The sequence below is a fragment of the Gopherus flavomarginatus genome, chromosome 5, assembly GCF_025201925.1.
Source record: "Gopherus flavomarginatus isolate rGopFla2 chromosome 5, rGopFla2.mat.asm, whole genome shotgun sequence".
NCBI classification, from domain to species: Eukaryota; Metazoa; Chordata; order Testudines; family Testudinidae; genus Gopherus; species Gopherus flavomarginatus.
The window spans coordinates 123,790,703-124,079,060 of record NC_066621.1 but is presented as its reverse complement, the minus strand read 5'-3'; positions in this window follow the sequence as shown (position 1 = coordinate 124,079,060).

Below are 288,358 nucleotides of genomic sequence, written 5' to 3'. Positions count from 1 at the left end.
TGTGGACAGACCACGAGGGGATAGAGGTGTAGCTTGCCTGTCAGCTGTGACAGGAAAAGCTCAAGAACAGGGTACTAGTGGTAGATCTTTTATCCTTCCCCTTTCTCAAGCCAGCTTTGTTCTTTCCTCATTTGGCCTTTGTGCATCGCTGCACAGGGAGCTGGAAGTTAGTGATTCCTTCACAGCACAAGGGTTTTCCATGTCCCTTCATGAACCTTCCACAAAGCTAGCTTCCTGCCCCTAACACAACAGACTGAATCTCAAAATCCTGGCTATGGGGCATGGCTCAAGAAGCCATAGTCTGCACTGCTGTCACTACTAAGGGTCAGCTTGGAGTCAGAACAGATGAGCCGTGACAACTCAGAAGCCCAGTGGGTCCACTGAGGTTGTGAGTGGGGGCAGGGTGAGGGGCAGAGCAGGGGAACCTTAAACCTGTCTTGAGGCAAGGTATCAGGAAATGCATTTGGGTCTGTCTACAGAAGTAAGCCATGGCCCACCTAGTTGCACAGACAGCCTCCAGCTGTTTCCTCCAGGCTTGAAAAAAGTGTGCCTTAGCCAGTCAGGGTCTCTGTGGATGGGACATCCAATGAAACCTAGTGAGCCCACAGGACATCTAGGCTATTGTTTCCAACACTGTTAGAGTTGTCAAATGGTGGATCGGACATGGTAGCTGCCTGGCAGCCAGCAAGTGTGGGTTGTAGACTGGCAGATTCTCACACTGTGCCCATACCTCTTCCAAGGGGATATACAAGGTTGCATGGATGCAAACTGGATTTTACTGCTAATGCAAAAAGTGATGAACAAGAATAGCACCTTCTTGCTCAACATATCTGATCCCTGTGTATCTTCTAGTCATACCTTACTTCACTGACACAACTAACTGTTCACTACAGATCCAATGAAGCAATCAAATGAGTGTACTGGATTCTATTATGACACACACATTATCAACAAAATAATAATCTGCATGCCAGGCTCAAGATCTTTATTACTGGTAACAAATTAGATTTGACTAACTTGATTTTGGCTAGCCAAGCTGAATTTGCATGGCTCACAGTTAGCAGAAAAAAAAAAAGAAAAGAAAAAAAAAGAAAAACCTTGAATAAATGTGATAGTGAAGTCAGGGAAAGAACAAACAGGGTCATTTTCATGGAACACTTCTTCTGACTTTGCATGCACTCAAGCTCTGCAAAAAGGTCGACAAAAATATTGTATATTTCATAGTCAAATTCAGGATGGTGTTCAGGGTATTTTTATGAAAAGTAATAGAAGTAAAAGATTCTAACTAGCCATCCATTTTAATCATCATATAAATATAATTTACATATGTGCTGTATATATACTTACATCCTCCTTCTTTGAATATGAAGGATGAAATTGCCTATCCCATTTTCTCTGAGATTCCCATTGGCTGTGGTGACACCTTTAGCAAAGGCGAAACTGATCAACCTGAAAGGTCCCTGCTGAACTCAGTCCAGGCTGAACATGACCTCAGCAGCTGTTTCTGCTTTTAAGGTCACTGAGAACTTTATAAACTGTTTTTCTTTCCCTCCCTCTCTAGGATTAAATAGCAATATGGTCAAGAATAACTGACTTGCATGTAAATCTCAAGAGTGAGTCCAAAGACAATAAATACACCCAATGCAGAGATAAAAGATTCAGAAAAAGATCCATTTGGGGTCATCACCACAATTAGTGGCTGCTCCTCTGATGCAACTTGTTCCAGCTCTTGACCACTGATATTGTGCTGATAAATCAAAAATGCATCTGTCACCACATTTTTTGGCAGTGTCTGTATCCTCGGGAGTTAAATGAACCAGTTAGGATGAAAAAAACTGATCAAATATATACAAACTATGTAGAATAACCTCCCCGCAAGGGAAGAAATGGAAGGCTGGTAATTTTAAGCTTCTGGGGATAAAACACTAGTAAATATACTGTAGGGAACAATCCTGCATTGTCAGAGAGCTGGACTGGATGATCTACTAAGTGTTTTCCATTGGTTCAGCTAGAATTGACCAATCCCTTCTCAAACCTTCCCCTCTTTCTACAGCTAAAATCCACCTGAACATTATCTAAAAAGCTGATATGTTTGGATCTTTACTTTTCTTCCCTATTTTCCTGCTGGAGCCGGGACTGGAAGTGCCAGAAATCTCTCTTTCCCTTTCCCAAGGGACTGGATCTGCTGGACTTTACAGTTTATTGGCACAGCCAGGACAGCCTAATGCAGCTGTAGCAAGGCTAAGAAACTGGCCCAAGAAATATGGAATGATTGCCCAGAAGCGTCCAAAATTTCCCATGTTATACCGGCTCCTGTTTCCAAAGGAGCACTATTCACAGACACAGTGCTGTGCAGTGCAGCTGTGCAAAAAATTCAAAAGTAAATTGAACAGCAAAATCAGAGGGTCACATTTGCTATTTCAGAGTCACAAATATGATCTGAATTAGTAAATAGCCCATAAGAATAGCATACATTTTGAGTAAAAATGAATCTTTTTTTTTTGCCAAAATGTTGAGATGTTCTAGAAAATTTGGAGAAAGAGTAAGGGGCAACATAAAAATATTCCCGCACATTTGTTTTACCTACTTCTTGTTTTATTTGTTACTATTTTTTCTTATGACATATCCTATTTTCACTTTCTTCATTAATCTGTGAAACAAAACCTCATTATTATCAAGACAAAAAGCTTGGAAAGTTTTTTTTATTATTATTATCATATAAGGATTAGACATTTATATGGCATTTTAATGGATCTCCAATTACACTAGCTAGGATAAAAACTATAAGGATTATGAATCTTCCACATTTTAAAATGATCATCTCCTGGTAATAGAAGGAAATTTCTCTCTATGGAAGAAACTGTGTCACATAACTAACGGCATAATGCGGATTTTATGCCTTACTCTGAAAAATACTATTTATTTATGTGTTCAGTCGTTCTGTTTTGGTAGCATTAACAGACCCCATTGAGGGACCAGTACCCTATTGTGTTAGCAGCAAAGAGTCCTGTGGCACGTTATAGACTAACAGATGTTTTGGAGCATGAGCTTTCGTGGGTGAATACCCACTTTTTCGGATGCATGTAGTGGAAATTTCCAGGGGCAGGTATATATATGCAAGCAAGATGCAGGCTAGAGATAATGAGTTAGTTCAATCAGGGAGAATGAGGCCCTCTTCTAGCAGAACAAACATTGAACAATCACAATCCACAGAAAGTCCTTGCCCCAGAAAGCTCCCAATCTAAGGTTGTTGTCCAGTGTGAGAGAAAAGATACCAGTCTAGACTGTTCCCACATGGCAATTCTGGGTTCTTGTGCCAGCCCAGTAAAAGGAAGGGTAAAGGAAGATATGGAGGGCAGTAATTTAGTAATATAGTAATCAGGTAGAATTCTTTTCATGTTTGCTCCGAAAGTCACCACTGAAATCAATGTAAGAAATCTGTGCTTGCCTAACATTTCACAGTTGTCTGAAACTCCACTCAAAACTTCATGATGGCAACATAGTAAGAGCTTAGATCCTTCTCTTCTGGCTCCTAATACTAGAGGTATAGGAGAATCTCCATTAAGTCCTACTAGTATAGTGCCTATGATACGTGGTGAGCTGTTCTATTATTACCTAGCAGGGAGCAGGGGCAACATACACATTGTAAATGAGCCTTAAATCCTTTAGATGGATTAATTTGCATTCTATTTACTTACAGTACTCATTAGTTATAATTCTTTCATTCTTTGAGCCAGATCCTCTGCCCCATTAAGTCAGATTTCGCTGTCAGAGCAGCAAAAAGTGATGCTAAAGCTGCCCTACCTAGGGGCAGCTGAGGATTCCCCTCTGATGGAAGTCAGCATACTCAGCTTTATTACAGTTCCTCTTGATCCCATCCAGGGTAGGGTGCATAACAGGATAGGGCAGGGTGTACTGGGGGCAGGAGGCGATGTAGCTAGACCTTGATGTGCTTTTCTGATCTTCTTCCAGCAGATCTGTCTCTGAAGTTATGTCTACATTGCAGTTTAAAACCCACAACTGGCCTGCCAGCTGATTCGGGTGCATGGGCTTGGGTTGCTGGGCTGTTGAATTGCGATGTAGATGTGTGGGCTTGGGCCCCAGTCTGAGCACTGGGACCTTTTCATGTCGCAGGGTGCTAGACCCTAGGCTCCAGCCTGAGCTCGGAATTATACACTGAAATTAAACAGCCTCTTACTTCAAGCCCACGAGCCTGAGTCACCTGGTGTGGGCCAGCTGTCGATGTCTAATTGCAGTGTAGATAAACTCTAGAGGATTCTTCTTGTAGGCATAAACTGGAGTAGCCCAGAAGCTACTGTAATTTGCACTGGGAACTCGTTCAGCCTACTACTCTCACTCCCAGGATTGAAGCAGAAATGAGTTTTTAATTCAGCTCTACTTCCCCACCCCAGCCACAGAGTTCAAAGCAGCTAAGTCTTTCTGTGTGTTTATACTCCTATCTGGCTACTTCTTTGTTCAGATTATATGTCCTTCCACCACCCTTCATTTGAGCTCTTTTTTCATGGCGTTCCTTTCAGTTACCTGAAATACAACATGCTCCCTCTTTTTACAATTATTTTAAAACATGCAAATAAGTACAGTAAGTTAATGGCATAAGCGGTGGGTAAGAATATGAAATTTGACAAAGGTTTCCCACTGTCTTACAACAAAAATTAGAAAACGACAAAGACAACAACAACAAATCCCTAGGTTCCTTATGGCCTTGCTTCTAAATTCTTACTCTCCGATAATTATATGTAATAAGAAAGAAGAGAAGAGCAAATAAAAGAGAATCATTGATCCGTAAAGTTAAAACAAAAAGGAAATGCGTTAGTGGGTATGTGAGTTTAATATACTTTAAAAAAAAAAGTTGTTGCCTGTGTCCATTTCCAAGGACCTAAGCATACAATTATATAACATATAATTACTTAGCTTGCAAGTTACTTAGAGGCAGGTCAGTATGTCCCAGTGTTTGACTGAAAGGACTAATGAAATAGGGTATCTCCATTTGTTCCTTGCTTGGGGTGGGAGGGGGAAAATTATTTATGAAATAAAATCCAGGGGCTTGAAAGGGCATTAGTGGCTAGTTTTCTGGTTTCCATAGGAAATACATATTCCACAAACAATTTTGTTTCTTTTCTTAATAAAAGTGAATGTAATGCTGATGGAAGGTGTCAGACTGGTAGGCTCGGAGAATGCAAGTCCATTGTTTCTCCATAGAACAGGTAAGACATTGGAGGTAGCTCTGTAGGATTTCCCCAAACTGCCCCATCATCATAAGCTAATTTTGCTAAGGAAGGAATCTCTGGAAGCAAGACATATAAATATCTCTTCAATTTGTGGCCTCTCTCCTGAGATGGCCAAGAAGAGGTCCTTCTTGTTGATGTTTGTTTATTAATTGTGTTGTGGATCAGGAGCTCACTGCTTAGGTGCTGGGGAAAAAAAAGAACAAAAAGATGGTCCCTGCCTCCAAAAGCTTAATGTCTAAGTGAACTTGCTTTATTATGCAGACATAAGCTCTCAATAGGAACTAGACTGAATTTGTCAACTCTTAGGTAAGAGTATATGTTTGTGACAGCCATGACTTCTGTGACAAAACCCATGTCTTTTAACGTTCTTTCATAAAAAAGTCAGATATGGCTCTGTATGTTTCCAACACAGAGGAGCATGGATTTTTACACAGTTTTAAACTATTACTTAAATATCACATTTTATTGTAAAATGAAGGACAATTATTTGCCTTTTCTCATAAATTCCCATGAAAGAAACACTTAATATCATTTAATATAGTGTGTGTCATGAATTATTAGGTGTTTTTAAGAAGAAAAATTATGATTTTTTGTGCACACTTTGCATGATGAAGCCATGAATCCTCATGGTGAACAACTAGTCTTATATAGTATCAGAGGGTAGCCGTGTTAGTCTGGATCTGTAAAAGCAGCAAAGAATCCTGTGGCACCTTATAGACTAACAGACGTTTTGGAGCAATACCCACTTCTGAGGAAGTGGGTATTCACCCACGAAAGCTCATGCTCCAAAACGTCTGTTAGTCTATAAGGTGCCACAGGATTCTTTGCTAGTCTTATATAGTAGGTCATCACATAGCTACTTCACTAATTTCCAACAGGTGTCAGATGCAAACCAGTGACCCAAAGGTAAAAGAATCACTATCTCCTTATCAATCACCCTTTGGTAAGATTACTGGGGGTGTGATAGTTCACCAAATCTTTGGGAGACTTGGACTACATGGTATTCTTGCTTTCAGTTAATGGGGGCTGAGTACACAAAATGGCTGTGGTTTAATTTCTCTTGTAACAACAAGCACCTCACCAGAGTAAGGGCAATTCAATCTCAAGGATCCTTTTTGCCTCGTTACAGGATCATGCCATACAGTTCCATCATCATCTACTAGCTATCTGAATCAGTTTCCCTTTGGTCCTATGCTTGGGTTTTCCTCTAAGGGGCTTTTCCTCACTCCTTCCTAAGTTTCCCAGGCTTTTTCTTCCTGCTGCAGAGTCTCATGCTTTCTGCCTTGACTCCCATCCTATGGTCATTGTTTTTCTACGATATCATAAACCACTTACTCTTCCTGAGATCTCATTGTCCACAAAGGACAGTGTTACTATGACACTTCTGGATTACCCAAAGGGTAGAGGATGAAACACTACCACCTACTTACAGTGCAAGGGAATCTTGTCTCTGCTGATGGGGGGAAACTCACACAAAACATGATATTCTTATAGATAAACTAGGAAAGTACAATTTAGATGGGGCTACTATAAGGTGGGTGCATAACTGGCTGGATAACCGTACTCAGAGAGTAGTTATTAATGGCTCCCAATCCTGCTGGCAAGGTATAACAAGTGGGGTTCCGCAGCGGTCTGTTTTGGGACCGGCTCTGTTCAATATCTTCATCAACGATTTAGATGTTGGCATAGAAAGTGCACTTATTAAGTTTGCAGACGATACCAAACTGAGAGGGATTGCAACTGCTTTGGAGGACAGGGTCAAAATTCAAAATGATCTGGACAAGTTGGAGAAATAGTCTGAGGTAAACAGGATGAAGTTCAATAAAGATAAATGCAAAGTGCTCCACTTAGGAAGGAACAATCAGTTTCACACATACAGAATGGGAAGAGACTGTCTAGGAAGGAGTATGGCAGAAAGAGATCTAGGGGTCATAGTGGACCACAAGCTTAATCTGAGTCAACAGTGTGATACTGTTGCAAAAAAAGCAAACGTGATTCTGGGATGTATTAACAGGTGTGTTGTAAACAAGACACGAGAAGTCATTCTTCCGCTTTACTCTGCGCTGGTTAGGCCTCTACTGGAGTATTGTGTCCAGTTCTGGGCACCGCATTTCAAGAAAGATGTGGAGAAATTGGAGAGGGTCCAGAGAAGAGCAACAAGAATGATTAAAGGTCTTGAGAACATGACCTATGAAGGAAGGCTGAAACAATTGGGTTTGTTTAGTTTGGAAAAGAGAAGACTGAGAGGGGACATGATAGCAGTTTTCAGGTATCTAAAAGGGTGTCATCAGGAGGAGGGAGAAAGCTTGTTCACCTTAGCCTCCAATGATAGAACAAGAAGCAATGGGCTTAAACTGCAGCAAGGGAGATTTAGGTTGGACATTAGGAAAAAGTTCCTAACTGTCAGGGTAGTTAAACACTGGAATAGATTGCCTAGGGAAGTTGTGGAATCTCCATCTCTGGAGATATTTAAGAGTAGGTTAGATAAATGTCTATCAGGGATGGTCTAGACAGTATTTGGTCCTGCCATGAGGGCAGGGGACTGGACTCGATGACCTCTCAAGGTCCCTTCCAGTCCTAGAGTCTATGAGTCTATGAGTCTATAAAACTACTGGGGGCTGATTAAGCACTCAACTACAGGCTCCACAAGCCTCACTCTTTCCCTCAGCAGGATAGGAATTTGTGCACCTCAGTCCTTAGCCTCCCTAATTGAGTTCTTGGGGCAGAGCAGAGAGAACCTGTGACCAAATATATAGAGAGAGTTAGCCCCCAGAGTTCTGCTCTGGCCCCAGAGCACAGGTCCTGCCAATCCAACACTCCACTTTATTACACCCGAATGCCCAGTCCCTCAACTTCTGGACACCCACAATATGCACAAATTTGCTGCCTCCATGGAAGCAGAACCCCCTCATTCACTAGCTTCACCTCAGATCAACATTCTCTTTAGCACACAGCAAGCAGTTGAGTCTACAGTAAAACAAAGCAGAAGTTTATTTGGCAAAGCTTAAGATAAAGATTCAAATAGAAGCAAATATAAGGATTGCAAACATGGTTACAGATCAAAGAAAAATAATGTCATCTAGAGCCTATATTTATTAAAAAGTTTCTTTCTTCTCTAATAAGGTATTTCTCTCCAAGCGTCAGTCCATATAGCACTTGTCTAGTAGAGAGAGCTGGGATCAACTTTTCTTGTAACCGCAGGCTGGCAGAATGTCACCTCTCTAATGGATGTACCTTCTCTCTCCTATTATACACTTCCAGACATTTGTCTCTTTTCATAACCAGAATGTTTCGTTAACTTACGCTAGCCTCTGTTGGATCACCTACTGACGTTTTTTTTTCTTCAGTTATTTTGTGCTTTGTAAAGGTCCAAGGCCACAACTGGTCCAGACTGTCAACACTTGGCTGAGTTGAAAGATGTCAATTGTTCTCACTCTTGATTTAGTTAGCTCTGACCCCAGGTGACCAGTTTCACCTCCTGAAGCTTTGGGATACAATAATCTACATGTTTTATAACTCTTAAAATATTTTCTGTACATGCATCCCACAATAACCAGGACAACCATCAAGTTTGTAGCTTTTGATGGAGAACAAATATGGCCCCTTTCTGTCACATATCATGAAGGTGACAAACACAGGGGAAACATGTCCATCTGGGCATGTCTAGACAGGTCTCCATGTATAGCCATGTAACTGTGTACTCCTCCATCTGTTGCCAACAAGAAGTGCCAGGGGCATAGTTACAATATAGGATTTTTTTCCAGCCTCCTCTCGGTAATTTATTTGTACAATAGCTGGGTATACATGACCATGAACCAGTGCTCTTTCTTTTACTAAGCTGGGAATCACTTCGGACTTGGGTCCCTTGAATCAGTGACTTGGATGATTTCCCCTCCTATCTTGCCAATCAGAGGTAGATCTGGTGGGATCATCCTCACTCTACTCCCTTTTCCTGGGACTATTTCTTGAAGATCCCTCTAGGCCTTCTAGGCTCCTTCTCCTTCTTAGTACTCAGGTAACTTGAATTTTATTTTATGTAATGAGAAATGTATATGTAGCATTAGCCCAATAAGTGGATATTTTTGTTTTATACCTTTTGTGCATGGTTCCAATAAAGACAGAAATGTTATGTTGGCTAATGTTAATGTAGAGATAGACCCGAGCTGCAAAGTTTAAAACCAGACTTCACCAAACTTCAGAGGAGTTCAAATCAGTGCTAGGATTTGGGATGGATTTTGTTTTAAATTGAACTGACCCACTCTTTCCCATAGTATAAAGTTATAGCTGCTTGGTAACTCACTCTTGTCCATCTAATTCACTCTTCCCAAATGGCCTTCTTCTCTTAAAGACTTCTCTTAAAAACTTCCCACCTAAAACTGGTATTGATCCATTTAGGACGTATGCAGATTGCTTCAGTCTTGGCAACTGGATTCATAAATAATCTCTGACTGCCACCAACATGGCTACAAGTCGGATTCGTGGCCTATCCCCACCTCATAAACCCATGTTCTAATCATTAACCCCATAGTCATTCAGGAGTTTTGCAAGTGGGGCCAACAAATGAGTGACCAGAGGTGATAAATGTAATTCTTTTATGGGCAGTAAAAGATTAAAGTGTATGAGCAAGCAATGGAGAAGAGTTAGAAAACTGAGTCAGCTTATGAATAAGGCAGGAAACAAGCCAAAGAACCCTTCCACAAAAACAAACAAACAAAAAACAAAAAATCCCAAACCCCACAAAATATCAGAACCTGAGACGGAAAATGTAGAATCATTTAACAGTGCTACAGACTTCCGCAAGCCAACATTTTCTAAATACTAGTCAAATAGAAACTCAGTTTAGGGCCTGGATAGTACTTTCAGAATCCAGAAGAGGAAAACAAGCTGTGGATATAAATAATTAAATAGGGCTTTGCAAAGCTATAAACTGTGGTAGATGTTATTGTAATCAGAATTGGGCATGTCTAAAACTAGCCACTCTCACCTCAGGCTCTCAACAAAATCTGTTAAACATTCTTGCGTCACTGACCTCCCAGAGCTGTATATGCCTAAATAACCCTGTCAAGGAAAGAACAAACTTTTCAAAGCCTTCAAGAGGCCTGTGGGACCTTTGTGCCTATTTGCTTCCTTTATTCCAAAATTTACCTGAAAAAGACAGAAGTGAAATAACACAAATGATTTATTTTTTATCAATTCAACTCCCTATGAAAATGTTTCTAGAGAAACAAATATGAAAGAGTTGTCTGGTTAAAAATCTGTCTTAAAAAACTAACCCTAAATGCTCTCTTTTTAACTTAGATTTATACAATGGACCAGAGAGGCCTGTGTAGTTTACTGAGTCAATATTTTTCTGTTTGGAAAGCATCGTGCAAAGATTTTCCATTTTAACATACAGAAAGAAAAGAAAAAAACATGGAAGAACACATGATAAACCCTAGTGTCTTATATTTAAAAAATGCTCATGTCTTCATCCCCAATCTTTGAATGGGTTCTGTGCAAGTGTGCAGCAGTTGCTGCTGCTGTTGTATACAAATGTGAGGTATGGTGGTGGAGACCAAAGGTCATGGTCTGTTTTAGAAGGCAGGGCCCTGGACTGCAGGGGGACAGATCAGCCAGAGGCAGCCCACAGTTTACAATGAGCTCTGGTTTCTGTGTCATGTAATGCTTGAATAAAAGTCACCTCATTTTTAAATATGAGCTCTTCTTGCTTTAAGGCAATGAACAACACTCTTCAACAGAGCTCCTGCTTGCTATCTATCTATCTATCTATCTATTTGTAGTTACCCAGGGCCTTGCAGGTTAAGGAAATAACACAACTGCTATCATTAATTAATTCTGGGGGAAAATCTGTATGTCTCTTGTGGTTGCAGGGAGAACAATACCTTTTCCAATCCCTACCCCCACGTCGCCCAGAAAAGAAGGTGTCATTACATCTTGGTTGTTAAGTCTGCTCATAAAAGGGTGGAAAAACTTGGCAGTAATCAGTAGCACTATAACGTTTGTTTACAGTACACAGTACCTCTGCAGAACACCTCTAGATGTTCATTTTTAGGGGTCATATAACCTGTGGTCTAGCAGTTGAAGGGAGAATGATGATTAGATTCTTTTCCCATACCATAGGGACAAGTTGGGGGCATTGAGAGAAAGGGTTTCCTGTGGATTTTGCTTAGAAACTGACCCTTCACAGACAATTATTTTATTTTAAGTGGATGGGGAGAAATTGATTTCAATTCAGAACTATTTACATTTCTCCTTGTTGATCCACATTTCCTCCTCCTAACATTTCTACAATACATTTTCATTTCCATTTCTTCTCCATCCCATCGCACACTCACTGCAAAAGTGGAAATGCTTCTTATAGGGCTCCAGCCTCAAAGAGTTTCTTGTTGACGTTCAGAAATTCCCAGTTAAGTTAGGAAGTTGAGTCCAAATTTTCAGAAATATTCCACTATGGTTCTGGCTTTTTAACACTGGCTGTTTAAATCACGTTCAAATCCAGGTTAATAAGGAATTGTCTTTAAGAACTGTGCTCAAATATTTTTATCCTACAAGCACAAATAGGATGGAAGTTCTCTGGCTGTCATCTGAAGATTTCTAGCTAGCATTATCTAAGAGAGTCAACATACCTCAAGCCCCTTTCCTCCTTGTGTAAAATAATCCTAAAGTTGTCACATGTTTAGTGGGAACATCTGGCTGCATGGATAAAAGCACATCACTGTCTTGTACAATTTATGAATCCATTTCCATGCCTATACCTGGAGCCAATATTTTTGTTTTGTTTTCATTCCCTCTCACTCCTCCCTACAGCCCTCACTCATATAACTTTGTCATTTTTAAGTATTTTAAAATGGTTTTCACTTTCTGCCTGTCCCAATAAATCCACCCTAAATTCCTCATGCTTGTAACTGCAGTATCTGCTCAACTAGCAGATTTATAGTTCATTGAATGGTTAAATTCCAAAAAGAGCTGTTTTTATAAGAATATCAACAGAGGGATATTTTAAATTAGAGAGAAGTTCCAATTTATTCTTTTTCTTTCTCATTTTTTACTGGAGTTTTATTTAATCTTTTTGCATTTCAGCAAAGTTACACAAAGCCAAAGTTAAAGAGTTAAATGCTGTTGTTATTGAACTGCAAATCAATAATATCAATGGAATTTGTGGTTAAAAATAATATGTTAAATAATATGTAACAATAATATGTCAGGGAAAGGTATGTTTTTCCTCTGGAGATCGCAAAGTGGTTTACAAAGGAGGGTAAATATGAATATGGAAAATGGAGGCACAGAGGTGTAAAGTAACTTGCCAAGAATCCTATAGCTTGTCAATGGCAGAGCTGGAAGTAGATGTCAAAAGTGAAATTTGTGCTGTTTCTCTTAGAGATTGTCTAAGGGCAGGTCTACATTTAAAATGCTACACCGGTGCAGCTGCACTCCAGTAGCACTTCAGTGAAGATGCTGCCTAGGCCAACGGGAGAGCTTCTACTGTTCATGTAGCTAATCCACCTCTGTGAGAGGGGTTAGCTGTGTTGACAGTCCCACCAGCATAGCACTGTCTACACCAGGGGATAGGTTGGTATAACTGCTTCGCTCAGAGGTGTGGACTTTTCACACCCCTTAGCAATGTAATTACATCAATGTAAATTTGCAATGTAAATGTGGCCTAAGAGAAGCTGTACAGCCTGTAAAACATTATAGTTAAAGCAGTACAACCCTTCTACTGTAGGCACATTTATGTTGACAGAGAGGTGCTTTATACTGGTATAGCTTTCCCCATACCATGGGGAAACCTGTTCTCATGAAATCTCCTGCCCAAATTCCATTCCATTCCAGATCAATTTCATTAACCTTCAGGTTAACTGAACCACCCTGCTATATATTTAGCATTGAGATGAGCCCAAACCAAAACCCAACATCTGAAACCAACACTGGGGAAATTCAAATATGCATCTAAACTTCACATCTAGTGCCACACTCTATACCTAGCTAAAACAGAATGAGGATAGGAGCTACAGAGAATAGAGATGACTGAAACACAAGACATTTTTTTGTGAAAATATAAATTATTCTCCCCTTTCTTTTATATTTTTTACCTTCTGTACAAAATTCAAAATTTCAGTGAAGAATTGCATCAAAATTTGAAAAAAAATTAACAAGCAGCTCCACATTTTTGATCAGCTGGTCAAAAAAATGCGATACTGGCCAACTTGGAGGTACACTGTTTTCAAAGTGGTTTAGTCTTTATTTTACTCAGAAGAGGATTCTAATAAGGATCCCTGTTGCACATAGATATGAAGGAAAAATCTGTCCATGGTTTTCTTGGTCAGTTTCAATGGGACTAAACTATGATGAACTGAATTCTAAAACCATGGCTCAGTCCTGTCTGGCAAGAGCAGTTGTAAGGAAATTCTGGAAGAAGCTATTCTCAGTGCAAACCAACAAGTTATATTGGTCCCACAAAAACTTAATAACAATTTACAGATACACAGATGTAGGAAACTCCTGTAACACTGGTAACACTGAAAAAAACATCTTGGTACTTTTCTAGCAAGAATAGTGTTGAAAAATGACTCTAGCTAATCCAGTTTGAATGTAATGCAGACAGAGTTTTAGCTAAAAAGGACCAGATACTAGCTGGGGTAAACTGAAGTAAGTTGACTTCAGTGAAGTCAATGGAGCTACACTAATTTACCCACCTAAAGATCTGGCCCATGGTTGTAATACATAATCTCTGTTTTCTAGAAGGGCTACACTATGAAGGAAGGACAATACCACAATGTCTTCACATGCAGCTCTATTACACAAAACCCAATAAACAGATTTTCAAAATAAACAGGATAGGAAAAAGAACCAGCACTGATGGCAGTTCACATGATTTTAAACGTGATAGTTGCCTGCAATGACCTTCCGCATAAATCACCAGGATAAGCACTGCAAGGAACTGATTGCAGATCAGAACATTACCCAAAGGAAATGGTACAAATGTTCCGCAAGTAGTTATTGGACAAGCTGAAATAACATGTTACTAGAGCCATATAAAAACACTCACACTGTAATGTTAGAAAAGTTTTTTTTTAGCAAACAAGTATTCATATTACCTCATGCATTTTTCTCCCAGTTTGTAAAAATATACCATGATGCCCTTTAATCAGTTACTGTAAGGCATTGCGGGCATCCTATGGAGTAGATCCTCACTTGATGTAAATGGTGCCATTGATGGAGCTATGACCATTTACATGAGGTGAGGATTCGCCCTGTAGATTTTGCATTGTTCAGAGCTGGATTGTGGTGGTGTATTGTATTTTGGTGAATTTTCAGGATGGCTGATAATTTGCTTCAACAATAACTAAATAACAACAATACTATGCATTTCTGTGTTTCCCCTCACCCAAGGATCCCAATTTGCTGTCAGCTTCCCTAAAAGGTGGGTATAGGATGTTCTCTCAGATCTGTCTGCCACATGGGTAATCTGATGCACAAAAAAGTTAAAGTGGTTTGCATAGTGTCACAAACAACCAGTAGCACAATCAGGAAACAAAACCTGACAATACTCAATTCTCATAAAGTGTCAAGTACTTGATATTGCTTTTACAGCCTAAATCCAGGCACCCTATTTTTAGGAAACTGAGGTCTGAGTGCCAAGGAGACATTCAATACACAAACACAATCAATCATATCATATCATATCATGATGTTACAATCCTCCACTGCTCATGTTACAGTGAATCCATTCAATACACATAGATGGGCTCCTAAAATCATGCACTAGTGAAAAGGGGAGTGGGGATCAATATGATTATCATGTACAACTTCCCTTTATGTAATATTATTTCATTCTTTATCTTTGTGTGTGTTTACCATGGATTAAGCTATCAAGTAAATATAAATATTGGAAGCAGAGATCTGTTAAGAAAGCAGTGAAAAAGAAGGCAGTGTAGAGTGCCAGAAGGAAACAGACTAACAATATTTTTCCTCTGAATTTTATTTCATTATTTACTCATTTCCCCATTCTTATTTCACACCTTCCTTAATATCTGTTTAACAAGACCTGCATCCACCATCGAAGTTGTAATCCCAGCACGAAGTTCCAGTTTATGAACCAACCTCCTGCCACTGCATCCTCTGCAGCAGCAACATAAACCAACTCTTTTTGCTGTTTCACAACCTGAATACTTTCCTCTTCCCAAAGGGTAACCCTGCTACTGGCAGATCAGGCCAGGGTAGCCTAAGGGGTTGCAAACTGTGTTTGAGCTATAACATATTACAGGCTATATTTCAAATTATTTTTCAATTCAAATGCAATAACACAGTAATAGAGGTAAATAATTAGAAGCACTGAGGGAGAGAGAAATATTGAGGCAAGGGAGGGAGGAAATGGACATATTTTCAGGTGGGATATATAAAAAGATTCATTGATGTATAGAGTTAAGGCCAGAAAGAATTATTAGATCATCTCACCTGACCTTCTGTATATAGCAGGTCATTACATTTCACCCAGTTACCCAAAAATTGAGCCCAAAAATTTGTGTCTGTGTTTGGAAAATGTTTTCCAGAAAGGCATCTAGTTTGGGTCTGAAGAATCAAGAGATGAAGAATCTATCTCTTCCTTTGATAGTTTATTCCCTTGGTCAATCATTCTCCCTGTTACAAACATTGTGTCTATTTTATAATATGGGATTTGTCTGGCTTCAGATTTCAGCCATTGGTTTCTCTATGTTTTTCTCCTCTACATCAGGAGCGCTTTAGTACCTGGTATTTTCCTCCCGTGAAGGTACTGATACACTGCAATCAAGTCACCTCTCAGTCTTCTTTTTGATAAGTTAACAAATTGAGCTCTTTAAGTTTCTCATTGTCAGACATTTTCTCCCAGCCTCAAATCATATTTTGTGATTCATGATTGCACCCTCTTCAATTTTTCAGCATCCTTTTTAAAATGTGGACACTAGAACTGTATGGCACATTGCAGTATCGTTGTATCTGTATAAGATATCAAGATTGTTACTCTATGTGTCACTCTGAAATAGAGAATATCTGTTGAGTCAGTGAGAAGTGATGGAAACATCTACAAGCATGGCTGAGAGCTCTTTACGTTCAGAAAATCACCAGGTCTAACATCCTCTTTGGTTACTAATTGATTGGAAAGCACTTCATCACCCTTAGATAATAGGAGTGCACCATCCTGCTTCTTTGCAAAGGCAGAAAAAATATTAATACCTCCATCTTTTCTGCATCATTAATAATAATTTTACTATTTCCACCTAGTGATGAGCCTATACTATTACTAGAATTTCTTTTACTCCTAATTCATTTAAAAATCCTTATTGTTCTTTAGCCTGCCAGCTATGGACTTTTCCCTGATGGCCTCTGTTTTCCTTATCAATTTTCTGCACTTCCTAACTTCTAATTTATAAATTGCTAGATATCCCTCTCCCTTTTCCATTTGTTATATATTGCTTTTATATCTCTAACTGTTGCCTTCACTTCATCACTGAACTAGGATGACTTTTCATTAAAATTGTCCTCTTTCTTGATAAAGATGAAGAGCTGATGCAGCAGGAAGATATAAAAGGCTGTTATAGGTGAGAAGAGGTGCAAAGGGGAAATTCTGACATTACATCTTAGAAAAAGTAGAATTTTTTCAAATGTTGACATAGCAAAATTTTTCCTCTGAAGTTTGAACATTTGCAACATTTTTAAATGCTATTTAGCTGATCAAAACATTTGATTTAAAATAATCAAAATGTCAGAAACCTGCATAATTTTTAAAGTGATTTTTCATGATGTTTTGACCAGTGCTACTAGGCAGGAGAGAGAACGTCTACTAGATGTAACACCCTGGACGTACTGAAGTCAACTGTAAAACTTCCATGGACTTCAATGGCGCCAGGATTTCACCCTCGTTCTGAGGTTAATTTCTGAATAGATACTTCCCTCTTTACCACCAAGAACATTTTCTATTCCTGCAGGACTGAAAAACATGGATTTCCTACCTCTCTGGTAGAGGAAGGGGAAATGGTTCTCCTTAAGGATCAACATGGCAATGGTGAAATTCCTCTTTCTGAAGTCACCATGAAATTCAAGAATTTCTTCTCAGCACAGCGGGGTCAGTTTTCAGTGCACTGATAATGTCAATGATTCTTCTCTGCTTGGCTGTGGTATTCTTCAATTTCCCAGCCTGAATAGACTATAAAAAGACTGGATCCAAATTAATGGTCTTGAAAAATGCCAAATAAGATGTGCTGGAAACAAAAGTCCTATTTATCTTCCAAATCATACACATTTAGGTCAGCAACAGGCCAAGCTTCATCCATACAGCCCTGGCAACATCACCTCTAATCTGGAGAGACCACCTCCAGGGATGAAAGGGGGCTCATTCTCAATAGCCCATATAATCTTTTGCCCCTCTGCTGAGACTGCCAGCAAGGGGACACTTTGGCGTAATCATTTGTGCACTACAAAGTGGATGGGATCCTACCAAATCATTTCATGTAGACAACCAAAAAGACATGACATAATAATTTTCAATCACCCACTACTGACCTGAGCAGATGTGAACACCCAATACACAGATATAAGGATGCATATCCCATTGTGATTCCTTTGAGGGGTCCATTCTCCTTATTATTAGCCAACTCAAACAGGTATGTTTCTTGCTGTGTTTGAAAGGGAGACCTAGAGACAGACTGAAAATTCAGGAAACTCATGCATAAGGCAGGAAAACACTTTATAAAAAATCCTAAAGCTTTTTATATTAAATAATGAGCTCCAGCCCAATATTCCATACATAGCAAAATTAGATGGAAAAGCCCTGTTGGCCAGGTGATCTAGTCAAACCTCCAGCTCATGTTCTGAATGTACACAGATTATAAACTGTATAATTAATTGATACAACAGATTGCAAGGGCACAAGTTCCTGAGCTGGTTAACATAATCAAGAGACCGCTATTTTTTATGAAGTGACTGTATTTATTTTTTTCTGCTTAAATTGAGTGGCAGTAAGGCCTGACTGCTATAAACACAGTGTCAAATACAATGACTTTCTCATTACTTCAGGGGGAAAAGTCAAAAGACAGATGGAAAAAGCAAGTGGCAAAATGGTGTTTCTGTCATAATTATGTTTTATGCAGACATGACTCTGTGTCCATAATAATCGACAGCCTGTTTAGACATTTAGCAAACCAACAGTCAAATGTACTTTGCAGGGTGTGAATATTTTTTTTTATTATTATTATTTCATGACTTGTAGAAACGGGGTTTGAATTCCTGTTCAATTTAACAGGCGGATAATAAAACATATTTTTTCTCCCACACCAAAGCAAAAATGAATGTGTTTCTACCCTTCAGAATGTGCCGGCGACTGCCAAGAAAGCAAAGCTTGAACAGGAAGGGAGTGAGATGGAGCTCATAAAGCTGCAGAGAAGGAATGGGCAAACTGATTCATATAAATCTAGAATTAACCACTCCCTATCATCACCACAGAAGTGTCATACAAAGGTTAAACTAAAATGTTTGGGTTTAAAAGAGTTTGTTAAATGTTGTATATCTTTATTTTTATTCCTCTTCCTCCCTGGTCACAGCTTAACAGGAAGATACCCTAGAGGACAGGAAGATACCCTAGAGGACATTGCAAGCAACTCCATTAGAATCCTTTACCTGGCTACTGCTTTCAGTTGGCAGCTCATTAGACCCAGGAACCAAAACAGCCCAAAAAGTGGTAGCTTTGTTCCAAATAAAATTTTTGTATTGCTTTAATTATAACAGAATAGAGCAAGCAGTGCACTACTCACAGTGTAGATGCTGTTATACTGCTATAAAGTTGGAAATAAATAATACTGATATAATTGTGTCCATGTGAGGGATATATAAATAACATCCCAACTGAAATAGTTATACTACGACCAAAAAAAAAAAAAAAGTGTGTAAACTAGGCCTTATCTTCCAGCTTGGAAGCAGCTGATAATTTCTGGTAGAGAAGGCTGCCCTTTATTCTTGCCCAAATAAGGTGTAGGGAGTAACAGATTACCAGTCCAATTTCAAAGAGCATGCTTTGAGGGGCAGTCAACATATTCTATAGCTCAGCTCTGCCTGAGGGAGCATTGTTATCTCCACTAATCTTTCAAGACTACAGGGTAAAATACAAGCTCTATATTACATTTCCCACAGAGACATCACTGTAATGGGGAAACCCCTTTAATAAGGAGCTCCTGAAGCAGCTGGAAGATAATATAGTCCTCTTAGCAAAAGAGCCAGGCTGCCAGGGAGTCAAGGTGGCTATGATGGGGACAGAACCACTACATGAATGACCTTGGCTTCCTATGGCTCCTCAGGGGATCTATTATCTTCTGACCTGGACCCTCACTTTCTCCCAAGGGGGGCAAACCTCTTATGGGAGCGTACAAAGTAAAGTCTGTGAGGGAACATATGTAGATTTTGCTTCATAGCAGCACAATCAAGCCCTAGGAAAGGATTCCAGGATGTAGCTCTCTAGCTTAGGACATTTTGCCATGCAGACTTAACAGCTTGGTGAAGTGTATAGGCATGAGCAACAGAGAAGTTTTCTTGTCCCCACCTGAGCGCTATATTTGTAAGCCATGGATGAAACACATTTCATACACTGTGTTTCTAGGATATCAAGCTTACATCTGCACAGCAATTATACTATGAGGAACTTAAGGGAATAGCTCAGATATTTATACCTTAAAATATGAAGAAAAGATGAAGCTCAATTATTTATGCCAGGAATAGAATCTATGTCTCTTATTTGAGGCAGGCACATCATACAATGATGAGTAAGCATTTAAAATACATTAGGGATGGATTTTCTGCTCTTTATGGGACAGTGTCTTATGTACCTGTCTACTCTGGTAGAATCTGTGCCCTCCATCCTTTAGACGAATGGTTTATTAGGATGGGGATATTAAGGCAGTCAGAAGAAGCATGGGGAATATGTGTGAGAGAGCATAGGTAAGTGGTATAGGTGTGGCAGGGGCACAGAAAGAATGAGAGAGCATGCTTGTGTGCAAGAACATATGTGTTTGTGTGCTAGAAGCATATGTTTAGGCTTTGGGGTGGATATGTGTGTTAGATCTACTGTATGAAAATGGGTCTGACTGTAAGTTGAAGAGTAAAGGTTATGAGTAGAACTGGTTGGAATATTTTCAACAAACTGAAATTTCCTGAAATAAATTTCGTAATTTGATCATTACTAATTCCTCTGGTGTTTCTGGTATTTCAACACAATTGTATAGTTAAAAATCAGAAAGGTTTTAGTTTTATTCCAATGAGGAATAAAAACAAATGTTCAAAACCTCAAAAGTTGTCACAAAATGGACTTGTCCTCCAAACGCCTCTAGTTATGGGTGCCATGCCTGTGTGTGTGTCTGTGTATAAGCATAGGAGAAGTTAGACACAATTCCAAATATAGGTCTTTATCCAGGAGAGAACTGTGTAAAAGCTGAACAAACTCAAACTATAAAAAACTGGGTAAGAATACCATCATTTAGCCTCTGAAGAGGAGAAATACAAGCAGCCTTGAGCCTCCAGGTTGAGTGAATCAAACCAAGGTTCCCTTGCATTCCAACCATATCTTTTATTGTGTGAGTATCAAAGACACCTCTCAGTAACACTTTACAACAAGTGGCTGATCATTACTAACTCCTCTGGTATTCATCGTATGGTAATAAACATTAATTGTAATGACATAACTTGGTTTTACATGTGGGATTACACACTGTGCTAGAAAGGCCTGGTCACTAGTGCTGATGTGTTCAGGACTGTGCAGTAGCATTTGTAATATTCAGTTCAGGGCTAAAGGGCTTTACAGTGAATCAGTCGGAAAACTGCCCTCTTCTCTGAGACTTCATATTATAAAAGAGCATTCACTTGGGTTAAAACAATATTTATTGAGACCTTTATATTTCAGTTACTAAACAACTTTTAAAATATTAAAGTTGCAATAATGTTTGCAATTTAAAAGCACTTTTTTCCACTGGTAGGGAAAAATATAATATTAAACCAAATAATAATTCTTGTAAGTTTCTGGTCTATGTGTGGCCAAAGTAGAGAAATGTCTATTTTACATGAACAGTTTGTTGGTTCTGTTTCTTTTATCCAACAAAAACATTTTTAGCATGTTTAACAAATAGCTACTATGCAACGGTTCTAGTGCATCTGTGCAGAATCAATGTTCCTAGGTAACTGATACAATACTATAAAACAAGCAGCACATTGAAAATGAACTAGTAGCCTAGGACTGCTAGGAAAAGGATGGTACATAATAAAACATGGCAACAGTAGCAAAGCCCATTATTCAACAAGGGGGTGGTGGGAAAGTGTTAGGAGAAATAGTCTAAATTTTATAAATTCAATAGTAATTGCTGATGGTTACAGAAGGAAAGACAAAGTTAGGAACAGTGAGTTCTACTCCTGATCTGCCACCAACTTCCTGTATAAAAAAATACAATGTTTAAGTTTGAGAGCCTTTGTTTTCCAACAGCATCTCAATATGTTGACCTTAAATCTCAGTTTACTTGATACTTTCTGTTCCTGCATCTCAGTACAGAGTGAACAATGTTGGAAAGGCACTTTGAAAACCTTAGGTCAGAGACATTACATACAAATTATTATTTATTACTTATGCATGGGGACGGTTTCTATCTGACTTTTCATTGTAATTAATGGCCCAAATTCATCTGTGTGCTCTGACTCCTTTGTGCTAGTTCAATGACACAAAGTAGATTAGATAAACAGCTGAGTTTAAGACTGTTTTGCAGCATGGGAGAAGCATAAAACCACTTGGGCATATACCTGAAACTGTCCCAATCTCTTTATTTTGGGCCCTCAAATTTTCCTAGCCAGTCATGAATTACCCAGAAATGCCCTCCACCCCCCTTAGGTCATTATTATTTAAGTATAAGCAGAATGGAAAGCTGAGAGATAAATCAGATAATTAGATGAGAGGATTGAGGCATATTTACACCATAGTGCCTTTACATCGCTGTTAGAATGTAAATAGGCCTTAAAGTGGGGGAAAATACAATTTACAGATTGCTTAGGGATCTGTAATTAGGATTAGCCTCTGATCCAGTTAATGTAATAAAAATATAACAAATTTAAAATTAGAGGTGGGTCCAAACCAATACTCTGGAACTGAACATCCCAGAATTTTGGGAGTGAGGGGACAAGCTTGTTGGAAATCCAGGTCTAGATTTTGCAGCTGAGGTCTATTCCTGTTTTAAGGATGTAAGAGGACCTTCATTTTTCTGCAACATATAATTACATTTGAGAATTCACAGACAAATAGCTTAGTAATTTTCATGTGAGCATTCCGCACTGACAAGAATAAGAAGTGTTGGATACAGTATTGTAGCCATGTCACTCCCAGGATATTAGAGGGATAAAGTTGGTGAGGTAATTTTTTTTTTTATTGGACCAGCAGCTGTTGGTAACAGAGAAAAACTTTTGAGCTACACGGAGCTCTTGTTCAGGTCTAGGAAATGCCCTCAAACCGTCACAGCATTCACCTTGAATGGTCCCTTAGAATATGCTTAAATACTATGTGTTTGATCTTGTATTTAGCTGTGACACTCTGGATATATCTACACTGCAATTAAAAAACTATGGCTGACCTATGCCACCTGATTCAGACTCACAGGCTCAAGCTAAGAGGCTGTTTAATTGTGGTGTAGATATTTGGACTTAGGCTAGAGTCAGGGCTCTGGGACCCTGTGAGACAGGAAGGTCTCAGAGCTTGAGCTGCAGCCTGAGTCCAAATGTCTATACTACAATTAAACAGCCCCTTAGCCTGAGTCCCATGAGCCTGTGTCAGCTGGCACGAGGCAGCCACAGTGTAGACATACCCTCTGAGTACCTTTCCAGACGTGAAGAAGAGCTCCGTGTAGTTAGACTCATAGACTCATAGGTCAGAAGGGACCAATCTGATTATCTAGTCTGACCTCCTGCACAAGGCAGGCCACAGAACCCCACCCATCCAATTTTATAACAACCCCTATCCCAGGACCGAGTTATTGAAATCCTCAAAAATGGTTTGAAGACCTCAAGCTGCAGAGAAACCACCAGCAAGCGACCCGTGCCCCACGCTGCAGGGGAAGGCGAAAAACCTCCAGGGCACCTGCCAATCCGCCCTGGAGGAAAATTCCTTCCCGACCCCAAATATGGCGATCAGCTAAACCCTGAGCATGTGGGCAAGAGTCACCAGCCAGCACCCAAGAAGGAATTCTCTGCAGCAACTCAGTACCCATCCCATCCAACATCTCCCCGCAGACCATTGAGCAGACCTGTCTGGTGGTAATTCAAGATCAATTGCCCAAATTAATGATCCTATCATAACATCCCCTCCATATACTTATCAAGCTTTGTCTTAAAGCCAGGAAAGTCTTGTGCCCCTACTACTTCCCTCGGAAGGCTATTCCAGAACTTCACTCCCCTAATGGTCAGAAACCTTCGTCTAATTTCAAGTCTAAACTTCCTAATATCCAGTTTATACCCATTCGTCCTCGTGCCTACATTAGTACTAAACTTAAATAATTCCTCTCCCTCCCTAACGTTAGCCCCCTTGATATATTTATATAGAGCGAGCATATCCCCCCTCAGTCTTCTTTTGGCCAGGCTAAACAAGCCAAGCTCTTTGAGTCTCCTTTCATAAGGCAGTTTTTCCATTCCTCGGATCATCCTTGTAGCCCGTCTCTGAACCTGTTCCAGTTTGAATTCATCCTTCTTGAACATGGGACACCAGAATTGCACACAGTATTCCAGATGGGGTCTCACCAACGCCTTATATAATGGTACTAACACCTCCTTATCCTTGCAGGAAATACCCCGCCTGATGCATCCCAAAATCGCATTTGCTTTTTTAACAGCCGTATCACATTGGCGACTCATAGTCATCCTGCTATCAACCAGTACCCCAAGGTCCTTCTCCTCCTCCATCGCTTCCAACTGATGCTCCCCCAACGTATATCCAAAATTCTTATTGTTAATTCCTAAATGCATGACCTTGCACTTTTCACTATTGTATTTCATCGTATTTCTATTGCTCCAGTTTACAAGGTGATTCAGATCTTCCTGAATAGTATCCCTGTCCTTCTCCGTGTTAGCAATACCCCCCAGCTTTGTGTCATCCGCAAACTTTATTAGCACATTCCCGCTCTTTGTGCCAAGGTCAGTAATAAAAAGGTTAAATAAGATCGGTCCCAAAACCGATCCTTGAGGGACTCCACTGGTGACCTCCTTCCAGCCTGACAGTTCACCTTTCAATACGACCCTCTGGAGTCTCCCCTTTAACCAGTTCCTTATCCACCTTACAACTTTCATATTCACTCCCATCTTTTCCAATTTGACTAACAGCTCCCTGTGCGGAACCATGTCGAACGCCTTACTGAAATCTAGGTAAATTATATCTACTGCATTTCCTTTATCTAAGTAATCCCTCACCTTCTCAAAGAAGGAGATCAGATTGGTTTGGCACGATCTACCTTTAGTAAATCCGTGTTGCAATTCGTCACAATTACCATTGACCTCTATGTCCTTAACTACTTTCTCTCTTAAAATTTTTTCCAAGACCTTACATACTACAGATGTCAAGCTAACAGGCCTATAATTACCCGGATCACTCTTATTCCCTTTCTTAAAAATAGGAACTACATTAGCAATCCTCCAGTCATATGGCACAACCCCCGAGTTCGTAGATTGCTTAAAAATTCTCGCTAACGGGCTCGCAATTTCACGCGCCAGTTCCTTTAATATCCTCGGATGGAGATTGTCCGGGCCCTCCGACTTCGTCACATCGAGCTGTTCAAGTACGGCCTCTACCTCAGTTGCGGTAATATCCACTTCCATATCCACATTCCCGTTTATCATGCCTCCATCATCGCAAGGTTCCTCACTAGTCTTATTAAAAACTGAGGCAAAGTACTTGTTTAGATGTTGGGCCATGCCTAGGTTATCCTAAACCTCCATTCCAACCTCAGTGTATAGCGGCCCCACTTCTTCTTTCTTTGTTTTCTTCTTATTTATGTGGCTGTAGAACCTTTTACTATTGGTTTTGATTCCCTTTGCAAGTTCCAGTTCAATGTGGCTTTTAGCCTTCCTCACTTTATCCCTACATGTTCTTGTCCCTGCCTGCAGGTATATGGGATCTTGGGGAGCAATTACCACACAGGTGGGGTGCAAAATAAACTTTATTAAGAAAATGCAAAAACAGGGAAAATTTAATAGTGAGGGGTATGGGGTTTGTTAAGGTAGGCAATTGGGGAGGGAGTTCTTTTAGTATAGTATAGGGGGTTTCAATAGTGGGGTACAATACAGTGGGGTACAATACAGTTGGTAACCAACTAACACTGAAGTATAAATGTAACAGGTAGCTAACAATTTCTAGGTAAAGGGTGTGTCACAGCAGCATATAACCAACTAACAGTTATGGGTAAAATGTGTTAAATAACCAACAACTCTAGGTAAAAATGTGTCACAGTGGTGTAAATATAAAATGTGAGGTGTGTGAGAGAGAAAAAGGGTAACCAATGGGGTTTTATGCTAGACTTCAGTAATACAATTGAGGTTTGGCAGCAGTAGAAGCGGGGTGAACACGTGGGGGAAGGGATTAAAAGAGAGAGAGAGAGAAAGGCAGTGGTAGAGGAATGAGGTTAGGGGATGGGGGAAGAGGAGCACGTGGTGGAGCAGAAACCAAAGATAGAGGCGCTACAGAGGGAGATTTAAACTCAGGGTGACACAGAGAGCAGACAGGCTGCAAGTTTAAACAGCAGAGAGACTGCAATGAGTGACTGGGGAGCTCGGGGGGGGGGATTGGGGCAGTGGGAAGACAAATTCAAATAGTAAAAACCTTATCTATCCCCTAACTTAATCAAACTTATATAAAATGACAAGCAGCTACAGAATACAACCAGGCAATGATTTTCTAAACTTATCTTAACCAACAATTAGGCAACACAACAAATATCACAGAAACTTACAAGCTCTACAATCTTAACAAACTATGACTTATTAAATTAAAAAAAAAACAAGACCTATGGTGCACCTTATGCTATGGGGAGGTTACAGAGGGCAGAGTGGTATGTATCCAGGACCCAGCTCCCAAGGAAGCCAAGGGATGGTGGCTACAGCGGTGGATACAGCTGAAAGCAGAGAGCCCCAAGGCAAAGCCCACAGGAGCAGAGCTTAGCAGTGGCAAAGAGCCCTGTAGTTTAAGAGAGGTTTTAAGACACAGACCAAGGTTTAGCTTGAGTCTGTGTGCTGGGGAAACAGAGCCAGCAGCTAAAATAATAAAATAAAAGTATAGAAAGTTTTACAGAGGGATTCTTACCAGTCCCCAAGGCAGCAGCAAAGGCAGAAGCAGCAGCAACATCAGAAGAGGCAAGGAGGGTTCGGTACAGTCTCAATAATCAGGAGATCTCTCAGGTAGCAATTCGTTCTTCGTGGGGGGGGTTTCAAAAACGGGGGTACGCTCAAAAATAAAACGAGAGCGGAGAAAGGACCCCCCAGAACCCCTGGCTGATCAGACCAGGCAGCAATGCAGGAACCTTTCTGAGGTGTGTTTCAAAAATGTCTGGTTTTAAAGGCAAACTCGGGCAGTTTCCCACCAGTAATCCTGATAGGCTCCCTCTGTCACAGGGGAGGGGGCACAGGGGAAAAACTGAAGGTAAGCCCAGAGACATGCCTGGACATAGTCCTGTGCAATAGGTGACTCAAGAGCACATGAAACTATGACTCATGCCCAGGATCTTAAAACCACAATAGGCCTTGCAGCTCTGGACATTGCCTACCCTACACCAAGCCCAGGTTCAACGAGGTGATAACAGGACTAACCCTTTGAAAAGGGCAGTGGTCCCACTTAGCATACAGCACAAGTGGCCATCCCTTTGAGAAGGGCAATGGCTCTTGTTAAACAACTTAAGGGGCCCTCCCTTTGAGAAGGGCAGTGGCCCTGGTAAACAACTTAACAGCCAGGGAAGGGCGGCCACAGGAGAACAGAAAACAAAATGGAGTCTGGGGAAACAAAATGGAATAGGGGAATAGCTGTAACGGACAGTTCTGACCTCAGCAAGGTAGCTTTCCTTACTGATCCTGCCTTTCTTCCACTCCCTGCAAGCTTTCTGCTTTTGTCTAATCCCCTGTTTGAGTTGCTTGCTCATCCAGTTTGGCCTACAACTCCTGCCCATGGTTTTTTTCCCCTTTCTCGGGATGCAGGCTTCCGACAGTCTCCGCAGCTGTGACTTAAAGTAATTCCATGCCTCCTCCGCATTTAAATCCACTAATTCCTCCGTCCAATCCACTTCCCTAACTAATTTCCTTAACTCTTTAAAATTAGCCCTCGAGAAGTCAAAAACCCTAATCCCAGATCTACATTTGTTTATCCTTCCATCTAGTTTGAACTGAATCAGCTCATGATCACTCGAACCAAGGTTGTCCCCTACCACCATTTCTTCTACGAGGTCCTCACTGCTCACCAACACCAAATCTAAAATGGCATCCCCTCTCGTAGGTGCTTCAACTACTTGATGAAGAAATCCATCTGCTATCACATCCAGAAAAATCTGACCCCTATTATTCTTGCAAGTACTCGTCCTCCAGTCTATATCCGGGAAGTTGAAGTCCCCCATAATCACACATTTCCCCTTTGTGTTTACTTCATTAAAGACATTAAAGAGGTCTCTATCCATATCCCAATCTGATCCCGGAGGTCTGTAGCACACCCCAAGCACTATCTCAGGGGAAGCTCTAGTTGCTTTTTTACCCAGTGTGATTTTTGCCCAGACAGACTCTGTCTTATCCATTCCATCGCTTCTTATTTCGCTACAGTTAATTTCATCATTGATGTACAAGGCTACTCCACCACCTTTGCCTTTCTTCCTGTCTTTTCTAAACAGCACATAGCCTTCAATACCAGTGCTCCAGTCATGAGTACTATTCCACCAGGTTTCGGTAATCCCTATAATATCCGGCTTCACTTCCTGCACTAGTAACTCCAGTTCCTCCATCTTGTTACCTAGGCTCCTCGCATTAGTGTACAGATCTTTTAATTTTCGGAGTTTGGTGTCAGTGACATTCTTTCCCCCGTCGTGCACAAACTTTCTACCACCAGCTTGTTCAAAAGCTTGTCTCACTCACCAACAGAAGTTGGTCCATTAAAAGATATTACCTCATCCACCTTGTTTCAAGAATAAAAAGAGCATGCATCACACTCACTTCAGGGCATAAGCTTATCATTAGCGGATGAAAAAGAACACCTACTCCCAAGGTTATAGAACTGCACAATAATTTGCATTATGGAGATTTCTATTTGATGTAATGAAATATCTATTTTTGACCACTTTAAGACACTAGATGGGCTATTGGCTCAGGTCTGACATGGCAATTTCTATGTTACATATTAATTCTATTCATAGAAGTTTTGTCACATATCCAGGCTTTGGCATGCAACCTCTGCTAATTATTGATTATAACTGGCCCGGAGCTAAAGGAAACATTTTCAATGCAACTGGCACAATCAGTGTTTGTTTCATCAGTGTAACAAATGTAGTTTAGAAACCCCTTACAGGCTTGTGAAGATTTTTTTTTGTGTGGGATGCAAGCAAAGTGGCAGCAGTTCAGTAATTTAAACAAAAATAAAGTTCTCCTTGTAGACTCAAAGAGAGGAGCTGAACACTGACCTCTGCTCACTAGGAACTGAATTCTCAGGCATATTTATTTTTTCTCTACGAAAATTAAGTGTATGGGGAAATTAAAGGTCCATTTTGAAATGTAAGTGCTTCCACTTGACTCTGGAGATCCTCAATCACAATCTGAGATGCATCAATGTCTCATTGTAAATAACACCATGAATAAACACTTACATGGCTATTAAGAAGTGCAATAACTTTATACTTAACCACATACTCTTCTGCTAAAGTTGCCAGGTGTTTGTCATGGGGGGAGGACAGGGTAGTTATGAAGAAGGATTGCTTATGGAGTACAAGGGGCCATGAACTAAATTAATAAAAATAAAAATAGATAAACTGAATATCAAGGAAAGTTTTCTGACAATGAGATTTATTAGGTCTTGAAATTTTCTCTTTCAGGGAATAAGAAGCTTCATTATTTCAATAACTCGGTCCTGGGTTAGGGGTTGTTATAAAATTGGATGGGTGGGGTTCTGTGGCCTGCCTTGTGCAGGAGTTCAGACTAGATGATCATATTGGTCCCTTCTGACCTATGAGTCTATGAGTCTATTATTTGAATAATTTAAAATTAGATTGGGCAAAGCACTGAAAATTTAGTCTCGGGAAAGAAAGCTGAACTGACAGTGAAGAATATTCTAAAATACCCAACAATTTTTTCCTCCGCTTTAATTTCTATGGTTTCTGGGATGGCCAGTCCCTATTTCTGGCAGCTTCCTACAACCTTCAAGACAAAAATAACCTAGGAATAGGTCACTGATTTGTCTAATATAAAAACCAATCAGAAGCATCACTTGAGAGGTGAACCACACCCTGGACTGAACATTTCAAATTAAATTGTGCCAGTATATTTATGCCTATATCTGTAATTTTCACTCCATGCATCTGAAGAAGTGGGGTTTTTACCCATGAAAGTTTATGTCCAAATAAATCTGTTTGTCTTTAAGGTGCCACTGGACTCCTCAAATTCAATGTCTTCTTTAATTAAACTAGTGCAAACAACCATGCTGCAGCTAAGCAACATACCAAGTGATTTTACCTTTGCCCTCTGTGTCCCTTTTCCTCATTTTGTGTGTCACACTCACTGTTGTGCATTCATTTCTTCAAACTGGGCTCTGATCCTCCAACTTCTTGCATGCAGGTAGCACCCAGGCACAAGCAATTTGTCACACAAGAAGTTGCAGGACTGGGGCCTTAGGCTGCAAGCTGTTCAGGATACAGACCTTATCTACCTATGAGTTTGTACAGTATCTAGAACAATGCAACCCCAATCTTGATGGTGGTCTCTGGATGTTGCTGTAAATAATTACAATGCAATAATATTTTCTGGCTGGTTCTGCACTTCAGTTTCCAAATGGAAATGTGTTCTGTATAAAACTCATGATGCCACATTTTTACAGTCTGTCTTTAGGAATACAGTAGGGATCAGAGCCACGAATGGAATTAGATGTTGCAACACTGATCACCAAAGTGCCTAACTTTTAGGCACCTAGAAAATCACAGGAACACCACTGTGATCTGCAAAGCTGAGTTAAGTTCCTTGCTCCTGATACAATGAATGGGGTGAGATAGGCACCTTAGACTGCAATCCACAAAAGCCAGCACACTGGGCACAGAGCCATCTTAGCTAATTAATAGAAGATGCCAATGAGAGGGGTTTATGTGAAACTCCATCCCTCTCTTGGAGATAGGTGCCTAAGTCTGGACTGCAGGGAGAAGTTTATCTATGACAGGAGTTCCCAAACTTGGTTCACAGCTTGTTTAGAGTAAGCCAATCTGCTTCCCGCAGCTCCCATTGGACAGGAATGGCGAACCACAGCCACTGGGAGCTGCAAGCAACCATACCTGTGGATGCTCAGGTAAACAAAGTGTCTCACGGCCAGCCAGGGGCTTACCCTGAACAAGCTGTGAACCAAGTTTGGGAACCCCGATCTATGATTAGTGAGCCACAAACAGGAGCCAGTCACCTGAAATCAGGTGGCTTAGGCATCTAAGGCATCTGGCATAAAATGGCCAGAAGAGGAGAAGAACGAGATGATGCCTACCTGATAACTTTTAGCCCAGTGGTTAGAACATTCACCTGGGATGTAGGAGCCCCAGCTTTAATTGCCCCCTCTCTGACAAAGGGGCAAAAAAAAACAGATTTAAACAGGAGGTTTCCCATGTCTCTGGTGGGTGTTAGAACAACTGAACTATGGGTTATTCTAATCTGGAGCTCTCTTGATCTCTCCTGTTGAAGGTGTTGCACTGTGCATAAATAATGAAAGAGTGATTGGAGTAAGGTGACTGGACCTGGGGCCTTCATGTGCTAGATGGACTCTTTAACCACTAAACTACAGAGCCATTCTCACACACTTGCTTTGTGTCTCTGGCCCAATGACTCTTTGACATTATTTCCCACTGATATCACATTCCTGAGAGTAACTGAGGCACAGAAAGCACAACTGCTACTGGCATTTTGAAGCTGCCAAGTAGGTATACTGTTAACTTGCTCACTGCAATGCTGCCAGCTGACCTCACCGTCGAGTGGTTTGGCAAAGTGTCTTACTGCAGAGAAAGAAATAAGACAGTCATATTTAGAAATCTTTGGGAGAGGATTGAAAAGTAACTCCATGAAAATTTAATCAAGATCTCTTAGGATGATAAAGGGACACCCCTAGTATATCTACAACTGTTCTGCATGCCTATCTCCTCCCTACCCCAATGAGGCAAATGAACAGATGCCAACTCTACCTCTGTTTGTTGAATCACAACCTTTTCTCATATGCATAAAACAATGAAAAGTCAAGATCTTAATGTGGGGTCCATCTTTATATTTAAACATTGTAAGGAAAAATGCATGCATACACTTTCCCGGGGTCCTTTTCTCTTCATTGGACTTGTCTATGTTCAACTGGTAGGACTAGCTAAACTGTGGTAGAGTCTCAAACAGGTTTATGGCATGGTTGGGATCTCCCAAAATGCATCCTCTCTCCTCAGTGTTCATGGTAGGAGTAACTGTCTCATACTCCTCCTAGGTATCTACAGTGGTCTGTTGTGCCTTCACCAAGCATGTAAAAGCCTTGTAGAAGCAGCAGGTCTGAAAAACGTTCTTCACTTTTATGCAGCACTGCTGCTGATCCCTGTCATACCCTTCTGACTGCATTCCCTATACAATTTTTTTTGTAGCTTTCCATATTTCTATGGCTGATCCATAGCTGTGTGTGTAATATCTCCTCTCTACTCTAGGCAGGAGTGTGTCTTGTGCATGGAACTGGCATGGTCAATTGGGCAGTTTCATACAATAAAAGAGAGCTGCTCGCTGAGGTGGGAAATGAGGAAAAGACAATTCCAAAATACCCAGATGGTTTTGAAGAAGGGGATGGCTTCTGGTCTTCATAACCCCTGGGCAGTGGAGTTTACAATTATGACCAGAGAAGTCACTGTTGCAGGTAATGGGACATTGTGGGGCATCTGCTTGAGGACTGTTAGCAATTACACAGGCCGTACTGCATCAGCCTTGGCTCTAAACCATTTGTGGGGGTGGTTTTACTGCATTTCCCTAATGGGTGACTTATTTCAGCTAGAGATAAGAACATAAGAATGGCCACATTGGGTCAGACCAAAGGTCTATCTAGCCCAGTATCCTGTCTTCCGACACTGGCCAGTGCCAGGTGCCCAGGAGGAAATGAACAGAACATCATCTGTCACCCATTTCCCAGCTTCTGGCAAACCAAGTGTAAATTTGAGTGAAGACACATGCACAAATAGGTTGATGCAAGGCAACTTATGTCAGCCTAACTTTATAGTGTAGACCAGGCCTCAGCGGCTTATGAGTGGATGGTGTTTCACATCTACTAACAAATAAGGGAATTTACCATTTTGAAAGTGTATAACTTACTATTAAGAAGACACATGCAAAAAATGTGTTAGGAAATCAGTAGCAATATGAGCTCCAGAGAGGAGAGGACGCTATGCCATTGTAAAGGAAGGGGTATCAGAAGTGCTACCTCTGTGCACCAAAGTCAAGAATAAAAACTGAGTAAATCCTGATTTAGTACTTTAAGGATCGCCCATCGAAATTTGCTTTATAAGGGTTGAAGAATGAATGTGTATCATTAGTGAGATTTTTCTTCCAAATAAGGAGAAAAGTTGACCCAACGTTATTTAATTTTAAAAATATAGCTTGATATATTGATAGATAGATGTGTGTAAATTCCTTGGTGCCTCTCTACTTCCTGGTTTCAGCCAGAAGTGGAAATACTGGAAAAAAAAATGTACTTCTGATCTCACTCAAAATAAGGACATGCTGGAAATATCACAAGAACCGTCTTTTATCTGAATGATTTCTACACCAGAGAGGTTTGACTAATGGTCTGAAATCCTGGAAACATCTGTGAATTTTTTGAGGTTCACCCATCACAAATTCTATACTAATACATGATGTACAAAAAATCAGAGTTAGCCAGAGGTATTCATTGCAACAAGATGTAACTGAGTTAAAGAACATAGCAGGATTCAGGGGAAAAAATGACATTTATATGAACAGTGAAAAAATTGCTGAGAATTTTTAAAAAAATTTTAGAATGGACATACACCTTCATGCTTCAGGGCATAAAGCAGTATCTAAATAACAGGGGTAAGAAGCTTCCTATATGGACAGAGTATTCCATAACTGCTCATTGTAAAGTTCTTGCACTTACTCTGAAACATATGGTCTAACCACCATCAGAGACATGAGACTAGACTAAAGGAACTAAAGATAAAATCCTGTGAGCCAGACCTTTAGCTGGTGTAAACTGACATAACTCCGCTGACATCACTGGGGCTACACCAATTTACACCAGCTGATGACTTGACCCTAAATTCCTATTTCCAGGCATTGATTTTTGCTTATCATATCTGAAAGGGAAGATCTGGATTTAAAAAGACTCTCAATTTCAATTAGTTTCTCAAGTGCATTCAAATAAAAGGCACGTAACCCCATGGAAGAGTATTTGTTCATATGTGGATTAAATATTCAGTACACTGAACTGTAATTTTGCTTCATTCTTGCACTCACCTTAACAGGGCTTCATGGCTAATTTCTTGTGCATGGTGCTGCAGAATACAGTATAAGTCTTATCTCCCTGTTAAATTACAAATGAGATAGCTACAGTGACATGGCCTTGGGTGACGGTACAGGCACAAGAGGAGTATTGAAGTGTGTGTTGATAGGTGACATACAAAGGCCCATAGTTCTGAGGTAGTCATCTGAGTCCATCTCCCTTTTCTTTCTGATGTGATTTTTCACACAACTACTCATCACTCCTACCTCCCACAAAACCAGCAAGTATAAGTTTCCTTACAGTCAGACTTGTGGTGTTTTTATAATGTCAGTCATGAGCTTGGAACAATGCCAGAAAAATGCCACTGGGTGCCTTAAACCTCTTAAGTGAAAAATTAATTTCCCATAATATGACTTATCATTGCCTGCACTGGATCTTAAAATTACTCTATTGTGCTCCCAGGGAAAAAGTTTACCGAACACCAAACATCATACTGTTGTCAAAGGTTCAAGCAATTGAGTAGATATAACTTCGATAATTTTTTTCACATCTTAGCTCATAGAGAGCAGTCATTAGATCAAGACCATAATATATAATAGTTTTGCATTCTTAAGTGCACACTGTACATGTTGCCTGCTTGTAATATGAAGACTAGGAATGCATTATTTACATACTGTTCGAAGTCCTGAACCAGTAAAGTACTCAGGCTGGGATTAAGAGGCCTAAAGTATTTAAATGTTTAACTCCCACTGAATTTCAACAGGTTTTGTCTACCTCTCTCTCTTAGGCTCTTTTGAAAATCCCACCCTTACGTGTGCACTTAATTTCAGGCATACTCACATGCTTAAAGTATACACATGCTTAAGTTCTCTAATTAATGGATCCCAAGTATATGTGGCATTGCTAAGGTTTGTATAGCAGCCTGAGGATTTTAGATGCCCATTTGCTATTAAAATGAAGGGGGACTGAGTGCCCAAATCTTCTAAATGACTTTGAAAATCTCAGACCAGATGGAACACACAGTTCTTCACATGCTGGGACAGATGTTGAATGTTCATGTCTTCCAATTGTCCAAAAAACAAATATGGTTTTAATTAGATACAATGACTTTCACTGGGTTAGTATAACAGTCACAAGAAATATAAAGTAACAGCAAAAATGACGGGAGATATCACTCTGAGTGGAGTCCTGAGTTTCAAGCTATATACAGTTCCATTCCTGGGTTCACTTCTCATGCATTCACCCCATTTCATTCTCAGGTTCTCCTCTCAGGTTCAGCTGCCACCACACACAATGTTCCAAGTCTTAAAGGTATGGTAACCACATACAATTCACACAGTTCTTAAAACAGTTACACAACTTCCAGCACCTCAGCATGTCTGAGGGCTTGGCAGTTTTGCTGCAAAATTCCTTGGGCCAAATTCTTTTCTACTGTAACTCTATTCAGCAGAGTCATACCAGGAAGTAATTGAGATCATTATGTCAAAATATATGTCTTGCTTTTAAGGAACTGATAGAGTAATGTGGTCCACAGCCAAAAGGAAGTTATGTGACATTAAAAGTATACGTGCATACCTGGGAAAGATGTAGTTATTTCTGAATCTAAGGGACCTTTGTAGAGAGAAGCTTTTACATTTGTCTGTCAATCCTGTTAGATATCTGACAAAGGAGATGAAGTATTTGCTCCTTGAACCATATGTCCCCCAAGAAAATCATCAGAGAAAAGGAGAGTGCAATCTCAGAACATAGAAATTGACATGTCACATTACAGTCAATCTTTACTTACTTTATTAAAATACCTTTGAAAGTACTTATTACTCACACACTTGAACCTGAGTTCCTTCTCATAAAATCACAGTTAGAGCTTGTCAAAAAAGGGGAAAAAATCATTCATGAAAATGTCTAAGTTACTTTTAATTTGCTTAAAAAAAATTAATAGAAAATTATCCAAGCATTTATTAAAAGTTTACATTCGTAAAAAAAGTTTTCAAAACATGAAAAATGTCATTAACATTTTAGACTATGATAGTGATGCTCACAATAGCACCTCAGAGCCCGGGCATGTAAAAGGACCTTACTCTGTTAAGTGTTGTACAAACACAGAACACAAAATCTGTCAATCTCTGCCCCAAAGCGCTTCCATCTTGTCTGCTAAACACTTTGATATAAAAATTAATTAAAAAAAAAGCACAGATTGTTCATAAAAAACAAAAACTGACACCATTATTTTGGGTGGAAAAATTGTTTTTGTAAAAAGGCCAAGTTTCAGTCAATTTTTGTTGTTGTTTTTGTTGTTCAAAAAAGTCCAGTCAGATCTAGTTTCCATGGCTTTCTAGTCATACAGACAACACAGTTACCAGCTTAGCTACATGAGGAATATAGACAGAGCAGAGGTCCTCATGCTGCCAAAATGCAGGAATCTGTCACTTAGGGCTTGACCCTACACTTACAGAAGTCAGTGGCAAAGCTCCTAGTGACCTCAATGGTGTGAAATCATTGCTATAACCAGGGAGGCATCTCTGGTCATTAGTAACAACTTACATATGCCAGTCATCTGGGCCTTTGAAAATCTCCACAATAGTTACCAGAAGGTGAGAAAGTCACATGCATGTGAGTAAGGCCTGGTCTACACTATGTCTTTAAACCGAATTTAGCAGCATTAAACCGATTTAACCCTGCACCCGTCCACACAACGAAGCCCTTTATATCGATATAACAGGCTCTTTAAACCAATTTCTGTACTCCTCCCCGACTAGGGGAGTAGCGCTCAAATCAGTATTGCCATGTCGGATTAGGGTTAGTGTGGCCACAATTCTATGGTATTGGGAGCTATCCCATAGTGCACCATTTTGACCGCTCTGGACAGCAATCTGGAGTCAGATGCCCTGGCCAGGTAGACAGGAAAAGCCCCGCGAACTTTTGAATTTCATTTCCTGTTCTCCCAGCGTGGAGACATCATTAGCACAGGTGACCACTCAGAGCACATCAGGTAACAATGCAGTCTCCTGAGAATCGAAAAAGAGCTCCAGCATGGACTGCACGGGAGGTACTGGATCTGATCACTATATGGGGAGAGGATTCCGTGCTAACAGAACTCCGATCCAAAAGACGAAATGAAAAAACATTTGAAAAAATTTCCAAGGCCATGATGCAGAGAGGCCACACCAGGGACTCAGTACAGTGCCGTGTGAAAGTTAAGGAGCTCAGATAAGCCTACCAGAAAACCAAAGGAGCAAACTGAAAGTCCAGGGCAGGGCCAAAACAATGCCGCTTCTATGCTGAGCTGCATGCAATTCTAAGGGGGTTCACCACCACACCCCACCCCTGTCCATGGATTCCGAGGTGGGGGTGGTAATCGCAGCCATGGCTGAGGATTCAGCGGACAGGGAAGATGAGGAGGAAGAGGAGGATGAGCTTGTAGAGAGCATGCAGCACTCTGTTCTCCCCAATAGCCAGGAGCTTTTTCTCACCCTGACGGAATTACCCTCCCAGCCCTCCCAAGCAACTATCCCAGACAATGAAGCCATGGAAGAGACCTCTGGTGAGTGTATCTCGTAAATATAAGACATGGTTTAAAAGCAAGCGTTTTTTAATTATTAATTTGCCCTGAGGACTTGGGATGAATTCGCGGCCAGTACAATTACTGGAAAAGTCTGTTAACATGTCTGGGGATGGAGTGGAAATCCTCCAGGGACATTTCCATGAAGCTCTCCTGGAGGTACTACAAAAGCCCTTGCAGAAAGTTTCTGGGCAGTGCTGCTTTATTCCGTCCTCCATGGTAGGACACTTGACCAAGCCATGCATGTAGCAAGTAATCTGGTATCATTGCATGACAAAGCCTAGCTGCCTATGGTCCCAGTGATTGCTGGCATTCAAGCAACATCCGTTCTTTATCTCACGGTGTTATCCTCAGGAGAGTGATATCGTTCATGGTAACCTGGTTGAAATTCAGGAATTTAAATAAGGGGACAGAGATGGCCATTCCTACTGGGCTGTTTGCCTGTGGCTTAAAAGAAATCCTTCCCTGCAGGTAGCCAAACGGGGGGAAGGGGAGGGCGATTGGCGCTGAGCTTTTCCGCGTTTGGATAGCAGGGATCTTTCCTGCTACCAGCCCCACGGTTGAGGGGGGAGGAAAGGGGGGTGTTTAGCAGTGATCTTCCATGATACCAGCCACGGGGTGGTTTCTGCTGCTGCACGTTAACAGGAAAGAAGCAGCACTCAACGGGCTTTGCTTGCTATTTGGGAAAGGAGGGTGCTGGATAGATGAAGCCTGCAGAAGATGAAAGACAATGGCTTACCATGGCCGCATGCAAGCTGAATTCTGCTGCCCACACCTGCGTCTGTGATTTGTAACACCAAAGCCGCAGGCACTCAATATTAAGATGCAAAATGCGACCTTGTAGCGAAAACACATGTGCTATGTAAGCTGAATAGTGTTGTTCACCGTGAAAGTGTATGACCATTGTTCGTTAAAATGTATCTTTTTAAATACTTCCCTCCGTTTTTCCCTCCCTCATGCAGCTGCAAATTTTTCAAGCCTCCCTACTCTGTCCCGAAGGCTATCTCAGATAAGGCGGTGGAAAAAAAAGACGCGAGAAGAAATGTTTTCGGAAATCATGGAAGTGACCTGTAATGAAAGAGCTCATCTGAATGAGTGGAAGGACGTGGCAGCAAAGTACAGGAAAGATGCCAGTGACTGCGAGGACAGGAGGGACCAACGTGAGGACAGGAGGGATAAATGTGAGGACTGGAGAGATGCTCGAGAGGAGAAGTTGCGGCAGGAAGATCAGCGGTGGCGGGATCCAACTGTGGGGCTGCTGCATGATCAAACTGACATGCTCCAGCGCATGGTGGAGCTTCAGGAACTGCAGCAGGATCACAGAGTGCCACTGCAGCCCCTGTATAATCACCCTCCCCCCTCACCATGTTCCTTAGCCTTCTCACCCGCCAGACGATTAAGAACTCGTGGGGGTAGGCTCTGTGCATCCGCCCACTCCACCCCAGTGGATAGCCCAAAGAAAAGGCTCTCATTATTATGAAATTTTTTTAGTGGCCTTTTCCTTCCCTACTATCCTCCTCCCAAACCCCACCCGGGCTACCTTGTCAGTTCTCTCCTTCTTTTTATGATTAAGTAATAAAGAATACATGATTTTAAAATGAGAGTGACTTTATTTCCTTAGAAAGCAAGCTGTGAGTCAATCAAGGGGTGGTGGGTTTCATCAAGGATAAACAAACAAAATAGTCACACTGTACCCTGGCCAGTGATGAAACCGGTTTTCAAAGCTTCTCTAATGTGCACTGCTTCCTGGTGTGCTCTTCTAACTGCCCTGGTGTCTGGTTGTGTGTAATCAGCGGCCAGGTGATTTGCCTCAGCCTCCCACCCCACCATAAAGGTCTCCCCCTTATTCTCACAGAGATTGTGGAGCACACAGCAAGCAGCAATAACAAAGGGGACATTGGTTTGGCTGAGGTCTGAGCGAGTCAGTAATGTGCGCCAGCACACCTTTAAACGGCCAAATGCACATTCTACCACCATTCTGCACTTGCTCAGCCTGTAGTTGAACAGCTCCTGACTACTGTCCAGGCTGCCTGTGTATGGCTTCATGAGCCATAGCATCAAGGGGTAGGCTGGGTCCCCCAGGATAACTACAGGCATTTCAACATCCCCAATTGTTATTTTCTGGTCTAGAAGTAATTCCCTTGCTGCAGCCGTTTAAACAGAGTATTGTTCCTGAAGATGCGAGTGTCACGAACCCTTCCTGGCCATCCCACGTGGACGTTGGTGAAACATCCCTTGTGATCCACCAGTGCTTGCAGCACCATTGAAAAGTACCCCTTGTGGTTTATGTACTGGGTGCCCTGGTGCTCCAGTGCTAAGATAGGGATATGATTTCCATCTATTGCCCCACCACAGTTAGGGAATCCCATTGCAGCAAAGCCATCCACTATGACCTGCACATTTCCCAGAGTCACTACCTTTCGTAGCAGCAGCTTAATGATGGCTTTGGCTCCTTGCATCACAACAGCCCCCACAGTAGATTTGCCCACTCCAAATTGATTCCTGACTGACCGGTAGCTGTCTGGCATTGCAAGCTTCCAGAGGGCTATTGCCACTTGCTTCTCAACTGTGAGGGTTGCTCTCATCTTGGTATTCTGGAGCTTCAGAGCAGGGGAAAGCAAGTTACAAAGTTCCATGAAAGTGCCCTTACGCATGCGAAAGTTTCTCAGTCACTGGGAATCGTCCCACACCTGCAGCACTATGTGGTCCCATCGGTCTGTGCTTGTTTCCCCGGGCCCAAAATCGGCGTTCAATGGCTAGAACCTGTCCCATTACCAGTAGGATCTCCAAAGTGCAGGGGCCCACAGTTTAACAGAATTCTGTGTCCATGTCCTCATCACTCGCGTCGCTGCTCTGCCATAGCCGCCGCCTCCTCGCCTGGCTTTGCAGGTCCCGGTTCAGCATTGACTGCACGAGAATGAGCGAGGTGTTTAAAAAGTCCGTGATTGCTATCTTGAGCTCAGCAGGGTCCATGCTTGCCGTGGAATGGCGTCTGCACAGTTCACCCAGGAAAAAAGGCACGAAACGGTTTGCTGCTGCTGCTTTCACAGAGGAAGGGGTGAGGCTGTACCCAGAAGCACCAGTGGCAATGTTTTTTGCCCCGTCAGGTACTGGGATCTCAACCCAGCATTCCAATGGGAGGGGAAGACTGTGGGAACTATGGGATAGCTATGAGATAGCTACCCACAGTGCAATGCTCAGGAAATGGAAGCTAGTCTCGGTACATGGACGCACACCGCCAAATTAATGTGCTTAGTGTGGCCGCGTGCACTCTACTTTATACAATCTGTTTTTAAAAAAACAGTTTCTGTAAAATTGGAATAATCCCGTAGTGTAGACATACCCTAGATCTCATTCCATTCAGTAGAAGGCAACAGAGCCACATACACCATCCAGGCATTGCATTGCATTATACATGAAAGGAATTTATGTTGCTAAAGCCCTAGATACTGTCTCTTGAGTATGACCTTGAAAAAAGCAAAGCACCTAATCTGTCTGATGTTTATTCAGCCCTGACTGCTTGTGGCTCCCTGTGAAATGCCAGTCATTCAGACTTCTCAGCCTACTTAATCCATTTTGTTCTAATGCTCTCCTCCCCTCTTTATCTCCATACATCTTCATTACCAGCTCTCTGGTTCACCCTGTTGCTGCAGGGGTTAAGCAGGAGATATTTATTAAATCTAAACTCAAACAAATGTTAGATAGTACAGAGCCGCTACTGGAAGTATAGAGATAAAAGGCCATTTGCTGGCTTAATTAAAATTAATCAGAAATAATGGACTATCTTCAGGAGGAATAATATAAACACATAACACTAATCTCACAAGCCTAAATTACACAATAATTTGAGACTCTAAGGCTCATTGATTTAATATAGTATTTAGTGCAGGAGAAGATTTAGGAAAGATCAGAGCCAGTTCCCCTACATGATAAAATTCTTAAACCTTTGATTCAAAATCCTTCCGTAATGTTTTAAAACAATTCCTAATTAAAGCTTCCTTCTGATGTTGACATCAGTTGGAAAGGCTTTTGTAATGTGATCTTAATAGGCTATTAATACCAGGACAAGATTAAGGGATTTGTTCTCCTGTAGATGAGCAGATGTAGCTCCAGCTACGCAGACATATTGATCATAGAGACCCCATGGCACAGCATTTATGGTGCAACCGCATTCCCTCCCAACATATTCTTGGGGAACCTAAGTGTTTCAGAAACACAGAAAAATCTCCAGATGCCCACCTCCTCCTTTTCATTTAATCTGCTGCTTTTGTTTATCTGATTGTATTAGAAGCATGAGGGAAGGGACCTTTTCTGTCCCCCACAGATTTATGTGTGGTTCTTTTTCTGAGTAAACAGTGGCTGTTTCTGGAAATGAAGGAAATACATGTATGTGTTAGAGGATCATCCCTTTGGACTTATGTCACTTTGTCCCCATGTCAGATCCTGGGTTGTTCAGCATATTGTAAATGCCTAGGTAGATTAGATTTGAAAGGATAGCTTGTTTTGGTAGTAATCATTCCATATGATCCAGTGGGCCTGACTTTCCTTTCACTAACAAACTATCCATTAGTTCAAACTCCATTGAAGTCAAGTGAGTTATACTGGAGTAAAACTGATGAGAAAGAAGAATTAGGCCAACAGTTTATAGTTACAGTCATTTTAGGCTTCTTTGGTAGCAACACCGGCTAATAGCTGGGATGTGGATGTTTTCAGAAACTGCTTATCTCTCACCCAAAACAGGTAAAACCTATTCCATTTCTGAATACCTGTGAAAGCAAACTTAACATGTTCCCTCAAGCAATCCAAGATCAACAAAACAATCTGAATTACTGCCTCCAATGCTCAGATTCTGTGGAGATGAGGCTAGCTCTCTAGTTTGTAGACATTGTTGAGACAACCTGCACTATGCAGGTGTGTGTTGTTTTTAACTGTGCACATCGTTTAGAGCTTGAGATAGTTCCATGTGATGAGCAAGTAAATATTTGATCTATGAGGGTAAATGAAGAAGTGATTCCTGAATAAAGAGTTTATGGCTACCAGTCCCCATTTGAGAGTGGTGAGGAGCTGCACTACCTTGGGGTCAGCTCAAAGAGAAACTGTTTCCTCATGACCCACAGTCCCTTCTTCAGCTCCCAGGTGCTCCAAAGCAGTGTGCCTACTGTGACGAAGTGGGAATGTTCTTGCTGTGTTATGTGAATACTGAGTGGAGAGTATTGACCTGGGAAGGTTGCAGGGAAGTTGTGCTAGGATGGTCTCCCTTGGGGAAGGGAGCATACCTGAGCATGTAATCTGAGAACTCAGGAGGGAAGTTGAAGGTCATGTGACATCTCTGCCTAGGACACTGAAAAAAGGACAGAAAGGTTGGGGGAGGAGCCGGGGGAGGCTGAGTGAGAGGCTGGGGGGCGGGGTTCAGTTTTGAAGCTGGCTGGGAAATGGAGAGGGGCGCCCTGACGGGGCTTGGGCTTCCCAACAGGGCTGTGGCCTCCCTGGGGGCCCCAGATGGACCTAACTAAAGGGGGTCCTGTTATCTGTACCGGCAAGACCTGTTTTGGACTGTGTTCCTGTCATAATTATAAAGGGAAGGGACCAGCCCTCTGGTGTACAATACTATAAAATCCCTCCTGGACAGAGACATGAAAATCTTTTCTGTAAAGGATTAAGAAGCTCAGGTAACCTGGCTGATTCCTGACCTAAAGGACCAATAAGGGAACAAGATACTTTCAAATGTTGATGGGGGGAAGGGTTTTGTTTGTGCTCTTTGTAGAGGGCGTGGTTCACTCTTGGGACTAAGAGGGACAGGACATCAATCTATGCTCTCCAAATCTTTTTGAACAAGTCTCTCATATTTCAAACTTGTAAGTAATAGCCAGGCAAGGCCTGTTAGGTTTAACTTTGTTTTCTCAACTTGTAAATGTTCCTTTTTGCTAAGAGGATTTACCTCTGTTTGCTGTAACTTTGAACCTAAGGCTAGAGTGGGTTCCTCTGGGCTCTATGAATCTGATTACCCTGTAAAGTTATTTACCATCCTGATTTTACAAAGATGATTTTTATCTTTCTTTCTTTAATTAAAAACCTTCTTTTTAAGAACCTGATTGATTTTTCCTTGTTTTAAGATCCAAGAGGATTGGATCTGGACTCACCAGGAATTGGTGGGGGAAAGGAGAGGGGATGGTTAAATTCTCCTTGTGTTAAGGTCCAAGGGGTTGGATCGGTGTTCACCAGGAACTCGGTGAAGAAGTCTCTCAAGACTATCCAGGGAAGGGAGTTAATATTTGGGAGTGGTGGCAGCAAAACCAGATCTAAGCTGGTAGTTAAGCTTAGAGGTGTTCATGCAGATCCCCACATCTGTACCCTAAAGTTCAGAGTGGGGAAGGAACCTTGTCATTGAAATAAACCTCTGTTTTATTGGTTGGCTAAGAGTCACGTCTGACTGCGAAGTGGAAGTGCAGGATCCTCTGGCTTCCCCAGGACCCGGCCGGGGTGGGCTTGCTGTGGGAAGCGCACGGAGGGGCAAAGGATGCCAAATGCTCCAAGGAGAGACCCAGGTGGTGAAGCCAGGTAAGCTTCTTGCCCTGAAGACAGTCTGCTCCAAGGAAGAGGAGGCTCCTCAAAGTCCTGACTGACTTTGTGGGGAGCAGTTCCAGAGCATTGGCCAGGGACTCCGTGACACCTACTACACCTACTACACTATCCTTTATCTCCCGTATGTGTCTGTCCACATCCACTGACTGGTGCAGCTGGCTCAGAAAGGTTCATGGTCCCACTCCTTTCCTGCACTATCCTGTTTCCTTGGGGGTCGCTTGTGTCTATTGCGGCTTTAGAAGGGAGCAGCCCCAGTGGTTAGGGGAGCATAGGGACTGCAGGTGTGTCTTTTACTTTCCAGGGTACATCTCTTTGAGACCATTCTGGGCATTATAAATCACCAGGCCAATCTTAATGAAATTCCACTGAAAGATACCATTTCTCTGCCAGCTGTGTTGAAAGTACTTACTCTTTCAAAGCCACTGACCTGCAAATGTGCAATATAATGTACAGTGCATACCTTATACGATAGTCACATCAGGGGATGGGAGAGATCCATAACCTCTCCTCCTTCCTGCCCCTCTGAGAGCAGATTGTGCCCAGACAGGGCATTAGCAGGGATCAATCCCTGCATTCAGTAGACTTCTGGAAGTCCATGTAGTTGGCATAGAGCTGAAGGCATAAGAAGGCAGGAAGTAAGGTGACCAGATGTCCTGATATTTACTTGGTTGTCCCGCATCCCAACCAATGTTCAGTCGGGACACGAATTGTCCCCATATTTTGCCCTCCAGTGCACAGGCAGAAGGGGCTCAAGTCCCCCCCACCCCAACTCCATCCTGGCCCCGCCCAGACTCCGCCCATTCCTCCCCATTGGATCCCTCCCCAAATCCCTGCCCTGGCCCTGCCCCCAGCTCTGCCCCCTCATTGCCCTCTTGGATCCCTCCCCAAATCCCCACCGTGGCCCTGCCTTTTCCTCATGCACGCTGCATTCCTCCTCCTTCCCAAGTTTGCGCGAATCAGCTCTATAGCAGCACAAGCGCTGGAGGGAGCGGGGGAAGCAGGACATGGCAGCCAGCTCAGGCAGGTGGAGGCAGAGCGAAGGTGAGCTGGTGCGGGGGGGCGGGGCATGGAGCTGCCGGTGGGTGCTCACCAATTTTTCCTAAGCTCCAGCTGCTCTTGTTTTTGTTTTTTTTTCTCCGCCGGTACACCACCCCAGCCTCCTCGCGTTTTGATATTTTCACGTCTCTCATCTCGTCACTCTAGCCGGAAGGACAAATGCCACCCACAGTCTAATCCTTAATGTTTTTTCATAATTTCTTATTGAGATAAAACAATATCCAAGTATTTGTCAATATTTGTTTTGTTCAGATCTGTGGTACTATAATTCTACATGTGATTCCAATAATGAAAGAAAGAAACTAAATTAGTTAAGTCCCCTTCTTTCCTTATATTTTTGGCACTGGTATTGCATGCAACTCAAAATAGTCATTTATGGAAGAAAAAAAGAGAGAAAAAGAAAGAGAGAGCATGAGAGCTATACAAAGAATGCTCATTAGCTACTTTTGAAACATAAACGTTTAAGCTATTAAAAACCCCTTGGTGTAACAAAAGGGCACTGAGTCCATATCATAAACCCACATTAAAAACCAGTCTCCTGTAATGCTTTCTAATTATTATTTTAAATAAACACAGGAAAAATCAGGAGGTCTACATTTTGACCTTTTTTCATACATCTGCTTGCAAACTCCATGTGTCTCTCTGAAAAGCCCCTCCCTCCACCCCAGTTTCTCTGCAAAAGAAACATACTCTTGCTGAAGCCTGCATTAAATAAAATAAAATAAAAAAATCTCCCACATCCATAAGACCAGTAACATGATCAAAATGCACATCTTGAAAATGAAAGGCTTATTGGAGATACAAGCTCAGACTGAGGCAGGAAAATCAAACTTTGCCTGTGGAAGAGGAAATCCTCTCTCTGTATCAGATGGAACAGCTGTCACAATACAATACCAGAATGGAATGTATCCTGGGATACAAACTGCACCCCAAAACTCTTTGCATGATCACATAACTACAGTTACATGTGTGTATATCAATGATGGTCTAAAATGAATGCCTTGCATCAGAATCACAGTGAAATTTTAATTGATTACCTGTATCCAAACCTATTCATTATGTTTTGGTTCTGAGTCAGATCTAATACCAACAGAAGCCTGTTTTATGCCTCTAGTTTGGATGAAGCAGATTACCTGATTTCAGGAAATTCCCACTTTTGGAAGGCCACAAACTCAAGTGAACATATCACAAGGTTTCACGACCACTAAATTCAAGCCTAAACTCTGAAACTTAGACAATAAAACCCTCAGTGCAGAGACTGATTTTTGTTATGTGTTTGAATAATGTCTAACACAATAGTGTTCTGGTTTTCAACTGGGGAGTCTAGGTGATGCTATGATATACATAGTAAAAATAGCCTAAACTGTCTAAACTTAATCCAGACCCAAACACTTAGCTCTGATATACATTCTTGTGCAAATCTATCACCTTCAATTCTATTTAATAAGGAGTGATAGCCCTAGATATACCATTTTCATTATTATTTCATATAAAATCCCAGCTAAAAGGGAATGGGGGCAGGGGAGAAAAGATGTCTATTTGTGTCACTGGTAAATGGCTTATGAAGTCAGTAGATGTCCCTACTCATCTCAGAATTCCTTAACTTCCTTTCACATTGACTGTGCAGTCCTTCGTCACTAGTTTATCTTGACTTGGAGCTCTCTAGAGTCCAGACTTCAACATTGTGGGGCGTGCCATGTCCTCTTTTCTCACCTGTGCAAGAAATGCAAACACCTGATGCCCATTCTTCATTTTTCTCAGGATACAGTTCAAAACTTCCCTATTGAATTTAAAACCCTCCACGGATTTGCTACAGCCTTCTACAAGTAATTTGTTTCTTCACATTTCCCTCCATTCATCTTCCCCTCCATCTCTCTTCCTTCACAAACGTTTGCCTCTACTGATGTGAGAACCTTCTCCTTTTCAGCTCCTGGTATCTGGAACACAACAGGTTTCTCTCTTGACTATTCTTCTTAAATATCCTCTTTCTCTTTATTATGTATTAAGGAACTCAGCACATTTCCTTAAAGGCGCTTTACAAAGTAAAATTTTATTATGATATTTATTGTTACTGCTGTATGCTCTGATATGGGACAGTGTGTATTCCCAGAGAAATGATTCCCTTCTCCTCAGAGGAAACTTAATTTTTCTGCCTTTTGGCATAGTCTAGGTAAGATGCTTCATTGCCTTTCCTATTAAGCTTCCTTCCCCACCAGAATTGCTTTATACTAGAACATTTATAGTAGAACATTGTTAATGCCTCTGGAAAGTCATCTGTGCAACATGAATTTTCCTGTGTGTGACTGGTATTCTTATTATATTATCAACACCTCCCGCCGAGAGACCTTTCTGGGAGATGAAGAGTCAGCAAAGCAGCATATTGTAATGTGATGTAGAGCATCATAAAGGGGTATGGACTTACAATGCAGTTGAGAGCCAGAAGCCTGCAGCAACCTCACAACAGGAGCAGTAGCCTCAGGAGAGCCATCTAATGAAAATGCACTGTAATTGTACGAATAGGCATTGTTCAGCAAAGGTTTATTGCAGCTTGCCACTTTTGTTGGGCGACTTTTGACTGTAATGGGGAGATTGTATGGGGGGCAGGGCTCTGCATCTGTCAGGAGGTGAACTGCAAAGTGAGAAATGAGAACAAATTGGAGTAGTCCTTTCCAGTGACAGCATTTGGGTGGCTGGAATGTATGAAGCATGCTCTACAGTGAAAGTTGTGCTGGTTTCGCAGCATGGAGAATTAAGGCCTCTGTTTATACACAGAACAGGTATAGTGCAGGCAGTAACAGAGCAACCTTCTCTCCTCACCCCTATACCCCACCCCACCAAGTTGCCTCAGGTTCACAATCTCTAATTCTGATGTTTTTCTTCGCTGGTTTTGGTCATTTTCTTTCTCCCTCTCTATGACTGAGCCTTCACATTCACATAACTGCCACAACACACTCTGTGGTGCTGCCCTCTGCAGGCTGTGTTCTTCTTGGGAAGGTGACAGAATCAGGGGCAGGGCGGGAAAGGCAGCACAGGGGAGGAAAATAAGGGCTGCATGCTGAACTCAGGCTTCACAAAGACCTCACTTTTTTTCCCTTATATATCACTCTCCTCTCCTTCCTATGCCCTACTCAACTAAAACTCTCAATTGGGGTAGTGAGAATTTAACTGAACTGAGCGTAGTTAATGTTGCTGCTGATTGGCTATTGAAGTAACTACATTACTGTGGCAAAGTGCAAAGGCATTTTCACCTAAAGGTTTCTGGCAATCACATAGCTGATCTAGATGGAGTTATAAAGGGAAAGGGGAAGCAAAGTTGGCTATCATAGAGGAAAGGGATATCTTCTCTGATATCAGCTGATTGATGGTAGAGAGCCCTCAGGTGGCTATGACTAGTAGCCTGAGTGATTTGTCAACTTTGATTTTGGTTTTTGGCCATAAAACAATTCCCAAAGAAATGATGTGAAGAGACCTCTTGGACTTTTATTTTTCTTTCCTCGGCTGCTCAACCTGAACACCAGCTTACAGTTACTTTTCCTCTCTGGAAGCACACAAAGACCAGCATTCAAGTGGGTGTTTCCATAAATAACATGGCATGAGACAGTGTTTCAACTCCATCACCAAAATTTCAGACAGACCAGGTTTTTATTGAGGGTCAGAAGCAAACATCCATAGTCAGATCCTCTTCTGTACCAAGAAGGGGAAGGGGCTGTGTAACCAGGTGCGACTCACCCCCGTGGCGCCTCCTGCTGGTTACTTCTGGGAATTAGCTCAGTTCCAGCTCCGGAGCGCCCTCTGAAGGCCAGTGATCCACCTGCCCTCTGGCCCCGTGTCCCTTCCTGGACCCAGTGCCCTTTTATGTGGAGTGCTGCCCCCAAGCAGTCACCCCTTTCTCTGAGGGTTTCCCCTTCCCAGGGGACCCCCACCCTCTGTCCCCACTTTGCCTCAGTGTCTTGGCAACTGCCCAGTCATTGGCTAGCCCCATGCCCTGGGGCAGACTGCAGTATTAGCCTCTCATCATCGGCAAAGGGGTTGGACCTGCTGCCTTGGCCTACCCCTGGGTTGCACCCTGCAACGCCCAGTACCTCTTAGCCTTCTGCTAGGCTGCAGCCTGGGGCTTTCCAGGCAGGAGCTCCCCAGCTCCTCTGCCTTTCCCCAGCCCTGCTTCACCCTAGGTACCTTATTTAGTTCCCTGCAACCAGGCCCTTCTCCCTCTGAAAGCAGAGAGAGACTGTCTGCCCTTGGCTTCCCTGGCCTTCTTATTAGGCCCTGTGGCTCAGTTTGGGGCGTGGCCCCCAGATCCAGCCACTTCCCCAATCAGCCCAGCCTAAAAGGCTGCTTTCTCCAGCCCCCAGCCCTTATCCAGGAGCTGTTTTAACCCCTTCAGGGCCGGAGCAGAGATCCACTCTGCTACAGGCTGTCAGAGTCTATGAAGCTTGCTCAACTCTTAGGACAGATCTATAACTGCCTCATCATATCCATCATATGCTAAAGTCTCCTGGAGACGGTGCTAATCCATGTTATCTGACAATATTTGCCCAAAAGGTCCTATGCTAGGGATAGCTGGAGCACAGTCAGCTCCAGACTTATACTGCCTTTTATATACTTCTTATGATGGAGTGGGATGCGTAAAGTGGCATGGGAAGAGGTATGCCAGCTCAGTGCAAAATGAGAGCTCATTTATTCCAGTGGAATTCTCAGCTGGCCACATACACCTGCTTTCTGGCCTCCAGATTTTGACCTACTTCCTTCCTAGTGGTAAACTGTGCCCATGGCTCTCATACTTTTCCTCAAAACTAACTTTTTCATGACCTCTTTTAACAGTAACCTGTGTTTCCTCTTCCCAGAAGTTGATCATGCTTATCACCCCTATCTTTCTAAACGTTATCAATGTCCAGTGATCCCCCACTAAAAATACAAACACGCATACACACACATTCATAAATTAGCTCCCTGGCCAGGTCCTTCATCCACTTATTCATCAACTGGAGGTAACCTAAGGATTCACAACGAATAATTGATTTAACAATTTTCTTTTTCTATTTTTCTGTTTCTGAGTTAACAAGCAGATAGCAATATCACTGAATGTATTGATTAATCACAATTATTTGTGAATTTCTTCAACAAATAACTATTGATCTGCAGATCATTCCAAAATATTGCAATCCAATAGGAAATTTGAAATTCATCTTGCAACATATAAATAACTATTTATATAGCTTATATAATTAAGTTACAGGGTGAACTGCAAACAGTTACTTACATAAGCTGGCTATAAAAATTACTGAGCAAATTGTGAATTTTATATTGATTGTAATATTTGCAATTCATACTATGGTGGTTGTTAATGTGCATTTTACAATTGTATATGCATTTTAAAAAAATTATATGAGCATTTCCACTAAAAATAGATGTGGTCAAAATATGTCTCTTTTCCCTTGACATTCAAAAGAGTAGTGGAAAATGTTGTCAATGTTTCAAATGTTTTTTTGTTTTTGTTTCAAATCAACCATCTCCACTAAACATTTGTCTTCATGTGTATTTTTGTTAGCAAAGCTGAAGCACCTGACTGACAGAGGAAACAAATATGAAAAGTTCATGAACCCTTGAAATTCTAATTTACTTTCAGATCAGATCAAATATGTGCACAGGGGGTGGGACAGGGAGTTTCTACAGTGCACTTTACTCTACTACTACTTTCTTCTTCTTCTTCTTCTTCCAATTTGTCCATCACTGTGGAATCTATTCATTCAGAACCAAACAAACTCTTTCTGTAGCCAATAAAGGACATTTGCTCTCTCCAACCAATGTTCAACTGTTTTTTTCTTAATTGGATTATTTTTTGCTAGGTATTTTGCTTGATCTCATCCTATGCCCAATGAAGTTTATGGCAAAGCTCCCACTGACTTCAGTTAATAAAGGAGAAATATATTGTTAGAATGCAAGATGCATCATGAAGTCTCTGAAGCCAAGCTGTGTCTAATTCTCTCTGTTTGTGAAGTCCACAGATGAAGACCCTCCACTGAGAATGCCTGCTCCCTTTCAGCTGCTCTACTCACTTCTAGAGACTGAACCTTGTTTCTTTTATGGATGTGTATACAGCTGGTTGAACGTTTTCTGACAGAATACTTTCCACTTGAAAATGCTGATTAGACCTAATCAAAACAGCCCACGGGAACCTGTTGATTCTGTCAAAACTTTAGACAGAAGCCAGCCAGGCAGGTTAGTTGCCCAGCTCCCCAGTGGGCAGACTGGCTCTCCAGCTGCCTGTCTCCCTGAGACTGGCTCCCTGGCTGTCCAGCTCCCCAGGCTGCCTGCCTGGTGGGGGGGCTTCCTATTCTGCCCAGTTTCCTAGCTTGCCAGCTCCCTGCCCAGAATTTACAAAAATAGTTCTCTAAAAAAATTGGAAAAGCAGAATTTTCCATGAAAGGAAGTTCTAGTTCCCACACAATTCTGTCATTGAGGGGAACTTAACACAACACTAGATGTATATGTGTTGAGATTTAAGGATGTGAGAGTGGGTTGAGGTTACATCATAATGGCCCCCATTCAGGAAGATACTTCAGCACATGCCTAATTTCAAGAACCACCTCAGTGCTCACTGAACTAGGAAATATGGTTTATAAAAATACTCATTTTGCTTTTGTCCTTTTCTTCAGTTCATGCCAAACCTGTTTCTAAGTGAAGAGAGTTTAAGGGTTTTTTTCAACTGACTTGCTCAGTGCTTTGAAAAATTCTGGTGGAGTTTTCAAAAGAACTTGCCCAAAGGAAAAGAGCATAAATCTAGGCATCAGCAAGAGCTAAGGCCTTGATTTGGTCAACCCAATATCTAATCTCAGTCTCTGCTGACTTTAAGGTGCCTGCCAGCTGGAGTGAAGAAAATCTGCTACTGAACACCTGGAGCCAGGAACTACTTGACTGAAATCCCTTGGAGGAAGCTGTGGACACAGAGAAATGATCCATTTTCAAGGAGAGTCCGTGCTGATTTATGCTTTATCTGGGCTTGTAAAACAAGACCTTTGAGAAGACTGGAAAAAAAAGTTATTTTGTTTGTGCATCATAATTAATTGATGTTCTATCTGCTGATTCAAATTAGCTACATGAGACATTCTTGCATTTGTTTGCCCAGCTGAGGTGATAAATCCGGGCGTCTTCCTGTTGAAAATTTTTTTAAAGGAGGACTAGGGCCAGAGAACACCTGCATATAATGCTACCATCATGGTGATAAATACCAGAGATACTAATGCCTTCAGCAGACTGACTAGGCTATGGTAAATAGGGCAATGCAGGCTGAAGATTTTCTTGTTTTGACAAACCGAAGAAGGAAAAGAAGAGAGAGAAAATACTCAGATGCCTGCATCTGATGTGTTAGATTATTCACGGGTAAGTAAAATACAATTAAAAGAACAATATAGGATCTGTCAACAGGTGAAGGGAATTTAGACTAGAAAGGAAGTGAAATATAAATGTGAATATCATTGTCAGCTAAAAAGAGTCTTTTGGCAGGTAATGAAAAAAGAAACAATGCTGGTGCATGTTAACGTAAGGGAAACTTGTTCACAAATGTGTGGAAGGAGAATAATCAGCTTCTAATACAGCAACACATTGTCTGCCAGTGGGAATGCAGCTGTTTGCCTAGAAATTACTATCAAAGAATGTGGGCATTACAATATAAACAAAATATGTGATAGGAGATTCCTTCAGGATTTGCAAGGTGCTAAATGAAGAGGAGAAGTTTAGAGGTAGAGAAAAGCATATGTCTGCAGCCATCATTTGAGGTACAGCAGAATCATATTCTCTCTCACAACTAGATTGTAGAGCTCTGTGAATAACCGAGTTTTTGATTTGCTGGGAATTCTAAAATACTGAAAAAAAATCACATCAGTCCAATTCAAAACTAAAATTTGGGGCAAACTAAAAGGTATGGGAAAACTGTTTTGAGTTGAATGAAACATTTTGTTCATCTTGAAATAAAATGTCTTGTTTTGATTTTGAGCATTTGTTAATGTTTCTTCAAATAAAACTAAAGAAAATGTCCAAACAAAAAGCTGTTTTAAATTGAAACAATCTAAATGTTTCATTTTGAAAATGTTGAAACAAGTTATTGAGACTTTTTTTCAAGCCATGAATAATTTTGCAAAACCAACATGAATTTACAAAATGAATCTTCCCATCCTCTTTGAATCTGCATTTTTCATTGAAAAAAAATTGGAGTGAAAATGTTTCACCCAGCACTACTCGATTGTGGCTGGGCTACTAGGCACCTCTGGGAGGGAGAGCTGCCCTAACGTTTCTGCTCTGGATACCTTGGAACTTAGAATAATAGAATCATAGAAGATTAGGGTTGGAAGAGACCTCAGGAGATCTAGTACAATCCCCTGCTCAAAGCAGGACTAACACCAACTAAATCATCCCAGCAAGGGTTTGTCAAGCCAAGCCTTAAAAACCTCTAAGGATGGAGATTCCAACAGCTCCCTAGGTAACCCTTCCAGTGCTTCACCACCCTCCTAGTGAAAGAGTGTTTCCTAATAGCCAACCTAGACGTCCCCCACGGCAACTTGAGACAATTGCTTCTTCTTTTGTCATCTTCCACCAGTGAAAACAGCAGAGCTCCATTCTCTTTGGAAGAGGGCCACCCAGAGCAGGGCCGGCTCCAGGGGTTTTACCTCCCCAAGCAGCCAAAAAAAAAAAAAAAAAAGCCGCGATCGCGATCTGCGGCAATTCAGCAGGAGGGCCTTCGCTCCAAGCAGGAGTAAGGGACCCTCTGCCGAATTGCCACAGAATATCTGAAAGTGCTGCCCCGCTCCGGAGTTGCCGCCCCAAGCACCTGCTTGATAAGCTAGTGCCTGGAGCCGGCCCTGGCCGAGAGGATTCAGGGGGCCTGGGGCAGGGCAGCAATTCAGCGGCGGGGCCCTCTCGGAGGGAAGGACCTACCGCCAAATTGCTACCGAAGAATGAAGCAGCGGCAGTAGAGCAGCCTAAGCGCTGCCAATCGCGGCTTTTTTTTTCCCCTGGCGCTTGGGGCGCTTGTACTCACCGGGCAGCGCTCCAAGGCTTCGGCAGCACTTCCGTGGCCGGTCCTTCACTTGCTCCCAGTTTTTAGCTGCACTGAAGGACCTGCCACCGAAGACCTGGAGAGAGTGAACGCCCACTGTGGAAATGCCACCAAAAACCCGGAGCAGCTCGCAGGGCCCCTGTGGGGACTGGGGCAAATTGCCCCACTTGCCCCTCTCACCCTGGGGTGACCCTGCTTTGGAACCCCCTTCATGTACTTGAAGGCTGCTATCAAATCCCCCTCATTCTTCTCTTCTGCAGACTAAACAAGCCCAGTTCCCTCAGCCTCTCCTCATAAGTCATGTGCCTCAGCTCGCTGATTATTTTTGTTGCCCTCTGCTGGACTCTCTCCAGTTTGTCCACATCCTTTCTGTAGTGAGGGGCCCAAAATTGGATGCAATACTCCAGATATGGCCTCACCAGTGCTGAATAGAGAGAAATAATCACTTTCCTAGATCTGCTGGCAATGCTCCTACTAATGCAGCCCAAGACCCCATTAGCCTTCTTGGCAACAAGGGCACACTGCTGACTCATATCCAACTTCTCGTCCACTGTAATCCCCAGGTCCTTTTTGGCAGAACTGCTGCTTAGCCAGTCGGTCCCCAGCCTGTAGCAGTGCATCGGATTCTTCCATCCTAAGTGCAGGACTCTGCACTTGTCCTTGCTGAATCTCATCAGATTTCTTTTGGCCCAATCCTCCAATTTGTCTAGGTCCCTCTGGACCTTATCTCTACCCTCCAGCATATCTACCTCTCCCCACAGCTTAGAATCATCTGCAGACTTGCTGAAGGTGCAAGGTATCCCATCATCCAGATCATTAATAAAGATGTTCAACAAAACCGGTCCCAGGACCGACCGCTGGGGCACTCTACTTGATACCGGCTGCCAGCTGGACATCGAATCATTGATCACTACCCATTGATCCAGACAATCTAGCTAGCTTTCTATCCACCTCATAGTCCATTCATCCAATCCATACTCGCATGTGCAGGAGTAAGCAAAGTAGAGGGTGTATAGGCTGGGGCTCCATGCTCCCCTAGCTGAAGCAGTGTGATGAGGATCATAATTTACTTGTCTAGGCCAGTAGCAAAGGACGACCTCTCCCCACTCCCCCACACGAAAGAATGGAGGAAACTGGGGAGGAATTGTGATACCGAAGGGTGTTTCTGAACTACAATGTCCTGGAGCTGCTCCTGAGGCAGAGCAGCTGACTCACCACCTCTTTCACAACCCATGTCTGAAGTCACAGTTTAACTATTTCTAGCAACCCATCACAATTGTGTCTTGGCATCACTACCACAGGCTATTTATTAAGCCATTTACAGAAAAATTATAAGGCACCACAGGCTTCAAAAACAATTAAAACAATCAAACAACAGCAGGGGACAGCAATAGTTATTCTATTGTACTAATATTACTAATTCTCCATTAGTGGGCAACAGCCATGTGTTTGTTTACACATTTCTGTATTAAAAGCAGCATCACCAGATTTGTGCATATGCCTACTCAGTATTGCTAGGGACATTGGATAGGAAGCACAAGTCAGCTCATTAATAAGTAATGTGAGCATGCTCTAGGTAATTGTTTCTCCAAAATTTTCATCTTAAATTAGATATTGTTTCATGAGCCCCCTCCTCACCCACTCTCAATTGCGAAGACAACTTCCCCTCCAATTTTCCTCTCATAACATCCCCATGACAACTACATTAATTGTATACCTGGAAAAGTTTTAGTAACAACAGTACTTTTTGCACTGTATGTTTATGCAACCAAGGAGCTAGAAAAAAGGAGGGGCATGCGACCAGCTGGGTCTCCACAGTCCATGTACCACATTTGGGGAATCTCCACTGTGGAGTGTATTTATATTGGATGGAAGAATCAGTTAGGCATCTGCTACAGATCTGAAGGCACATTAGAAATGTCATAGGTAGACACAGAAGCAACCTGAGACAAAACCTGAACCAAACCTTTTAAGAAGTTTGTTAAAGTCTGATTTACTTTTCTTGTAATCATTATTTTACATTTCCGTGTTCTTGTCAGAAGAGAAACAGAAGTTCTGAAACATCAAGAGGCATACTCAAGGCAATCCTCATGCTGCTAGGAGAAGGGAGTACTGGGAATGTCACAATCAGAGAGCCTGTTCTTGCAAGATTTGCATCTCAGATTTGTGCACCCATCGTCCCCCATCCTACTTAACTTTACTCTTGTTAATAGTCCCAGAGAAGTCAATGGCACTACTCATGTGAGTAAAATTTATGTGTAAGTGTTTGTAGGTCAGATAAATATCCAGTTCTTTCAGAAGTTTCTTTCTCAGAATTAACCCAAAGCTCTCAGCCTTTAGTCATCATCAATACACTGCAATGCATTTCCTGTTTTGGCTGCTGGTGTGCTGGGATCACTGCTTACTAATATTGTCTCATTATTTCCTTGTGCTTCACTGTTTGTCTGTATTCATCTGTTGAATTTGCCTTTTACTTAGACTGGAAGCTCTTTGGGGAGGGACCATTTTTTGTTCTATGTTGTACAGCGCCTAGCACAATGAGATCCTCCTCCATGAGCAAGGCTCCCAGGCGCACTGGAAATACAAATAATAATAATAAAAAACAACAATAATAATGTCCCTGTTCTTTTGAAATTACATTTATAGATAACTTATCAAAAGGCCTACTTTATATTGATCTCCAAAAATGTGTTGCTACGTTTACTGGTGTGGATAATTCTGACTGTGCAATTGAGTTTTTTTTTCTTCCATTTGAGTTTAATTTAAAAACAACTCTCCCCCCAAAAAACAAACAAATAAAAAAACCTAAAGCTGTACACATTCCTCTTGGTTTAACACAGTGGGTGGTGAATTCCTCGCTGTGTTCATAACCTTTACACTCTATTTTAAAATAAAGTTGTTAATTAAAGTTGGCATTTGGAACTTTTTGCTGGCAGCATTGAGGAGCAATGATCTCATTTGTGACATTGACAGTTTGGGAGCCCAAAGGTGAGAGGCTGGTAGTCAGTTTTCATCCCACTGTTCTAAGAATCCTTCATCAATCTACAAACACTGAAAGGCCCCAGTCCTGTAACAGACTTCGAAGGGAATACTCTTGTGAGTAAAATCAGTCATGGTCTTAAATGTTTGCAGGATCAAGGTCATAAGGCCTAATCCAAAACCCATCAAATGTAATGGAATTCTTTCCACTGATCTTAACACACTTTGGACCTGTGTCATAGTCATTTCAGTGAGGTGAATAGAGCAAACGAGATTTCCAAAACTATTTGTTTGAATTTATTAGTTAATTCACTCAGTCTGTATTCATCCTCCTTTTGTGTTTGTTTTCCACAACTATTTGTGCAACCAAGTTTTACTAGCAATTATCACATGTTCACATACTAGTGAGAAACAATTTTTAAATTTCTGTGAGCCTCCACACCTGAAAACTCATTATAGATTATGCTCATTCACTCTGAGAGAAGAAATAAGATGTTGTGATTACTTGACACATGTATTATCAGACACAAACATGGTACTACTTTTGTTCTAACACCAAGCTCTACCACACTGTGCAGCCACGCTCTGCATCCCAGGTTTCCCTAGGATCCATCATCATTCAAAATCCTAAAAAAAATCTCATCTCTAGGTTACCAACTTCTACTTGCCCAAAAACCTGACACCATTCCCGTGGGGACAGATTGGCCTGAGTGGACCCAAGAGATCAACATGTGTAGATGTTTCATGAAGATACCTCCCTGAGCAAACAGGTGCAACCTTAAAAGAGAGCAGGTTCCACCTTCCTATGAGATGGAACAATCTACTTCTGCCTGGTGCACCAGGCCCACTCACTGTGCTGCCCAGAACAGGGTGTGGGTTATTGCTATGCTAAGTGCAGGGGACTAATATTGCACCTTTGTATTATATATGACATACAGGGGGCAGGGATGGTTTCTTGTGTTCATTCTTACTAGACCTCAGGCACACCTGCACAAATCAAAATCTTGCCTGTATTGTGGGAGAGCCACCTGTAGGATCCAGGTCTGCCTTGTTTAACATACATGGCTTTATCTTATAACAGGTTCAATCCAATCATTAAGAATTGGTCTAAATTCCTTTAAAACCAATGGGATTCTTTCTGTTGATTACAATGGGAGCTGGGTCGAACCCTAAATCTTCAGCCTGTAGCTAAGGCTTTAAAATATTCATTGCCATCTTAGGAACTCAGGTACTGTCCAGACTTTCAAACACTTTTACCAGCAAATGCCATCATGCTTCACTATAGCATCAGTACAGCAATTTAGCAATCCTGTGCATCTGTGAGAATCACTTTGCTTATAACCCTGACCTGAGCCTAACAGGCAAATGGAAGTGTAAGCCCATAGTATTTCATGCGAGTCCACAGAGAGCTGTTCAGAGCCTTGATCTCTGCCCTAGAGGTGAGTACAGCTTTAGTTACCATTATTCCTTTATTAAAGTTCATACTTACATTATATGGATGAAATAAAGCTCTCTTGCTAAAAGTATTTCAGCTAAATAAGGAAAAGAATATTTTAACATGACCTGCTGCCCCTGTCTGACTGCATCATATCAACCAGGAGCAAAACAAAAGGTCTGAGAGATTATTTGCTGCCACTCAGTAATTTTGAGGTGTTTTTGTTTTATTTTGTTGCCGCTGTACGGCTCTATCGATTGAGTGGCACTTTCTCTCGCTTTCTCTCAGAGTATAATGGTGTGCAGTGAACAAGTCTTTCTAAGAATAAAAAGTTTCTAAGTGGTAAGTACAAGCTGGAGATCTGTTACCTCCACTAGGAAGTGTTTGACACGGCATGCAGTCAGCAGAATATCTACATTTTCTGTACACTCAGTGAACCAGCAAGATATGTAGCCTTCCCCCTCTGATCCAGGGTAAATGAACTGGTTACTGGAATTGAGGAAATGCACAACCTCACAGGGTCAGATCATGGCCTATCCTTCTCCTGGGAGTAAGGGATAAAAGGGAAAACATCCTCCTACACCATTCCACCACTTTCAATATGCAAGGGGAAGTAGACTATGCAGAGCCAGAAGGGAAAGCACAAGGAGGAAATTGTCTTATGTCTGCATTCCCAACATGCCAGCCATTTTAAGCCAGAGCATCAGGAAGTGTAAAAGGTATAGACTTTTCCATAGCAGCAGGGAAAGCTGATGTAAATGTTAAAATATAAAACAAAAGTGCTGTAATTTCCCAATTTTTCTTGAGCTTCTTCCTTAAGAGGAAACCTCTTTCAAAGGAGCTACAGAAATAAGGCTTAAGAAACAATAGGGAAAGAATAAATAAATATACTCAGGAAGGATGGGGTGTATGCTGTTACAGCCTTTCATATTTTAAACTATTTACTTTTGTAAAGATGTCTGCAATGACATCTGCTAGGCAGAGACAGCTCCTGGTGTCTCCAGGAACATTAAATTAAGTAGCTAAAAATGGGGCTTTTGAAAGGAGAAAGTAACATCACCTTCGGAAGTGCTGCTTTTGTTGGTTGAGTATCTGGGAGTGTCAGCATCCAAGATAGCTGGCGCATAATGGTTTGGAACTAGATCAATTAGGCAATAATTCTGTTATAGACACTGAACACTCCTTTACTTTGTATCCCTGCCATTCTATCCTCAACCCGACATGCAAATAATTCATTCAAAAGTACCAAAAAGCTACCTATTGTGTTCAAGTCATCTCTACAGATAATGGCCCCATCCCACGTCTGGAGATTTCAGTTATTGACATTTCTCTGCTCCCACACTCAACATTCATTTAGACTATTAAAATATTGTGCCTTAAGTTGATACCAATAGAGACTATCTTGGTGGATAATTTCTACAATTTATAATTCAGCATTTGGCTGATATTTCAGTAACACATTCTTAAACAACTGGAAATCACCAATATCCCATAGGAAATCCTTGGAGGACAGTTTTTTTTAATTTGAGACTGTATAATAAGAAGCCAGCAGCAAAACAAAACAAAAAGGATCCAATGATAATACATTAAAATGCCACTAAACTTGCTTGTTCCATTCAGTCAAAGCCAGAGTTGCAGTGAAATGATCCTTTCAGAAGCATGTTAGTCCTTTGAATTTGTGGTCAACATTCTCAGTCTCTCATTTTTATTTAAAATAAATAAATAAATAAATAAAACCTGGCAGAGAAGAAGGAGCCCTGGTTAGATTTCAGCATCAGGAACTGATATCAAATCTGTTCAACAGGATGAGCTTTTTTTTTTTTTTTTTTTTTTTTTTTTTTTTTTTTTTTTTTTTTTTTTTACAATTTTACATGGTGTTCTTTGGTATAGGATGGCAATTTATTAGACTTATGTAAAACTGAAACATTTTAATGCAGGAAGGCCAACAATGGTGGAAAATTCTGTGTTATGCACTTTCATCCTTTTCTTTTGATAGGAGGATTAAAATGAGCCAAGACTATTTGCTCTGAGGTTGTCTAATAATGAAAGCATCTCTTTTGGATGTTCATTACTGGAGTCTCAGACTCTGATGGGATTCCAGATGTTACTAAGAGCATGTAAGCTTGATCTCCTTAGGACTCTATGCAAGGGGATCTCAGAGGAGTGTGAATTGATACTGTATACATAGCTCTACCTACAAAAGTAGCATGTTTCTATTAGGGGGGAGAGAACTGACAGTTAGGGTACAACATAAAACGTACCCAGAACTTTGTCAAGCTAAGGAATGTAAACTTAAGAACGGCCATACTAAGTTAGACCAGTATCCTGTCTTCCAACAATGGCGAATGGCAGGTGATATAGAGCGACTGAACAGAACATGCAATCATTGAGTGATCCATCCAGTGTTGTACACCCCAGCTTCTGGCAATAAGAGCTTTAGGGACACCGAGAACATGGGGTTGCATCTCTGACTATCTAGGCTAATAGCTATTGATGAACCTATCCTCTATGAACTTATCTAACTCTTTTTTGAACACAGTTATGCTTTTAGCCTTCACAACATCCCCTGACAATGAGTTCCACAGGTAGACAGTGCATTGTGCGAAGAAGTGCTTCTTTTTCATTGTTTCAAATCTGCTGTGTATTAATTTCATTAGGTCACACTTGGTTCTTGTATTATGTGAAAGGAGTATATAACACTTCTTTATTCACTTTCTCCACACCATTCACAATTTTATAGATATCTATCATAACCCTCTTAGTTGTCTTTTTTTAAAAGCTGAAAAGTCTCACTTTTTTAACCTCTCATAAAGAAGCTGTTCCCTATTATTAATAATTTTTGCTTGTGTATGTGTAGAGAGAGAGAGAGAGAGACAGAGCGACAGAGAGATGGGGTGACCAGATTGCATAAAGTATTCAAGGAGTCTGCGTACTACGTACTCATGCATCTGACGAAGTGGGTATTCACCCACGAAAGCTCATGCTCCAAAACGTCTGTTAGTCTATAAGGTGCCACAAGATTCTTTGCTGCTTTTACAGATTCAGACTAACACGGCTACCCCTTTGATATATGGATTTATATAGTGGCATTATGATATTTTCTGTTTTATTAACTATCCCATTTCTAATAGTTCCTAACATTCTGTTAGCTTTTCTGATTGCCGCTATACATTGAGCAGATGTTTTCAGAGAACTATCGACAATGACTCCAAGCTCTGTTTCTTGAGTGGTAACAGCTAATTTAGATCCGCATCATTATGTGGTAACAGCTAATTTAGATCCCATCATGTACGTATAGTTGGGATTCAATGTTCCAATGTGCATTACCTTGCATTTATCAGCATTGAATTCATCAATCATTTTGTTGCCCAGTCACCAAGTTTAGAGAGATCCCTTTGTAACTCTCCACAGTCTTCTTTGGCCTTAACTTTCTTGAGTAAATTTGTATCATCTGCAATTTTTGCTATCTCACTATTTGTTCTTAACTTGAACTGAACTTCTAAGATTTGAAAAATAAAAACATAATTAATTTTTTTTATTTTTTACTTTTTATCTTCATGACCCTATTTCACTTCTAGTTCTGGCTGGGTGACAAAATTACTCTTATTTCTGGCCCATCTAAAAGTACCATATGAACTAATGGAAATCTCATGTTCTTGTAAGATTGCTCAGACCAAAGGACTTGGATAGAGTATAGATGAACATCTCAAAAAATATGGGGGAAAATTCTCACCCTGTTGAAGTCAATGGCACCACTCCTTCTGATTTTCATAGGGCTAGGAATTCATCTAAGATGTTTATCCCAATGTAATCGAAACACTATACATTCTGAGGTTTCTCCAGCACTACTTACTATGCCATATTGATGATCTCTAAGAGAAATAAGCAGCATGACATAAGATATGATCCCTAACAGACACTTAGGGAGATGAGTAACACTCCCTTCCCTCATCCTGTTGATATTCCCTTCAGTGCCACAGCAGGACTCATGAATTTTCATTTTCATTCCTTTCATTCTACCCCCTCTAAATACTTTTCAGGTGAGTGTACTTCAGCTACCAAAAAGATTGAATTTCCATGGCTGCATTATCTGACTTGATTAACCCAACACCAGCCTAAAAACTAGCCAGATAGTATGGACCAATAATATGAAAATATTCACCATATTCTCTAGCCTTGATAGTTGTGACACTAATTGTCATAATATGAACCAACTATAAATGTATGCAGTGATGTCTGCCTGAGTCTGCAAGCCACCTGAAACAATAGCTTTATGAAGTGTGACCTGCCCCATTCATCTCACTGGGGTGTTAACTCTGACAATGTTAATTTCAACATTGTTAACACTCTTTCTGCTGATCTGTGTATGCAAGAAGAAAGTGATACAATCATGTTATGAAGAATGCATAGCCTACTTTGGGGGTGCACCTTGTGTCATGAGTGGATGAAGCTTGGTTTACAGATGAAACGGGGGAGCAAGCATCACTACTTTTTTCCAAGTGACCGTTGTTTTTTAATTCCCATGTGAACTGGGATAGGGTTTTTTAGTTCAAGGCTAAGGAATTCTGTTCCTGAGCAAGTTCACTCACACCTTGGTTCTTCTCTGATCACCTTTCATTTGGCAAAGGTTGGTTTACTCTGGGCCATTTGGCTCAGCTCTATGTTTTCATTGGGATATTCACTATTCTAAAGCAGCTAGATATGTTACGAAGGTAAACAAACACATCCCACCACTACTTTCACAGCTTGAATGCAATATATCAATTCTTTCTGACAGATTGAATAGCCTGGATGCAGTCATCATAGGTTGAGGCGGTCAGAAATGAAGCTAGGTTTCACCATCAGCACCCCCATAAGCTAGCATTTCTCAGTAGTAAGCAAATCACATTTGGAAACAGCAAAATATATTTTGCTTTGATAAGTCCATTTGGTTTCTGATGAAAATCATTTCTTTCTGACCTGGAATGTCTTCATTTTATTTTATTTTGGTGGGAACAGTGAACACTATTTCATTCCAATTATATTTTGAAAACTCCATTTAAAAAGAAAAAAAAGAAGAAATGAGAATATTCAGCACAATGAAAGGTGACTGAATTATCTAGAACCTCTTTTCCCCTCCATTTCAGTTTATAGATATAAACTATATATATTCATATATATGTGTATATACTGTGTTAATGAATTTGTTTCTAAAAACAGCTTTTTCAAATCCATTATTACTGCAATCCATTTTAAGTACGGGAGATGAATTGTTTTTGCACCTTTAGGTGACTAAGATAGACAAGCTAATTGCCTTTTAGCTTACAAAGTCTTTTGCTACAGGATCTCATTATAATATTCTTTCATGACTAAATGTGTCTTGGGTTTTGAGGGACAGCATACTTCCCTTATCACATAAGCACACTTATTTGAAATACCATGCCATCCCACATCTTCACATATGACCTCTCATATAATGCCCCCCTCAATGAATGATCCTGTGCTTATACTTTTTTTCCCTTGGTTCGTTCTATCTACCTGCATGTTGGGAACTTTTATAGAACTAATTCCCATAAAATCTAGATACCAAGTTCAATCCATGTTTCAGTTTGGTCTAGTGGTTAAATGGAAAAGACTGAATAATTATTCCTGTTGTTGGCTTTGCCACTCACTACTCTGTGACTTTAGCAGTTCCCAGTTCTACAAGGGATAACCTTGGGCTTATTTTCACACACTGAGGAAGGGCATTGAAGTCAATAAGACTACTCACGTTGTTCAACGTTATGCACACGAATAGGTCTTTGCAGGATTGGGGCCTTCACTCTACTGAGTTGAGATTAGCCATCTATAAAATGGGTAGAGTAACACCTATCTCATAAGAGCATTGAGGTTTTAATTATTAATATTTGTGAACTACTTTGGAATCCTTGGAAGTGCAACATATTAATTTTTAATATTTTAGCAACTTGAGACTGTGTATACAGCACATGCCAATATAACTTCCATTATAAAAATATAAAAGTTTAGCAAAGCACTTAATCAAATAGGAAATATTTAGCTATTGTTTTCAAAGAAAAATGAAAATGTGAACTGAAGACAATATGCTGTATGTCTAGGCAATCATGTCACCATCTCCTATATTCTCTTACCCACAAGGTTATGCCCTGCCCTAGACCCCAAAACCTAGGTTTCTGAATATGCTGAGCGCATTCTTGTTCTATTGACTATAATGGAAGGTCATCTTAAATTAGTAGCACACTTGGAAGTACAGCAGTAAAGAGGTTAACTCATATCCTCGGTCATGACATCCTCTTGGTAGGGTGCAGCATGTCCTCTCTATCATTACTTACCAACTCTCCTTGCTAGTGCAGAAAGGATTTGAGACCATGATGTCTGGTATCTGTTCCATCACATGAGCATGCGGGGGTGCCAGCCCAAAGTAGCCTTTATGCTTCGAAGAGTCCAACATGTGTAATTGCACACGGAACACAAGAGAGGCATGGATAGGCTGATGGTCTCATCTTCTTCCCCGCCGACCTCCACCTCTTCCCTGACCATCCACCCACCTTGCCACAACCTTGACCTAATTCTGAAACTCAGAGGAAGTCATCAGCCTCTCTGTATCTTGAGTTGTCTATGTATAAAATGGGAATAATAATACTTACCTCCTTACAAGTGTTGTACCTCATGGGGATATTTGTTCAGTGTTCAGAAGATATGCTACAAAGCTTTACAAAGCTAAGCAGCAGTAGTATTAAGGTGGCCTGAATGAGGCAGAGAGAAAGGTCCGAGAATATAGGCGGGTGCTATAAAATTTGAAAGATGACTGTGTTTAGCATTATTGGCTTTTTTTCTTATTTAATTTTAAAATGCCTGAAGACTTTATAGGTCAAATGATTACTACATTGTTTATTTTGCAGAAAATACAGTATATGCTATAGACTTTAAAAAGCATTTTAGTGAAATAAGAAAAAAGCAGTGGCGATAAGTAAATATTTTCTCCTTTTAAGAGAATCTGCCATGCTAATCCTAATCATATCCTATACTTAGAGAATATAATAAGTACCACCATGACTCTGATTTAACTTCATGTAATGTGCTTGGCAATACGGGGGCAAAACAATAAAACTAAAATAAAGTATTGTGGCTATCTATGGATATTTCTACTATATCTAAATTAGGAATGGCTGGAAAAAATTGCAAAAAAAGAAAAAAAAAGATTCTATATTAGTATTCATTTCACACTGGAGTGTAAATGAGACCTTTCAGGATTTTTCAAGAAAGCATCAGAATTACCCTGCAGCCTACTCAGTAGCTTGATGCTTAGGTAACTCTCCTATGATGTGGGAAACTGAGATTCAAGTCCTATTCTGAATTAGCCACTCTTCCATATCCTGTGTGAATGAAATAACCACCAGCCTATACATTTTCTTTTTCTGGTCCAATGAATGTTTAATTATTTATACAAAGTGACACTGCTCCATCAGGTGGGATTGAGAGGTATCCATTTTTTATTATTTTTTGGAGGGATATTTAGAGTCAGTATTTTGTCTGGATCCATTATAGGAATAACTAGCTAATCTTAGGGTAAATAGAAAAAAGGCATTTTATTCGGTCATAGAGAATTGTCACTAGGTCACGGATTCAGGATACCATTGCTTCGTATAAGAATCATAGGGTGAGATGGGACCGTGAGGGTCCTTTAGTCTAACCCCCTGCCAAGATGCAGGATGTGTTGTGTCTAAACCATCCAAAACAGATGGCTATCCAGCCTCCTTTTGAAAATTTCCAGGAAAGGAGATCCACAACCTCTCTAGGCAGTCTGTTCCATTGTCCTTCTCTTCTTAGTGTTAGGAAGTTTTTCCTGAGATTTAATCTAAATCTGCTATGTTGTAGTTTGAACCCATTACTTCTTATATTCCCCTCTGCGACAAGAGAGTACTACAACTTTTCTCCATCTTTTTTATGGCAGGCTTTCAAGTATTTGAAGACTGCTATCATGTCCCCTCTTAATCTCCTCTTTTCCAAACAAAACATACTCAGTTCCTTCAGCCTGTCGTCACAAGGCTTATCTTCCATCCCTTCGATCACCTTTGTCACTTGCCTCTGGATTCTTTCCAGTTTCTCCACATCCTTTCTATACATTGGTGACCAAAACCGGACACAGTACTCCATCTGAGGCCTAACCAGTACTATCACCACACTATCACCTCTTGTGACTCACATGCTATGCCTCTGTTAATGCAATCTAAAATTGCATTTGTTTTTTTTCGCAACAGAATCACATTGCTGACTCAAGTTACTTGAAACTCTGTTTTTTATTAAACACATTTATACTTGTGTTCACTATAAAAGTATCTAAGTGCTGTGTTTCAAGCAGGACTATTTTTAAAGTTTTTATAACTGGTAAGTTGGGATATATTGTTCCTTTGGAAACACCTGATCAGTAAATACTGTGAGCGTATCCAGCAGAGCAGGGGCTGGGCACTCCAGAGGGATCCTCAGAGGGCTTGGGGGTTCCAGTGCACCTCTCACTAACCTGCAGAGGGACTGCAGAGCCTGCACAGGCAGAGAGGGGAGTTCTTGTGTTGTCTGTAGAGTCAGGGAGCTGATCCCTGGCAGGTAAGGACAGGGCTTCTTCTCACTAATGGCAGGTTGTATCAAGATGCTTCACACCCCTAAGTGCTCCTAGGAAGTGTGACAGGGGGCATGCAAAGCCCCACAAAATGGGGGAGCACTCCCACAGCAGGTTTTTTTGGAAAGAGGGACCAGAAAATTAATTGATTGCACAACTTCCCATAACACTTACTGTCTACTGTGGTAAAGCTTTTGATGGGCGTTAAAGCAGCTCCTTTTCAACGGAAAATATAAGCAAGCAGAGTTCCTAGCTCTTGTGATTTGTCCAATTTATATCTGTATCTGCATTCACAAATTTATGCAAGCAAATGCACATACATTTGTGCCAGGACCTCCGGTCTTCCATTTTGAAAATTTGGCCCTTAACATATCCTGCTCTGCAGAAGACTCTTCTTACTCAAGAGATCTCTTCCTAACGTGTACTTATATCTGCTCTCCAAATTGTTTAGCAAATTTTCACTACTTTCATCTAGACTGTATTTCCCTAGTTTGTTTATAAAAAGGTAATGCAAGACAGTATCGAAGCCTTACTAAAAACAAGATACACCACATCTGCTGCTTCACCCCTATCCACAAGGCTTGCTATCCTGTCAAAGAAAGCCATTAGGGAGACTGAGCTGCATTCTGTCCTGCCTCACACATCATCAACAGAATTTTTAACTAAGTAGCAATTGCAGAGTCCTTACTGCTGTTAACAACACATAACTCCCAAATAAGTCAGCTTGACATTCAGATCCTAGGTTGAATTTGCAGATCTGGCCATTAGAAAAAAAAAGCCTTTTTATCTATAACATGAATAGATTTGGTCACTGACAGACACAAACTATGGAACCCCAAGATGTTTATTTACTATGTCACTTTTCAGAGTAATAGGTTTTCATTGAGATGAAAAGAAGAAGTTCCCACCTCTCACAGCTGACTTTTCTATTTGCAGATTTGGAAGATAGAATTGCAGAGGTTTACATTTGGGTAGAAATAGGCTACAAGATTTTCTAAAAAAAAAAATGGTGCCCAAAATTGAGAAAACTAATTTGGGCTTTTTTTTTTCTTCTTTCTTTTTTTTTTTTTTTTTTTTTTTGAGATTCAAAACTTTAAAGCTTTATAAACCAGTAAAACACAAATTGTCAAATCACATGTCAAAATATACAAATTAAATATCCTTTAATCAACTCATACCTGTTTTCACTGTTCATTCATTAATACATTTGAAAAACAAAAAAAAAGCCATAACTCACAAATCTAAATGACATGCATCTGACAAAGTGGGTATTCATCTATGAAAGCTCATGCTCCAATATGTCTGTTAGACTATAAGGTGCCACAGGACTCTTTGCTGCTTTTTACAGATCCAGACTATCACGGCTGCCCCTCTGATACTTGAAATCTAAATGCCAGTATTTTGGCTCTAATAAGTTCTCAAGCTGCATTTTTTCTTATTTTGCCTATTTTTTTTATTTTGCTTATTTTTAATGGAAATATTTTTGTCAGTTTGTATGTGTAGAGTAAAGTTGATGTTTATTGATGCTTACAGATAATCTAATTCTTCTACGTCTCAGTACAAACCTGAGAGAAATATATCATGCCAGGAAATTTGAAAGCAGCAGTTGTGAAACCCAGCATAGGCCTTGCTAGGCCTTGCCACTAATTGTCAAATGTAGGGGTGTGGAGGATTTGAGGGGGTCCTGGGAATTGTGAAGTAGAAGGTTAAATGGGCTTTTCAAGGAATTATATGAGGAAGAGCTGACTCCACAGGTTCAAATAGGCATTTAAACCAGACAATGAAACTGTTTGCACTATGCTCTATTGTGATAGGCAATGTGATTGGCTTTATACCATGACAGCAGAACCACTCGTGAGGCCTTCTTCTGTTCCAACAAACACAACCTCACAGGCACTTGGAAAGAATGCTCTACAGCTATAAGTTGGTTTATTTTATATAATTAATTGCCAATAATTGTTTGAGTTACCAAGAAGGAATAACTGGGGCATCCTCTTTGAAAATTTTGAACTTTTTTTTTAAAACAGTGAAACTCTAAATTCTATAAAACTGAGGTTGACAGAGAAGCATCATGAGAGCATACAGACTGAATCCAGCTTTGCCCCATGGAGTAGAGGGATTTCTTGATGATCTCAATTTCTATTCGCAACTAACCCCACCCCAACTCTTGATCATTTATGAATGCCATCCTGCACTCCTCATGGTTCCTTCAGTCAAAATGGTATAATATTATGCTGCTCCCTCTCTCTTTCTTTTTGCTGAATAGCTCAATGTCTTAATTGGGTATTCTAACATATCACATTTTTCTGTTACACAGGTTGTTGGCCAGGTGTCAGTGCCACTATTTCTTAAACTGACTTAATTATTGCTGTGTAGTACATTACATTTGACTGTTTATTGTAAAATCAATATGACTGACATTACAATCAATATTGTTCATTGTTTTAAAATGTTGTACAATGACCAGCTTGTCATATTAATGGCAGACAAGCCTGACTGTGCACTATTAATGAAGTTTTAGCATGGTGCATTTTCAGATTCCTCCACGCATGACCTTATGTCTTTCAGGTAAAAAATCAAGCAGTTACTCACCCTCATTAAATAGCCAGTGTGAGACTGTGATGAAGTAAATGCATTAATAATATTTGGCATTTAGATGGCACATTTCCTCTGAGGATTTCAAAGCACCACAAAAACATTAATGAATGAAATCTCATGACATCACTCAGATGGGTAGGCCAATTGACACAGGAATAATGGCCAACATTTTTTGGAGGAGAATGTACATAGCTGCACATTTCATACAGCCAAAGCACACAAGGAGGCCAGAGCTCTGCCTAAACAAAGTCCTAGCATTCAGATACACATTAGATGTGTGTCACATGAAGCTTGTAAACTTCTGTACACACACTTTTGAAAATGCAATCAAATGAGATTTCCCATGGTCACACAGTGGGTCAGTGGCAGAACTGGAATAAGTTAGAAGTTCTGATTCAATGTCCCCGTCAAGGTTTTTTTCTCCATTTTGAACTTTAGCATTCAAAAAGTGGGGACCTGAATGGACCCTTCTAAGCTTAATTCCTAGCTTAGATCTGGTAACGCTGCCACCAGCCAAAAATATAGTGTTTGGCACACTTCCTGTTCTCCCAAAACCTTCCCAGGGGGAACACAAATCCAAACCCCTTGGATCTGAACACAAGGAGAAATTAACCTTCCTCCTCTTCCCCCCCCCCAGACTCTCCCCTCCCTGGGTAGCCCTGAGAGGTTACACAGATCCAAACTCCTTGGATCTTAATACAAAGAGAAATTAACCCTCCCCCTTTCTTTCCCCCCACCAATCCCTGGTGAGTTTAGACTCAACCCCTGGATTTTAAAACAAGGAAAAAAAAACAATCAGGTTCTTAAAAAATAAAGCTTTTAATTAAAGAAAGAAAAAGTAAAAATTATCTCTGTAAAATCAGGATGGAAAATGCTTTACAGGGTACTCAGATTCATATAGACCAGAAGGACTCCTCCCCGCCAGCCTGAGATTCAAAGTTACAGCAAACAGAGGTAAACATCCTTCCAGCAAAAGGAAAAACATTCACAAGTTGAAAGAAAACAAACATAAGACTAATCCGCCTTGCCTGGCTATACTTACAATTTTGAAATATGAAAGACTGATTCAGAAAGATTTGGAGAGCTTGGTTGTACGTCTGGTCCCTCTTTGTCCCAAGAGCGAACAACGTAGAAAACAAACAACACAAACAAAGACTTCCCTCCACCAAGATTTGAAAGTATCTTGTCCTCCCATTGGTCCTCTGGTCAGGTATCAGCCAGGTTTACTGAGCTTCTTAACCCTTTACAGGTAAAAGAGACATTAACCCTTAGCCATCTGTTTATGACACCCTCACACTGACAACTAAGCTGAATTTCTTCTCATGAAAACAAGTGGTGAATTGGAAAAAAAGAAGTAGAGATAGTCTTCTAAGCTCTGCCCACAAAGTATACTCCACCTACCTGAGACACCACTCGCAATAGATTGTTCAAATGTTCAAAATATTATTTTTAAAAAGAAGATCATTCCATTTGTTACACATGGTTTATGTTTTCAAGTGTATCTCAGCAACCAAAACACACATATTTAATTTTTTAATGAAAATTTAGATTTTGTAGAACAAGAAAGCAACATAAAGGAGATGTTGGTACACTACATTACCACATACCAGATCATTTTTCTACAACATGCATCTAAATGGGTTACTGGAAAAGTGTGTCTTTGTGTGTTTAATTTGTAGTAGACTGAAAAGATCTTCATGATAGGAACCTTGTTTTCTTACTAGAAGCAAGGAGAGACTAAACACATGAATTCAAACTTTACTTGCACACATACTAAATCTGTAATGGACTGAATCCAAATACTTGATCCAAACATTCTCCAGATCGGGGGTTTGGAATCTGGCTCCAAATCTGAACTCTCGTATTTCAAGGTGTTCAAATTTGGTGCTTGGATTCAGCTCATTGCAAACTGTGAAGGACCATCACATCTTCTCGTACAGAATGGTTGTAAAGCACCCTAGCACCCATTTCAATTTAGAAATAATAGCTAGCAACAATAATAATACTCTTCCAACAACCACAGTCAGCAGCTGTGATATGTCTGGGTCATTGCATGTATTTCTTACAGAAGTGGTTAAATCCCCATCATCTGAGCCATTTAAAACTCCAGAGGGTAAAGCAATAGAAAACATATTTTAGGGAACAATATGCACTGTTTGGAATGGGTTAGAATACCTTGTAGGTCTGTTCCATCTATAATTTCTATTATAGTTTCTTGAGTTACTCAAGTTTCACTAACATGCTACTCCAATGTAGAAATGTATCTAAGAACAGACCCTTCTATCTCCAAGTGGGCTTTGCAAGTAATGAATTCTGCCATTCAATTATGTAAGTTGACTATTTGTACATGTTAATAAAACCTATCCTCTTCTTGAGTGGCATGTACATTATCATTGGATTAAATTAGTGGCATCTGCCATTGGTTTGAGATTTCACCAGATGATAGACAGTGCAGCACTGGCAGCAGTGATGAGAAAACACGTTAACTCAGAGATATTTTTTTCTTTGCTTTTCCCTACCCAAACGCTACCTTTTTCTGCTTGCAATTATGATAATGTCTGCTTCAGGTATCATTCAAATTATTACCCCTGGAGTTACCATATGAGATATTTAGTGCCATTGGCTCCTAGGAAATAAATAATTTCCCTTATGATGAATGACCAATTGGCTTATAAGTGGGGGTAGGGAGGACAGAACAAAAATTGCGACACCGCTGACTCCTATTAAAATATTCTGGTTTACAAAAGGTAATAAACTATTACTGAGTATAATTGTCAATTTGATTTACCTTGTTTCATCAAAGCTATTGCAACATTAAAGAATTTAAAAATCAAGTCTCTCTGCTGAGTGCAATGGGATGTCATATTTTGCATAGACAGTCAGTAGTGAGAATACTAACAAGTATAAATTTGTTAACATTAGATATAGCCCCATAGTGAGATCTCAAATAAAACAAACAGGAACAGCTGGCTGGCCTGCATAGTCACCATTTACTGGATTCCCTGGATACACCATTGCAAATCTTTACATGGGTGAAAAGTCCCATTAAAGTCAAAGAAGACTGAGGACTTCTACTCATGTGAATATGGGAGTGAAAGGGACACAATATAAACATGGAAGAAAATGGGTGAGTCTGAAAGATATGGTGAATATGAGGAAAGACATGGCTGTTCATAGTGTCTGAAGCTGATATCACAGTATCTCACGTGTTCTTTTGTACCTCACAAATCAGGCTACAAAACCACAAAGTTGTGAACAGATGTCACATAGGAATGTGTAGGATCCCACTGAAGCTGTGTCATGACATTTGGCCCTTTTTTCAAATCAGTTTTTCACATCTTTCTTAGAGTGCTTACAACATTTACTGACAGTTGTTTTCCATTCAGTTCTATCCTTTTCTGTGTCTTCAGAGTCATCAATATTTATTCTGCATGAGTTGAGATTCTGCTTCAGGGTGTCTTTGAAGCATTTATATGGATGAACTTTCCTGCACATTCTGAGTTTCAGCTCACCAAAGAGGACTTTTGGGGGAGTCTATCATTATCCATTCTGATAATATGACCTGTCCATCTAAGCTAAATTTTGACAATCATTGCCTCCATGCTGGTTGTTTTTGCTCTTTCAGTGATGTTAAAGTTTGACACTTTGTCTTGCCAGGGCACCTTCAGAACAGAGCAAAGATAGCACATATGACATTTTCAAGTTGCTCAGTGTGTGCACAGTTAATGTTTCACATCTGTATAAAAGGGATGCCATCACTGCTGTATTGTATAACATCAGATAGTTTGATGGTGTGCTGGTTGAGTATCCTGTGGTGAAGTGTTTCAAAAGCCTGGCTTGCCTTTCATAATCTGTTTGATATTTCTTGATCCAGGGAACTGCCACGTTATGTAAAGTGGTACACATTGTTTTTACCACAGTGGTAGTGGTTGATGGGGTTGGTCAGAAGAGGACTTCAGGGTTATTTTCCAGGCTGATGATGACTCTGAAATATTTAGTTGCCTCTGAGAACATGTTAAGGACACTTTCACTTTCTATAACTAAGTAGAGCAGAATCATTTGCAAAAAGGGCTTCACAAGAGTTCCTCAAGAACTTTTATCTTTGCAGTAAACCTTCAGGGATTGAAGAGTTTTCCATCAGTTCTGTACCTTACGTAGAGGCCCCTTTGAAGGTTGTCAGTTGTATAATTCAGGATGTCTGGAAAGAAGAAACCATAGAAGATCAGTGCCAGGATGGAGCCTTGTTTCACCCTTTAGATACGGGAAATGGTTTTGAGAGACCATCACCTGAGAGTACTTGATCAGTCATTTCTTCTTGGAATTAATATATGATGTTAATGAATTTGATGGGGCAGGCAAATTTTTCTAGGATTTTCCAGAGGCTATGTCTGCTCAGTATCGAACATTTTTTTAGATAAATGAAAACAGTATGTTTTGTTCAAAGCATTTTTCCTCAGTCTTTCACTCAACAAAAAATCATGGCTGTGGTATATCTACCTGATCTAAATCCACATTGGATCTCTGGTAAAAGCTTCTCTGATAGTGTTGCAATAAGCTGATTTAGCAGAATATGAAGCTGAAGACTTTACCACCTACAGGTAACAGGGAGATACCCCAGCAGTTCCCAGAGCGAGATTTGTTACCTTTATTTTTGTATACTGTAACTGATTGCATCTTTGGAAATCTGAGGAATTTTCTCAATTTTCTACATATCCTTCCTAATTTTGTATAATAGGTGACAGTTTTGGAGCTTCCAAATTTAACACTGTCCTTGCCTGGTAATTTACCTGACTTTGATAACTTTTTGCACTTCTTCAGTGGTGGGTAACTGGGCAATTTCTTCATGTAATGAGTTATTTCCTCTAGCACCTGTGGTTTGACAGTAGAGGGATGGTAGAATAGCTCAGTAAATTGGTGTACCTATCTTTCAAAGATGACTCTCTTGTCCGTGATTAAGGTAGATCCATCCGAACTCTTTAATGGAGCAAGCCTTAATTTCAATGAGTCATAAATGGTTTAAAGGGAGTCATAGAGCATGTGGTGTTTGTATCAACACAATCCTCTATTTCTTTTTATTTTTTTTCCTATCAGTTATCCTGCAGAACAGAAGTAAGAGCAGACTCAGGCAGATCTAGTCAGTGCTGGCATGGAGGCATGCTTCACCAGTATACGCACCATGTAGCCTTAATGTAGGAATAAAGAGATGTAGAGGATGTTCTTCTGTCTCTCTTCATCACAGGTGAATGTTACTCTCTACATGTATTTTGTTGTAGCATTCAACAATAAAGAAGTGTTAGCCATTTAGCAGAATCTCTATCCCATGCCAAAACTCAGTGTGTGTTTGTCCTGCACATTACCACAGTCAAGACTTAATTAAAACTCCTGTTGATTGTAGGAAACAATTCTATTTAGATGAGCCAAAGAGCTCATTCCCTTCAGTCAAGTCCTCAGGAGGCGTGCAGAGTTTGTCTCAAATTAAAGTAGAGCTAGACATTTCTAATAGACCCCTCAGGTACATTCTTTCTGTTGCTCCTAATCTACCTGTGTGCTCTGAGATAACCTGATCCAAACTGCCTACCTTAGGAATATAGGTATTGTGATATTACACCACATATTCTTGATGGAAATACGTTATAATATGAATGTGGTATAAGTAAGATATACTTTATGAAAGAGGGCTCATATAAGGTATCATTGGAAGGTTATGATTTACTGAATGTATTTATCCAATTTGTATGCATGTATCATTTTTGTATCTGAAGCTGGGAATATTGACCATATCTCTGTATTACAAATGTGCTACATTGGATGAGGCCAAACAATGTTAGTGGCTTATTGAAGATACGCACACATGCATAAGGATTACCCCAGGAACTGTGTGCAATAGAAATCTCTCAGAGATAGCTCTACACCAGGGGTCGGCAATCTACGGCACATGTGCCAAAGGTGGCACACGAACCGATTTTTGATGGCACGCGGGGCGGGCTGAGAGGCTCAGCCCACCGCTGCTCTGGGGTTCCCGTTGCTGGCCCCTTGCCAGCCACGGTCCCGCCTCCGGTTCCACTCAGCACCTGCTGCTGGCCTAGGGGGAAGGAACTCCAGGCTGGCAATGGGCTGTGACCCCAGCTGGCAGGAGCTGGCAGCTGAAACCCCAGAGCGGGGGCGGGCTGAGCCACTCAGCCCACCACTGCTCTGGGGTTTCCACCACCGGGCTCCTGCCAGCCAGGGTCCCACCGCCAGTCCCACTCAGTGCCCACCACTGCCCTGGGGTTTCTTCCCCCAGGCTGGCAGTGGGCTGAGACCCCAGCTGGCATGAGCCAGCAGTGGAAACCCCAGAACGGTGGTGGGCTGAGTTGCTCAGCCCCGCTGCCGCTCTGGGGTTCTAGCTGCTGGCTCCTTGCCAGCCAGGTCCCTACCACAGCCCCAGTCACCTTGCTTCCGGTTGGAGTTCCAGCACAGGCCCCCTGCCAGACAGGGTCCCAGCCTCCGGCCCTGCTCAGCCCTTCCAGCCGCCAGCTCCACTCACCTCATCTGCCGATCTAGGGTTCCAGCCAGTTAACAACTGATCACTCAGAAGCCCGTGTGCAGCTTAAAGTATCCAAATACGCATCAGACATTTTAAAACTCAGCAAGGAAAAGCAAGGGCAAGGATCACACTAAACTAATAAGATCTGCATTTTAATTTAATTTTAAAAAAAGCTTCTGAAACATTTTGAAAACCTTGTTTACTTTACATATAACAGTAGTTTGGTTATATATTATAGACTTAAAGTAAGACTTTCTAAAAAACGTTATAATGTATTACCGGCATGCGAAGCCTTATGTTAGAGTGTATACATGAAGACTTGGCACATCACTGCTGAAAGGTTGCCGACCTCTGCTCTACACAATGGAAACTGTTTGACCCAGGTCACAGCAAAAAAGCTTTCCAGCAAGTCCGGGGAAGATATAAAAGAGGGACAATGACAACAGAGGAGATCTCATTCGCCCTACAACACCACACCTGAAATCACCTGAGGACAAAGACTGAACTGTGGGAAGTGATGGTCCCAGGTTGGAAGGATTTTTGGCCTTTGTAAGAAATCCTGGGAAAGCCAAGGCAACTTGTGCCTTAAGAATCTGCCAGCTTGTTTATCATTCAGGGTGAGAATTTGCTAATTTGTATCCTACCTATCTAGTGAGTTAAGCTCAGTTTGCAGCTTTTGTTTATTTGCTAAGGTAATCTGATTTGTTCTGTTTGCTATCCCTTTAACCACTTAAACTTCATCTTTTGTAGTTAATAAACTTATTTCTTTTTTATATTATAACCCAATTTGTGCAATTCATAACTGGGGTGGGGGGACAAGAAGTCATGCACATCTCTCTTCACATTGAAGAAGAGGGCAGATTTTTCTATACAGTGCAAGACAGTATTATTTGGGTTTTATCTCCTAAAAGGAGTGTTCACGAGAGTGCTGGAGGGAGTCCTTTCACACAAAGCTGACTTCAGTCAGTCTGTCTCTCTGCTGCAGGGTGTGGCCCTACCTATGTGTATGCTGCAAGAGGCCAGAAAGCCTAATTCAGCAATGCAGGGAGAGGGAACCCAGGATGGTTGAGCAGGAAAGGATCAGTCAAATCCCAGTATATCAGGTGGCATCCCAGAAGGTACACAGGAATTTTCCTGTCATGCGAGAATAGTAGTCCATTTTCCTGAGTACCCTCTCTAAGAATACCAGATGCTGCAGAAAAAAATAAAGGTACAAGAAACATTGCAGTAGGCAGTTATGGAATAACTTACTCATAAGGAAACTTTCCTCCTCATCCATAACAGAAATTGGTCTATGCCCTGAAGCATGAGGGTATGGCATGTGCAAACATGCAAGTTGCAGGTTTCAGAAAAAAAGATGCTGACCAGCTTAAACTGGCAATAATAGACAATAATATAATAGTTTCAAAAGGAAAACACTAAATGGAATATTGTTGTTATAGTGGTTTTATAGCCACAAAGCCCCTGCTCTGGAGCATTTACATTTACAGAGAAATGACAAAGAACGCTGAGAAAAGGGATAAAACAGAAACCTTATTGTTCATGTTTCATTAAGTATCTACCTAAGTACCAACTTTCCCTTTAACTGGCCATTACTGAGTGGACTAATTTCTTGTAGGTAACATATAAAAGTGAATCTTAAGGATGAATTTCAAAAAAAGGGGGCATAGGCTTGTGAACCAGTTTTTTTTTTCCTGTTAAAAAATTGCTTGCATTTTTACTCTGCTATCCATTGCTTGTTTGAAACTGCTCAATGAACATTTTATGTAAATTTCAACCTACACTATGAGTATCTTGCAATCTATTCAGACTCCCTCTATTATTATGACCTACTAATGGAGTGTGACTGGTCATCTAAGTCACATGGTATGGTTTGTACTCCATGGTTTTAATGAATAATGAATAACAAGCTTGCTTACAGCTGCATGCCCTTGTTGCTCGTCAGCATGATAGACAAACAAATATTCTCCAAAGTTTAGTATGAATAGAAAGCAACTTTTGTGAATGTTCAAAAATAAAAAGGGGTATTAGCTTTTATGAACCAAAACGCCATCAGCTATTCCGAATACGAATGAATGTTAATGAACTCTGGCTTTCAAGGAGTTTAAACAGAAGAACTGAATGATCATGAAAAACCAGATTCTGCCCTTAGAATTTTCTAAAACAAAAATCAGATTTTTTTTTCTCCCTTTCGCCCACATTTTATGTCATGTTCTGGCCAAACAAGAACTAGTTAATGCAGAAAATGTTAATACCAAACAACTTAAAGGAAGAGCCTGCACTCAAGAGATTTCTTCAAGAATTTTACAAACATTTGAGATTTACGCAGTTTGGATAAACTTTGCAGCAACATGAAAAAATCTAGGGCATTTATCCAGAGCTTTGAAGGTTCTCTCATCATTTGTTAAACACACAGTTTGGACATGAAAATAAAAGCGGGTGATTCAGTTGTTTTATCTTCTCAGTTACATATTAATTACACAGAACATTTTAAATAAAATATCCAAGCATTTAAATTATTGAATAGCTGTCCAGTGACCCATACAACTTGTATAAACAACATCAAATAACTAGTTGACTCTTGAGTGCTCACTAGCTGTTTTTATGCAATGGAAAGTGTGGGAGGTTTTTTTTGGTGTGCTTTCTTCATTATTATACTGTTAGTGGAAGTGACAAATTAAACCATTTCATAGGCTAAGTTCAGATCACAAAAGTCTTTTTTGTCTTTGGTGTTTGGTATTTGGGAGTACCTGAGATAAAAAGAGAACTTTCTATTCTAAATAGTTATGCTGTGGAAGTGGCTTCATTTCAGTGGGGATTACAAAGGTTCATGTTTTCTTGTTCTTCGTCTTTGATTTGTACAGTGACAAAAGTGTGGTGCAGTGGAGAAGATAGTGGCATCGGAGAGCCAGTTCCAGCTCCCATATTCATGGGGTCAACCCTAGCCCCGACAGTGCTTCTAGGCAACTCTAAGATCAGATGCTGGTATAGGGTCAAGGCTCTGGCTGAAATATGTTAGCAAGGAGCTGTTCTTGTAATCTGTGGCCAGAATCCAGCCCATTTATGACACAAGTGTTACAAAGTGACCAGATCTCAGAAGACAATCTCAGCTGATGTGTGAGTGATCCACATACATGCAGAGACACACATATGTTAATTTGATCATTAATATTATGCATGAGTGATATGCATGCACATGCATGCTGGCATGTGTGTACATATATATGAATATGTAAATTTCATTTTAATTTCAGTTCATAACTATTAACCATCTAACATTTATTCCATCCCTTAGACAATAAAGTGGGCTTTATGCACTAGAGTCACCACCAGTGTTAAGCCTCACAGGTACTTAATAGTCAAAAATGAAAAGAAATTAAAAATCATTAAGCAGATTAAAAACAGAAATTCAAGAATACCCTATGCCATTAAAACTACACAGGGAATTGGAATTTTAGTAGCTAGAATAATAAGTGCATTAGGTAGTATGTGTCCAAGAAACCAGGGATAACACCCATACTCCTGAGAAAAGTGGCTTTTGATTTTTAATGATCAAAGGCTGTCAGTACTTCTGGTTTGTGTACCAAAATAATAATAATGGTGGCATAAGATTTAAATTTCACCTAAGAGAAATATCACTGTTATAACACAGTCTGAAGCGATTACTGCCACCCACTCCATACATTTCATTTAGCACCTTTTTTAAAACAGTTACATCACCATTGTAAACACCCGCAGCTATGAAATACAAATAATATGTAGGTTATGCTGTAGATGCAGCAGAAACTGCTACAATTGGCTTTCTTCAGAGCGATCCAATTGTATACAGTGAAACACAAGGCATTTGCTACCTTCACTATGACTTAGGGAGCATGTTTATGTACTATGTCAGTGTTTCCCAAACTTGGGATGCCACTTGTGTAGGGAAAGCCCCAGCGGACCGGGCCGGTTTGTTTACCTGCCCCGTCCGCAGGTCCGGCCGATTGCAGGCCCACTGGCCACAGTTCACTACTCCAGCCCAATGGGAGCTGCTGGAAGCGGTGGCCAGTATGTCCCTCGGCCCACGCTGCTTCCAGCAGCTCCCATTGGCCTGGAGCAGCGAACAGCGGTGAGTGGGATCCGCAATCAGCCATACCTGTGGACGGGGCAGGTAAACAAACCGGCCCGGCCTGGCCTGCCAGGGGCTTTCCTACACAAGTGGCATCCCAAGTGGCATCAGTCAACTCCCTCAGCACCCTTGGATGCAGTGCATCCAGCCCCATGGACTTGTGTATATCCAGCTTTTCTAAATAGTTCTTAACCTGTTCTTTCGCCACTGAGGGTTGCTCACCTCCTCTCCATACTGTGCTGCCCAGCGCAGTAGTCTGGGAGCTGACCTTGTTTGTGAAGTATTGAGTACATTAGCTTTGTCCACATGATCTGTCACTAGGTTGCCTCTCCCATTCAGTAAGGATCCCACATTTTCCCTGACTACCTTCTTGTTGCTAACATACATGTAGAAAGCCTCCTTTTTACCCTTCACATCCCTTGCTAGTTGCAACTCCAGTTGAGTTTTGGCCTTCCTTATTACACCCCTGCATGCTCGAGCAATATCTTTCTTCTCCTTCCTATATCATCTGTCAAAGTTTCCACTTCTTGTAAGCTTCCTTTTTGTATTTAAGCTCACCAAAGTTTTCTATGTTAAGCCAAGCTGGTCACCTGCCATATTTGCTATTATTTCTGCACATCCAGGATGATTTGTTCCTGAACCCTCAATAAGGCTTCTTTAAAATACAGCCAGCTCTCCTGGACTCCTTACCCCCTCATGTTATTCTCCCAGGGGATTCTGCCCATCAGTTTCCTGAGGGAGTCAAAGTCTGCTCTTCTGAAGTCCAGGATCCGTATTCTGCTGTTCTCCTTTCTTCCTTTTGTCAGGATCCTGAACTCGACCATTTCATGATCACTGCTCCCCAGTTTGCCACCCACTTCTACTTCCCCTACCATTTCTTCCCTGTTTGTGAGCAGAAAGCCAAGAGGAGCAAAGTCCCTAGATGGTTCCTCCAGCACTTGCACCAGGAAATTGTCCCCCGCACTCTCCAATATCTTCCTGGATTGTCTGTGCACTGCTGTATTGCTCGGCCAGCAGATGTCAGAGTGCTTCCATGCCACCTTTTCCAGAGGTCAATAGGGGAACTCAGGGCATCCCTCTCCTCTGGATTCCAGTCCAAAGCCCCTATGGTGAGTGAATAAGGTCTCCCTCAGCAGCTTCACTGACTCCATGGACTTCTTTCTACTTTGCCCTTCTTTTAGGCGCTTTTCCACCACCCCTCCCTGGGCCTACTGTACATCTTCCTCTGTTTAGGTCTTTCCTTCACTTGCTAGCATCCAGAAAGTGGCTGAAGAGTTCTACCCCTCTTTCCCTACACCTCCACCTTCCCCCCCAGGCTTACCACTTTTAGGTTTACCACCCAGCTCCCCAGCTCCGGGGCCCAACTGGGCTTCATCTTCAGTTAGTTCTGGCCCATCCTCCATTTGCCACAGCCGCCTTAATTGAGCTCCCTAGATCCAGTGCCAGTATGGAGTTAGCTGTATAGCCTTAGAAGTGTTTTGTAGTTTATTTTACATATTTCTAAATAAAATGCACCCTCCATTTGGCTTCCATGATTTTTCCCCTTGAATTTAAATGGATTTAGTTCTTGTGAAAGGAGGCAAATTGATATCCCTCAAGATTTAAGCCTTCAACTCTCCAAAGAACACCTTTTTGTGAGGTACTGAGATCATAGCTCAATAGTGACTCCACTCAGAGAGTAGTCTTATCTGGGAGCACACAAAAAAATGAATTAATCCACCCTGTTCCTTCAGTCTTCACTATTTTTCATATGCCACACAGCGAAGATGAAAACAGAAAAAAAGAAAGTTATTTGTAAGAGATTAATTTACTAACATTGCTTGAAAAAATTACCAGATTCTTGTACATTTTTTCCATAAGAGGAGATACCTCTGAAGACAGTAATTCATATAAAATAATTAGAGTTCAGCTTTTTTTTCCACTTCTCATGAATTGACTTTTGATACTGGGGAAAGGTGCCAGATTAGCAGCACTGGAGATAAGTTCCTGTTATTTATCTATAGAAATGGAGCCTGGGCAGCAGTAGTGCAGATATAAGCAATTGGTGGATGTTTATCTGTATCACTGAAATAAATAGCAGACTTACTAACACGTGTTTGATTCATCAAGTGATTGGTCTACAGCACATATAAGACAACACTACATCTAGATACTAGATAACCCTACAGATAACGCAGATCTTCACTCAGCTCAGGTGTGATTTTTGAAAGAGAAGATCCTTAATTCTATTTCCATGGATGATGGTGAAGCCCATTCAGATACAGCATGTGGTATTGATGACCATGAAGTCTATGATACCATGTAATTGTATATTTATTATAGCTTTTCATACCTTTTCAACATGCTTCCTTTAGGCCCTAATCCTTGCAGTCAGTGGGTACGTTTACACTTTGAAAAAAGGTAATTTGAGTTAGCTAACTCACATTATGTAATTCAGATTTAAACAGAAGTGAAGACAAGACAATTCTGCTTTGAACCCAGGCTAGCAGCTCAATTTCAATGCCAGTTTCCCTAATTGGCTTTAACTTGATTGGCTAACCTCAGTTTAAGCCCAGCTGCTGCATTTTCACTGCTATCTGAACCTGAGAAAGCTAACATGGGTTAGCTAACCTGAGTTAAGAACACACTAAGGTTGTTTTTTTTTTAAGTGTAGACATACCCCAGGGGAATATTCACATGCACAGACATTCTTATCTTTGCAAGCTTGGAACCTTCACAATGGTTGAAGTGCACAAGGTTTGGAGTTTGGAAATGCGTTGGATAAGCACCAGAGATTTCAGATACTTTTGTGAAGCTTTAAACAAAACTTTTGGAATCTGCATAATTTGGCTGGGTATTTTATTAGACTAGACATCCCATACTCCCTGGAAATCTCAGAAGAATAGCCTTTATCATGATATGTCAGTCTGAGCTGAAGCCCAGAAGGCAGTTCACAAATAGAAATGGTTGAAATAGGAAAAGTAAGCTTTCCAGACTGGTTCACCCTTGCTGAATTTGGATGAGCCCCACAAATTCTGTGTATATCTTACCTTCTTCCTATCCCTTTTTCTCCATTCTTTTCATGTTTTTCTTTCATCTCAGCATCACTATGTCTTTCCCTTGACCCTACTTCCATATTGTCCAGCCTATCTAATTCTCTTAGTCTGATCCCTTACTTCTTTCCAAACAGTAAAAATGTCTGATTTCCCATACTGATGCAATTTTTCTCCACCAAAACTCTTTCATTTTCCTTAATGTCCTGTTAAGTACAGCTTTTCAAGTCCATCTCCTAATGCACTAATGTAATTCTACACTCTGAGTGAAACAACACTGTGTTTTTAAGTTCTTAGCCATTTCCTTCTAGCCTTTTGTTCATATTCTGTGACTGTGTGAAGTTGTTTCTCCTCTCAGCTGAATTTACTTTACATCAGTTGGTGCTACCTTTGATTTTCACCAGCGTGAGTGTAGCCTCAGGCTCTGTGTGTTTTAACTCCATCATAGATACATTAGTGTTCTGATCTTTTAGATGTGCTGATTTTCCACAACTTTCACCCCAAAAAATGGAAGCTGCAATTGATTAGCATCTCCGAAAATCATTCTTTAAATCACCACCCAGCCCTAGAATCACTACCTACATTCTTGTTATAAAAGTATCAATCAAACCGTGCTTCAGATGTAGCCACTTTGGGTGAACTTGGGTAAGCTTTTAGTTATGTTGGTGAGCACTCAATCATGCAAGTAGTCCCAATTATATCCAATCCTTAACAAGGTTAGCATGTGCATGTGTGCTGCATCTTTATGATACAGTAGCTTGGGGTTGTTTGATGTTCTGAAATTTTTATAGTTTCACAGCCAGAACTGTATGCATTTTCCATAAATACTGGGGAAAGAAGGCAATAACTTTGATATTTGCAAGAAGTGGTACATAAAACAAAGAGCAGATGGTACATTTTTTTTCCATCTTAAATGGAAATGAGTGACATTTCAAATATTCTTGACACTGAATCTAACCCCTTTCCCTGATAACAGGCATTACTCATAGTCTTTCACTTTGTTTCTTCAATAAAAGTACCATTACACTGGGAACAATTCTGTCTCCGTTTTCATTGTTCTGTACTGTGTATGTATAATTTATTGACTGAAGGAATGCTCAGCTCAGCCGTATCTTTGATTTTTTTCCCAGCCCACTGAATGGCAAAAGTCCTATTGATTTCACTGGAGCAGGATCAAATCCTTTCCTGTTCCCCTTTACCAGTTTTATAGCTGGAGTCTCTGAAGAGCAAGGAGTTAAGTGACTTGACTAAGGTATTGAGTCAGTAAGTAGCATATTCCTTTTTAGAACAGAAGTTCATCCTTGTTCTCTAGTTCTTTGCTCTAAAGACTGCACCTCAGGACCACATGCTCAGAAACACCTTTCTAGCACTCAGTGTGTCTGAGGTTGGGGGTGTCACACAAAGGTGGCTGTCAGGAGCAATTTATAACAACCTCAGAACTGCTCTAAGTTGCACCCAATGTAAATATTACCATATCCCCTTACATAAAGCAAGTCTCCTTAAACAAGGGGAACTCTCAAGAGGATGACAAAGCCAACTTTGCACTACTGGAGCAGTGTAAAGCAATGTTAGCAGTACAAGAATCAGGTCCAAGGTGTCTCAAACTTGCCAGTGTAGTCTCAGTATATTATCACCTGATGAGATTTTAATTGTTGAGAACGTGCTGCTCAGCTCCCATTATTATTAATGAGCTGTGTGTATACCATAGGTATTGCTATGCAAACTTCTCAGACTCATAAACACAGAGCTACCCTTTTGCACTCAGCCTTTATTTGCTCTTACTCCAGGATCTTAAAATCAAGTCCATGATCCTGGCCTTCATAACCACCAAGTCTTTATGGTGTTAGCCAGCTCTTTTAAAAGCATCTTTAGGATTCCTTAATATTTGCTAAGTGCTTTCAAAATGTACAGTGTATATAAATGCTAAGCATTATTATAATGCTACTGAAAGATGCTGGCTAGGGCCCTACCAAATTCACTGTCCATTTTGGTCACTTTCACAGTCATAGGATTTTAAAAATAATAAATTTCACGATTTCAGCTATTTAAATCTGAAATTTCATGGTTTGGTAATTGTAGTGGTCCTGTCCCAAAAAGGAGTTGTGGAGAGGTCACAAGGTTGTAGGACAGTTGGAGAGTGGTGGCTGCTAGCCACGATCCCAGCTCTGAAGGCAGAGCTGCCACCACCAGCAGCATGGATGTAAGGATGGCATGGTCTGATAGTGCCACCCTTACTTCTGTGCTGCTGCTTGCAGAGCTGGACCATCAGTGAGCAGCTGCCACTTTCTGGCTGCCCAGCTTTGAAGGTAGCCGTGCAGATGTAACAGCGTCATGGTATGTTATTGCCACCCTTACTTCTCTGCTGCCCACTCATTCCTTGGCCTCTCCACTGAGCAGAGTCAACTCTTGGGTAGGGGGAATGGGGGCAACTGCTCTGGAACCCGTGCTTTGCGGACCTCCACAGGCCAGTGTGATTGGCTAATGCGGTTGGTCCCGGAAAAGACGAATCTGTCACTTCCACCCCTGGCTCTGTGCGCCCCTAGGGATGGCCCTGCCTCTGAGACAGCCAATAAGAGTATCCACTGTGATGCTGAGTTCACATATCATTTTCAATTTAATATGTGTGAAAACCTTCCACTGGAGTCTAACAGACAAGAAAAAACACTCTTTTTTCCTGCTTTCTTTTGGGTAGTCAGAAGTCCAAGCTATTTCCTACAATTTACGGTGGGCTTTGGCTTTAGATTCCAAGCCAGATCTTGATGAGAAATGACAAAACAGTATTTTTTAAAAAGTTTTTTTCATTGGTAATCCATACTGTATCCCTCTTTTAGAGATTTTATATTTCATGCAAAAGACTACATAAGTATGCTTAATTCAACAAGTTATTGGACTAAATGCAAACATTGCAGGCTGAAAGTCTGCGTATTATGCAGGTCAAACTAGATGATTATAAAGGACCTTACTGGCTATAAAAATCTGTGAATCTAATAAATGCAAGATATTGTTGACTATTATTTTGGGGGTACAGAGGATGATTTGTAGTGTTTGCAGCAGCAATGGCATAAAAGAATTGGCATTGTGGCATTGGACAGCTATCCACTGATGAAATGTTATTGTCATTGGGAGCTATCCTGAGACCACCATTTCAGCAAAAATCACCACTCTAACTTGTACCCTTAATGGCAATGACAAGAAAGGGAATATTTTGAAGTGGGAAGTTTGCAGTTCTGCAGCTGATATTGTCATTCTGGCAGGAGGTGTGCAATTCTAAAAGCCTGAAACCTCTGGATGTTGCTATGATGTTGTTGGGGTCTCCTATGTGTTTCAGAGTTAGATTTGGGGCATTGGGATCCTGCTTTTGATTTTACTGTGCTGTGGATTAGGCCCTTGGAGAGCATTCCATGCCAGTGGCTTTTACTCTAATACACAAGCAGATAGGCTTTGTAAGTAGTGAGTTCAGTGTAAGAACAAAAATATTTGTGAGGGGATATTTGAGATGGAGAGGTTGAACTAGTTTATTAAACAAAATGAGTTGTTTAAAAGTTCAGGAGTTATCCTATTATGTTTAAGTATCTACTGCGAGTTTTCTAATGCTTAAAAAATCTTAAACCTCTGGCTTGTTACCTTTTATGGAAATATTTTTGTAATCTCAAATAATTTTCTTCATTAGCATAAAGTGATGGCTACCATGATATTTGGGAGTACATTGAAGACAACAAGATTAAGCAAAGTACATCCATCTTGTTTTCACATTTGTTTGGAGATATGGGAGGGAATGAGAAAATCCCAGTCTGACTTCATTGATTATTTGGGGACAATGCTCCCAAAATAATGTAATAGTAAATTCCTTGTTGGAGGAGGATTTTGTTATGATTTGCTAGTGAGAAGACGCTGAAAATTTCAGGGCCTGATCCAAAGCCCATTGAAATCAAGGGGATTTTTTTTTAATTGAGTTAAGGGCACGGGATCAAGCTCAGAGTAAAATAAATAAATAAATAAAATAAAGATTTGCTGATATGTATGCCTCATATGGTGCCTTGGATTTAAGGAGTTTAAACTGAGGGAACACTGGTATAGCAAGAAAATGGCTAATGTAGAGGTAGGCCTAAATGGGATCTCAAGTGGTTTACTGCTGCACAGCTCTAATTGGAAACTGCTGTCCTTCGGGGAAGTAAATCTGATAGGCAGTAAGGCCATTACTTTGTCTTTGGTAGGAGCTTTAAATCTGAAGTCTTTGGAATGGCACCAGTAAGAGAGAAACTGAAGCCAAACCCAACTGAAGTCTGGGTTTCAGGAAACATTATGAGAGGCGTCTGGCTCTGCAGCTTTGGGTTTTCATCAACATATAGCCAACATTTAGCACTAAGTGATTTAGAACAAGAGGCCAAAGGATAGGGAATTTTCAGGTTGAAATTAACCAGCACTGAAATTCAAAATTGATTGGGAGAAAAAAATATGTGTATATTTTTTTTTTGGTAGCAATAAAGAACTATAGTAATTTCTTTCAAAGCAACCATACTCAGCCAAGAAGCTGAAATCTAGAGATGAGTGAATCAGCATGATCTAAATATGGCCCTAGGCTGTCTGCAATTCTAATGGAACCAAACTGAGCTCACAACATTTCAGAATGAAACCTGAGAAATGCACAAGATTCACTTATTCTTGGAGAATGGGGAAATGGTATTTATAAATTTAATCCTAAAGCAAATTCTGCCACTTTCGGGAATATAACTGTTGGCTGTTGAATTTGAGAGACTGAGCCAACCAGTTAGGAACAAAGTCAGAAACTCACAAAGACAGTAAGTAATAAACACATTTTGAGTCATAAAATGGTTAGATTGTCTCCATCTTTCTATAGGTGCTAAAGAGGGAGTAGCTTATTGAATGAGCATCCCCACCCTCTTTGTGGCCATAGACAGGAGTCTTAGTACTTTGACTTAGACAGTGCTATGGCTCCATGTCTAGTGACACTGATGGTGCCGGACAGTGCTTAGTGGATAGAGAGGGATAGGGCAGAGGATGAGACATGAGCCCCCCTCCTCTTTGTACCAGCCATTGGAGCTGGCCCCATGAAGTGAGGAGTGCCTGTTGCACTCTTAAAAAGGTGTCAAGCTGTTTAGAGTGGCTCATAACCATGAATGCCAACCTCAGAACAGACTATTACAAAGGGGGGCACAAACCCCAAACTGCTTGTCTGTTTTGTACATAGATTTCATCAACCAAGAATCAAGTGTGAACTCCTCAAGCACTACATGAGGCTTAACATAGAGTTGCAAACTGTCTCCATGTATAGTCTGATCTATCTTGCCACTTAGGCAAGCTTGCCTTTGTGACAGACGGTCTCTTACACCAAGAATCACAGTAATATTCAAGTTACTCCTACTCTCACAGGACCAGTTTACTTACCCCAATTCAATTGTACTGTAGATTTCTTACTTGTAATCAAACCTGTAATAAACTAACCAATGATTGAATGACTAGGAAAAAGAAAATGAGTTATTTGACTGGGTTAAAGTAGGCAAACATACACACGCAAATGAGTTACAGTCCTAGGTTCCAAAAGGTGATAGTAGCTGCTATATATGCAAGCTAAGTGTGTCCTTTAGGGCTAAACAAACTAAGCAGCTCTGGAATCCCTTGCTTATGCTTAGAAATACTGTCGTCTCCAAATTCCATGCAACATAGGGATAATTTTTCAGGTATTTTTATCCCCTTCCCCCAGACCTCAAGCTGATGACATGAGGGTTTGTGGGATGAGCATTTTGTTTCCATTTTACAGATGTGGGAGGAGCAATCCACAAAGTCTTTTGTCTCCTGATGTTCCGCAATGCCTTGTCTGATATCTGTAGGCCTTATTTTGTTTGGAAGGAAATGACACCTGTTGTGATGCTTTTCTCCTGATTGTGAGGATTTACAGTCTTAGCAAACGTTTTTTTAGTTAACACACACATAAAAGTTATCTTATAGCAAGGGATACAGATATTCTAAGTAAGATTAATACATGCAGCATCATGCAAGCATTTCATAAAGTCTAAACACTAAACACATTCTTGTAGCCAACATCTATTTTAACAATTCTAACACACAGGAGATCCAGACTGGCTTCCAGCTATGCATTTGTCAGTGTTCAGTGAAGCCAAGGATCCTTGGCATGAGCTGGCACCTGGTCTGCCAGAATCATAAAGGGTGTGGCAGCAGCTGTGTTCCACCCATAGTCCAGGAGCCATTGTGTCTACTTCAGGCACAACACCTCTGCTGGGTCAATGCATGACCACAGAAAGCCAGTGCAGCTAGAGTCTTTACAACAATAGTCTGGTTCCATTTGTTTAACAAATGGGTTAAAACAGCTTTTCTCCTCGATGCCTTACAGAACTATATAAAATCTTATAACAGCAAGTGATTAGAAAGAACCCTAACTCCCCATTCATCATCTACTTCCAAAATAATAAGCAAGCAATCAAACCTGAAATTCTGGCATCTTTTGACCCAGAGAGAGGAGAGGACAATATTGCATTCTACTTACCAGCAGAGGCTACCATCCTCACTGAACTTGCTAAATAACATGAATATGTTATCTATTTGATTGTGCTGCAACCAAATTTTTGCTGCTAGAATGTGTCAACAACTTCACTTGTAACATGTTGCACAAATTGACATCTGAGTTTTAAAATTCTCTATGGTTCCCTTTGTTTGAATTTAGTTAGCTTAGAATTATGACTTTCTTGAAAAGTTTTTTTCAAGGGTTTCCAGATAATGCATGTGCCAGACCAAAGCAGAGGCAGTCTCAGCCAGCCTCACAATTTATCCCCACAGTAAGCAAAATCTCACTTTTTAATTTCTTAAAATTATCGAGAGCTATGCTCAAAGGAGACATAGTGAAAGCTTTGTAGGAACTGCCCAACCTGCAGCCAGCTGCACATGTTTTAGATTTTAGAGATTAAAGGTTCAGAGTTTATCAGAGCTCCCTGAAAGCCAGATTATAACCTCTGGTCACGCACATTTTTTTCTTTGGGCCAGTGGAATTTTAGGCAGAGGAGCATGTGCTCCAGTTCATTTTCATATACATGTATGTTATCTGAGAAAACATTTTCTTTTCTTGAACCTTTTCTTCAGTTAAGGTATTTGCTTCCTTGATTCATTTTGTCCTTCATCAAGTAACTAAGGTGGCACACTGGATGGACTAGTGACAAGATCCTTGGTTTACTATTTCTCCACATATGAGAATTTATAACCAAAAAAATTACATTACCCTGAAAACATTTTTTTTTAGCTGATAGGCAGAGTATCGAAGTGATTTAGTATTGGTCTACTTGGAGTTTCTTAGGCATTCAGGGCAAACAGGTTATTTACCAAAGGGGGAAAAGTGATTGCTTGAGTTTTCTCATTCAAGAATGATCAAAGGGATAATGGATGTTCTTGCAACACAGTTCACATATTTGCTATTTATCATTACTAGAGCATACTTGGCAATATGACCCTTCTATTAAGTGATACAGACTTTGATGGTTGAAAATCATGCAGGAGAAATATTGTAAAATATGGGACTTTATTTTTCTTCTTCCAGTGTGTATTTGAATAGGGACAGCACCAAAAATACTATTATGCTGCATGTGTGAATATCCTTCTGATAAAAAAAAAAAGAGTGTTTGTAAAACTTTACATAGAAAGCTTTATTAACTTATACTTTTAATTATGTTTTCAATATTCTATTTTCATTTTAAATATTTTATTGTTATGAACTAGAAACAAATCCTTCTGCAGCAGGCTAATACAATTAGATTAACTCTTTCCACCATTTGATGGCTGTCTGTGGAGGTCCTGGCCCAAAGGGAGCGGTCAAATGTCTGTTTGATACCAGTGCCCCCTTCATGACAATGATAAAGGCCATGATTCAGCAAAGCATTCATGTGTGTCCTTACATTCATCCCTGTTCAGCGAACTACATAAGCATGTGCTTACGGTCCATTGTTGAAGGCCTTGATTCAGCAAGCCATTTAAACATGTCAACTTCATTAGGACTACTACATGTTTTGAAAATTACACAAATGCATAAGTGACTTTCTGAACCAAGGCACTAGAATTGAAACAGCATTCAAAGGCAAGCCCTAGGGACATTAAAACCATGAATCTAGATAAAGAAATCTAAGTCCTCTCTCATTGTCTAATCTAGTGTGCCAGCTCAGCAGCTTCCCAGCAGCATTCACAGTGTGTAGCTCTGGCAACATAAAGTTCTTGTTTTTGTTTGAGCAAACATGCCAAACCCACAGAAAACTGTTTGAATAATCATATTTCTTAACCAGATACAGTACAAGATACAGTATAATGATACCAAGGGCTTTGTCTTTCCTGCTTCATATATTCAGATTTAAAGGAACTGAGTTATTAAGGAGTAATAAAAAGGTAAACACAGGATCGGGGTTGTAAACAAAATAAAATGAAGGAATGAAATAATCTACCAAAACCATGAATTTTGCTTTAAAATGTTAGGTCCAATTTGTTTATATATATTAATTGCTCCTTCACACTCCTCGTTTTCAAGGCCCTGCATGACCTCACACATTCATATCTCTTCTCTCATTTTCTTCTTTATGTCCTATACTCTAGCCAATCTTTTCTGCCAGAGCCAGCTCCAGGATTTTTGCTGCCTCAAGCGGTCGAAAAAGAAATCTACGATAGGCGGCAGCTCCACCGCACCAGTTTCTAATTCTGTGGCGGGTTCTTCCCTCTGAGAGGGACCAAGGGACCTGCCGCCGAATTGCTGTCGAAGAACCCAATGTGCCGCCCCTTCCCCTTGGCCGCCCCAAGCACCTGCTTGCTAAGGTGGTGCCTGGAGCCTGCCGTGTTTTCTGCTAAGTGTTCCCATTGTTTTTGTACTGCTATATCTGTATTTGTTTAGAAACAGATATAGTGAAAGAAGGACAACCCCTTAGTGTGGATGAAGTTAAACTGGTATAAAGGTGCTTATATCCGTGTAGCCCTGATGGCGGAGGAATAGTTCAGTGGTTTGAGCATTAGCCTGCTTAAACCCAGGGCTGTGAGTTCAAGCCTTGAAGGGGCCACTTAGGGATCTGGGGCAAAATCAGTAGTTGGTCTTGCTAGTAAAGGCAGGGGCCGGACTCAATGACCTTTCAGAGTCCCTTCCAGCTCTGTAAGATAGATATATCTCAAATTATTATTAGGCATATAAGCTATATTGTTCCTAAACTGATAAAGTGGTGCAAACACTGGTTGTAGACAGGCCCAAGAAGTGTGTGTGTGGGGGGAAAGCTGATACAAATTACTGGGGCCTGGTGGCCTGGAAGGGGACCCAGGGCCCGGCTCCATCAGCCTTATTTAGCCAGTCCGCCGTTGCTGGGTGTCCTGAAAATTTTTTTTCACTGGGGCCCGAACCCACCCTTGGCGACCCTGCAGACCAGCCCTCTGAGCAATGGGCTGGAGCAAGTTTCTGCTAAATTGAGCTCCCAGACTGGAGTGAATAGAATGGAACAGGGCACATAACCTCTCTAAGGCCTGTTGTTGTTTTTTTCCTCACTCACTCTCCATTCTCCAGGTGCTCACATTTAGCACTGAAAACCCAAAGGACCAATTTGCTCTCAGTGAAGAAGTGGTCTCCCCAGCTAAAACCAAGCATTTGGATGGGTTTCCAGAGGGATATTAGCACCTTGTTCAGTAGGTCTTTCCAAGGACAAGCTGAGCAATTCGCTTTTGGCTAAATAGCATTCACTTACATAGTAGGAAAAAATAATTCCCTATACTGCAGGAATGGCTGGGTGAAATTTAATAGCCTGAGTTATGCTGGAGGTCAGACAAGATGATCATAGGTGTCCCTTCTGACCTTAAAATATATGAATCTATGGCTCTATGCTTGAAAGACTCCTCTAGATATTAGATGCGGACTAACAGCCAGAACAGTGTGCAGAAAGGTAGGAAACTTTTTCTTTTCCTTTTCTTTTCCTGCATAAAGATCTGGCAGAAAAGAGATTGGCTGCTGTATTTCTTTTCTTCCCTTTCTTTTCTTTTTTAAAACCTTCCCCTATATGCATTTCAGACAAAGTGTCAACTCTTTCCCTTCCCCTAAGGCAACCCACGATTTTAAAAGCTTCTACCTTGTTTGCGTGAATTGGTTTTTATTAGATTTAGGAGTTACATATAATGAGTATGCACCATTCAAGGACAGATACTGTATGGCGGAATGGAATGTGTACAAGCCACTACACAGTATTGGATATAATCACTTGAAATTAGTGATAACCAGGCAATACTGAATCACGTGGTTCAATTGCCTTCAAAACTGAGAGAAGGGGCAGATTTGAACTCTCCTTACTAATACTTTAAGAGCTAACCATAAATGGTAAAGAGCTGACTGTTATGTACTTTCACTGCAGTGTACATCATTTAGTGCCTCCTAATTTTCATGAACAGCAAACAACTGAAGGGTAGACAAAGGACAGATTGTATTTATTCTTATGGATTAGTTTTCCAATTCAAACTGTCTGCTGCCTTCCAAAAAGTACAATTTGCTAGCTCCGAAATGTGATCTTTCAATGAGAAAACAAGCAAACAAAAATGGTGTCACCATGGCCATATATATCTGTTATCTGTATGCATTAAACAAGGAACCCACACTTCTCCTGAAGCTCTGGTACAGGCCACTGTCAGAGAGAGGACACTGAGCAAGATGGACCCTGGGCTGACCGCAGCTTGTATTTTCTTATGTTCTAATGATTGGGGTTATTACCACTTTGGGGCAATTATTTTCCCCACTCAGGATAGTTTTCTGATGTGATTCTTTTTTTCTTCCCCTTGGAAGCCAAAAAAGGAATGTTAGACCAAGAAGAAAAGAGGGCAACCACAGGAAAATGTGAAGATTCCCCTGTTTATGGGGACTTCATGTTCTCATCCACAGGTGATTTGTGCTAAGTCTCTACAGAGACAAAATGCCTCAGAAGAGAGGGATTATTATATAAAGCAGTGTTTTTTTAAGTAAAGAGATTTTGACCTCTAAGAGAACATCTTCACTGTAAAGTTAGCCTGAACTCTGACCTCAGTGTTGCATCTAACTTCCTGATCCACACATAAAACCCTCAGACTGGAGTTGGTGGTGCTTTCAACTTGACCTAGCGGGTGGTATGGGTTAGAGTCCAGGTTTTGCTTTCAGTGAGGCTGGTAATCCACCCTCCTTGCAGCGAGCATTTGAGTGCCGATAGTTCTCCAGTGCTTTCCCACAATTCCCCCCATATCCCAGAAGGACAGACAAGTTTTCTCACAACTTCCTGGGCAGACTCATAGAGTGATTGAGTTTATTGGAGCACAAAGAAGCCTGGGGTATACCCCTGTGAAGTCGTAAGGGCACACAAGTGAGCGCAGCACCAGTGAGACCATATAACTCATGTATAGTTTTGCTGGCTGGTCACATCCAGGCTAGGCTCAGACTTGGCTGCCGATCACCTGGGCTAACTCTGCAGAGAGGACATATCGTAAGGCAAAGCAGTAGTAAGCAAAAGCCACAAACCTGTGGTTACTGTCAGTTGATCTGTTTATCTGTCTTAAATATGTATAAATTACCAATCACCCATATCATCTAGAGATCCAGTTGGTGATCACAGTTCAGTCACTATCAGACCTATCAAAATATTACCATCATAACTGATATACAGAATAGAAGCCAAAGACTGAATGGAGCAGAAATTTAACTATCCTGGGTGAAATCTTAACACATTGCAAATTTTCACACCACAAAAACAAAACAAACCCAAATAAAAAAAGTTTTGCAAAATTCAAACTATCAGGAATTCTCTTTATTCACAAATAGAAAAGTGTACTACTAAAAAAATAACCAGTGCTTTTGGGTTCCTCTCAATCGTTTGCTGTCAATTTGGAACAATCTCAATGGGGCCTGATTTTTCAGAGGATGGATGCTCAGCTGTTCCTGAAAATCAGCCCCCTTTCATTTATCTCAAGTTACTGGGAAAAGGGAGCTCCCCAAATCACTAGTCACTTTTGAAAACAGTGACCCACATTTGTTAAATGCCTTTCTTTGAGAAAACCTTTCCCTCCCCTGCCAACAAAGGGCCAGTTCTACAAGATGCTCAGTGCTTCTTACAAGGATCTGACCACCTTTGAGGGTGCTGGGTACATGGTAGGTTTGGGCCTTTAAGGCCCAATGCTGATCCTCTGAAAGTCAATACAAAACTCCCAAAGGGGCTGTGCAACATGGCTGTGTATCAGATACCTATGGGTTGAAATATGGTAACTGCTCAATGGCACATAGTAACACCATGCAAAAACATTCAGACAGAAAGTGAAGAATATATCCTATTGAAATTACAGTGAGAATTTTATGTAGGCCAGATGTAATTTTATATTTTAGTATAATAATTTAGGGTTTGTTGATGATAATCAGGCATGAAATGAAAAAGAAAGGGAAAAAAAATCCAAACACTGATTCAGTTTTTGGTTCAGACAGTGGTTTGTTTATAAAGCCATAATGATTTCCACATTTTCAGCTTCATCTGGGGAGCTCCACACCATTACAGTTAGTTGTGGATGGACTATTCGGTGTTTGTAGAGCAGAAAGAAACTGCGTCTACAGATTGCTTTTCTTCTAAAGCCTTCTGTCCCATGAGGGCAACCAACTGCCTTTTTACACTGTTAAAAATGAAAAGCAGCATAATTTCTCAACAATTATAAATGACTGCAAACGCCTTTGCAGATTTCATTCAGCACTACCTTGAGAGACATACTGTATCCTAACAGCCAGAACTGATGGCCTTTCTGTTGAGTACTTTGCAGCCAATACAAGTCTGGCTTCTTTTTTGGCGATCCAAACTCACTGTTAAAATAGCAAGGATCTGCAAACATCCTCCTGTTTACTCCCTCACTTTCTTTATCTCCCACTCCACAATGTTTTACTTACTGTCCACTCCTACAATTTATGAGCCAAGAATCTTGGTGTAACAATAATATTTGTTTTCACAAGTATGGACCTTTTTGGTATACACATTTGTCACAGACTAATCTCCTTGGTGCCCTTTTGGATCCCAATGGGGCACTATTCACTCTCTCTGTTGTGTGGACTCTAGTGGTCCATTGTCCCCTCTTACAGGTCTGGTGCAGTAGTGCTCTAGCCTTCTGGGTGCACTTGAGTTGCACCCTTTCCAGGGTATTAAAGTTCAAAATAAAGGAATACTATGAATACAGGGTTGTCCAAGACACTTTTGGCAGGACCCCAATGTTCTATTCAGGGTTTTTTTTCATTCATCCAGTCCTTTTATCTAGTCCTTCCAGACCTGGTCATTCCATCCACTGGGAGGCTCATCCAGGCAGCAAGCTGTCTCAGATGGTTGGCTGACAATAAGTTTCCCTCACCTAGGGGGAAGCGGAGCTCTGCTCTCTTTGAGGATAGCACCAAACTGAGCTAGGCTTTCTCCTTTTTACTCCGTTCTCCACTACTGCATCTGCTACCAGTGATAGCAGGGGCTAACGGGATCCTCATTAACTCTTATCTTGCTAGCATGGATCCTGTATTCCCCATCACAGCAGTAAATCAAAAATCTTCATATTCTTGGGGATTTGAGCCCTCCCCTACTCCATGCACGTAAAAGAATGATTACCAAAGATTCTGCTGTTTTTCTGAATGAAGGTTCCTGAGAAACAGTGATGTTGATTCTGCCGCACTTACTGTGCAAGTTGCATAGTAAATTCCTCTGCAGGCAGCCCTATTGAAATAAAAATTGGAACTGAACATGGCAGCCGTTTAACAATGCACTGCAACAAGGACAGGAAATGAAGAAGAGAGTTGCATGCACTAAAAACTGCAGATTGTATTTAGCCAGATTTTACCAGGACCATAGGATTAACATCCTTAACTTTTGTAAAAGGGTCATAGGAATTTTAACATACCTGGTGTGACAAAGATCCTCCTCTAACTTGGTGGGTCCTGCGCTTATTGGCATATTTGCTCACCTCAGTGATCTTCCCCTCTAGTGGAACCCACAGTCTGGGTCAACTCCTCTTGTGCCTGATCAGGAGTTGGGAGGAACCCGGGCCCACCCTCTACTCCAGGTTCCAGCCCAGGGCCCTGTGGATCACAGCTGTCTATAGTGCCTTCTGTAACAGCTGCGTGACAGCTACAACTCCCTGGGCTACTTCCCCATGGCCTCCTCCAAGCACCTTCTTTATCCTCACCACAGGACCTTCCTCCTGGTGTCTGATAATGCTTGTATTCCTCAATCCTCCAGCAGTACACTCTCAGCTTTTTGCTCCCAGCTCCTCACACCCAAATCTCACTGACTAACTGGGAGGCTTTTAACTAGTTCCAGTCAGCCCTTGATTGGCTTCAGGTGGCCCAATCAATGTGGCTATCTCCACTGCCTTCTGGAAAGATCTTAATTGGCCCCAGGTGTCTTGATTAACCTGGAGCAACTGCCATTTGATTACCATGGTCCTAGGGATTTGGTTAGCCTGGGGCTAACATACCTGTTCCTTACTACTTTACTGTAGCCATCTGGCCTTGCCCCATCACACTGGGTAAACAGTAACTGTGTGCATCTGAACAGCACAATTCCCCCTAGCACCAAGATGAGGTGTTAGTTAATTTCCAATTCAGGGAGAAGACTGCCACCTACTGAACAACTGATATATGCCCCTTTGCAAACACTGCATCTTTTTAGAGCCCTGAGATACATTTCACTGTTTTTTCAGCAAGAAAAGTTTTATTTAAATGCAATCTACCACTGAAGAGAGCTAAAGATTGCACCTATTGTTAGCATATTCAGAACAATAATGGAAACATTATTTAAAACAATCTTTTGATCATGTATTATTGAACATAGCTTTGCCACTGGAAAGAGTCCTGACCTTCTTGTTTTTCAGACTTAGTGGATAAACCTAGGGATGGAAGAATGTTTTGGGATGTCCCTGTCAGGAATGTATATTAACAGCATTCAGATTACTGGCTAGGTAACTTCTTAAATGATTATGAGGTTTGTGAAATAATAAAATACAACTTAGATCTAAATAGGATGGATTACATTAAATATGTACTGTACTGTTCTGAGAATTGCAAGTTCAAGCAAAGTTCAGAGACTTACTGCTTCAGTGAAGAAAAACATGGGCATGGAATCAGGCTTGCATTAGTTGAATTCTATCAGAGAGGTATCTTCTGGCCTCTAAACAATATAAATTCCATACCAAACATATGGGTATTGGAACCAAGGTATAAATCCTGCTGAATGCCCTCAACTCCCCCACACTAATTTAAGATATGTGAGGTAATTCTAGGGGAGAAGATTTTCAGGCCTATATGCCTTCAGTGAAGGCTGTAGTCAACAAAATCTTTTTGGTCTGCTTCAGTTTCATATAATTAATATTTGTCAATCATTATGGACTGAGCTAAACTGAATGTCCTCTCTTTAGAATGTGTGTGTTTTTTGGTGATTCTCCAAGCCATAGGTATTTCAGGTTACTATATTAAAATGCATTTTCTACTAGTGTATTTAGAAATAATAAACCAGATTTAAAAATTAAAAAGAAAAGCTCTGTGAACTTTCTCCAGCTGACCTCAGACCAGTCTCTGTCTTATTGTCTGGTACTTGTATGGCTGAGCACCTCACATTCTTTAATGTATTCCTCCTTGTTGTGGCCCATCATTTTAAATGGTGCCTGCTGAACAGATGTGTGGGTTTGGCCTTCATTAAAGTATGTTTGTTCAGTCTTTTAAGATCTTTGGCTAAGAGGTGTTATGGAAGATGTTTCTATGCAAAACACTGTAGGGTATTTGGTAAGTACACTGCAATTAGCTACTTTCTTGACTGAATCCAAAGTTCTGCATCGGATTTTGGATGAATCATGAAGCTCATTCTGATTTACTATTGTGTAACATTTTAGAATATCTAATATCACTTATGGGCTCTGCTTCATTTCATCACCAGTCATGACTGATGAGCCCAGAGTCTGTGCCACAGCTGCAGGGAGAGCAATCTAAACCCTATCTGAATGGTGTCAAATTACCCAGCTCTAAAGCAGACATTCTTCCTCAGATGTAATTAATGAGGGCTTCTCTCATCCAGGGCTTCCACAGGGATTCTGTTTACAAATAAGAAGAGCAATGTATTGCAGCTTCCTCGCTCTCCCTTCTGGCTGCCAATTCCTCTTCTCAGACAGACCCAGCAGTCCCTGTCTCACTTTCTTTACATTGTTCTGTGAACATCATTGAAGATGGCTTTAAGTGAAGCCTTTAAGATGAAAAAAGTTAGTTCCAGTTCCTGCCTCTCCACCTTGTTTGAGACAGCCAGACAGCCAAATGGAAAGGAGGTTAAGGATAACCTAGGCATGGCCCAATATCTAAATAAGTACTTTGCCTTGGTCTTTAATAAGGCTAATGAGGAGCTTAGGGGTAATGGAAGGATGACAAACGGGAATGAGGATATGGAGGTGGATATTACCACATCTGAGGTAGAAGCCAAACTTGAACAACTTAATGGGACAAAATCGGAGGGCCCAGACAATCTTCATCCAAGAATATTAAAGGAACTGGTGCATGAAATTGCTAGCCCGTTAGCAAGAATTTTTAATGAATCGGTAAACTCAGGGGTTGTACCGTACAACTGGAGAATTGCTAACATAGTTCCTATCTTTAAGAAAGGGAGAAAGAGTGATCCAAGTAACTATATGCCTGTTAGTTTGACATCTGTAGTATGTAAGGTCTTGGAAAAAATTTTGAAGGAGAAAGTAGTTAAGGACATTGAGGTCAATGGTAATTGGGACAAATTACAACATGGTTTTACTAAAGGTAGATCGTGCCAAACCAACCTGATCTCCTTCTGTGAGAAGGTGACTGATTATTTAGACAAAGGAAATGCAGTAGAACTAATTTACCTAGATTTCAGTAAGGCATTTGAGACGGTTCAAATTGAAAGGTGGATAAGGAACTGGTTAAAGGGGAGACTACAATGGGTCGTACTGAAGGATGAACTGTCAGACTGGAAGGAGGTTACTAGTGGAGTTCCTCAAGGATCGGTTTTGGGACCAATCTTATTTAACCTTTTTATTACTGACCTTGGCATAAAAAGCGGGAATGTGCTAATAACGTTTGCAGATGACACAAAGTTGGGGGGTATTGCTAACACAGAGACGGACTGGGATATCATACAGGAAGATCTAGATGACCTTGCAAACTGGAGTAATAGTAATAGGATGAAATTTAATAGTGAAAAGTGCAAGGTCATGCACTTAGGGATTAATAATAAGAATTTTAGATATACATTGAGGACACATCAGTTGGAAGCAACAGAGGAGGAGAAGGACCTCGGGGTATTGGTTAATCACAGGATGACTATGAGCTGCCAATGTGATATGGCCGTTAAAAAAGCTAATGCGGTTTTAGGATGCATCAGGCGAGGTATTTCCAGCAAAGATAAGGAGGTGTTAGTACTGTTATATAAGGCACTGGTGAGACCTCACCTGGAATACTGTGTGCAGTTCTGGTCTCCCATGTTTAACAAGGATGAATTCAAACTGGAACAGGTTCAGAGACGGGCTAATAGGATGATCCGAGGAATGGAAAACTGTCACATGAAAGGAGACTCAAAGAGCTTGGCTTGTTTAGTCTAGCCAAAAGAAGGCTGAGGGGGGATATGCTTGCTCTTTATAAATATATCAGAGGGATTAATATTAGGGAGGGAGAGGAATTATTTAAGCTTAGTACCAATGTAGACACAAGAACAAATGGGTATAAACTGGACACTAGGAAGTTTAGACTTGAAATTAGACGAAGGTTTCTAACCATTAGAGGAGTGAAGTTCTGGAACAGCCTTCCAAGGGGAGTAGTGGGGGCAAAAGACATATCTGGCTTTAAGACTAAGCTTGATAAGTTTATGGAAGGGATAGTATGATGGGATAGCTTAATTTTGGCAATTGATCTTTGATTATCAGCAAATAAGTATGCCCAGTGGTCGGTGATGGGATGTTGGATGGGATGTTGGATGGGATGGGATCTGAGTTACTGCAGAGAATTCTTTTCTGACTGCTGACTGGTGAGTCTTGCCCACATGCTCAGGGTTTAGCTGATTGCCATATTTGGGGTCGGGAAGGAGTTTTCCTTCGGGGCAGATTGGCAGAGGCCCTGGAGGTTTTTCACCTTCCTCTGCAGCTTGGGGCATGGGTCACTTGCTGGTGGATTCTCTGCAGCTTGAGGTCTTCAAACCACAATTTGAAGACTTCAATAACTCGGACATAGGTTAGGGGTTTGTTATAGAAGTGGATGGGTAGGGTTCTGTGGCCTGCTTTGTGCAGGGGGTCGGACTAGATGATCACATTGGTCCCTTCTGACCCTGGAGTCTATGAGTCTATGAGCCAGCTCAGAAGCCAAGTTTGATCCAAGAAGGACTAGCAAAACAGGGGAGTGAATAAAGAAGGATGTTCATGAAAAACAACAATAGGGACACATGGGCAGAAGAGAATGAGGATTGGCACAGGTGAGTGTGAAATGAGAACCTTGGAAGAGAAAGGAAAGACACAACCTGTTGTAGTTGGATGCATCTTGCAAAACCTTTATCCTGATTAATGGTGCAACCACCTGTGACAAATATGGGCCAGAATCAAATCTGCATCTAATAAACAACATATAACTTAGTTAGACATTTATGTAGCTTGTCCAAAATACTCTACCTCTTGCTGATTAAAGCATGCAAATGTTTGTCTATGTGTATGGCTATACCATGTGCATATATTTAACACTCCAGATTTATAACAAAATATTTATACATGTTGTTTAAAGAAGACACTCAGCATACAGCGATTTTCACTTGCAGTGCTCCAAAGGCTTCATGGAGCTAAGGCTAGATTGTGCCCTCTGTGAGGGCACAAGAAATGGAGAAGACCTTATTTCTTCACTGCACTTGCATCTCTGCACTCAAGCACAAACAGAATCACAGACAGTCCTTGTGCTTTGTGCTGGTTGGGAATTTTCCACCCAAATGATTTTTTTAATTGGAAAATGCTGATTCTTTGAAACAGAACTGTTTGCAGAAAAGTGGCAGCTTTGACATATCTCCTGATAACCACTGGTGGGATGGGAAAACCATTTCCTGCCCAGTTCTGCTTGCACTCATCTGAATGCTAGGACTGCACAAGATTAGCATCACTAGTCAACACAAAGGGTTCAGGAGTAGCCATGGATTGTAGCTATCAGAAGCACAAGAGCTCCTTGTAGCCCCCAGGGGACATAGCAGCTTCACAGCACCCAAAAATGGGACTGTGCCTGTATGTCAGTTTTGTTCCTATGTAGGTAAATGTCATCATCTCCATTATACAAATGGCAATCACTCCGGGAGTGGTTTACTTACTCAGTGACTGGCAGATGTTCAGCACAATGCAGTTTCAGGCACTGTCTGTATAGTGCTAAACCCACCATCATCATTCAGTAAACAATAAACCCAATATTGTCATCATAAATAATGATAAGGAATTATTGTGGATGAGACATTTCCTGCCTACTGGAACCTGCAGTCTCTGTTGGCCACACCTGCTGATTGCAATTTAAGGTGACTAGAGCACATTTTGTACAATTCTGGGGGCCCGTGCTTCCTCCATGGACCACACTCCTTTCAGTCCTGCACTCTGCTGTAGGCTACACAGCTCTCACCACACTCATGATCTCATTTTACAACAACTCAATTAAACTGCCATGCACGTTTTTGCCATTTCTTTTCCCATCGATGCTGATGTTTCTGTGTCACAAACTCAGCTTCCGTTTTTCCATCTCTGTCTTTCAGTGACCTCAGAGTCAGATGTTTGTGACATCACAGTCTTGGTTTGCTACCATGCAAGTAGATTGTAATGTCTTCAAAACTGTCTAGTGCCATCTGTCAGTGAAACAGACAGGAGGAAACAGGCTGCTTATAGAGAATGTAGCTTATATCCAGACACAATCACTGGATAACCCTCAATAATAGGAAGGGAATATGCAGAAGAAGAGTATGACAGTTAAATGTAAATTTTCTTGTAAAATTGCATAAGGTCTTTTATTAATGCTATGTGCATTAACCGGGAGGTATTCCATTTAAGATTTAATGGCAGATGGAATTTTATGGGAAGGAAATTGGATGTAATATGTTGGGGAGGGAGGCTTCATGCAGCATGAAAATGTCAAGGAGAGCCAAGTCTTGTAAGAGTCATCTAGATTTCATGTAATCATATTTTTCAGTCTAGCAACAAGAATGTCTCTACAAGTCAAATCCCCATGTTCTTGGGCAATTGAGAGAATGCAGAACTCGGTGCATGGGCTACACGCTTGCCAAATACAATCAGAGAAATTTCGGTTTCATTCATTAAATACCCTGTCAGGAAGATAACCAGAAACAGAGTAAAAAGAAAGTACAGCCTTAGAGTTATGTGCATTCTTTTATGAGGCTGAATCTACCTGTCAAATGATGAGATTCCAATCATCCATATGTTAAATTAGAGGCGTGGCAAGGGAGAGGACTATTTGCCTCTAAAGAGACTCAGCTTACTCAGGCTAACCATTACACCTAGAGGCATGTGAGAAGACAGCAATGATATTAAATATATTGAAGACTTAGGTTTTCCATTTCATTCTGAATTTTCTAAAATGGTTTGATTGTGGAAAACAAAACAAATAAAAATGATCCCTTCCTCTCTCTCAAATTTAAGATATTCACTACAAATGGGCGTTTTGTTTTCAGTGAACTACTTTCCCTCCCAAACTGGTCTCAGTTCTGAGGGAAGAAAAGGCAAATACTTCAAAATTTCATTTGGACAAAAATCTCTTTGGATGAAAAAGATGCAAAATTTTGCCTGCTGCCTGATTTGAAAATGACTATTTAATGGGTGGGTGTGTGTGAAATTGCCCATAATGAATTGATGAATGATTCAAACAAAAAAAATGCACAAAAAGCCTCATTGTTTTTGCACAGCTCCTGTTTACATTTAAATCTCTCTCTCTCTCTCTCACACACACACACACACACACACACACACACACACACACACACACACACACTAGTGGAAAGGAGAAATTATAGAGATGATCAGCAAAATCATTGGCACCCCTTGTAGCCCTTATTGTTGACTGGCCATTATGTTTACTCCTGAGAATTGTGCCCTACTGTTTACGGATGGGTTAGTATTTTTTGTGGAGAAACTATCTGACCATCCATCATTATGTCAGCCCTTGGCTTTACTCAAGTGTTGTCTATTTTCTTGGCTTGTTGAGGAAATTTTGTTGATCCATTGTGGTTCTGTTTTCCTATTAGCTGTTTTCTCTGTTGTGGTATTGATGGTGCCCACAACAGTCATTGGGGATCTGAGCCGTCACCTACTGAATGGCCAAACTTCTATTGCTTCAGTGGGTGCTGAACTGAGTCTTGATTGCTCTTCTTCATCTATACGTATTTTTATTCACTGTGTGTTACCTTCCGTATTGTCATTGTTGACCTACAAACATGTCTTTACAGTGAAGGATGTTGCTCATTCTGATAAATAGAAAGGGAAGGACTTTGGACTTAATTCTGCTTCTACTGAAGTCAATAGGAGTTTTGCCACTGACTTCTGTTGGGGCAAGATCCTACCTATAGTTCAGGCACTCTAAAAGAAAGTGTTAGTGTTTTTATTTTTCCAGGTTAAAAACCAAATGCTTTACACAGGTGATGAATGTGTTGCAATTAAATAATTGCCATATTATTTAATATTACTTTGGAAAAATGCCACCCAAGTGCTTTCAGAAGCTTTTAAAGATTATTATTTGAGTAAAAATTATTCATTCAATATCTGTTGGCACAGGTCGCTGGTTTGAATGTTAGTGTAATGCAGTTAGGCTGTCAGCCTGCTGCATCTAGCTACCTGCTTGAAAAAAATGTGACAAAGCTCTGTAGTTAGGTCTGTGCAGAAATCAGCAGTTGGGTCAGAGGGATGAATGTTTTCACTGGGTGTGATTCACATGGTAGTTCCAGGTGGGCAGTTTGGCTTTAAATTCTCAATTTTAAACAAACCCAAAAGCTTCAAGTGAAACTCACTTCAAAAACAAGGTCCTCCTAACTGTACATCAAAACCAGGAGAAATGGCACGTTCCCTGTTTTTCATGCTATGTTATAAATTAGTCTGGATTCTGCATAGAGAGGAACCTGAGTTGGACCCATATCTAACTCCATCTCCAAACATACTAGGGAGGAGAATCAAACTCTTTGCCAAAAAAACCTATCTGATTTCACAGCTGGGCATCTGTTTACAATGGTCAAACCTTCAACACTAAATCCAAGCACCTCTATTTTTATATAGTTAAACCCACATTTTCCAGTTCAAATCCACTTTAGATAAAACTAGACCCTGTATCAAGCATATCATGAAACTTAAAATTCAGTATATTTTGGAAGGCTTGGGTTTCCTTCCAAACACTTCTGCACAGCTCTGCCAGAAACAAGTTAAATGTTGTACTATGCATTTTGAAAGTTGTGGTGAGGGGGAAAAATGGATAGTTTTCTACTACTGAAAAAGAAAAAAAGAGGAAAGCATAATGATCAGTTTGATCCATTTGTGTTACATGAGTGTGTATTCCAACCAATAATACACACCAATTTTTTTTTCCTAAGAAAATGTATGTCCCTGGCTTTCCTGTTCCGTCTGAGATAGCACTATATTCAACAGGACAGCATATTCCTTTCCACCCCTCGCCCCCATTTTCTCCCTACACACCTATTTCATCCCTGCATGGTAGGATTGAGAGTCAAACTCACTTCTCATGCCCTGAAGGTAACATTGTTGAACTATATTGGAAAGCTCAGTTTCATTATAAACAACATAGGCCCATCCTCAAAGGCTTGACTGAATGAGCCCTGCAGAAAGCCTAATGAATAAAGAGTCAACTTCCTTATGAGATGTTTATTTCTTCTCCATACTGAAATCAGGTAGATGTTTTGGTTTTGTTTCACACACTATGTTTTATTTATTTGAACAGAGTCTGCGATACAGCTAAGGAAACAGTGAAATTCATCCTGAGAATTAATCCAGCCAAGGCCTGTGCACCATTTAAATTTCATGTCAGCCCTCTGCTTGGTAATGAATTTCACCCATTGTGACTAACCATCTGATTTCATGGAGCTCCCATGTTAATTAAATTTCATGTAATGAATCTTTGTGTGTATGGGTTACTGATGTCCATTATTTCATTCAAAATCCTGCTGCAAAGATCATTGTCCTGGCCATGTTGAACCATTCCACCTCTCTCTCTCTCTTTTTGCTTCCCTCCACTGTAACCTCCTTCTCCATCACGTCAAACACAAGATAATTGTCTTCACTTTCAAAGTACTTCATGGCCTATCACCACTCTACTTCTCATCCCTCATTCACCACTGAGATGTTGAATCCTGCCTCTGCTCTGCATCTGATGCCAACCTTCAGTGATCCTGTGTTAAATTTTTAAACACCACCTTTGTGCTTTCCCCCTGTGCTGTCCCTCCTGCTAGGGAGGAGCTTCCTGTAAACATCTGCAAAACTAAGACATTATCCTCTTTCATATTCTCCCTTAAAACTCTCCTTGTTGGGAGGCCTACAAAAAAACTTGACAGTGTTTCAGCAGCTGGTGTTCTGTGACCACTGCCTATCATGCTGACCAGCAATGACTCCTTGTTTCCTTGTCTTTCCCTTGTCCATATCCACCTGCTGTCTATAGACTTAGATTCTAAGCTTTCTCAGGCAGGGATCATCTTTTATGTTCTGTTTGTACCATATCTAGCAGAATGGAATCCTGGTCTGTGACTGGCACTCCTACGTGCTACCACAATACAACACAATCAATAAGTAATTTTAAAACTCATTGGCATGTGATTAGCCAGTAAAAAATTAAAGCCTCCAGAGATCTGATCATTGACGCTTAACATTAACATTTAAGGTGTTTTGTGCCTTTCAAGAGACATCTGATATCCCAGAAAGCATCAGGCCCTTGCTCTGCCATACATAAATCCTTGTTCTGAACTCCTTTCTGCTTAGCTGCTGGGCCATTTTTTCTTCATCAGCAAAAAAATACACATATAAAATAAGAACACTGCCAAAAGCCTTAATTCTTGGAAACCTGCTAACAAAGTTATGCCATCTATTAGGTCTGTCAGTCGCTCTGAAAATTTTAAAGCTTTCAGTACATTGTGGTGAGCACCTAGTTCATTTAGAATGTAGCATAAACGTTTTGCCTTGCACAAGATCAATGGCTTCTTTTTCTTAAATGGCTGGTGAAACAAAAAGTTATCATTTGTTTTGCATTTTTCTCTAATGAGTGCCCTTGGGCGAATGTGCATTAGAGATCTACTTTTTCCTCTTAAGTCAGCTTGTAGTGTTTATAACTACAGATTGAAGCTTCTGCATCGTGACAGGAAATGTAACCCAAGGCTTTGGCTCTCAAAACAAAATAAATAGTTCGGTCTGATTACATTTTGGACTCTTGTGTGAATTTCATTCACATGAATGAGGATGTTTGGAAACTACAGTAAACCCCTCCATTACTGGAGACCATCAGAGAAAGAGGAACATAAGAAATTAAAAAGTGGCTAGAACCACCACTTACATTCTCTCTACCAATCTTGCATCATTTCTTAGACCTCAGACTTGTGCTACAAGATGTTTATCTAACCAGATGTTTACCAACCTCATACAGCTGGAAGACAATACTCAGATTTTACAGTCTAGGCGAAGCATGGTCTTGTGGTCAAAGCACAAAATGGAGAGTCCAGAGAGCTGGATTCTAGTCTTGGCTCTGGCACTGGCTGTGTGGTACCCTGGAAATTCACTTAACCTCCCTATACCTCAACTTCCCCATATGAATAATGCAAATAATAGCACATCCCTCATCTCACAGATACTTGTGATTCTCTGTTACAAAGATCTCTGAGAACCCTGAATGAAAGGCCCCAATCAAGTAGAGAGTATTACAATAATAAAAATAAGAAATTGGTTGAAATGGTTTCCCGGTAGTGAAATATTCATAAATATTAAATCCTAGTTTTCAAGATTTCCCTTGTCCTGCCCTTGGTTTAAATGTTTCTTTTGTTCTTCTCACTATGGAAATCAAAATATCAAAATCTACACTCAGTAAAGTGCAGGGACCTGCAGTTTCCTAGATCCTCCATAGAAATCTTTTTGAACAAAGGATTACATCAGCTCATCTTCAGTCCTCCCTTTTCTTTCCAAAGTGATTTTGAAAATATCTAGATAACCTTTTTTGAGTGCTTCTCCACTGTACCGTCTTCCATTCAAAAGGTATAATTTGTAGGTATCTATAGAAAGACGTGTCCCTATACATAATGCATAAAACTTATGTATCTATACATATTGTATGAGAACAAACATTGAGCCATATACTGCTGTTATAGCATGAACCAGTGCAAAGCCATATATAAAGCAGTTTTGAATGTGATACCGGAGAGAAATTGCTCTAATCTGAAAATATTAGGAACTATTGTTCTGACTTGCGCTCTGTGCAACCCTAATAAAGTTACATACTTCTGTGGACTTCTCTCCACCTAGGATCAGAGAAAAAAAGAGAACCACCTATTTTAATACAGATGATGAACATGTTATAGATACATAGCTAGGTCTGCAAAGAATTTGGCCCTTACTATCACATTATTATCTGATCATTACTGTATAGCTGAAGTGGGTAGATGAAAACCATTACACAGGGTTGTGCTGGAACTTTAGCACTCTGGGTCAGTACAGGTTTGATGATGTTTTGTGACATTGTCTCCCCATTAGATTCAGCTACCACTAGGTCAGCATCCTAATTTCTAATGGTATCTCATAGACATTCTGGGGCAGCTTTCTTGCCACTGCTCTGCTGATGTGGCACAGATGCCACTCTGCCTTTCTATCACAATGAGTACTAAAGAATTAACTATTTGCATGTTACTCAAGGATACATCACCTCCCATTCCCCCATAAATCATGGTTTGAGACTACAGAGTGACAAGAAGCTCAGACCAAGTGGCCCTTACATACTGCACTATTGGATAATCATTTAGGAGGCAGTATGTCATAGGGTACTCAGGTTCCAGCCTGGATGCCCTACAACATGCTGTCAAGGTCTGTTCAGTCCCCATTCTTGCTGCTGTCTTCCCCAAGCTGCTTCCTACACACCTCCCACAGGAGCTCTTCTCTCTTCTGGGTACACACTTCCCTCAGGACCAGGTTTCTCCTTTTTTCCCTGGGTTACCCTTCTTCCCTCTCTAATGCACAGAGAGTAGCTGCAGACTTCCTCACTGCAATCATTTCTGTTGCCAGCTGAGCTCCATTTTCCAATCAGGGTTTGCTTCTCCAGCCTAAACCCCTCATCTGTCTCACTTATTGGCTCTTTCTCAGCTTCCTTTCCCTTTCAGGGCTGGTGTGGGGTGAACATCACATCACCCAGTGGGGTCAGTTTTTCTAACCTTTATTTTAACAAAAACTAATGGGGGAAAGTAAACAAATAACTAATTAAAATGCCTTTTACTCACATTTAGATCTTTAAAAAACAAATAGCTCAAATGTGGAAGCTTTATTAGGAATTATGATGAACAATGACTTACAAAATAGTTCCATTGCTACTTTATGTTCCTACTACCTTAATCTGAATACCATTCATCAACTTTGTTAATTGACTTCATGGAAAGAACTGGCAATAAAATTCAGGATAGGTCCGTAACTCAGAGATGAAGCCCATAAAATGCTTTAGAGTTGTCTTGAAAAGTCAGAAAAAGAATGACTGTGGAATGAAAGCCTGCCACAGTTTTGAGGTATAAAGCTTTAAAGTGGGAGTGGAGATATAATTTATGCAGCCACTTGCATAGGGAATCCAAACAAACAAACAAAAACAGATCATCTCAGTAACATGTATAGCGAAAGTGGTCAATTTTAATAATACCTATAAGATTAGGTGTTATGTATTTACTGATCTACATAGACACCATAACTTTACATAAGTTAAAATATACAAATACAAATTTAGAAATCAAATTCCTTGTCCTTATGAATTTACAGTCCAAAGCCCAAGTTAGAAACTGAATTTCACGAGTGAATCTCTATATCTGTAGAGCCCATAAAAATGGCTTTATTTGAAAGCAGGCATTCCCCCACACACAGCCCACCAGTGAGAATGGGACCTATGTTCTGATCCTGGGCTCTCTAAAAATCAACAGGAGTCTTTCCATTGATTTGAGTGGGTTTTGGATCAGACCTCAGAGCCATGAGTATGTACATTAAAATGCAGCAACAGCAAATAACTGGCATATGCTCTTTAAAGGGACACTAAACTAGGTCAAATGAAAACCAAAACAACACATAGGAACAAATTATTTCAAATGCTTTTGTATATCAAGTACAGTGGAAAAAGTTTTTTTCAACAAACAAGCATACGCCTATGGTATTTTGCAACCCAAGCTATGTAGTATTGGTCTACTGCATCTCAGCCTAAAAGTAAAACTTAGTAGAAATTACAGCTGGTCAAAAGATGGGAAAAGAGAAATCCACAGACATTTTGGTAAATTGAAAAGCATTTCCCATCCACCATGTTTTCTAACAATCCAATCTTTTCTTTTGTTTGTTTCTCTTTATTTAAACAGAACTCCCTAATTAAAAAAAAAATCTACATTTTATTTTTTCAGATTTGGAAAATAATCCCACCATGTGATTTAGCAAACAAACATTACACAGTAAGAAAACAAACACTAAAACAAACATTAAAAAAGGAAAGAAACAAACAAACTAGAAAAACAAAACAAAACAAAGAAAACCCACCCAATTTTGCATAAGAATCAAAAGGCTGTTATTTTTCCAGTTTATTTAGTCACAAATATCTGAGATTTTATATCTGAAATCTTAGTTTGTATATTTAGAGCAGTGATCCACCTAGTCTGTCTGCAATAGTGCCTGAATCATAGAATCATAGAATATCAGGGTTAGAAGGGACCTCAGGAGGTCATCTAGTCCAAGCCCCTGCTCAAAGCAGGACCAATTCCCAACCAAGTCATCCCAGCCAGGGCTTTGTCAAGCCTGACCTTAAAAAACTCTAAGGAAGGGGATTCCACACCTCCCTAGGTAACCCATTCCAGTGCTTCACCAGAAGCACAGAAGACAGAGGAGATGGCTACAATGACAAATTTGAAAATATAAAAATCCTGCTCTATTTCCTCTCCCTTCCCCCCATCCTACACTCCTCCAGTATTATAATGCACCTACATAAGCAATACTTTCCATATCATTGATATAAATTGTTTTAGCTGAGCTCTGAACAGATTGTCTAACTTTACTGAGGATTTCCCTTTGAAGGCTATTAACAAGTGGTCTTGATAAGACAGTCAAATGTCCCCTGCAGAATGAGCAGGAGATAGTGTCTTCTTTCTTGGAATGACTGCTAAGTGGACTCAAAATGGTATCACTCTCACATGTTACTCCTTCCTTAACCATGGAGCTTCTGGATTTCATGCAACCACCTGGGCTGCTTAAAGAACTTTCACTTCTTAGGACCTGGGCAGCATGCCTACCTTTTCACATACTTAATCAAACCAGTCAGAGGGAACTTCAAACTTAAAAGGGAAAAGAAAAAAAATTGCTTATGGAAAAAATAACACAAGGTTGTTATTCTAAAGAGGGTTCACATTTGTTTTCAATATGGATCTTGAATATACTGTGGAAAATTGAAATGGTATGTTTCTTCGAAGGCAGCAACAACATGAAAATGAATGGAAAGGGTGATTCAAGACTGCAGAGAATATCCGGTGCACAACACCATTTTGATATGAGTAATTTCTAAGCCATTACTTTGCTTTGGTTGCATTACATTACTTTACTTGGTTGCATTTTTCATGGGGTAAAATAAACCAGGCTAATAATTGCTGCATCCGGGCTATGTTCCCCTCATTGAAACACTTTTTTCTTTATTTAAAGGAAAGCTATTTTTACCCACGCACTAAAGGTAATGCCACTGTTATTTTATCCATTGCTTGGCTTTTAGCATAAGCCAGAGGCTGTGGTTATCAGTAATGCCAGGAAATGAAAGGAAAGCACAGCATCTTTAGCCCAGGAGGTAAAATAACCCTCTGAAGTGAGTCATCTGGTCTGTTTCACCCTAGAGTAGAAGAATCTGTTACTTGCTAATTTCTGTTTGTTTATTTGGGTATCAGATTTGCCTGAGCTAGAACAAGGCACCATTATTAACATCATATGCTGACTTCACACCAATGAAGCAGACATTAAATAAAAGCCAAATTTGTTCAGGATGAAGACTCTATGGGCATCTGTCAGTGGTTCTGCAGCCCAATACATGGTGTTTTTATCTCTTGCATTTCTCACTCCTCCCAGGGAAGCTTCTAGACTAAACATGGCTTGCTGATTAACTTGAGGCTACATCCTTGGCTTTTGAAAGTTTAGTTTCCACGTCTCTCTGCCCCCACCCTCCGACTCCTCTCAATGTTATCATTTTGCTTCCAAAGTGTCTTTGCAATAGTATTTTGTTATTACGTTTTTTAAGAGCACATCAAGGAGTAAGCAACCACCTTCTGTCAACCTGATTGTATAACTAAGCAAACTGCTGCAACCTTCATAGCCTTGGTTTAGGGGCACAATTTCTTGTTGCCATGCAAATGTTTTGATGGGAAAGGCCATGAAACCAAAGGGAACTCAAGCAAACACCAAACTCTAAAGAACAATAGAAACCAAATATAAGTTATTCTCATGCTCATCACAGATGAAAAAGATGAGCTCAAATTTGTTCTGAATCCAGTGCAGAGAACAATGACCAATATGTTTTTTGTTTGTTTGTTTGTTTTTTTCCAGAATGACAGTCAAGGAAGTTCCAGGAGGCATCCTTAGCACTTACTTAAATTCGTTCATGCACAGTTGTCTAACCAAATATAATTAGGGTATGCCCTACTGAGCATCCACAACTCCCACTGAAGTTAATGGAAGGGTACTCAAGACCTCTGAAAATCTAGCCATTTCTTTGTAAGGGAATCTAATGTGATTTTGGAGGTTCCTATTTGCTCAAGGAAGCACCTTCTAACTAGGGTTGTCACTAGTGCAATTTTGTTGCCGGGACAGGTTTGTACATCATGGCACATCTTTGCATCAGCATATCATAAAACATCATCATGATATGACATCGAAATACCATTACAATTTGAAGTCTCTGGAGATTAATTCAAGACCTGTTACAAACCTACAGAACTGAGGACTCTGAAAACAAGATGCCTTAGTCCATTGCATCAATAGACCCTTTTATGGTGCACCTGACCACCTATATAATCCAAATATATGGATGGGTGGCTATAACTCATCCCTGAGGAGCAATATATGCCCTAGTATTACATCATAGCCAATTCAGATAATAATAACATGTTGCACTGATATTCCCAAGTGTGATATGCACATAATGTGCCAGAAAACACTCATTTTAAACCAAGAAGGGCAGGCAGGGGGGAGGTAGAACCACTAAGACCATAAAATCCCGGTGTCTGTGAAACTTAAAAGGTAGAGAAGCTATCTGAATGACACAAAACTGAGATCAATCCTTCTTTAGTAATGACTGATGTTAAGTGTACTAGAAATATTAAAAAGCAGCAAGGGAAAATCCAGTCTAACACATTTAATTTTTCAGTTAAGAGTTCAGCAAGTTCTTTTTTTTTAATTTTATCTTATCATGAAAAAGCAACAGATAACCACTTACCAGAGAAAAGTTTAACTTAAAATATCATCCATTCTGTGGCCCCTACTCCGCAATCGGATCCTTGAGAGCAGATCCTGGGGCCTGCATAGAGTCTCACTGCAGTAAATAGGGCCCTACCCAGGCCCGTTGGGCTGCCCAGTTACAGGATCAGGGTCTATGTTAGGTGACATGCCATATCTGATATGTCATATTAGCTCAGTGATCATGGTCTTACTTGTTTTTTCTGGGGGATCATTAATTTGCAGAAATGTAGATGTAAGATTTTTTTTTCAATGGGGTAAAAGAAAGGACAAAAGTTTAATTTGGATTTTCCCACAATAATGTTAAGTAATAGGCATAACAACTTAGTGAATGATTTTGAGAGACACATTTATCGATTAATGTCACCTCTTCTTCTGTTCTTGAATTATCTGTGAAAAGTGATGAGTCTCAAATTTATTTGTTATTTGTTATATTTTGTGGAAGAGTTTCTAGGAATCCTCTTTGGTATACAGATCATTCCTATGTGAAAACATGCATTATGCATGTTCAGAATTCAAGCAGTTTTGACAGGGCACTGTTGTGATTACAGTGGCTAGCTGCACCTCTGTATTGGTCTTTCTGAGTACACCCATTTCAGATCTTAGACATCTAGTTCCTATCTGCATCTGGGTGGGATTTCACAATTCTCCCACAATTTGAGCATGGTCACATTGCTCAGTGCATGTCAACCATTTAATGCCTTGCATCTCTGACTGGATTTGGGGTACCTCCATTTCCTCCCTTCAGAGATGAAATGACCAGAAATGACCAAATTTTGGCAGAAATAATACTGCCAGACAGCCAAGTTCTTGAAAGAAAAGAAAGTGCATTTATTTAGACATAGTATCAAAGCATTCAAGAAAAAAGAATGATAAAACTACCCATGTGTAGGCATGTCTATCATACTTAAAGCATTACCATCCCATAATGGAGATAAAGGCAGGCTTATCTTCTTCAGAGATTCTGGGCGGTTCCCTTTTTGGATTGGATCTCTACCCTACCCTGCTCTGCTCCCCATCCCCCAAGCATCTTTTTCTTCTTCAAGAGTTGGGGGGGGGGTTCCCTCACTCCTCCTACCATAGTCAAACAGTTCTGTAGGCTCTGTGGGATGAGAGGGAAAGGGGAACTGGGGTCGGAGCTAATAATTTTGGCATTGTCCCTTAACAAAGCTAATATGGAAGCTGTTAGATAACCATTATAAGCCAGCTCCTTTTTCCGTTCTAGAATTGTCCCAGATGATCTCTTAGGCCTTGTCTTCATTAGGAAAAGGTGTATTCTTACCCTGTGTTAGCTAACAAGTGGTAACTAATATGATGTAAAATCCTAAAGAAGATAAGCAATTTGCAGTTTTAACTAGGGAAGGCCAGAAAATAATAATTCCATTTTGTGAAAAAAAAATGAGATGTTAATATTTGTTTTCATTCCTATGTGAAAAAGTTTTAGCCGGTTCTTCTTTTTACACATTGGCAGGTTGAGATAAACCCTAAGCCCCACTGTAGTGGTTACCTCAAGCTATTAAATTGTTTGTAAGCTGCAAACTGCCTGGTCTTCATGAGGATCTTACCATATTAGATAACACATGGTAAGAAACTAGCTTTTTTGCCTAGGGAAGATGCACCCACATGGAAAAAAAGATACTTATTCCAAAATTTGTCCAAAAATAAAAACCATGACAGTGGTAGGCCAATATACAGCACTAACATCACTAAGGCCATGTCTATACCAGAGAGTTTACACAGGTGTACCAATGCAGTTGTGCTGCTGTAAGATCTCCTGTGTAGCCACTCTACACTGACAGGAGAGAGATCTCATGTTGACATAATTAAACCACACCCAATGAGAGACCATAGCTATTTTGGCCAAAGAGCATTTCCCGCCAACATTGCACTGTCCACATCAGGCTACTGTTGGTATAACTTAAGTCACTCTGGGAGGTATTTTTCTACATTCCTGAGTGACATAATTTATGCCCACAAAAGTGCTAGTGTAGATATAACCTAAAGAATCATATTTGTGGCAAGTATATCACATGGTATTGCTTCTGTTCCCTGACCAGCTAAACTTAGTTTTTAGAAACTGGTTTCTAGTGTGAGTAATCAAGATTATGAATTTGAGATTTACTTTCCACAAATAGTCTGCAACATCTGCTGAAAATTTGCTTTTATCGCTTGGCTCCTGGCAGCAAACTTGTTCACAGAAAATTCATGGGGAATGAATGAAAAAGGGATATGAACACAGTCAAAGTCAATTAATTTCAAATGTTGAACAAATATGCTTGAAAGGTTTTTGCTCTGTTTGCCCTGTCTAACAGAAATGTTAGAACTGACTTCCCCTATAAAGCATCTAAATGTACTTTGATTAAATGACTCATGTAAGTAAGGGATTGAGCCCTAAAAGATGTGGCCAAAGAAATACAGGGCTTGTTCCCATTGAAAGCAATGGGCATTTTGCTATTAGCTTCAATGGGAGTACGAGCAGGTCCCTAATACTTAGCACTTTTCGTCTTCACAGCCCTTCTCAAGCATTGGAACAGATTTCATGCAATATTCTGTATCCTAGTACTGTGTCTGTGCCTATCTCCCCTTGCCACACCACACACAAATTCCATTTTGCAAAGAATTTGGGCCATTAACTAAATACTGACAGTGTGGCTGGAAGGGGAATCTTAGCCAGTATTACAAAGGAGGAAACTGACACAGAAAAGTTATGAGAAATCCTCTGGGCCAGAGAAGTCAGTGTTGGAGCAAGGGTTATAAGAATTCAAGAGATCCTGATTCCTAGGTTTGTACTTATACCACTAGACGATACTTCATCCTGGCGGCCTGATCCTTAATCCACATTAGCTCTCTGCCCTGTTCCTCTTATTCAAAGGCTCTACACAGAGATGCAATTCCAGAGGTCCTATATGACTTTGAATCCAGAGGCTCTTAGTCAGTATTTAGTCTGTCCTTACTCACATTAATTTCCATTGGAGTTTGCCAGAGCAAAGGGTAAATAAAACTGCCAGAGGGCCTCAGGATTTGGCTCTACTTGCAGATCTTTCCTGAACATATCTAGAGTATTTTGATATTCAAGATTTTAAAGTATTTAGTCATTCCCTATAACAGTTCATGTTCCTATTCTTAAATGGCTAAGAACATAAGAATGGCCTTACTGGGTAAGACCAATGGTCCATCTAGCCCAGCATCCTGTCTTCCGACAGTGGCCCGTGCCAGGTGCTTCAGAGGGAATGAACAGAAGAGGGCAAGTTATTGAGTGATCAATCTCCTGTCATCCAGTCCCAGCTCTTAGCAGTCAGAGGTGTAGGGACACTCAGAAAATGGGGTTGAATCCCTGACCATCTTGGCTAATAGTTCTTGATGGACCTATCCTCCATGAACTTATTCGTTTTTTATCTGAGTTATAGTTTTGGCCTTCCCCTGGCAATAAGTTCCACAGCTAACTGTGTGTTGTGTGAACTACTTCCTAATATTTGTTTTAAACCTGCTGCCTAATAATTTATTGGGTGACCCCTGATTCTTGTGTTTTGTGAAGGGGTAAGTAACATTTCCTTATTTATGATTGTATAGACATCTATCATATCCCCCCATTAGTCATCTCTTTTCTAAAATCACAGTCTTTTAAATCTCTCCTCCGATGAAAGATGTTCCATTCTCCTGACTAGTTTTGTTGCACTTCTGTGGTTTTGAGGTTTTGTTTTTTGTTGTTGCAATTTTTTGGAGGGAGAGAGAGTGTGTGTGTGTGTGTGTGTGTGTGTGCGCGCGTGTGCAATTCTAATATATCTTTTTGCAGATGGGATGACCAGAACTGCATGAAATATCCAAGGTGTGGGCATACGATGTATTTCTATAGTGACTATATTATATTTTCTATTTTATCTATCCCTTTCCTAATGGTTCCTAACATTTTGTTACATTTTAGACTGCAACGGCACATTGAGCAAGTATTTTTAGAGAATTTATCTCAATGACTCCATGATTTCTTTCTTAAGTCTAATTTAGATCCCATCATTTTGCATGTATAGTTGGGATTATGTTTTCCAGTGTGCATTATTTTTCATATATCAACATCTAATTTCATCTGCAATTTGGTGAGATCACTTTGTAACTCTTAGTGGTCAGCTTTGAACTTAACTATCTTGAGTAATTTTGTATTCCCTGCAGACTTTGCCACCTCATTGTTTACCCCATTTTCCAGATCATTTATGAATATGTTGAACAGCACTGGTCCCAGTACATATCCCCAGGGGGCCTTGCTAGTAACCTCTCTCCACTATCAATACTGACCTTTTATTCCTATCCTTTTTTCCCTTGTAAGTAGTTATTAATGCATGAGAGGACCTTCCATGACTGCTTAGTTTGCTTAAGAGCCTTCGGTGAGGGAATTTGTGAAAGGCTTTCTGAAAGTGCAAGTGTACTATATCAACTGGATCACCCTTGTCCACATGTTTGTTGATCTCCCTCAAAGAATTTTAACAGATTGGTGAGATGATGATTTCCCTTTGCAAAAGCTGTGTTGACTCTTCCCCAAATATTTGTGTTCATCTATGTATCTCATAATTCTTTTCTCTACTATAGTTTCAACCTTTTTGCCTTGGCTTAGGCTTACTGGCCTTGATGGCCTGTGGAGCCTTTAAAAAAATGTGTTACATTAGCTATTTGCCAGTCATCTGGTACAGAGGCTGATATAAGCAATAGGTTTCATGTCTCAGTTAGTAGTTCTGCAATTTCATATTTGAGTTCCTTCAGAACTCGTGGGTGAATAGCATCTGGTCCTAGTACTTATTACTGTTTAATTTGTTCAATTTGTTCCAAAACCTCTACTGACTCAGTCTGGGATAGTTCCTCAGATTTGTCAACTAAAGCTGCCATTACCACAGGCTGCCTTTGTTAACACTCCTAATCATAGACATTAGATGTGAGAATGACCTGGTGTGTCCACCCTGCAGAGATGATTGCAAGGAAGCACTCAGGGGCTGGGACAATGTAGCTTGCATCTGTGACTCTAACATACAGTACTATCGTAAACTATCAGTGTGACTCTTTTCTGCAGATACCTGCTGCTTTGCATTGTGCACAGTATGCTTTTTCCCCTGTGTGAGTGTGTAGCGGCTACTCCATCGAGGGTAATGCAGGTGGAAATAGCTCTCAGCTATTCAAGCTTGTCCAGGGTCTATGGAGGCTGATTGCTGTCATGTTTGAGTGCATTAGGAAGGATGATTCTTTGTGTGTGAATCCTCACCCTCTGAATGTGTGACTTGTCCTTTCCGTTCAGGCTCCGCTTCACTGGTTTGATTTTTCTCCTCTGTTCATAAACTCATCATTCTCCATACAGTGTTTTCCTTACCATACTCGATTAAGTGCCTATTTCTTTTTTCCCTTCTTCACATCCTTCATCTTTGTCCACATGGATGTGTTTATTACTGGCATGCTATTGCTATGGTATCAGCAAAAGACACACAATTTCAGATTCAATTTGGGAACATATACTTCATCTTGTATAATCTGTAAACTTTAAGAAGGTGCTCTCCAACTTTGACTAGATGCATGCTTGTCAAACAATGACCCCCAATTATGCTTTCTGTTACAACTGATGTCACTGATGCCAATGGAGTTACTCCTGATTTACACCAATGGAAGTGAGAACATAGTTTGGGCCTAGTATCTGCAGTCTGTCTTCTGATCATGCTTTGTAATGGCTGTTACATGACAGTGCTAATGAATCACAAAATCACTTTCTACTAACACTGAATAAGGAACATAACTGGAATATGAAAAATAGCATTATCCATAAAGCTGGCTGATAGAGAAAGAGAGAGCATACACGTGTTCTCTCTCTCTCTCTCCTTTCCCCCTCCAAACCTTTGCTGTAAACAGGGCCAGCTCTAAGTCTTTTGCTGCCCCAAGCAAAACATTTTTGGCTGCCCCCCCCACCCCAGCCCTGAGCTCTCACCACCACCCCCCCGCCACCAGTGCCCTTCCGCACCCACACCCTCTGCTGCCCCAGCCCTGGGCTCCCCCGCACCAGTGCTGACTCCATCCACTCCCCCCTCCAGTTGGTCCGGCGCTGGCAGGGTTGGGTTAAGCAGTGGGGCTTCCAGGCTGCGCCTCAGCCCAGGGACCCTGCAGCCAGGGCTCCCACCTCCAGGACTGGCCGGGACCTGGAAGAGCAGAGCTGGGGGGACCACCCCAGCAGGGGCTGAGAAGCTGGGGCAGGGCAGTTCCAGAGGGAGCAGAGCCCCAGAGAGTGTGATGCGGGCCCCACCAGCAGCGCCCTGCCCTCTATGGCCCCACTGATGCTGCTGCTTCTGGCCACCTTGCTGCAGCCCCTGGGAGGCTGGGGCCGCTTCATCCAGCCCCAGCTGCCTCACTGGGGGGCAGCTGCCCTCTGGCACCTGCAGGCATCTCCGTGCGGCCCTCAAGGCGGCCCCCTGCCAGAATGTACCTCGCTCAGAGTCCACCCATCCCAGCCACAAGGTGCGGGCACTGCTCCCCCGCAGCTGGCGGCACCCCCAGCACACGATGCACTGCTGCTGCCAGAGCCAGCTCTAGGGTTTTGCCGCCCAAAGCAAAAAAAAAAAAAAAAGATGGCCGGAATGGCGCCCATGCACATGCCTGGTTTGCTGGTGCCTAGAGCTGGCCCTGGCTGTAAAGCCGATGTCTTGGACCATCCTCCAGCCCCTTTATGTCCCGCTTTTCTCCATGGATTTAAAGAACGTGCATACATTCCTCACAATGGCTAGTGTTACTATTCCAAAGCTGCATAAGAGAGTTGACAAAAACAAAAACAAAAGAAAACATCCTTAGCAGCTACAGAGAGCTAAAGAAGAGAAAAATGTTTGAGCTTATTATAAGCTATCAGCTGCTGCACTGAATCAAAACCCATCTTCCTGGTTCTGAATCATTAGATATCTCCCAGATGAAAATACAAGGCATGCTGCAAAGAACTTATCAATAATAACAATACAGTGTACTTTTGTAATACTTTTCACACAAAAATCACCAAGTGCTTTACAAAGATGGATAAGTAGTATTATTATTTCCATTTTACAAGCAGGTAAGAAAAGGCATGAAGTGAAATGCTCCAAGAACTACCTGGGCAACTTAAAATAATAAAGGTGATAAAATGGCATGGCTGTCAGCAGACGCTGCCTGCCTTCAAGGGTCAAGAAGGAACTTTTTCTTTGCTCAACGGGCTAACTGTGTTTTGATTATTGTCTTTGTCTGAAGCACTTGCTATTAACCACTACCCAAGACAGGATGCAAGACTAAAAGGACAAATGGTAGATTCAATGTGGGAAATATTTTACAGTCCCTTCATCATTTATCTTTGTATCTGTAAAGGTTTGTAAGTCAGGGAAAAAAGACCCTCTGACGGGGGCACTAACCTTTTGAATGCCACCTAGTGATGAGGAGTGGTACTGCAGCCTTTTTTTCCCACTTCTGACATCCTAACCTCACTAGGTGGGTCTTCAATGGCTCAGACCTCCATCCACGCCACGCCATGCCACGCCACACTATCAGAATGAACCATTCCTGCATACCAAGAGTTAACCAAATTATCTGTCCTTACCAGGGTCTTCAGCTGCATCTTTGGGCCCTTTAAAACAAGCCATTTATTCAGACCTCTACAGAAGCCTTGTCTCCTGCTCACGGCTTAGGCTACTTTGCTAGTGGGGTAACCCAGCCCTCCCACTGTACCAGGTTCCAACCCAGGGATCCTATAACCAGCAGACACGTACAGCTTCCTTCAATTAATTGCTGCTGCATTTCCTGGATCTCTTCCAACCTGATCCCTTTACCTTTCCCTGTTACCTTAGGGTTAAAATTCTTAGGTGCCCTTTCTCCTGGGTCCAGCAAACCATCTAAGGTGAGTTCCTTTGGCCAGAGAGGAGCACCTTTCCTTGCCCTTTGGTCCCAACCAGGAACTGACCTACTCAGCCCCTTCAGCTCCTTTTATCTCAGCTAGTTGGGCTTTGATTCCATGAGGCCTTTCTAGGCAGCCCTGAAGGACCCACTTCCACTGCTCCTTCTGGGGATAGTGTGCAGTAGGACAGCAGGGCTTCCAGCAAGGAAATAAGAAGGGCCAAGTACACCCTATCACGGACCCAAAATACGTAACTAGGGACTACTATTATACAAAGCAAAAACTGCTTATTTATTTTTTAAATTGAATATATAACAGTATTTTAGATAATTGTCCATGTCTTAATGTTTTCAGATTTGGGGACTATTTTGAACTCAATATGAGAAGGACAACATTAATAAAAATCCACACATGAAAAAGAAATCCACATTAAAACTGCTCTGTCATTTAAACATTTATTTTTAAAAAAGTATACTCTGCTAAATAGAATGAATTATCAGACCCTTCCCATGTGTTCTGAAAAGTCTTTCTCAGTATTCAGACCAGTAATAGCTATGCTTGCGACTATGGATGGAAATATTATCCCATACTGCAACCACAAACCCTGGAGCAAAGTATGATGGTAGTAAAAGAAAGTCCAACATTGCTGAACAACAACCCCTAATGGCTGATTTTAGTAATCATATTTGGAAAAGGGAGACAATTTTCCTTGGATGGAGTTTGGTGACAATAATGCTGAGTCTTTTAAACAGGGTATTGGAAGAAGGGAAATTTAATTACCATATATACTTGTTCATTAGCCTGTTCATTTATTAGCCAACCCCCCCAAAATGGATAGGTATAAATAGCAAAAACTGTATCACCCTTTCATAAGCTGACCCTAGATTTCAGGGGTTGGAAAACTTTGGCTCTCGGTCCATCAGGGTAAGCTGCTAGCAGATTGAGACATTTTGTTTACCTGGAGCATCTGCAGGCATGGAGCCCCTCAGCCCCCTGTGGCCGTGGTTTGCCGTTCCCAGCCAATGGAAGCTGCGGGAAGTGGCATAGGCCGAGGGATGTGCTGGCCGCCGCTTCCCGCCGTCCCCATTGGCCTGTAGTGGCGAACAACAGCCTTACCCTAGTGGGCTGCGTACAAAAAGTTGCTGATCAATGTATTAGATATTCAGGCAACAAAAATCATTAGGAGGCTGGAGCACATGACTTATGAGGAGAGGCTGAAGGAACTGAGATTGTTTAGTCTGCAGAAGAGAAGAATGAGGGGGGGATTTGGTAGCTGCTTTCAACTACCTGAAATGGAGTTCCAAAGAGGATGGATCTAGACTGTTCTCAGTGGTAGCAGATGACAGAACAAGGAGTAATGGTCTCAAGTTGCAGTGGGGGAGATTTAGGATGGATATTAGGAAAAACTTTTTCACTAGGAGGGTGGTGAAGCACTGGAATGGGTTACCTGGGAAGGTGGTGGAATCTCCTTCCCTAGAGGTTTTTAAGGTCAGGCTTGACAAAGCCCTGGCTGGGATGATTTAGTTGGGAATTGGTCCTGCTTTGAGCAGGGGATTGAACTAGATGACCTCCTGAGGTCCCTTCCACCTTGATAGTCTATGATTCTATGATTCTATAATTTCATAGAGTTTAAAATCATCAAATTTTGGTGTAGACCCGTTTATAAGGTGACCCCTGCTCTTTGATGCGTTACTTTTTTACCAAAAATATTCGGCTTATGAACGATTATATATGGTAATTAATATTATTACTACCCTTTCATAGTACCTGTAATCTGAAGATCTCAAAGCACTTTACAAACATTTATGAATGAAGCCACATATCACCATAGGTAAATATTATTTTCCACATATTACAGCTAGTAAAATGAGACATAGAGAGGTTAAGGGAGTTATCTAAGATCACATATAGAGTCGGTGGCATAATCAGCTGTAACCACTGAACAACACCCTTTCACAGAGGTACTTTTCACTTCCACAAGACCACTGTCTCATGGAAGATCCCAGGGGGGCACGGGGATATACGCCTCTAGAATTGACACTCATCAGATACCAAGACTCAGATCAAGTTACATTGCTGTTCATACAGCTCCATCTTACAGAAACTTGTATAACCTTGCAAAACCAAAGCTAACAACAACATGGCTTCCTAGAACTGAAAATTTGCTTTCACAATAATGAACTTAGAAGACTATGCATTCTCTAACAGGGCCACCTGCTGACTCCTGTCTTAACAATATCAACCTGGTGAATGAGTCTAATTAAGTGGCAAATACAATGTTTTGTCAGATAACGTATTCTCTTTCTTCATTTTCAAGGTTAAGAGTGGCATGAGGGTCATAACTAAAGCTAAGGGGGTGACATCTCCAAAGAAAAAAAACTAGGCTTAGTATCAAAGCAATGTTTCTAGCGGTGAGGTCTATCAAACTGTGGAATAATCTCCCAGGAAGACACGGAAGCCTCAAACCATGGCTTATTTAAACCTAGTCTGAGTAAATCTCCCCAGAATATATACTAGCTCTCTAGACCTAATAGTTCTGTTCTCTCTGTAGCTATGGTAGGTCAAATTCAGAGGTGATAAATAAGGAAATCCATGTACCATCCTTTAAATGGGTATGAGGAGATCTAACGGAGAGTAATGGTGTCTACACTGGAGTTGGAGTAATTTACATGCTCAGGCACCAGGGGAAAGTATCAATTACACCTCCATAAACTTTCTAAGCCAAATTAACCCCCCAGTTTAGCTACCAATGTCAGTTGAGTTATATCAGGGGATGAATTGGGCCCACGTACATCACAGAATTAGGCCCATAATTCCATTGTGATACCATCTGTCACAACAACCAAATCATTCTTCTTCCCTGATGTCTTCTCCAATCCCATCCTTACAGAATCAGGCCATCACATGGGGGAGTACAAGCTTTCTCCTGGTTCCACGCTTTGTTACCTAAGCTGCCATGCAGGGTTACTTGATGACCCCATTATCTGTACATGTTTGCGGCCACAGATCATTACATTACTGCTCTGTTCGTTAGGCTGATGAGTACTGAGACAAATGAACAATCAGACTTTCAGCACTAGCCAGGATAACACCATGTCACCATCTGCTTCTGCAGTTTAAAAGAGCCCCATTATCAGTGTGCATTAGCTAAGACATTAGGAAGCAAGACGGTATTTTCTTTTAAAATAGGAATAATAAAAAAGAAATCCTGTTTATTTTGAATAACAGCTGTCATTTGTTTAATACATAATTTAATCCTGGAGCAGATACTCTTGCCCCCTCCTATGTTTTTGTTTTATTCAGTTAATTTTTGTTGTTGTTTTGTTTTTTTGTTTGGTTGGAGTGTTTTTTTGTCTTCATGTGGAAGCAAGTTGGAACACCACAGTTTATGATAGGCCCTTGAGAATAAGCTGGTGAGTTACAATGATAAGTACCACTCTGAAGTGTCTGAATGGTGGATCATCCAGGAGAGAAAAAGAAAGGTTAGAGCCTCAAATCTCTAGCGGGTAATTCAGTTCCTATCCAACATACTGGATACTGGTAAATTGATGTTATCATTATTTGGAGTATTGGCCAAATTCTCTCAAAACAATTGTGATATTGTTAGTAGGATATTGTATTATGAACTGGACATGATTTTATTAATACCTGCTTTCTGAAGAAGTGGACAGTTTTATTTTAAGTCATTTTAAAACCAGATAACAATTGTGACATTGTATTCGGAGGTTCCAGCTGAGGAGCACTGCAAAAAGATTGAAAAGGTGTGGTTTGATATAAAATTTCAAACACTGATGCATCTAAACAAAATAAAGTAATGAACAACCAGCTGAATGTTAACAGCTTAATGCTCAGGATGGCAAAAGGAGAAGAGAAGCCTCAGTTGCGTTGATGTACAGATAATAAAATAAAATAATAATTATAATATGTCCATCCTATCCCTTTTAGTGTATCTATCTGTATGTCAAATATCAGGAGGTAGCCGTGTTAGTCTGTATCCACAAAAACAACCAGAAATCTGGCGGCAATTTAAAGACTAACAGATTTATTCGGGCATAAGTTTTTGTGGGTAAAAAAGCTCACTTCTTCAGATACATGCATCTATATGTATGTCTCAATTGTGTTTTTTCTTTATAGGTTTAGATTGGAGCCTATCCCTGCAGTCTGGTGCTTCTGCCCTGGATTTGACACAACCTCTTGCAATGCAATTCCTGTACACAAGGACTGGAGGACACTTGTGCCTAGAGTGGCGCTAAGAAAATGATAGGGAGGAAGGAGGAGGGATTTCCTGGTGCTACCCCTCCCTACTGTACTGGCTGGTGGACCTTGGTAAGTGCAGAGGAAGTTTGTGAGGCACCCTGTATAAAGACATAGCAGCTACAGCTCCTTCTGTGCCTTCCCGGAGACTCAGGGAGGCTGCTATCAAGTTGATGTGTCTTTCTGGCTAGCACTCCCTTATGTACTATGATAGAAAGCCATAAACTAGCCCACATTGAATAGTATATAATAGCATATAGCACCTTCCATCCCAATCTGAGAGAGCTTTACAAATGCAAATATAAACAATGTGCAGGGATCAGTTCACCCACCACAGAAATGCAGCCACTCCCTCTCAGGTCCTCCAGATTCAGAAACACCAGTCTCTATTTCTTGAGCTAAAGGGGAATAGTGGGTTACCATTTACTGACAAGCCAAGAACCCACACTCATTCATGCATACAAAGCCTGTACATCGTTGCATCCCCTGTGGAATCATTAACATCATCATCATCTCGAGCAGCTAGGTGTTTTGGGAGATCTCCCTTCAAAGCACTGACCAGGTCCAATGCTGCCCAGCCTGAATGGAGCTAAGTAGAGTCAGGCTGGGCACTAAATATATATAAATAAAATGGACGTTTATTCAAGTAAATCAATGATCCTTCCAGTTAGCTGTACAAGGGTAAGACCAGATCAGTTTATGGTCTAGCAGCAAGGCAGCTCTGCACAAACAATTGAAGGAAACCCCAGGAAGCCTGTGCAATGATCCCTTAGGCAGAGTGTTTGCCAGAGACAGACAGAAACAACTACAATAAGAATTTTTTTCCTGTGATTTTCTGTTCCATTAAATGATGCCACCACTGAACACATGCCAAACTGCTAATGAAAGAACTCTGGTGCGTAGCAGACAGGGGTGAACACTGGAGACGTCAATGTTATATCAGCCTGCCTGGCTCCGGTGTTGGCTTTGGTCCAGATAGGATATCTGTTTTGATTCCCTATATCAGAGCACACAATAGACTGAGGCATGAAGTCTGGGGAAGGAGGGGAAAGAAAGGCCAAGCAAGTGGCTCTATCCACACTTCACAGCTGTCCAGCAACCTCTGTAATGGACTGAAGCAAATCCATGGAGTCGAGCACCCTTAAAGTTTAAAAAAGTTTAGATTCAGAACTCGGCCTTGACTTTTTGGATATGTCAACTTCTTTTTCCTTAGTGGATGAGGATACAATCCTAGTTGTGATAGTAGACGAATGATAGAGGGTAGAGCTGGTCCAAATTTTTTCTCCACCAAAATTTTTGAGTCTGGAGCCAACAAAAATCCTCAAACAAAAAGATTTTGGCTGAAAATATTTTGAAGAAAAATGACATTTTTTGTGGAAAGCAGACACTTTTTGAGAACAAAAAATCTGTAATCGATAACCCAATTTTCTGCTGAAAACCAGTTTAGATGGAAGATTTTCAACCAGACATACCAGAGAGCCCTTTAGATACATGAAGTCTTATATGTTTCTTTGGAATAGTGGAGCAGGTTTATCTGGCTGTATCCCTGTCATTGGAATGTTGGAATCCTCTACAGGTAGAAAAGAATCCAACTCCTGCGGAAAGTCTGACACATCTAAGATGGCTTAACAGACAGCTACAGTTCACATACACATTTGCTAAAGCAACAAAAGTTTGAAGTTTGCTTTTATTTCTTTCAGGGAACAATATACTTTGAACAAACCCAATCCCCACACCCATCTCTTTACTGCAAGTGACCTTCAGGGTATAAGCTCTTTGCACAGCGGCCATGGGAGTGACCTTGCAGTTCTCAAACCAATCGCTTCATGACAGCTAGGGGACTCTGAGCTTTAACTGCCTATGTTCAGGGCTGTGCCCAGGCAACCTCCCTATGTGCCTCTGCTCTGTTGATTATTGGATTGCTTTATTTTTCCACACCACTCCCTACTTCTGCTTATTCTCCTTGTGCTGCCAGACTCCAGGCATATTTATTCCTATCTAACACCCTCACCTCACAAAGCTACCAGTTCACGCAGCAAATCTTCCCTCTGGAAAAGAAATATTTACAGAGGTTTTAAGTGCCATAGCAATTACATGTTTATTTAGACTTGTTTGTGATGGTAGCTGGACCCCACGGGGCCCACTAGAGAGTATGTGACCCTATGTGAGGAATACAAGGTTTAAAGTATGTCACCAAGCAGAAAGAAATATTCCTGGCAGCTGAATTTGTAGAAATGCTGTCCCTGTATTCCAGACAGCCATGGCATGGGAATTTACTTAGTCCAAGCTATTGTATTGTACATACAACAAGGTAAAGAATGTACCATATGAACTGGACTGTAGCTCCTGCTTTGAGCTTATTCAGGTAAAAGCAGCCTAGATGTCCCTATTAACTTGTAGTAAGAAGTGTCCCTTTCACATGGGACACCCTATTTGCAGTAGTCTGTAAGGCCACCACTCTCTCTACTTTAATATCCCTCCTCAAGACTCATCTCTACTGTGACATCTAGAAGAAATCAGTGACAGCTGGATTGTGCATCAGTTGAGAAAGGATTGTATTTTATTTTTAACAGAAAGATTTGATATATTCAGGATTGCTCAAGCTATACAATAGCTACCCTTGTAGGTTTGTTTCACTCAGCAGTGAAAGAAACAGATGCATTTAATAATACAATAAAAGTAGTCTAGCAAGTGTGTCTGGCATATTGCCCACTATTCATTTTGTATGGTCAAATAAACCTAGAACAGAAAAAAAAAATCAAAGTGTTCATATGTATTCCTTGTAGGAAAATGAATTCCATAAAATCACCCCTCTCTTTAGGGAGGGCAGACTGAAGTGTGTGTGTAAGGGAGATGAGGGAATTCTCTATTTTATGAAAGTTGGAAAATGTAGGGGCAATAAAAAATAGACACAGAATGTCAGTGCCAGAAAGTTTTCAGGCAGTAATTTAAACTTGTTTGAGATGTAAATCTCAAGATATTTGATTTTTTTTTTGTAATGGGCCTTTTGGGGCAGTGTGTTTATGGTATATAATTATTATTTATTAATATTTATTTGCATGGGTCAATATATGTGCAGGGCACTTAGACAAAAGATGAATTCCCTGCTTCAAATAATTTACATTCTAAGTATGAAGAAAGAAAGAAAGAAAGAAAGAAAGAAAGAAAGAAAGAAAGAAAGAAAGAAAGAAAAATTTTGTTTTCTTTCTATAATCATCATAGTCATAATAAGCACTTTTATAATTGTTTTTATTACTCTCACTGTTGTGCTTCCTTGTCCCCAATAGTCTGTGGTGGGACCGAGCTGGTGACATCATTGTCTTTTTATGGGCCGTGACATGGTCTGAGTTCTTCATCCTGTCAACAGGGAGTGTGACTGTCTGAAGGGCAAGGATGTGTCGGTGCACCTGGGACACATTTGTATAAATGCACTTTTCCTGCTGTCTTTCTGCCTCTCCATTGTCCTCAATCCCACCCACAGCCCACTTGACATGAGGGAGCACGAAGGAGGGGGAAGCCTTGCAGTGAGAGGGACTGAGGGAGGATGCTGGCTTGAGAATGCAAGCATTTTTTTTTTTGTTCACAGGACCAAAGCAGTGATTTATGGCTCTGTCCTTTTTCCCTGTCTGATTCTTGTTCAGTTATCTCCCATTATGACCAGTGACATATATAAAATATTTGATTTGTCCCTTATCTCTATACTACTCTATGCATACATATGGCCTAAGCAGAGAAAACATATCTGCAGTGTGTGTCTTGTACATTTCCCTCTCACTAAACTTAAGTAAACAGACTGCAGTTCAAATCTGATACACTCCTTCTTGTTCCTTATTTATGTACAGCACTATCTCGGCCTTAAACACCAAATACATATAAGCCCTACATTAATAATGCTCAGCTTCTGACTAAAAGGGATCAAATGCTTTCCCGGTGTGCTCATATTTGGCAAGGACTCTGGACTGGAGACATCTCACATTTTTCGAAGCTATACATTGTCCATTGTATAGTATAACATATGTTTGTTCCCTACTGTATTTGCTTTAATGTGGGGATTTGTTTATTTGATATTATTTTTATATCCCTTATGCTACAATCAAGGATGGATGAACTGGCTTGGATTAAATAAGAAATGGCCACAAATCAACAACCTCAACCTCATACAGCCCCCATATTTGAGGTAGATTAATGTCTCATACCCACATCTAAATTTTGCTAATGGATCCCTCCTTTATAGCAAGCTATCCCAAAAGCCCAGCTCTGAACATGTAGCAACATTAAAGCATTTGAAACCGAGATCCAGATGTCTATTTGTAGGTTCCAAAAATGTTAGGATAACATTATTATATTAATTAATATTTACATTATTATTCCTGTTCACTTTCGGTATTTTTTTATATCCCCGTTACAGAGGTCCTAAAATACTGTTCCAAAATCCCCACAGTATTTCCAGCATATCCTGAAACATAAAATACCAGAAATCTCATGAGAAAGTTCATTCACATGATATATCCCACTCAGTTTTGCAGTCCCAAAAGAGATGATAATGAACACTTAAAGTTTTCAGTGGCCTTTCAAAATAAACCAAAGTTCCAATATTGTTCAGCTGTGCCTGTCTTTAACCTCAAAGTAAGTTGTTTCCTTTTGTATATTTAAATATTTTTATTCTATATGAGGAGATATATTTCCTCATAGACTTTGTGTCATAACATTGCCAATAGTAATAGTTTTTACTTTAATAAAATAATATTGCACTTATATGTTTCCATCTTTTCAAGGATCCAAAAGTGCATTACAAGAGCTAATAAATTAAGTCTTGAAAGCTTTCCTGTGTTGTAAAAATTATTTTCATAGATTAAAACATTTTCCTACAGCTCTCAAAATATTGATTGATTAATTCCTCCTTACAGCTACAGAAAGACTTTTCATTCTGTATAGACGAGCCTTAGGGGTGAGCGATGTGGTCAGGCAGCTTTGGACTCCTGGATCGGGGTGGTTGCGGATGATCTTGGGATTGGAGCCACTGGTCAGCCAGGTGAGGATAAGGTGATGCTGCCTGGATCTGCCAACCTGGCGGGGAAATAGAGGGAGCAGAGTTCACCTCTGTGGAGCCAGCAGCTTCCCGTGTGCCTCGGCAGTGGTCACACACCCACTCTCCTCCTGATAGGTAGTCAAGGGATGTGTGGATGAGGGACCCCGGGCTCAGAAACTCCCCTCTGCGCAGCCCACCTGGGCTTGGGGCCAGGAGCTGGTCTTCCTGCCCTGCGCCCTACATTGCTGTTCTCAAACTCAAATAAAGGGCACCAAAATACATGTTTGCCCAGGGCACCATTCTCCCTAAGGCTGGCTCTGATTCTGGACCAAACCCTCATCAAAAAGTATGTGTGTTTGAGTCAGGATCTTGGATCAACTCATTATAGAGAAAAGGGACAGGCATGAAGTTCAGATCCAGAATCAAGTGTTTAGGAGGATTCAGATCTAAGGATTGGTTTGAGTCCATCCATATTCATAACACATAATAAATGAATGGCAGAGGCAGAAATGGATCAGAACTCACAAGTCTTGACTCTCAGGCTCCTTCTGTAACTCTGAAGGACAGGTAGGCTTTCCAGCTGATACACAATCATGTAAACCCCAGTAAGATTAGAGGGAGGTGTGCAGAGGAAGGTGGAGGCCTCAAAGGACTATGGAGAATTTCACAGCCAGCAAAAAGTATTTTTTGAGGACTCTCCTCCTCAACTGCCTTTTGCTGATTTAATACTGACTTTCCCTTTGTACTAACACAGATGTTTCTGATGTGTGGGTGTAAGATATAAGTTCTCCACTAATTTATTTCCCTCTTTGCCAAGCACTTTGAGAAAGAACCTGAGGCAAAGCAAGGGAAATGAGGAAAGAGCTTCTTTTTATATTTTCTAAAACTCAGAATGAACTGTTTTTTTGTATCTTAAAAAGCAGCAAAGATGGGAATGGAATACACTATAGAGAGTCCCAGTGTATTGAACATACTGTAACAAATGCCAGTTTGGAGATGGAACAGCCCGCTTGCCATAGTAGGCATACCTTGGTTAAAAAGAAATGTGAAAAATTGTCCCATCCCCGCCCGTATATGACATTCCCTGGAAGGACGTCCACACCAGCCTTCCCTGTGAGCTCACCTGCATGTAGCCCATATTTTCAAATCAATATTAAATGATTCTGCCAGAACACTACATTGTGTGTGTGAGTTAAGGTTGCATACATAACACAAAATTAGAGAAAGAAAAAGTTATGGTATCTAAGATAATGTAACCTACTGCTCCTTTACCCAGAGACACACTCCCCTTTACATATAGAACAACCATCATGCAGCACAGACAAAACACTACTTTATATAGAGATGTAAGCCTTCCAGCCACTCCTGCCCGAAACAAGCTAGACTCTCCCTTACTCTCTAATCTGCATTTTAGTGGAAAAATTATACCTCAGTCATGTTTGAGGAATCTTGATTCTTTATCTTGTTTCTTAAGGTGACTACTCATTCTCTGAGACTGATTACAGCTGCTTCAGGTTTTTTTTCCCCATATCACTGCCAACCCTTTTTCATAGAATACCAGGGTTGGAAGAGACTTCAGGAGGTCATCTAGTCCAACCCCCTGCTCAAAGAAGGGCCTATCCCCAGACAGATTTTTGTCCCAGATCCCTAAATGGCCCCTTCAAGGATTAAACTCACAACGCTGGGTTTAGCAGGCCAGTGCTCAAACCACTGAGCTATCCCTCCCTCTTCATGGAATGCGCTACTGCTCCTTATGTTTCATGATATAAGCCACCAATTAACTACCTTAGGGTTAGGAAGAAAGTTTGTATAATTTTACATTATGGAGGTTTTACATCTTACAGAAACTCCTCTTGTTGGGGATAGGATGTTAGATTAGATGGACCATTAATCTGATCTGATCTAGCAATTTCTATATTCAAGGCTATTTAATTATGAAGGGCAACATTACACAACAGTTTAGGACAGGATGTAAGGAAAACTACTCCATTCATTTCAATCTGCAAGGGGGAGCAGAGGGATGTGTATGTAATTTCCTACATTGGAATTTGGCTAGGATATTGAGTATCAGAGGGGTAGCCGTGTTAGTGTGGATCTGTAAAAGCAGCAAAGAGTCCTGTGACACCTTATAGACTAATAGACATATTGGAGCATGAGCTTTCATGGGTGAATTCATGCATCTGACGAAGTGGGTATTCACCCACGAAAGCTCATGCTCCAATATGTCTGTTGTCTATAAGGTGCCACAGGACTTTTTGCTGCTTTTGGTAGGATATTGGTTATCAATCCTGCACTTGCAAAAAGTGCCATGCAGTCTTCAATATTCTTGAATGATTAGAAGCAAGGTATGGTTAGAAGGCAGCTTCCCCAGCAGCACGGTCACGCTAATGAGATATTGAGGCATCAAAAGAAGTAGTAACTCAGACCTCCTGGCAAATCATGAACACCACTACTTCTTTCAGACTCCGAATTTTCCTTGGAGCTCTCCCATCCAAATCCAATCTGATTAACATGTGAGCTCCAGCATGGTCGCAATGCAAGATTGTGTGACCACAGGTGGTATGCATTCCATAGCTTCAAAATGGTATTTTACAAATCACCCTTTGTCAGGATACGCTGCTGGAGAGGCAGAGGGAAAGACGTCACTGTAAGTGCAATAGGATTTGAAATAAATGATGGAGTTATGTTTAGAAAGAAAGAGGACATTATGGCAAAATATGCAGTAATCGTCTTTATTTATGAACAAGCCAGTCATGCAAAATCTATACCCTGTGGAGTAACTGTAGGTGCTTAATTGACTGCCTGTAAGAAAACCATTACAACTCTATTACTCCATCAACTGCACGGAAGACACAGTGGGAAAAAATAACTTGTAAGTGAAGTTTTCACACCCCTGCTTGGTGGTGAACTCCTCAGCTGCCTTTTGCTAAATCTGTAATGTATCTCTTCTTGTATACTGCATGTCTGTAATGTTGGCATACACAGCACACCCTGCTATGACAATTGTGCCAGACATTTAGAAACAAGTATGGCCTAGTGTAAAAATGTGCAGTTCCTAGTAAAGGCATTGGCATTAACGGAAGAATTACCAGAGCAAGAAGCTCAAAAAAAGGCCCGTTGACATTGTTTTACTTTTAAAAAGCTATTATATGACACTGATGGAGATTCAGCTCTTCTTGTTTATCCTCAGTTTGGATCTCCCTGGTGATCACCTCCTTGGAACTAAAGAAAGCTGAAAACAGAAGGGAAAAAAAGTGGAGAGGTAATAGATATTTTAAAAGATAAAATCTAACTTTTTAATTGGCAGTAAAATATATGTTGCATGTTGAAAATTCTCTTGCTAACATTAGGAATGTGTGTAGTGCTGACCTTTCCATTTTGAGTTTATGGACAAAACTAAGATTTTTAGATCGGGGCCACAATACAAAGCAGTATCAAACTTTGCATTCCTCCATTGCAACCTACCTACCTCATCCTAGTTATTGACTTGTCTGTTTCAGCTACCAAAATAAGCCAAAGACAATAAGACATAGGGAAAAAATAGTTATTTTCCATCTCCCTCTAATTAGTTGAAAAACATCCTAAAATCCTAAATTAGTCCTAAAAAAATCCAGAGTCTTCATGAAGACCGATGACCCATGCAGGAGCAGGATTGCATTATGGGAAATGTGCCTCAGACCTCTGAACTGCCCAGCATTTCTATGGTTCAGACTCCTGAGGTGATGCATTTTTTTGAATGCATAAATCAAATCAATCAAACCACACCACATCAAAATAAAAAAAAATGCAGGCTTTTTTTAAAAGTTTATGAAACTTCCTGATTGTAGTCAAAGCAAAAATACCAACCAAAGACCAACTGGAATCCCAAAGTGCAGCAGCCGAAGTGAAAATGGAAAAAAAGTCCTAGTTTGTTACAAGAGAGGTGTACTCTTTTGAACCCCAGGAAAGATTTGGTTTGGATTTAGTTCAAGTCACAGAAAAAGTTTGGGTTGGTTCATGTTTCACCACGAGTTCACCTGTCTCTACTTATCACTATAGATTAGTTAGTTCTTTCCTATGGTCCATGGACTCATGCAGACATGGTGCAAACATGAAGAAGCAAACTCTGGAAACAGCTTTTAGAGTAGCTGGTCAGGTGTAGGCCCAAAAATGTGTGTTTCCCTTTTAAAGCGACGGGCATGGAGAAGGCAGTCCTTGTGACTCAGATTTGTATAAGTCCTATGATTCTGTGAATCCGTATCATCGCTGTTCTCTCAACAGATGCTCAGTTCTCTCTGTAGTACATTATCACTGTGAACCAAAGGAGCGTGGGATGGTGTGTGGATGGAGAAGATTTCACTTTGCGCTCTGAATGCAACTGGAGGCTCAGCCTCAGAGTTCCAGGAGCAGAATAATTCTGCATTCTTAAGTCACATATTGTTGCATTTGCTCCCCACAGCCTAGCCATCAACATTGGGTGGGAACAAGTTCACCAAAAAAGCCTCAGCTGAGTCTTTCTGTGTTGAATAAAGCCCCTGCGGATGCAATTACCTCAGGGAAATTTGGGGTGGAGAGAAGATACAGAAGGAACCAGTCTTTTCTCTTCCAAAAGAACAGCTTGCAGTTGTCTATGCATATGTTTTACTATCCACACATTCATCTTGTTAGCCTTGATGAATTTACCCTTAATGCTAACAATTCTTTTTAATTAATCCACCATAAAAGACTTGCACTATCCCACTGGGAGAGCCAAATATGGTTCTACATTTTTCTGTACACCATTTTCTCTCCATCTTTCTGTTTTCCCTGTTGCCTTTATGTTTCCACAATAAATCTCAAAACAAGCTCAACACCACTATATATCTCTTTAAAAATTGACACCATCTAAGTGAATGATCTACAGCACATGAAATAAAGAAAATCCCCAGTAATGTGCAGGGAAACATCTCAATATTAAGGTAGTGGAAGCACAGTTATGTCACTCACAAACCTAACATCTATAGCAAGCTTTTCACCTTCATTTTCTCTTTGTCTCTTTTGCTTAGAAAATGACTCAGAAAATTGGGGCTTGTTCCTAGTTTTTATCTCCCAGAAAGTAAAGAGTAAAACATAAATTTCTCAGCTCACACTTTTCAATCTGCTTAATTGCTGCACATAAATTCTGCTTAGAAACGGAGAATGAGATTGCATAGTGTTTTTTGCAGGGGGAGTGTGCAAAGAACCTACTCCCTCCCTTGGGCATCCCAAGCAAGGGCCCATCGTAATCCCAGACCCTGAACCTTTCTGACCACAGGGACCAAAAGGAAAAGAGGAGAGATCTAGACCATAGTCTCAACCATTGTATTTCTCCTTGCCTTGTTTTGGTTATAGACTTGTCTGCTTCAGGCTACAAAAATAGATAGGAGACAATAGGCAAAACAATATAACTCTTTCCCCTCTCCCTCTATGGGCTGCAGGGGTCAAATAGACTACATCATCCTCGTGGATGGTTCAGCCTGTGTAGTCCTGTGCTCCAGGCCACTCTTTAGAGCTAGGAGTTAACTGGCCCTAGACAACCACCTATTGAACAGATGGAATGTGAAAAGAATGACAGCTATCCACTTTAAGGAGGGGCCTGATTCTGTGTGGTGCTGAGCCCTGCTAATAAGTAGAGCATTCAGTGGGAGTGGAGAGGAGAAAACACCACCCAGGATCGAGACTTTGTTTTATCTGCTTTATTCACAAAGCTTGTGAATGGACCTGACGATTCCAAACTAGATTTTTTGTTTTACTGATTTCATTGTAAATAAGGCAGGAGGTGCAGTGAAAGGCAAAGCAACAGAAGCATATTTATACAGACAACTTATAACAGAGTTGTCTTACAGGTAACAAGAAAGAATGAAATCTTCAGTCACCCTCTCACTCCTGAGATCCAAGACACCATCGTGTGCCTTCTCTCACTTCCTTTTCTCTGGCAGGGAGCACAGCTTTTATCTGAGGATTACAGATGTCATCACTGCAAGAGGCCTCATATATCCTAGTGCTGTGGATTTCACACTCTAACCTGTAGTCTATCATTGCTATGCAGAGACCATCTTTTGTGTTCAAACAAAGAAAGTGGTGCATAGAGTGGAGGAGCTGTGGACACACTGGTTCTATGTCTACCCCGCTTCCAGTGCAGCATTGTTCCCTCCAGTTTATTATCTTATGTTTCCCTCATTTTAAATTGTCTCAGGAAATAGAGGTTTCACCATCTGAAAACATTTTACACATAGTGATTCATCCCCACAAACCTTTGTGGGGTGGGTAAGGTTTATTAGTTCCATTTTAAAGACATTGAAATTGAGGCAGAGAGAAGTGAAGTGATGTGTCCCAAAGTCACACAATACGTCAGTGAGCAGAGCTAGGAATAAAACCCAACTCTAAGTTGCATGCTGTGACTCTCAGACTACAGTTCCTCTCTTCCAAAGTTAGCAATTTAGTTTTTCCAAGGTATATTTCTAAACTGCTTGAAGGGAAGACATTTCTGTTTTTTATTTGTTTCTGTGTTTTATAATGAAAAGCCCATGGACTTAATGTGTATTCAGAGATGTTAAAATGGTTTTCAGTATGATGCTGAGGGCTCATTTTTATGATCTCAAGGCTGCAGCGAGCACACTGCTCAGTCTTTTTACTTTAATGTTGTTGGGTTTTTTTCATATTCACAAAACAGTGCCTGTCTCCAGAAAAAAATAAATGTGCTCCCTGGAGATTCCACTCTTGGAATCAAAGCATGGGTGCATGCATAGTATTAGTGCTGATAAATGAGGCCAGGTATGTTTTAATAACCTTCGCTGTGGAAGGCATTTTTGCACTACTCTTGCACTCAGTCAGTCGCTGTGTATCTTGGCAAAGCCAGGTCTGTTTCTGAGGAAAGAAAACTATTTCCATCTTTAATAAGTCATTCCAAGTTTCCTGTGATGTTATAAATAATCGGGCAAGCAGCCGGCTTTATTCTGCTTAATTCGATATGGCAGATTTGGAGAGCAGAAAAGTTCAGTCTCAACATAAGCTCTGGAGCTGGACTTTGACCAAGTCTCCCCCCACACACCCTCCCGATGAGATAAAGTTTATCATAAAGCACACTTACCAAGGCAGCTGAGATAGGGCCTGGCCTTCTCGTCTATTTACCGAAAGTACCCTGTTCATACTCATGCTGTGGACATGAGGTCACACTGTGCCAGGTTTTCTTTGGGGAGTGGGCAGCTGCACTGACAGTGTTAGCTAGTACACTTGCCATTCAGGGAAAAAAAAGTGCTTGCAACACAAATAAATTAGTTCATGAGTAATTGAAAAAGGAAATATAACGTCACATGCCTTCATCTGCACATAGGGCAATGCTTACTGAGCCTGGATAGTTGTGGAGGTCAAGTGTCCTCATGACAAATTGAATGCCTTTTCTGAAGCACGGGGAGGTGCAGTATTCTTCAGGGGACATTGGAAGGTTATATATTCTAGGCATGTTAGAAGATTGCATAGCTCATTTGGATGAATATTCATGAAGGAAAAAGTTGATTGAAGAGATGCATTCCTTCATAACAATGAGAGAATGAGTGGCAGTATGATCTGGTGATTAAACTGGAATTTAAGAGACTAGGATTCCATTCCTAGCTCTGCATGTGATGTTTGGCATGATCTTGGGCAAATCATAGGGTTTAAAGCCAGAAGGGACTACCAGATCATAGTTTGACCTCCTAGATATTAAAGGCCACCAACACCAGTCACCCCTACACGCTAAACCCAACAACCAAAATTAGACCAATGTATTACAGTCCACAGGAGACTAGACTATTATGTGCCACAGGCAGAGAATAGGAAGGACAGAGGTGCACCAGTGCCAAGGACCTCAGAATGGCAGGGAAGTGGCAAGTCACTTAAGATCTCTGTCTCAGTTATTCCTTTTGTAAAAAGGGGAGAATAATGATCTATCTACCTGACTCACAGATATAGTGTGAAAATTAGTTAGCTAATGTTTGTAAATTGATGTACAAGTCCTAAAAATTATTACTATAGGCCAAGGCAGTACATTGGTGATGACCATTACTTTGAAATAACAGGACCATATTTTTTTTTGTTTTTGTTTGAATGCCTCAGGTTATATTTACAGATCAAATTCATTTCCAAAATACAACCCAGATGTATTGTTATGGATTTTTTAATAAAATTATTGCTTAAAGGTAAAAACATAATAATACAAAAACAACTTTCTTTGGTGAGTCATAATATTAAGTAATTTCCTTTTAAAAATAAAACTAAAACCTCAGTTTGTTCCCATAGCTCATCTGGTGCTGTTCCCGAGGTGATTACACATCCAATTTGGACCTAGTATTCTTTCTAACTGACTCAGCATTCCTAAGAAAATGCTCATATTGGGAATCAGAATATTTTCTGGTTGAATTACTCCTTGGATCTGGAAAACTGGTATAAGAAAAGCAAGATGTTGTAGGATGAGTTATGACATGTCTTCCTATAGCTCCCACAGTAATGACTTGCTGAGAGAGTCCCAGATTAACCTTTATAATCCTCTCTCCCTTATCTATCTTGCAATCAGGCATTTGCCAGAATTTAGGAAATTTCTTTTGAGGATTGAAAATTCCCCCATGGCTAGTACAATGTAGTATACAATGAGAGAAAAATGTTACATTACTCTATGTAAATCAAGTTATGGTTACATAACACAATCTGACTGCTGTCTAGAAATTCAGGGTCCGGTTCTGTAAAGGGACCTGAAAATGGGAGTACACATTCTATAAAGTCTGTTTACATGGCTAGAAGAGTGGAAAGCAGCCAGGGTGAAAATCCAAATCAGACCATTATAATTGAATCCTCACATGAAGAGAAAGAACATAGGCCAGGAATTTCAAAGGGTCCTCAGGAAATTGGGCCTCTAACTTTCATTAACTTTCAATGGGAGTTGAGTGACTAAGGCCTTGGCTACACTTGTAAGTTAGAGTACATTAAATCAGCCCCGGGCATCCTAAATCCTTAGGTGTCCACACTGGCAAGGCATGTAGAGCGTCCGGACTCTGCAGCTGGAGCACCCCTGGTAATCCACTGCCACAAGAAGCATAGAGCTTGCTGTGCCCCAGCTGGAGTACCACGATGTCAGTGTGGATGCTGTGGTCTATTAATGCGTTCTGATTGGCTTCCATGAAGTGTCTCACAATGCCTGTTCTAGCCACTCTGGTCATCACTTTGAACTCTACTGCCTGCTCTCGGGTGACCAACCATCAGACCTGCTCTTTAAATTCTCTGGGAATTTTCAAATTCCCCTTCCTGTTTGCTCAGCAAGGCACGGAGTGCTCTCAGCGAATCTTTCCAGGTGACCATGCATCCATGCACCAGGCGATCCCCAGTATGGAGCAATGGCGAGATGCTGGACCTCATCAGTGTTTGGGGGGAGGAAGCTGTCCAGTCCCAGCTGTGCTCCAGCCGAAGGAATTACGATACCTACAGGCAGATATCAAGGGCCATGATGGAAAGGGGCCATGACCGGGACGCAGTGCAGTGCAGGGTTAAAGTGAAGGAGCTGCGGAATGCCTACCACAAAGCGTGGGAGGCAAAACACCACTCTGGTGCTGCCCCCACGACCTGCCATTTCTACAAAGAGCTGGATGCAGTATTTGGGGGCGACCCCCAACTCCACTCCAAAGAGCATCATGGACACTTCAGAGGCAGTAGCAGTTCAACAAGGCAGAAGGAGGAAAGCTGGAGAGAGGGTGATGAGGAGGAGGGTGGCCCATAGCCAGAGGATGGCCCGGCATCCCTAGATGCATGCAGCCAGGAGCTGTTTTCAAGCCAGGAGGAAAGTAGCCAGTCGCAGCAGATGGTGCTTGGGGAAGAAAAACAGCAGAGGAGGCGCCTGGTAAGTGGCTTTTATTTTGGGAAGTTATTCACTGCGGGCTCTTGGGGCGAGGAGGGTTAGGATTGCATGCATGCCTAGATGCGGAATAGGGCATTGATGTGATCTCTCACATCGCAGTAATCAGCTTCAGTGATATCTTCAAAGGTCTCATGCAGAAGCTGGGCTATCCACTTGCGCAGGTTCCTTGGCAGAACTACTGTGGTCCTTGTCTCAGTCAAGCTAACATTTCCACATCACTGTGCCGTGAGGGGCAGGGGGACCATTGCTGAACACAGGCAAGCGGCACAAGGGCCAGGGCAGAAGTTGCATTGCCGTAGAAGACCCTCAGCAAGGAGATATCTTCGAGGATGAACTCATCCTGTGGAAAATGTGAGGACAGTGTTCAGTATAGGGGCCCTTTGCAGCTGTTGGCTCTCCCCAAGGCAGAGAAACCCAGAGGACAGTATGGCCCTGAAACAATCAGTCCCCCTTGCCCCTGTGCTTACTCACCATTTTGGGGCTCCTGTGGGTTATGTGTGCTCACTTTGGGACAAGCACTTTCTGCTATTGTGTACACTGTACTTATCTTTAAGTACAGCTGAATCATTGCTCTGTCTAGTGTGAACAGTGCTGCCTTTGTTAAGCATTGCATTTTAGCTTTACAGATGTAACCTTGAGATCCCAGCCATCCTTATTATCAATGGCCAAAAGACTGTAAAGAATCAGGAAGCATCTGCAAAGAACCAAAGAGGACCTGCTGCATGAAGTCATGCAGCAGTCCCTTACTGAAAATCAAAAAGTATAAGAATGGCGGGAAACTGAAAGGAGGCTCTACCAGCAGAATGTGGATTGCCAGCACCAAAGCATGGAGTGGCTCCTAATCATTATGGAGCGCCAAGCGTACTCGATGCAGGCACTCATAGCAGTTCAGACGGAGCAGAAACGCACACACACCCCTGCAGCCCTTGTCCCAAAACTCTTTCCCTTGTGTCTCCATGTCACCGCCAACCCACTTCCCCCCAACATCCAGTTTCTTATTACCACTAGCTGCCTCAAACACCTGTAGCTTCACCAACCAGCCCTGCAAACTACAACCCTTACCCACTGCACTCAACCCCCATCACCATGCATTTTAGCCAGCCTGAAGTGCAGCACTCATTGCACAGCAGTCCAGACAGGAAGGCTGAATATGATAACAGGATATATGCAAATCTGTGATTGTCCCGTTCCCCACCCCACCCCCTTCCCTCCTGCCACACAACACAGATGTATCATGCCCTTTCTGTTTCCCAAGCCATTGTATTTCTTTTCAATAAATGACTTTTTTTGGCTTTAAAAATATTCTTCACTGCATTAAGTAAAAGATACTGTAGCCCGGGAAAGCAACAGGCACTGCAAGTCAGTGCATCAGCTGTAGTAAACGCAGATGCCTACTAGAACTGGAACCACAGCACTTCACTCCCGTGCAGGGCACCAAACATTACTGTAGGTTTTCAGTGTCGAATTGCTCACTCAAAGCATCCCTAATCCTTGCAGTTCCATGCTAGACCCCTCTAATAGCCCTGGTCTTTGGCTGTTCAAATTCAGCCTCCAGGTGTTGAACCTCCATGGTCCACACCTGAGTGAAGCTTTCACCTTCCCTTCTCAAATGTTATGGAGGGTACAGCACACGGTGATAACCCTGGGGATGTTGTCATCGGCCAGGTCCAGCTTCCCATACAGACAGTGCCAGAGGCCCTTTAAATGGCCAAAAGCACACTCAACGGTCATTCTGCACCAACTCAGCCTGTTGTTGAACTGCTCCTTGCTGCTGTCAAGGCTCTCTGTGTAGGGTTTCATGAGCCAAGGCATTAAATGGTAAGCCGGGTCTTCAAGGATCACAATAGGCATTTTGACTTCCCCTACGGTGATTTTCTGATATGGGAAAAAAGTCCTGGCTTGCAGCTTCCTGAACAGGCCTGAGTTCCGAAAGATGCGTGTGTCACGCACCTTTCCGGACTAGCCTACGTTAATGTCCATGAAACACCCACAGTGATCCACAAGCGCCTGGAGAAACATCGAGAAATACCCCTTCTGATTAACGTACTCAGAGGCTAGGTGGGCTGGTGCCAGAATTGGAATATGTGTCCCATCTATTGTCCCTCTGTAGTTAGGGAAACCAAATTGTGCAAAGCCAGCCACAATGTCATGCATGTTGCCCAGAGTCACAGTTCTGAGCAGGATGCAAGTAATGGCCCTGCAAACTTGCATCAACACGATTCCAATGGTCGACTTTCCCACTCCAAACTGGTTAGCGACTGATTGGTAGCTGTCCGGAGTTGCAAGTTTCCAGACTGCAATAGCCACCCGCTTCTCCACCATCAGGGCATCTCTCAATCTCATGTCCTTGTGCTGCAGGGTGGGGGCGAGCTCAGCTTCCAGACCCATGAAAGTCACTTTCCTCATCTGAAAGTTCTAAAGCCACTGCTTGTCATCCCAGACTTGCATGATGATGTGATCCTACCACTCAGTGCTTGTTTCCTGAGCCCAAAAGTAGCATTCCACGGTGGTGAGCATGTCCATGAATACCACAAGCAATCTCGTGTCGCATGCGTTATGTTAGTCGACATCAATGTTGAGATCTTCACTGTCACTTTGTAGCTTAAGGAGTAATTTGACTGCAATTCATGACGTGCTGGTGAGACGCATCAGCATATTCCTCACAAGTTCAGGATCCATTACCACAGACTGAAAGGGAAGACAGAACGCGTAATAAAAAAACCGTTGAAAGACAGTGCCAAATGTGGACGGAAGCACAGAGATTGCTGGGGTGCGAAGCAATGCATCACAGGGCATTGGGATAGGACCCAGGATGTCCCTTGTTCCCCCTTCCCCTTTCTACAAGCCACAGCGCCAGAATGGGAAGAGGTGCCCATAACACACCACTCCCAATGCCGCTGCAAGTGCCACAAATGTGGCAACGCCATTGCACTTGCAGCACAGAACACACGGCAGTGCTTTCCTTGCTGTGGTCTCCGAGGGCTGGTTTAACTCCCGTAGTGCTACATCTGCAAGTCTAGCCATGCCCTAATTCCCTCAGGTGTGTTGAAAATCCTAGCCATAATAGTTAGCCTGTGTGACTGACTGTGTTGTTGTTTAGTGGCTGGCAGACTACTATTATGCAGAGTTTCCTTTCGGTAGGGGCTTGTGTTTTAGGGACTCAAAGTCTTTGATTCTACACTTGATGCTTCATGTTTGCAATTTAGCTGGCAACTGTATTGTTTTTACCTATGGTTTTCCTACAATATCACTTCTGGCAAGCTAATCAGGGAGAGAGCTGGTCAGATCCCCAAGAAAAACACCAGATGTTCATAATCCTGTAGGTGTCACCACTCTGTTTAAGTCAATAGTGAACCAGTGCCCTCAGAATCAACCACACAACTTGCAGGCAAGTAACATGTAATAAACCAATTGTCTCTGGGGCATCAAATTTTGATCCATACCACTATTATTATTTGTATTACAGTAGAGTCTAGAGGCCTCAACCCAGATAGAGCTTATTAAATGCTGTACATACACATAAGAGACAGCCTATACTCCAAAGAGTTTCCAATTTAAGTAGAGAAGACAAAAAAAGGGTAAGAGACAAGTAGCCCAAATGGGAAATGGAGGCACCAAAAAGTGCTGACTTGCCTAATGTAGAAGTAGTCGGTAATAGAGATGCGATTTGAACCCAGACCCCTGCTCCTGGTATTGCCTAAAGTCTAAGCCACAAGACCATCCTACCTCTTTAGCCTCTTTAGCCTCAAGAGCCCCACTTAAGGTAAACATAAACCTCCAGTAGCCTGGGCTCTCTACAAATGGAGATCAGAAATATAAATAATCTCTATCTTACAGAGATCCAAGCTGGCTTGTGATCCAACTGAGGAATGGTGGGTACCTAAACAACATATTCAGTCAATATCTGAAACAATTATAGATGTAAAACAGATAAAAGTCCTTTTTGGAACATAAAAAGCTAAAAGTTCAAGGTGAGTAATGATGATGGACTCTATCGATTCGATTAGCAAACACAAACCCCTAAACAAATATTCTTTGTTCTAGGGAGGCAAAATTCCCAGTACACTCAGCATCTGAGAATTTGTTAATTTATTATATGTGAGGCAAGGTCACTGGATGCTTTCCCCACAATCAATAACATTAGAAAATATATTAATTCCTGGCCTCTGTAAGAGTCTTGCAATCAGTAACATGGTTCGGGGGGGGAGGGGTTGGATGACTGGGAAGAGTCAAAATAAAATATAGAATAATTCATTTCTAGATCACTTGTTTGAATCCAGGCCAAGTTGTTAGTGATCAAAAGTTATTATAATCTGGAGCCCAATTCTGAGCTTGAATGTCTTGAGTTAAGTATCTATCTATCTATAGTCATCTAAGCGCTGATTTAACCAACCACATTTACATTTAATTCCTAAATCAAAACTTAGGGTCTCTAACATGGATGTTAGTGACTAACTTTAGGCATCCATGCAGAAAAACTGGGCCTCTGTGACTACCTGGTGGATAGTGTAACATATATTTAGTGATATAAATCCAGTAATGCTCATAGAGGTGACCCCCTATAGTCCCACACACAAAAGAAGGACTGGATGGGCCAGGGAGACTGAACAACTTAGTTTTCACGTCTAATGGGACTGTCCCTTCTGGTAAGGTTGAGGCATATTAGCAGGACAGCTTGCACAGTTATTGTCTTGAAATGATGAAATGTTATTGTCTGTGTGATGAAATGGCACTTTTGATAAGCATTAAATTAGATTCTCTGGTAACCAGCGGCGATGAGCAATGCACCCAACTGCCCTCTGAGTCTTCTTAAAACAATAGTCTTTAGTATTCCAACTTTTTATGAACCATGAATCATCACTTGATGATTACCTGTTCTGTTCATTCCCTCTGGGGAATCTGGCTCTGGCCACTGTCGGCAGACAGGATACTGGGCTAGATGGACCTTTGGTCTGACCCATTAGGGCCATTCTTATGTTCTTATGAAGATATTTGGAGAGAAAAATCATTTCAAAACAATGTTCGCTGCCTGTGTGTAGTACCGTCTATTGTTCAAAAAAAAAAAAAAAAAAGCCAGCATAGAACTCAATCCTGCAATCCTGAAACAAGTTTTAAACAGGGGAATCGCTGACCTGGACATAGCATAGCTGGCTAAAATATTTAATCATTGTAAATCCTTGCTTGTTACTATAACTGTGATTATTTTATTTATACAAAGAGCAAAAGAAATTTTCTGGTAGAAAAGTACATTTCATTGAGATTCATTCATTTTTGACTGGTCCTTTATCCTGTGTGAATGGAGATCACTAGACTCTCTAAGGACAGCTATTGCCCCATTTATATGGGTGCAAAAAGCCACCCAAACCATCAGAACCACCTCCTTCTTACTGCACAGTGGCAGGCAGGTCCTGGAGACACACAGGGGACTCCACCTCTTGCATAGTAACAGCAGTCTCTGGTGGGACACACAGTTTGGGGACAGGAAAAGTGGTAGGGGAATAGTACAATGGCTGTTCATCCGCACAGATCCACTGACTAAAGTCCTCACCCAAGGAAATATGGATGAGACCCAAAGGTCACCCAGTCAATCCCCCTATGGGGCAAGATAGTTTTCCATCTTCCAAGTGACAAGTACCAAACTTCTACTACTTCCTTTTGGATCTGATGGGGGTTGAATCTTGGTTGGTTGGTTTGTTTTGTCCTTTGTAAAATCTACAGATGGACAGAAACCACAAAAGTTAGATCTGTTTTATGAATAATAATAAAATAATAATAATATTAATAATAATAAAAACAGTGTTTCATTTTCTCGGCAACCCAATCTAATTATTACCAGCAGGTTCAGTTGGCAAATTTGATATTTCCCCCCAGAATTTGTAAGTGAAAGACTTCAGTTTCCTATGTATTTTCCTTTCTGCCAATGCTGTCAAAGTGTTCCATGCCAGCTACTCCTACCACCTTCTTTTCCCTTTTATAAGGTTTGATTTCCCATTAAAATAAATGCATACTATATGCATTGCCATAAAAGCTCACATTTCTGCATCTGTTTCCCCCTTTGTTAGCAGTCCATAGTAGCCACATGTTCACAGCATGGATTGTCTGGCAGGAGCACCCTTCATTTAATTTCCTAGCACAGACCTTACAATGGTGACAGACTCAGGCCAGCCAAATGCATTTTTCCTTCTATAATTGCTCAAAATGTTTTAAAAAAGCCTTTGATTTTTTACAAACAAGGGAGTGATCACCAGAGACTTGTCCAGACACATGAAGGATTGATGGTCAGCAGGTCTAAGGAGGTCAATGAACATTATTGAGAAGGCAGGAGCTTGCACATCAAGAAACAAACATATATTTTAGATTGTTTAAAAAAAAGTGTTGTTCAATCATTGTATTAATGTGATTTTTTCTAATTCTCAAAGGTCCCGAAAATAAGAAAGATCTGCAGCTTGAAAGAGACTCAAATGTCAAAAGCTTAAGGGGTCACTGGCTTAGTACTGGCAGCAGAATGATGGAGGGTACACACTAAGGGTGGGGAATTTGCACAGCATAGACATATTTTGCCCACTTTTTGGCAGCTGTCAATGCTAAAGAAAAAAGAATTTAAATGACATTGATTTTAGCCTTCAGTTCTCAGAACTGCGGATAGGAATAATAATACTCTACACTTTCCCACTGAACAATTTGGGGAAAATAACTAAGGGGAAACACACAGTTTCCCTACTCTCCACACCTTTTATAAGAGGGGACAATCACCCAGAGGTATAAACAGTATTGTCACTGTTCCACTTGCATGTTGTCACCAAGTTAATTTAGCAAAACATCCTGGAGGGGAATAATTTTAGTCCTGTAATTGGAGGGGGAGACCTACCAGGTGTGTGGGTGCTGTTGCTTATCTGACCTTAATCTAACCATTCATAGTACAGAGAACATAGATGGAAGCTTGCAAAACATTAATGCCAAAGATGCAGTTTGTCACCTCAGCCCCACTGATGTTTCAGTTTTCAAGTCTTTTGATGCAGGATGCCATTTGTCTGGCATGCAGTTGCTTCATGCAGCCTTTTGCACAATGAAGCTATATGAAACTTTTGGGATCAGGATAAATGTTGTTGGTAGCTGGGAGGGGACACAATGTAAAAAGATATATATATTTCCCCAAACTGGAAAGCAATTAAGAGGAATCTTGGTCCTCTATTCCAATGACAGGATTATCAATGATGATTTCTTTAGTCATGAAAATTAAGGACTACATTGTAACAATACAATCCGCTCTCAGTATGGAGCGGTGTTCCAGGTACAGACCAGGGAATGAACTGCTACTCTGAGAATTAGTCTGGTTTCTGCTTGCTCCAGGTTTAAAGTGCTAACCCATTACCAGGCACAGATGACTTCTCCCTCCTCACAGCCTCAGCTGTGTAGTTCAGTGTGTTTTGTGGGGGGACAATTGAGTAGAGGTTCCACAGATTTCCCCCCTCTCAAATTCCACTGCCCTGTGCTTCCCTCACTCATGCTGAGACCATGTAGAGAAGTAAAGAGGCAGCTGAAACCCCTTTCTCCCTTGCTTGAGAACATACAACAAGCAACGATCTTGCCCTGAGTTTGCAGTTCAATCAATCTCTCCTAGGTTTTCTGCTCACGTTTTATACAATCCTGGGTATATTTATCTCCATGGAGTTAAAAAAATACATACAGTGAGCACTTAGTCTTTAATAGAAAACTCTGGACCAGATTCTGACCTCAATTACACTGGCATAAACCGGCAGTAACCCCATTGATTTGAGAGGAATTACTCTGGATTGAAAAGGCATAGCACGGGTCAGAATATAGCCACATGAATCTAGCAAAAAAACTGCAGAGCTTTCACATACAATCGGCAGGTGGGATTTCCAAATGGCTTTTTCTTTTTAATTGCACACTTAAAATATCAATTATTCATGCCCTAATCCAGTTTATGACATTATCTGGAGGATACAAATCACTCTTTCATACGTTTCCTTCATTTCATTCAAAGCCTTGAGCAGTTTTCAGCTTCTACTTAGGTTTTTTGTCCTTTGTGACTTCAAAATGTAAGAGACAGGCAATTTTTTGTATTATTTTTAATTATTTTTAGTTTTGTTTCTAACATTAAAATGACACAAGTCTTAGTGGGGAAAAAAAGCTGTAAGTGCCACTATGTCTATGTAGCCACGCTCCAAACACAGACATTGCTTCCAGCCATGAGGCAGTCACTAGGGCAACTTCACATTATGGCACAGCCAGTGACATGTTCCCTATAGTTATTAACAGGGCAGATATTTTCTTCAACGTGCTTCAGTATTGATAGTTCCGATTCAAAAACCTGTCCCCCTCTGGAAGAAAAAGTGCTGTTAAAGGTTTACTCTGTTATATGTGGCTATGTAATCACGTGGCATTCAGTTTCTCATTTCTATATACTGCACCTTTAAATCTAAGGAGTCGCTGCTTCTCAACTATTCAGCAGAAATAAGAGGGGATTTCTAGTGGAGGATCTCAGAGAAAGAGAATGACTCTGCTCTTTCAGTCTCTCTTTCATAGACACTTTGGACCAAATTCACTACTGGTATAAATTGGCCCTGCTCCACTGAAGTAAAATAAGCTGTTGTACTTTACACCAAGAGAGAATTTGGCCCATTATTTTATTCTTTTTGTTTGCTGTGCTCCATTATCTAAAACAAAAATAGTCTATTATTATTTATTTATGATTACAGTAAGATTCAAAAGCCCCAAATCAGGGCTCATATCCCACTGTGCTAGACCCTGCACAAACACATAGTAAGATACAGTTTGAGCCCAAAGATTTTACGAAGAAAGAGAAAAGAATGGGGAGAAGCATATAACAAGGTGTTCAGGGGGATGATAGCCACACCTATGCTTTTTAGTTTCAATACTTTTATTTATTTTCACCCCAAGGAAAGTAACATTTTACGAATGGTGGAAGAGAATCAAAATACATATTTGTATATACACATTTGTTACATGCACATATTGGACTGGATTATTGATTTAAATACCATACTTATACAAACTCCACATCAAAGTGAACCTGTTCACAACTTCGGTCCACAATGATGTACATAGGCGATAAAAGTAAAAATTGACCAAAGCACCAAAACTTGTCCCCTATAACTCCAATATATAGCACTTGATCAGGAGACTGAGCAGATTAAAAGCCTCCATTGTGGTTTCCCACTCACTGGTGTCCCAACCCTTTCTCAATGTCCATTGAAAAAGCTGGACATTCACCAAAAAAACCCAAAATCAAAATAAAAAACACAGTCACATCATTTTGTGATGGTTCTCGGGGTATTCAGGACTGTGAGTCACTTTAACCTCCTGGCTCCAGCAAGAGGAACACTTTTTGGTGTTTAACTGCATGTTCACTCCCTGACATCACCAGTCTGTTAGCCACGCAAACACTCTCTTCTGAGTTATCTCAGCCCCTATTTTGCCATGCAGGTTAACAATAGATGTACCCTAGTTCCCTGAGTCCTTTTAAGGCATTCCCCACAGTCTCCAGGGCCCTTATCCACTGAACACTCACAGAAATGCCAGGTCGACTGTCTCAAAGGAACGATGCTTCTGTGATTCAACTCAGGATCAGTTTCTTATATAATATCACAGCATGGAGATATACTTATAGTGAAAAGAGTGATAAGTTTATTATCAAAGATTTGAGATTCAAGAGAAGGTGAATAAAGATAATGGAAACAAAGGAGTTACATATCAAACAAAATCATAACATGATTTCTAGAGTCTAAACTTATCATGATAAAATTATGTCTAAAGAAGATTCTCTCACCCCAAATGTCCTTCGCAGCATTTCTACCAAGCCTGGTTGACATTCCATTTTCACGTATAAATACACTGTCCATTTACTTTCTAGTTGCAGGATAAAGCGATATCTCCTTGCCTTCTACTTCTATCTCCAAAATTCATTGCCTGTCCTCAGGAAAGTTAAACAAAAACAAAATATTGTTTGTAATTTTCCTGCATCCCTGCTTCTTTCCTGTTAGTTACGCATCCTCCTGGATGTGCAACCATGGTTTTGGTTTACAATGCTTAATTTACATGCCAAACAGATAGTGTGACAAAGTTCCTCCTCTGCCTTGGTGGGTCCTGCGCTTATTGGCAGATTTGCTTGCCTCAGAGATTCATGGCAGCCCTCAGTTTGGCTACTTTGCTAGTGGCTCAAGCCTGCCATCCACTCAGCTAACCTCATCACTGGCTAGCATGGGGGAAACTGAGTACAATCCCCGCAGTCTCTGTGTCCCACCTAGGCCAGATCTCTTTCCAATTTAGACCTTCTCTTCTGATTTTTCTCACAGATCAGGTCAACTTCTCCTGTGTTCGATCAGGAGTTGGGGGGATGGGGGGAACCTGGGCCCACCCTCTACACCAGGTTCCAGTCCAGAGCCCTGTGGATAGCAGCTATCTACAATGTTCCCTGTATCAGCTGCGTGACAGCTACAACTCCTTGGGCTACTTCCCCATTGCCTTCCCCAGCACCTTCTTTATCCTCAGTGCAGGATCCTCCTCCTGAAGCCTCCTGAAGCCTGATCATGCTTGAACTCTTCACTCCTCCAGCAGCATGCCTTCTCACTTGCACACTCCCCTTATTAACTGATGGGAGGTCCTTTTTAAACTAGGTGTCCTGCCATAATTGATTCTAGAAAGTTCTTAATTGGCTCCAGGTGTCTTGATTAGCTTGTCTGTCTTAATTGATTCTAGCAGGTTCCTCATTGCTCTAGGGCAGCCCCTGCTCTGGTCAGTCAGGGGACAGAAAACTGTTCATCCAGTGACCAGTATATTTGCCTTCTACCAGACTCCTCAGTGGTCTGGATCTGTCACAATAGACAAATGAATAAACATCTCCTGTCTGTCAGAAAATCTGTTTGTCAATTCTGCCATGCTGCAAACATTAAAAGATGAATTCAATATGCATCCATAACTCTTTATATAGCATCTGTACATACATTTCATAATGACAGTAATGATCAGAATGATCTTGGCTTTCATTTAAGATGTCAGATGACATTCTTTGGTGAATGAGAATCTATATATCAAGATCAGGATATTCTTGTAATCCCTTTTGCCAGTTGGCATTGAGGGGTTCATAGCTCACACATGTACATACATGGGAGAATCTCAGTCTAACAGAGATGCTGACTTTTCTAGACATACTTTGTTCTTTGCAGATGGAAAAGATAAAGCTTTTGACTACGAATTATTTCTATTTGGAAAGATGTTACAGACTTTCCTGGACTTTGGACCCAAACTGATGTGAACGTCCTCCGATTTTATCTGTCAAGTTCCTTGCATATAATGGTGCCATAAAAATAATCATCAATAATAATGTGTGAATGTTTGAACCAGGATTTAAACCTAGTACCTCAGACCATTTTTCTGGTATTGAATGTGGGTGGTGTTTGCACTCCAAGTGCACTTTCCAAGATTATTTTCTATGTATTTTAGTTTCATTGTTTGAAATTTTTAATATTTTATGTTTATATTTTTGACTGGGTGGGCTATGGGGTTTTGTTTACAGGCTCTGTGACTTTTTTATTGTAACTTCATGTTTCATTATTTCTGTTAGGATGCCAACAAACCCTAAGGCATGGACACTTATAAATTAAAATATATTATTATTATTACTACTATGATTACTAAAAATATTGTGTTAAGCCCCTTGGTTCATGAATGAAATGTACAGTTTTAAAAGAAAGGAAATCAATTGTTTACATTATCACTAGAATGTAACAAAAATGCACAAGTTTTTTCATATATAACAACAAAAATAATAATACTTTGCACTCACATAGCTTAGCTGAGGAGCTGAGGAGCTCAAACCCTTTACAGTCATTGATTAATTAAACCATACAATCCCTATGTTACAGATGGGATAGACAAAACATATTCAGGTAAGGTGATTTGCCAAAGATCTCAATGCAGCGTTGGCAGAGTCAAAACCCTAGAGTCCTGAATGTCTGTGTCTTGCTCAGTCCTCCAGAATAAGGTGAAGTAAACATTCTTAAATGATTTTAAATATTTTTCTCCAAAAAATATTTTTTTTCTTTTTTTATAAAGAAAATAAATACATATCTGAGCTGACCCCAATAAAAAATAATTGAAAATTAAAATAACCCTTAAAAAATCTTAATCATGAACAGTCGCAAAGGAAACTAGCATGTTTTTTGGAAGGAGATAGTGTATACTGTTCAAATGATAAAAACATTGGCTGAGTTGTCTCATTAAGTTTGCCTATCATATATAATTATTATGATCGATACCACATGGTATTCAGAAATCAGTTCAGTCTTAAAAAATGTGGATTTTTTTTCCAGTGGGTGGTTAGCTTTTACGCGTGTGTGAAGTTTGGTATTCTTAACAGTATCCAGAACTATGCCTATGATACAGCTGGATTTTCTCTGTTGTTTCTTAGGAGCCACATCCTCAGCTGGTATACATTGGTGTAGGTCCATTGCCTTCAACAGCACTATGAAAATTTACCCCAACTGGGGATCTGGGACCTTATATTAAAGAAAGCAACAGTGGCGTTGCTATTGACTTTGAGCAGTATTCAGATCACCTTTGTTTTCCATTAATGTTTTGAGTGTGGATGAAGGATAGCACATTAAGATCCCTAGAATGAAATCCTGGCCCCATTATATCAGTGGGAATTTTGCCATTGACTTGAATGAGGCCAAGATTTCATCCCTGGAGACTGAAGTCCTCTAGTTAACTCTTAGTACATGTATAAAATGGTGTTCAGCACTGATTTCAAATTCCCTTTTGTTTTCCATTCATGTTTTCAGTGTATTTACAGTATGGAAGAAGGACACTAGCCAAAGATGTACAGCATGGGCAGCAGCAATGCAAGCTTCCCCTCCACCATCTTGCCAATAAATTCTGTACTAGATGGATCACATCTATGAAAGAAAGAGGCTTTCCATCTTCACATGCCTTATAACCTTTGTCACCATAACCTAAACTGTTAGCAAAAGGTGGCATTTTCATGCCAATTTTTTTTTTTTGGACACCTATATGCTAGGAGCTGGATCAAACCCAGTCATTTCATTTCAGTCATTAGGTGGGAATGCTTTTGGGTCACTTCAACACAGGCTTGAATTGGTCGTGACACACTGATGAAAGGCTCTTATCTCATTATCATTCTCTGAGCCATTTAGTCTAATTTGTACTGCACTTTGGGCAATGTCCTGTGCATTGTAGGAGCACGTAGAGACATTTCTCATGATATGGTCCATGCTTCACACAGCGCACCGTCAACTCGTGGAACTCCTTGCCAGAGGAGGTTGTGAAGGCTAGGACTATAACATGGTTTAAAAGAAAACTAGATAAATTCATGGAGGTTAAGCCAGGATGGGTAAGGAATGGTGTCCCTAGCCTCTCTTTGTCAGAGCATGAGACGGATAGCAGGAGAGAGATCACTTGATCATTACCTGTTAGGTTCACTCCCTCTGGGGCATCTGGAATTGGCCACTGTCAGTAGACAGGATACTGGGCTGGATGGACCTTTGGTCAGACCCAGTATGGCTGTTCTTATGTTCTATGTCACCTCACCTTGAGTTTTGTGAAAGGCAAATGGCAGCAAATGCAAACATTCAGAGCTGTGTTACTTTATAGAACAAAGGAGTTTTAGCCAACAAGAAAAGCTTTGTATGAATAATCTGCTAAACCTGAAAAACAAAGCTTTGCAGCAGACTAACAAGTCTTTAACTTGTGTGTTTATGTAGGACTTCTTTTGAACAATAATAGTTTGTTGATGCACAATGTGCAGTTCAATTTATGCTTTAGAAACAAACCAATGCTAGATCAACCTCCTGCTTTTAGTTTGCAAAATCACAGTGTGTATGAATAAATTGTTCAGGTCCCACAAAATGTATTTTTATAGTGTATGTGTGTGGAGAGGGAAATATGTATTTCTGATGCTGTAATTATAGGACTGTCAAAATTTATATTTACAAACCCATACATCAGGAATTTAAAACTCTCCCATAAAACTCTTATAAAAAACTAGCAAATAAGACTTTAAGTCCAGATTCGTGGTTTGAGTATGCTTTTAAAAACTGAACTTTATCTTGTGTATTGTGGAAATCTCCCTTGTCCTAAAGAAGTCAGTAGGGCTGCCATGGAGGCATGCTCCCATTTGAGGTGTAATCTGGTTGGACTTTTGCTAGCCCAGAAGGGGTTTATTTTGATTGTGTGACCTGGCCAAAGGATGGAGCCACTGAAGAACCACCAAGCAAAGTTGACAACCTACAGAGCCCTGGGTACGCTGAGAACCATCACAAATAGCACTAGATTTCTAAGTGAGCAAAGACATTTTTTAAATAGAATTTAGGCTCCTAAATCACATAGGGTTTTATTTTTTTGCAACTATTAGCCCTTGTCTCTCATCTCTACCACTCATTCTTTGTGTAGCTCTTGGTAAGTTGCTTAACCTTCAGATTCTCACACTGCTCTACCAGTATTAATGGAGGTTAGTGATGCTTCCTGTGTTAATATTCCAAAGGATTAATAACATAGTTCCCAAACACACCAAAAGCATTGAATACAGCATTTTTATTCTTCTTCCCTAAATTTCTCTTTTCTTTTGATGAAAGGTAGGACAAGGAGTTTGGTGTCTGAGGTGAGAAGGACTAGAAGGAAAGGATTAATAGTATTTGGAGGGGATTTGTAAGAAATCAAAGTTTTCAGAGTTGTGCCTTCAGGCAATGTGCTGTTTTCAGTCTATAGGAACAATTCCTGGTAATTATTTTAAGTGAGGGAGGAGCAGATCTAGTCTACAAATGGATTTGATATCACTTTTAGATGGAACATTCTTCTGTACAGTTACTGAAAAAGGTTCATGGGCTCATCACCATAGCACTGGAGTGTAATATTAGCACCTACATATCAGGTAAGGAAGTACTACATGGAAACATGAATGGACCCTCCTTCCAGACTAGAACCAAGTCCACTGTCAAAACTATAGTATCACTCTTCGATAGGTCAGCTGATAAGATGGAGATTCTTGAGAGTGACGCAAATAAATCACTCCCACTATATTCTCAAAAATCTGAGCTCTAATTTCCTTGTGTGACAATGAATTGCATTTCTCTTTTCTTCCTGCTAGCCATTATTTCTTTGAAAACACAATATTCAGTCCTAGGGTTTGTTTTGTTTTGGTATTTCACCACTCTCTATTCTGCAGCACCAACACAGTGCTAACTATCACTGTTTTAGAAAATGATTGTCAAATATATTTCTGCTTCACATGTTTTCACGTGTCCACACTACAGAATTGTGTTGAGTATAGCCACAGTAAAGCATCCATCCTGATTCCAGGTCACCACTGGATTCAGCATGGTTGGGCAGGATGGGTGAGGAGAGTAGAATTCCATTGAGAAAAAAAAGAGCCCCTAAGGATGTTACCTCAAACAGGGAAGGAATAGAGACCAGTATCCAGAAACCCCACCTTCTGAGATGTGGGTGGGCAGGAGGAATGCAGATAAAGAGACCTGGGCTTGGTATTTGTTTGCTAATAAAAAAAAAGTACAAAAACAAATTGAGTTCCTTCCCATGGTTTTTTGTTTTGTTTTGTTTTGATTTCTTTACCAAAAATTGCTCCATTGATCAAAGTGACAATTTCCAAGTCCATAATATGGTTCTTTGCCTCAAGGGTGTCTTGGAAAGAAACAGTAAGCAACAATTTATTTACTCTAGAAATACTGTTCCCTGCACATATTCACCAGGGTCTTTTTCTTTTGTTTCTTTTCCCAGTTGAAATTTCCAGAAGGATTTTATACATGTGAAATTAGTGCTCACTTCAATCAAAATAAATATTCAAAATCAGCTTTCTAACAGTTCTTTGACTAAGGATGTGTGAAGGGGAACTTGATGGCTCCAAAGAAGTCATTATATTCCATGAGATCAAGAATATACATGATTTTGTAAAGCCTTTACTCTAGGACACAAAGTGTATGACAGGCTGTAAGTATAATTCCATGAGCTTTTCCTCAGGTCTGAGAAAAGTGCTCAGACTGACACCCTGAGTGACACACCTACACCTAACGAAGAGCTCTGTGTTGCTTGAAAGCTTGTCTTTCTCAACAACAGAAGTTGGTACAATAAAAGATATTTTACCTCACCCACCTTCTCTCTCTAATATCCTGTAACCAACATGGCTACCACAACAGTGCATGCTATAATTCCAAGGCAGAAGTATGATTGACTGGATAAATGATAGGAATTTTTAAGAGTCTCCAAGTCTGTACACACACATTCATCTATTTAAAATAATGGGCTTGATTTTGCAGGCATTGCTCAGGCTAAAATCACATTGATTTCAGTAGGAATTTTTAGAATTTGGGGGCCAAAACATTTTTTTTGTAGGGCTAGTGATGTGAAAGGTGCAGTGAAAAGTACCATATTGATTGATTGTCATGGAGAAGGAGGCCATTAATCTGAAAATCATGCCTCAGACAGCAGAAATGTCAGATTCCTCCACACCATTGGTATACCTCAAGATTGACCTGGAGATACCATCTTTAGGAGTGAGAAAGATGTTCAGTTTCCATGATAGATTCAACCCCTCATCTTTTTGTTGGGATGTGGTAACAATGATGCCAATTCATAACATTTGCGTTGATGATTTTGTCTCTGGACACTAGGAATTGGATTCAGTCATCTTCTTTCCTATCAAAGAGCAGTGGTTAGGGAGTAATTGTTTACACTGGCTAACAAAGAAGAAGAAGAAGAAGTTTGGCTTGAGTGAACCTGTGATGATGAAGTAGGTGGTTCTGTAATCCTAGCAGGGCCTGACCCAATACGCAATAAAGTCCCCACACTGACTTCAGTGTTGGGATTGGGATATGTCTCCTAATTTTTAAAAATGTTAACTTTTGTAAATTCACAAAAAATAGATTTAAAATGCCCATTAAACCCGTAAAATAAAGTGGATTATTTGGCTTAAACCCTCAAATGTCAGGAAATTCAGCACTATTCCTAAGACTTCATCATTAACACACTTTCTTGTGCTTCAGCATTCTTGATGACGTGGTTCCCTAAAAAGAGGCCCTCAGAACAGTGTGTGTTTGGAGAGGTGGAAGGGAGGGAATGACTTTATATTTCCTGTCAGCTAAAATACCCAGGCACAAGAAGACAGATTTAACACCAACATGCTATTTTTACTAACACACACATGCACACACAAAATTGTCTAATCACAGTTCTCCTCTGGTGGTCGCTCATTTCCAGTCAGCAGGCAATGCCAATGTCATGCTGTGGTCTGCTAGCATGGTGCATCAAATCTGGCATTACAACAAAAACACATGGTACATTAATCAGGAAGGAGAGATGAGGGGGACTATTTTTGTTCTCATGTTCATTCTGAAGCACAAATTTGCCTATACACAAATTATTTCACAAAGCATTTAATTTGCACTTTAACTTCTAAATATATTCTGTATGTATATCTATGTAACCCAGTTTATCTAAATCTATAGTTTGTTATGTACATGTAGCTAAATACAACAGGTTTGGGAAATTATTTTTATAAAGGGGGGGAGGAGTCTGACTGGTCCTTACTGTATTACACCAGATATACCCTGGTGCAACTGCGTTGAAAAACTAGTCAGGAAACAGGTTCACACAGTGGTAAATCAGGCCCTCAACAAATAAATTACTCCTTCAGGACCTGATCCAATGGTCTATATTCAAGCAAACATCCCACTGAAATCAGTGGGCCAAATTCTGAAGACTTTACTTAATCTTTATGCAAGCAAAATTCTCATTGAACTCAATGGGCTCACCTTGAAATCCTTAGGGCCAGATTCTGACTGTCCCTTATGCAGGTAATTAATTTTGGGAGGGCACATGACCCAAACAGAACTTCAGTGCCTGAGTTCAGGGTATAGATGCTGGAACTAGGAGTTCTGGGGGTGCTCTCATACCCACTGGCTTGAAGTGGTTTCCATCATATACAGAAGTTTAGATATCAAACTTGTAAACAACAGACAACTAATCTAAGAATATGGTGAGTTGTCCATCATTTGAAGACTTTATATCAGGAGTAGAAATTTTCTAAAAGATATGTTCTAATTCAATAAGAATTTATAAGCTAGATGCAGAAATTATTGGGAGAAATGTATGAAGTCAGACTAGATAATCATAATGATCCATTCTGGCTTTATAAAATCTATAAATCTATTGTCTTTCGACTCATTTGATCACTCCTTTCTGTACTATGTCCAGCTAAGGGTCCTATCCTTCAAAGTGACCAAGATCACTGGAAGATGTTCAGAACTTCTCAGGTAGCACTCAGCACTTCAAGGATGAAGAGCTAATGACCTCATCTTTCATGTGTTTAGCTTTATTCACGTGCCTTATCCTGTTGTACTTAATGGAATTGTCACATGCCTGTGTGTAAGCATTTACAGGACTGGGATCTACGATTGCAAGATCCTTCTAAGTCTTTTAATCAAATATGGAGGAAAGAGCATGGGGCTAGGAGTCAGGGAGTCCCAAGTTCTAGCTCACCTCTGACACTGTTTTTGGTACATGGCCATGGGCTAGTCACTTCACCTCTGCCTCAGTTTCCCCATATGTAGAAATGGGGAAAATAATTTCCTTCATATCTACTGTATGGAGTTTTTGTGAAGATGCAATAATTTATATTTACACAGCACTCTGGAATGCTTAACAGTATATAAGTAGTAAGGTTTTTTTGTTTTGTTTTTGATTTTGCAAAGCATCATGCATCCCTCTGGCACCTCAGCTGTAAACAACAATAACTATAAATGTTTTCTTTATTTAAATCATCAGCATTTATTCATAATTTTGTGTGTTATAAAGAAATGGCATGTATTTTCCGTCTGAAAAACTGCATCAACACAGCAGTTTGTTTATTAAGAGCTAGCTGCTCAGCATGTGTCACAAAATTAAAGACCAAGAAGATGAATCATACACAAGGGTAGAGGTCAAGAAGCAGTTTATTTTATGAATGTCATTAATAGACATAATATTTCTCTGACTCAAGGAAATAGTTGACTCTCATCATTGCAAGCCTCTGTATAATGAAAGGGTATCTACACTTCCCAAGGCTTTGTTTGTATAAAACTATTTTTTAGAAGGGAGGGACCCCTCTCATTTTGCTATTTTTGTGCTGCAGCATTTCTTAAGTGACAGTAGTTTGGATGCTTAAAGTGTCAAGGGTAGGATTAATAAATTCAAGTTATTTTTAAAGAGAGTCAAAGATGGTCAAGGAACTGTTTAATGGCTATTTAGCAAAACTGGATAGGATGTTTTTAAATTGAGCCAACAAGGTTTATAATGTGAGCTAAACATTGCAAGTTGGGCTGGGAAAATGTATCAAATAAATCACCAAGTGCCATCCCTTATATAAACTTATTTGGATTCCCAGAGTATTTAACAAAATTGTTACCATGTGTTAGTTACAGTATGTGGAAACGCAGCAAGAAATGCGTTCACTTGTCATGGAATAATGAATTTAAATGGTCATTACTACATTTATAGTCAATTTGTATCATGGCTGGAGCAGTCACAGAGATCCAAGGCAATGCCTAGTGCATCTTCCACTCAAGGATTCCTGCTGGCTAGGGCAAGAGTCCACCTCCTGATGTGCTTTTGAGCTGCTTCTAGAAGCAGAAAAAGGAGCCCAGTGCTCCCCTACTGTGCTTGTTATCAGCAAACACTTGTTCCTTATGGCAGCATACACATAGCTAACTGGGTGCTAGGCATGCTCCTTAGCTTACAGACCATGCTCCTGCTTGCAGCATCTCTTTGAGCATGAGGGAGAGATTCTGCTCCTCTCCCCATGTCCCTCTTCTACACCAGTGCAGCAGGCGGAGTTGTTAATCCTAAATATATCAATGGATGTTGTCAGATATGTTTGGCTGTGTGTGTGTGTGCGTCCCTCTGTGTCCCATCCCAGATCTGTGCAGACAGCTGGCACAACAGACATCGAGTGAACTGCCCAATGATCACAAGATCCATTAAGGTATGAAGGCACCTGGCCAGGTTTATTGCCAATGAGGCATGATCCTAGTATCCGGCAGATTGTACAGGACCACTAACACATGTATGCTCATTACAGTGGACACAGTTCAGTGAATGGTGCAACTTTCCATTCCCCCCTAGGCTGTCCAAAGACACTCCCTCTGAGATACTTCTTTATAAACCGACACAAATAAGTTACATATTAACTCTCTGACGTATCTGGGGGCCACCCTCTGATGTATCTGGGGGCTGTCTATTACTTTATACATGTTGGTTCAATCAAAACATCTCTATCCATCATGCTGTCATCCTAATCTTATCTTTAAGATGGGTCAGTGTGTTCCTGTTATCTTTTGGAAATGTGCTGGTATTGGGGTGTTCTGGTACCATCTTTCTGAAATGTGTTTGTATGTGTGTTCTTGTACCTAGCATTGTTCTTGCCAGATTCTGTGAGCAGGCCCCACCTTTTGCTCACAGCTTAAGTTTGTTTTACAGCAGCAAAGTTTTAACCACTACTTTAGTTTAGGCCTCAAGCATCATACCAGGCCTCTAATCCAAGGGTTTATGTTTCAGGCTCTCTTCCTACTACAGGATGAAACTGGGGAACAAATAGGGAATATTATTTTGCTGGTAAATTTAAAAATACAGGTGATTCTGATCCCACCAAAATCAGTGAGACCCTATGTTGTTTTGCAGTGGACTTTGATGGGAGCAGGAGCAGAACGTAATATATATATATAGGATGCAGCAAAACATGTATTCAAATAACAAATGCCATTGTTATTGTGCTAGGTGGAGCTGTGCTTTGGGACTCAAATGTCAGTGGGAAGGAGAAGTGGCCTGCTGGGTTTAGAGATAGTATCAGGCCAAACTCTTAGCTTGGGGAAGGTTCAGACCTGAATCCAGACTCAGCATCTCCAACCCATGTCTACTGGAGATCATCATAAAGGTGGGGAGAGACAAAGACTGACTGGGGAAACTATTTTGAAGAAGTTTGGCCTGAGTCTGATACCTGAGCTCTTCCTTCCACTACATCTCGTTAGTGTCATATACCATTCCCTTGATACACATGTGCAACTACAACTGATGAGTATTACTTATTAGCCTCAATGAAAGTTGCACTGACAGATCAAGGACAGTGTGTGGGCTCTGGCTGACAAATGAATTTGTTATCGTTAAAGGACAGTGTACCAAGATAAACCCCCAAGCACAACATTGATGCTTACAGAAAATGCTTCACCTCAGAAGAAATGTTAAGATACATTATCAGAAAAAAAGAAAAAAGAAACCTGCTTATTTCTGAGTTTCCTCATATAGGAGAAATGAGGAACCATAACTGAGGGGGAAGCAAGACTGGAGAGACAGGCCAAATAGAAGACAGAAATGGGGCTGAGGATGAAGAATAAGGAGACAATATTTACATATTAAGATGACAGATGCATTAGATAGACAACTTAGCTGTATTAATAGAAAAATGTCACTTGTATTAAGGCCAAATCCTGATTCCTTTTACATGTCTAGCCACTGTCCCAGAAGCAGAATCACCATGCAGCTTGGGAAGACTCTGCAGAGTCATTGTACATTTTAAGAACTTTGAAATCTATTCCCCTGTTGATCCCACACAGTGGAGCACAGTCTTGGAGCAGTGGAATAGTAAGCATGGGGATGGTGGAACTGTCATCATGTTCCATAGAATAGAGATGCAGCAGTAAGAGAGAGTAACCTGAGAGCCAGTACAAGAGAGATTTTGTGGGACCAAAGTCTGGTTACTCTGTTTTCATAAAGAGCTGGAGAGTGATTATGATGATAAAGATGTTTGCATGAAAACACCATGTAACCATCCCTACTGCTCATCCCCCACCCAAAGACATCACCATTGTTTCTATAATTATAATGTTGCAAATAGAAGATGGTGACCTTGGGTGAGGAAGGAAGAGTGGGAGCAAAGAGTGTCTTCAAAGAAGGAAAGATCCTGTTTCCAAGCAGATGTCAGTAATAAAGAAGGAGAGAAAAGAAAATATTTTAGGTCAGAGGCAGGATGGTTGTTGCTGAGACTAATGTTTTTGCAAGTTTTCCACTAGCTTCAGCAGGTTTTTGGTTTGTTTTTCTTTTAGAGGCCCCTTTGAGTCTAGATTGAAAGGCTGTCAGGGCTGTAGAAGTGATTCTTTGCCAGCCTAACCCGAAACTATTCAGTTTGTTGAATATGAAAGTGAGATCTTTCTAACAAGGAAGTGAAGAGGAAGCTCTAGGACCTCAGCAAAATGAAATAAGCAAGAAGACAAAGGGGAATCTGTTTTACTATTGAGGCATCTAAATGAGGTTATGATCTCCAGCCCAAAGATGGGGCATGTCAGAAACCTGCCATGTACATTTCTTCCCTGCACTGCTTTATGAATCCCACAGCAACTGCTATACCACTGCTGTCAGGAAAAGCCTCACCCAGCTTATTGTTTTGGACTTTATGGTAGTAAATATTAATGATATAAAATTAGAATTCTTCATGCTAAGGCCATTAATCTGTCCCATGGGCCTTATAAACTATAAATTTATGTTATTCTTTGACTTCCAGATTATATCTTTAACCTTTAAATTCAATGGATATATAATCTTAAAGGTTAAAGGAATTAGCTGGCAGTCACACATACATATACATCATATATATTCAGACTGCTTCTCATGGTTCATATTATTTATATGCGTATATAACCATGAGAAGAGCCGGTCTGAATTCAAACCACCTTGTGCAATGTTCCTGTTGAATCTCCCTAGCTAAGCACTGCTATGCCAGATCAATACTTGTATGCAGTATTGTAGCCATGTCAGTCCCAGGACTTTAGAGGTGGGTGATATAATGTCTTTTATCGGACCAATTTCTGTTGTCTCTCTCACCAACAGAAGTTGGTTCCGTAAAAGATATAACCTCATCTCTCGAAGATCAGGACTTGGACAGAGTAATGGTCCTCACTTGGGGTCTGGTTGGGAAGCATGGCCTAGTGGTCACAGTCACAACCCCAGACTGCAAAGGAGGTTGTGGGGATGGGAGTCTGGTCCCTCCCAATCCACTAGGCTCTGACCCAGGGCTTCTTTCTCTCGTATCTCTCCCACTCCCTCCTGGGGTCAGCTCAGTCCAAGGCCTTCACCTGGTGGGGAAATCCAAACCAAAAGAAGTAAAAGATAGTTACCAATGTCAAAGGTCACAGGATACTTCCCTGTCTGGTTGTCTCTGAGGTGAGTCCTTCCTTCCTTCAAGGAGGGCCCCTTTGTGCAGCAGTGTCAGAGCCTTTAGGCTCCCCTCTGCTCTGCTGGAGCTATGGGCTGCAGGTCTGCTCTCTTCCAGCTCTGCCCCCTAAATGAGCTACTTTCCTACCTTTTAATTCCTCCAGCAGATGAAGCATTTGCTGCAGGTGTGGCAGAGTAGGGGTGGCTGAGCCCAGATTGGTCCCTTAATCCCTTGTTGCTCAGTGTGAGGTTTGTAAACCCCATCCCACACCCTCCCTTCAAGATGGAGCCTGGGGACATCCCATTGCTCCCCCCCCTTCCCTGGAGAATATGTCAGCGTTCTGGTGGACTTTCCTGGCTTGATGCTGAATTTGGAATGCATAGGGCTGAAGAGACAGGTACCACCGCATCAGATGAGGGGCTGTGTCCATCATGTTTAGCCATCTTAATGAGGCATTGTCAGTGACAAGCTTGACTGGGCTTCCCAGGAGATAGTATCTGAGTGAGTCTTTGGCCCATTTTACCGCCAGGCCCTCCTTCTCTGTGACAGAGTAGGCTTGTTCTCGAGGGAACAGTGTGTGCTCAAATAGAGCACAGGGTCTTCCTCTCCCTTTATTTCCTGAGATAGAATAGTGCCCAGTCCCACATCGGAAGCATCTGTCTGCAAAATTAATTATTTGAAGAAGTCTGGACTGAATCAGACCAATTCTATACAGAGGCATTCTTTCAGTTTTTGAAAGGATTTTTCACAGGCCCTAGATTAGTGCACTTTCTTGGGGATGATGCTTGTAACCAGATCTGTGAGATGGGCTGCAAACATCGAGAACCTCAGTTCAAACTGGCGGTAGTAGCCAGCAAGTCCCAAAATACTCCTTACCTATTTCTTGGTGGTAGGGCATAGGGTGTCCTTGAGGGCCTGGATTTTATCTATAAGGGTCCAGATCTGACTTTTCCCCAAAATGTATCCCAGGTAGGTGGTTTCTTCTGTTCCTATTTTACATTTTGCAGGGTTTGCTGTTAGTCCAGCCTGTGACAGGGAGCAGAGCACAGCCGCAACTTAGGTCAGATGTTCCTTCCGGGTTTGGCTGTAGATGATGACATCATCTAAATAGGCTGAGGCGTACGAGTTAGGGGGCTGAAAAACCTGGTTGATAAGGTGTTGGAATGTCACGGGTGTTGCATGGAGTCCAAAGGGCATAGTTTGAAACTGCTAGAGGCCAAATGGAATGGCAAAGGCAATTTTTTCTTGCAATTCTGGTGTGAGTGGGATTTGCCAATAACCCTTTGTTAAGTTTAAGGTGGTAATATACTAAGCTTCACCCAGCTAGTCTTGTAGTTCATTCATACAGAGCATGGGGTAGGTGTCAAATTTGGAGATCACATTAACCTTCTGGAAGTCGATGCAAAACCGGACTAATATGGTCTGAGATTAATATGACAGGGTTTTGCCACCCTGTGTGGGATTCCTCAATGACCTCAAGCTCGAACGTGGTCGGGATTCCTGTTTAACTGCCTCACACACTTTCTGGTAAAATGACCAGCGGTTCTCCCAGACGATCTGTCCAGGTTCAGTCTGGATGTTGTGGTGCATGAGGTGGGTCCCTCCTGGTTGAGAGGAAAACACTGTTGGGAATGCTTTCACTAGGCTCTGCACCTGGGCTGTTTGTTCAGGGCAAAGTTGTTTCACCACCTGCATAGCCTCTGGGGGACAGGAAGTAAGGCACTTGGGGTCCCAGTTCTGGTTCAGGGGTACATGGGGTGATGAATAGGTTCACTCATTCTTTCCACACCTTCAGCAGGTTAATGTGATAGACCTGGCTGGGCTTCAGTTTGTCAGGTTGTCTAAGCTCATAACTGACTGGCCCAACTTGGCACACAATTTCATAGGGTTCTTGCCACTTGGCCAGTAGTTTAGTCTCCATACTCAGGAGTAGAAGAAGGACCTGGTTGCCTGGCCTGAAAGTGAATACCTGTTCTCCCTTGTTATAAGAGCGTTCCTGGGTTTGTTAGGTGGTGAGGAGGTTTTCTTTAGCCAAAGCTCCCACAGTCTCCCCCATAGTCTCAACACATATTGTAGGACATTTTGAATTCTCGGAGTTTGTCCTTCCCACATCTCTTGGACCAGGATAAAGATTCCCTGGGACCATCTCTCATATAAGAGCTTGAATGGAAAGAAGCCAGTAGAGGATAGTGGGACTTCCCGAATGGCATACGGGGTGTGTTGGGGGGAATCAGTGATCCCAATGGTGCAGGTCTTCTGGCATAAAATTTTCAGCATCTGCTTCAGGGTTCAGTTGAAGCATTCAACCAGACCATCTGTTTGTGGGTGATAAACTGAGGTATAAAAGCTCTTTATTTTCAGAAGGTCACAAACCTATTTCATCAAGCGGGAAGTAAAGTTCATGCCTTGGTTGGTGAGAATCTCCTTGGGAACTCCTACTCAAGCAAAGGCTTTCAGTAGTTCCATGGAAATAGTCTTTGCATTGGTGTTACATAGTGGTATTGCCTCAAGATAGCGAGTGGCATAATCAACTATCATCAATAGGTTTTTGTATCCGGTAGCACTTTTTTCCAGGGGGCCGATGAGGTCAATACCAATTTGTTCGAAGGGGACATCAGTGACTGGGAGAGGAACGAAGGGGGTTTTCATCCAACCTTATGGCCTGACCAGCTGGCATTCCAGGAAGAAGTGGCAGAAGTTTGGTGCAGGTGTGTCAGAGCGAGGCTGGCTGAGCCCAATATGATCCCTTAATCTCTTGTTGATCAGTGTAAAGTTTGTACACTCCATCACAGACAGGAAATCTCCAAAGAAAACATGGTGTGCTGTCTGCAAATCCAACGGTTCTTTTGCACAGATAGCATGTTTTAACCCTGATGGCCTGAATAAATTCCATTTGGGGCAAACACACTGCACCACCCTATTCTGCCCCTGCAGTTTCTATCTAGGGATATGTGTGGGCATAGATGAGGTACTCTTCTTTAGTGCCTTTTCTAAACTGTTAAATAGCTATCATTGGTGAGAATGACAGAATCCCTGACATCTTCACCTGACTCTTACTCAGAACCTGATATAACTCCGACTGAATCAAAGGAAAAATTCCCATTTTCTTCAGTGGAAGTTGCATCAGGCAAAACAGTTAAAGAGGTATATGGGACTTACAGTACACTGAAGACTAGTAACATCAGTCTTTAAGTAGAAATGAGATTCTGACACTGATCCTAGCCCTCGTTTCATTGAGTAAATAGGTTTATTTAATGTTAGCCAGTGGAGAGGTCTACTATATAATGCCAAAGGGAAGTTCTGCTTAAAAACTAACAGCACCATGTCTCCAAGTAAGTACTGCTGGGTTTTCCCCACAACCTATATGATACATCTGTTGAATAAGATGTAATTTGCTTGGGATTGTTTTGTTTAACCTGCTTAAAGATATTAAATTACCCCTCAATCTAAATGAAATGTGTACATAATCAGCAATATGTATGCATTAATGAAAGATAAACCAGTAATCTTGTCATGATGCATAAAAATACACATATGGGCTATTTCTTATGCAGAAAGAAAATAATTCAGAGGTTTGCTTTACTGTAGTCATAAATTTTAAAACTTCTGTCACTGTGAGGTTTGCATTATATCTGTTCCATAGCTGTGGAGAAAAGCAGATATCAACAATAATGTGTGGCTCATCCTGCAGGCAGCACTGTCATTCATGGAATAATCTGAGTAAGCAACTTGCCCCAAGAGGTATTTATATACTACCTTTGCAATGTGTCCCCAGGGCCAAATGACAACCCAAATTAGGTAACCCTAAATCCATCCACTACCAACCTCAACACTTTAGCAATTGCTACACACTGTTACCTTATTAGGGCATATATGTCTCTCCTTCCCTTAGGTAAAATTTGTTGATAATGTAGCAAAACTGTCTGCAATAGTTTCAGACCAAACAAGAATCTTGTATTAACAAATGTTAAAATGTGTTGTTGAGTTTATTTGGTTGTGTGTGACTGTAGTTAGCACATTGTGATATGTATCTTTTTCCTTCCACTCTCAAAAGGAGATGAAGCAAGTTCTCCAGACAGATCACTGATTAATGTTCACTGCTCTAAACTTTCACCGGCTTCAGGAGCTGTTTACTGAAAATATTCAGCTGAGTCTCCAAGCCAACAACATTCCCCCGGGGTGCCCATTAGGCAGAAGGGCAGCACAGTTGTAAACAATCTATTTTGTAAAGTCGAGGAATGCGATAGAAAAGACATCTAAGTGATATTTGGTAAATATTTCATACTCTGGAATGCACAGCTTGCAGGCAGAGAGAAAAATGTGGAAGACAATTTAGAAACAGTTTCCTCAGAAAAGAAACCTCTCTACAAATATTCCAACAATAAAAAACAACTGATACTGGCTCAGGTGACTGGTGAGCAATAACAGTTGCAAAGATTTGGAGAGCCCTTTACGTATTCCACATTCCAATATACAGAGTATGTACCTATAAAAAAAGGTGGCTTGCAGGGTAGATGAAGATAACTGGTACTTTATGTATTTATATTAAAAATATAATATAATTAATATTAGCTTATATATACATTTAAACATTATTATAGGTGATTGTGTCTTTCTCCTCACACCCTTTGTATGTCTTCTCAGATTATAAACTCTTCGGGGCACTGACTCTGCCTCTCTATGTGTTTGTACAGCATATAGTGCTGAGGCCTCTGAGAACCACCACAATATAATGTATTATCTTTACTACTAAGAATATTGTCAATATAACTTGATGGAAGTTGGCAGTTTCAGTCATCAGGTGATCACCAAGTCTAATTTTAGCACTGAGTTTCAAATTTTAATGAACTCAAAGATTTAAAGTGAAACTCAGCTGTATATCATTTGTTTCTCCTGTTATTTTAATTGCTTTGGAGGATTTGTACATCTGGCCAAACTGGTAAACATGCATTGTGGATGTGATTCTCACTTGCACTCAAGCCCCCATTTACAGTGCAAGAATAATGTAAAGGGGCCTTTGTGTAAATGACCTATGCATTTAGCTATCTCCATTCTCCTGGCTTTAAAAAAAAAATCACTTAGGTCACTGAGTAGATGTTCGATTTCTGTGGAATGTACCATACTCATTATTTGTGTTATATGACTAGTTGCCTGGGTCATAAAATATTATTTTTACCCACTGATTGTTTTTAAGCATAAGAATAATGAATGATAAGTAATGACTAATTTTCAGGGGGATAATCACTTGTTTTTAAATTTTCAGGATTCATGAATCTTTCAAAGTACTCCCCAGGGTCAGTTGAATTCTTGTAAAATACAAATATTGTAAATCCACATATCATCACAATCAAAACTCAGCACTATTAATCATAAAAATATTAGTGTATCATTTTTATACTGTTTGACCATCTCGAGAGTCTTTGAGTCCAAATAATAAAGCAGACATATTTATCCAGAACTCACTCCTTGTTCATGGAAAGAATTGCAAAAGTCAGCAAATTTTCTAGTGATACCTGGGTTATTTTCAGTTTTTAAATGAAATCCAGAACCAGCCTAGTTTCTTCTAGTTTCAGGTTTCACAAAAATTTGAATAATTTGGAAGCCAATCTTTGACATGCATCAATCAATTTTTGTTAATCTGCATCAGACTGCATGTGAACTGCATCTGTTGTATAGATATTCTGCTGTTCTTAGTGTGTTTAACAACCCAAGTAGTTATACTTGGGCACTTCCTAACTAACTCAACAGCAGCCAGAGCCTGGCATTGCCTGCAATCCAGAGCACCACCTTCCAAAATGGAGGATGGGTGAGCTTTGGTCTCTACAGCTGCATCCCACCTCCTTACATAATAATAGTGCCTGCTCCACACAGATATGACTTTTACATATTCCTAATTATAACATTGTGCCAATTCAGTGGAGCAGGCACATATACGGATTAATTGTAATTAAAATATATATGCACATTCAAGAGAACTAATATCCAGTAAAATATTCCACACTCTCCAAAGCTGACACTTGGCTCCCTCTGCTCACTCCAGTTAAGTAAATGCCCATGAAAGGCCTTGTACTCTGAGGGTGAATGGTTTGGCTTCTGTCAGATCCGGGACATGTGAGTGAATTCCAAACTCAAGCACCCTGCACTGAGAAAGTCCTGCCATTAGCTCCCTATAAAATAAATTTGCAGGTGTCATAAATAGATAGTTAAGGGTTAATGTCTCTTTTACCTGTAAAGGGTTAACAAACAGGGAACCAAACACCTGACCAGGGGACCAATCAGGAAACAAGATACTTTCAAATCTCAGTGGAGGGAAGCCTTTGTTTGTGTTTTTTTGGGGTTGGCTTTGTTCTCTCTGGGCTCTGAGAGTGACCACACGTACTTGCAGGCTCTCTAATCTTCTATTCCAATTTTGTGAGTACAAAGGTAAAAAGGCGGTATAGTCTTTTTATTTGTTTTCCTTTATTTGCAAATGTGTAGTTTGCTGGAAGTATTTTAAATTGTATTTTGCTGGGGGGGAGGCTTCTTTCTAGTTTCTATAAGCTGACAGACCCTGTAACTTTTTACAATCTAAATTGCAGAGATAAATTTTTACCTTTTTTCTTTCTTTTTATTAAAAGCTTTGCTTTAAGACCTGTCTGATTTTTTTCTCCTAGTTAAGGCTCAAAGGAACTGAGTCTGTACACATCAGGGAATTGGTGGGGAGAAGGGAAAGAGAGTAGGGGGGAGAAGGGAAAAGTGAATTTCCTCTTTGTTTTAGATTCACGGAGTTTGAATCTGGATTGCCTCTGGGTAAAGGGAAAAGAGGAGGGGGGAAGGTATCATTCCTCTCTGTGTGGTGATTCAAGGACTTTGAATCATGGTGATCTCCTAGTGTACCCAGGGTGGAAAGGAGCTGGGAGGAAGAAAGGAAGGGGAAGGGAAATGGTTTATTCCCCTTTGTTGTGAGACTCAAGGAATTTGGGTCTTGGGGTCCCCAGGGAAGGTTTTGGGGGAGACCAGAGTTTATCAGGCACTCTACTCTAAGTCCTGATTGGTGGGAGCACTACAGGATCTAAGCTGGTAATTAAGCTTAGGAGAATTCATGCTAGTACCCATATTTTGGATGCTAAGGTTCAGAATTGGGAATTATATTATGACAGCAGGTTGTTAGCTTGATAGCCTTAGCTGGTCTCACATAAGGGGGGAAACTGTCCATGAGGTAGCTGTGTCTTGAAACCTTTACCAAACATTGCAAATAAGTGAACAACTTTAATTTCACCTGTAAATTAGTGAGAAAGATAATATGTGCTGTGTGAGAAGCACTGACTAAGAAGCAACCAGATGAAATTTCAGAGTTGACTGCAGCTATGCCCCAAGTGGAAGACTTATGATAATATATGGAGATATACCTATCTCACAGAGCTGGAAGGGACCCTGAAAGGTCATTGAGTCCAGCCCCCTGCCTTTACTAGGTGGACCAAGTACTGATTTTGACACCAGATCCCTAAGTTGCCCCCTCAAGGATTGAGCTCATAACCCTGGGTTTAGTAAGCCAATGCTCAAACCACTGAGTTATCCCTCCCCCCTCCAATAAGTTTAATCTTGCAATACACCTAGTCTGGCCCTGTCAAGGGCCTGGATAATAGTGGTAAGAGCCACATCTGAAAAGAAGAGTCACAACCTCCTATGAAGAAAAGTGCTTTCAGTCACTGTTATCTGGGTGTGTATATATCAGTGAACAACAAAGAACTAAAAGTAAACTGGAAAAAAGGTGAAGTGGTTGACCATGTCTAAAAAATTATGCTCAGGAATGAGCAATACTTTTGCTAACTTAACCAGTGAAATAGTCTGAAATGTCACAGAGAAAGTGTAAGCTAGATTTATTATAAGCAATATTATTTACATGGAAACTAATTCAAGTTTCAACATGGATGTGTGCAAGTAAATGTGTGATTCCTTGTGCAATCTGAGTAATTGACTTTGTATAGTAATAGAGGTTTTAAGGAACAGAACTGTAGCAACAGAAGCTACTCTGCAAGTCCCCATCCCCTCCAGCAGTGGCTCTATATAGCCAGAAACATACCAGTACTGCCCAGCCTTCTTGCTCTGCAGTTGTAGAGAGTCACTGCTGAGAAATTAATCTCAGTGCCTAGGGAACACAAAGTCACCCTGCATGGGTATTCCGTGGGCTCCCCTAACTGTAGGGAACTGTAATGGCTTTGTTGTATTTAAGGCAGGGGACAGGTTTGGGATACACTACATATGTTGAATTCAGAACTACAAATGAATTTTATCTTTTCTGTTCCTGCCAACTCCTACATTCAATCTTGAGACTTTTCCTTGCCAATCATTATTGAAACCATCTGAACACCTAACACAAAGCATGTATCTGCACTGTATTTCAATATTTCTTGAGGAAACACAGCATCTTGACCTTAATCTTGGTAGGTACACTTCTCATTGACTAATTTTCAAATGCTTTGTTTTGAAAATCTATCAGTTTGCAAAAGACATTGAGGAATATGATCTCACTCTATGTCCAGCTAAAACTGAGAAGGATTGCATTTTCCTAGAACATATCCATTGCTTGAAAAATATTAAAGTTAATATGATGATCAAGAAAGAAGAAAAGGAAAGTAATGAAGACAGAAGGGTGCCAGAAACTATGCCAGTGAAAGTCACACAGACCCAACATATCTTGTTTTCATATTAAATCTGACTATGCAGAAAGTACTTTTGGAGGGGCGAAGATAACTAATTTCTCATGCTCAGATAATGGTTAGTCTTTCTGCTAAGAATACTGCATTGGCATCAGCTCTTGAGATTTTATCATGAATCTCACATTATTTGTTGGGTTTTTTCCCTTAAAAGTCCCAGCTCCTGGACTCAGTTGAATATAGGAGAATCTCAGCTTTCATTTTGAAAAAGATGTAAGTTTGCTGTCTTTATGCTTACAGATAATACTTACAGGTTAAAAACAAGATGGCAAATAAAAAATAACTCCATATACATTGTGAATTTTAAAGCAATCTCCTGATTTTTTGGGGGTAGGGGAGTGGACTCATGATCTTTGAACATTTGAAGTTGGCAGTACTGATACTGATGTGGGTATCAAATAGGCCAATTGCTTTGACGATTTTTAATCCATTATAAAAAGGATTGAGATCATTAAATAACTCAACACAGGCCAAACCTCCATAAGTTGGAGAGAACTTTAGGTCTCAAGATGGATTTGATTTTGAGGCAAAAGGCTTGGTCTCTCATTACCTTTCCCTGGAGACAACCAGTTTCCCGTCTTCAGCATCTTTAGCTCTATTTTATCTTATTATTCCTTCATGATGTGGAAATGTAAAAGTGAATTTCTTCTCTAATGTAAACATTTAATAGGCTAAGTAACTACTAAGTGCAAGGCTTCTGCATTATTTTTGTATAACTGGAACCTATAGATAATTCATTGCCTGCACTTCTTTTAACTCAGTAGAGTGAACAATTTTAATAAGGTTCAACTCTGCATAACTTGGCTTACTTATAATTTAAGTAAAAAGAGGTACCATCTATGACAGGTTCGGCCACAGAGACTCCCTTGGGACTATCACCTGATGTGCTGAAACTACTTCTGATTTCCCTGTCAGCTTGGGACTCCAGAACCCTGTCTTGTTGAGCCAGACGTGCGAGCCTGCGGCAACACAGACACAGGGTCTGAACCACATCCCAAAGGCTGCAAGTTTTAAGTGAAAACTACTCAGCAAGTACTCCTGTCTTCAGCACCCAGACACCCAGCTCCCAATGGGATCCAAACCCCAAATAAATCCATTTTACTCTGTATAACGCTTATACGGGGTAAACTCATAAATTGTCTGCCCTCTATAATACTGATAGAGAGATATGCTGTTTGCTCCCTCAGGTATTAATCACTTACTCTGGGTTCAATAATAAACAAAAGTGATTTTATTAAGAATAAAAAGTAGGATTTAAGCAGTTCCAAGTAATAACAAATAGAACAAAGTAAGTCACCAAGTAAAAAAAAGCAAAAGCACACAAGCCTAATACATTAAGAAGCTGAATACAGGTAAATCTCACCCTCAGAGATGTTCCAATAATCTCCTTTCACACACTAGACTCCTTCTTAGTCTGGGCCCAATCCTTTTCTCTGGTACAGTTTTTGTTAGTTCCAGCTCAGGTGGTAACTAGGGGTTTTATCATGACTGCAGCCCCCCTTTGTTCTGTTCCACCCCCTTTTATAGCTTTGGCTCAAGGCAGGAATCCTTTGTCTCTCTGGATTCCCACCCCTCCTTCTAAATGGAAAAGCACCAGGTTTAAGATGGATTCCAGTATCAGGTGACATGGTCACATGTCACTATAAGACCTCATTCTTCATTACCCACAGGCTGGCCCCCATGTTCAGAAGAAGGCTTGTAGGTAAATAAACCATCTATAGCCAATTGTCCTAGTCAATGGGTGCCATCACAATTCTAAACCTCCATTAATGGCCCACACTTTGCATAATTACAATAGGACCTCAGAGTAACTTCATTTTTCTAGTTTTAGATACTAGAATTATACATACATACAAATAGTATGAACACAGTCAGTAGATTATAAGCTTTGTAATGATACCTTACAAGAGACCTTTTGCATAAAGCATATTCCAGTTACATTATATTTACATTCCAAACATTTGTTCATAAAGCATATGGAGTGCAACGTCACACCATCCGTCTACTTGCTGGTTTGTATTATTTATCTAACCTAAAATTGTCTCTTTGAGACTTGGTTGAATAGGTTAGAATTGATAAGACATAATTGGCTCTTCTACAGCAAAAACATTAACAGAAAATACTGTTAAAGATAGGCTCCTGGATAAAATTTTCAAAGACCTTTCAATGTTTTAGGAATCCAAGCCCTCTTGACTTTCAATGACATTCAGGATCCTAAATACCTAAGTAATATTTAGAAGTGAGACTTACTTAGGCACTTCTGAAAGTATTAAACTACGAGTCCATAATCTAAGTAAGTGGCCTGATTCTCAAAAATGTTTTAGCCCTAACAACTCTCAATAAAATCAATTGACACTGTATGCACTCTCTGTAATGGAATTAAGCATCTAATCCAGGGATCAGTCACCTTTGACACACAACCTGTCAGGGAAAGCTGCTGGTTTGTTTACCTGCAGCATCCGCAGGTTCAACCAGTCGCAGCTCCCACTGACCGCAGTTCACCGTCCCAGGCCAATGGGGGCTGCTGGAAGCGGCGTAGGCCAAGGGATGTTAGTGGAGTGGTGGATCAACCAGATTTGTATCAAACTAGTTCAAAACTTCCAACTGGCAATAAGCAGAGGCCTCAAATAAATAAATAAAACAAGAAGGAACTCTTAAGTGATGTTCAAGTATAAAATGATGCATGTGGGTTACTGGAAGTACAGGGCCTATTTTTAGCCATGTAAGGGAATGAAATAAAAGATAGTACCATTAAGCCATTCTTTTTGCTTATGTTCATTTACCATGGGTACAATGTCTTTGCTGGACTATTAAATCCTTAATTAGAAACATTCCTGCCAAGCTTTGCTACTGCGTTCATAAGAAGCAAATAAGATCAAAGACCTAGAATTTCTTTTCTCTTTTTTCCATTTGTTCTTCTTGTTAGTGAGGTCGAACATAAGCTTGTTATCCAAAATTATGTGCTGAACAGAATTAGGGGGTGATTTGTTTTTTAAAGGAGAAATACTCTCCATTAATTGTTGTTCTAGATAGACTTTACCTCTGATACAACTCACCCCAAATACATTCTGTACTTAAAGTATTCTAATCAAGTCAACTAGTGAAGGGATGTTTTATCATCTGGGATAGGACTGTTACTTTCTCTTGCATGCACAATGTACATGACTAATCTGGTTATGAGATTGAATCTCTGCAGTCCTTTAGGGTATGTCTTAATTATGCTGCTCTTCATAATCTCTCATTAGTAGCAGTGACGGATGATAAAATTAGACTTGCATGCACACTGGTCTATGGGATTACATTAAAATACACTAGTGACTTCTATGGATTGATTTTGGTGCTATTCTGGTCTAATTTTTTTTTTAAACTGGGGTTGATAAAGGATGCCTCTTTCAGCCTTAGATAGGAGCATACCTTAGAGATAGGGATGTTGGAATAAATTAATATTTACTATATTCTCTGAGTTCCTCAGAGGATGTTTAAAGAAGGAAAAGTGTTGTTATTTAATTTGGCAAATGAAGGTCCATATTAGCCAACAACAAATGAAAAAACAATATATATATATATGCTCATTTTCTCATGTATTCAATTATTTTATAGTGGTGACTGTGAGAGAAGGAAGCAGGTAGAAAATGTCAAGGCCAGGGCTAAAATATATATAATTGTTGGAGTGAATGATCTGTGTACAAAGTGAGTTGTGCAATTTCATATATAGGGCCAAGTTCAGCTCATGGGTTAGTGGGTGAAATCCCCATCACTTGAATAGGAGATATGACCATTTACACCCATTCTGAATTTAATCCATACAGTGTTAACAATGATTGACTGTGAGAGGATAACATATGGAGACAAATTATGTGCGGACTTAACATCCTTGTCTTCAGTGGAGTTTTGCCGCTGCATAATTTGGCCTTTGATTTATCTTGCATTTCACTTGCTAACCTGCTCTTTTATATATAGAAATACGTAGTTATAAGCATAGGAAGAGTGAACTCCGAGCCATAATTTTGCATCTGATTTCATGTTTATAATGCCACAGATCTTTCTACATGAAATCCTCTTAACCATAACAGGGATAATGTTTTCAGTGCTCATTGTTGGAGGAAGGATTAATAGATTTAATGGATTGGCAAACAAAGTCTTCAGTTCATTGAAACATTTTATTTCTTGATAATTTTGTTGTCAAAGATGTTAAAGTAAATAGATGTGAATGAAGACAGCTTAAATTAACTGCTATGATAATGGAAACAGTCTTTCCAAGCCAGCAAGCAGAGCTACTGGCTAGCTATTCACACCATAACAAATCCTCAGAGCTACCTAATGGACAGATGCTACTATTGTTCTGGCTGATGCCTCATAGACATATTTCACATCTGGCATTCGACTGCTTTGTTCACCTTGTTTGGATTTGAAAATCTGGACAGACAAATTGACTAGTGATTAGCACAGAGCCATGTGTGTGCTTGGCAAAGGCTCCTTTGCATTGAATTACTTGGGCCAGTGGCTTGCAGCAGTGATCAGCTTTGCAAAAAATAATTAAAGTTTATTGGAACAAACTCGGCCCTTCCCTAAGCAGGAGCAACGCTCACAGAAGTCAATGGGAGTTGTGTTCACTTATGATATGGTAAAAATCATCCCAGTGTCTCTTAAGCAGAGATAGGAAAATACCTTAGGGCTTGGCTACACTTGCAAGTTACAGCGCAGTAAAGGAGCCCTGGACGCCCTAGCTCACTTCCTGTCCACACTGGCAAGGCAAGTAGAGCGCTGTGACTCCACGGCTACAGCACAGCTGGTACTCCACCTCAGCTAGAGGAATAACGTTTGCTGCGCCTTGGCTACAATGCACAGGGAAATGCCCTTTCAAAGCTCCGTTTCTGACAGCTAGCATGCAAGACATTAGTGTGGAATGCTATGTGTGAGAGAGAGAGGCGGGGGGGGGAGAGCGGGAGGTCTGCTGTGTCTGAACTTACAAGACAACATGCTGACATGCTCTCAGCACCCCAAAAACCCACTCTCTCTCCCTCTACATACATACAACACACTCCTTGTCACACTCCACTCCCCCATTTGAAAAGCACGTTGCAGTCACTTGCATGCGGGGATAGCTGCCCATAATGCACCGCTCCCAATGCTGCTGAAGTGCTGCAAATGTGGCCATGCCACTGCTCAAGCAGCTGTCAGCTGCAGCACTTTTCCTACTGCACTCTCTGAAGGTGGGTTTAACTCATAGCACTCTACATCTGCAAGTGCAGCCATGCCCTTAGTTCTGAATGGGTTTGTTTGTGTGCCAGAAGTACTTTGCATAGTTTTGCAGACCTCACAGTTTGAAATGGTTTAGGCTGAATGAACCCTCAGTCAAGTCTTGTTAAGAACTCTTGGGCAAGAAACAGATTCATGTGTTTCACCATTCAGGACAACTGCATCTGAATTCCCCCTCCATGGTCCATCAAAAGCATCTATTTATAGGTTTCCAGCTGTCAGCCATTACCTTGCTTGGGCAGAAATCCTGATGGGGATTTTTCCAGGCTGAACCATTCCATGTGCACACTGTGATATTCCCAGAAATTCAGACTCCTGAAACAGACCAATATCTGCATGTTGCTTGCTCTCCAATGGCTTCTAGGCAGCATAATTGCCAGCAACTAAGTTACCACAGAGCCCTTTCTAAGCAATCACATTTATTCTTAAGGTAAAAGCATTACAAAAAATATATAAAAGCTCATATATGCATGGTAAAAGATTCATACATTCATAGAATCTAGGGCTGGAAGAGACCTCGAGAGGTCATTGAGTCCACTCCCCTGCCCTCATGGCAGGACCAAATACTGTCTAGAGCATCCCGGACAGATATTTATTTAACCTACGCTTAAATATCTCCAGATAGAGATCCCACAACCTTCCTAGTCAACTTCTTCCAGTGTTTAACCACCCTGACAGTTAGGAACATTTTCCTAATGTCCAACCTAAATCTCCCTTGCTGCAGTTTAAGCTCATTGCTTCTTGTTCTATCCTTAAAGGCTAAGATGAACAAGTTTTCCCCCTCCTCCATATGACACCCTTTTAGATACCTGAAAACTGCTATCGTGTCCCCTCTCAGACTTCTATTTTCCAAACTGAACAAACCCAATTCTTTCACCCTTCCTTCATAGGTCATGTTCTCTAGATCTTACCTTTGGAAAATCATGGGAGACATGAGAGATTCCAGAAGACTGTAAAAGGGCAAATATAGTGCCCATTTATAAAAAGGGAAATAAAAACAACCCAGGAAACTACAGGCCAGTTAGTTCAGTGTTTCTCAACCTGGGGTCGCCGCTTGTGTAGGGAAAGCCCCTGGTGGGCCGAGCTGGTTTGTTTACCTGCCCTGACTGTGGGTCCAGCTGATCGCAGCTCCCACTGGCTGCAGTTTGCCACTGCAGGCCAATGGGAGCTGCTAGATGCGGCGGCCAGTAAGTCCCTCGGCCCGCACCACTTCCAGCAGCTCCCATTGGCCTGGAGCAGTGAACCATGGCCAGTGGGAGCCGCGATTGGCCGGACCTGTGGAGGGGCAAGTAAACAAACTGGCCCAGCCCGCCAGGGGCTTTCCCTTCACAAGCGGTGACCCCAGTTTGAGAAACACTGAACTAACTGGTCTGTAGTTTCCTGGGTTGTTTTTATTTCCCTTTTTATAAATAGCAACTATATTTGCCCTTTTCCAGTCTTGTGGAATCTCTCCTGTCTCCCATGATTTTCCAAAGATAATAGCTAGAGGCTCAGATACCTCCTCTATTAGTTCCTTCAGTATTCTAGGATGCATTTCATCAGGCCCTGGTGACTTGCAGGCATCTAACTTTTCTAAGTGATTTTTAATTTGTTCTTCTTTTTATTTTATCTTCCAAATCTACCCCCTTCCCATTAGCATTCACTATGTTAGGCATTCCTTCAGACTTCTCAGTGAAGACCGAAACAAAGAAGTCATTGAGCTTGTCTGCCATTTCCAAGTTTCCTGTTACTGTTTCTCCCCCCTCACTGAGCAGTGGACCTACCCTGTCCTTGGTCTTCCTCCTGCTTCTAATGTATTGATAAAAAGTCTTCTTGTTTCCCTTTATTCCTGTATCTAGTTTGAGCTCATTTTGTGCCTTTGCCTTTCTAATCTTGTCCCTGCATTTCTGTGTTGTTTGCCTATATTCATCCTTTGTAATTTGTCCTAGTTTCCATTTTTTATATGACTTCTTTTTATTTTTTAGATCATGCAAGGTCTTGTGGTTAAACCCAGGTGGTCTTTTGCTACATTTTCTATTTTTCCTACCCAGCAGAATAGCTTGTTTTTGGGCCATTAATAATGTTCCTTTGAAATACTGTCAACCCTCCTCAGTTGTTTTTCCCCTCAGTCTTGATTCCCATGGGACCTTACCTATCAGCTTTCTGAGCTTACCAAAATCCGCCTCCCTGTAATCCATTGTCTCTATTTTGCTGTACTCCCTTCTACCCTTCCTTAGAATTGTGAACTCTATGATTTCATGATCATTTTCACTCAAGCTGCCTTCCACTTTCAAATTATCAATGAGTTCCTCCCTTTTTGTTAATATCAAATATAGAACAGCTTCCCCCCAGTAGCTTTTTCAACCTTCTGAAATAAAAAAGTTGTCTTCAATGCAGTCCAAGAACTTATTGGATAGTCTGTGCCCCGTTGTGTTATTTTTCCAACATATATCTGGATAGTTGAAGTCCCCCATCACCACCAAATCTTGGGCTTTGAATGATTTTGATAGTCGTTTAAAAAAAGCCTCCTCCACCTCTTCTTCCACCTGGTTAGGTGGCCTGTAGTAGACTCCTAGCATGATATCACCCTTGTGTTTTATTCCTTTTAGTCTAACCCATAGAGAGATTCTCAACTCTTCCATCTACTATGTCCATCTCCACCTCAATCCAAGTGTGTACATTATTAATATATGAGACAATACTTCCTCCTTTTTCCGCCTGTCTATCCTTCCTGAGCAAGCTGTACCCATCCATACCAATCATGTGTATTGTCCCACCAAGTTTCGGTGATGCCAACAATGTCATAGTTGTATGTATTTACTAGCACTTCCAGTTCTTCCTGCTTATTACCAATACTTCTCGCATTTGTATATAGATACTGATTTGATCTTGCCTCCCAGTTTTGCCCTGACCCTCCTTTCTCTCTGCCATTATAGCCTACACTCCCTCCTATTTCCGATCCATCTCCCAGGTAGTCATGTTCTCCACTTATCTGTGGGCTTTGCTCACCTGTCCCCGTCGAACCTATTTTAAAGCCCTCCTCACTGGATTAGCCAGTCTGTGTCCAAATAGGGTCTTTCCCCTGCTCAAAAGGTGAAGACCATCTTTGCCTAGCAGTCCTTCCTGGAATAGCATCCTGTGGTCGAGGAAGCCAAAACCCTCCTGGGAACACCATCTTCACAGCCAGGAATTCACCTCCAATGTAACTGTCTCTGCCCAGGCCTCTAACTTTGACAGGAAGGACTGAAGAGAATACCACCTGCACCCCAAACTCCTTTACGCATACTCCCAGAGCCAGCAGTCACTCTTGATCTGCTCAGTGTCACACCTCTCAGTATCATTCATGCCCACATGAATGAGTAGCGTGGGGTAGTAGTCAGAGGACTGGATAATCCTCGACAATGCCTCTGTAACGTCTCTGATAATGGCCCCTGGCAGGCAGCATACCTCATGAGATGAAATGGCAGGGCAACAGATGGGTGCCTCCGTCTCCCTCAGCAGACAGTCTCTGACTACCACTACCCTATGCTTCCTATTCACAGTGATGGCAGCAGACCTCCCAGCCTTAGGGGTACGAGGCTTCTCCTCCTCTGCTGTTGGGGGTGATTCCTTCTCTACTGTATCAAGAAAAGCATAGTGGTTTCCTATAACCACGGTGGGAGGGTTTGGAGCAGGGGTGGAGCACTGCCCACTACCAGAAGTAATCACCCTGAGCCATCTCCTCCTCCACTAGTGGTGTGTCCGCAGTCTGTGTACTGGGACAGCTACCTCAGCTGTCTCCACATGGACACTGTCCAGGAATTGCTCATGGATTTGGATGCTCCTCAACCTAGCCACCTCATCCTGTAGCTCTCCCACCTGCTCCCTGAGAGATTCCACCAGCAGGGACCTTTCAGATTGGATGGTCCCCACAGCCTGGATATCAGTAAGTGGGAATTGCAAGCTACAGTCCCTGCAAAACCACATCAGGATCTGAGTAGAAGCATCCATGCTCAGGTGCTGTTTGGCTACAGGCGCAGGTGGAGGAGACAGAAGCAGTGCTGGCAAAGGTGTTGCAGGTCTTCCTAACCATCATAGGCCTCCCTCTGTCAAACTCCCTCCCAAACTCCCCTGTCTGCAGCGCCCATCCACTTTGCTCCCCTGGTTGCTCTGCCTCTGGCTTTTAAAGCCTTCTTGCCTAGGTCAGTCCCACCCTCCCCGTGAGTCACACTGGGGAAGGCTAATCAAAGGCAATCAAGGGAACAATCAAGGGAACATGGTCAGGCACACAGTCCCAACTGCCACAGCACCTGAAACTTCAAAAACTTGAAAATCATCAATCTTATGAGGGCCTCAGTAAGCCAAAGTCCTTCCAACCATTCCCAGGAAGGATTGTTCCTGGAGAAAGAAGGTCCTGTCCATTTGTCCATTTGCTGGATCAGAGAAAAGACCTTAAGTCAGAAACTCGGGCTATTTTTCCATTATCTCTTGGTCTCTGGAGAATCCAGTTTGAACTAGTATATGTGAGCCTCTCCAGCTGGAGACATACTCTGTGTTACAGCCAGAGTGAATCTGCATAATTACCCACACTGTTCTTAGTTCTTTGAGAAGCTGTGGTCATCTTCCCTCATGGAATTACATACAAGGCCTGGCCCACAATAATACATAAATTTAATACAGTAGAATCTGCCACAATATGTATGGTGTTTGTATGGGTTAAATGGTACATCAGATATGTGTCTACTTGCCTGTCTGGAAAATATTCTATGGATTTTCGCAGCAAAGACAGATCCTTATGCCAAATTCATCAGCAAAGAGCAGCCTTTGTAGACAGAGCAGAAAAGTTAATAGAAAGCTTCACAGAGCAGAATAAGGCACAGTCTTTGAGATATAAGGCCATAAAAAAAATCTAACAAAGAGAATCGAGAGAGTAAATGAATGTAAACATCACCCCTTCAAACTAGATTTCACCTAACAATGGCAAAATAATAATTAAAATACCAGAGTGCTTTAAAAATACATTAGGGAGCTCTGGTTGATGCCAATAACTCTTGAAAATGGATGGTGTAAAAGGTTGAGCTGACCCTTCAAGGGAGTTGGAGTTCATATGTACACATGCCAGGCTTAGCGCCTCTTCTCCAGTGGAGGGTAAGAATACAAGTGTCACATGATGAGGAGCATGTGACTAAGAACCAGGGCTGCTGAGAAACGTAAGGGTGGTCTGTGATCATTCAGGGACAGCAGACTTGAAAGTGAACATTCCACCAAAAAGCAGGAAGAATATCCAGGAAAGGGCCAGTGATGAGACTTGAGTTGAGTCACATTCCAGAACGTTTAACTAGAAGGCCTGGAAGAGAGACCTGCAGGGACTAGGCACCAGCAAGGAAGGTTGGATGGCCAGGAGCCCATTATGAGGAAAGCCACAGCAGGAACAGGACTAAGAACCTTGTGCCATGGGTGGAGGTCCAGTAGGAAGGCTGGATGGAAACTTTTTGTGTAGTTTTTGAACTTTGTGTCAACAAATGAAACTCCCAAAAGGTGAGAGTTATTGAGAATACAACTGCAATGTGAAGTCTGATAAACTGGGAAGAAGGAAAAAACTGAGGTAGTGGGAGGGCCAGAGAATCCATACCAGGTAAGCTCTTCTACAGATGGTGATGCTATGAAGCCACAGGAGGGAAAAAAGGAAAGGAAGGAATTTATTTAAGACTCCGAGTATTAAAACAGAGCCCTGGAAACTGTGAAAGAACTGTAGGGATTATTTTATTGTCTCCTTTATGTCTCTCCTGGGTTTTTCTGTATTTTGCTTCTGAAGCAGAAAACTAATCTAATTGGCATACTTCAAGGATAAACAACAAATTGTTTACATCATTTTTCTTACCTCTTTTTCTACCCAGCTATCTGATCCCTTCTCTTAGCCCATTTTAAATAAATCCAAATGTTGTCTATTCCATTACACAAGAGGCACTCTTTTTACTCTGACACTTTTTTTCAAATATTTATGAAATCATGCACAGACATCCAAAATTATAGCGTCTCTGTGAATATAACAGTCCAATTAACCTCTGATTGAGGTGGGGAGAGTGTTTCCTTGTTTCTTCTCCAGTTGCTTATACTTATAATTGACATACAATCACATCAAGTTCATTCTTGCAGAAGCCTGGAAGCCATGTCAGGAATCTGCTTTGGTGACTAAACTTATTTACATTTTTTCCTAAATATCTGTAATGTCTTTCAGCTGTTCATTAAATGTATATTGTACTTCTTTATAGGGTATGAGAAGAGAAAAGATTAGTCATAAGGTCATTGGGAGATATTGAGGATGACGTCAATTTTCTCTGGAAATTCAGGACAGAAAAATATATCTTCAGCTTAAAAATCATATTTATGGAATAATGAAGAATATTATAAAAAAAGAACTGGAATCTATTACAGTGGGACCAAATTCATTACTATTGTCCTTACCTAAAAAACCATTGAAGGCCACCCATTTGCATCAACAGTGGATTTGCCCCATAGAATAAAATGCATTTTCCAGAGTGTGGAGATGTATTTGAGAAGGGCTGTCCACATTTTATAGGCAATTCTATGCATGGTAAGAATTAGCATTGAGCCCTCTAACAGCAGTCAAGATGTCCAAGATGAAAAAATCAACTCTTAATTTAGAACATGAATCCTCCAATGCTTGAGGTTGTTCAGATATGATGTCCAGGTTTGGCCAACAGGTCATTTTCAAAGTTCAGCTACAGATACAGGTTTACATATTTCAAGCACCCCCGAATTGCAGAGCTGTTCAGATCTAGGGGTTTGGTTTGGATCCTCACTAAAATATTTATATCACAAAACCTTCAGTACAATCAGTTTTACAAGGTTACCACAGGAAGACTAGACCATGAAGACTGAGCTCCTTTCCCCTCTGCAGAGTTGGTTTCCCTTCAGATGAGAAATAGAATAGACTGATGAGCATCACATGAGGAAAGGTTTAGCTTTCTGCCACATAAAGCAACTGAGACCTTGTACTGCAATCCTTGCTTCTTTCTCTGACTCACTAGAGTCTATGCTTGTTCCTATTATTATTATCTCAAAGACTGTGCCTTATTCTGCTCTTGAATGTCATGTTAGGACCCAGCACTATGATTTCAGTTCTGGAATAAGCAAGATCCAGGTTGCAGTGAGCAGTTGGTGAAACCTTAAAAACAGATGTGTTCCTATCCGAAAACTTCAGGTCCAAGTTGCCCAAGATTGGGGGAGTTTGCATTCTTTATTCTGGTTCACCTGCTCTCAAAAGGTTACATTCAATTTGAATTAGTATCCAAAGGTCAGACATTTAAGTACATATTATTCAGTCTTCTTGGACATCAGCTGGGAACACTATAAATAAAAAGCTTCTCTCGTGGTTTGTCAGAACTGTCACTCCAAGACACAATCAAGAACTACAGAGACAGCATCAGGATGAAAAGCTATGGTGGGAAAACATCAGAAACTTTTCAAAGCTCAGTTTGGGTGAATATTATTGTGTGAATATTCAGGCTGGTTCTTAGCTTACCTGGTCTGGTTTAACAATCCCTAGTTTTGAGATGAACTGGACCTTAATAATTATTAGTACTAAGGAGAAAACAGGAAGATTTTGTTTTATTCATATGTTGTATAAGGTCAATTTGTTTGAGTTTATGTTGATGAAGATTTTTTTGTTACTTCTATTTTGATGTTTTCCTTCCCTGGGAACTGCAGGCTGACATGGTGGAAAGGATTCTGTGCTACAGTGACTCTGAGAACTATGCTAATGGAAGTTTTAATTTCTGCTAGGGTCACCCAAAATGGACAGGTCAAAAGGTGAGGACCAGACAAAAAGTAATTCACTGGTCCTACAGGATGGGGGTGGGGGGTTGAGTTATACTTCAATTTACATGTCCTCATTAAAAACAAAAAGTTAAGTTACAGAAACACAACAAAGTAGCCATTCCAAGGAAATGTACTATGTCAATGTATCATCATAGGAATGAGGAGTCTTGGTGAAAGCCAACAGGAAGCCAAGACTCTCCGAAGTTCTTTACTGTTTTAAAAACAAACTAGGAAAATAGGTTTCTGGAATATTAGATCAATGGATGCAACAGCAAATGCCACACACACTGAAAGATTATGATACCATAATCTTAAAATCCCTGGAATAAGTGAATGTTAATGGCCAGCAGATGATTAAGACCTATTCAAAAAAATGAAAATAAAGTCATAATATATTTGGTGAGGTAAGATGGTTGCCACTCACAGGTAGTAGAATTAATTATAACTCTCACAGCAGAAAAATCAGCTATAGACTGGGAACCAGTTAACAGCTGATTGCTTCGAGCTAGGTTTCAAAGCTGATATATGAGCATGACAATTATACAAACCACCAGACAACTACAGTGATGAGATCAAAGATCAGTTTGACAATTGCCTACAAACTGATTGAAAATATTTCCAAGGGGGGACTTCAGTTCCAAGGTTGAGGATGACAACAATGGAGTGGAGAAGGTAATAAGGAAGGAGAATTGGTTCCCAAAATCAGAAACATGAAAGACTGGTAAAACTGTCTTGTATCTGGACTTTTACCTGTTGGAATACTATCCCCACACAAAGATATCTATAAGGAATACTATTCACACACAAAGATATCCATAAAGTAATTTGGAATTCCCCAGATGTAGTCACCAGGAACCAGACTGACCATCTATGTACAGGAAGGAAATTTAGATCAGCTCTCCAGGATGTCAAGGCATACAGAGGGGCTGAGGATGGAAGTGATCACAATTTGTATGGCAATCCTGAAGATCAAACTTAAGAAAAACAAGAGCACCAAGAAAATTGACAGCAAAAGTCTAGCAGACAAACATTATAGAAGAATTTCAAACTGAACTGAAGAACAGATTGCAGGTGCCATGAGTTATATATAGATCCATCAAAAGAAGTCAATATTGACACACCAGGGTCCCGCCTGTATAACAATATAATAGATACCATTATAACTGTAGTTGGTTAACAGCCAACGTAAAACATCAACTCCTCAAAAACATCTCCAGAAAAAGAAGTAGCAAAAAATCTCTGACTAACAGGGGAAAAAGCAGTAAAAAGCAGAGGAAGAAGAGACAAGAGGAAATACACAGATAATTTTGCAAAGAAGCTGAAGTAGCTACTGAAAGAAATGATACCAAAAAACCTTAACAATTTTATATCAGCCAGAGGGGCATATTAAGGACAATCAAGGAAAGACCTTAATAGAAAAAGAACAAAGAGTGAGATTGGCATAATACTTTAGAGAAGTGCTAAACAGACCAATACCAGAAGAAACTAATGACACACACAAAGAAATTCCACTCAGAACTAGAGTAATAGTTCCACATCATGGCCTCTCACATCACAAAGAGAAGAGAGACAATAAAAATATTAAAACCTCAGAATGCTGCAAGTTAAGACCAAGTCACTATGGAAACATTTAAAGCTTATGGTGATGAGACCATCAATAAAATCACTGAACTTTTCAATGAAGTATAGGTCCAGGAAAAGCTCCAAGACAATGAAAAATGGAATTATAATGAAAATGCCAAAGAGAGGTTACCAAACCAACTACAACAACTCGCAATGTGTTACGCTCCTTTCAATAGCAGGCCAAGTCTTCAACAGTATCATCTTAAGGAGAATAAAAATAAAGTGACTGAGGCAAAGCTAAGGGAATAGCAGACTTTGGATTTTGAACCAGAAGATCATGGGTCAATCAGATTTTCACCCTAAGAATAATCGAAGAATGTTGAATGGCAAACCCCATTTATTATAAATTTCTTAGGAAAGCATTTGACTGCCTCAATCTAAATTCACTCTGAAACATCTTGAACTGTTATGGTATGCCAACAAAAATAATTAACATCAAGTCTTTATATCAAACCACAGATTGCATAGTTAAGGTAAACGCAGACTTGAGTGAATGGTTTAACAGAAACTGGTGTAAAATAAGGATGCATTCTCTCACTTCTCTTTGGCATTGCCTTTTACTTCATTATGAAAAAAAAGTGTAGATGGATAAAACACCAATAATGCATGGGTCAAAAACAGTACACTAAAACATTTGACATAGCTTGTCTAAGTAATAGCTCAACCAACATGCAAGCGAAGACCAAAAGACTGTTCAGCGTTGCAAAACTGATGGGGTTAATAATGGATTCGGAAGAAACAAATCTAATGAGAACCCCTGAAAATCCCAATTAAAGCATTACTTTGGAAGGCAAAGGAATGCACAAGGGGACTCAATTCCCATATCTTGGCAATAACATGGAAGCCCACGGGGATATCCAGAAAAAAATAATATCATGAATTGGAAAGGCAGCAGCTCCATTCACCAGCTCAAACAAGATTTGGTATTTGAAAATCTGTAATTTAAAGACCAAATTCATCTTCAACTCAAATGTTATTTCCTCCTTAACATAAGGATGTAAAATGTGGAAATCCCCAAATGTACAGACAAACATCTAAATGCACTAAGTAAAATTCTGCTTCAGTGCTTATGGCCTGAAGGTGCACAATCCAGCTGTCAGGGAATTACAGGAACACAGCAGTGCTCTGGCCACACATTTTCCCCTGGACCACACCTGCTACAATAGATTGTACTGGTAAAGAGTCACAAATCTTATTCTATACCAATTGGAGGTTCTTTATTACGCTGGCCTTTTGGGCCTTTATGCTACCAGAGCAGTACAAAATAGCTACAGTTAGACTGACGATGTGGCCCATTGTCTATAGTTTTTTCATGTACTGCATGCTAGATACTAACAGGAGAGGATGTCAGGTTTGTAATAAGATGGCTCTTTATTAAGAAATCTATTCACAGAAGTGCTGCAACTGGAGCTAGTATTCTAGGAATGGGCATAGAGAATAATTTACTAGTGCCTCTTCCAAACTCTTCCATCCTGCAACCTGTGCTCCTCCCTCCATGTTCCAAGCAGATTGCTGAACTTAGGGAAAGGAAGAACAGACAATTACACTAGAAGACTTCTAAACCAGCTGCTTACCATTCAGTTATATTATGCAGGCACTTTATTTTCTTCTTAATTAGCAAACCACATTTAGAAGTATGTTTACCGGGGATTCTAAAAGCTTGTCAGTAATTTTCATTCAGGCTTCTTAGTTTTCTCAGTCTGCATGTAGCAGAGATCAGTGAAATAAATTACTCTCAAGAAAGTGCCAATCAAGTATGTAAAACTCCCTGTTTCCTACAGGCACAGCCCTTCATTAAGTTTATTACTAGGTTGATTCTAGCTTTGAAGTGGCCATATTATGCAGTAAGCTCTGGCAGCCTCTGGCTATCTTCTGCCAGGTCTGTCACTTCACAGTCTGCATTTGAGCTCCAGTTTGGTAAATTAGTGACTCTAAAGGAGCCCTCATGTGAACAAGTTCCTAGACAGGAAAGTAATCTTTAGCATCAGCATACTATCATGCTTTTCCACATCCCCCACCCCAATAACACAGTCCCTTGCTGCACTGTTAGCAGCTTTATTTACAAGATAAAGTTCTCTAAGGTCTAAGCAATAATCCATTCAGACCACACAAACACACACAATCACCTGCTAGATGATGGGAGATATATATTGGGAGACACATGTCCAAAAGAGCTTAGAGCCTGAGTATCAAGTTCTCAGCACCAACAAAGGGGGCCAGATTTTCAAAAGTGTACATTGAGGCACTTAACTAACAACCAGATTTGGGGTAATTTATCAAAGTTAAGTGGCTTGCTCAAAGTCACAGAGAATCAGTAGCACATGTGTGAGGAGAAGTTCAGGAGTCATGATTCCAAGCTCTGTGTTATCCTTACTTTTGAAGGAAGTGTGGGTTTTCTCCAGATAAAGTGATAACAAAGGTCAGTGAAAATTAAAAAAAGGAACATAACATTTTCCCCTAAAACTAGCTCTTCATCCTAAGAAGATGTATTCTAATCCAGCAAAAATTATCTGTATCAAAGTTGTTTCAGGAGTTCGCTTTGACATTTGATAAACACATTATGCACCAATATCTCAATTACTGTATTTCAGAGCAGAGATCAGTCTTGATCTGTATGTTGCTTATTTGTACAGAATGCAGCCTTGCCAGCAACATGAACCTTGAGAAGAATGTCAAGTAGAGAGAACAAGGTTTGTTGTCTTATTGAAGTTACATCTTGCTGAAATAAGAGCTTTCATTCCCACAGATCCCTAAGTGCTTGGCAAACTACACTTATATATGAATCATTTTGCATAGAAAGCAATCATTTCATCCACCTCTTAAATGAAGTCATGGCACAAAAGATTAGGACAAGAAGTGAAGGTGAATGCTAAGAATAACGTTTGACAAATGAAGAATTTGATCAGTCTCTAAAGTCAGGAAGTGAGACTATTCCTTATGAAGAGGCAAAAAACAAAACACAAAGAAACCCCAACAACTTAAAATACTATTTCAGTTGACCAAAATATATTGATAAAAAATAGATGGACGATTTAACACTTGACACTTAACTCAATCAAATATAAAACAAATAAAAAGATAAACCTCAAAAACAGATAAAAGCTAATTGTTGTGCTGCATGCAATAGCTTTTTGAAAAGAAAAGATTGCCAAAGGCAGTTTTAAAAGGGAGATAGCTCCCTAGTATTACTGAGGGTGCTGCACTTGCTCAAATACTATGGCATAGGTGCGTGGACAGATTCAATTAGATAGAATCTATGTGGTGTTTTCCCCAAACAAGATAAAGTATCTGCTTTCAGCCTAGATTACTTTTCAGCCTTATTCTCAGAGAAAGACTTCCCACTTTGATCAAGACCCTGTGTCATCGTAACACTCCTACTTTAAGGGCTTGACCCTGGACTCAGTGAAGTCAATGGCAAGTCTCACCTTGTCATTAATGTGCAGACTCAGGGCCTAAGACAGGACTCCCTTTGGAGCCCATTGTAGTCTCACTTTGACTGGTCATGCTTGCCAAGGAGTGGCTCAGCATATTGCTTATCAGTCAGTGTGGCAAAAACTCTTATACAAACATTAATCAATCCTGATGACATACCTGAGAGTTAGGTAAGTTTTTATTAAAGAAGTTCCACAAACTGGTAAACAGACAGGTTAAATTAGGCTACCTATGAGATCAATGTCAGACCTGAGAAGAGATGCTAGGAGTTCTGCTGACCTCCAATTCCATGAGGTAACCAGGAGATAAATTTCCCTCTCCACACTAACATAGAGATAACTTAGTTAAACTTTTCTGGACCCGTTCTATCCCAACTCATATTAAATTTACCTGCAAGGTTTTCCTCATGCAAAGTTAAATCTCAATATATCTTCACTATAGCATGTACACAGCACAGGTCATTGCAGTTTAAAGAACTCAGAATCTCTCTTTCTTTTAAAGAACATATAGTATTTTAATTGTGCATACCACAGCTCAATTAATAATAAATATCCTTTATGCTTAAAAGTCATACTAATAATTTATGGAGGTGCATTTCATATACTTCAATGCACAGTAGCTAGTGATGTGCTGCTCAGAAAAGCATGCCAAAAGGGGCCCTTTGTCCATTATTTCTGATGAAGGACAACAGCTGTAGCACTGTAATTTACTTTCCTTCAGGTACTTAGTCTCCTATCCAGTGGCAGGAAAAGCAGGACTACGTTACTGGAAATTTCACAGTCTTATCATTGAAAATGGCCTGGCTGGCAATAGAACTGAGATTCCAGCTAGCTGTGATGCAACTAAAGATGCTAAATTGTTCATATATGAACACAGAGAGAGGGAGCAGCAAAGAATCCTGTGGCACCTTATAGACTAACAGACGTTTTGGAGCATGAGCTTTCGTGGGTGAATACCCACTTCCTCAGATGCATGTAATGGAAATATCCAGGGGCAGGTATATATATGTGTGCTAGCAAGCAAGCTAGAGATAACGAGGTCAGTTCAATCAGGGAGGATGAGGCCCTGTTCTAGCAGTTGAGGTGTGAAAACCAAGAGAGGAGAAACTGGTTCTGTAATTGGCAAGCCATTCACAGTCTTTGTTCAATCCTGAGCTGATGGTGTCAAATTTGCAGATGAACTGAAGCTCAGCAGTTTCTCTTTGAAGTCTGGTCCTGAAGTTTTTTTGCTGCACCATGGATGTAGAGGCTCTCTACACAAACATCCCACACACAGATGGAATACAAGCTGTCAGGAACACTATCCCTGATGATGCCACAGCACAACTGGCTGCTGAGCTCTGTGCCTTTATACTTACACACAACTATTTCAAATTTGATGACAATATATATCTCCTGATCAGTGGCACTGCTATGGGCACCCGCATGGCCCCACAATATGCCAATATCTTCATGGCCGACCTGGAACAACGCTTCCTCAGCTCTCATCCACTCACACCCCTTCTCTATCTACGCTACATTGATGACATCTTCATCATCTGGACCCATGGGAAGGAGACTCTGGAAAAATTCCACCATGATTTCAACAGCTTCCACCCCACCATCAACCTCAGCCTGGATCAATCTACACGGGAGGTCCACTTTCTTGACACCACGGTGCAAATAAGTGATGGTCACATTAACACCACCCTATATCGAAAACCCACCGACCGCTATGCCTACCTTCATGCCTCCAGCTTCCATCCCGGGCACATCACACGATCCATTGTCTACAGCCAAGCACTGAGGTACAACCGCATCTGCTCTAACCCCTCAGACAGAGACCAACACCTACAAAATCTCCACCAAGCATTCTCAAAACTACAATACCCACACGAGGAAATAAGGAAACAGATCAACAGAGCCAGATGTGTACCCAGAAGCCTCCTACTGCAAGACAAACCCAAGAGAGAAACCAACAGGACTCCACTGGCCATCACATACAGCCCCCAGCTAAAACCCCTCCAACGCATCATCAAGGATCTACAACCCATCCTGGACAATGATCCCACACTTTCACAGGCCTTGGGTGGCAGACCAATCCTTGCCCACAGACAACCTGCCAACTTGAAACATATTCTCACCAGTAACTGCACACCACACCATAATAACTCTAGCTCAGGAACCAATCCATGCAACAAACCTCGATGCCAACTCTGCCCACATATCTACACCAGCGACACCATCACAGGACCTAACCAGATCAGCCACACCATCACTGGTTCATTCACCTGCACATCCACCAATGTCATATACGCCATCATATGCCAGCAATGCCCCTCTGCTATGTACATCGGCCAAACTGGACAGTCTCTACGGAAAAGGGTAAATGGACACAAGTCAGACATTAGGAATGGCAATATACAAAAACCTGTAGGAGAGCACTTCAACCTCCCTGGCCACACTATAGCAGACCTTAAGGTGGCCATCCTGCAGCAAAAAAACTTCAGGACCAGACTTCAAAGAGAAACTGCTGAGCTTCAGTTCATCTGCAAATTTGACACCATCAGCTCAGGATTGAACAAAGACTGTGAATGGCTTGCCAATTACAGAACCAGTTTCTCCTCTCTTGGTTTTCACACCTCAACTGCTAGAACAGGGCCTCATCCTCCCTGATTGAACTGACCTCGTTATCTCTAGCTTGCTTGCTAGCACACATATATATATACCTGCCCCTGGATATTTCCATTACATGCATCTGAGGAAGTGGGTATTCACCCACGAAAGCTCATGCTCCAAAACGTCTGTTAGTCTATAAGGTGCCACAGGATTCTTTGCTGCTTTTACAGATCCAGACTAACACGGCTACCCTCTGATACTTGACACCAGAGAGAGGGAGATTACTCAGGCAATGGCTTCAGGTTTGCACTTTGATAAATGCAGCTCTATTTCTAACACAACTTCAGCTGTCATCACAGAGATCAGTATTGGGATTTCAGCAGTGGCAAGTACTAGTGGCCCTTGGGCAGAGTTCATAGTCACTTGACATCAGAGTTGAGTCAAGCATGCCAGACAGGTTATGATGACAGTGTTGGGGGACAAAGGGGAGAGGACTTTTTATTGGGTAGGGCTCTCTTACTATCCATGAATGCAGTGTTTCCCAAACTTGGGACGCTGCTTGTGTAGGGAAAGCCCCTGGCGGGCCAGGCCAGTTTGTTTACCTGCTCCGTCCGCAGGTATAGCCGATCACAGCTCCCACTGGCTGCAGTTTGCTGCTGCAGGCCAATGGGAGCTGCTCGAAGTGGTGGCCAGTAAGTCCCTCGGCCTGCGCCACTTCCAGAAGCTCCCATTGGCCTGGAGCAGCGAACTACGGCCAGTGGGAGCTGTGATCGGCCAGACCTGCAGATGGGGCAGGTAAACAAACCAGCCCGGCCTGCCAGGGGCTTTCCCTACACAAGCAGCGACTCCAGTTTGAGAAACACTGAACTAACTGGTCTGTAGTTTCTTGGGTTGTTTTTATTTCCCTTTTCATAGATGGGCACTATTGTTTGAGAAACACTTCATTCTGAACACTTATTTAAGTAAAATGGTGGTTTCAGTGCAATAGAATTAATATGTTTATGACCAAGCCCCTCTCACCTACCAAAAAAAGATACAGATTCCAGTCTCAGCTGAAGTCATTTGGAAATATTTAAACTTCCAGAGCCAGATGCCCAACTGTGGCTGAGGGATTGGCACAAATTAAAGGAGGCAGACACAAATGTGTCCTTTGTCCTCCCCTGATGTTGGGGCTGGTATGCACTAACCCAGTCTATAAGAACATAAGAATGACCATAGTGGTTCAGATCAATGGTCCATCTAGCCCAAAATACTGTTTTCTGACAGTGCCAGATGCTTAAGAGGGAATGACCAGATCTGGGCCATTATCAAGTGATCCGTCTGGTCATCCAGTCCCAGCTTCTGGCTGTCAGAGGCTTAGGGAAACCCAGAGCCTGGGGTTGTGTCCCTGACCATCTTGGCTCATAGACATTGATGGACCTACCCACCATGAACTTATTTAATTCTTTTTTGAATCCCATTATACTTTTGGTCTTCCCCTGGCAACAAGTCCCACAGGCTGACAGTGTACTGTGTGAAGAAGTACTTATGTTTGTTTTAAACCTGCTGCCTAGTAATTTTGTTAGGTGACCCCTGGTTCTGATGTTTGGTAAAGAGGTAAATAACACTTCTCTCTTCACTTTCTCCATACCATTCTTTATTTTCTAGCCCTCTACCATATCCCCCCATAGACATCTCTTTTTCATCTTGACCAGTCCCAGTATTTTTAAACTCTCCTCATACAGAACTTATTACATATTCCTAATATTTTTTGTTGCCCTTCAATGTAATCTTTTCAGTTTTAATATATCAGTTGCGATGGGACAGCCAGAACTGTGTGCAATAATTATGCTGTGGGAGTACCATGGATATATATAGTGGCATTATGATACTTTCTGTCTTGTTATCTATCCTTTTCCTAGTGGTTCCTAGTATTGATAGCTTGTTTGACTGCCACTTCACATTGAGCGTATGTCTTCAGAGAACTCTCCACAGTGACCCCAAAATCTCTTTCTTCAGTGGGAACAGCTAATTTAGACCCTTTCATTTTATATCTATAGGTGGGGGGATTACATTTTCCAATGTGCATTACTTTGCATTTATCAACATTGAATTTCATCTGCCATTTTGTCACCTCATTGCATATTTTTGTGAGATCCCTTTGTAACTCTTTGCAGTTAGCTTTGGATTGATTTACCTATCCTGAGTAATTTTGTATCATCTGCAAACTTTGCCACTTCACTGTTTACCCCCCCTTTTCAGCTCATTTATGAATATTTTAAATAACACAGTCCCAGTACAGATCGTTGGGGGATTCAAGGAGCTCTTTCCACTGTGAAAATTGACAATTTATTCCTTCCCTTTGTTTCCTATCTTTTAACCATTTACTGATCCATGAGAAGACCTTCCTTCTTAGTCCATGATTGCCTAGTTTGCTTAAGAGTCTTTGGTGTGGCCTTTGTGAAAGACTTTCTGAAAGCCCAAGTACACTCAACTGGGTCACAATGGTCCACATGCTTGACCTCCTCAAAGAACTCTAATAAATTGGTGAGGAGTGATTTCCCTTCATAAAAGCCATGTTGTCACTTCCCCAACATTCTGTGTTCATCCATGTGTCTGGTAATTCTGTTCTTTACTATAGTTTCAACCAATTTGCCTGGTATTGAAGTTGGATTTATGGACATGTAATTGCCAGGATCACCTCTGGAGCCTTTTTTAAAATTGGGTTTATATTAGCTATCCTCCAGTCATCTGTTACAGAGACTGTTTCAAATGATAGGTTACATACCACAGCTAATAGTTCTGTGATTTCATACCTAAGTTCCTTTAGAACTCTTGAGTGAAGACTATCTTATATTGGTAACTTATTACTATTTAATTTATCACTTTGTTGCAAAACCTCCTCTACTGGCACCTCAGTCTGGGACAGTTCCTCAGATTTGTCGCCTAAAAAGAATGACTCAGGTGTGGGAATCTCCCTCACATCCTCTGCAGTGAAGACCCATGCAAAAAAATCATTCAGCTTCTCTGCAATCACCTTGTCTTCCCCAAGTGCTCCTTTCACACCTTGACCATCCCGTGGCCCCACTGATTTTTTAGCAAGCTTCCTGCTTGTGGTATACTTTTAAAACCATGTTACTGATAGTTTTGGAGACTTTTGATAGTTGCTCTGCAAATTCTCTTTAGGACTCCCTAATTACACTTTTACATTTTGTCATTCCAGAGTTTCTATTTTCCTCAATAGAATCTGACTTTCAATTTTTAAAGTATGCCTTTTTGCCTGTAACCAACTGTTTTACTCAGCTCTTTAGACATGGTACCATTTTTCTGTCCTCTTACTGTTATTTATTTATATATTTTATTTGGGGGTATACAGTAGTTTGGGTCTCCATTATAGTGTTTTTTAAATACCTTCCATGCATCTTGCAGGCATTTCATCCTTTTAAATTGCATTTAACTAGCTTCCATGTTTTTGTGTAGTTCCCCTTCTTGAAGTTAAATGATACCGTGGTGGAATTCTTTGGTATTACCTCCATATACATACATAGATGTTAAATTTAATTACATTATGGTCACTATTATAGCACGGTTCAGCAATATTCATTTCTTAGACTAGATCAAGAACTCCAGAAAAATCATGGAGCAGGTCCTCAAGGAATCCATTTTGAAGCACCTGGAGAAGAGGAAGATGATCAGGAACAGTCAACATGGATTCACCAGGGGCAAGTCATGCCTGACCAACCTGATTGCCTTCTATGATGAGGTAACTGGCTCAGTGGATATGGGGACAGTGGTGGATGTGATATATCTTGACTTTAGCAAAGCTTTTGATACAGTCTCCCATGGTATTCTTGCCAGAAAATGAAAAAAACATGGATTGGATGAATGGATTATAAGGTAGATAGAAAGCTGGCTAGATTGTCAGGCTCAACGGGCAGTGATCAATGGCATGGTTTCTAGTTTGTAGCAGGTATCAAGTGGAAAGCCCCAGGGGCTGGTCCTGGGGCCAGTTTTGTTCAACATCTTCATTAATGATCTGGATGATGGAATTAATTGCATCCTCAGCAAGTTCTTAGATGTGGGGAGGGTAGGGATAGGGTCCAGAGTGACCTATACAAATTGGAGGATTGGGACAAAGGAAATCTGATGTTGTTCAACAAGGACAAGTACAGGGTCCTGCACTTAGGATGGAAGAATCCCATGCACTGCTGCAGGCTGGGGATCAACTGGCTGGCTAAGCAGTGGTTCTGTAGAAAAGGATATGGAGATTACAGTGGATGAGAAGCTGAATATGAGTCAACAGTGTGCCCTTGTTTCCATGAAGGCTAACTGCATATTGGGCTCCATATGTAGGAACACTGCCAGTAGATCAAGGGAAGTGATTATTCCCCTCTATTTGTCACTGGCGAGGCCACATCTGGAGTATTGTGTCCAGTTTTGGGACCCCACTACAGAAAAGATGTGGACAAATTGGAGAGAGTCTAGTGGAGGGCAATGAAAATGATTAGGGGGCTGAGACACATGACTTATGAAGAGAGGCTGAGGGAACTGGGCGGATTTAGTCTTCAGAAGAGAAGAGCGAAGTGGGGATTTGGTACCAGCCTTCAACTACCTGAAGGGCGGTTCCAAAGAGGATGAAACTAGGCTCTTCTCAGTGGTGGCAGATGACAAACAAGGAGCAATGCTCTCAAGTTGCAGTCGGGGGTGTCTAGATTGGATATTGGGAAAAACTATTTCACTAGGAGGGTGGTAAAGCACTTGAATGGGTTACCGAGGGAGGTGGTGGACTCTCAATCCTTAGAGGTTTTTAAGAACTGGCTTGACAAAGCCCTGGCTCCATTGATTTAGGTGGGGTTGTTTCTGGTTTGAGCAGGGGGGTTGACTAGATGACCTCCTGAGGTCTCTTCCAACCCTGATATTCGATGATTCTATGACATTATCTGGAAGGAGAATCACAATTGTGGGTTCATTTCGCTGCTCCAGCTTGATGATTTCCTTCTCTAAGTCTTTCATTCTCCTCAGCAGCACCCAGAGGCTATTGGACTTGGGATGGGACTGCACTACTGTGTCCCAGAAAGTCTTCTGCATGCACCTCTCTGTCTCCCTGAGTTCCTCCAGTTCAGCCACTCTGGTCTCAAGAGGCCATCCTCCATCTTTGAGTTGTTTGCATTACATGCACACATTCAGCACCTGCCCACAATCAAACATGCTGCATTTAGTGAAATAAACTGGATAGCTCCCTCTGCTGCTGGACTTCTGCCTGCATTATTTTTATTCTTGCAGGCATTATTTGTTGTTGTTTTTGGACTAAGTTCAGAAAAAGTTTGTCGAGTGTAGAGGTTGGTAGTTTTTTTCTCCTTGTTCCTATTTCCTTTCTAGAGGAGTTTCTGGCACCTTTCTAGTAGTTATATTATAATCTCTCGGCCTCCTTTCCCTATGTCTGAAATCTCACTACTGCCAAACTCTCCTAACCTTGGTAGCTCACATTGTCATAGGGATTTCTTTGCTTGTGAACTGGACCTGGAAGGAATGCCTCTTTAAACCACTCACAAAACGCTCCTCTTTGATGCTCCAGTTCACTAGCTCCTCTGCCTTTTTAAACCCTGGTTTTCCCTGAGATAGCCCCAGCCTTTTGCCAAGGGATCCTAAAGGGATCAAAGAATAGCAGGCTACAGCCTTGAAAGTATGCTCTGCAACACATAACAGTGTCCTCAAGGGGACGTTTTGGCAGCCAGTCCCCAAACCAGCGGCTGGGAATAGAGTGGAACAGGGGCCACCACACTTGTTCTATATCACTAAAAGATTCCCCTTAAGCAGGGTAGCTCCTCTGAGGACTAATGCCCTGCATTTAGAGCAGCTTTGTGCCAGTGGCACAATGGAAAACCCGCACAGTGCCGCTCACAATTGGAATCATGGTATCCTCTTTTCATGCTATTGCTACTCTGTAGTGCTTGTAGTTTTGTCTTCACAGCCTGCTCTCAACTACAAGCAGTCTAAATCTCATGGGACATGCTCTGAGCCAGCCTGCACAGCACACTCAGAGTGATTCAGTCCAAGTCACACTTTTTGAATGGTCCCCGAGAGCCATGACTTTAAATAAAATGAACCACTCTCTGTATTAGACATTAACTACTCCTGTGTCTCAGAAGCAGATGTACGGCTCTGGGACTTATACAAGTCTATTTATTTTAAATGCTTGCCCCCAGCTCTTTGATTTTCTTTCTTTTAAATTTTCTGAGCGAATGTAATGGTCCTGAAAGTGACAGAGTGAAAACACTAGTTCTGCTAGCTATAGTGAAGGCAGGTGCAATGCAGGTCTTCACATGGAGGGATCCCAATGCACTTCAGTTCCAACTTTCATCAGTTGTGGCATGTAACATTCTGAGCCTCATGAGAGGTCAGAAAACAAGACTGAAATTGGGTTTTGCAGAGAAGTGCATCAAAAAGACTGAGCTAAGAATGCACATCATTGGGTGATGAAATAAGCTATGTTTTATTTTTATATCCTTTTGATTTAAAAAGGAAAATTAACAGTCTAAGTCTAAGAACTTTCAAAGATTCTAAAGCAGGCAAACACTGTATATAAGAATCACTTTGCCTACTACAGAAGTGAAGACACTTCATTCAGGAGTGGAATGAAGCAGGTTAACAATACAGAGCAACACAAGATAAGTTCAAAACAGGAAGTGAAGGTCCTATAACCAATTAAACTTCAGAGGAATTTTAGGCAATGGGCCAAATTGCCAGCTTTAAAAAAAAATAGAAATATTTGTTCAACTCTTTTCACACCCATTCTGTTTTCACTGCTTCTAAGCATTCACACATTCAATATTGACTCATAAGAATGCTCACAGGGGCCCTGATCCAATGGTCAGAGAAATGAGTGGAAAAAAACCATCCTTTAAAGCTATTGAATCAGACCTCAAAAACACATTTTAAGTTTGCATGTTACAATACTCTCAAACTTCGAATTGCACATGGGAGTATTTGCACCAGAACTGCTATATTAATTTGAGGTGAGACACTGCTTAATGCAGCAGCCAGACAAGTCTCAAAGCCCTGCTCCTCCCACAAAAGGCTACACACTAGAGCTGCTTGGAACATCTTTTCCATAATGGTGTTTCACTGAAGCGGAAACGTTTAACAGAGAAATGTTAGTTGCAAGGGGTTTTGGTTGTTGGTTGTGGTTGTTGTTGTTTTAGGGGGAGGCCAGTGAGGACCGGAAGGGAAGAGAGAAAGAAAGAAATATTGAGACAAACACTAACGCAGGTAGGGAGAGGGAGACCAGGTTCAAGTTCCTGCTCTGCCTGATTCAGAACAGAGGTTTTTTATCCCAGATCACTCCAAACTGGGATCCTTGAAAGCTCTTAGGGAAAATTTAGCTTGTTCATTTATAGTTTAAAAATCAAAATAATATAAAAATAAAACACTGATTTACAGAATCCTTAGCTAAGTCCTTCTGCTGCAATCTCCCTCCGTCCTCAAGAATTCAGTTCAGTTATCTGTTCACAACGTGTTCAACGACATTTCATGATGCCCGAAGGGTCACATGCCAGAAGTGACGTAGATTGGAATTGAAGTCATAGGCATCACTCCATGGATCTTCCATATTGCAGATTGCACACACACATATACACACACACACACTCTGCCTGTCATAATTCCACTTTTGTGAAAATGTTCCAAAGTACTTGCTTCTGTTCCAATATTGTTGTGAAACAGAATTATCATCCTCTAGTCATCTCTACTGCATATACGTATATAAATATATTGTGTAATGCATGATGATACAAAATGTAATGCAAACTCTGAACTCAGACAATAAATATTATAATAGCCTAATGTTTCTTAGGACTTGGGAAAAAGGTGTGTGGGCCCAGTAAAAAAGATACACAATTTTGTAAAATTCTTGTTTAATTGCATTCTCTCCACAAGAGATTCAAAGCTATAGTGATGTCTTCAGACCATCTCCTGAGTCTAAGAATGATGCTCATTCAATCAGGAAACAGATGTAATATCATGTGACTTTTGATCAATCACAACAAACCAACACAGGTCTAATTATTGAAGTCAAGTAAACAGCATTTGCAAGCAAACTGATCAATCCATAGAGTAAAAAAAAAAAACTCTCAAAAACTGAATATATTTGCAAAACATTGGAAGAAAAAGAAGTTAAATTTGTCAAGTGAATTATTGGCTGTGAATTATTTCCTCAGACCTAATCTTTAAAGCAAGCCATCTTTTCTCAACACGTTCTGTATGAAAAGCTGTTTTCATTTCTTTCCAGTTGAATAAAGGGCTTTCGTTCAAAATTTCACTTTATTCTACTAATTAATTATTGATGCCTTTGCAGTTCTAACTTTAAAACGTTATTTGAAAGGAAACATTTTTTTTAATCAATATCAATCATCAAATTGTTGTTTTTTTCTCAAAGGAAAAGACGACACTTTGAGGAAATTAATCTTACGTCTGCACTACATTTGTTGCCATATAAAATGTGTGTGTTTGTTTGTTTTATTTTTGGCCTTAAGAGAGTTTGCAGCATTGCTGACATACATTTCATTTACAAGTTATTGTATAATGTGTTTTCAAATGAGCTTCTGTTTCTTGATACAATATGAATTTTTTGTTTCAAAAAAAGTTGGAGTACAGTGCAGTGCCCTTATAATCAAAATGCTATGGTAGGTGTCTAATGAGTTTCCTGTTCTTTGATTAAACAGCCTGATTTTGATCTTATTGCCAGGTCTGCTGCCTCTTCAGTGCTCCATCATGGCCAGTTGTGGCTCTGCAGCACCCTGCCTCAGTTTTCCTCTCATACAGGGCTCCTCAAGAACTCCACAAAGGCCTAATACCACCACTACTTCTTAGAGGTCTAGGTTATTAATAAAGTTCAAAATAAATACACAAGAGTCTTCCACCCCAATCTCAAGTTGGGCACAGTCTCCCTGAGGTGTCTGTCTATCTTCAAGTTTCTAATATAGTCATAGTTTTTCAGCCCTACCCAGACCACCCCCTGCAGCCCACCCTGGGCTCCATTAAATACTCCCTTTTCTCATCTGAGCAACCACTCCTAGGTCTTTTTACCTGCCATCTTGCACAGGCTCACAATGCCCATGTGACTTCATAGGCCCAAACCCTTCCCCTTGGACAAGGGTCTCCTACAGGAACCTCCTGCTCTCTGCAGCCTTAGCCATATTATTCTCTTCCTATTGCCTTGGCTATTTAGAGACACCAGTTGTCCTCTGTCAGTCCCCATTAAGAGGCGGTTAATGAGGCTCTGGTGGGCCAGGCCAGTTCCTCCTTAAAGGGCCCAACTCACCCTGTGAGATAGCCACCGAAGTCAGTGAGTTATGCCCACGTAAAAGTAGTGTAAGTGAGAACAGAAGCAGGCCCTCAGCATCTGAGGTTTACTGTAATTGTGAACAGTGTTCTGGACTAGATTCTACAGTGCAATGTTGGGGTATCCTTAAGACACAACAGAACATGTGATTAGGGTATCCTGTGTCTTCAGACATGACCAATGGACACACAGGAATGCACGGAGACTGGAGTCTTCGGTTATGGTTGTGTGTTTAGTGTAGCAGAAGCTTAGCTACACCCTGCGGAAACATACTGCCTGTTCACCTTCCCCACATCCCGAGGAGTGAGCACTGAGATCCTTTTGCATTTCCCCTTTATTGTAATCATCAGCCCTCCCACTCCCTAGCTGGGCAGTTTTTGTCTCGGTCTCAGCCCAATAATTACCCTCTAATTTCCCTGCTAAATTCCCCATCCATTTATGTTTACCCTCACTCATGACCGCTGTTGCCATATAAGGGGTTATTAATGAGCACTTAGCTGTCTGTCAGTGAACACCTGCAAGCTTGTAGTTTGGGGGTTTTCTGTGTGCGTCTTCCACCAGCAACTTACCAGACAGAGTCAATGTCATATAGAGCCAGCCCCCCACATGCAATATGACCATTTTTTCCAGCACTGTTGGCCCTAAAGTTGGTATATCCAATCCCAGGATGCTCACCCCAGTGCCAGGTGGGGGGATGTTCTAGTGATGAAGGTCCAGTTTAGAAATTCTTACCCACAGATCTCTCCTGATGCTGACATATGTGCTGTGGCCAGAGGAAATTGGGCATGGCCAGGAAGCCACTATGCTGCACTACTCTCTAGTGCATACTCCCTATACTACTGGTGCAGGATTATTTCATACAGGATCTTTTCAATTGCTTTCTACAACTAAGCTTTAAATGTCCCCAAATGATAGGATTTATACCACTTCCCTTGAGATAGTATTCTACAGTGTTGCCAACTCCTGAAATTTTATCATGAGGCTCATAATATATGGATGAGTTCAAGTATCTAGGGGTCTTGTTCATGAGCGGTGGCAAGCAGAAGCATAAGATCAACCGGAGGATTGGCATGCTGGTGGCAGTGACGTGGGCACTGTACTGATCTATGGTGGTGAAGCGGAAGCTGAGTTCTTGGAAAAAGCTTTCGGTTTACATCGTTATCTATGTCCTTATCCTCACCTACAGTTATGAACTTTGAGTAATGACCGAAAAGACAAGATCATGGGTACAAGTGGTGGAAATGAGGATTCTCTGCAGGGTGGCTGGGCTTACTCTCAGAGAAAGGGTGAGGATCTTGACTGCTACTCCTCCAGATCCAAAGGAGCCAGTTGAGGTCGTTCAGGCACCCAATAAGGATGCTCCTGGGAGACTTATGTTGGAACTCTACCAGGCACGTTCCATTGGACACAGGCCCTGAGGCCGATCCAGGATGTGCAGGAGGGTTTATATCTCCCTGCTGGCCTAGGAACGATGGGGAACCCCCCAGAAGGAGCTGGAACCTGTTGCGGAGGAAAGGGAGATCTGGTCCTCCCTATTCTCCATGCTGCTGCTGCAACTCTCACCAGGAAAAGTGGCATAAAGAAAAAGGAAGAATTCTCATGATATTTGATATTTTCTTAAAGCCCCTAGCTCTTATAATTGTGGAAAAAATCTGGAAAACATGAATTGTAATCCCTGAATTCTCTTCAGTTCTAGTCATCCAGAACTAAACAGTAAGCCCATCTATTCTGTCCTACCTAGTTCCTATAGCCCCCATCACTATCTGCCAAGTATTTGAAATCATGAAGAACAATATCAATACAGACGTTTTCAAGAGAGCTGTACTGAGAGGTCCTTCCAGAAGCACTTTCCAAAGGTAACTATTATTATCCCCATTTTAAAAGTTGGGAAACAGAGGCCTAGACATCTCAAGTAATTTGCCCAAAATTACACAGCAAGCCAGCAACAGAGTCCAAAACCCAGAGGTTCCAATTCCCAGCAAGTGCTCTAACCATTAAATGTCTGCCTCCCACTTGGCTTTCTTCTGTTTTTATTATTATATTCTATGGTCAATATAACAATAACACATTTCAACAGAAGAAAGGCAGCAAAGGTCAAATGTAGAGCTGATTGTATTACTGTAAAATCCTATATGTCGTAGCCAGAGCCGGCAGCATTCCAAGCACCAGCATTCCAAGCTGGTGCTTGGGGCAGCATTCTGCAGGCGGCGGCAGTCCCTGTTGTTTTGCCCCCAAGCAGCGCGCTGAATTGCCGCTGCGGACAGCTGGGGCAGTCCATGTGCCCTTAGGGCGGCTTGCTGTTTCCGCGGTGGCTGCAATTAGGCGGCAGTTTCTATGTTTAGCTGTCCCCGGCGGCTTCAGCGGTGAAAACTGTAGAGCCGGCCCTCTTCATAGCCATGAGGAATGTTCTTCACTTAAACTTTTGAATTTGGGATTTTTTGAAGTGCTGTGCCCCTGTATGTATTACAGCCTGGGAGGGGAGCTTAACGTTACTTCAATTTGTTTGTGTTTTTCTGTGACAGAAGAAAAGCAGATTTGCTAATAATCTCCCTGATGCCTCACAGAAATCTTTGAAGCTCACACTAATTAGCTGCAATTCTGCTAATATATCTGTATTTTCTTGCTTTTATTTACTTCTCTTGTTTTTTATGACTAAGAATATTTCCAGGAAAGAGGGCTCTTAGCAGTTGGTTGCTTAGAAGTTCATCTGCTCCTGCAGCTTGTTCTGTGCTTAAAGTCATACTCCTGTGTTAGTGACACCCAGCCCACTCCTGTAGTCATTAGGCCTTGTGTAATGAATCCATGCATGGCAGACAGCAGATACAATTACTGTATAAATCAAACACACATAGGGAAGCCAGGAATAGAACCATGATCCTTCAGTTTCAAAAAAAAAACCCCACAGGTTCTGATCATTTGTGCTCTGGCCAACTGGTCTTTTACCTGCTCTGTGGGGCAGCCACTTCAAAGCAGCAACATTCACTAATAGATGAAAACTCAGTATTTCGCACTAACTCAAGAAAAACTCTCTTTGACTTAGTGTATTTCTCAGGTAGCAGCATCGGTCCATAATGCTTTCTCTTATATTCAGTAGGTTATCCTATCCTGGCAGATGATGACCTCGCCTCAGGACTTGTTTACACTGGTACTTTACAGTGCTGCAACTTTCTCACTCAGAGGTCTGAAAAAACACACCCCGAGCACTCCAAGTTTCAGTGCTGTAAAGCACCAGTGTAGATAGTACACCAGGACTGGGAGCAGCATTCCTAGCACTGGTAGCTACGCCCTTCGTGGAGGTGGTTTTTTAGAGCACTGGGAGAGCTGTCTCCCAGCACTCTGAAGCAACTACACAAGCCGCGTTAAAGTGCTGCCGCGGCAGCGCTGCCACAGCAGTGCTTTAACGTTGCCACTGTAGACAAGCCCTAAGTTACACAAGCTTTTGTCATCCCACGACTGAACTACAGAAACATCATATAACTGGACACAAAACCGTCAGTGCCTAGGAACCTCCAAGTAATACAGAACACTGCAGCACAACTCCTCAGTGACACAGACAATCTCAAGCACATCAAACCTTTTCCCCATCCCTACAATGGTTTCCCACAGAATTTGGAATCCAGTTCATGATCTCAGTCCTTATCTTCAAGGCACTCCATGACCTGCACCCAGGACATCTAAAAGGCTGCTTGAAGCTCTGGAATGAAGACTATGATCAACATCTTCACTCGTCTGGCACAACAGAACTTCCTATTATAAGGGTAAAGTTAAATTGTATGGCAATCAGAACTTTCTTGAGGACTGGTCCGATAATGTGAAATGAACTCCTGCATACCATAACAAACCTCACCATCTTCTGCTCCAAGTGCAAGGCATGTTTTTTTGACCTTGACTTCTCTAAGATAAATGTATAACAACATGAATATTTATTTTAAAAAACAAAACCAAAAATCAAAGAGGATGAGAGAACAAACACCATATGACAGATGAATAGCTGCATTACTTAATGCATTACTCGAAGGTGCTCATATACTGTAGTGATAAGCACAATATAAGCTACACAGAACAGAATGGAATGTTTCGCACGAGTAAAGACTGCAAGATTGAGTCCATAATATAGAGAGATGAGTGAAATTATTCAGAACTTTAGCCCAAAGCAATAGGTTCTATGAACCAAATTCAGTCTCTGACATTAGATCTCCCAGTTCTAAATTAACTCTCTCATATTATTTCTGGTTATTTTTCATATATGCAGTATTTCTGTATTCTTCAGTGAGACACAAAGCATTAAATGAACCCACAGGACCGGGAGAAAAGAAACAACCTAGGATCTGCTATGGGAAATGAGTAGTCATTAATACAGAAATAGTCACTGAGAGGGAGGATGAGGGAGCACTGGAGTTCAAACCGCCAACTTCAGACAATGGACTAAAAAAAAGAACACATGAGTAATGTATTTCCATCACATTGACCATAATGTAAGTTCAAGGAGAGCTCCCATTATAAACTTTGAAAGCCAAAGTCATTTGGAAATGGTATGAAGGGCTGAAATGAAAGATCAGTGACAAAACTTTCACTTTCATGAGTAGCCAGAATTATCTTCCATGCTATATACTGTAGCAAGTGGTGTCTGTTTATTCCCCGCATTATCAGATGTTCAAGTGAACATCCTACCAGACAGGGAAAGATTTTAGTTGGTTAGTGTGAATATGGCATAGTGTATAGGCTTCTTTTATGGTTTCCCCTTCACATTTAGCTCACTCTGATGTTCTTTCCATTCTGGGTGACATTGGGAAAGGATGCAGTCAAATGATAAGGATGGAACAAAGATCCTCTTTGTGTGCTAAGCAGTAAATCACTTGCAGAAATGATTTTAGGAGTTGGTTGCAAAAGTCTCTCTCTGTCCTGTATAAACGCATAACTGTTAGGTTTGGTGGTAAATAAATTAGGGAGTGTAGATTTTAATTACAAAATAAAAGTCATTGCCTGTCCTGTGGGGAAGGTGTTGCATTTAGGATGCATTGCCATTAGGCCATGTCAGACATGAGTTTTAAACAATTTAGCAAGTATGTGCCTAATTTGAGTACATAATCACCATTATTACATATTCACATACTTAACTGCACTTGCAAAAGACCATAATTAGCCATTTACACATGTAAGTATGCAATAGAGTTAAGAGAGTTAATATCTCACAAGACTAGGCCGTAGAAAACAGTAGATGTGACACACACCAGCCAGTACATGACATGGTTCGTTATTCGTCCTTCAAGTTCAAGAATGGCTACATCACTGATTGGTTTGGTTATGTGAACATGTGAGCAGCTGATCAGGACAACTTGAGCTTTGAATGGTCTGTGGCACACTGAACAAGAGATTCCACTATGGGTTTCTTGATTAAGAGTGGGTATGCTGCTGTTGTGATATTTATGCTGCTGGCACTTCTGCTTTACCTCAGCAGTTCTCCTTTGCCCATAGACTATAGCTTCAATATGGATGAGACTTCACCAGGTAGAAGGATCATGAATGAGATCTTCCCAAAACTCTGGATCAGTATAACTTGAAAGCGTCCTTGAAATGTTTTTTTTCTGGCCTCCTTAAGAGGGCTCCCCCCCTTTAGCTCACCATAACAAATCTTTTTCTTTCAGTTGCTCATCTGACATTCTGGTGATATGGCCTGCCCATCTGATCTGTGATTTCATCAGCAGAGTATGATACGGTCTGTTGTCAATTTCTGCTGTCTGTCATCTGCTGCACAATGGTCCTTTGTTCTTTTCCAGCTGATAGTGGGACACCTGTTAGTACAGGCACAAATGGGAAATGCATCACAACAAACAGTTCCAAGAAATACAGAAGTAAGTAGTTCTGTGGAAATGTCAAACAATGACAAATGTGATTTCACTGCACATCAACATATTTTCTATTAAAAACAATATGTAGTACATAGATAAGCCATAGAGCTCAAAAAACTTTGCCAAATTGGGTAAGCATTATAAACCACATAGTTTATACATGAGATGACTGATTCATAGATTCAAAGGCCAGAAGGAACCATTGTGATCATCTAATCTGACTTCCTATATAACTCTGTCCACAGCTCTTCCTCAAATTAATTCCTATTGAGGAACTGTCTACATGGGAACACTCAGGAAAATTAATCTGAATTAGCTAAAGTTGTGAATCAAAAGTGGATTAGTTAAACTTCATTAGATATCATGTATGGAGTCTCCCAATCAGAATTAAAATGGACTTAGTGTAGTTAAATTCACTTAAGTGAATTAAGATAAATCAAATTCAGGCTATTTTAATTCTTAATGAGAGAATTCACACAGAGAGTTTAAAGGCGTTTAACTAATCTGCTTTTAATTCACACCTTTAGTTAATTCACTTAACTCTCCTGAGTGTCCCCATATTGACAAGCCCTGAACAATAAAGAGGTTAAAATGAGCTGCTCTTGTCACACGAAGAGTCTGTGGCATAGCTGGGAATATGGCTCAGGTCTTTGGATTTGCAGCACTGTGTTCAGTCCATTGAGGTATGTCTACACTGAAGATGGGAGCAAACTTCACTGTCCAGTAAACTGATTTGTATAACGGGCCTCACACTAACACTAAAAATTGCTGTGTGGACATTATGGCACCAGAGGAGGCTCGGAATAGCTACCTGAGCTTAGACAGAGAGTGTAAAGTAGCCTTCAATGTAGGTGGTTAGCTTGAGTCTCTGTTGCTGCCACAATGTCCACGTGGCTATTTTTAGGGTTCTGCCATAAGCCCACTAACACAAATCTGTCTATATGGACCTGGAGGTTTGACATACTCTGATGCTAGCTAACCTCTTGGTATGAGCAACGGAATTGTGTGGAAGCGACCTGTTTAGGTATGTGGGGGTTGAGAACTGAGGGACTTAGAGATTTGGAGTAAGTGTGAGATATTACTGGTGACTGAATGAAAAGCGGAGCGATGACTGAACCTATAAAAAAGACTCTTTAAAAACATTTCCCTCTTCCCCCAAAATATATTCCAATGATTGAAGAAAAAAGGATGAACCCCATAGTAATTTTGACTGCCTCTAATTTTAAAATGTTATTTTGCACCATATTGTCCTTAGTTCTATAGCTTCCTAATTCTTTCCACCAAGCAGCCTTGTTCTTCATTTCCATCCTCACAACTCATTTCTTTTGTTTACGCCTCTATCACAAGATGCTCTGCTATTATATATTCTTACTTCTGATTGTTTAGAACCAGGTTATGACTCCATTTCTCACACTGAGAGTAGTTCCTTACTCTATAAGTAGACTACTCATAAAATAAGGTACTACTTAACATGAGTAGCAGTGGCACAATCTCATTCTACATCTGTGTTGTATGTATCTAATTTCTGTCTGTGACAAAGAAGGGGGGATAATCCTGGTTTTTATTCCTGTCTCTGCCACCAACTTCCTGTGTAACCTTTGGCAAGTCACTTCTCCATACATCTCAGTTTCTTCACCTGTAATCTAACAATAATGATCTTCTTCGCAGGGGTGAGACTTTATTACTAAATATTTGTAAAATCCTTTTGAGATCCTCAAATGGGAGGGACATTAGAAATTCAGTGCATTATTACTGACTCATACTGTAAACTCATTGGGGCATCTCCCTTCTTAATCTTGGTAATGGATCATGTACACTTGTACTCCCATACAGATAGGAAAATACTAAAATCACTCTCTCTTTCTGGTTTTGACAGTGCTCTGCTGTCTATTACATGGACTTTTCATACCCTCTAAATTTACATGGTAGAGATGCTCAGAGATTTACGGTGGAACTTCTTGCTGACAGGCCAATTTAAGATGTGTTTTCTCAGCTCATGGTATATGTGAGCATATGTTTATATGGGTAATTTCCTCAAAAAGCTGGTGTGTGCTGCATGAGGCCAGGGTCATCAAACTTTCAAATATTTGTTCAAGGAAAAAATATTAAATATTAAACAGAATCAACCATTCATGCCAAAAAGACTGGCACAGTGATTTCAGCACCAAATTTGAATGAATGAGATTAGGGTTTTGTGACAATAATCTTGTTAAAAAAAAACCCTCTCTTAACAGCTTGATATGTGATATTTTTTCCAGGCAGCTGCCCTCCTACCCCAGAAGTGGTTGCATTTCATTGGTGAAATGGCTGCTGCATATTTAGTTTTTAAACCACTGACGTATAATTTGAGATAAAAGATAATATATTAAATTTAAGATCCAGATTCAGATATCCTTACATTGAAGTTATGGAGGAAGGTACTACTTAATGTGAGTAAGGTACTATTCAATCGGCCACGTTGTGATAACCTTACTCTGTGAATTGTCCCAAATGAAAATAATCAAGGAGCAATGTGCAATTCCGTATGAAATGAGCCTCAGAAGATACTGTCGATTGCTACATGTAGAATTTAGCTGCTCATAAACAGCAAACACTTCGATGTCCAAAACCTAAATGACAGACAGAAGTGCTACTTCTCTTGCCAAATTACTTTGTTGAAATTGACAAACTCTTTAGAATAGGATTGCATCCATCTTTAAACACACTGCAACACATGAGATTTTTGGTCTGATTAAATCAGAAGCACTGCAGTTTAAATCATAGTGAAAGTTTAACTTATTCCAAGAACAATTGTCCTTCTTCCACTATTTTTTTTGGGGGGGTGAGGAAGGTTGGGGGATATCTCCAGGATAGTGGTACTAGCCAAAGTAAGGCTTTTCTACCACTACACCTGTCTTCTCCTTAGAGTTTTGTCTAATCCCTCTTTCTTAAAGAATAGGTTCAACTCTAAAAAATAGTGTGACTGAAAGAATAATTACATGCTTTACTTGTAGTTACCTATCCTTTAATTTTACAAATCCTCCCAATAATGTCATTACTGGTTCTGCAGCTATTATTGGCCCAATTCCTGAAATTTATCGAACTGATTCTTCCAACCCTAAATGTAGAAATTCATACTGATAAAGAACTTTCCACTGTTATATTTGTTGTAAAGGCAAACTAGCTGAGCATCCATAAGTAACGCCTCAAAAAAACCCAACAACAACAACAACAACAACAAACATTACGCTCACAGAGATTCAAAATGGAGAATGGAAGAGTCCCTCTGGAAGTACCAGCTCCAAAAGAGGGCTCATACTGGAATGACATCAGAAGTACCATGCTATCGTGAAACATTATTACTGAAAGCAGTGATTTCTGAAAGTGGCATCACCAGGAATAGGCAAAAGAACAGGTTATCACCCTTAATGGATAGGTGATCTTTACAATGCTTTGCACTTACATAGCACCTTTCATCTCAGACTCCATATTACAATGAAACACGTTACTAAATTAAACCACACAATATCTCAGAGAGACAGAGAATTACTATTGCACTCATTTTAGGGGTGTATATTTTGAGGCACAGAAATGTTAAATAATCATGGACTTAGGTCACACAATGAGCCAATAGCAGACTGGGAAGCAAAGGCCAAGAGTGATAATCTTGACCCCAGCTCTAACAACTAGCAGACTATGAGCAAAAGAGCCTCACGTAGTAATAGCCACCTACTACTCATAGTTGGCTGTAGCTTCCATTTATGGCACCATCTTAGCTTTTGTTAAGAGCATTCTCTCCTTTCATTATCTGAATTCCAAACCCTGCTTTCCCAGACATAACAAAGCATACAAATATCTTGGCCTGGGAATGAAACAATGAATTCCATGCCTCAAGACCAATCATTTATAAATTTGATAGAATCACTTTGCTATCCAGCATCCAATGAGGAATAACACCGTTTCCTCCACCTTTATTTTTTCACATGTAACTAGCATTTTAAAATAAATGTCATTAGTTAGATATTAAACCCAACCTTGTTGCTACCAACACTACCTGGCAGAAGGGTTACATTAAAATGCCCCAAAAGCACAAAACAACAAGTGTACCTTGGTGTTAACACTAATGACAGTACAAAGCAGAATCATCTCAAGCCCCCATCCAATAATCTGGGAAACTACACATCACCCCAGGGTGCATCTGAGAGGCAATATTTCCTCTCTCTCAAGTGCTGAGTCGGTGTATAATAAAAGACAACATGACACTGACATTCTCCTGCACTGCAAGCTCATTCAGAATTGGTTGTTCTTGGTCAGTGAAGACCCAGAATTCAGAGGTTCATTCAGGGTTCACTTCCCACTCTGAAAGGAGGGTGTTGAGCAATTTCTCTGCTGCTGCAACTGGTTTATTGGTGATGCTATCTCCGCTGCTGTTTGCTGATGCTTGCCACTGCTGGCTGCTGCTGCTATTTCTACCACTCTTTTCTTTGTTATCACTGCAGATGCTTACCACTCAGTGCCTCTTCTGCAGTGGCATGTTCTGAGATTCTACCGCTTAGCTCAGTCTTAATGATTTCACTGGCTAGCAGGGAACCTCAGTGTTGTTTTTCACTGAAACCCTCTCCACATACTCACTCTAAGGCTTAATGTCTAAACCTGTTCCTCAATGATTCATCACTAGTCCACACCATGGCAAGAACAGCCTCTCTCTTTTTCTGGGCTTTGGCATCCATATTCCCTGCTTAGCAAGTGAGATTCAGTTTAGGGTGACCCCCTCAGTTAGGGCAGGCTAAGTACAGTTCTGCTGCCCTTTATTCATACAATAAAGATAACATTTCAATGCCCCTGTATTCAATACTAAAGTGAAGTGCAAACCAAAAATTAGCCCAAAGTGATCACTTTGGTAAAGCAGCTCATATGCTGAGCACCTAGGCAAAGTAGGTGTGTCTATGCAAATATTATCTGGTCCTGAAGACTTTTCCCTTCATTCATCACCAGATGTCAGGGGAGAGCTCATTCAGACCCTGCTTACATTAAAATACGAATTCCATAAAGTATGTCAGCTCAGAACAGCATGACCTACTTGTATGTATGTGTCCTGATTTTCATAGGTGCTGAGTTACTCCAACTCTCATTAAAATCAATGGGACCTGCAGCTGACAGCACTCTGAAGAGTGATGGCAGTAATATTTACAACCAATCCAAATGAAAGAGGTCAGGAAAAAACAACAATATTGCCATAGGGATCAAGCCTTACTCACAAAAAACACCTGTTTTGTCTCTTATATGCAGTCTCTGACCTATCATTTCTTTCAAGGCGGTCTTGAAAGCAGTATTTAAAAATAGTTTCAGGAGGCTGTACCTTGGCCTGGGCTCTTTTGAATCTCACAAGCTAAGCAGAACCATAGCTTCCAGTCAACATGAGGACTAAAGATCTACTCAGAAAACCGAGGATGCTGTAAGAAATGGCCCAAATGATTCCGTACAAAACTAATACCCTTGCATGGCATTAGGAGGCACCGTTCTGCAAGAGGAGCCACCTTTTGATGAAGTGTGGGCTACTGGTTGACATTAAAAATCCTATGATGCTTCTTTGTGAGAATAAGGATGTTAGCCCTGATGTCTGGGCCAAATATCAAATTGAATAGTCACATTCTACCTATCTAAAAGTCCCCCTGAAGTTTCAATTATAGAACATTCATTGTTATTGGATCTATACGGTTGCTGTATAAAGGCTTTTTCCACCTTCCACCCCAGTGGCAAGTGAAATGATCCTGGAGTTTATAAAGTTTTTAAAGCTCTTTGGATGAAAGGCAGTCTATAAATATCAGTTTTCTGATCAGCTCAATTTCTAATGCCACATAAAGAGGGATATTTTGATACTCTTCCCAGACTTTTTTGCACAATCAATCCTCCCTCCTCTGCATATTCTATTACCACCTTCTAATGACTGGAGATGTATAATCAGACCTCAGAAATGAGGCAAGCTGCTGCATCATTCATAACTAAATGCATTCTTTCTTACAGCAACACAGGGTGCAGCTGGCTTCTATGCTGGTAGCAAGAGCATCAATACAATAAGCAAACATTCAGTCTTAGCTGATGTGCTTTTCTATTTAGTAACATTTCTTTTAATTGCTGGGCAGATAGGACCAAACTGTACTCAGTACATCTACCTGTCATTTCAATGTCTGGGTCCATAAAGGCACAGAAAAATTAATAACGATCAATGTAATACTTATCCATAATCAGATGCTGCTATGTAAAGAATATTTAGTAAGTGCATGGTGATCACATCAGCCAGGACATTACATTTCTGGAAGCAATTACTATTTACGATGCACAAGATTCAAAAGTAGCGTCAATTTGAACTGCACAGAGGAGGATAAAACAAACCTACAAACAAGCAGTGTTCCTAAAATACTCTAATGTGCATTATTAAATTGTTCCCTCTCCCCCATCCCTCGAATATTAAAGAGACAAGGTGAGGTCATTTCTATGTTTATAAGGGATACTAAAAATTACAAAACAGCGAGTGGGCAGCAGGATATGGTACAGAGACAAGGTCAGAAAGAATAAATTTCTACTCTTGAACAGTGCCCACACACATGCACACACACGGGAATTGCTGCTTAAGACATTCTCTGTTTTTTCTCTACAAATGTGCAATAGAGCTTATTCAGAGCCAATATCTCATACGTAATATATTTAGCTAACGTAACAAGAAGAATATTAGCTCTTAGTAATATTTTGCCTGCTTTGGGCTCATCTCAAGAAGATACAAGTGTTCAATAATCAAGTCAAACATGGTTATTGGGTAATCTAACAACTTTTGTCTCATTGGGCCTGATCCCGCAAGCACTCTGGACCAGATTTTTAAAGATATTTAGGAGATGGAACATTCAGATAGGTACTTGGACACTTCTGGAAATCCCACTAGGTGCCTAACTACTATTGTCCAGAAGGCACCTATCTACATCTTTAGGCACCTAAATAACTTCAGAAATCGGGCTTTCTGTTACTAGAACTCCCTATCTATATATGAGCATGGAGCCAAGCAACATTGCAAAAAAAGGATAAAAGACCAACAAACTCATTTTATTTGTGACCAAGACAAATTTGAATCCCATCCCCTAAAATTAAAAACAAGCGAAAACTCGATGAGGAAGATTTGAAATGTTGATCCTTCTCTAGTAGCATACCTCCAATATTTCAACAAGAGGCGACAACCATCCTTTCCCAGATGTTAGCCTGTGATAAACCCTCTGTAGCAGGGATAATTATGATCATCAAAGCAGGGGGGAAAGGAGTGAAGAATCTGTTTGTTTGTTTTCCATTTAAGCAAAAATGTTTTCTAATACCGAAAGGAGGAGGCAACAAGTGCTTGATAATGTTATAGGAAGTGCAGGTGTTGGGAATGTTTATATGTTGAGCATCAAAAATATACTAAGTGTATTGTAAAAAGCAAAATGATCAATTTATGTAATCTGAAGGAAGGAGAAGGGTTGTAAATGTTCCAACAGGCCTAGATCCCTTGGAATTTTACCAATCATTTAAAAAAATTACAAATTGACTCTGGGTGTTTTCCCTATGAATTTTATTTCCCATTTGGTGCCATCTGGTCTGTTCCAAAGTATATTTATTTAGACTTAATACAATTTCTCTTTGAATCTTACTGTACAATCTTTAACATACAACACAGATAAACACCAGCTGTTTTTTTTTGTCAAAATAATGGCCCATTTTCTAAATCTTTTTTGTTTTATAAAGTTTTTGCCTCTTTTTAAAAAATAATCATTGTGATTTTTCATTTTTGTTAAACATTTTCTTTATAAGTTTAGCAACATTCTTAATTTACCAACAACATCAGTTTTTGCGGTAAAGAAAAAAAATCAATAAATATTTCAAAATGAAAGAACTTGTGGGTTCTTTAAAACAAAAAATGGCTCTATTTGAACCCAGCAGAATGGAACCAACTTTGAAATTTCAAGATCTTGCACAATTTTTTTTCTTCTATTTTTCAACCATCTCTAATAAAAATATCCCAATATGAATCTAATGGAAAGGCTCTGTCAGTATCAACAATACATGCTATATTCGCATGTGCTAATGTGCCAATACAAAACAAAGTCTTCCACAGGGATTAAACCCTCAAAACCAATCACCCAAGGCCCAAGAGATGAGGTTTGCAATATTCCCAGAAGGTTAAGGGCAAGTTTCCAGTGGAGTGATACTGATTTACATCAGCTGAGGAGCAGGCCATAGTTCAGTATGTTCTCAGACCCAGGGGAGAAGAAAAAAAACCCCAATCAGCAATCTCTCTTCTATGAACTAGACAACTGTCATAATGTTTACTCTCCAGAAACATCATCTATCTGGCAGGGATGATTTAGAAAGATTCTGAAGGTAAGTGAGCCCCTTCAGGAGCAGAATTATCACCATAAACCTCTTTCCATGTGGTGGTGGAATTTTAACAAGACTCACAGGATCCCTCTCTGGAAGGTCTCCTTCCTTGTCTCACCTCCCAGGCTTTGTCTGACTTAGTACATCAGTCTTGGAATCTTTGCTCTACTCATATGGAGTCCTCTGTCCAGTAAATGAAAACAGATAGAGGCAGGGTGGCTGCTTTGCAGCTCTGTGTTTCCTTCCTATATCCACTGAAGCATAAAGTTTCACTAACAGAGAAATTAAAATACATGGTTCCTTGGTTTTCAGGAATGCAGCATTGATTTAAGATTAAGCTCCAATGCTGCCCAAGCCCAATATATGTTAACATTAGCCCACGACAGGGGCAGGATAGGAGAGATAATGGATATACTGAGCCAAAAGTTAGGATAACAGATAAATAATCAACCATTGCAGAAGAGGAACTATATGGGGAGGAAGATAATGCCTATTACTTTACGTTGAGAATTGAAATAGCTTGCGGTAATGATTAAACACTGAAATACACTGGTAGTTTGAAAGAGATAACAGCAGAAAAGCATCCTTCCCTGCCCTGAGACTGTTAAGATTATTATTATTTTTATTTGAAACCTTACCTAAATATAATAAAATGTGCGTGGATGATTTTCCAAAAACATTTAAAGGAGATGTTTTCCTATTTGGGCTTCCCATTAATTATAACCAATATGTGTATTTATTTAAGACTTTTTCAGGAGCCTCAGAGCTGAATCCATTTTATTTCACTTCTACCTCTAAAAGAGATAGCACACCTTTTGCAGTCAAATGTATGCATGAAGGCCCTGATTCTGATCTCACTCGCACAAAGTAATGAAGGGTAACATCACTAAAGTTAGTGCCATTAGACCACTACACAGCTTCATAGTTTTCTTTTTGTTGTACTTCTAGTCAATCTATTTCTTATTGACTACTAGACAAGAGAGGATACATTTCCATGCAGTAGGACCTATCTGGTGGCTGTGCTCTGACAGGTGCAAGGTCCTGGTTCAATTCTTCATTTGAATTTATTGTTTCTCTGAGCTACCAGAGTTTGGGAAAGGCTGCAGGAGCAAAGCATTCAGTTCTCACATCACTGAGCAGTGACCTCCTTTTGCAGCCAACCCAGGTGGTATGTTGAATATTGGAATCACGGTCTAGTCCTCCTCAATCCATAACCCAGGGCCTATTGGTGATGGGCATACATTCGCTGCGTGTTTTGGAGAGGGAAGGACTGGAGGTATCCTCAGAGTTCCCGGAGGGATGCAGAAGTGTTTTCTTGATGTGCAGGGGAGGTCCTCATGTTTTAATATATGCATGCGTGTGTGTGAAATGCTGGAGCACAATCCAGATTAGTGAGGGGGTGTGTCATCCCTGCCCTGAAACCTTGGGCACCTTATAATGCCTTCCTGTAGTAGCTCCCACCTCGGCCACTCACAAACAGCCTTCCAGCATGCAAGCCACACCCTGAGTGCCTGTGTGTAACTGCAGCCTGCTAGTTACACCATGGCTCTCACTAGACTTGCTTATACTACTGGTTGACCCCAACACACTCGCAGTCCCAGGTTTTCCCCTATAAATTTACATGTACTGCTAGCCCTCTCCGGGACAGTACAAATATATTAATTCCATTATTCCTTTAAGGTTCTCAACCTGCAGCCCACTAAACACACAGCTGCAGCCCAACTCAGCTGTGTGATAAAGGGTGGCCTGCATCCCGGGGTCCTGCCAGGTTCCTGGCTGCCCAGTGTGAAGGGGTATGGGCTGCCATGTCACCTGGCACTGCAGGGTTGGGGTCAGGGCTGTTGGCCCGCCCCGTGTGGTAGGAGTCTGGAGTCGGAGCTGCTCGCTGGCCTTGCAGGGTCAGAGTCTGGGGCTCCTGGATAGCCCCACGAGGTGAGGATCCGGGGTCAGGGCAGACTGCCGGTGGGGGCCTCCAGTGGATATCTGGGGTCCAGGGTCAGGGTCTGGTCTCCTGCTGCCCTGACACCCAGCCCTTGTAGCCCAGGTAACACACTGTGGGCTGCATAATGTGTAATAATTTGAGACCTACTGCTTTAAGAGAATAATATGTCAGTTTATTATTGTAAATAGCTACCCAAAGCCTTCAAATGAAACACACTAGATTAGATAAAACCATAAAACAAGTTTATTAACTACAAATAGATAAATTTTAAGTGAGTATAAATACTAAGGCATAAACGTGAGAAATGATTGCAAGTAAAATAAAGATAAAACACTAGTATTCACTTAAGAAACTATCTTAGTTGCAAAGCAAACTTTTGTACCACATGCTCCAGCAGATTACTGACCAAACTTTCAGGTCTGAACCCTACCCTCAGAATCAAATGGCTATTTCTTTTTGTCTTCTCAGATGCAGAGAATGAGCTGCGCAGGGAGAAATAGAGGGGTATCTTGCAGTCTTTGTCTTTCTTTTTTATAGTTCCAGTTCCCTCCTTGAGAAATGTTTGCAGCTGAGAACCAGAAGACAAAGAATCTATGTGGAAAGATGTTCCCTGCTGGACTTTTTTATCTGTTTGAACTTCCTTTGTTTTCTCTTCCTGCTTGAGGACTCTGTTTGCTGCTTAAGTGCAAATTATGGCAAGCACACATTCCATTGTTTAGGACAAACCTGTTTGCTGACTTCCGCTTGGGCAGGGCTGTGTGGTTTGGAACATGGACTAATAACAATCTTATAACTTCACATACAGTGTTATACATATTTTATCAAGTGATACTTTACAAGGCCATATTTTGTACAAAAAGTATTACAATAGTTTGGAGGGTGTGAATACAAGGGTGCAGTCTGTCACAATGTGTCATTTCTAAAATTTTATGGCCAGAAACATCATATTTTAAGAGGAACTGGTAGGAGAGGGGAAAGAATGAATAGACTGGGAATGGAATAGAACTTCTGAACTGTCAACCTGAAAAGGCATGACAAAACAGTGTAGAAATAGAAAGCATTCATTACTGTAAGAGAATGATTGTGCTGCACAAAATAACCTAGAATCTATGGCTTTAAGTGATGGATAAGAAGAGCTCTCCGCTAGGGCAGACCAACACATCTTGCAACTTAATTCTTGAGGTTACCAACTGTACAACACGATTTTCCCTCTCACCTGGGACTGGGGAAAAACACATTTATTTTGCAGAAATTATGGAGAGGATGTGCTGCAAGAGATTGTATCTAATCCATCCACATAGGACTGTTCCCTACTGTATGTTCCTCAGTGCCAGGTTCAAAGAAATTCTAACTATCTCAAACACAGGAGATTCAGACACTTCCCTTACAGATTTTTACATAACCTAACAGATCCCCACTAAGCCAAGTTCACCTTTACATGGAAGGGAGGGTTTGGAACAGAGATGGTTGAACCATGCAAAAACAATTTTGTGGTGGAAAAAATGAAATATCAAAACTGTTTGCATTTTGTAGGGTTCAAAACAGAACTTTGGTTTCATGGAACACTTTTTATGAAATGTGCTTTGGAAAATGGCAAATTTTCAATTATGAGAATTTTGATTTTTTTTTATACTGAATGCAACAAAATGAAGGCTGTCCAGGTTTTTGTTTTCAATTTTCATTTTTTTTAAATGCCCATGGTTCTTTGTGTTCTCATAAGCTGAGCCACTCTATGAATTCTTTCCCAGTGGATTGTAGGTGAACTTTTCTATCCTTTCTTAGGGCACAGGAGAATTGTGGGAAGGTGCTGGAGAAATAGCAGCCCTTGAGTGGAGCTAGCCTGGGTCCACACTGTGGATTAGTTCTGTTTGCTGCTGACGAGTAGTGCTAACTTGTGTTTCAGCTTATACTCTTTCTTGGGTCAGCCAACTTGAATTAAAAGCACTGCCACACTTGAGTGAATGGTTTTTGTTTTGAGGACAGGAGTCATGCTGGGGGCCAATTCAAATGATAATTCAAGTTCATTTTGCAGTAAAGACAAGCCTTGTGCTCTGTCAGAAAGAAGCTACAAGAAACAGGTCCTGCAGTGGTCAAGTTTGGAACTACTGCTCCTGTTTTAATTTGCTCTTTGAACAATACATTCAATTAAATAAGAATCTGGAATTTTACTTTTGCCATAATACTCTAGAAAATAAACACCACTATGGACAAAATGGCCTTCTTCTTCAATGACATTACACATGTAACCCCAATTATTCCTATGTGGAGTCCTTCCTATGTGGAATTTTTTTCTACTATGCAGTCTACATTTATTTTTCCTTTCTCAGTTTCTTCCCACAACTCTATAATGGTGGCAATCCACTTATTTAGATGTGAGACAGTTCCAGCCCTCCCCCCAGCCCTGATTAAGTATAATAATGGTTCAGCATGGTGCATTTGCTTAATACAGTTATACACAGTCAATTGTCTTCACTTCTAATGGAACATTATGCACATTAAACTTAGTAAGGCTCAAATGTTCCATCTGCGCTGAAGACACAGTGTAAAATACAGTCTTTGGCATGTTCTATGCTGTACTGTGTATGTATCATTGCTATAATTTATTGAATATAGTAAAAAGTCAATAGAGATCAGAACAATTTTGTTTGGTAGCTTTAGTTCTTGGATGACTTGCTTGTTGAAAGAGGCTTGCTTTGAAGCTAGGGAGCTCCAGCATCATTCTAAATTAAGTCCATAAAAATATATTTGGTTTTGGAAGTAGAAGACTCAGGGAACTGGTCAAGTGACATGGAACCTTTCACCCACTCAAATTCAACCCAGGATGGCAGTGATTGAAGGTAATCACTATTTAATGACTTCTTAGTCATGAACGTGAAATGAGTTGGTCATGTCTGTCCAGTTCCTACTGATTCTTGGTGTTTCTCCTGGTGTTCCTGTCACACACAAGATGAGAAAAACACTACCAAGGCTAAGCAATGACTGGGTCATATTGACTGAATGACCATTTACTCCCCAAAATGATCTTTCCATGTCAATATGGAATCACTTCAGAAGGGCAGTGTGAGAGAGGCTTGGCTTGATATTTCCTAGGTAGTACATTTCTGGAAAGATTGCATACTTAAATGTCCAGAATTATCAGTCTAGCACCTTTCACCATCTCTAAATTACTTCCGGTATAAATAAAAATATTATTTTTATAATTGAAGCTCAAAACAGTTAACAAAATTGTGTGTGTGTGTGTGCATGTGCATATGTGTGTGTGTTTATATACATTATTAATACTAATAATCTTTATATAGGAAAAACCCTTAATCCTTCAATATACATTGTGACAGACCCAGGCCAGTGCAGGAGTCTGGTCCTATTGGCATCCAGCGGGGGTGGGCGGGTGAAGCCCGCCCACTTCTAAAGGGCCTCCCCCCAGCCTAAGGGGAGGACCTACAGGTCTGGGACACCAAGTAATTACGGGGGACAACTAATGAAAAAACAGGATCGGGAGTGAGGTCATAGGGCTAAAAGAAGGGAACCTGATGGGGACACCGAGTAGAGAACCCAGGACAAAGCCCACTGCTCCTCGAAGGCGTCAAGGGAGCCAGTGGACGCTGCCCAGAGGAACTCTGCCCGGATGCGTGAGCAGACGGAGGAACGGAAATAGGCCCTACAGTCGCAGGAAATCCCGTCGGCCAACCTCCTCTCTCTGGTGTTGTAGATGGCCAGTTTGGCCAGGGCCAAGAGGAGGTTGAGAAGGAGATCCTGCGACTTCGTGGGGCCAAGGATGGGGAGCGTGTAGATAAAAAGGTGAGGGGAAAAGTGCAACCAAAAACGCAGGAAAATATTCAGGAGGAGCCAGAACAGGGGCTGCAACCTGGCGCACTCCAAATAAACGTGCGCCAAGGTCTCCTTCTCACCACAGAAAGGGCAGGTGCTAGGGACAGACGTGAACCACGCCAAGTACACACGCGTGCTCACGGCTCCGTGAAGGAGCCGCCAACTGATATCCCCGGCGGGCCTCGGGACCAGGGCAGAGTACAAGCTGGCCCACTGGGGCTCCTCACCCTCGAGAGGCGGCAGGAGGTCCTGCCATTTGGTATCGGGGCGGGACGCGAGGGTGAGGTAGTGAAGGGTATGGAGCACGAGCGAGTACAGAAGTTTCCATGGCGCGGTCTGGAACAAAACCAGCTGCAGATCATGTAGCCGGCTGGCAGTGAAAGGGTGAGGGGGCCGATTGGGTCCACGGGGCAGGGGCCCGATAAAAATGTCCACGGGGCCTGAGGTGGAGGGTGGGCGGGGTGTGCCCTCTCGCAGGACCCGGTCGAGGTAAGCCCGAGCAGCAGGCAGTAAAGCGGCCTTCACCTCCTGAAGTACGCGCTGGGGAGTACGAGGTCTGGAGAGCCCCATGCGCTGAGCGAGCGTCAGGGGATCCAGCCAGTCTCCCCGGTCGTAGTCCAGGAGGTCTCCGACCCTGGTGACTCCCGCCGAGACCAGCCTCTGGCACACCGTGGGGGACTCCGCCACCTGCACACGAAGCTGGGGATTGTGTAGCAGGGGCTCCGCGAGGAGGTCAACCCCCACGGTGGCCGCCACGGACCTGGTCATTGAAAAGAGTTTCCAGGTCCGGAGGAGGTCTTGGTAGAAGACTGGCAGCCCAGAGAGGTCTCGCAGAAGACCTCTCGGATGGAGGTAAAAGAGCTGCCGGTCGTATCGGAGCCCTCGGAAGCGGCGGAGGAAGGCGTGCACCAATACACTCCACGCCGGACTACCCGCACCAAACAGGAGCCTCTGCAGGGCCTGGAGGCGGAAGACATGGATCTGAGCGCGTAAGCACTACAATCCCTGCCCCCCCTCCTCCAGAGTGCAGGAGTCTGGTAGAGGGCAAATATACTGGTCACTGGGTGAGTAGTTTTCTGTTCCCTGAGTGACCAGAGCAGGGTCTGCACTAGAGTAGTCAGGAACTTGCTAGAACCAATTAAGGCAGACAGGCTGATTAGAACACCTGCAGCAAATCAAGGCAGGCTAATCAGGGCACCTGGGTTTTAAAAGGAGCTCTCTCCAATCAGATGAGGAGGAGCCAGAGGAGAGGAAGTGAGTGTGAGGGGCTGGGAGCAAGAGACACAAGGAGCTGAGACTGAGAGGGTGTGCTGCTGGAGGACTAAGGAGTACAAGCATTATCAGATACCAGGAGGAAGGTCCTGTGGTGAGGATAAAGAAGGTGTTTGGAGGAGGCCTTGGGGAAGTAGCCCTGGGAGGTGTAGCTGTCACACAGCTGTTACAAGAGGCACTATAGACAGCTTCAAATCCATAGGGCTCTGGGCTGGAACCCGGAGTAGAGGGCGGGCCCAGGTTCCCCCCAAACCTCCCAACTCCTGATCAGACACAGGAGGAGTTGATCCAGACTGTGGGGGAGATCACTGAGGTGAGCAAATCTGCCAATAAGCTCAGGACCCACCAAGGTAGAGGAGGAACTTTGTCACAACATATAAATTGTAAAGTCAAATTATCAAAATTTACACACACACACAAATGCACATGCATGCACTGTGCATGCAATGCTTGCATTTAACAGGACACACAGTTAAACGCTGTGCAAATCAGGAATTTGTACAAACACGTAGTGCGCACAATCACCTGATAAATGCATAAGAGCAGAGATTAGCCCAGAATAATGTGAATTATATTATTTCAGAAGACACAATCCTTTTTCACAGATATACCTTATGAAAATTCAGCCAACAGTGAATGCCATATCAAATCTGATGAGATGCATGTGTAATGATGATAAGTCCATTTTTCCTAACAGAAACAATCTGCAAGACCCCAAATAGTAGCTAGCTGCTAGGATGTAGAGGGGTCATTTCTAAAGCACTCATCACTGTAGCCAGTTGGATGCATTTTATAATGCATACATTTTCATATATAAGAACACCCTGGATAACTCACCCCTCAGTATCTCTTAATGAATCGGTTAGACTCCATGTGGTGCAGGTAATTCATCAGAATAGTCCATACATGAAGAGATGATTTTTGCAGTTTGCCCTGAAAATAGCAAGGTATAGACTCAATCTGACTTTTGATGAGAGCAAGTTCCAAAGCAACAAGCTCCCAACCAACCAATCCTGTATGCTGGCTATTATGAGGTTTATCTTAGGCTTTTGTCAAACACGGTGCCATGACTGCCATGGCAGAGCATGAAGAGAAAAATGGTCTACCAAGATGCCAAGCCCCAGACCATGCACTGTATAGGAGGGCCAAGATCTTCAGGACCAAGACCCTTATTTTCACCTGGGCTTCAACTCAGCCTCAGATGAAGCATGGGCACAACTGGGAGTATTTCTATTTGTCTGCCTCCACAAGAGTGGTAGTTACTGGTGTCACGGCTCGTTCCCCAGTCTGGCACTTCGAGAGCAGAAGGTGGGGCCCACAAGGTTTCTAAAAATTAATACATGCCACTCCAGGCTTGTATTAAACTCCCAAGGTTACAGCTTTTCTCTGACCTTGGATGGGTAGATGCTGCCACCACCCAAGTGCAAAACTCTTTTGAAAACCCAGGAATACTTTCCTGTGGGGTATCCTCAAGCCCTTTCATCCCACCATCACCGGGGAAGAGCTGAGAAAGAAAACAAAGGAAATCAGCTGTGCCACCAGCTAATTAAATAACATGTGCACAAACCTCTTAGGACACAAAAAAACAATCCTGTTCTTAAAAAAAAGGTAAATTTTATTAAAAACAAAAAGAAAGAAAGTTCACCTGGAAACTCAGGCTATTGCTAGATTTTAAAAACAAACAAACAAACAAACAAAAACCACTTACAAGGATTAATCATAAATAATAAGTTCCTTGAGATCCAGCTTAAAGGTTACAAGCAAAGCAAAAGCATTTGGGGTTAGGACAGAGGAGTCCACAAGCCATAAAGAAATAAAAGGCGATAAACCTGATCACGTCTTTCTAGACATTTCCTGATCTACTTACATATCTGGGGTTTGGTATGATCCTGATGTTTTTTTCATACCTGGCTCCAAGCTTCTTATTGCATAGTTCTGCCCTGTCCCCTCACTCCTGAAGAACGACAGACAGACAAAAGGAGAGTCTTGTTTCAATTTTTAAAAAGTTCTAGCCTTCCCATTGGCTCTTCTGGCCAGGTGCCCACTCACCTCTCCCTACCCATGCATAGCAGTGACTTTTTTACCCTTTATTGGTAGAGTAATTTGAGAACAGATACTAAGAGGGATTTTATAACTACTGGATGGCTGGGTGTCCACAAAAGGGAGCTATCCCCATCCCGCTTCATTTATCACAACTGGGTGCATTCACCTATGTAAACTTTTGCTTTTTCATGTACCATGTCTTGAAATCTGTAAGGATCCTGTACTCTGCAGAAAGGAGCAGCCAGATTGTTTGTTCTGTCATGAAGACTTTACTTCTGTTTTTTTTTACTCCCAATCTGAAATTCAGATCACTCTAACCATAATTTTCTGTTTTGTTAGGAAACAACATAACAATAGATGTGAACTTGCAGCTCTACTCATAATTAACAGTGGGTAAAAGATTGTGTATGTGGTGATTTGCAGATTTAAACCTGTAAACTCCCCCTAACCCCACCCACAAAAAATAGAGGTTATCATTGAAAAATCAGAGCTTAAACGTATATTACAAAGTTCTTACAACTAAATAAATGAGAGTGTGCACTTGCTTTGTAATTAGTTATCTTTTATTTCCTTATTCTTTAAGAGATTGAATCCAGTTTGTTTTATTACTAATGAGACCAGAAAGCTACTCTTGAAAACAAATAGACACTCCATGTGGTTTTAGTTTTGTTCAACATTTGGGGATGCTCTCACATTTGCAGAAATGCATGGAAAAGCCATAAAACTAAAAGATGTTTTACCTACTTTCTGACACCATTCAGAGAGTTTTCTGATCTGAGTGGTTATTAAATCTTTCTTTAGTCTTGGTTGAATTAGTAAGCCAAGATCTTTGAGGTGGAAGTCAATTATGTATAAAGAGAGTCCATTATTTACAGCACCATTATGTCCCGAATTCATTTATTATGAAACTCTATCTCAGTCGTCTGGAAATTACCCAGCCTTATTAACTAACATGTCTAGGTAAATTAAAATATTATGATTGAGGTAAATCATGGACCACCCAGAGGAATTGAACAGGAGTCTGATGTCTTCTTCAGTACATTTCTCATTCTGTAAACTCCATTAAAGAAGCCATGGTTTTAAAGCATAAATGAATAGAGATGGCAAGATTTTTGCATGTGTGTGCAAGGAAAGGGCAGATTTGAAAGTTTGAGTTTTCTCTCTGAGGAAAAGAAAAGAGGCTCTGAAGAGGTTGCACCTTAAAGAAGAAGAGGTGAGGATACTACTGTATTGTAATGATTAAAAATTATAAGGCCATTGTTTCCCACTTGTCAAAGCAGTCTGATAAAAACCAAGTGGCTCTTAGCAAAACGTTCTCCTTGATGAATCAATGGAACAAAGACAAGAGTCCACAACAAATCACTAAATAGATTTCTCAGCTTTCTGTTTTCCTGCTTGCTGATATTTTTATATTCTCATTTCTAACATTTTAGTTTTTCTGTTTAGCAGTAGCAGCAACAACAAACATTAACCGCGTGATACCAGTGTCAGAAAAGAGCTACGGGAACCTGTTCATCTCCTTGTTTGGGAACCATGTTAGCAAAGTCTTTCTTTGTTTTTTAGTCTTTATTTGTAACCTTGAAGTATATTTAGCAGATACCAGCAAATTCCTGCCATAAAGTCAAATGAGGACCAACATTATCATAAAACAGGATTTTTGTGCCCTCCACTGGATTATGTAAACTGAACATACTTTCACCCTGAGCTCTTGGCACAAGCTTCAAGAGGTCTTGTCATGGGTAAAACACTCTTGTTCTCAATGTTACCTTTACATCACTCCTGTTCTAGCTCTCTGCCTTTTATCTCCCAACTAAGTTGCCTGCCACCTCCTAGTGCACCTGTGTACCCTGCCTCACCACTTACCTCCGAGCAGCAGAAGAGTTTCTGTTTCATATTCCTTATGGAGAGAGGCCCACATGCACCGTGTCCACCATGTCTCAGCCAATGGCCCAGCTCTCACAATGTTCTGTGTCTTCCCCAGTCTGAGAGATGGGGTGGGTATCAGTAGTAGGGGCAAGCACAGCATGTCAGGAGGGCAGTTGATGGCACACAGACAGGTGGGTGTGGGTGGTCCAATAGTCAGCACTCACTGTAGCAGAAAAGCAACTCTACTAGCCAATTCTTGACCCTCAGAGCTGGCCAGTCCCTATTATAATTATTTATTTTATGTGTTATGGTAGTGCCTAAAGAGACCTAGTCATGTGCCAGGACCCCATTGTGCTAGGAGCTGTACAACAAACAACAAAGAGACCAGTCCCTGAGGTATGGAACACGTATGAATTAGTGCCCTAACAGTTGAATCTAGCATTTTTTAAAAAGTTCCTGATCCTGGAAAACACTATGGATGCATGATTTGTAAGGATCTAGTGCCAGCGCTGTTTATCATTTAAATAAATGGTGTCATCCATCCTTGCTCCCTATGGGCAGTAGAGGCTTCACTTTTTAAATAGAAAGAGTTAATTTCAGGAAGTTACATTATAACATCTGAAAAATGCAGATAATTTAAGATGAATTGTTCATGCATAGAAATGGATTTTACAATTAAATGAGCGATTCAAAACATTTTTCCAGTTTAATAAACTATAATAACAGAAAAGATGGGTTGGGCTAAACTTCTCAACTCAGCTGTCTATCTGCAGATACAGCCAAAACATCCCTGTGGAATAGAAAAACAATAACCCCTCTCTCTTTCCACTGAGCAGGGAAATTCATCCACAGGAACGACAGACACACAGACAAAGTCAGATTTGCTTTTAGGAAACAAGATCTCAATCCACTTTTCAGTCCAAACAAAGACACTTTGCTTACTGCTTAGAACAGGTGATTGCCATGATTCCAGCTCCTGGGCTCTGACTCCTAGTGCTGATAATTACATGCTGTGTCTACTCTCAATACCTCAGTTTCAATATCTATAAAATGGGGTTAATAAAAATGAATTGCCTACCTGAAAGAACATGAGTCTAAATTAATGTCTGCAAATTACTTTGAGATTCTCAGATGGAAGGAGATAATTCCTGAGTTAAGTTGGGGGTGAACATTTAAATTTAGATGCCACTTTGCTCAAAATCTTGTAAGTGAATTTATTGCTGGTGAAAGATGCCAGCCAGACTGGCAGCATAAAAACTATGCAGATAGCATGGAAAGCAGTCGCACAAGCTTCCTCCATGCCGACCTTGCCAACATGCCTCCGTTTTGACATGCTGCCAAATAGTGCCAGCTATGTTGGCTGTTTTGGTGATATGGACATTTGACCATAAGGAAATGGACTGAATAGAACATTTCTCTGAATATATGTCATTGAAGAAGTAGGTCATGGACATACCTTCCAAACCAAACAATGGCTATTCCTTTTCTCTCTCAAGACTAGTTAGTGTAACATTGTCAAGGTATCATACACACTTCCAGAAAAACAACCTTACTTGGAGCCTTGCTGATGGATTCTCAACTGTTAACACTAGATATCAAAGTTACTATTGTCAAACTAAACACCAGACTTTGTATCATTCCTGTTTCTGTGGAAACACTGTACTTGACTTTCCCCACTTCTTCCACAGTTTTAGATTATGGATTTGATGTTGTTGAGGGAAAAAAATCAAGAAAAAGGAACCACTGCACAGATCCTGAAACTGTGACTCACCAATCTGTCATCTTGCTATGATCTAGCTACAGTGAAGAAGATATCAAGCTTCCCCACATACCAAGAGCACTTCAGTTTGCAAACTCAAGATCTGTGTATCTCTGTTGAAAGTGACACAGCTGAATTGCATAGGTGTCTTATAAGAGCTTTAGATGGTGCACGTCCCTTTGAGTTAATTTTGTTTTATTGTCCGTGGCTGTGGCTATGGGACACCATCTTTTGAATGAGACACAAAACCAAAGTTCTTACTACTTATCATCGTTAAGTGAGTCGCATAAAACTTTTTCACAAACCGCAGATGAATTCCAATTATTTTGAATTCTACTTCTCTAAATTCTAAGTTTCATGTTCCAAACTGTGGTGTAACATTCCTGTTCCCTGCTGCATTCCACCCCAGAGTTAGCTGAATTTCAATGATGGGTGAAATGATTCCTGTATGTACAATTTTTGAAGAGCTTTGAAGCGTTGTTCTAAGTCAGCCATAAAGATGTTGGCATACTGTGGGGTCATGTGGGTACCCATAGCAGTGCACTTCAACCTCTCTAACCACTCAGTGAAAGACTTGATGGTGGCAATTTTGCAACAAAAAAACTTCAAAAAACAGACTCCAAAGAGAGACTGCTGAACTCGAATTAATATGCAAATTAGATACAATTAACTTAGGTTTAAACAGAGACTGGGAATGGTTGGATCATTACACTAATTTAATCTATTTCCCTATGTTAAGTTCTCCTCACACCTTCTATGGGTCATCTCAATTATCACTTCAAAAGTTTTTTTTCTCCTGCTGATGATAGCTCATCTCAATTGATTAGATTCTTCCTGTTGGTATGCATACTTCCACCTTTTCATGTTCTCTGTATGTATAAATATCTCCTGTCTGTGTGTTCCATTCTATGCATCCAAAGAAGTGAGCTGTATGTAGCTCACAAAAGTTTATGTTGAAATAAATTTGTTAGTCTCTAAGGTGCCACAAGTACTCCTGTTCTTTTTGTGGATACAGACTAAACGGCTGCTACTCTGAAACCTTTTTATGATGGTTCGCCAGGACAATGCTTTAATTTTCGGAGGTGTGGCATTTTAAACCATACTTTTTCTAAAAGTCTATAAGACATTTAGAGACATTGAAGCATAAGGATTCATCTGTTTGGGGGGGGCGGGATTAAAAAGCAGTTCCACTTTAAACAGAAAACAAAGGCATCCAAATGAAAACTCTACTTACTTCTTGGCCAGTGAAACAGGGCAACGGAGGCTTGGGCTGATTGGCCTCATCCCTTCTTTATTCTCTTAGCTACAAGAACAGTTAAACAAACAAAAACCTCCCAGAGAGAAGTAAGGGGAAATATTTAGGAAGATTAAGTGCTTGCTTTCCATGATACTGACTAACGATGGGATCTATGAAGTATTAGAGAGCCTTAGAAGAGAAAAACCATACAGACAACAAACGGAACCTCACTGATAGCACAGTAGCCATTTTCTAGGGGGAGAGATAGCTCAGTAGTTTGAGCATTGGCCTGCTAAACCCAGGATTGTGAATTCAGTCCTTGAGGGGGACTGCTTAGGGAACTGGGGTAAAAATCTGTCAGGGGATTGGTCCTGCTTTGAGCAGGGGATTGAACTAGATGACCTCCTGAGGTCCTTTCCAACTCTGCTATTTTATGATTCTAAATGTAACCTAAACTGTGCTGGCACAAGAATGCATAATAATTACAGTCAGTACTGGTAGTGCCCTTTGTAGTTAAGGTTGCCCAACTCTTCTCAAGACACTGTTTTCATTTACTTCTATCTTTGTTAGACCTCAACCATTTGGGCTGAAATTTCCACCATTGGTTGTTTTCCTCAGGCTGATTTCTTTTTTTAAAAAATTTGACTAAAATAACTCAGCCCTTTCTGAGAATGAGATTAAGGAGAAATATTTTGTTTTCCTATGGTTAAAAAATATTCTTGCCACTGTTTAGCTGAGAATTTGTCATACATCCTTGCTGTGGAGTAAGGGACTAACCTTTGGCAATGAGGTCACAACTTTATCTAAATTATAAGCCTTTGAAAATTTGAATTTTGCACACTATGTCAGTGGAGATTTGTTAGAGTTTGGCAGCTGAAGATTCCAATTGCACTGAGCATGCTCCAGCCAAGCCTACAGGGATTGAGCAGGAGTTTCCCTGTAATTTCTGTTCACAGTTGCTACGGTGCTGAACATGAGAACTGAGAGCAGAGAGACTGTATCTCTTCTGTGCTCTCACCCTCTCCTCCTGATGCCAACACAACATGGAAGAGGAAACTCCCTTACTCAGATGAAGAAGGGCCAAGAGCCAGACATAGGGCTGGGTGGACAGGGGAATGGAATGGGACAAGGACACAGCAGGGAGAATGAGGTGTGGAACTGGTGGAAGGAGACACTGGACCTGAGACTGGGTAGGCAAGACAATGGAGACAAAGAGAAAGAGGAGGAGTATGGGACTGGGAGCTGGGGTAGGGAGAATATTGTGACTGGGCTTGACTTTGCCACCTTAACTTTCTTTTAACATCATTTCTTACATATATATGATGCCAATATTGCATTCCTCAAAAAGTCTAGATATGCAGAGGAATAAGGGGGAAATAAGACTTTAAATGGATACTGTGCTTCTACATTAACTATTTTGTAGGTGTGTGTTTATAAACTGTCTGTATAGGAGACAGAGGCAACACTCCGCAAGTAGAACTGTAAAAGAAGTAGAGGCTGAGAAGTGTGCATATTGTGAAATCATAGAATCATAAAAATGTAGGCCTGGAAAGCACCTTGAGAGGTCACCTAGTCCACCCCTCTGTTCTATGGCAGAATCAAGTATACTTAGACCATCCCTGACAGTTTTTGTCCAGCCTGGCATAAAACCCTCCAGTGTCAGGGATTCGACATCCTCCCTTGGTAACTTATTGCAGTGCTTGACTACACTTATAGTTAAAAAGGTTTTCCTAATATCTAACTTAAATCTCCTTTGCTGCAGATTACTTCTTGTCCTATCTTTGGTGGACATGGAAAACAATTGATCACTGTCCTATTTATAACAGCCCTTAATATATTTGAGGACTGTAATCAGGTCCCCACTCAGTCTTCTTTTCTCATAAGTAAAAATGAACAGTTTTTTAAACTATTTCTCATAGGTTAAGTTTTCTAAACCCTTTATCACGTTTACAGGGCCACCCACAGGGGGAGTAGGGAAGTGAGGTAATTTGCCCCGGGCCCCGCAGGGGCCCTGAGCCCTGGCCCAGCGGCAGTACGGGTCTTCGTAGGTGTTTCGGCAGTGGGGGGCCCTTCAGTGCTGCTGAAGACGCGGAGCGACTGAAGGGCCTCCGACCGCCAAAGAAGACCCGGACTGCCGCCGGGTGAGTACAAGCACCACAGCTCCCCCACTTTGCCCCAGACCCCCTGAATCCTCTGGGCGGCCCTGTGTGTTTATTGCTGTTCTCTGGACTCTCTCCAATTTGTCCACATCCTTCTTAATGTGTGGAATCCAAAATAAAACACTCCTGTTAATAAACGCCAGAATGATATTAACATTTTTTCTGCATATTCAATTTGTGATCCACTATAGCCCCCAGATCTTATTCTGCAGTTCTACCACATAGCCAGTTACTTCCTATTTTGCAATTGTGCATTTGATTTTCCCTTTCTAAGTGTAATACACTTCACACTTGTCTTTCTTGAATTTCATCTGGTTGATTTCGGACCAATTCTCCAATTTATCAAGATCATTTTTGTGTGAATAGCAAAAACTATAATGAATATATTTTAAAATATGTAAACTATAGACAACAAGTATTTTAAAATTGCCTTACATTTTATTTTTTTGCCCATTGTGATCCTTTTTTAGTGTTTCTCTTTGTCCATTAAATTGAAGAATAAACTGGCTGGAGGGGTTGTCCAGTAGGCAGGCACTTGTCTAACTTTTCTCATGGCACTGCCAAATCATCTCAGTCCTAACATGTAGCAATGCCCACTCCAATCATTTCACACAGGTTATGGGTCTCTCTCATTCCCAAGAACAGCCCTGATGCTCCAGCCTTGGAACCCCCAACCTGTTATTTCAATTCACCCAATTTCCAATGGAACCTCTTGGTTATTCTAGTCCTGGACTCCTCTAGTACATTATCCCAACTCACAACAACACTTTCTATTCCAGTCTTTGGCTGCTTTTGATCAGGTGCCAAACTGTGACATGGTTTAGTCTATGATCAGGAACAAGGGGCCTAATGCTCCTTGGCACTAATGCTTTTTTACATCACTCGGGCATTGTAAAGGGGCCTTAATGTGAGTATTTAATTAAGGATCCTTTACACTGCCAGAATGATGCAAAGAAGCCCAATAATCAGGCCCAATATTTTTTCCTAGTGAAATAATCAAGGTTTAAAATGAAAAGCTAGTGACAACTGTGCCACCTAATCTCCAAATTTCAGTTCAGCTCTTTGCAGGTAAAGAAGTAGAAGGGAAACTAATTTAAACAGTAATTTGTTTAAAAAGGAATGATGTGTAGGTAAGCCTTCCCCAGTGGTTTATTTGTGCCAGTGCCGAGCCTTGGTACCTCTAGGCTTGGCAAGTCGAAGTCTCAGTTGCTTGGGCCTTGCTGCATCAATTATGAATGAGCCCCAGCACCAATTTCACTACAAATTAAGCACTGGCCTTCTCCCTACCATAAAAGAGCTCTCTTCATTCTTCAGGTTTAGACAAGTAACTTCTCACCCATTCACAATCATCTGGATGTAAACCAACTTCCCTATCATGTGTGTGACTCGGTCCTGCCCTCCAAAACTGAAGATGTTCCTAACAGGGCTCCAAATTAGTTGTACCAGGACTTACGCTATGCAATAGAATAACATCATTTCTATGCAAGGATTTGATCATGCAAGATGTTGAACACTTTCAGCGGGAATTAAGGATGCTCATCAACTCACTCAACCCTAGAAAACATTCATGTATAAAAGGAAAAAAAGAAATAAGAATTTGCCAGCACATTTGCTTCCAGGAGTATCACAATAGCTTTTTCTTTTGTGGCATGATTCCTAGTCAAATTATGCAGTGATTATTCTATTTCGGTCCCTGCATTGAATATGGAGCTTAATTGCTCAAAGTGAAACACTTGGCTATTGAATTCAGAAAAGAAAGAAATAAGAGTCATTTTGACTGAGCCTGTCTTGTAGCAGTAAGACACTAGGGTATCATTCTGGAGGTTCAGCTTAGAGGGAAAAACTCTGGCTCCCCCCTGGCTCACAACCAACAGAGACTAAATGCATCTAAGAAGTGATGCTTCTCTTCACTCTCCTTGGGGAAGATGCTGCCTGTCTGTAATAAGTTAACTGTGCAGTAGTACCAAGGGTATGTTGCTTGGATGGCACTTAGACTTGGCCAAGGATGAACTGATTTGCTAAGTACTGGTATATTGTATCTCTTGGAATAGTAGGGTGGCTATATCTCACGAGTAGATGGATAACTGTTACACTTTGGCAGGGGGCTGAACACTTTCCAGCCATAAATGCCTCAGGGAATAAGGTACAGACAAAAGCCTAAATGAAGAGGCTTTATTATTATCCATAGAGGATAGATGTCAGATCCTCACGCCAGGACTGGATGGAAGCTCTTAAAACTGCTTCTGTTATTGGAGTCTCCCATCTTAGTTGGCATTTGAGAGTCACTTTGTTTCAGTGCATCTTCTTGTGTAAATGTATACTGATGAGGAATCCGCATCTGAACATCAGGCAAATATGGACAAGAGCTTTTCCACAGCCTCTTTTCTTTGCTCAAGCTTCAATTTAGCTTTTCTTCTCTTCTGCTATTCTTGCTGGCTTTAATCACATAGGTAGGGCCCTACCAAATTCTTGGCCATGAAAAATATGTCACAGACTAAGAAATCTGGTCTCCACCTCATGAAATCTGGTCTTTTGTATGCTTTTACTCTATACTATATAGATTTCATGGGAGGAGACCAGCATTTCACAAACTGGGGGGTTCTCAAACAAAAAGGAGTTGCAGGGGGGTTACAAAGTTATTGTAGTGGGGTCGTGGTATTGCCACCCTTTCTTCTTTGCTGTCTTCAGAGCTGTGTGGCCAGAGAGCCATGGCTCTTGACTGGGTGCCCAGCCCTGAAGGCAGCACCCTGCCAGCAATATCATAACATATCATGAAATACCATATCATGCCACCCTTACTTCTGCACTGCTGCCTTCAGAGCTGGGCAGCCAGAGAGGGGCAGCTGCTGACTGAGGGCCCGGCAACAAAGGCAGCAGTGCAGAAGTAAGGGTGACAATACCATACCATGCCATCCTTACCTCTGCACTGCTGCTGGAGACGGATCTGCCTTCAGAGCTGGGTTCCTGGCCAGCAGCCACTGCTCTCCCACCACCCAGCTACAATAACCTTGCAACTCCACCCCACAACTCCTTTTTGGGTCAGGACCCCAGTAATTACAATTACCATGAAATTTCAGATTTAAATATCTGAAAAAATGAAATTTATTATTTTTAAAATCCTATAACTGTGAAATTGACCAAAATGGACCGTGAATTTGGTAGGGCCCTATGCACAAGAGAGGCTGAAGTAAAACCATAGAATAGAGAAACTAAAAGAGACATGGAGTAGCAAGTATTAGAGTGAAGGTAAACAATCAAAGGAAAACATAAAATTTAGGTATAAAATATTATAACTGTGGTTCCCAAATATTTCTGTATTTAGTATATGCTCAAATAGAGCAACTGAATTTTTTTACAGTAATCATGTGACCTCTTAACTCATGTTATATATAGATCTGATTTTGCTTTAAATCTCCAAACTTTAGGTTTTATTTTTTCCCCAAAGAAGATACATATCTTTAATATATCTTAAGGATCTTATCAACTCTGCATAAAACAAAAACCCTTAAAATGCTGAAAAATAAATGAAGAAATTGCCTCAGCTTTATGCTGGAGGAAACAATTAATTTGAAGTGCTATGGTTCTTAATAAGCAGATTCATCTTTTGTGTCATTAAAGCAAATGTAACTGAGATTGAGGTTCTGCTATTTGCTTCTTAATTAGAATGAAAGTCACACATATTGGGAAAGTTAAATTAACATGTTATCAGAAATGCAGTGTCAGGAGAGTTTCACATTATGCTGCCTTTAAAGTTGTGGGGTTATCTTGGGATAATTTAATGATAAAAAGGTAGGACACAGAATTATGCTCTCTATTCACGTCATACTGCTGGAAAAAGAGAACTGCAGGATATAGGCTTAGCTGGGACACTCTTTCCACTTTTTGCTCACTGCTAAGATCATAATTTTGTGGAGATAAATTCTCCAAGTGGAGTTTAGGGAGGTACACGCCCTAATCCAATACTTGTGAAAAGGGGCAAAACAGCAGCCCTGGAAACTCCAATTAGCCATAGATTGGCTAATACAACATAGACAGTTGCCCACAGTCATGAGGGGCACCCAGGTATAACTTCAAAACATGTGACTGCTGGGGGATCCACACTAGCTGAAATGTGCAGCAGAAAGGAAAAGAACAGTTGGACCACCATCTCCAACCAGAGGTGTAGCGAACGCCCTCCGTACCCTCCGACCAGAGGGGGCCCCGCAAGGAAGGAGGCCCCTAAAAGTGGCAAAAAAAATGTAAGGTATAACTAGGTAAGTGACATTTATTGACGCTATTGCACAATCCATGTCGGTTTTACTGACAAAACCGTGAAGTCATTATGATACATCATAATGCTATTGGCTACATCAGTTGTCTGTCGGTCAGTTTCGAATTTTAGTTGGACCCATTCAAAGAATGTATTTGCGTTCATAATGGCGGTCGGCGGATAAATGTTATTAATTTAGTTGTTTACTTTTTTATCGTTTCCAATGCAGAAGCGTGCTTTGTGATGTCTAAGAGAATGTATAAGAGTGGAGCTAGTAAACGAAAGGCAGCAAAAGATGCCGAGAAGGAACTTGAGAAAATTCCAAAGTTGTCAACGTATTTTGCACTGCAATCCAACGTACAGGTACAGGCGCATGAAACGGACAGCGCTAGCAGTGACAAATTGTATCCAGAAGTATCCAAGTGCTTCAAGTCAGGTCGAAGGTGAAGCCAGTTGTTCTACCAAACAAACTGTGACAGATATTCCAGCTGCTGCCGGGAAAGAAGTATCTGAATCTGAACCACTGACTGATGATCCAGGAGACTGGCCATCTATAATATCGGACAGGCAAGTGTGTGACATTGTTGCACGTGGCCCACCGCAGCAGAATGAAAGTTACGAATTTCCATTTAACGAGGAAAGACGGAGGTTCACAAGTACTCATTTCTATCAAACCATGGCAAATGGTGAGAAAATAAGATGTTCATGGTTAATGTACTCAGTTCAGGAAGATGCCATTTTTTGTTTTTGTTGTAAATTATTTGGCACTGGCGACATACTGCTATGTCGTGGAACATCTGCTTGGAAAGCACTGTCAAAAAGACTTCAGCAGCATGAAACAGGCAAAGGTTATCAAGACTGTATGGTGAAATGGTTTGACCTTTGATCAGGCATAGTAAACCGTACATCTATTGACCAACTCGAATTGCAGGCTTTTCTGAAAGAAAGAGATTTCTGGAGAAATGTTGTCAAACGCATAGTTGATGTTGTTATTTTCTTGTCCGAAAGAAACTTGGCATTTGGAGGAAGTAATGAAAAGCTCGGCGATCCTTCGAATGGCAACTTTTTGGGACTGTTTGAATTGCTTGCAAAGTATGATACTGTCCTCAGTGAACTTTTACAGAGGATTAAGAAGGCAGAGACACATGTTCAGTACCTCAGTCCAGAGATCCAAAATGAGCTGATTCAACTTGTTGCCAGTAACATTCAAGAGGCCAACATACCGCAGCTTAAAAAAGCAAAATATTATTCAGTTATTTTGGACTGTACTCCCGACGTGTCACATGAAGAACAGATGTCTGTGGTGTTACGCTTTGTTGAATGCAACGGTGAAGATGATGTCAATATTCATGAAGCGTTTGTTGGTTTTCTTAATGTTCATGATACAACTGGCGAGGGCTCATTGGAAGCGTGTCTTGAAAAGGCAAACAACTTAGGAATAGACATTGCTGACATGAGAGGCCAAGCTTATGATAACGGCGCAAATATGAGAGGAAAGAATAAAGGAGTTCAAGCCCGCATGCTAGAAATAAATGACCGTGCCTTTTATGTACCATGTGGAGCTCACACTTGGAATCTTGTGATCTCAGACGCGGCAAAGTCATCGAAATATGCCGTTGACTTTTTCGGTCTGATTAACAGAATATACGTTATCTTTTCTTCTTCACCTTCACGTTGGGATATACTTCAAGAACATATGCCAATATCTGTTAAAGGGTTATCGGATACTCGTTGGGAGTCGAGAATTGATGCTGTGAAGCCATTGCGTTATCACCTTGAAGAATTGTGCAATGCTTTGTCATCTTTGCGAGAATATGCGCTCGAAAAGAAAGATGGCAATACAGCAACAGAAGCCAGTGCGCTTTTAGACCATGTTACTACGTGGCCTTTTGTTCTGACTGTGTACACGTGGTACGATATACTATTTCACGTCAATAAAACCAGCAAATTAATTCAGTCACCAGATGTGTCAATTGACGTACTGCAGGCAGAAGTCGGTGCTACAATGAAGTTTTTGGAAGACTATCGAAATACAGGATATAACTCTGTGGTCACAAACGCACGTGAAATAGCAGAGCATATGGGTATTGAGCAGGTGTTTCCAGAAACCAGGGTGCGACGTAAGAAGAGAATGTTTGATTACAAATGTGCTGATGATTCGAGTCGTCTTTCTGCCGAAGAAAAATTCAAATCGCAGTTCTTTCTTGTTCTCACTGATCAGGCCATATCTTCTGTTTCGTCGCGATTTGACTAACTCGTGGAGTGGTATAAGTTGTTTGGATTTCTGTACAACGCTAACAGCCTGAAGCAATGTCACAGAGAAAATGAACTGGAGAATCACAGCAAAAATTTTGAAAGAAAAATGGGAGACATTGATGCCAACAAAATCATAATGGAATTGAATTGTTTTATTTATGTCATCAAGAGAGAGCACTTGTCACGGCAAACAATTTTTAACGTACATATACAAGAACAGCCTTCAGGAGATATATCCGAATCTTTGCATTTGCATCAGAATTCTTCTGACCACACCAGTTACTGTCGCTGGTGCTGAAAGGAGCTTCAGCAGAATGAAACTGATCAAGAATATCCTGCGCTCAACCATGACAGATGACAGGCTTTCTGCACTTGCGGTTTTCTCAGTCGAAAACAAGATTGCCAGATCTCTGGACTATGACGCATTGATTAACCAATTTGCGGAGAACAAGGCTCGAAAGAAGCGCTTTGCGTAAATACGGAATACATGTACACTGTAGGCCTATGTATACATAAAATGAACCCTGTATATTGTATAAAATAAATATCGCATTCCAGTTTCTGCATTGTAAGGGGCCCCGGACATATGTTCAGAGGGGGTCACGTTCTTTGTTGCTACGGCCCTGTCTCCAGCCCCCTGAATTGAACAGCTAGGAGGGGAGATAGGACTATGAAGACAAAATATAATGTGTATATTTAATACTGGCAAAATGTGCTGAAATCCAAATTCGTTGATGTCAATGGGCATCATTCTATGTACTTCAGTGGGCTTTGGATCAGGCCTCCACCAAACGGGTTCAATACAAGCTGCCTTACAGCACTGTCAATATGCCTCACCTTCAACCCTGATGTGGAGGGATCTTCTTCTAGAGCACAGGATGGTCATTCAGCTTCTATGACCTATTCACACTTTGGCTGCTCTGCTGAGAAGCCAGCAAAGGTTCCAGCTGGTTTCTAACTATGGTAGTGGGGAGATGTGGTGATGTGACTGCTGTCCCCTGGGAACAGGACTGAGACTCATTCATTTCACAGAGGCCTCCAAAGAAATAAACTCTTTTCACCTCTGATTGATCTACCCTAGGCCTAATCAGAAACATAGCTTTGTAAAAAAATATGTACCTGTATTTCCCTATTCCTCCTCCAATCTCCCCACCTCCACACACACAGATTTTTAATATAGTGTTTATATATACAAAACCTAACTAGGTTTACTTTTATTTTGGCCAACATAATTTGGCATTCCTGATACTTTCTTAGGAGCTTTAATTAGATGGTCTTAGGAAGCTCAGGATGTTCAAATATCTCAGAGGCTCAAAATCACTCAAATAATCCTGTCCAGAAGTAACTGGACATTTCACGCACTGGTATTTTCAAGCATTAAAGAAAGTCAGTTCTGAAATGACTTCTCTGTTAAATTACTAGCCTCAAAAGCCTGGTGATCTTCTGTCAAGCAGGCCAGTTCCTCCCAAGCTTGCCCAGATCAGCTGTTGCCCCTCATAATTTTTTTTAACTAAAAGAAAACACACATAAGATGTTTTATGGGTGTCCCATACAAATTAGATTATTCTAAAGTTTATGAAATAGGGAATTCTTTGAATAAAAATATCAAACTCTTTATAAGATAATTAGAAATGGGCTCTGGGATGTAGTTAATGGGGATATTTATGCTGCAAATACTAATTTGATATATTTGAGGAAATCGTCCATTCTCCCTTAAGTGATGAGGGAGACTTTTTGGGGGGAGAAGGGGCTGCAGATTAATGTTTAATGATGATCTTCATGCCACAAAAAAACAATCTCATTATCTCTGTTTGAATGAAAAAGCAATGATGCAGAAGCAGCAAATTTCAGCGTACAGATGGTATATTAGCTTGCATCCAGTATAATTGTAATCATTGTGATTATTTTTATATAGGCTTTGAGGCTGAACTTCCAAATACTGGATTTTTTTTCCTGTACTGCACTCTATACCCTTGAATTTCCTGCCAAAGTTATTCAAAGTTACGAGAGTCCTGTAGTGATCCCACCACTGTAGACGCTAATGGAGCTCACAGTTGAAGAAAATTTTGCCGAAATACAGTGCTTAGTGCTCTTTATCTTTGCAAACCTTAACTGATCATTCATCACAAGAGCTCTATGCAGTAGGTATTTTGTTATCTCCCAGTCCTGAGAAGGGGAAATATAAACAGGGAGGTTAAGTGACTTACCCAAAAAATCGAGTCATTGTCAAAGCAGGGACTATGCAGGAATTACACCACTGTAACCACATGATGAGCCTGGCTGCAGCTCAAGAAATCTGGTGTTTTCACTTGCTACTGTAGCTAGGATTACCAGAGTAGAAAGCACTGACTTTCACTGAGTGTCCATGGCTTTAATAGTTGGTAATATATAGCCAGGGACGGCTCCAAGTTTTCGCCGCCCCAAGTGGCGGGGCGGGGGGGGGTGAAACCACAATCACAATCGGCGGCAGCTCCACCGCACTGCATTCTTCTTCAGCAGCAATTCAGCAGCAGGTCCTTCCCTATGAGAGGGACTGAGGGACCTGCCGCCGAATTGCCACGGAAGAGCCCGACGTGCCGCCCCTTCCCCTTGGCTGTCCCAAGCACCTGCTTGCTGAGCTGGGGCATGGAGCCAGCCCTGTATCTAGCAAGGATAAGCAAAGCACAGTCTCTGTGTTATATAGTGGGAAGAGAACCACTAGTTAGTTAGTGTTGGTCCCGCTTTGAGCAGGAGGTTAGACTAGATGACCTCCTGAGGTCTCTTCCAACCCTAATCGTCTATGATTCTAAGTCACAATCACCAGGTGAGAGAATCATTATTTGTACAGCCGCATGCTGAACTCACCACTAGGTACAGAGAGGAGCCAGCCCACTGTATACCATCCTTCCCTTGTTCTGGAGCATCCTTCATGCATGACAGCCACACTTGGGGAAGGAGTAAAAGCGGAAGGGACGGGTAGGGTCAGACGGATGCCCCATGTCTATCCCAGCAACCACCACGGTCTCCACCTCCATACAATGGAACCCACTTCAGGGAGAATCCCTGGGACATCCACAAGCAGATTCTCTCACATTCTAGGCCCCTACAAGTAGGCAAACTTCATTTATTTAAAGGTGCAGTACACCAAAAACAGTATTCCCAGTTACATAATCCACACCTTTACCATCCTACAAATTAGTTGCAACATTTTTTCCTGTACAAATCAAGTCCATCCTAGAAAGCTGTAAAGGCTGATAACTAGCAGATATATAACTCTCTCTCTCTTTTCTTTTTCATTACAGTTTATTTCTACCTTCCAAGAGATCTAGCACCAACAACATCAATCTTGGAAGATGTATGCAGTGATGGGGGCAGGAAGGATGTGTTACTTTTTTCTATTATTTCTTTGATAAACAGTATTTATTTGTTCAAAAGGAGAGAATAATAAAAAAGTTAGAGATGATACTGGATATAAATGAAAAATCCTTATAGCTAGGAGTGACATACTGAAAAGAAGCTTTACCTGCCAAAATTACTACTGTACATAAAGCACCTTGGTCCAGTGGTCAAACTGTTGTGCTAGGACTTAGGAAACCTGTGTTCTATTCCTCATTCTGTCTCTTATCTGCTATGAGAACAGAGCTATCAGAAACTTTCCAAGTGACTTTTTGTCCAAAAATTGCATTTTTTTCTAAATCAAATGTTTTCTTTAAAATGTTCATTTTTAAAGAAAAAGCTTTTTTCTTTGTTTTATAAAATTGAAAAACAAAAGTGTGCCTTGCTTGGTTTTGGATTTTTGTTTCTCTCGGTTTTAGTTTTCCAGTTTTCAGTTTTTGTTTTTCCTTTTTTAAACTACTTTTACCCTTTCTCCCTTGTTTTTAGTGACAAAATAGAAAAAGGATGCACACAGAAAATAAAAACAGAAAATCAGGAGGGGAAATCATGACAATGAACTCCGCAAAAAAAATCGAAGAGAGAAAAGTCAAAAATAAACAGTTTTGTGACAAACTTTGAATACATGAAAAATACTAATTTTAGAAACCATTAGAACAAACATAACTTTGAAATACGTAAAACTTCTCACAAAAATGTTTTCCATTTCTTAACCAGCTCTGCCTGAGAACTTGGGCAAGTCACATCCCCTTTCCAGCTCACATTGCCTGTTTGTAATATGAACATAACAATATGTTGCTTCCTTTATAAAGTGCTTTTTAGATCTGTGAGAGAAAAGCACTAAGTTTGATTATTCAAAAATGGAAAAAACAAGAGAGAAAAGAATCATGATCAAAATCTGTTTCACAAAATCTATACTGTCTAGTTAAAAGCAGCTTCAAAATATGGCAAGGGACAACAAGATAAGACAGAAACCTTTCTAGCTGCTGGAAACACCGACAAAAGATATCTTTGAAGCTAGACATGGACAGAGATACATACAGACACACAGGAATGAAACATCTTGAACCCTTTTTCTTATTAATGTTATGCCCAGGCTCCAGTTTATACAGAAATGCCCAGTGTCAGAAAAATAATGTCCCACCAACTAACCCTTCTGTAAACACAAGATATGATGATTAAGCCTTTTAGTTTGGAAAGGCTGCTGTTTAGGAAAAGACAAACAGATTGATGATGAAGTCATCAACCTCTAACATAATTAAGCAGTGCAAACAAAAACACATGGAAAATGTAGCTAAATCATTTTTCCTCTTAGTTATGTTAATAAAAAACAGTATTTTCTTCTCAGGAAGGATGGACCCAACTGGCTGTCCCCTTTTTAGTTTGTATTCTGGATACATCCTTTGAACCATAAACCTAACTTCACATCCCCCAGTACCAGGCCAATTGGTTTAAATTATAGTAAAGAACGGAATTATCACACCCATAGATAATAAAATTTGTTGAGGAAGAGACAACAGTGCTTTTATAAAGGGAAATAATGCCTTACCAATCTATTAGAATTCTTTGAGGGGATCAACAAACATGTGGACAAAGGTGATCCAGTCGATAGAATGTACTTGGACTTTCAGAAAGCCCTTGCCCAGGTCCCTCACCAAAGGCTCTTAATCAAGAAATCAGTCCGGGGATAAGAGTAGGGTGACCAGACAGCAAATGTGAAAAATCAGAACAGGGGTAGGGGGGGTAATAGGAGCCTATATAAGAAAAATAGATAAAAATTGGGACTGTCCCTATAAAATCGGGACATCTGGTCACCGTAGATTGATCAGTAAATGGTTAAAAGACTGGAAACAAAGGGTAAGAATAAATGGCCAGTTTTCAGAATGGAGAGAAGGTAAATAGTGGGGTCCCCCAAGGATGCGTACTGGACCAGTGTTGTTCAACATATTCATAAATGATCTGGCAAAAGGGCTAAACCGTGCAGTGGCAAGATTACACAATAGTCAAATCCAATGCAGCCTGCAAAGAGTTACAAAGGGATCTCACAAAAAAATATGTGACAAGTTAACAAAATGGTAAATGAATTCAATATAGGGAGGTACAAACTAATTCACACTGAAAAAATAATCCCAATGATACATACACAGTTATGGGGTCTAAATTAGCTGTTACCACTGAAGAAAGCTCTTGGAGTCACTGTGGAAAGTCCTCTGAAGACATACAGTCAATGTGCAGGGGCAATCGAACAAGCTAACAATGTTAGGAACCACTAGGAAGGGATAGATAATAAGACAGAAAATATCATAATGCTACTATATATATCCATTGTATGCCCATATCATAATTACTGCACATCATTCCAGCCATCCTATCTCAACAAAGATGTATTATAATTGAAAATTTTGCATTGAAAGGCAACAAAAATATTAGCAAAATGGAACAATTTCTGTATGAGAAGAGATTAAAGGACTGGTCAGCTGAGAAAAGAGACGTCTAAGTGGGGATACGATCGAGGTCTATAAAATCATGAATGATATGGAGAAAGTGTGCATGGAAGTGTTATTTACCTCTTCACAAAAACCAGAACCAGAGGTCACCTAACAAAATTAAGAGGCAGCTAGTTTAAAGCAAACAAAAGGAAATAAAGGAAGGGCAGTCCAGAATGGTGAAGAAAATGGGCAGCATGTGACCTCCAGAAGACGAAAGAGGAGAACTCATGTACTCCCAATGCAGATAGAAGTAAGAAACCGTTTTCAGACTCTATGTACAGGTACTACGGAGGATAACGGTTTGGAAGAGTTATCTGAGGAAAAGGATCAGAAGGAGACCCCATCAAACAGAAGGCATGGGATGGAGGTTCCATGACCACACTCCCAAGAGGAAGAGATGGGTGGTGGTGGTGGTCGGGGACTCCCTCCTAAGAGGACGGAATCATCCAGCTGCCATCCAGACCAGGATGTGAATGAGTGATTTCCCGAGACTTATCAAGCCCTTGGACCGCTACCCCTTCCTACTTCTCCACATGGACACCAGTGGTACTGACAAGAATGACCTTGAGGGGTTCACTAAAGACTACATGGCTCTGGGAAGAAGGATAAAGGAGTTTGAGGCATAAGTCATGTTCTCATCTATGCTCCCTGTTGAAGGAAAAAGCCCAGGTAGGCTTGTGGAGGTAAATGTGTGGTTGTGCAGGTGGTGTCAGAGAGAGGGCTTTGGATTCTTCGAACATGGGATATTGTTCCAGGAAGAAGGATTGCTAGGAAGATATGGGATCCACCTATTGAAGAGAGGGAAGAACATCTTTCCAAGCAGGTTTACTAACCTAGTGAGGAGGGTTTTAAACTAGGTTCAGGGAGGAATGGAGACTTAAGCCCTGAAGTAAGTGGGGAAGTGGGATACCAGGAGGAAACACAAGAAGGAGGGTGCAACAGGGGTGGCCTCCTGATTCATACTGAGAAAGTAGGGCAATCAGTGAGTTATCTTAGGTGCCTGTATACGAATGCAAGAAGCCTGGGAAACAAGCAGGAAGAATTGGAAGTCCTGGCACAGTCAAGGAACTATGATGTGATTGGAATAACAGAGACTTGGTGGAGTAACTCACATGACTGGAGCACAAAAGAAATCTGATGATGTTCAACAAGGACAAGTGCAGAGTCCCGCACTTAGGACAGAAGAATCCCATGCACTGCTACCGGCTGGGGACCGACTGTCTAAGCATCAATTCTTCTGAAAAGTACCTAGGGATTACAGTGGATGAGAAGCTGGATATGCGTCAACAGGGTGCCCTTGTTGCCAAGAAGGCTAGGGGAGCATTACCAGCAGATTGAGGGAAGTGATTATTCCCCTTTATTTGGAACTGGTGAGGCCACATCTGGAGTATTGCATCCAGTTTTGGGCCCTCCACCACTACAGAAAGGATGTGGAAAAATTGGACAGAGTCCAGCAGAGGGCCAGAAAAATGATTAGGGGGCTAGAGCACATGACTTATGAAGAGAGGCTGAGGAACTGGGTTTATTTAATCTGCAGAAGAGAAATGTGAGGGGGGATTTGATAGCAGCCTTCAGGTACCTGAAGGGAGGTTCCAAACAGGATGGAGCTAGGCTGTTGTCAGTGGTGGAAGATGACAGAACAAGGAGAAATGGTCTCAAGTTGCATTGGGGGAGGACTAGGTAGGATATTAGGATAAACTATTTCACTAGGATGGTGGTGAAGCACTGGAATGGGTTATCTACAGAGGTGGTGGAATCCCCATCCTTAGAGGTTTTAAGGTCTTGCTTGAGAAAGCCCTGGCTGGGATGATTTACTTGGGGTTGGTCCTGCTTTGAGCAGGGGGTTGTACTAGATCAGAGATCAGCAACCTTTGGCATGCGGCCCATCGGCAAAATCCACTAGTGGGCCGGGATGGTTTGTTTACCTGCAACGTCCACAGGTTCGGCTGATCGCAGGTCCCATTGGCCACGGTTCGCTGTTCCAGGCTAATGGGAATTGCGTGAAGCAGCAGCCAGCACATCCCTTGCCCCATGTCACTTCCTGCAGCCTCCATTGGCCTGGAACAGAGAACTGCGGCCAGTGGGAGCTGCAATCTGCCAAACTTGCAAACGCTGCAGGTAAACAAACTGTTTCGGCCCACTAGTGGATTTCCCTGATGGACCTCATGCCAAAGGTTGCTGATCCCTGGAATAGATGACCTCCTGAGGTCTCTTCCAACCCTAATCTTCTTTGATTCTTCAAACAATGCATAGTCAATCTGTGGAACTCATTGCCTCAGGATATTGTGAAGGCCAAATATATAATGGAATTCCAAAAAGAATTAGATACATTCATGGAGCATAGGTTCATCAATGGCTATTAGCCAAGATGGTCAGGGATGCAACCCCATTCTTTGGTTGTCTGTACCCTCTGACTGCTAGAAGATGGGTGTTGATCACAGGGGGTGGATCACTTAATCATTGCCTGGACTGTAATTTCCTCTGAAGCACCTTACAGTCAGGGGCGGCTCTAGGTATTTTGCCGCCCCAAGCACGGCAGGCAGGCTGCGTTCGACAGCTTGCCTGCAGGAGGTCCCTGCTCCTGCAGATTTGGCGGCATGCCTGCGGGAGGTCCACCACCAGAGCGCCCCCTAGGGCTTGCCACACCAAGCACACGTATGGCGTGCTGGTGCCTGGAGCCGCCCCTGCTTATAATGGCTTCTGTCTGAAGACTGCATTCTGGACTAGATAGACCATTGGTTTGGCACAGTATGGCTGTTCTTGTGTTCCCATTTTCCTCTTCCTCCTTTTTATAATATACAAGGAAGTTGCTACTGATTTAGGCTGATGTTCCCAATGATAAAGGTTAGCAGAAGCCTTACCCAGCTGTAATATTTTTTGTGCTTTCAAGTTTTCCAAACTTGTCAGATACTTTTCTGAGATTCTCTCTCTAGTAAGAGAGATCTGTAAGATGTTTGTCTTTGCTCCCACTTCATGTCTATGTCAGAAATGTCACACACTCCAAAAGCAAGACAAAAGGCTGACTATTTTTACATTGTTTTTTAGTGTGAAAATACATGTCCCCCTACTCTATTCTGGCAGAGTGAGTCACTGAAGTCCAAGCGTGGAGTCCTGTATGGAGTGGTCTCTTTCTTGTTTTTTTATTGTCAAGAAGCTTTACAGTTTCAATGGTTTGCTTCATGGGCAACTCTCCCACCCCCAAATTAAAAGTGTTCTTCTGTCAGTACAGAAAGGAGCTGAATTAATTGGCTGTGCTGCGAGATCGGTGCAATTGGCAGTAATGTGATAAACACAGAACCTAGAACTCTAGTCTTGGCAGCAGTAATTGTCCTGAATGGAGAGAGTGTCTCCTATTGAGCTTCTTGCATAATGAATGCCCTCCCACTGACTTCAGTCAAAACAAGATTTTAGCATGGTCTTCATTTCAGTTACATGTGCAAGTGTAGAACAGAGTACATATGGTGATCTTAGCTTCCATGTGGATTAAAGACATTCCACCCACACCAGTAAAATCATTAGTATTCTGGGTGAGTTACAGAATTCCACTGCATATTGCAGCCTCAAAAAATGATCAAGTTCTAGCTTCAGTCTTATGCAAATGTTTACTGTATTATGTCCATTAAGCTTGATGGTATGAACATGAGATGAGGTTTTCTTATAAGCAAAGGCAGCACTCTTTATTTAAAAGGATATACTAATGTTACTTCTTCCCAGCCTGTAGTCCCAAAACTGGTAAATAGAGAAACTGGCTCCAGAATGTAAAAGGGCTCTGAAAAGGGCTCTGCATGGCTCTAGCTGCTATTTTCAAGATTTATGGTTCTAAATATATGCTGGCTAATATCCCCCTTCTGAAATGGTAACTCTACAGACTGCTTGGCATGGGTACAATTCTTCACAGCTGTATGCAAGATGCCATTAAATACAGAACAGCATTTCTAGCTGCTCCCTGTATACTGTCACCAAACAATGTTCAGCTGATTCCTCTCTCTGCACAATTACGACAAATGATCAAACCAACCCAGAGAGCCAACTGCAGCTGTAAAAAGGAATAACAAAGGCAAAATGCACTGATTCATTTCAAGTAACCAGGACTGGGGGCGCATCTATAGTTCATGACTCTTTGGTACAGTACTCCAGTTCCATGTTATTCTTCTCCTCGTTTCAAGTGACTTAACAGCCCAAGAGAGACCAAAACAGAGAGCAGTCTGAGATTAGTCTAGGCTTCTTCAGTCTATCATTACATTTTTTTTCTTCTGTATTTAGTCTGTATCTATGCATTCCTCCTACCCCACTATCTCGTTCACCTGTGCAAGATAGTTCTGTATAATATATTCACCAATGATTTGTCCAGTCTAGTTTTAAATGTGTCAGGTTACAGTCTCTCATCACTTACATCTCTTTGAAAATGGGAAGTATTACAGAAGTGCTAGATATTATGATTATGCAACCCAAATTGTATTAGCTCTTTTGGCTGCCATATCACATTGTGAACTCAGATCTGATATGTCATTCCACTTATCACTCCATATGTGTCTTTCAACACTAGTGCTTTCCAAGTATCTGCCTCCCATACAAAATCTGTTTTGGATGAGAGATATGTTCAGAGAAGCATAACAAAGTGCTTTCCCAAGCCATACCTCTGAACTAGATCAGAGAAACTTTGAGAAAATCATGGTCTGTTGGAAAATGAAGTTCTGTCAACACAGAAATGCTTCATGAAAGTGGGTTCATTTCACTTGAATTTCATTTTAGAGGAAAACAAACAAAAATAAAATAGAATAAAATTCCAATACATTAGAACACCAAGTTTCAACATTTTTTAGACAGCAATATTTTAATTTTCCATTTCAAAATGACTTCTTGTTTGGTTATTTTGTAATATATATACTATATATATATATATATATATAGGCAAAATCAAAATTAAACATTTAGATTGACCCAAAATGATTTTTTTCTGGGATTTTCCTTCATTGAGAACTTTAACGTTTTAGGTTTTTTGTTCCCATTCAGAATGGAGCCACATTTCAAAAACCTGTATAAAACAGAACTTCCATTCTCCTCACAACTCTGTTCTGAACGTCCTGAAGGGTTCTCTCTCTAATTTGTGTGTATAGTCAAAGAAATGTTATGACCAACATGATGCACTGAAGTTGTTTTGGCCCTCTAAGTATGTTGCAAGTTGATAAGCAGATTGAAGACCAGGATATTACATACTTGCTGCATAATATATTATCATCTTTCTAAGAAGTGCGTATTGGGAAATATCATCAGGACAGGAACAGCAGTGAGAGAGGTGAAGTCTCATCAAAAGTATGATTATAGAAAGAGACACACAAAATAGGTGAGGCTATATCTTTGACTTCACCAACTTTGCTGGTTAGAAAGACGAGCTTCTGAGCTTACTCAGAGCTCTTCTTCAAGTCTTCCTTTGACCTGAAGAAGAGCTCTGTGTAAGCTGGAAAACTTGTCTCTCTCACCAGCAGAAGCTGGTCAATAAAAAATATTACTTCATCCACCTTGTCTTTTTAATATTTTGGGACTAACACGGCTACAAGAACACTACATTATAGATGTATTAGTCAAAAACAGGTAAAAAACCAGTTTTTTCAAAGGGAGACCTTGCCAAAAGTTGCCTTTACACAGGGAGAGGTTTTTCTGAAAAGAATATTTATCATAGAAAGTCTTGTTGTCGAAAATAACATTTTCTCTTGAAATGGAGGATATAAAGATTTCCTATCAAGAGAGTTGATTGGGGAAGAAGGAAGAAGGATATTGACAAACCAAGAGTTCTTTTTGAGAGCACTGCCTGCTAAAAATTAACAGTCCTTTTATTTTGTTCTTTCCCCGAGAGCTCGGATTGGTGAAAATATCAATCTTTTATCAAGAGCAGAGCCTGGACTGAGAATGATGTGCTAATTTTAATTTCAGTGGCACGGTTGGTAGACTTATGTTATGCTTTACTCTTGATTAAAGTGTCTCTGTCTGATTCTCAAAATATGATGCAGATTATTTAGCTGCAGCTCCTGGTGGCTTTTCTCTCTGTCCTTTGCTCTGCTTGGAGACAACAGGGGTGCCTGCCAGGGTCCCACATGATGGCTGGGTCAATTTGAACCATTCTAGGGCTTTCTGTGAAGTCATATGATTGAATCACCTCAGCTGCAAGGCCCAAGATACAGGTCATCCACTTCCCTTACTGCTTCTCATGCTCTTCTATGAGAGCTATGCAGTTCATTCCCATGGGGGATTCAGAGGAATATGTCCCAAATTGTTGTATGCTTGTGGGGAAAGTTTGTTGAATAGTGTGGAGAAGGATTTCTATTAAACAGAAGATGAAAATCTTCCAACTTGCCACAACCATGACTTAGATAGGGAGGAAATGTTTTTTTCAGAGGTTCAAGTTTTTGCCATGGAGTGAGCATGAAACAACTTATACTCCACTTCAAGAAGCACTAGAGTATGAGAAATGAATATTACATTTGCAGTTCAGTGTGACCCTGTTGGGCTGGGCACCCACAATGTGGGGACCTGCTATGTCTGTTGTGTGGCATCATTATTTAAACCAAACCTTTGCTATCCATGGGGCTGCTTAGATTGCAGAGAGTTGTCACTTTCACTATCAGTGAAGAAGTTTCTCATGAGCTAAAATTTTCCCCCCAGAGTTGTTAGTCATATTAATTATAGAACAGCTCCCATTTGAGCAATAATGTGCTATTCTATGCTAATGGAGGTCCAATGTTCAAAAAATCTCAGGGCCAAGTTTCCAAGTGCTCGGTACCCAAAACTGAGACTGGATTTTCAAAAGACCCCAGTTCCTGTTTAGGCATCTAAACACAGTACAGAATCTCAAAAGACTTCAGCAACCAAGCGGCTCCTACTGTCATTTTTCTCAGTATTTTTGAAAAACGTGCAACTTATTTTGTTGCCTAAATGGGGAATTGACCTCTTTTTAAAATCAGATTTGTGACATACAGACTCAACATTCACATAAGTACCCAGATTAATTATGTACAGCAAAATTCTAAACAATATTGTTCAGCTCGAGAGTAGATTTGGTTTAATTATACAGTGAAACTAGCTACACATACAGAATGAACCAGTGAAGTCAGTTAATGCATTAATTGCGAGTATTAAAGACTTGGAGAATTAGTGGGTTCATGGTCCACAGCTTTGCATCTTGTATAGTTATTTACATCTTGGTAGCATTTTACACCAACTTTGACCAGGCGTAAATAACTACACAAAGAATTGGTCTTTAAATCTGCATAAATTTCAGGTCACTGCAAATATTTCCCACAATTTCAATTCTCATTGGATTCACAAATTCAAATTTTGCTTTAAGTTATGTGTTTGACTGAAATGCAAAAGCCTCAGGCAAAACTGGCAACTTTCACCTTGTTTTATGTCAGTGTCATTTGAAACCAGTAAGTAGCGCAGATTCATTCCAACTTAGGCCCAGATTTGCTACAAAAGGTTCCTAAAACACAGTGAGCTATTTCCCAAACCTGGATTGCACTTTCATTGGTAAGATTTGTGTAGAGTACTTGATTCCTATAAACTCTGTGGCCTGTACTTTAAACAATGGGATAAACATCCACAATATATAATGGATACATGCTCAGGGTTTAGCTGATCACCATATTTGGGGTCGGGAAGGAATTTTCCTTCAGGGCAGATTGGCAGAGACCCTGGGGGCGCGGGGGTTGCCTTCCTCTGCAGCATGGGGCACAAATCACTTGCTGGAGGATTTTCTGCACCTTGAAGACTTTAAACCACGATTTGAGGATGTCAATAGCTCAGACATAGGTTAGGGGTTTATTACAGGCATGGGTGGGTGAGATTCTGTGGCCTGCATTGTGCCGGAGGTCAGACTAGATGATCATGATGGTCTCTTCTGACCTTAAAGTCTACGACTCTGTGACTCTCTACGACATAATTTCTTACGCACTGAATGTGTTGCATCCTCTTCCCTCCTCCATTATCTAGGTGGATCTTACTGTGCAGGTAGAAAGAAACAGGATTTTGTGACATCACTGAACATCACCATCAATGAAAGACTGTTATTTGTATTATAGCAGCAATCAGTGGCCTCAGGCAGGGTCATGCCCTAGTGTGTTATCACTATATAAGTACATACAAAGACAGAGCTCCTTCATGTACATCTTGTCATCTAAGGCAAGTGACACACCAAAGGGTGACAAAGAAAATGATAGAATAAATATATACAGTTTATGTATGCATATAACAGAAGCCAGTTTGTTAGGACTGGATATAGTATGTATGTACTATCCCATCTGCTCCCTCAGCCTATCCATCATTAATTAGCCATCTCCTTATAATGGTTACAGCCAAGGTGAAGATATGTGAAGATTTGTCAATTCTGCTGTAATTCCCAGGTGTGACTGAGGGCAGGGCTGGCTGAGAGTTTCAGCTCTGGGGCAGAAAATGTCACGGAGGTCAACAGACCATGACTTCCATGACATAATCGTAGCTTTGCCAATGGCCTACCAACTGGTGATAGTACCATTTCCGATACTAATACTCCTCTTTCTTCTGCCTCTTCCTCATCTCATCCCACAATATGTTGGCCAATTATTGTGGGTTGGGATTTTCAAAGCCACCTAAGTGACTTTAGATGAATAATTTCCATTAAGAATTGCTAACATAACCTCTTTTAAAAATCCCAGTCAGAAACCTAATGGACAAGGTGGGAGGGTTTCAAAGCCCAGGCTCCAGCCTGAGCCCTAATACCTACACTGCTGTTTTTAGTCCTGCAGCACAGCCCTGTAAGACCAAGTCAGTTGATCCAGGTTCTAAGGATATGTCTATGCTGCAATTAGACACCAGTGGCTGACCCGTGCCAGCTGGCTCAGGCTCATGGGGCTCAGGCTAAGGGGCTGTTTAACTGTGTTGTAGACATTTGGGCTTGGACTGGAATCCGGGGGTCTAGGACCCTGCGAGTTGGGAGGGTTGCAGAACATAGGCTCTAGCCCCAGCCTGAATGTCTACACCGCAATTAAATAACCCCTTAGCCTGAGCCCCATGAGCCCAAGTTAGCTGTCATGGGCCAGAAGCAGGTGTTTAACTGTTGTGTACCCTAAGCATTTTGCTATTGACTTCACTGGGAGCGGAATCAAGCCCTATATGTTTAGTCTGTCTTCATGAGGCAGCTTGTTTTTGTCCCTTTGCCAGTCAACATGACTGCTCGCTTGGCCTTTATTTTCTCTGTTGCTTGAACTTCAATCAAAAATAATGTAGTGAGTGTATTTAAGAAAAACCACACACAGCAAGGAAACAATGCAATATTCCTAAATAAAGCATAGAAAATATAAATTTAGCACTAATGTTCATTTCCACCCCCATAAATAGATGTTAAATATGAAGCGCCATTCTACAGATGGTGAAAAACATGAGAACGCCAGCCACCACAGCTGTGTGTAACATTGTTATCCAGTTCTGTGGAATACACCTTCGTGAGTAGATGCCAGTTTAATAATGCTACATTATTTTAAATTCATCTAGCATTCCCTAAAGAAACAGGCACCATATATTATCCCCTTTTAATGCTATTTCCTTACGGGAAACATCTGGAGACTACATTATTGCTCAACAACAGTATGAATGGAACACAAAACACTTTACAATAATTTCTCCCCCTTGTCTGCATCTGGAACAGCATAACACAAACTGAAATATCAAATATTCTTTGATGCAAAATCACACAGATTAAAGCAAAAAAAAACAAACAAAAAAAATTAGGACCTTCTAGATCCTACAAACTGTACATAGAAAGAAAACGTCATTGAGTTCATTATCCAAATGATGTTTAAAACAATTAGGGCCTAATCCAAAGTTCACTGAAGTCAATGGAAAGACTATCAATTATTTCAGTGGGCTTGAGATCAGGCCCCCAGTGAATCCAATGGTGTCTTTGTACAGTTCAAATAATGTTTGGTGAGGGAATGATCAGAAGTATGAAATCCTGAGAGACAGCATGACTGTTCCACCTCATGCATCATTGTGCAATTATAGAGACCATATACAGTTTAGCAATTTCCTATTGAGATCAATGATGTTACTCACATGAGTAAAGGCTTCATAAATGGCCTCACTGAGCCTGACTGTGCAGCCCTTATTCACAGCGGTGAGCACTTACTCATGCAAGTGGTCCAATTGTCTTCAGTGGGATTACTTACACATCAGTGCTCATCAATGTGAGGAAAGGCTGCGAAAGGAAAGCAAATACCTCTGAGCTCTTCGAGGCTGATCCAATGGCTATTGACTTCAATGGATCAACCCTTTAGTGAGAACTGAACAAATTTTAAAAGAAAAATGAAGTATGAATAAAAATGAGTAACTGTCTCCTTTGTTGCATAATACTCACTCAGTGTGCATAAAGAAATCCCTTTGACATCTGTCTTATTTGTTCCCAAGACATAATCAACACTTCTAGTCAGAATGTCTTTTGCCTTAGATTAAGAGAACACCACCACTAGAAGGAAAAAAAAAGTATAGTCTCTGAGAAAGAGCACACAATAAGTGTATCTCCTCTCTGACAGTCTGCACTGAATTAAATATAAAATGACTGCTAGTTTCTGTAGGCTTCTCAGAGAATTCAAGGTGTGATACACAGCAAACAAAGTCAGAACAGTTACATAGATAAACACTTGCAGTGCATATTTTGGTGTATGCAACTCCCACTGAAATTATCTGGTCAATATGTTTTTCAGTTGTTTTCAACTTTTATATGTGTGGCAAATATCGTGCACTTTATGCATTGGTATTCAGGACTTGTCTGTACTTACAGTGCTGCACCAGTGGAGCTGCGCCACAGTAGGGCTTAGTGAAGACATTACCTGTGCCAAGAGGAGAGCTTCCCCCCTTGGTGTAGGTACTCCACAACCCTGAGAGGTGGTAGCTATGTTGACAGGAGAAGCCTTCCCATTGACATAGTGCTGTCCACATTGGTGGTTAGGTTGGTATAACTATGCCACTGAGTGATATAGTTATACTGGCATAAATTGGTAGTGTAGACCAAGCCACAGAGTGTGACAGGACATGCTTTACAAACTAAAATATGCCTGTTCTCTTTTTCAGTAAAGATAGACACCAGCAGAGATCCGGAGACCCACCAATAGGGTAATATGGTATTATTTCTACCGCATATTTCATCCAAGGATCTAGAAGCACTCCATCTATTGTAGTGAATCTACCAGTGGAAGCTGTATGGGTAACTAATTGGCATGAAAATTCAGGTAAGGGTTTGAGCTTCCTTTGTAAAGGGGCAGTAAAGTGAGTGGGTGGATACTACAGTGCTGGGGCTATAGAAGGATTATTTAAAAGTGCTTGAAAATTTTCAGACAGAACAGTTTTCCATCAGAAAAGGCTGATCTGAAAAAAAAATATCAAAGAGCTTTGTTTCGATAACATGAAAATGGTTTGTTTTGTTGTGATTATTTTGACTTCTATATGATATGGTAACTAATGAAGTACTTCAACATTATGGAAATGGATTGTTTTGATAATGTTGTTTCAAGACTTCTGAGACTACTTTCTACCCCAAAGTTCATTTAATAGGAAATTATGAAAATTTTCTTCCCATTCTGGACAAAAGGAAATTTGGACATGTCAGACTTTCCTCTGGAGGGGAAATTCTGAATTTTCAACACCTCCAGTATTGTTATTTTTATTATCAGCATTGTTCGTATTTTGACATTACCTGTGGGGTCTGGTCATGGACAAGAAACCCAACATGATGGATGCTATACAAATACAGAACCAAAACATGGTCTCTGCCCCGAAGAACTTAAAATTGAAGTGTAAGACATGTAGATAGACACATAGGCAGGGAGTCCTGTGAAGCTATGAATCTCTCATCCCCTTCCTCTCAGAACTTTCCCTTTGTACACTTCCAAGTGGAACAGAGCTGTTTCCCTGTTTATCTTACCTTGGGTATCATACTGATGTTAATGGGGCATCGGACATTGAGTTCTTACATTAATTAGATTAGCCTCACAACACCCCAGAGAGGTTGGTTTAAAAAAGAGTGGAGGACTCACATGTGACTTTCTCCCTGATTTGTAAGTGTTTGTGCCTTAACGACTCACAAAAGAGTGAAAAGAATATGACTGTAGCCTCAGGAAAATTCAGACTCAGTCAAATAGCTGAGAATCAATGACTGAACTACTGTAGAACTCAAGTAGTCTCCTGTGATTCAAAATGTAACATTTTCTGGGACATTTAAGAGCCACTAATCTGTGTCTTAAGACCATCAAGCACTTCCCTAAAGAATCATAGAGCACATATAATTAACTAAGGGGAAAAGAAGTGCTGTGGCAGTGCTAGGAGAACTGTAATTCTCTCTCCGTTCCACACCAAGTGCTGTGTAGTACAGGAGCAGCCCTGTTTGCTCCAGCCAGCATTGTGTCTGATCTGTATGTGCTTTATGCCACTAACCAGAGTACCTCACATCAGATACTAAAGAGTTTACGGCTGAATTCAAACTAACTGATCTAGTTGAAGGGATAAATCAGCTAAATGAGCCAATGTCTATTGATGTCTGATTTATACAAATCCACTCTATATGTTGAAGCTGTCTAGAATTAATGTCTGATGGAGAAAGAAACAGAGATTTCAATTTAAGATAGATTTGGGGATGGAAATAGACAAGAATTCATCAGTTAAGTAAGGAAGGATGTTTCAAGCTGCATTCCATAACATGCAGCGATCCTGCCTGATGAAGGGACTAAGGGTTAAATATGTGCAAACTCAAAGTACCAAATGATGAAATATAATGGATCACCTAACCTGCTCAGTGAATAAACCTGCTTCTCATATATATATGTCAGGAATCATATAATATACCTACCATTGTTAATTTATCCCAGTAGGTGTTTCAAATACACTCAGATTATTAATATTCAGTGAAAGAATGCATGTGTTTCAGAGCAAGATTTACCATGCAGGCAGGATTTAAATGAGTTGAAATTATGCCATTGTTCACCAGGGTTGAGCTGTTCAAGAAGGAAAATTGCTACTGTGACAGTTTTGGGCATTTCCTGCAATATCCTTGTAAGCCCTTGTTGTATTAAGGGTATGTATTATTGAGAGACGGGATTGTCTGTAACCTCTCTTGGGGAGAGATGTGACAAATATTGAAACTCCATGAAGTATCTTCAGGGTCCATTGTTTTAAATGAATGAGGAGGGCTACCACAGCTCCTTCAGGAAATAAATATAGTTGATGGTGATTAAGATGAATCAGCCAGGTTGTAAACTCCCGCCCCTCAACCTCCTGAGGAGATTCATATTAAATTCTCCAAAGACTAAGTGACAAAGAACAGACTTTTCGATAGACAGAGTGAGATTAAACTGACTCTGAGCCTTCTTCTGATCCCACAAACAGATAGGACATTCTGTTCAAGGGGAGCCACCGGTCTTTGAGGAAGGGTTGGAAGGACTTGACCTACTAGGACTCCATAAGACTGATGGGTGACCTATGGTAAGATTTTTAGCATGCATGTAATTTTATTTGTAACATATTTTCTCTGGAGTGCTTTCACCGTAAGAATAAGTGTGCATGCTTATGAAAGGCTGTATGAGGGGGGACAGATAGCTCAGTGGTTTGAGCATTGGCCTGCTAAACCCAGAGTCCTGAGTTTAATCCTTGAGGGGACCATTTAGGGATCTGAGGCGAAAAACTGCCTGGAGATTGGTCCTGCTTTAAGCAGGGGGTTGGACTAAATGACTTTCTGAGATCCTTTCCAACCCTGATATTCTATGGTAACTTTGGAGAAAAAGCAAAGCACAGAGGGTAGCCTGTTTAGGCAGTCTGGCTTTCTGGGAATATTAGAGTAAGGCAGGGAACTGTGCAGCTTTTAAAGATCACCTGGTCGACAGGAAAGAGACATAGGTCTTTGCTCAAGGAGGTGAGAGCTGAGGAGTCAGGAGCCTAGAGTGGGTTTCTTCACTGGCTGCCTCAGTTGCCAGACTGTGGTGGGGCACCACTATGACCCAGAGTGTAGAAAATTGTGTCTGCTGCCGGTGCATATGTATTCTCTCCAGATGCACAGAGATGGTGGAGTGCTGTGCTGGAGGAAAGAGGACACAAGAGACATAGGCAGGAGAAAAGGTGAGAAGGAATAACAGAAAGCAGCAGGAGCTACAGAGAGAGAGGAGGAGGAGCCTCTTATGTACCTCTCTAGCACCCCCAGGAGCCTGGACTGATTAACACCAGCTTCTCAAGAGCTTCCTGTTTCCTGCTGCTTCCCTGAACCACCTTGAGGAGAACAGGCAGTCAACTGAAATAATAGGAGTCGGTTAGGCCCTTAAGTTGCTGATATATTCCCTCACTCAGGTTCTGATGCCAGCCTGTTTATTTGTCCCCTTCAACTGAGTGTTAAGAACCACTGTAGCTGCAAGAACAGCAGTCATGAGCCAAAGAAGAAAATGCCCTTCTGGGGCAGCATTCAGAAAAAGAAAGACAGCAAAGAAAGCTTTTCTAACCAGGAAGGAGCTCTCCTGAGATACATAAACACAAATGTTCACGGTGAGCCTTCTGGCCCCAGCAAGGATGTGAGTGGTGAGGAGATGCCTGATCTTCCAGTTAGTCAGAGTGCAGGTGACCTGGCAGCTACTGCAGCATCCATATCTCCATTTCAAATGGATGTAACTATGCCCATTCCTGAAGAAAAGTGTAGATCAGAGAAGAGTGTGGTGGAGGCACAAGAAACAGCTGCTGCTGAGTTTAATTCCTTAAATCTAGGTGATCCAGGACTTTGGACCCACTTGAGCAGTAGCCTGAGGGACTTCCTTGTACTGCATGGGCCAGAGCAAGGGAAAAACTCCATGTTCCTCAAAGACAATGAAAAGAGAAGTTTCCATCCAACACATTACTGGTGTGAACTCACCAACGGTGACAAAGTGGAGAGGCCATGGTTTATGTACTCAAAAACCCAGAATGCTGCATACTGTTTTTGTTGCAAACTCTTCTAGTCTAATGTTCCAGCCACACTGGGTTCTACAGGAACAAAGGACTGGAAAAATCTGGCTAGAAATCTGGCATGCCAAGAGAAAGTAGCAAATTGCCAGAGAGCATTCCATACGTGGAAAGAGCTTGAGATGAGATTTAGGTTAAAGGCCACCAAAGATGATCAGCATCAAAAGAAGATTGCATCAGAGTTTCTTTACTGGAAAAATGTTCTGAAAAGGCTCATTGTCATTGTGAGAATGCTTGCTACGCAAAACCTAGCACTGCATGGCACTTCAGATCAGCTGTATGTGCCAAACAATCTAAATGCCCTTAAAATTGTGGAGCTGATGATTAGTTTGATGCTGTACTCCAGGAGCATGTAAGAAGACTCACCACTGAAAAAATGTACACACAACTCTACCTTGGAAAAACAATTCAAAATGAGATCATACAGTTACTGATGATAAAAGTCAACAGAAAATTGTGGCAGATCTGAAGTCAGCAAGACATTACTCTGTTATTCTGGACTGCACACCTGACCTCAGCCATATGGAACAAATGACTTTAATGGTGCATTTTGTAACAACAACAGACCCTAATGAAAATGTCCCTGCAATGGTAACTGTCAGAGAGCATTTTCTAGAATTTATTGACATTGAAGATACTACAGGAGCTGGTATGACAAAGGTGCTTCTTAAAAAGCTGGAAGATATAAGAATTGCGATAGCTGACATGAGAGGTCAGGGCTATGATAATAGTGCCAACATGAGAGGAAAGAACAGAGGAGTGCAGACATGGATCCAAGAGTTAAACCCTTGAGATTTTTTTGTCCCATGCAGTTCTCATTCATTGAACTTGGTGGTCTTTGATGCAGCATCAACTTCTAGGGAGGCTGCTGAATTTTTTAATGTAATTCAAAGCATCTATGTATTATTCTCTGCATCAACTCATCAATGGCGAATTTTGAAGCAACATCTGGGAACATCCTCTCTGACACTGAAACCACTGAGTGCCACACAATGGGAAAGTCGAGTGGAGGTGATAAAGCCTATCAAACACCAAATTGGGAAGATAGATGATGCCACAGATGTCATTATGGAAGATATTGCTATGACAGGAACTGTTCATGGGAGAACAGTGGCAGCGGGAAATGGAATCACCAGAAACATACATACCTTCACATTTCTGTTGTGGCATGACATACTGTTTGAAATAAATGTTGTAAGCAAGAGACTCCAAGGTGTTGACCTTGATGTATTTGTAGCAATGGAACAATTGGACAAAGAAAAGTCATACCTATAGTCTTATCTGTTAGATGAGAGATTTCAAAATGTTCTGAAGGATGCACAGAAGTTGGCAGAGGAACTTCACACTAAAGCTATTTTCCCACCCATTCAAGAATACAAGAGTCACTGAAGAAGAAGCCATTTGATTACGAGGCACGGAATAATCCCATAAGAGAACCCAAATAGCTATTCAAAGTTGAATTATTTAACCAGGTGCTAGATTGTGCAATACAGTCAGTTGAAGAATGTTTCGTGCAGCTCAAGGAACACAGCAGTATATTTGGGATGTTTAATGATATTCCAAAACTCCTCGCTATACCTGAAGAAGACCTACACCAGCAATCCAGGTCACTAGAGACAGTGTTGACACATGATGACATATGCGATATCAATGCGAGTGATTTAGGTGATGAACTGAAAGCCCTTTAAAGATACATTTCAGCAAGATCAACTCCAAAGGCTGTTCTGGAATACATATGCACAAATAAGATGACACCCTCTTTCCAAATGCTTTTGTAGCTCTGTGCATACTTCTAATGCTCCACAATGACACAGGAGAGGCTGGTCAGCCTTGCAACCATCTCAATAGAGCACGAGCTGGCCCAGACTGTGATCCTTCAGGAAGCAGTTCAAATCCTTGCAGCCAAGAAGGCACGGAAAGCATCACTTTGATTATTCAAACAGATAAAAATGCCAATGTTCACTACGCAGACAAGAAGTTACATTTGCTGTTCAGGTGTTTGAAAGTGTTACTTACAATTTTTGAACAAGGTATTTTCAGTTGTTAGTTCTTTATTGTGGTAGGTAGCAGAGCAGTACCATGAGAGGAGTAGAAGAGGAAGAAGGAAGAATTGAGACCTTTCAAAGTTTTGGCCCAAGTGAGGGAGCATAGGGGCATCATTTGAGCTCCCCGCCTCAGGTGCCAAAATGTTGTGGGCTGGCCCTGCTCGAGGATCCACAGAGGGGCAATGCAGGTGCAGTTGCCCTGAACTGTGACATATGTTCTCTCCCCTAAAGAAGAGACTGTAACTAAGATGCTTGACCAGTATCCTAGATAACTCATATGTTTATTCCCTGGACAGCTTTTAACCATTATCTCTCACAACCAGGACACGGTCAGTTATATCTAGTGGTCAGAGCAGGAGTCAGAGCAACTCAGGTATCTGGAAGTCAGAGGAGGCCAGTGGGAAGACTGAAAATCAGACTTCAGGACCCAGGCAGTGTCAGGTTACCAGGAGATCAGGGTCAGGCACTAGGTTACAGACAGCAATTGAATAACAAAGTCAAGGACAAACTAGGGTCGGAAGACAGAGTCTATGGTCTATTGCAAGCAGGGTCTGAAGCACAGACAGGCAAGCATTCTAGGCTGTTGCTCAGACAGCACCCCTTCAGGTCTTCTTGGTTTAAGTACTGGTACTGGCTAATCAGTGAGCTGTGAGGGGATACCACTTAGGTCTTGCTGGGTGATACGTTCTGCTGAGTTCAGCCTCACAGGGTCCTCCTTACAGCTTTTGCTATAAGCCTTCTGTTGTGATGTGGTGGTGTCTATAGCCCATGGGCCCAGGTTTGGGCACTTCAGGTTCTTACATCATATTTCAATTGTACATATCATTAATATTCTCCTAGCAAGCCAGAATTCAGTCTTCAAAACACATGAGTTGTTAAACAACCCTCCCATGTAATTTATCCCACTGGAACCCGTGGAGTGAGCTGTTAGTGAAGATCTAGGTGCCCAGTGCAAAGCAAGCAGGCTTAACTCTTTCACACACCACCTCAGTACAGAGTTCTTGTTGTGCCCTGGGAAGGGGCAAAGCTGGAAAAGCATGTTGGAAAAGTAGGTTGCAATTAGGAGGCAGGTTTTTTTTAAAAAAGTTATTTCTTTATTCTCTTACACTTACTGGAATATCAGGAGCTCAAATTTAATGTATTCTGATCTTCAGAATGGTTGAAAATACTTTGGAAAAGCAATATATTACAAGTTGGCTGATTGGCAAGTAATCACTAAACAGTGCATATATACACATATATACACACACTAATTTACTAATTGCCTTCACATATTCACGCTAATATAGATCACTGACTAATTTTTGATTATTTTTGTTTTGGTTCACAAGTTGCTTTGGGAGACTCAGGCTCAAAGTAGCAGCAATAACAAGATTGACAAAAAACACAGGAAAGTAGTCAATTAATATGTTATGGGCAGAAAAAAATTCCAACTATTTCTTAGGGTTAGAATATACTACATTTTACAGTACTGACAATCGTGTGTTGTCATTCCACAGTTATCAAAAGGAATCTAACAAAAGGATCTTTCTTATGTGGAGAGTCATTAGTTCAGAGCAATGCACTGGGAACATTCAGATAATAGATTGTAAGATAATCACTTAGATTGTAAAATCTTTGGGGTTGGCACCAGCTTTTTATATATATGTGTATATGGAGTCAAGAACCAAAGGGACCCTAATTCTTGATCGGTGCCCTCAGGAATTATTGCAAATATATTCATCATAATCTTCTTCCAAAATAGTTGGATGGATGGATGGTTCAACCATATAAGTTTAAAATTACCTATTGCAGAACTACAACAGCAGCTGAGGTCTGTGTCACACTCCTATTTTTAAAAGTGTCTGTGGTGTAAGATAAGTATGGAAGAGGGTCTGGTACTGAATATTTACATGATTCAGCACAGTGCTCCTAATTTTCATGATTTTGTCACAGATTTCCTGATATTTGCTGTTGTTCTTGCAGCCCTAGCTTCTGGAATCAGATTATTACCTCAGAAAATGTTGACTCCTTGTGTTTTCAAAGGAAAGCTTGAGAATGTGAATCCTAAAAGCCACAACAGCAGAAAGCAAGTAAAAAGAATCCAATTATTTATTATTTTGAAATCTCATGATTTGTAAGATGCTCTCATGATTTTTGAATGCTTGGGGCTGTCAGCACTGCATGCAAAGAGTTCCCATGAGCAGTACTAAACATGCCCATCATGACCACCCATATTTTTGCCTCCATCTCCAATCTGTGCACAGACCTGCTCGCTGCCTGTTCAGTTTCATCTTTGCTGCTGCTATTCCATGTAAACACCATTTTGCACACCCTAGGAAAAAGCATGTATGTGAGCTCTGCTAGAGAGCTGCATGAGAGTGATGTCACCATGATAGTGCATGAGACAGGACATGCAAATGACAGAAGAGTGAAGCTGGTGATGCACAAAGTGATTCAAAAAACTCAAGCAAACTGAAAAGACAAAGGAAGGTATATTTTTCTCAATTTCTCACAGTTAAAATAACCTTAAGGGTTACACTTGCAACAATAAGTATAAAAGGTCCATATAAAATTGTTTCCAAGCTATCCCTTTATCTAATTAACCCTTCCAACCCCATTGATATAAGTAAGGACTAAACAGTATAGGAATCACATTGGCCATCACTGTAATTAAACCACCTCTGAAGCAATGAAGTGCCATTTGATCTATCTTAACATTGAAACCTGATATCAAAGCAGAAAAAAGCATCTATTAGCAACCTAGGTCAGGAGCTCTATGTAAAAGAGTTTGCAATCTGTCCTCTCAGTGTAGGTTACTACCAGCACCGGTAATTTAACTCCCCAAACTTATTTGGAGAAATTTAGCTCTTTCTCTAATCATTTCTCACCTTCACAGGATTTTACAGATTTTAATTGTATTTTTCGTGCCTATCACATACAATCTGCAAATACTGATGATCATGTTTCTGTGATTAATAAACTCTCATCTCATGTTAGAAGAAGAGTTACATTAAGGAGAGTTCAGCACACAACCAAACTCTCATATTTTTGTTATTCTCACCTTTGAGGTACATATAATGATGAAGTGCTCACCCAGCTTTAATTGCCAGATAGATCAACCACTCTGAACTTGGATCTCTACCACATTTCTTGAGATCTTCTACTGCTTTTCTGTTCAGAGTCCTGAACCAAGACAGATATCAAAACCAATGCATAGGACAAGCTGGTATTGGCCTTACTGGATGCCCTCATTTATTATCACAGTAAGATTTGCAGATTTAAGATTAAGAAAGCCTATTTTGTGTCTCAGGTTCTGAAGTTTAGAATAGTTGAATATATTCATATGAAACAGACATTATTAGGCACTGTCATTGTTTTCTGCTAATGGATGGGGCTGGAATTTTCTTCTGTTTAGTTCACAGGTCCAGTAACATGCTGCTATCTAGAGGGGATTCCTACTCCAAACATACCTGGTTTTTTTGCACCAGCTCAGGCTGGAGTGTCCCCACACTCATGATTTAATGGAAAGGGGAAATGTGGCTATTTTTAAGCCTTATTTGCCAGCTGGGCTTTTTTTGGCTGTTCCACTTTGTTTTTAACAGTGTTACCGGGTTCTAGTCTTTAGTTTTCATTACACATACTGGGGTGTAACATGCAGGATTTGATTCCTGAACAATGTTCCTGGGACGTCACTCATGTAATATGTCACAATTTGGATCAGGTCCTTCTCTGTCCAGGTTTCTTACAATGAGAGTGACCCGAATCTATCTACCCCTGGATCCAATCCAAGTTACATACAGAACTCACAGTCCTCTAAGAACACAAGTTGCCATGTTAAATGCATTTGTTGCCTGTATACTTTGGCCTGTAAATGAGTGAACAACTAACTCTGCTCCTAATGCTGCATTGATATTGTAGTTCCTGCCCAAAATCACCTTTTTTTCTGAGATGTGTCTGTTCTTAATTCAAAAAATAAATAAGACTACTTTAAAACATATACCTTATTTGTAAACTCCTTCCCAAGTCCTTAGGGTCTCAACAATTTTAAGTGCTGACATTTTAGTCAAACGCTTCGAAGGACTACTATGTGATGTTCCACAAACCAGTGGAACCCAGTAGTTAAGGAGTAGGTGTTGCTTTGCTACTGATCAGCATGGTACTTTCTGTAATGGTTACCAAGTACAGTTTAACTTAAAGATGTGTATGTACACCCCTTCTTCTGCTAGCTGGAACCATAACTGCTCAGCTCTGTGCCACGGGCCATCTACTGCAACAGCTAAGGCAGATTATCCTATAGCTCAAGTGGTAGAGGCCTATGCTTTAGAAGAAGGTGGATTTGCATTCTACCTCTATTGTCATTTTTGAAATTCTCAGTGGCCATGACATGCAGCTTAGTGATAACAGTTAACCTCCAAGGTGACCACAGATTTGTTATATTACGTATTTAATCTTTATTATTACATTTGGTTTGGTACACAGACTTCCCAAAACAATCCAAGAGAATGATTCAAAGAAAGAGCAGAAAGAAAAAAGAATACCAGTGTTTGTAGAACTCTGGTTTCATATGCAGCAATCCTAGGAAATCCTCCATCAGCCCTTAGTCTCTGAACTAAACTAACCCGCCTCCAGTCATCCTTGAAGAAGTAATTGTGGAGGAGGATCAAAGAACATGTTGTAGGTGTACATTTTTGGAGCCTTGAAAATACAACCCAACATGCAGTTTCTTTATTTATCTCAATATCCATGGCCCGTATTCAAATGAATCCCAGTTTCCCAGGCAGGATTACAGGTGTCTAAGGCTCACAGACATCACCAAAAGCCAAAAATTAAAAATGGTCAGTGATGAGTGAACCTCAGGTTTAGTTTCAGATAAGAATCTACATCTTTGGGTACTTATGTGAAGCTCTTGACCTTAAAAAATCTGAACAAGCTTTCTTGTGAGATTTTCAGTATGTCCAAACCCTGGTCAGTTTGGGAATGTCCCAAGACAGCCTTTCCCATAGTATTTTGTCTCTTTGAGTTCTCTCTCAGCACAAGAAATTCAGAGACATGGATTAAAAAATGAATTAAAAAAATTGGAGAAAATTAAGTTACCTGAAATTTTTCAGATTGCAAAACAGATTCTGGTTGGGGCAAAGCTCAGTTTATTGTTGTTTTATTCAAACCTCTCTATCCTGATAACAAGAAGAAAACCACAGGTTAAGAGTGATGAAGACAATTTGGAAAAACAATACAGTGACTAGTTCTGCAAACGAGTGCTTGCATTTCCATATGACAGGAAGAGAATCATTGCTACAGAAATATGACTCATTACAGTAGCAGGAGTGGTGTCTAGTGCTTGGATCAAGAAATTAGCATTGAGGGATCCTGGTTTCTAGTCTTGGCTCTGTCATTAAAACCCTGAGCAAGCCACTCACAGACAGAATTTCAAAAACGGCCATTGATTTTGGGTACTTTCATTTCTGAATGATCTAGTGTCTCACCTTCAAATTCTAGGTGACACAGACTCATGTTGGGCACTCAAAAATGAGGTACCCCAAATCAGTGGTCTCTTCAGAAAATGTTGACCATAATTTCCTTTGGTTTCACTTTAGCCAGCTGTAAAATGGGTAGAACTTAGCTACTGCATAGAAGTGTAGCAAAATGTTATTGTTTGTTGAGCACTTCCAGATCCTCAGATGAATGGTGCTACGTGCAATGTAATGTCATTAGTATTTCTGCTCACTTGGCTCTCTACCGCCCCTGCCTTGTACTGAAACTTTAGGGCATTATTGGCAGTAATTTTAACATGCTGGAAAGGGCAGTAGCAACTTCACTGACTGCTGCATGGCTGGCTTAGAATGAGTATCATTAATATTTAGCATTTATATAGCCCTTTACTACTTCAGAGTGCTGTACCAATATTAACTAACTCATTTTCTATGTTTATTTAAAAATACAACATGAGAACAATGTGGCCTTGACTGTCTAAGAAAGGAAAGTGGATTCTCTAGTTTCTTCTCCTGAAGGATCATTGATGCTGTTTTTAATGTATATATTCAGGCTCTGATACTGCAGCTTTGGGCATCTCAGAAGTGTATAAAATAATAAGGCCTAAATTGAGACAAATGGCTTCCCTCAGCCACAGTGGGAGGACATGTAAAAGCTGTGATCTGGTGATATCTAACTTTGAACACCCTCAAACACTTATGTGTGAAAGCTTGTTTCTAATGCAAATGTTGCAGTTCATATTCTGGTTTCTCAGACTCTCAGCCTGGGAGAAGAACAAAGATAAAAAAATAAAAGGAAAAAATAAGTGCAGGGAATGTATCATAGTTGCTGTTATTTAGAGTTTAAGGCTCTTTAGGGAGGAACCTCATCTTTCTGTGGTCTGTTCCACACCATAAGCCTTCAGTAGACACTCATAATATAGAGACCAAATGTGGGCAACATAATTCTTGAGGGGAACATTCTTCTCTTCCTACTAGATAGAGCCAAATCATCCCTAACTAGAAAAACATGTTAAAAGAAAAACAAATAACCCGGATGGAATCACCCTGAGAGGATGCATTTCAATCACAGGGAGACTATCTGTAAATTCATAGGTGTTGCACTTCCCTGACAAGATAAGACAAAACAAAATTCAGCCAGACAATGTTAGCTTTGGAAATCATGAATACAAGAAGAGTCATCATCACCTTCCAATACCCATCTTTTGCTTCCATTTCAGACCCTGCTGTATTAAAGCCTTCATATGTTAATAAAACCTGGTGCCAATCAGGCCTGTTAGCATTCCTACAGGGGACGCCTGCAGGTCCACTCATCCCTATTAGCCAAGTTGATTGTTTGGAGAAAGAATTTACCCCATCACTGCCAGCTCCTCTGTGAGATCCTTCATATCACTACAGAAACAGAGAGGTGTCTTTGTTTTGTGATGTGAAGTCTCATTTCTCTGATGGCTTTCCTTATGCTGTAGCATTATACTTGCTCTCTTCTAAATCCCCTGCTCATTGTCCTTTTAACTCAGATTTCCTTGCACATGTCCCTGCCCACCACCTTTCTCCTCTCCTACACAAAAATATCACTCATCTAAAAACATAAAAGTTGAAAATCTCTAGTTAAAAATATAGAAAATATGAAATAGAAAAAAATCCATAAAAGACAAGCTGCTTGGTTTTCTTTTCAATAAAAAGACTGTGCTGTCTTATTCATGTTGAGGATAAGATAAAGGGACAGGGCTTGCTTCCTGGCATAAGGATAGGAGTCAAACAGAAGAACAACTAATGTTAATGCCTGAGGATCTGAGCCTGGTGGTAGGATCCACAGAGGTAATTAGGTGTGTAAGTCCCTTCTTAAGGCACTACTGTGATGCACAAAGCCCTTGCTCGGCTGCCACCAAACCCTATTGGCACCTAAACTCACTCAGCACCTAAGTTTTTCAGTAAAGGTTCCCTAGATGCCTATGTTTCTGCCTCTGAGCATGTACTCTGCTGCATCTCAGCAAGTGTCCAGACACCTGTCTCCCACCGACACCCCAGTGTGACTCATGAACCATGGGAAGATAGGTGTTTGGGGCCTGAATCAGTAGGCATGCTCAGAGGCTTCCTAACGCAACACAAAATGGGAAAGAGGAGGAAGTCCTTCCTTATAACTGTTTTCCCAGTGGTTAGAGTGTTTGCTTGGCAGATCTCTGTTTAAATCCCTTCGCCTCATCAGGAGGAGGGAGGACTTGTGTCATAAACAGATAGCTAAGGGTTAATGTCTCTTTCACCTGAAAAAAAAAAGTATCCTGAAGCACCTGACCAGAGGACCAATCAGGAAACCAGACTTTTTTCAACTCTGGGTGGAGGGAAGTTTGTGTCGGAGTTCTTTGTCTTCTGCCTGAATCTCTCTCAGCTAGGGAAGGATTTTTCTATTTCCTGCTTTTCTAATCTTCTGTTTCCCAGTTGTGAGTACAAAGAGATCAAATAGTGATTTATATGGTTTTTTTTCTTTTGTATTTACATGTCTATAGTTGCTGGAGTGCTTTAAATTGTATTCTTTTGAATAAGGCTGTTTATTCATATTTCTTTTAAGCAATTGACCCTGTATTTGTCACCTTAATACAGAGAGACCATTTGTATGTATTTTTCTTTCTTTTTTATATAAAGCTTTCTTTTAAGACCTGTTGGAGTTTTTCTTTAGTGAGGAACTCCAGGGAATTGGGTCTGCAGCTCACCAGGGAATTGGTGGGAGGAAGAAGTCAGGGGAAAACCTGTGTGTGTTAGATGTACTAGCCTGACTTTGCATTCACTCTGGGTGAGGGGGGAAGAGAGATTGACTCTCGGTAATTCTGTTCTCCAGGCTGGGAAGGGGGAGGGTGGAATCCCTCTGTTTAGATTCACGGAGGTTGCTTCTGTGTATGTCTCCAGGAACACCTGGAGGGGGGGGAAGGGAAAAGGTTTATTTCCCTTTGTTGTGAGACTCAAGGGATTTGGGTCTTGGGGTCCCCAGGGAAGGTTTTTGGGGGGACCAGAGTGCCCCAAAACGCTCGAATTTTTTGGGTGGTGGCAACAGTACCAGGTCCAAGCTGGTAACTAAGCTTGGAGGTTTTTCATGCTAACCCTCATATTTTGGACGCTAAGGTCCAAATCTGGGACTAGGTTACTGATAACTTGAACCAGGGATCTCCCATAGCCCAGGTGCTAAAGCTTATCAAGGAAGACTTCTTCCCTCCCAAGTCTTTTGTGTGGGCAGCCTCCAAGCACACCCACCAAATTGGGCTCTGCATATGATATAGGCAGCCAAACAGCTATCTTTCCTAAGTTTGTGAATGACAAGCAGAGATAGGTGTCTTCCTGCAGCCCAGACTTAGGCGCTCAACTTCAAAAGACATGTGGCACTTAAGGCACATTCCTACCATCAGCATCTTCCATTGGCTAGTTTAGGCAGCACCCTGCCTACTGTGCTGGCTGAGTGGAGCTTATCTACACTATCACTTAAGTCGATCCACCTGACGTCACTGAGGGGTGTGCCCCCTGTGACGGGTTGGATCACAGAAACACCCCTGGGAGCTGCCAACTGATGTGCCAAGACTACTTCTATCCCAGTTTTCCCTGCAGTTCGGGATCCCAGCACCCTGTCTTGCTGAGCCAGACACACCCATCTGCTCCAACAAAGACCCAGGGTCTGAATTTCTTGCCCCAAAGCTGCAGGTTTACCTGAAAGCAGCCAAGAGAAGTGTTCCTGTCTTTAATACTCAGATGTCCTACTCCCAATGGGGTCCAAACCCAAATAAATCCGTTTTACCCTGTATAAAGCTTATACAGGGTAAACTCATAAATTGTTCGCTCTCTATAACACTAATAGAGAGATATGCACAGCTGTTTGCTCCCCACCCCCCAGGTATTAATACATACTCTGAGTTAATTAATAAGTAAAAAGTGATTTTATTAAATACAGAAAGTAGGATTTAAGTGGTTCCAAGTAGTAACAGACAGAACAAAGTAAGTTACCAAGCAAAATAAAATAAAATGCGCAAATCTATGTCTAATCAAACTAAATACAGATAGGATCCTCACCAGTTCCAGAATGCTCCCTTTTACAGGCTAATCTCCTTTTAGCCTGGGTCCAGCAATCACTCACACCCCCTGTAGTTACTGTTCTTTGTTCCAATTTCCTTTAAGTATCCTGAGGGGGTGGAGAGGCTCCTTCTTTAGCCAACCGAAGACAAAATGGAGGGGTCTCCCAGGGGTTTAAATATATTCTCTCTTGTGGGTGGAGACCCCTTCCTCATCCTGTGTAGAATCCAGTCACAAAATGGAGATTTGGAATCATATGGGCAAGTCACATGCCAATGCATGACTCAGGACTTGCAGGCAGCAGTCAATACCCACATGCTACCTTGAATGTCCTCAGGTAGACTTCTTATATGGATTGGAGTTTTTCAAGCTCTTTTGTCTATTAAATGCTTCTTGACTGAGCACATGCCTTTCCCAAGAAGTGACTAAATGTTCTAAGTAAGGCTACTTAGAAATCAAGCAATTATACAGCCAATGTTCATACCTTTGAACACACAAATGGTGCCTGCATGCAACTAGGATGAACATAACCAGTAGATCATAACCTTTACATAGATATGTTACATGGCATATGTAGCAAAACTGTATTCCAGTTATATCATATATATATTTATAAGCACCTCCACCCCATAAAGCCTTATGGGGTACACTGTCACCCTCCCCCCCTGCCAAAGCAACATAATTTACATTGACTTACAGCTATGTCTGCACTGTGCTATGTTGCGGGGAGATGCTTCTGCCTCTCATTGAGTTGGAGTAATTATGTTGACAGGAGAGCGATTTCCTGTTGAAAAAGTGTGTCTTTGCCACATGCGCTCCATTGGCACTGCTGCATTGATGCAGCAGTGCCAATGTAGCATGGTAGTGAAGACAAGGCCTAAGATGCCTACCATTCCTATTGATTGTAGTGGGAGCCTGGGTACTTAACTCAGTCTTTGTGGATCACAGTGTTGTTCCTGTGATTTTCTAGGCACCTAAGTCCTTAGCATGGAAACAGGCCTAGGAGTCTATGAACTACATTTTCCTCAAACCCATTTGATCTGGATATTCATGCACTGAATAAAAGTGCTGTGTTATGCAACCTTCTCTCACCATGAGTAAATTGACACTTCAGTGCTTTGCACTTCAAATAGTCATTTACACCACTGCAAATAGGGTGTAAAAACACTACCCTCAGAAGGGTAGCATTTGACATCTGTTTAGCACAGGTGTAAATGATGACACAAGGTGCAAAGCAGTGGAGAATCAGGCCCTGCTGACTGCTTTTTACCTCAGAACATGGTCCAGACTGGTTCTGCAGCATTGCACCTCTGCTTTCCCATCTCCCCCATGTTCCTTTATTCAGATCAGTGATGCAGCTCCCCATTTTCCTCCCTTGTAGTCTGAGCACTAAATAAAAGCAACATGGTCTATGAAACTCACCAGAAAAAGGCTGTGCGGAACTGTTGAAAAAAAAAGCTTTGACATCTTTTGTTAGTAAGATCCAAACCTTTGAGGTTTAAAGGCAAACTGGGTGTGGGGAGGAAGCTTTAAATATCCTGTGACATTCCTGCTGTCCAGATGAATAGAAGCAAACAGGACTTCCTTTCACCATTATCTCACTGAATCAAATTGAACTGAATCTAAAGAAAAATTATTTCACCAGAAAGATTCTTTGGTTAAATAATCAGATGGATTAACAAAATCCAGACTGGAAAAAAAAAAATCTCATGAAAATATTTCTACTGCTATTTCTTTCCATTAAGGGAAAACATTGTTTTAAAGTAACTGCAAGTTAAAGTTACAACAATTTGACTGGGGAGAGGAAGGAGTCTTTGTAGTTTGCTAATAAAGGCAGGGCCGGCTCTAGCCATTTCGCCACCCCAAGCACGGCGGCGCGCCGTGGGGGGCGCTTTGCTGCTCGCCGGTCCCGCGGTTCTTGTGGATCTCCTGCAGACGTGGCTGCGGAGGGTCCGCTGGTCCCGTGGCTCCGGTGGACCTTCCGCAGGCGTGCCTGCAGATGCTCCACTGGAGCTGCAGGACCAATGGACCCTCTGCAGGCACGCCAGCTGGAGGTCCACCGGAGCCGCCTGCCGCCCTCCCGGCAACCGGCAGAGCGCCCCCTGCAGCATGCTGCCCCAAACACGCGCTTGGCGTGCTGGGGCCTGGAGCCGGCCCTGAATAGAGGGATAGAAGAAAACATTCTTGCATGATCAGTGTTGTCAGATGATGGCTGCATGTGTGTCTTCTTTCATATGATGTCCCAGCTCTGCACAGATAGCAGACACAGCAGATCTTGGTCAAACTGTCCACAAAGACTACAAGATTAGATTTTTAGTGAGGGCACCCGGACAAGTTTATTGCTGATGAAGTATCATGCTCAATGGTTACAGGACCACTCACACATGTATGCCCATGACACTGGACCAGCTCAGTGAATGGTGGGACTTTCCATTCCCCCCTAGCCTAGACAAAGACACTCCTTGAGAAACCCCTCTTTATACACTGATACAAATAAGTTATGTATTGTCCCTCTGATATGGTTAGTCATCACCCTTTACCTTGTACATGTTGGTTTGAGCAAAACATCTCTCTCCACCATACCATCATCCTGACCTTATCTTTACAAAGGAGTTAGTGTGTCCTTGTATCATCTTTGGGAAGTGTGTTGGTACCATACTTGGCATAGGGGTATTCTGGTACCAACTTTCTGGAATGTATTTGCATGAGTGTCCTGTGTGTAGCACTTCTCAGGAATGCATGTGTTCTTGCCAGATTCTGTAAGTCTGCACGCAGGCATGTGCCACGATTTGAGGACTTCAATAGCTCTGACATAGGTGAGGGGTTTGTTACAGGAGTGGGTGGGTGAGATTCTGTGGCCTGCATTGTGCAGGAGGTCAGACTAGATGATCATAATGGTCTTTTCTGACCTTAAAGTCTATGAGTCTATGTTTTATAAAGGGCCTGGCTTCTGCTCATAGCCTGTCTCTTGCTAACTTTATATTAGCAACGCTTGACCCCTACTTCAGTTCAGATGTCAGGCCTCACATCAGGTCTCTCAGACAGGATCTCTGGGTTGCTTTCTATTACAACCAACTCGCTCCTTCATTTTCGATATAAAGATGGAGAATGAGAATGGCATATGTCAATCCTATGTAAGATTTTATTGCACCGTAAGATTTCTGTGTGCATTTAAATAAATGTGTCTTACAAAGAGATGTCACTTAGAAGCAGGCTCAACATAAACTGCCTGGCTAAAATAAAATATGTAAAACCTCATTCTATTCACAAATATCCTACGTTACTATGCAACAATATAAATATCTTACATATGTATGTTTATTACATGCAAAAAACTAGGTGAAATAGTCAAGCATTTGAAAGTTAGAAAATGCCAGATTAATGGTTGTTCCTGTAATTTTATTTCTGTTCCCTTTTGCAGCTATCCTGTACACTGACTGAGGCAGGAATCCTGTGGAAAGAATAGTACACAAGTTTGGAATTAAAGAGTATATTATGATGCGTACACATAGAAAGAGGACAGAATTAAAGTGGCAGCACAAGCAATCATTAATCTAGTGTTTCTTAACTTCTGCCTGTTTGAGTTTGCAGTCTAAATAATGTTCTTTCAACATATTTTTGATTGTATACAAAGACAAAGTATAAAATAAAATCTATTATATACAACTGCAACAAGCCCTCTATCATGCATCAATAGTGGAATTTGAACACTGAACCTTCAGTACAGTCTGAGGAGTGGGAATGGGGGTCCTGCCCCAGAGGTGGGGATGGACTGTTGGAGCTGTATGCTGGGTTTGGAAAGGTGTATACTCAAGGTGAAGTGAGCCTGGCCCGGCTCCCCCTTTCCTTTTCTATAAGAGGTTGCTCCCAGCACACAGTGTGTGCTGCTGCTGTTGCTTTGACAGTTACATGGGCCCAGACCTTTAGAATGTTTCCAGTCAAATATTATTGTGGCCTGCTGCCAAATTTTTGCTGACAATGCAAGTGACAGAAACAAGGATTTCTAACACTTTATAATTCAGCCAAACCAGAACAGAATTCCATGGGAAAAGCAAAATCAAGTATCTAGCCCCAGCCTTTCTTCCTTCCAAATTTCAAAGGCCTGCTGCAAAGGAGAGGAGAGAAACTCCCCAAGAAGTCACAAAATAATATAGCAAAGAGTCCTGTGGCACTTTATAGACTAACGGATGTATTGGAGCATAAGCTTTCGTGGGTGAAACTCATTTCATCGGATGCATGCACAATATAAAGTGTTAGTTCATTTAAATACAGATGTTGCCACTAGATCCCCCTATAATTAATTAATCTTTCTGCTTAGGTCCAAATTCTGCAATGAGCTCCATGCCTGGAGTAGTTTGCAGGATCAAAGCCTTTGATTGTTAAGCCCCAGCGTTATCTCTACGGCATGTTGCATATTCTGAGAACTGAATGAATAAAACATATAATGAATGAATGAACGAACGAATAAATGCATATAGCACCCTTTAGAGAAAATGATTCCAAAAATATTGAGGCCCTGATTGTGCAAAGTGCTATGCATGTGGTAACTTGTATAAAGCTAAGCATGCACATAAGTCTTTACAAGATCAGGGCCTTACAAGACTAATAAACCTGAGCCAAAGTTTTCAAACCTGAGCCCTTAAATCTTAAAATATTTGAACAAGTTGCATGATTTTCATGGGTGATGAGCCCCGACAACTCACTTTCATGTGATTATTGAGTGCTCATCACTTTGAAAATCAGGCCATTTATTTAGATGCCTACACATGGATTTAGTTGCCTAAATTTTGGTAGATACATTTGAAAATGTTGGCCTATTTTTTGAAATCCACGCTCCCTTTTGTCAATTTGCACTTGCTAATAATTGCGAGTTGAGTATTGGCCAGCAAAAATGAGTATGTGCTTGCACCCACAAATCAGGTAGTTAGACTTCCACATGCGGTCCTTACTGGAAGGTACAAATGAAGCACCCAGTATCAGATCCCTTTAAAATTAAGATCTTGTGATGTGCCTGTGACATCTTTCATCCACCCACCCAGATACATCAGCCACTTCAGTGCAGCCACCTTTAAGGTGACAGAGCAACTCTGAACAGCAGTGTAGAGTAAGCAGTGAAGAATAACATCCAACTGAAACTTCAGGTGAAATTTAGGGAGGCAGAATATAATTATCCAAATTGGAATCTGCTCAGGATACTTGGATTAACATCACAACGCTAACCTGAATCTCTGATGATCACAATCAGCAGGATCACAACCTTAGGCAGTGTGTCTGTGTTTAAACACCTGTATTTTGTACACACTTATTAAACTCATTTATATGTCTTTTGTGCTAGGTAGGCCCTACATTCTTCCCAGTGTTGGTAGATCTTGCACTTATTCCAACCTAAGAAAGCCATATTTCTGACAGGGCAGTTATTAACTCTACACATTAAAGAAACATAATTCCCATTGAACTGCACAGTAGGGTTTACATAATCTATTTCCTTTTGTGGAGTCCAAATCTCATCCATGCTGCCATTTAATCCCCGTGTTAAATCCTATTTGAATATTTGAAGCAACCATCCTGGGATCTAGGAACTGTGAGTATTCTGGGATTCCCTGCGGGAGTCACCTAGGTAGTTCACCAACGGAGTCTGTTTTAATCAGTCTTTAAAGACCGTTTTAATAGAAACAATTGGGTCATATTCCAGTTCTTATGTTCCTAAAGCTGGATGGATAGATTTGGACAACAGCTTATCAAATGGGCACTTATTCTACCCTCCCCTTCTTTGGTAGGAAAGCAGATGGTAATTATTGATGCCAGGCAAGACTAATAATCTAGCTTTTCACAGGACATATACAGCACAGTAAATACACCCACTTCCCCAATCACATGCCTTAACCATCCCCTGAAGGGACACACTCGAACTGTGAGTGGGATTTCCACCTCAGAGTCCACTCAACCCTTGGTCTTTCTGCTGAGACTGCCAACAAGTTTGCCAGTTGTGTTAGATTTTGTGATGTGCACACCTGTTCACTGGGACTGAGACCCACCAAATGGGCACCCTATGGGACCATACCACCTGTGCTGGATTTTCAAACATCAAAGGCAGGAACTGGCCTATGGTTGTATTAATAAACTCATTTTTGGTACTCAGAATGTTTGCGGTAAACATGTAGGTTCAAGGTATTCAAAACCAAAGGAGTGGTGCCGAATTGGAAGTTAATGCAGAGAATGATCTTCCACCTTGTGCATGTTTCACAGCTGTGCCACTGTAATGAGGTCAAGTGGCCTCCCTCTAAACTTGAGAGTGAGGGAACACTACCCTCCCCTTGGTAGGACCTGCCTGCCCCCCCTTGCCAGAAATACCAGGGCAGGACAAGAAATATAAAGGGGGATGGGAGCGGGGCTACAGCTCAGTTGAGCGAGAGCCACAGAAGGAGACAGACCTCTCTAATCTGCAGCTGACCGCTGCAGCTAAGCCCACGCTCCCCAGTACCCTGCCTCCAGAGGAGACTGAGCCTGGAGAAGAGTTGCCGAGACTGCCATCCACAGTGTACCCTGAGGAGACAGAAGACTCTTGGACCATAGAATCCCCTCTCCAGACTATGGTAGGGAGTAGCCCAGGAAAACCAGACTTGAGTCTAGTTATTTTGCTAGAGCAGACGTCAATGTGTTGCAGCTGGATTCCCCGCTGACCCAGTGGGAGAACACTCTGCCACTGTTAGGGCTCTGGGATGAGACTTAGTGGAGTCGGGTGGGCCCGGGTCTCCCTACTTCCCCCTGCTTCCAACTCACTCCTGGGGTGGGAGCAGCCTTTGCACCCGTAGGCCAGAAGGCCTGTGCTTGGCTTGTGGCTTGCCCCCATCAGGAGATGGTAAGCCTTAGACTGAGTGTTTGCTGGCTGCCTTAGCCAGAAAGCTTAGGCTAAAGCAGAGATCGGCAACCTTTGGCACACGGCTCGCCAGGGTAAGCACCCTGGTGGGCCGGGCCGGTTTGTTTACCTGCCGTGTCCTTAGGTTTGGCTGATCGTGCCTCCCACTGGCTGTGGTTCACCGCTCCAGGCCAATGGGGGTGGTGGGAAGCAGTAGCCAGCACATCCCTCTGCTCGCGCCGCTTCCTGCCGCTCCCATTGGCCTGGAGCGGTGAACCACAGCCAGTGGGAGCTGTGATCAGCTGAATGTGTGGACGTGGCAGGTAAACAAACCAGCCCGGCCCGCCAAGGTGCTTACCCTGGAGAGCTGTGTGCCAAAGGTTGCCAATCCTTGGATTAAAGCCTGCTGCCTGCTCTGCTCCATCCAAAGGACCAGAGCCTTACACTATTAATTACTGCCATCCCCAGACAGGAGACTGTGGGCTAAAGACTGCTCACTGCTCTGCACCACCCGAGGGGGTTAGAGCACCAAACTTACTGGCTGTTTGTCTCTGCAAGGCAACTACAGAGATATAGACTTCTTACTGCTTGGCCCCACTAGTGGGAGAAAAGCCTGAGTGCTGATGCCTGACACAGTGAGGTGGAGTTGCCTTCCTCCCCACTTGAGAGTGAGGGACCACTACAGCCACTGATTAACAAATCTACCAAGAAAATGAATGTCCATGGTGCTGTTTGTGGGTGTATCCAATACTTTCCTGTATTAACAGCATGAACAAAAACTCAAACAAATAACAACAAGAAATGTCTGGTGACATTTTATTCAGCAAGTTAGCACTGAGTGCAATGAGTGTATTTTTCCTAAAGACTTCCTCACTGATCGTTGATATTATGGCTGATTCCAGTGCTACTTAATAAGTCACCCTAAAACAATATTCTCCAGTGTGAAATTCAGCCTGTAGAGGTCCTGCCCATGAACTCTGCACTGCTTAAACCCTCAAATTACCCTTAAGTGGAATGCATTAAGTGACTCTGCGATTGACCATTGGCACAAGGATGAATTTCCCCCTATAGGAAAAAATTCCAAATTATAATAAACAAAACAAAAAAGCTGGATCCTGAGATTTTCTTTCTTAATTTTCATGAGAATTTGCCTGAGTAAAAATCTCAGGATTTGACCTCAGAAGTACAAGAGATAGTTTCATACTGCATACAATCTTGTTGTTACCCAGGCAGTTTAACTTGTGGCTTTATTCAACTACCTCAAACCCCAAAACCTATAGAATGGATCTAAAAATAAATCAGCTCTGTGTACATGTGTGTGTGTGTGCACGCGCGCATGCATGTGTGTATGTACATGTGTCGATGCCTATTAATCTTCATTCTGCTTAAAGTTATTTGTTGTCACTAATCATATTCTAGCAAACTACAGGATGGAAATTTACCAGAGTTGATGTACAGTGTATAGAAGACCTATAAAAACATACTAGTGATTTCAGAAAATAAAATGAGCCAAACTCTTATCTGCAGTGGAAAGTTCCAACCCATTAGACCTCACATCTGAGAGAGAGTGGGGGACCTGTTTGATGCACTTGTGCTGGAGGGCATCAGGTTTGCATTCTTTGCTGCCCACTCCAAGTGGATTTGCAGGATCAAGGCCACAAAGTATGCAGAAATCATTTCCCACCCAATATTCCTGGGTCAGCATTTGGTGTTTTATCTGTGAGAATTTTGGTATAATTATTGTTTATGAGATGGGCTGTAGCAGTGAGATGGCCTGTGCTGCTGACAAGTCTTGAAAATACCTAAATCCTCATAAACTTGGGTATTCTGCTATGAAGAAATAAAGTACCTTAACTTTTTGCAGTTAGTTCTGTTTTTCTGGCAGGAGGTCAAGGAAAATGTCTGTTTAACATCCTACAGCTTGATCAATCTGCGTTAAGGAAAAACATGGCAACAGAATGATGGGGTATGGAGAATTGCGTGACTGTAGCTCAAAAGAGGATGGCAGAAAGCACTATTGTTGGAATTCCTGTACTTGCAAATTGAAGCCAGCTGCTACATGCTATTCTGTACATTGTTACAAAATCTTGAAAGTGACTTATAGAGAAACAATGTGTTGTTGACTATTTTTACTGAGTGTGACGTTCAGTATTGCAAAGGGATTTCAAAATTATGCTTACTGTAGAACTGTTGGGTCAGATTTTCAATCTAAACATTCCTAGATCTCTAGTTTTGTGCCCACAAAATTCCATATGCAAATAATTTTAGATACTGTTTTGCATTCATAATTATTTGCAGGTGTAATCAAAAACACATCAACTTGTAAGTGCCTCATTTTGAGATGGAGTTGGGATCCAAGACAAATAAATGACAAACTGTACCCACCACTTTCTGTGCCTGCAATTTGACCTACTATTAGTGATACAGCATCATTGTCGTACAAGACACTGCACCAGAACAACAGTGCAAAACATGTATCAGGTCTTTGCTCCAAGGAACATATAGCTGCAGGTATACTAGGCCTCATCCTCAGCTGGTGCATGAGCATAGCTCTATCGGGCCCCATCATATGCACAGAACAATTCAAGATAAAGCCAGATGTTCTGATACAATACAAACACAGCATACCAGGTGTCATTACATCCAGAACACTTCACAGACAGGATACACATTCAGGAGTCTCTAGGAGGAGGAGGAAAGTTGAGGCTTAGTGAAAATTAATTGGAAGGCTGATCTAAGTATCCAGAGTGTCATGGAAGAAGGTGAAAAGTCAGAAATGAGTGAAAGCAACAAATGAAGCAATCAGAAATGATGGAGTACAAGGAGTGGTTGGACACAGAATGAGATGATGGCTGAGGTATGTATATTAAACCTCTAGAGTCTCAATGTATATTGGATATTCCCTCATTTATCTAGAGGAGTTGCAATTCCCATTCTAAATAATAGAAAGCTCCCTTTGGCACAGCAGCAAAAGTGCTTCAATCACTGGCTTAAAAAAGTGCTGAACATTTGAGGTGATAAGTTTACCAACTGCTGTGCATATAGACACCTCAGAAGGGGCTAGCAATGTGAAATCAATGATCTAATGTGTGGAGAAGTAAAACGGGAGTCTGTAAAAAACACCAGCTGTCTCTATGAGCTATATCACCATAATTCAAACTCTCACTAAACGGTGCTGATGTTGGAGTCTGGATTTGCACCCTGGCATATATACCTTTTATCCAAGAGCAGTGACAATGTCTTCCCATATGGTCAAACGACGACAGTAAGTATGTCACTCTTGAATTATCATGGTAGTATTAAGTCAAAATTGAAAAGGGAGAAGAGCACAGCGCAATAATAAATGTTGCCATTGTTAATATGAGTTCCCTCACTTCACCAAAACTGTCATCATAAAGATTATAAAGAGAGCACTGGATTTGTCCTCCTTCCAGAGAGAGAGCAAGTTTGGAAATACGTGTGTGGGTTAGCATTTGCTGAGGTTCCCCTTCTTGTGACTGGCAGCAAAGCAGTGGTTGCTAGGACCTCCCTGATAAAATGGCAGGAGGTGGCTAGTTGAGATTCCACTGAAAAAAGTAAGTACAATCCAAGTAGCTGATAAAATAATAATAGTGGATAATTAATAACTAATTAGGAAAACATATCAACAATAATAAAATAAGTTTTTAAAAAAATCCCAACCATCTATATGTAGGGTTGCTCTATGGTCTATGAATGAAGTAAAGCAAAGCAGGGTTAAACTAGTCCCTCATCATTCCAAGGAGCATGAACTGAGTTGCTGAAGTTTGCACAGTGGAATTTTTATATTAGACCTTAAAATCCCATTGTCCTGTTTGCTTCTTATGAATACTGATGAGGAGGAGGGATAGCTCAGTGGTTTGTGCATTAGTCTGCTAAATTCAGGGTTCTGAGCTCCATCCTTGAGGGGGCCACTTAGGGAGCTGGGGCAAAAATCAGTACTTGGTCCTGCTAGTGAAGGCAGGGGGCTGGACTCAATGACCTTTCAAGGTCCCTTCCAGTTCTAGGAGATGGGTATATGTATAAATGATGACATACTGGAAGGCTTCAGAAGAGTAGGGATTGTTCTAAATTCCTCCTTCTCCCCCAGAGGTTTTCAGTATTCAATGAAAACAGTTGATCCACAAATAGAGCACTTTTGGGAAGCTTGCAAATTAAGTGCAAGTAGATTATGATTGTCACTAATTTGTACATTAAACAATTTTAATATTTTCTCAAACACACCTATTATTATTTATATTGCAGTAGCATCTAAAGGCTTCCACCAAGATCAAGCGCCCATTGAATCAGTTGCTGCACATAGACATATAAAGACACAGTTCCTGCCCTAATGAATTTACAGTCTAAATAGGGATGACAAAGGATGGTGGAAAGGAAATGTTATTATTTCAATTTTACAGGAACTATAGCATAGAAAGATTAAGTGTTTTTGGGCAGAGATGGAAATAAAACCCAGATCTCCTGAACAGTGTTTTGACCACAAGAGCTTCCTTAGTCTTCAATCTCAGATTACTTCATGAACTGCTCATAGTAAACATTAATTTTCTTACTCAATGTTCAAGATGTGTGACTGGAGCACTAACATCACATGGTATTATTTCTATTCTCTAACTGGATCCCCAAACGTTTATAAACAGGAAAGTACCCAAACAAATCACTGGGCAGCTGTGCTTGGGTGATCAACCATTTGTTTTAATGTTTGACCACACTTCAGACACCCAGATACAAATTGGGGTTGGAACATGGAACAAAATATCTCCAGGCAAGAGACTTTTCTGCTCCTTGGGCATCTCCACGCCCATGCAGGCAGCTACTTGTGAACAAGCATATTAGTATAGATAGTCACGATTATTTCAGAGATGAATCATAAATAAAATAAGGAGCTAAATTTGTCATATAATTAATTTGGAAAGATTAATTTTAGCAGCTCTTCTTAGATCTGATGGTACATTTTTTTGTTTTATTTTGTTATCACAATGTTGTCTCAAAAATTATATATACAGGGTAGTTTTTTTTAACCAGCCTCCTAGCAAAAGGATGCTTTTAGGTTGTCTGAGTTTCTCCCACATAAACACATTAAATTCTGAATAAAAGTATTTGATTGGGGGAGGAAGCGGGGGGATAATAAAGTAGTTTTAACTCTCACTCTGCTTGCATTTATTATTAACATGAAAAGGAGCTTTGCAAATTTATGGGACGGCCTGATGTTAAAAGTACCAGGAAATATATTCTTTTCAACTACAGATTATAGAATAGGCAGCCAAATGGAGTAAGCCTCTCAACTTCCATTTCATACAATTCATTTTCCAACCTCAATTTCTGTGAAACCCATTGCTGAACTCCAGAAAATAATGATTGGACTCTTGAAACCTACAATGCAGTGGAGGTCTCTTAAAAAATAAATCTAATGAACGCTTTCTGATTGGGTATTGTTGATTTCTTGTTAGGACATTGGACCACAAAGCAGATAGTGTAACAAGCTTGGTAATGTATCTGAGACTGTTTTCTAGCCTTTCCCCATAGAGGTTGCTGGATCCTTTCAATATAGCTGTATAAAATATAAATGAAGTCATTTATGAACTGCTGTAACTCAAACCCTGTTCCAGGCCACTACTGGAAATGATATCTGCAGTCTCTGTGCGTTCTCATGTTGGGGGGAATAAATGCAATTACTTTCTGGTACATAGACAAAAGAATACTAAATCCTGAACATGCACACACACACACACACACACACATACACACACAATTTGTTATGGTTGGGTTAATGTAGAAAATCATCCTGAATGCCTCTTGGTGTACACAGCCCATGGCACTTTACAGTAACAACATAATACATAAGTGCAAATTGTGCTCTTTTGAAGAGAATAACCAGAACAAACAGATTATATTTAAGATGAAATATAAAGGGCTCTATTGACATTGGATTTTGAACCTTGTTCAGAGGGATTTCTACATTCATGGCAGAAGGCAAATAGAGATGGCTCCAAACTAAAACTCCTCCAAAATTTGGGGGTTCACAATCTGAACTCAAAGCTGGGCGTGAACTTCTCAGTTGGTGCTTATCTCTATGACATGGGGGAAATTTTAATTCCCAAACCTCCATGGTGCATGGAAAAAGAGGATGAGGGGGGACAGAGGGGAAGAGTGGGGGCTTAACATTCAGCTCCCAGTTTTGCAGTTTGAATCTATATCTAAACAGTAACTAAAGGAACGAGATCCCTGGAGCTTCAGCCTACATTAAGAAGACCCACCTGTTCCCTGAATCATTACAAGTACAATACAACCAAATCATGTGTTTGCTGTGTGTTGCACTGAATTTTATTTGCTGTGCCCTTAGATAATAAATTTACCAGGACAGAGAGCTGTGAATTTTTTGGCATACTAGACCTATAGCAACATGTACATTGATGGTGCATTATAAAAATACATACGATGAACAATCAATACTGCTAATAATTAACTTTCTGGAATAGCCAGAATAGGCTGAGGGCTCTTTGTGTCTGTCCTGTACTTGTGTACAAAGGGGTAAAAGATGTGGAAATCCTCCCGCCCCACTTGCATCACTTTAAAGAGACTGAGAATAATTATAATCCTTGCAAACTAGAGTGTCTGAGGGATTTAGAAGGGAATAGAGCAGTGTCACACTCCACTTTATTATGAGATGTCACAGTGGCTGAAATCTGTCTGTACTCCTGGAGGTCTGCCCAAGGCTACTGCCTCCAACAGCTCTCACTGGGGCAGTGTGACTCTATATTACCCCTTACTGTGAGCTGTATATTAAAGGAACAACGCAGCCATTTGAATTTTGCTTGTAAATCTGTCAGGACCTATTCATTCCAAACCTGCAGAGTACCATAGATAATAGCAGTGATAATATTTAGCCCATATAATCTTCATACTCCTTCACATATATAAATTAATGCTCATAATACATCTGTGAATAGTCTCCACGCTACCTTAGAGATGGAAAAAACTGAAGCACAGAGTGGTTGTCACCTCCCCAAGGCCACAGAAGTTATCAGCATCTGAACTGGAACCGAAAAAAGCAAGAGGTCCTTGCTCTCAGTCTTGTGTCCAGACTACTAGAACAGGTCTATCTTGTCTCAATTATATATTCTCTATATCAGGAATTCACAACTGTTTTTGTACCATTACCTCACACTCACTTGCCCACCACCAGTTCCTCTTCATATGCACCCCAGCATACTAAATCTGAGTTCCCAAGTGTTTCAGAGCAAGGGCTGTGAGAAATTGCCTACTAATTTATGAGGAGTTCTGCCTATCTGACAAGTTCTCTTCTTAATTCATAAAGCAGATTCTCCACCACCTGAACTTTAGCACTAATCCAAAAGAGTCATATTGATAAGTATACTGCATGTAAATCTGATGAATGTAATAATGGTTTGCGCCAGGCAGGGAGCTTAGAGCCAGTGAACATAGTGGTCTGGTGTACTGGCACTTATCTCAAACTGCTATCTTGTTCTACAGAATCTCCGTTTTCCTTGAAAAGCAAAAGTAGGTCTCTAGCTGTTATAATTGTGAAGAAAACTTCAAAAATGTGAATCATACATAACTAATCCAGACTGGAGTCTGCAGAGAGCCTGGAACAGAGTGTGAACTGCCTCATTCCTCTCCGCAACATATTAACTCAGACATGCAATGATGGCCATTTAAACATCAACAGTAGCTCATGTGAAGAAGAGGAGAGAGGATCTGAGATCAGCACCATTTACGGTGAGTTACATCCCATTTTGGTGCCTCACATGGGTGGTGTTTGGGAGACAGCACTGTTTCCCCCCATTTAAGAAGGAGCCAAACCAAGCAGCCTATACAGGTCATGGGTACTGGGAGGGGAAAGGGGGAGGAAGAAAGCCAAGCTTAAGAAGACCAATAGATTCAAGAGAGCATGCACGCTCATATTTTAACCAACACACACAACATACTGTGAGTGATGTCGCATTCTGGCAACTCACGTGGAAAGAGATTTGGTTTTTTTTTCTGTGGGCAAGGTTTGGAAGAGTATCACCACCTTTTTCCCCCAATTTGACCTCTGACCAGCCATAACGGAGACAAGTATTATGCAAATTTATTTGCTAATTTACATCAATCCTGAGTACAACAGTCCTTGTCATTCCAGTCCTGGCTCCCTTGCCCTAGAGCAGGGGTTCCCAAACTTGGTTTGCGGCTCAGGGTAAGTGCCCTGGGTTGTGAGATGCTTTGTTTACCTGAGCGTCCGCAGGCACGGCCACTCACAGCCCCCGGTGGCCACAGTTTGCCATTCCCAGCCACTGGGAGCTGCGGGAAGTGGTGACCTGGCTTGCACTGCTTCCCGCAGTTCCCATTGGCCAGGAATGGGGAACTGCGGCCACTGCAAGCTGTGAGTGGCCGTACCTGCAGACACTCAGGTAAACAAAGGATCTAGTGGCCCGCCAGGGGCTTACCCTGAACAAGCCATGAACCAAGTTTGGGAACCCCTGTCCTAGAGAAATAGTCCCTCCAAATACAGTAGAGGTACATTGCCGCTACCTGTGCTGTACCCATTCTGTGAATAAAGGGAGGACTTGAGCCTTCAAAGTTGTCAAGGCAGCACTTTTTATTAGCACTAAATTATTCTCACTTCCAACAAAAACCTTAAAAAATAATCCAGCAAAATGGGAAGCTTTAAGTAAGTGAAAGGAATATTCAGTCAGACAACGAACAAATTAAAATATGTCCTTGCTTTGGTCTTTGCTGAAAACAAGCCTGCCTAAACATACTCTACAAAACAGAGAGAACCATTTAGCATATGATAGTATCAGGCCTCCTCTTTCTATGTCTGTCTGTCTATCCACTTGGCTTTCAAAAGAAAATGCATGGACATATTTAAAGCAAACCAGCAACATGATTAATAAGGACACCACACTGAGACACATAAAACTGCCCTGTCTCCTTCATCTGTTCTCCTGGTGCAGTGATTAACCTTTGAGTTTATGAGTATTTTTGCACTT